Source organism: Lepisma saccharinum, chromosome 23, assembly GCF_977018435.1.
Source record: "Lepisma saccharinum chromosome 23, izLepSacc3.1, whole genome shotgun sequence".
Lineage (NCBI taxonomy): Eukaryota > Metazoa > Arthropoda > Insecta > Zygentoma > Lepismatidae > Lepisma > Lepisma saccharinum.
In genome coordinates this window covers 64,208,622-64,496,979 of record NC_139251.1, presented here as the reverse complement: position 1 = coordinate 64,496,979, position 288,358 = coordinate 64,208,622, and the positions used below count along the sequence as shown (strand labels likewise).

At 38.5% G+C, this 288,358-nt stretch overlaps 3 protein-coding genes across 4 annotated transcripts; all 3 read left to right on the top strand.

The window, feature by feature from the left end:
• Positions 1-16,905: 16,905 nt before the first annotated feature.
• Positions 16,906-71,756, top strand: LOC145977732 (uncharacterized). Its single transcript, XM_083109982.1, has 4 exons — positions 16,906-16,962; positions 47,404-47,618; positions 65,068-65,336; positions 71,557-71,756. Exons 3-4 carry the CDS (start codon positions 65,191-65,193, stop codon positions 71,753-71,755), a joined length of 345 nt encoding a protein of 114 aa, XP_082966108.1. The 5' UTR covers positions 16,906-16,962; positions 47,404-47,618; positions 65,068-65,190; the 3' UTR covers position 71,756.
• LOC146005533 (uncharacterized) lies at positions 37,035-37,562 on the top strand. The gene has a single exon (XM_083144783.1). The coding sequence runs from the start codon at positions 37,035-37,037 to the stop codon at positions 37,560-37,562; it is 528 nt and encodes a 175-aa protein (XP_083000909.1).
• Positions 71,757-110,471: 38,715 nt separating the features above from the next.
• On the top strand, positions 110,472-241,505 carry Grip128 (gamma-tubulin complex component 5). Of its 2 annotated transcripts, XM_083144628.1 has the most exons (19): positions 110,472-110,653; positions 115,094-115,306; positions 132,349-132,531; positions 135,292-135,391; positions 138,201-138,369; positions 142,374-142,644; positions 148,992-149,217; positions 154,079-154,211; positions 156,798-156,965; positions 159,627-159,835; positions 164,216-164,468; positions 169,522-169,741; positions 176,146-176,316; positions 182,397-182,517; positions 184,828-185,070; positions 188,930-189,012; positions 208,779-208,938; positions 220,880-221,045; positions 241,364-241,505. In XM_083144628.1, exons 1-19 carry the CDS (start codon positions 110,582-110,584, stop codon positions 241,446-241,448), a joined length of 3,246 nt encoding a protein of 1,081 aa, XP_083000754.1. In that variant the 5' UTR covers positions 110,472-110,581; the 3' UTR covers positions 241,449-241,505. The 2 variants fall into 2 exon arrangements, with proteins under 2 accessions (XP_083000754.1, XP_083000756.1); XM_083144630.1 differs by lacking the exons at positions 220,880-221,045; positions 241,364-241,505 and adding an exon at positions 213,766-214,896.
• Positions 241,506-288,358: the final 46,853 nt, after the last annotated feature.

Here is a 288,358-nt window from a genome sequence, read left to right as displayed (position 1 = left end):
GGCAAAATGTGTACAAAAAGACTGTCCTGGCAAGGAAATTAATGTCAAATAGATAAAGAATTGAATACTTATTAAATATAAAAAATAGGTTGTTAGATCCAGTTGACGAAAAGTTCCTGGTCATATTTAACGAATGTTACGTTGGAAGTAGTAATACATTTCGCATAAATCTTCTTTGGTATTGTCTTTGTTTGTTTGTTTGTTTGAGTTGGTGTTTTAAGTCCACTTTATGCACAGTAAGGCTAATTGGGAGCGGACCTACAGTTTAAAGTGGGATCCGAATCCACTATGTGCCTCCACCGGATATCGAACCCAGGACACCTTGATTACAAGGCGACGACGCTACCACTGCGCCACCGGGAAGACCTCATGCAAAGTAGTATGATTACAATATAATCTTTGCCTTCCAATAAGTTCGGCGAAAATAAATAACCCTCGATAAACAAGTGATTCATGGCTGAAATAAATCTATCTACACAATGAAGTATGACCTAACCTACTGTGACCTTTTCTGTTCTAAGTATTAATGTATCCTTAGAAGGCTACGCAACTTTTGGTATAATTATTGAATTCGTGTAGCTATTTGAGTCAAATAACTATGCTACAATGGATTAATAAAAATGATTTCAACATTCGATAATGTTGTAAAAAATCTTGTAAACCAAGCATTTGAAATATCCCAATTCCAAACAATCTTTTCAATGATTGAAACTTACTGAAAAAATGCTTCAAAGAATTGACAAGAGAATGTTTATTCTGTACTTTTTGCAAATGAAAGAACACGTTTCCACATTTACAATAACTGTATACATGATTCATTGCAATTCATTAATGAAACAGAATTGTGCGACCCTGCAATTAATGAAGTTCATTAAGGTTGATTAAACTGATAAGCTGTTTCCTCTTGGTAATTCAATTTAATATTTGGTAAATGCAAAAGGTTGGCTATTTAGTCTAATTTATCTTGTAGACAGCAAGATCTGGAGGTCAAATAATAAGCAGTATGACTGTCAAGTGTTAATACGCAGTATGTCGTGCAACACAAACTTGCACAGACGACACGAAGACGAACAACGTTTCTTAGTGACGCTTTGCTTGTTGTTGACTCGCTACGACGATACGAACCATCAACCAGGGGCGATTCCTCCATGTAGGAAGTGAGGAACTTCCTGCAGTTCATTTAGACTTGCTTCCAATTCTCTACTTTTTAGGAGTTCAATAATAATGCGCGTTATAAAATTATGAGCGCAATGTACGTACAATTGACTAGGTTAGCTACTGTCAAGAGTCAACTGCTCTCGCTTGCTCCAGTAGCAGTCAAAAGACAATGGACACACAGGATTGGCTGCCGCTCGGTGAGGAACATCGGTGGTCATCCTACAAACAGATGGGTGAGGAGTGGAAAAGGAGCAGGGGCAAAAGATTGCGGTTTTTAAAGATCCAGCGAGAAAGCACCGAGAGGTTCCTACAATCAGTGGTGCCAATCGCAACAAAATGGTACTAAACGTAGGACAGTTCGATCTTCGTTGGCCCCTAGCATCCTGCGTTTGGCATAATGGTCAAATCTAGTATAACCAGCAAACGCGATTCCCTGGGAGAGGGAAATCAAATTCATAGGAATACGTTTTCAGGAAATCAAAATAAAATTATGTCCAAATCTTATTTGTACTTCGCCCGCGGACTTGTTTCAAATAAAAGGGAGTATGCATACACAGCGACACGTTTTTTTTACAACCATGCGACGACGATCCATCCTCTATATTTTCTTGGTGTGTAAGGGGTGCTCCTTCCACGTAGTGCACCCAATAGTCAACCTCACTTCCACGTAGTACACCCTGGACTGCAGACTAACGAGGCTCTGGCGATTGACCCCATGGCCAGTATAATTTCATTTGTGTTGTCCTGTGTGTTGTCTTTCTTTGTGCTGAGTGCTCCTTTACAGCCTCAGCTTTTAACGAAAGTCAGAAGATTTTAATATTTTATGATTTTAGTTATGCAACGTGAGTTGTTCTTTGTAACGATAAGGGGCTGGACCCCGTATAATGTGACGGGTGCAAAATAGCCTTAGTGCTGACGCACCCAAAATTTTAAATTCAAATCAAAAATCAAATCTATATTTTCTTTATCCTGTCGATTTTGTTCCTGGGGAAATTTTCGGCAGTAAATCGATATATGGTTGGAGGTAAAGAAACCATTTTCTCAAACCGTTTCAAGTTCTATGATGAACCCATCTCGTTTGTTGAGCCATTCTACACAATTTTGTGTAGTGAATAATAAGAAACACAAGTTCAAAACTCGAAAAGTATATGCATAATTGATCTTAAAACTGCAGTTATCCGAAAAAAGTTATTAATAATAAATCCTAGCACAATTTAGAAGCATTTAGCATAATGTCAGAGTTTAAGCAGCACTTTTTATTATTCTCAATCCACACGACAGGGAAAGGGGACAAAATAGAAATTCTTGCAAAATCTGAAATATCGTCAATACTATTTTCGTTGGATTTTATAGTTTCAGGACCCTTGCCCTACCTTGTGCGAGGGCCTGCAGGTAACATTCTAAATGCAATGGATAGTACGAGCGATTTGTGCGACTGTAATTGAACGCATATTTGAAACCTTCCTCAGTTTACCATAACTTCTTCCTACACTCCAAAAAAGCCACAAGTCGCCACTGCCCTCAACACTTCTAAAATATTTCTTATCTTTGAAGTTGAGATTCTAATATACGTGTGTTAATAATAATTGTGATACTAGAACAAAAACAACAGTTCAATGAATCTGTATTCCAGATGTACCCTCACATCCACGTGGCCAATCACTGCGACTTATCGGGTTATTTGGGAGAGCTGTGGGAGGCTATGAGGCACCGCCTGGGGTTCACGTGAGTACGACAGGAAATATCACATTATTGAATTTAAGTTTAGTTTATACCATGTTAAATTATTATTGAGCCTACCCGGGTCTTGAGGGAGTTTTCACGCTCAAGTGACAAGCTACACTAATGGAATGCCATCTTGTATTGTCTTGTTTTGTTGTTGTTATTTTTATTATTGTTTTTATTTTCTTCTTGTTGCTACAGTTTGAGTATAAAATGGTCTTTCAGTACCGTATCTGAAACTTTAATTAATTAAATAAATAAATAAATAAAATAAATAAATAAACATGCGCTACGTCACTGCATCGCTGCTCCGTTGGTTCCTTCTTAGCACGTGTCGCGTGTCGCTACGGTGTGAAAGTTTCATTGGGTTATGGTCACATTGATCGCACGGCCCTGGAAATAGGCGGTTGGGCAGAATTGCGCTGGTGCCACTTATGGGAAAAGCAAAGCGAGAGCGTGACAGAAGTGGCTGGTTCCCGTGCACAGTGCGGCAACGTCACCAGGCTCCGGTGCCTAGTTCGAGCGTCAGACCGTCCTCTCTCCGGGACACTTTTGTGTCATCCCTGACCTTTCGAGCAAATACTGTCAGTTTGCATCACATGGATTACAAAGACCAAATCTACAAGGAGATATTTCATTGTCTTCAACCTCCAAATAAACGGAGTTGTGCTCCGACGTGGCAACAGCGCCAACTTCTGCCACCCGCCTAATTTCATGGCCCTACGTTTAGATCCGATTTCGCCAGTTGGACTGACAGACGTTCTGGCATTGTCACATTACACTAGGAAAATGTTAACTGTGTTCGTAGAGTTTGATGCGCAGAATGTATCGAAATAGCTGACACAAGTTACTTGTAAATCTTTTATTGAAAATAAATATTGGAATGCATGAACAGAGTGTGTTAATAAGATTTCGGACGATATTTGTTGTTTCTGTGTATTTTCACGTACGAAAATTTGTTGTTCGTCGCTTAATTTTCAGTCATGGTTTCGTGACTTCCAATTGTGCGAGTTCTTGAATAAATTGTCTCTAATGGTTTACTTCCGTAGACCAACCAATAACATTTCATTGTCTACTATTGATTGATTGATTTGCTTTTTTACTACGATTTATGTGCCACTCTTAGCTAATTTGCGAAGGTGGGGATGAGTGATGAATGATATGATGAAATTGATGAATGGACACTCACAAACATCCATGCCCAGGCCGGGATTCGAACCCGGGACCCCTGGCGAGTGCTAACCACTCCTCCACGGCACTGTCCACTATTTTCACTCAAATACCGCAAGAAGGCCAGTATAACTGGCGCCAGAGTGGAGGCAAGTAATTTCCAGTCGGAGCGAATGATTTCATTCCACTCGGTGAAACACTTTCGTGAACTTTGAAGTGCGTCCGTCCACATTTATTTAGATTTCTCCTCATCTACCAACCATCACTGTTGCATGTTCTCCCGATTGCAAATACACTGCAAAGTCACATTTTCACAACAATGGTATGGCGGTTGACACCGTTCGTAGCTGGTTTAAGCAGAATAACAGAACAGACACGGAATAAATTGACTTCCCTTTTCACTCATGTGCAGTTCTTTCGTGTTAACCCTAATCTATTGAAATCCTTCCCATATATTTGTTTCCGATTCAGATACTTTGGAAATTCCAATGAAAACAGTACCATTTCAGAAACTGGTCACTCACGATCAATTCTTTAAATTAGGAACACACAGGAGATGTACTACGTAGATTTGCATGCTCGATCAGGACTCGAACCCGGGTCTCTAGCATACCGTGCTTTGCTCTTTCACTGAGCTACCGAGCCGGCCTGGCTTACCTGTGTGGAATACTGGTAGAGCAATGACACGGTATGGCAGAGACCCAGGTTCGAGTCCTGGTCGAGCCTGCATTTTTCGCTGAAAAATCTACGTGGTCAGTATCAGTTGTATCTTTCAGTGAAATGCCTTCCCAACTCAGGACGTCCTACTAATATCCTCGGGGAGGATGAATTGGCGTTTGAAATAGTTGACATTGCGCACTTCTGTGTAACTGCTAAAGCTACAAGCAAAAGATTTGCAATATACTCAAAATATATCAGAGGAAAGAAGAAACTCCCCGTGAAGCACAGTACTTTGTCTGCAAATGGATATACGTAGGCTATTTCAGGGTAACGTGCAGTAACGATAAGAACCTCTCAAAAACCGTTCCATAGCCCCCCCCCCTTCCCTCCCGAGGTACCGGTTCCTGAGTTGGGACATCACCCTCGTATATATGTACATTTATCCTAATAAATAATCTCAAAACCAATTCTATAGTGAACAATCCTAGTATATTATATAATGGAATTAATATCGACTACGAATTGTATTACACTATCGTCCAAAAAATGCTATCGTCTATTTCTAGGAACCGCTGCTTTCGAGAGAAAGTCCCCATAGGAGTCAACGGAGTGGATCTGTACGTCTACCCATTCCGTGTCGGCTATCAGAAGCGCATTTTCCCTCCTGTTTTTACTACACGGTAAGCCAAATCTTTTACAGGGTGTAACACAAATCACTGACCATTTCAAGAAAGGAAGGCTTGAATTGAAAAGATGCAATTTCTTGTTTACTTTCACGCATACCCATGCTCACATGTCAACAAATTAACGTAAATACGTCTCCTGCAGTCAAGTGTGATTTTGGTGTCTAATGTATTGGGTTGATGCATAAGTTCGAAGCGTTTATGTTTGGTATGGCAACATTGCGGTGTTAGGAGTTTGTTTATTGTTTAATGTTCATCAATTGGAGTGGCAGTGTTATGCTTGTGAATACGCCTGCAATTTTACAGATTTGAAGAATGACGGTGTTATTTATGGGCTAAAGAACAATAAGTGTCCAATGGGGGAAAAAAGAAACATTTCCGACATATCCCTCTGTCTGAGTTTAATCTAGGGGCAAAGGCATCAGAGGCAGCTCGAAACATTTGTCCCTTGTACGGGGAGAATTCCATCAAGGAAAACAGGGCAAAAAAATGGTTTTGTCATTACAAAGAGAGCATTTTTGACTTAAGAGTTTCTCCACGTTCAGGAAGACCATCGGGTTTTAATGAAAACAGTTTAAACGCTTTAATCCACGACGATCCACATCAGTCGATGATGTGATGTGATGAACTGTGACCATTCAACCATCGTGCGACATTTGCATTCCATGGGTAAGGTTCAGGATACGCTTTAAATGACAACAACCAAATCAGCGAGTAGGCCAGGAAAATAGATACAAGTGCTGCGACACGATAATGCACACCCACACTCCGCTAACATGACAAAAGCTGATACCCAGGAGCTTGGTTGGGTAGTTATTCCACACCCTCCTTACTCCCCCGATCTTGCGCTCTCGGATTACTACCTTTTCACCTCTCAATCCATCAATCTTCAAGGAAGCTCCTTTGGTGACAAAGCTCCTCTTCAAAATTGGCTTGACGACGCTTTTAACCCCGAATCTTCAGGCGTTGAATTGAAAAACTGCCCCAGTGTTGGTAGACAGTCATAGACAATGAAGAGAAACATATTGCTGATTAATTTTTGTATTTCGTTCATCTAAAATTAGTATCAAATAAAAATACTTTTTCCACGGTGAAAAAGACGCTACGAACTTATAATAACTCCATGTACGAGTAACTTCCACCATCTGTGTTAGAACACACTTCGAGACACTGAGCCTGCTGCATGATATCTTCTAAGAGATACGTGTGATTGTCATGAACACGCATCATCATGCACGATGTTGGTTTACGAAATTTTGGAGCAAATTCAGCCCAGATATCTTTGTATGAACACGTGGCAACGTTCCTCAATGAAAATTCAATTTGCTACATAACGTTACCTGTAAAACGAAGACAGAAATTTCACCTTTTTCCTTCAATTGGAAACTGACTTTTGAGATATCCTATACTGGGTACATTTGGTTGAAATACTGCTAATATCAACAGCGGTATAACTCTACCTTGGAGCAAGAACTTTGTCTACGCTGACAAGGATCTTGTGTTCAGTTCCTGGAAGAGACATTAACATTCCTTTTTTTTTCGTTAATCTCTTTCACCATTTTATCATTCATTCATCCACAAACATCGAGAGGAATGAATGCGGCGGAAGCAACCAAAAGTATAAATGGAAGGAAATTACCGAAAATTAAATTTTTCTTTCTCCTTCTCCATTTTATTCAAGGATCCAAACTTTAATGACAAACTAAAATTAATGAGCACATTATAAACACTACTAAAAGACCCATGCGTCTCCTTTGTCTTCTGTAGTAGTTCACTGAAATCAAAACCCCATCAGCATATTTTTTTTAAATCCTTTATCTCTCCCATTCATGAATTCTGCTATCCAATCTGGACGATGACTTCTAAAACTAAACTTTCCAGGCTTGATTCTGTCCTCAGCTTCTACCTCGCCATTGCTCGCCATAGAATACCTTCTCCGAGGCACCATAAAACAGATATTATGTCTGTCTTCAATATCCAACCACCACCCAGTCGCGGCGAACTGTAGCTATTTTCTACTCTTGCGGCCGGCGCTCTACATGCTGGCAAGGGAATTACGGAGCGGGGAATACGCCGAAGACCAACCAGACAACAGCGGTGGCGCCGAGAGATGCGACGTCCAGAAGAGGAACTACTATAGTGGAACCACGAGCAAAACAACCTGCGCAGACCCGCGACTCCTGTGCACCGTACCCCCGCGAGTAGAGGAGGGGGAGAGTGGACCATGCTTCCTTATGGCCCGAGGTGGAGGGAAGAAGGGAAAGCTGCGCGGGGACTTTTCGTCCCAAGGTTTTTCCCTTGTGGTCGATCTATACGAGCATCTCGTTCTACATTCTGCTGTGATTCTTATCGCTCTGGATTGGTTGCTTCCCCGCTTCCCTTGCCAGCATGTACAACGCCCGCCGTAAGAATAGAAAAGACCTATAGCAGATATGACACATGCATAAAATTAAAGCCTAAATTCTCACTGTAACTACTTGAATGTACGATGATAGTATTTATGAACACACCACAATATTTTGAGTAGTTCTTGCGATGTAAACAATAACAAACCATCTTGAAAAGTGCCGTAGTCTTTCTGCTCAGGAAAAGAAAACAGTTTCTAGTAGCATACTAAATGTGGGGCCCAAAACATATCCCCACTCCTCTTCTTCGATTCCCCACTTACTTTTCCTGGCAGCATCATCGCAGGTGTAATTGAAGTCTTTCTTTCCAGCTCATTTCTGTACGTGAAGCAACCTGATTTCGCCACAACATGGCGATCGTTCCTTAAACCGTTTTCACTCCGTTTGTGGGTCGCTGTGATTTGCTCTATCATCGTCCTGGCAATTTCCTTGACTGTCATTTGGAACAAGGAGGACCAACTATTCCTGGCATCAAGGACAAGCGTTGAGACTCTGCAGCCACTGCTCACCGTTCTAGGAGGATTCTGTCAACAGGGTAAGCCTATCTACACCCTTTTTCTTTAACTCTCAGGTAAGGGTTTTAGATAAGAGGTTATTTCCCCGTATACATCGAAGCGTGAAAAGTGTTCAATATTTCCTGAGGCCCTCCAAAATTTAGATTCTCTCATTCATTTAATATCCAATCATCGGCCTAGCCAAAAGAATTTTCTAGGGGTTGTAAGTCATTTATGAAACTTGCTTGATTGATTTGCTTCATTTTACTTCGCTTTTTGTGCCACGTTTGGCTAATTTGCGAAGATGGGGATGAGTGATGATGTGCTAACCACTCCACCACGGGGGCCGGCTTATATAACTTGAATAGTAGAAATAATAATAATTATTATTATTAGCATGTTTATTGTTATTATTATACAATACAAACGATTATAAACTAATAACATATAAAATATTATTCACATTATTATTATTACTATCCATCAAATGGGTGAATATGAAACACAATCGTTATTAACCTTACATTCCTCGTTCAAGGAAAAGTCTTAAAAGTTAGAGGGAAATTTTAGTCATTTTGGCCTCTCATATAAAACTCTAATTTTCTGAATTTTAAAAACTGTGAAACCATTTTTTATTTGATGTAGCTAAATGGAAGACTGTGAAAATATAAACTGGTTCCTGAATTTTACACTCATTTTTCTTTTCAACTTAGAGCATTTTACTTCGTTATTCTGTTCGAATACCAATTAACTTAACTTTATTTCTGTTAGTAACAATAAAACTAACAAGCTTTCTGTTTTCTTGTAACTTGAAATGAACGATGCCAATTTTCATGAGTGACCCTCCTTTCCGACGCCCATGTATCCAATCCAAGTAGGTATTGGCATCATTGAGGATGTCATTGACATCAATACCCGTTTTGTTGTTGCTGTTGCTGTTCGCACGCGATTTTACACCACTAAACGAAGAACGATGCGGACACCTCCAAGGTGTAAAACGCCAGTGCTGTAGTGTCAAGATTTTCTCAGAGTGTACACAGAAATATTTAACCGTAAAAAATTTAGCGAGTAATTGCCAAATTACACACGTAAATACAAACAAGACGAGAGTAAAATGTTAATCAGAAGTGGAACCGCAACTGAAACCCTGGCATGAAAGCAGTGGCGCTATGTAAAGTCAAGGGGTTCCCAAAATGTTCAATTATTTCATTGAAATGTTATTTTTTAACTTCAGACAAGCAACCTAACCTCACTGAGCGTTGCAAGTGTTAAATAGACCTACATTCTGACCAAGGGCGCCATGAAACCAAAAGTTTTGGTTTCAGAAAGCTTGTAAAACGCATTAACTGCGCATGCGCGGTACAACAAGATGCACGTCGTTGAGAAAACGGGCCAGTCCGAGCAACATGCAAGCGACTCGTGCAGCTTGTTTCATTTCGGTACGCAAGGCTGCATCACGTGTCGCTTGTCGATTCTATCTAAAACAGCAGTTCTACAACTTTTCAAACCGCGAAGACCTTTCGACACGCACCTAGTTTGGAGTCAACGTGATTCTAATGCCCCTGTTTTTTTCTCTCTCTTTATTATGTTGGACATGACAGTTAATTGCCGAAACTTTTTGAATTACAGGAACTTTTTCAAATATCTCAAAGTGGGGAGGGGAGTTTTCCCTCTAGTCCCCTTTGTAGGCAACCTGGTTCCACCCACTAAGAGTCAACACGTGCCAGTCTCTCTGCCAGTCAGAGCTTGTCCCTTTTCTGCCACTTTGACTAATCGCAACGACGAGGAAGAATGGGGAGAATCACAAACTTATAATGACGACACAAGCCCCACACAGGGCGTTCCAGGCACCAGAGCCTCGTTGGTCTGCAAAACTGAAGCCAAAGCTGTACTGCGTGTACGATTAAGTCATGAGTGCCTTCATAGAACGTTACCTCTTACACCCAAGTATAAACGATTGCGACCGACACTACATCAGTTTACTGGTTTTCGGCAATAAATTTCTTATTGTGATTTGGTGAAGTTAGTAACGGTTCAGATAATCACCAACACCAATTAAGAAAAAATTGTGTGATTGGTATCCGAGGTAATGAGCTTGGAATAAATACATCTATTTAACAAATTCTATGCGGAAATCCATTTCCTGATTGTTCTTTTCTCAAATTATGCAGAAGTAAGACTCCTTTTACTTTTACCACTTGACTAGCAATCATAATGTTATTAAAAGCTTTAGTAACTTGCATGTAGTTTTAGTCGTTTCATAAACTTTAAAAAAGTCTTACAATTTTTAGGAAAGCGCCATCTTTTGTTTTCATTTTCAAATGGGTCTCTGCATGGCGTAGTGGTAATGCTGTCGCCTTGTAATTAATGGGTTCAGTTTTCGATCTCCCGTGAAGATACTTTAAACTGTAGGTCCACTTTCGATTATACTATATTTGCATAAGTTATTTTATAAGAACTGTGTCAGGTGAGGGAGGCGGTGCAGAGGAAGAAAAGAGGAGAGAGAGGAAAGCATACAGAAACAATGAAGTAGAGAATCAGATAAAGGAATAAAAGTTAAAAAGTGATACAGACCCAATGAGATAGAGAGATTAAGAGGAATAACAAGAGAAGGAAAGGAAGAAAGAGACAAATGACAGAAATAAGGAAATGAAGGAACACAGAAAGGTAAGTAAAGATAGAGAAAGAATAACGCGACAGTTTATAACCGGCTGTTGTAGGACTTTTGCTTCGGAACGAATGAGGATGAAAGAAGCTAGCTTCACTCCCCTCTTAAATAATAGACTGAGTCCCAAAGACAATGGAAAATAAGCGCTCGTGAATTTCGGGCGCGGGTTTTGTTGCAACAGTCGGCGAAAGAGAGTTACAGCCAGTGATGTGCGTCTACGCGTAAACAACGATAGTCTACATTCTACACGTAGACTACTTTATACACGTAGATTAGGTAATCTATGTAAACAACACGGCGAAAGGTGATAAGCAAAGGGCGCCGTGGAAGTAAAACAAATTTATACTGCGTCAGTTCCTGATGTGTGAGGAGAACTTTTGATACTCTTCCCTCCAAATTCGAACAATTTCTCACCTAGGAAGAAACCTAATATAGGAAATATTCTAGTGTTTTATGGGAAAAAGACCACTCTTGCCTCACGACTGCCATCTGTTGTTGTTTTTTGCATATTATTTATCTTCCTTCATAGTTGATAATAGAATAGAAGAGAAATTTTGTTGTAAATAGGATTCTTTTAATTTCGTTAGGAACCAATACAGTTGAAAATGTCACTTTCCTTTCATGAAACCCTTGAAAATTAATTTTAATGCACTTTAGATTGTCTACGTAGTCTATGTAAACTACAACCCAATGTAATGTACGCGTTACGTGTAGACAACGCATGTAGACGTAAACTTATAGTCTACGGCACATCACTGGTTACAGCGTCTGGTCTTTGTGGTTGATGTCCGCGCGCTTTGCTGGAAAAACGTGAAAAGTTTGCAGTCGTTCGAGCTGTTGGCATTCTTTAGACTTCGTCACCGCGCAACACAAAAGTGCATAGATAGTTCGAGCCCAAAAGAGAACACGAATGGTTGACTCGTAGTTTGAAAGAAGAAAAGACTTGTAGCGTGATGGATCGGCGAGAGGTGGCTTCTACCGCAACTGTTTAAGGATACAGACAAGAGGAAGGGCTAACCAGAAGTTAAAGAAAATAAGTGCTCAGTGATTTTGATAGTGAGTCTTCTTTAAGTGTTGAGAGTTGTCAAATACATGTCCTTTTAGCGTCGATCATTACAAAGTTAAAAGTACAGCGCTGAACTATACAACCGTGAGTAATATTTCTCAATGTGTTATGTTAGCTTCTATCTTGTGTTAGTCTTAAGTATGGTTACATTTTTTAATCTTCTCCGATACAATCGGGGCACTCTCCGTAAATGCCTGTATCTGAACTTTTCAGTATAAATCAGGTGAAGGAGGCTAACCAAGGACCTTCTCATAATTGTTTAATGTTAATTAGAACTTCAGAAATAAAAGTTTGTAAAAGGTTATTTTCTTTTCTGCTTTATACAGCAAATCAGGTTTCGAAAAAAGCTGAAAATCCTATTTAGCTTGAACGAAAGCAGTAAGCTCATTCTTAAGTTAAATAAAAAAAAGGTAAAGTGTTCCCCTGTGCATAGCACCACGCCATGAAGGCGTATAGGGGGTAACGCCCCACACTTTCTTGATCCGGTCGTGAGTGGGGGTGATGTGATCAGCATCACGCCCCTGACCGCCTTTACCCCCCAGGGTTTCCCCCAGGTACCCATGTTATTCGACGCTGGGTGGGCGCCGGGGCCGCTTTCACCGTTAGAAAAGTTCCCGGATTTGAACCGGCCGGGGATCGAACCCGGGACCTTGATCATGGTAGTCAGACGCGTTACCGACTGAGCCACCGCGGTTAAATACAACTTTTAATGTTATAAGTTCAATTGTGGTGGAGAGAGAGGTGGCGAACAAAGACAGAAACGAGAGGAAACACGAACATACGACCCTAAAATAGTCTCGTTACAGTCTCAGAGTTAATATATTAGCTATTATTAACAGTGTTTCTCTTTCTGGCCTTATGCAACAGTACCCCGTACCAGCACATATTTATAGATGATCATTTATGAACATACTACAATATTTTGAGTAGTTGTTACGTTGAACATAATAACAGTAACACATCAACTTGAAAAGTATCGCAACCCTTCTTCCCAGAAATAAAAGCCTTATTATTATTATGCTCGTTCGAGTTGTGTTTTTTTTAGCTGGCTTTTATTTCTTTATTTTCGCCTCAATTCTCGATATTGTGGGGCTCTTTTACCAGCTTACTTCTGCTGGACGTAGAATACTCCGCAGACCAACCAGACAACAACGGTGGCGCCGAGAAATAAGACGTGGCGGGAATAAGTACTACGTGTAGCTCGTTCTGCGTTTCTTATCGCGCCGGATTGGTCGCTCGCTTTCCCACTTCCCTTCCCACCTTCTAGAGCGCCCGCCGTAAGAACTGAAAAGACCTGTAGCCCGTGCTGCGTCGAATGGATACTGTAGCCGATGTACAGTCAACGGCAAAGATAATGGTAGGCAAATTGGTCACCGCTATTTTCATTACTTTTTTATGCTGCATCCTGTGTTGTTTTAAAGAATGAAACCATGTTGGTTCGAAGCAGGCATTGTTCTCTGCTGATTGAAGTCATTATTTCAATTCATTGTCATCATATTGTGTAATTCAGACCGAAAGAAGACAATTCGCCTACTGTTTCTTTCGCCGTTAGGTGTACGTACTCGCGTCATCTGCAGGAGAAAACTCTGGCGTGGCAGCAGGTAAGAGGCGTGTAGCTTTGGGAACGCCGGTGGCAGTTCGAAAAAGTGGTTGGTTTACTCTCACTAAGTAGAGACCTTGATGTTTCGCAAGTGTTATAACGCCGAAAAATGTTAATTGTTGCAAAATCGTGTTTACGTACAATTCTGTTTGAAACACTTAAACTGAAACAATCGTCTCTAGGTTTCGATCGGAAGCGGTGGTGGCAGGTCTTAACTAGGCGCCTCACGCATTCGCTACTACCAGGACATCTACCGTGAAATGAACTAGACTTTCGTTGACTCAAGGGAAATATTTTCCGAAATTCTTGTGTGCAGTAGCATGCTCTAAACAAATTATCCATGCATTCGAAATCGTGAAATAACGCGAATTGTATTTCCAGAAAACTGGTGCGTGTTAAACATGTAATAAACCAGATGCAAATGGATGTCTTGTAATTTTATCATCTTCTGTCGGAACGTTTTGTATCACCGAACATAGCTGCGCGGTTTTTGCTAGGGATCGAGTTCGATCTACCGTCACCTGTGAACCGTACAATCAGTATTTGTAACTCAAGAAATAGAGAATAACTTTTTCAAAAATCGAATGGGAACACGGGTAGGCCATGTGGCCTACAAATTATAATACAAGTTTCAAAGCACTGAAGGTATAATTTTTGGTATATTTGACAGAAAAGTGTGTTGAAATATAAAACATATTTTAGCGAAAAATAACATTGAAAGGTAAAAAATATAACGCCAATTTTGTCAAAAATAAAAAATATAATAATCAACACCCGAACATCGAGGTTCTTACCTATAACTATACTCTGTCCGGGCTATCTCTGGAGCAAGGCCGCCCATGACGACAGAGAAGGAGGGATCGAGTGGGCAGAGCGAAGCTGTACACGCTGCTGCAAAATCTGGTAACTGCAGTTGCTGTCCCCTCTCCACGCAATCCCATTCCCTCTCACGTGTTCATAGGTGGAGCCGTCTCTCGTAACTACTTGCGCAGAGACTTGTTTTCGTTCTCTCGCTCCAGAGATAGCTTTGGACAGGGTATATTACTATAAAGCCTCCGAAGGCAGGAAAAGTTGTGCCATGCAAAGTCTAGAGACGAAACGAAATCTACACTCACCCCATCCAAGATTTAATTTCATTTCATTTCAATTTCCTTTATTAAAGGGCGAGGTTCAGCCTGTGTCTGTTCTACCCTCTGAAACAAGGCTGAGCTCTTCTATTCTCACCTCGCAACTCAGAGCCATTCGATGCCCTTCCTTCTAGCGGTTTCCTCCTGGAATTTCCAAATATTTTCGTACGGAACCAACATCGGTAAAGGATACGTTCTACGCATTCGCTACTGCCACGACATCTATCGCGAAATGAACTCCAGACTTTCGGTGACTCGGGAAATCTTTTCCGGAATTCTTGTGCGTAAGTAACCGAGGAGAAATAGTAAGTAGAGTATTAAGGATAATTAATTAATAGATTAATATGTAATTGACATTAAGGACCGAATGTTCATTCTCGTCATGGTAATCAGCAGGTAACGGATTTATATTTAGTAAAAATGTGCTAAATATGTAAATACATATGTAGTTGTTTTCACCAAAATGTGGAGTTAAATATGGAGTTAAATTTGTAAAAAAAAAAGTTTTTAATACGTAACTCTTCAGTTTTAAAACAATTCATTGCGCTTGTCGTGGCATTCTAACTATTACCGTGACTGTCTTGAAGAGAAATCAGAAGCGAATCCCGTCCGCGTGCCACAAAATCGTTGATTCTGGCGCTGCTGTCGGTCGAACAACTATTAGCGAGGGTGGAGTTAGCAATTGGCTGATCGACTTGGGAGGGATTCTCTTCCAACGTTGCCAAAATAACGTTTGTAACAACCAGGAGCCGATGCTTGAGCACTCATTCTCTATTGTTGATTACAATTGTAAATAAACAGGAATTTCAAAATAAGTGATGTAAGTGAGGTGACAAAAAGAAATATTATAAAGAATATGGAGGACAGAATAAAGAAAATATGCACGAAAGAATGTTAAAAAGAAGGCAAAATAAATAGCCTATGGACACAGCTGGAAAAGAATGGCTATGAGAAGCAGGATAGACTGGACATAAACAGAAGAAGGAAGAAAAGTGGCAGGGGAGAATTGGAAGAGAAAGAAAAAGAGGAAGAGAAAGAAAAAGAGAGAAGGTTTGGAATAAGGAGTATGGGGAAGACCACAGAAAAGATATGCAAAGTGCTTAGGAAAGCGGGAATTAAAACTTACAGGAAGGGAGGGAGAAGCATCTTAGGAATAGGGAAGAACGCAAACAAGAAAAAGGAAAACAGAGAAGAGGAAGGGATTATCTACGAAGTAAAATGTAAGGAATGTCAGAGTGTGCACATAGGAGAAACGAAAAAGAGACTGAAAGACAGGTTGAAACAACATAGGGATGATGTATGACTTAAGAGAGAAATGCGATATTTAAATACACGAGAGAAACAGGACATGACATAGAGTGGGATGAGGCTAAGCAGATAGGAAGGAAGAAGAGAATGCTAGTGAGAAAATGGAAGGAGGCCAAGGAAATAGAGAAGAAAGGTGAGGAAGACACAATGAACTGGAATGGGGGACTGAAGTTAAACAAAGAATGGAAGAATGTGTTAGAAAGAGTGGAAAGGACAAGAGAGAAAGATGAGAGGAGAAGGAAGAAAAATGAAGGAAAAAGAGCGTGAGATAAAAAGTCCAACCACATTCTATATGGAAGTAAATATGTTTAGCCTTTCAGGTGAAAGTACAGTTGACAAGGGAAAGCCACCTGCTAGAAAGTTCCAGAACAACTTTCTAATAGTCTGGAGGGAGTAATGTTTTGTGTATGTATAATACCCTCTTTTTATATCTTGTTACTTTTGTACTTAATACAGAGTCTGAAGAAGACCTTGCTAGAAGGTTGAAACTTTACGTTTAGTTTATGTTTTTAATAAAATAAATTACTGCCTTGGTCAGCATATTTAGTTTTTCATATCATGGAAACAAGGCTTAATGGTGTTATAATACGAATTCCAAGTGTTTTTCAGTAGCAAACAGTTGGAATGACAGAAGAGTTCTAATGAACGCAATTGGCAGCTGTGGAAAAATGTCGTAAACTTTCCTTTGTTTAACCCTTCAGACCCTTTGTACATGATCATGTACATCACTTTTATTATTTTTTTAATGACTGATGGCGAATGTTTCAGCATTTGATTCTGTTTCCGCATGATTTTGTACATTTCGTCTGCTGAGAAATCACTAAGCTACTGCCACCTGGTATCACCGACAGGAAATAGAGAGTAAATAGCAATGCTGGCGGGAATAGCTGACGACATTAAGGTAAGGATCCTACATTTTGTTTCACTGTGACATAGATTTAGATTAGATCATATACATGCCAAAAATGTACCGATATGTTTTCAGAAAAAATAAAATGTGTTGTTTTTGTAACCAGAGCACCTCTTATATCTACATTTCAGCAACAAAAAAAAATTGTTCGTTATTAAAAAAAAAACAGGTCTGAAGGGTTTGGACTTTGTGGGTTATTCGCAAGAAATTGGCCCAACTCTTTCGGTCACACGGGAACGTGTAGATATTCTGCGAATATGGAGTATGTGTTGAGAAATGTTCTGAAATATGGAAATAATATGTAAAGATAACTAAAATATGGGTCAAAACTGAACGTATGTACAAATATAAAATATAAAAACTGAATTTCTCGGTTCTACATGTCATGATGCTCAAATGTAATACAAAATATAAATGATTTCAGCTTCGAACATAAATATGTATTTACATAAAAATCCGTTCCCTGGTAATCAGTGTTGCTATGTTGATATTGATGATCAGACTATCATTTACATCGTGCTGTGTAATGCGAACTGGGCTGTTAAAAATATTTGAAACGTTTTTCACCAACAACAATGGTGGTGACGAGACTTACAACGAGACTATCGTGCAAGAATCGAGACAGAAACGAGACGCTCTTAGACTGTCCCGTTTAGTACGAGATTTTAGTTAATTGTCTGAAAGGTTGAGCTAAATATGTGTAAAACTGTGCAATGTGTCGTCCCGTGACTACGCTTTGTTATAAAGCCTAGAACTTACCTGTCTCGAAGACGGAGTGATTGTTACGAGTCCAGGGACCTTCAGTTCGAATCCCAGCAACGGGTGTTTCATCGCCTGTTCGTTATCATAAAAGGTAAAAAAAAAAAAAGGTAAAGTGTTCCCCTGTGCATAGCACCACGCCATGAAGGCGTATAGGGGGTGTGGGGGTAACGCCCCACACTTTCTTGATCCGGTCGTGAGTGGGGGTGATGTGATCAGCATCACGCCCCTGACCGCCTTTACCCCCCAGGGTTTCCCCCCAGGTACCCATGTTATTCGACGCTGGGTAGGCGCCGGGGCCGCTTCCACCGTTAGAAAAGTTCCCGGATTTGAACCGGCCGGGGATCGAACCCGGGACCTTTAGCATGGTAGTCAGACGCGTTACCGACTGAGCCACCGCGGCCACTTATCATTAGGGAGACAAATTTATGGTAAATAAAAACTGAGGAGAGCGGTAAATAAAATGTTAGATCAGCGGTATATACCAGCGGTGAAAAAAAATTGCACACACTCTTTCATTATGAGAGGAAACAACATACAAAAGAGCAATAAATTGATAAACTATTTCATTTTTATATACTGTACACATACACAAGTACTTAGCTGTCCAACCAAAAAGAAAACATCAACACAAAATCACTTCATTTCTAAATTGCATATCTCAAGTGATTTATTCATTGTATGTACTCGTATTTAAAGGATAGCCTTGCTGTCCAACAAATAAGATAATCACTACTGCACATACACAAACACACGTTGAAAATCACATGATGATAAACAAAATTCGTTCATGACTGAACACAAATGACACCACTCTTTCCTTGATGTGCGGGAACAGACTAATCTTATCGCTGCTACAGCTAGCAAGTTCAATGAAACTGGAAGTTGAGTAGACATTCAGGGAATGAAAGGAATGCAGCTTGGCAGGGAGCGAAGTTTTCGAACTGAGATTATGTGCATGGGAAATCCCAATTTGCAGCGTCTTCCTGATGTGATCGAAGATAAAACGTTTTTCAGCTGCAAGTGGTAGGAAACATTAGGCAAACGTTTCGTTACAAATCGACAGTTTGCGCGCATAACCTCGATTGCCGGGTTTTGCGTGTTTTCTAATTAATGATTACTACACGGTTATTTCGCGAAAAAGCGTTCTTTTCGTGGAAAAGCATACATTTCGCATTACTTCGCGAATAAAACTCGTGTATATTTTATCATTGGGGGTGTAGTTACGTGCAGAATGTTCAAAATTGCATCTTTTTTTCACATTTCGCGATTTCGCGCATCGCGAAAATTCAGTGTCCCTAGTTTATCATCTTTGATGCTGGGATTCGCCACCAGAGGTAAAAGAGGCATCTGAAATAAGCAAAATACAGAGTTGCGAAATGATGCGAAACATGCGAAATGATAAGAAAAAGTGACTGAAACATGCAAAGGAGGGTAGAGTAATGCTTTAGTAGCTTCTAGTCATTCACTTAATTCCTGTGGTATTATACGGTTCCTGACAGTAAAAATGTAAGTATTATTCTTAAATTTAACGTATTTGAAAATAATGGCTTTGAAACGTGGTAAAGAGCATTGAAAAGTTATTCATCGCAATGAATTGAGTACGCAGATTTAGGCCCCGAGAGAGATGAATTGGAATTTTTCACAATTCACAGGAATGTTCTCATTGAATGGAGAAGATAGTCTGCGACAATCAGATAAAATTTACAGAAACTTTCGGGGTAAAAATATATTTTGAATATTTATCCCCACAAAAATATCTCAAATTCCCAAAGAAAACTAGGAAAATAGGGCACTTAGCACATTTTATGTACAAAAGTTGTAAACTAAAGCAAAAATTTATCCCTTCCACTGTATAAATATTTCTGACAAATTTCAAGTAATATCGCTCCTAACATTCGCAGGCATTTATCGCTTAAATGGCTGCATACAGAGAAAAAAAATGCAAACCTCTGTGGAGGAGTGGTTAGCACAGCGCGCTACTACCGCAGGGTTTCCGGATTCGAATGAAAAGACCAAGCCTACTGTTATTTAAAAAATATAAAGTATTTTATTATTTAATGATTAGGTGCTGTTACTTGATTGTTTTGAACCATACTTCTCTTCCACTGACGATTAACGAGTTTTTATTTAACAACTGTTCTCATTAAAATGGCTGCGATACATTCAAGATATTAGCCACATTCAGAGAACAGGTTAATTAAAAGTGTTTGAAGTTAATTTTTTTACTATCTGAGGTTACTCTGTAATTACTTACGGCAATATTCTTAACACTTGGTCCATATATATTTAATAATGGGAGATTCTTCTGAAAATTTATATAGTCTGCCATCTCACGGGATGAATGGTCTTAGTGTCACGGCTCGTGACATTAAACCTTGCAAATGTACTTGTAATTTAGTATGTGTGTACGTACGTACATACAACCATTATTCCCATCCAATTCCTTCCTTTAAATAAGTAGCCATATAATGCTGTTCCATCTGCTCTAAAAACTCTTCAAATGTAATAATTTTACAGAAGTGAGAGTTCCATAAGAAGTGTGGATGCAGTGGCGTGGAGGGAGGGTTTTATTTAGGGGTGATCAGAGGCGGATGAAGTATTTTCAGAAGGTTTCAAGTCATCTCCAGTTGCTTCTCTACTTTTATCTCCTGCTCTATCTCTATTTAGTTCCTCGCCTTCTATTCCCTCTCATTCACTATCTTCCTTCCCTATTTCCTACCTCCTTCTCCGTACCTATTCTCTTTTTCTGTCTCCCTATCTCTCTTTTCCTCTACAATTCCCTCTTCCATTATTTCCTATTGTCTTTCTTCCATTTCCACACTCAATTGAGCCCTCAATGGCACTTTTCTAAGCACTCAGGTGGCTAGCACAGACCGCTACGATATCAGGGGTCCCGGGTTCGAATCCCAGCATGATCATAGGTTTTCTCTGTGAGTGTTCCTTCATCAATTTCGCCATAAGTTAGCGATTAGCCTAAAAGTGGCAAAAGAGCGAAGAGAAATATACCAAATCAATCAATCAGTCAATCAAATCAAAGAAAGAAAGTCAAAGTTCTTACATATTGGTCGTGTTAGCACAGCAATTACAAGTAACAACACTTCATCCCTGCCCCGCAGATTCCTGTAGTGTCTTTAGGGGCTTTGGCTACTGGGTTCTATGTTCACGAACAAGGGTTAAATTTTGCACGCACTGAACTTTTACTTGGGGATTATTTTGAGTCCATTTTATGATCAGATAGACTAATGGGAACTGAACCTACGGTTTAAAATCGGATCCGAACCGCTATGTGGCGCCACGGGCATTGAACCCGAAACCCGTTAATTACCAGGCAAGGACTTAGCACTACGCCATCGTGAAGGTCCCACTTAAAGTCTGAAATGTAGATTAGAACACAACCTCCCGCGCCGCGCTTGTCACAATCAACTGTCGTAGTTCTCGTAGGATTTGTTTAGTGTTCGTGAAAAGAAAAGGTATCGATGTATCAGAAATTCCCGAAGTGGAATAGCTAATTATCGTTGTCACGGACTCTACAAAATAATACATAATACATTCGTGTTTTGTTTCACCAACTTTCTCTGCCTGTGAGGAAAGAAATTTCTGTTTTTATTTTTCGATGAGATGCACATTATTTAAGAAAAGTTCATGTCAGTGTATGATTAGGAGTAAGTCTAGCTGGCTCCCGTGGCTGAGTGGTTAGCACATCGCGCTACGACACCAGGGGTCCCGGGTTCAAACCCAAAGACCAAACCTACTGTTACTTAGAAAGCAATTGTTTATTGTCTAATGATTAATGGATTGGCTCATCCGCATTTCACATCCTCCAAAAAAAAAAAGTCTGAATTGAAAATTATTCGATAAAATGGATTCTACTCGACGATTAACGACATTTTATTTAACAACTGTTCTAATTAAATGACTGTCACAGATTGAAGATATTAGGCACATTCAGCGAACACAATTATTGAAGTACACAAAATTAATTTATTACTACTTGGTAATTCTCTGCAATTATTCATTTCAATATTCTTAACACTTGCTACACACTTCTTTAATATCATTACTCTGAAAATTTACATAGTCAATGTGATTATTTTCTAATATATATACTTAGGTATATACGTGAAACCATTATTGTCAACTAATTCCTTCATTTAATTAAATAGTCAAACATCATAGAAGCTATACTATTTTATTGATTCTCATACCCTCATTCTTAAAATGATAGTTAATTATACCTAATTATACTTAATTTAATTTAATTACATGACCGAACTAAGCTGTAATTTTAAAATATTGTTTTATTAGAATTAGAATTTGATGTCTATAACATCTCCCCCGTGAAGTTTGATATCCCCCTGAAGAAAGTGGCTGCATTCAACTCCACAACTTCTACTCTCCACCTTCCTCTAACAAAAAACGTGACCATACATTATATATTTACTGTTTTAATGACGAAACGTAATAGCCTTATGTTAAAAAAATACCTTTAATGTTACTGTTACAGAACACGTTTTATGTAGCTATGTGTTTTTAATATCTACATAATAACATAAAAATAACAGTAATCTCTTAGCTTAAATTGCTACACGATTTGGCAATGTAATTATTACGTTATGCAGCAGTAACTTCAATTAATTCTTGTCTAGACAAATAGCAAAGCTTACGTGAATAGAAATTATTGAGGTGCTCTTGGTAAATCCCATGCTGACAGTTATTCATGAAGTTATTTTAATCATACATTCGTGTTTTCATATTTAAAACAATCGTAGGTCAATATACATTTCTGGAATAATTTTCATGGTCTATTTCGTAGTTCTTATTTTATATTTGCGAGGAGAAAACAACAAATTGGCTAGGTGGAGGAGGCAGGCGGGAGTGTTGGGGGTCCTAATGAAGATTTACTCGACTGCCCTGCCATCTGTGGAGATCTTGAGAAGCAGACATAGACCTACATCCTCGAAGTTAGAGAACGAACGATGAACCAGTAGAAAGACGACGACATATTTGTAGATCGATTCATCTTGATGTGTAATATATGTGATATATCAGAAAACTGACTGGTACTGACTTTAGACTTTCGAAAAAATGTACCAGGGTTGTTTAAAAATAAATTAATATTAGTTATATTCCGTGTGGACTTGAAGTCACAGGCACGAGAAGGAAATTGCAAGACGCGAAGATGTACAAGGGTCGTTCAAGGTTGACCAAGACTTTTATTTCTAGACAGGAAATATACATACATAGAATCACCAAACTATGTCAGTTTTTCAAAGTATTCCCCCTGAACGTCCAGACACCGTTGCCATCGTTGTGGACGTTCCTTGGTGCCTTTGGCGTAGAAAGAAGTAGGTTGGTGTCGTAACCACTGCAGGACAGCGTTCCTGAGTTCCTCATCTGTCTGGAAGTGCGTCACGCCCAAATGCTCTTTAAGAGCACCAAACAAGTGGAAATCACTGGGGGCTAAATCTGGACTGTAAGGAATGTGTGGTAAAACCTCCCAGTGAAAGTTGGCCAGTGTTGTTTGAGTCAAATGGGCCGTGTGTGTCCTGGCAATGTCATGGAGAAGAATGACATGTTTCGGCAAGATTCCAGGTCTTTTCTTCCGAACGGCCCCACGTACAACACTGATATTGACTGTATGCGCTACGTCACGCTTTGTTACTCGCTGTTCTTCAAGGATAAGTTGCTCAACACGCGCGATATTCACCGGAGTGACTGCAGTTGGGCGAACGTGTCCGTGCGGTTCATTTGCTACCAACTCCCGCCCTTCACTGAACTGCTGACACCATTCGTACACTCTTGCCCGTGACAGTGTTTGTTCACCATACTGTGCTTGCAGTCTACGCCAAATTTCAGCAGGTTTCACCTTCTCCTTCACGAGAAATTTCATTATACATCGCTGTTCCACAGCAACAGATACACTACTTGCCGCTATCTTTATTTACACTACTGCACATGCGCCAAATGCATCGCAAAGGATCATGGTTACTCGCAAGGAATCATGGTCTGTCCTGCCGAAGTAATGCAGCGGTACACTGATTCATTAATATTTTACGCACGAAAGTCTTGGTCAACCTTGAACGACCCTTGTATTTAGTATCAATATAAACTGGGTACTGTACTGATTCTTCAATGGACTTTTTTATATTTTTCTTGTTGTGCTTCTTGAAGAGTCGACTGACAGCTAGGAGTGGAGATCCGGGTTTCATTCTCAGGGTGGATGATCTCGGGTGGTAATCATTTTCGGCTGGACATCGTCAAACCCTGAGTGCACCCTAGGAAGTAATAGGGACAGGAGCGTTGTGCTGACCACCTCCAGTATAACTAAGATTGCACACATATAGCTCGACCAAAAGGAAAAAAAACCTTCCGTCTAAAGCGTTCGCGCATTCTCTCTGCCGTTATCGGTGCTCGGGGCAGTGCTGCCAGGTTAGACTTGAAAAAATCGGGAGATTGTTCCTTAGGAAACCAGAAGATCTGCTACAAAATCCGATGATCTAGTAGTAGCAGTGATTATCTAATTACTGTGACTGAAATCAACTCATACGTGTGAAATAATAGGTACTTTTATGTCAACATTCATTTTCCACAATCGTTCAAGTCGAATGCTAACAATAACAAATTAATTTGCCTTCTGCTGGTGTTCGGTGTACAGATATCGTTAGGGGTGGGCACGCGTCCTGCACAATAATGAGAAAATGCATTACGTATGTAAAATATATTTGGTGAATTAGACAGCATGTCTTCCTCAATAATTCAAGATAGCAACGGTTATGCTAGGATGCCACCTATCTTCTCCATCTGCTAGAAGTACACACACAACACCCACACACACACATATATATATACATACATGTATACAATAATTTGCCCACGCTACGAAGTCAGTGTTTCTACCTCGTAAGGCAAGGACGTTTCAGTGTGTTTTTGTCACTTCATCCATTTCATCAGTTTTTCATTCATCCATATTGTCGTACTTACCCGTAGACACACAACTAAATAAAATAACTAAAATAGAAATAGATTTTAGGGTGGGATAAAATACAACCATCTAAAATAGTAATATAGTAATAAAATAATAATGTCCTAGCACAATTGAGTATCGTTTGGCATAATTTCACAGTTCAAAGAGCACTTTTCATGGCTGAGTGGAGTTCCACTCCACCTCTCCCTCCATGTTCAAGTAAGATGAGCAGTAAACGTGTTTTTGAGCAGGCCGTTGGAGATTCCATAGCAATAGTTTATTAAGGAATTCTCCCGAGAAATCAATAGGTCTGGCAACACTGGCGTGAGCCGCGCTGAAGGCTCGTTCCCCCTGTCCTTTTCCCCACCCGCCAGCGCGGCGAGGTTCTGCGGAGGTTTCTTTCCTTGTGGTTCCACTATAGTAAGTTTGGGGTCCGTACCTTCAAGGCACGGTACAATGCGCAGGGGATAACTTCTCCATTTGCATGTCGCATTGCTTAACACTATAGCGCTCGCAATTCCAACTGGCGGCTGGGAAACAACGAATCATCGATCAGCTGGATTCTCTTCCACTGACATCGGCCATTTTCGAGTCACAAGGCACCAAAAGTTCCTGGTGGGACGAAACAAATGAGCGTCGTATACACAGCATGTTGCCAAACGTGCTGTAAAACAGGGTGGGAGAGAGTTGATCAGTGGCGTTACTGGATAAAAGTTGAAAAATAGTACACAAAGCTCGGGAAATTGATACACAACACCCAAACACTCTACAAACAAGTTAATAACAACTGGCAAAAACAGACGTACGCTTGGCAACATTGCAACGGGAGAGCGATAGTAGTGTAATTGGCTATAATACTGGGACGAGAAAGAATGAGCCCCCCTCAGGCAGATTTGGCTACACTTAAAACTAGCTCAACATGCCCATATGAGCTTTTTGCTCAAGTGTGGAACCCTGTCTAATCCAAGATTTTTGTAAAAATGCCCCCGGGAATTTCCCGTGAAAGTATGACCCCCCTCAGATTGATTTGGCTACACTTACAAAAGCTACATCTGTGAGATTGTTGTCCATAAGCTTGTCAAAAATATGCCCCTCTTGATATTTTTTTTTGGCTACACCTAAAATTAAGCCAAAAAGCCACCCACACCCACCCACATACACACACACACACACACACACACACACACACACACACACACACACACACACACACACACACACATGTTTACTTCTGGTTTATTTCTCTTGCATCATGTTGTGCAACAAATTATTATCCAATATTATGCAACAAATTATGATGCAAGAGCTTTTGCATTATGTTGTGCAACAAATTATTATCCAATATTATGCAACAAATTATGATGCAAGAGCTTTTGCATCATGTTGTGCAACAAATTATGATGCAAGAGCTTTTGCATTACACATCAGTTAGTATTGTGAGAGTGGCTGAGGAGTACAGATGTGTTGTTGCATTGCTCCTCATACAGGTCTGATATTTGACACATTTTGCTTGTTTGTTGTAATTCACTCATATTTAGAGTCAGGTTTATATCTGCCCCAGTTTGTTATACATGATACATGGTATTAGGTCATTGTTTTTCTAGGACATGCCTGTGTAGACATGCATTTGTGCTAGGGCAGTGCTTCTGTACTTATTCTACTTTTGTGCATGTAGGCTATCAGCTTTATACAACCTGTCATAGGTTTATTAAGTATAGAGTTTTGATTTGAACCCCAAGAAATTTTATATAAATACCAAAGCCAAAAATATTAACACACATACACACACACACACACTAAGTATACAAAGCACACTGCTGAACCCAACTGATATTTTTTATTAAGCATAGAATTTTGATTTGAACCCCAAGAAATTTTATATAATAAACCAACAACAAAAATGCCAAATCAAAAACATTGTAATCAATGCAATAAGAATATATCCAGCCCCAATTGGGATAAGCATCAAAAGAATTGTAATCCATACAAATGCAGAACTCCCACAAAAATATGCCCAAAATGCCATAGAAAATATAGCATGGAATATTTCACATATAAACATATAGATACTTGTTCTGCACAGTCATCAACATTGCCCCCACAACCATCTACATCTGGTCTGAAAAGGAAGCATGAAACACCTGTTAATGCTAGAGCAGCAAAGCAGCCACGCTATGAACCCATCCATAGGAGTTTTAATGGCCAACTTAGGGATTACCGGTTTGTATCAGAGCAAAAATGTGACATTAAGAATTTTTTGAACAGTATAAATCCTGATGTGCAGGCAATTCTAAATGCACAAAATGGCTCTTATAAGCTGTCCCTCAAATTGTTTACACAATATAAGAAACCAAATGGCACAAAATTTACACAGCCCCACATAACAGAAACTGTAGCTATATATTCAAATACAAATTCAGACAAAATAATAAGCAGCTTGATAGATCAATTGAATATTAAACACTCTGAATTTGCAGCAAAAGAGTCAGGATGGAGCCTATTCGGATCTCCACACAAGCTCTATGTTAATATTTCTGAATTCAGCCCATTACAAGGATCTACATATCTGCCATTACCTGCCAATATTAAAAACAAAAGAGCCGTGGTTAACATAGAAAATAATGATGAGAAATGCTTTTTGTGGTGTATTTTAGCTGCTTTGTTTCCAGTTTCAAGGCATCCTGAGAGAATAACTTATTATAAACAATATGAACACAATTTTGATGAAGCAATGGAGGGCTTAAAATATCCAATGTCAGTTGAGAATATTGATAAATTTGAAAAAAAGGCCAGGGATATCAATGGTAAACAATTATCTATTAATGTATTTATTTGTTCCACTGGCCGTGGCAATTGCTTGATAGATCCTCTCAGAATCAGTACACTTGATGATGATTCTGCTGTTCCGATGGATGTGCTCTTAATTGAAGGGGATGACACATATCATTACACTCTGATACACAGTCTTGAAGCTTTAGTCAGAAAACAACAAGGCAAATCCAATACAATATTCAAGTTGTGCAGAAGATGTTTGACTGTATTTGATGGTAAAAAAATAATAAATGGGGTTCGTGAAAGGAATGCAGAAATTGCTAAAAACAAGTTAATTGAGCATCTGAAATACTGTGGCAACCATAAACCTGTTCATATGGTGATGCCTAATCCAAATGAAATGCCAAATTCAAAAAATTTGAAGCCTTGTTGGAACACCCAGCATATATAGTCTGTGATTTTGAATCAAATTTCAAACCCCTTGCATTCTGCAGCCCAGATCCTGATGAATCTTCAATTACATCATACCAGCTACATGAACCTTCTAGTTTTTATTATCTGATTGTACAGGATGGTGTGGTTAGTAAAGAATATTTATACATGGGAGCAGATGCCATCAAAGAATTTGCACATAGAATAGAAAATGAGTGCCATGACATAGCATCTAATATCTTATTAAAATCAAAACCTATGTTGCCTTTAACAGAGGATCAGATTGAAGATTTCAATAATGCAGAAAAATGCCCGGTTTGTGATTCTGAATTTTCAGATACAAATATCAAGGTGCATCGCCATTCCCATACAGATGGTAAATTCTTAATGGCCCTGTGTAATAGCTGTAATATTAAGATCCAGAGACCAAAATTTGTCCCTATATTTTGCCATGGTGCATCCAATTATGATTTCCATCATCTGATCAGGTACAAGGGGTTTAACAAGCAGAATTTAAATATTTTAGCAGAAAATAATGAAAAATATATTGCTATTAGCAAAATAATTAAAGTTAATGGTGTTTCTATTCACTTAAGATTTCTTGATTCCTACAGAATTCTGTCTGCTAGCCTGGCTACACTGGCCACTCAATTATCTGATGATCAATTCAAAATCACATGTGCTTTGTTTCCAAATCAGGACCTGAAATTAATTAGGCGGAAGGGTGTATATCCATATGACTATGTTACAGATTTTTCTAAATTTGATGAGTGTTCTCTGCCACCACAACAAGAGTTTTACAGCAAAATCAGAGCATCTGGAATCACTGATGATGATTATCACCATGCCCAGTTGATGTGGAACAATTTAAAATGCCAGACATTTGGTGATTATCACAAGGCTTATTTAAAACTTGATGTGGCTCTCTTAGCTGATATACTGCAGGCATTCAGAAAATCTTCCATGCAAAATTATAAACTGGATCCAATGTATTTTTACAGTGCACCAGGCCTAGCATGGTCTGCAATGTTTTTAAACACTAAAATGCAATTGGATCTGATCCAGGATCAAGACATGTATCTGTTTATGGAACAATGTATAAGAGGGGGCATGGTGCAATGTTCTCAGAGATATGCCAGAGCAAATAACAAGTATATTCCCGATTATGATCCAGCACTGCCATCAAATTATATACTGTATGTAGATGCCAACAGCCTCTATGGTTATGCTATGATGGATAAACTGCCATATGCAGGGCTTGAGTGGGTTGAAGATTTCAATATTGAAGATCTTAAGGATTTTGATGACAGTAACTATGGCCTGTTCTTAGAGGTTGATCTGACAATTCCTGATAATTTACACAACACATTTTCTGATCTGCCCCAATTCCTTAGGTTTAGTGCTCACCTGGCTCTAAACAGAAGAAATTGATGATGATGACTAGAGCCAAAACAGGATTATGTCATATATTACAAAAACCTCCAGTTCCTGATGAAACATGGTGTTCAAGTGACCAAAATTGGCAAAGTTTTGAGGTTCAGGCACTCAAGATGGTTGAAACCATATATTGATACAAACACAGAGCTTCGAACATCTGCAATGAGCCAATTTGATAAATCTTTGTTTAAATTGATGGTCAATTCTGTGTATGGCAAAACCATAGAAAATGTCAGAAAACATACTGATGTTAAATTAATTACTGACCCCAGCCGGAGCAAAAAATTGATAGCAAAGCCCAACTTCAATTACAGAAGAATTTATGATGAGCATATGGCACTTTTCAACATGAAAAAAACAAAGATTAAGTTTGATAAGCCTTTTTATGTAGGGGCTGTGATATTGGAATTGGCCAAATTACACATGTTAAAATTGTATTATGATGTGTTGAAGCCTTTTTATGGTGATTGTGTAAAACTGATGTACATGGACACAGATAGTTTTATCCTTGATATTCAAACAGAAGATGTTTATAAATATATGTCCCAGCCTGCATTGCTTGAATATTTTGATACCAGTGAACATACAAAGATTCAACCCCACAACAAAAAGGTGCCTGGCAAGTTAAAAGATGAGACACTTGGTGATGTTATTGTGGCATTTGCTGGGTTAAGGGCCAAGATGTACAGCTTTGAAACATGTAGTGCTGTTGTTGCAAAAAAGGCCAAGGGCATTGGCAGAGTAACTGTTGACAAAGAACTTGAATTTGAAGATTACAAAAATTGCCTCAAATCATGTAGCACAATCAGAACATCAGAAAATAGAATTCAGAGTGTGGATCACTTGTTGACTACAAATGTTGTAAGAAAAATTGCTCTTGACCCACATGATGATAAGAGATGCATTTTATTATGTGGCATACATACTTTACCATGGGGTCATTGTGATTTGAAAAGTGGCAATCAATGCCCAATTACAGAGCATGATTTGAAATAAATAAACATGCCTATGAACTTATTTGGGTTCAAAAAACAGGCTATTATGGACCTGCCAACACCACAACCCTCTTCTGATATAATATCTAAACTAAGTGCTTTGTTAATTATTCATCTGAACAGCATACTTACAGATGTTGATGATGAAACAGGTAAAACATTGTACATATTTAACAATAATTTAAATCATTACCAATTACCTGTAGGTGGTCAATTACAATTTATTACAACTCCCGAGGGTAATGTCAAGGTTTCAATAGGGAGAAATATTTATAGAATAAAGCACTCAAACATGATTTCTGGCACTGTATATACTGTTTCTGCTGGTGACTGTTTATATATTGAGGTCCCGGGACACTATGACAAGCTTATACCTTTTTTATAGAATTAAGAATTAGATATTCAATAATAAATAACCACTAAAACAAAATGCCTAATGATATATTTGGCCATACAAGGCATGAAGATCACAGTGATGAGATTCTGATGCTTGATGTCAGAGTGAAAAAATTAAGAAGTGATTTACAAGCTTTACAAACCACACTCAATGCCAGTCTTCAACTAGAAATTACAAATTTGCAATCACAATGCATGGACCCTCTCCTTAAAATTGATTCTGAACTCAAATTATTGCTTCAGAAATATACTGATTTGGCCACATTAGATAATTTTCAAAGTTTAGAAGAAGCTGTAGCAGCTCTTCAAGCCAAATTTAAGACCCAGGCCACCAACTCTGAGCAATTGAAACAACAATTGGAAGAGCAGATAAATAATGTCCAGACACAGCTCCAGACAATTGTCAAAAGCATAAAATCACAAGAAGATTTTGATCTAGTGATTTCCACTCTAAAGGAACAGATTCAATCACTCCAGATACCTAATCTGGACCCTCTGAACAATGCCATAGCCGAGGTTAGAGAAAAAATTGAGACACTTGAAAATTTTATGAACAACTTGCCATCTTCTGATGCTTTGAGTGCAATAACTCGGAGTGTTGCCAATATTAAGCTGCAACTTGAAACATATGAAGATTTTGGAAAACTTCAAAGTACCATAACCCATCTTGAGGGTACAATAGCAACAGTGCAAAGTGATTTGACAAATGTACAAGAATCTCTAGAATCCCGCTTGCCTGGTGTTGAAGATTGTAAATAGTATTGCTTTCCGCTCCTCATTTTTTTTTATTTTACTCCCGCTGGGAGCTTCTTGCAAGAACTCGGAATTCTGGGAGCGTGATATTCGAACACAGCGGCATGGTGCATGTCGGCTCGCGGCAGCGGGAGATCATTTCAGCTAGCCTATCGGATGTGGGCCTTTTTGTATTTCTTCAGTGTGCAAACATATTTAACTATTATATAATACCAAGTGAATTAATGGACTTGTATCATATGCGAATTTGTTGCTATATCCGTTGTTCCAGCCCTATGGTAAGATAGACAATATGGCGTCATACCCAGAGATGCTAGTTTTCTTTCATGTTGATACGTGGAAGGTATCTTCAGACATTTATGGTCCTCCGCATTCCGGATATAGTGACAGTTTGTTTCGTGCAGGTCAGTGATCATAAGTTGTGACAGTGCTAATTGTGACAGTGTTACAGAACAAACAGTGTTTTGGTTTGCACAGATACATGTTTTCCGCGCTTTCGTAACGAACATCGTTACAACGAATTTTGCAGTAACCTTGAACTCGGTTGCGATTAAGTAGCATTAATCGTCACGGTACGGTGGAATGAGCTGTTTCAGGAACTCTCGTTCGCGAACGCATGAAGCAATAGCTGACCTTGAACTTTTCTTCCGTTCTACGATTTTCGTCGGAATCAACAATGAAGCTCTGCGGAGAAAAATACAATCAACAATCAACTCCCCGTGAAGTGTGTTAGCTTCGGCAGCGGTGAGTACAAAAGTCTGGTTTCCTATAACATACCTTTTCCTTCATTGTTTCATAGCCCTTTGTATTCTTGTGTTTATTTCTGCATTCAGTTTCGTTTCTCAGCAAGCATGGCAAACGTAAGAGCATTGATCAAAGAAAGAAGCTCCCACAAAGGGAAACTTATACGCATGCAATCGTATGCCAGTACTTACGACGAATCCTCAGCTAAAATACAACAAATAAAAACCCGCATGGAACATGTAAATGCTATCTGGAGTAAATTGGAAGGCGTTCTAGACACAATAGAATCAGAAACAACCGAGGGTGAGCACGACGCGGAAAGGAATGAAATCGAAGAAATGTATTTCGATTTAAAGTCACAGATGCAAACATTAATTGACAACCATGATAAAGCAACATGTGTAGAAAACAAATATGTATCTAAAACTTCAAATACGCAAGTGAAACTGCCGGCAATTGCATTACCACATTTTAGCGGTAATTACACGCAGTGGGTGTCTTTCAAGGACACGTTCGTATCGCTGATGCACAACAATGTAGATATTTCAAATGTTCGGAAGTTTCAGTATTTGCGCGTATCGTTGAAAGGCGAGGCCTTACATCTAATTCAAAATTTGCCAATGACAGAAGCAAATTACGCTATTGCTTGGGAGCAACTCAATGAGCGATACGACAATAAAAGGTTGATTGCAGTCTCACATGTAAATGATATTTTACATATCAATCCAGTTGTAAAGGAGAATTGTCAGGAACTTCGTGCATTTACAAACACTGCAGTTAGCTCTATTTCAGCGCTCAAAATGATAGCTGACGACACGTCGTTAACTGATATAATTTTAGTTCAGCATCTTGTTTCAAATCTCGACCCTGCAACGAGAAGAGCCTTTGAACTAGAAAGTAATGATACTGAATTTAGCACATTAGATCAGCTCTTTAGTTTTCTAGAGCACAGATGCCAGGCTCTTGGAAAGATTAATCCAGTTACGAGTGAAGGTAACAAGGTAGCAACAAAATCATCTACAAATATGCACAAACAGTACAGTGCTAAATGTCAACAATCTTCGAAGTCATATGTTACTACAGATTCTTCATTGTGCATGTTTTGTAAAGCAAACAAACATCGCTTATTTTCGTGTGAAGCCTTTAAGAAAGCTTCTATTTCACAAAAGTATAAATTTTTACGTGAGAATCGCGTATGCTTTAACTGTCTTAGCAGCAACAATCACGTTTCGGCACAGTGTAAATATGGAGTGTGCAAGCGATGTAAACAGAAGCATAGTACTTTACTTCATGCAGATGAAGGTACATCCAATGTAAACCAGCGGCGTGAAATGTCATCTGGGGGTCACGTGAACACATCGATGGTAAACAATACAAGCGATTCTTCGCAGCATTCAGATCAAGCACCTCAGGTTTCTTATTGTTCAATTAAGCAGAAAAACGCGTCACAGGTGTTACTTGCTACGGCAATTGTTCAAGTACAAGATATAGCGGGCAATTGGGTCAATTGTCGTGCTCTCTTGGACGCGGCGAGTCAGAATAATTTCATTGTTGAAGATTTTGTTCAAAGTCATCGTCTTAGAAAGGTAAAGCATCGAGTTCCCATTCAGGGAATCAACAATTCGTCAGCTGAATCGAGTCATTCAGTAGAGATCCGTCTGAGATCTAATAATAGCAATTTTACGACAAGTATTTCGTGCTCAGTGTTGCCAACCATCACAGGATTAATGCCTTCAGAAAAGTTTGATGCATCTGAATGGAACATTCCAACAGATATTCGTTTAGCAGACTCAAGCTTTTGTTCGCCTGGCAAAATACAGATTCTGCTTGGTGCAGAGGTTTTCTTTACCGTTATGAAGCCTGAAAAGAGAACAAAACCAGGAAATTTCCCCATTCTTCAAGACACAGAGTTTGGATGGATTATTGCAGGGAAGATTCCAGCAACATCTTCTAGCAACAGTATTACTAGGTCATTTTTCACGAGAAGGGAAGATTCTCTCAGCTCGCAACTCCAACAGTTCTGGATCATAGAGGAGATCCACACGAAACTGCAATCACCAGAAGAAATTGCTTGCGAGCAACATTTTCAGCGAAATGTAACACGAGATGAAAGTGGCCGTTATACGGTCAGGCTGCCATTATGTAAGGATCGTTCAGTGTTAGGTGACTCCTCACACTCTGCATTAACTCGATTTCACCAATTAGAAACGAGGCTTCAACGTCAACCACAATTAAAGGCTGATTATACAGAATTTATGCAAGAATATTACCAGTTGGGACACATGGAACCCATAGGGAATTTAAATGATGTACAAACAAATGACTGCACAAAATTTTTCATTCCGCATCATTGTGTTTTCAAGGATTCCAGTAGAACGAAAATACGTGTTGTTTTTTATGGGAGTTCGCCATCAACAAGCGGTGAATCAATAAATAGCATACAAATGGTTGGACCTACCATACAGGAAGATTTGTTTTCCATTGTTCTAAGATTTCGAACTCACAAGGTGGCATTGGTTTCTGATGTAACAAAGATGTATAGAATGATACACATACATCCAGATGACAGGCCACTGCAATGCATTCTGTGGAGAAACTCTCCTCAGGAACTCATAACAGTATTTCAATTGAATACGGTCTCGTATGGGCTTACATCAAGTGCCTTTTTAGCAACCAGATGTCTGAAGCAGTTAGCCGAAGATGAAGCAGTTAACTTCCCACACGCATGTCAAGTGTTGCAGCGTGATTTCTATGTTGATGATTACGTTGGAGGAAGCAGTAGCGTGCAAGGTGCGTTACAACTTTATCAAGATCTTTCAGAACTTCTGAAAAGAGGAGGATTCATCTTACGAAAGTGGTGCTCCAACAGCACTGAAGTACTTAACGCTATTCCAGAATCACTGAGAGAGACTCAAAATCTAATTCATTTTCATACCGAAGGTGTTAAAACTCTAGGAATTTCATGGAATCCCTCGGCAGACACTTTCATGATTAACATTGGAGCCAAGTCTGTCAACATGATGTCACACAAATCAACCAAACGTCAAGTAGCCAGTGTTATTGCCCTGATTTTTGATCCAATTGGACTACTTTCACCAGTAACTGTAATGTATAAGTATTTTTTACAACAGTTGTGGCTTCACAATATAAACTGGGATGATCCACTTCCAGAAAGCCTGCAAGTTGAATGGGTTCATCTTCATTCTCAGCTACCAGTCATCAGTGAAATGCAAATACCACGTTTCATCCTAACACCTGGTTGTGTCAAGAATATACAAATTCATGGCTTTTCCGATTCATCGGAGAAAAATTATGGCAGTTGCTTGTATGTTCGTTCAGCAAACGAAGAAGGTTACACCGAAGTTCACTTACTGAGCTCAAAATCACGGGTCGCCCCCATCAAGAAAACAACTCTTCCTAGATTGGAACTGTGCGCTTCAGTCTTATTGGCCAAATTACTCAACAAGACTCTCCCAATTTTGAGACTTAATATTGACAATGTTTATTTGTGGACAGATTCACAAATAGTTCTGGCATGGCTCAGATCGCCAGCAAGCAGATGGAAGCCTTTTGTATCCAACAGAGTAGCGCAAATTCAAGAATTTACTCAAACTTATCAATGGAGACATGTTTAGTCCAAGTATAATCCAGCGGATTTAATCTCCCGTGGAGTTAAACCTCAAGATATTCATCATCATTCGGTATGGTTTCATGGTCCAGCTTGGTTGCAAGAAGATGAAACGTGCTGGCCATCATCATCATCTGACACAAGTCTTAAGAACAAAGATGTTCCTGAACAACGAAAGCTTCCTGTAACTACACTGGTGTCTCATCTGCAATCAGAGGCAATAATAAACGATTTTTCTACATTTTTCAAATTGTTAAGGATTGTAGCGCTCTGTAAAAGATTCATTCGCAATTGTAAAAATGCAAGTAACAAACAATGCGATCCACTTACTTCAATTGACATTGAAGACGCTACTCAAACGTGTGTCGTTATGACACAAATTTCGTTCTTTCATCGAGAGATAAATGATCTCACTGCCAAAGGGCAAGTATCCAACAAAAGTATCCTTAAAGACTTACACCCCTTTCTGGATAATCAGGGAATTCTTCGTGTTGGAGGTAGGCTAGAAAATAGCAACTTGGAATTCAGCAGCAAGCAACAAATCATTTTGCATCCAAAAAATCACTTCGCCCGTTTACTAATTGCAACAGAGCATGAACGATTGATGCACGCAGCACCTCAATTGTTAATCTCATCCATTCGAGAAAGGTACTGGATACCTAGAATACGACAAGTTATTAAGCAAATCATTCATCAGTGTTTAACTTGTTATCGTTTGAAGGCATCTGCAGCACAACAGCTAATGGGACAGCTCCCATCCATCAGAGTTACACCTAGCAAGGCATTTAATCATGTGGGCATAGACTATGCCGGACCATACGTCATCAAAGTAGGTCCAATCAGGAGTAAAATCACAAAGAAATGCTACATAGCTCTTTTTACGTGCCTAGCCACGAGAGCAACACATCTTGAGCTAGTAACAGACCTTACTTCTGAAGCTTTCATAGCAGCATTGCGACGCTTTACAGCAAGGCGAGGCAAGTGTTCCACCATTATCAGCGATAATTCCACAACATTTCAAGGAGCGAAGAACGAACTTCAGAAACTTCAATTGCTATTTCAATCGCAAGGATTCAGTGAAGACATTCAAAGGTATGCAGCACAAGAAAACTTTCAGTGGAAAAATTCACCTCCACGTAGCCCAACATTCGGTGGTGTCTGGGAAAGCGCCATAAAATCCATGGAGTACCATCTTCGTAGAGTCGCCAAGAATGCTGTACTGACATACGATGAGCTGTCAATTCTTTTGTGCCAAATCGAAGCTTGCTTAAACTCTCGACCTCTTACATCCTTACCTAATTCTCATGAAGAATTTAATTACCTCACTCCAGGCCACTTTCTTATTGGTGGTCCACTAACTTCCCTTCCTCAACCAGACTTAAGTGATCTCAAGGAAAATAGACTTTCCAGGTGGCAACGAGTTCAACAGTTTCAACAAAGGATTTGGAGAAACTGGTCCCGAGATTATCTTCATGGTATGCAACAGCGTCAGAAGTGGACAACCACGCAGCCCAACCTGCAACCAAGACTACTTGTGCTTCTGAAAGAAGACAACCTACCCCCATTATCTTGGAAAATGGGCATTATAGAAGAAGTGTTTCCAGGGAAAGACAATTTAGTTCGTGTAGCCGTGGTTCGCACCAAGGATGGAGTGTACCGAAGGGCTCTCAGTAAGATTGTACCTCTTCCAGATGGGAAGATCAATTGAACTTTCATGATTTAGTTTGGATGCTGTGCATTCCAACGGGGGGGAGAATGTTAAAGATTGTAAATAGTATTGCTTTCCGCTCCTCATTTGTTTTTATTTTACTCCCGCTGGGAGCTTCTTGCAAGAACTCGGAATTCTGGGAGCGTGATATTCGAACACAGCGGCATGGTGCATGTCGGCTCGCGGCAGCGGGAGATCATTTCAGCTAGCCTATCGGATGTGGGCCTTTTTGTATTTCTTCAGTGTGCAAACATATTTAACTATTATATAATACCAAGTGAATTAAAGGACTTGTATCATATGCGAATTTGTTGCTATATCCGTTGTTCCAGCCCTATGGTAAGATAGACAATATGGCGTCATACCCAGAGATGCTAGTTTTCTTTCATGTTGATACGTGGAAGGTATCTTCAGACACCTGGTATTGTAGACACCCTTGTCAGTGTCCAGCAACAGATCACAAAACTTGAAAACCTCAACACTGAATCTGAGCTATCTCATTTTCATCACTTGATCGATGATATCCAAACAAAGCTTGAAATTTTACAACAATCAACACCTACTCAGGCAGATATAGCCCTGCTCCAAGATGCTATGCAAAGTGTGGCTGATGCTTCTGAATTAAACAATTTGAAATTGGCACTTGAATCTTTGCAGAATACTGTATCAAATCTGCCTACATCACAGGAACTTAAAAATATAAAGAGGGCAGTGAATCGCATACTGAAATCAGAAGATATCAAGAATATCCAGACAGAGATCAAACAACTTTCTCAGACAGTGGCCACTCTACCAACTAATCAACATATTAATGAACTGCATGCCCTGTTTGAGGATATCAGAAGACAGGTCCATGATCTTACTGCTCAAAATTCAAAATTGGCAGTTGTTGAAAATTTACAGCAAATTGTAGCTAATATCAAGCAACAGCTAGGGACCATGGAATCCAATCAAGCAAATGCTCTGTCTGTTTTTGCCACCCAGCTTCAAGAGATTGTGCAACAATACAAGAAACTTGTTGTGGCCATAAAAATCAAGCCAGGCCATGATGATGTTGTTAGGACCATCAATGAGCACCTTGAATCTGTAACAAGCAGATTGCTTACAGCAGAAAAAGAAATAACCGGCATAATTGAGAATCCAAAACATACAGTAATTCTTGAATTGTACAGCATCCCCAACAAAGAATATGATTCACCTTTTACACCAGGTGGCAAAATATATATGCTGTCCCCTGCACAATTTTATTACCAGTTTTTTGTTGGGGGCACACTGAGACCAATCAAGATCAAATATTGGCTTCAACCACAGGCACACCACTACCCCACCTTATCAATAACAAATGCTGACAACAAACCAAAAATCAGCAGTGTAGAGTTAGAGGATTTTACAGATCCCAATACATTAGAAACATCTTATGCTGAAGATGATGGATCTCTGGAATTTCATATACAAATAGGAGACAAATTATATTTAGAAAATCCTGTAGTATCAGCTCCTGAACACCCCATAGTTGCAATATTCCTGTTTACATATTATGTCTAGACAAATTATTGTTGATGAATTACACAGACAAGCCAGACATAATTATAATAGACTGCCAGTAGTTACAAAAGGCATAGATGATTTATGGCAAGGGGACTTGATTGAAATGGCAAGTGGACAGTTGAAAAACTTAGACAAAATCAACAAGGGCTACAAGTATCTACTTACTGTAATAGACACATTTTCAAAATTTGCCTGGGCTGTGCCACTCAAATCCAAGACTGGAAAATGTGTTACAGAAGCCTTCAGGGCAATCATCAATCAGAGTGGAAGATCACCGCGCTATTTGCAAACAGATAATGGCAAAGAATTTTATAATTCTGTGTTCCAACAATTTATTAAAAGCCAGTCAATACAACATTATTCGAGTTACAGTGATCTCAAGGCCTCAATTGTAGAGAGATTCAACAAAACCCTAAAAAATCTTATGTATAAACAATTTACACTTCAAGGTAATTATAAATGGCTTAATATTCTTCCAGAACTTCTACATAAATATAACAACTCGGTCCATTCCACAATCAACATGAAACCCTCTGAGGTAACTTCATCTGATGAGCAAAAATTGATCAGAACTGTTTATTATCCTAGATACCAGCCAACAACAAGAAAAGCCAAATACAAGGTAGGTGATCAAGTAAGAATCAGCAAATATAAGCACTTATTCAAAAGAGGCTTTACCAGAAACTGGAGCACTGAATTATTTACAGTGGTTCAAGTTAAACCTGGGACCCGATACACATATATAATAAAAGATCACCGAGGAGAAATTCTCAAAGGCAGGTTTTATGAAGAAGAACTCAGCAAAACTAAACAGCCTGACACATATCTCATAGAAAAAATCATCCGCAGAAAAGGCAAGTTACTTGTCAAATGGCTAGGACTCCCAGAACAAAGCTGGATCGATGCAGACAAAGTGATACTATGAAAACCTGGGATGTTATAAAGAGGCTGCCAGAACCTGAACAGCAGATTAAGAGAAATGGCAAGTTGCTGCCTGATAATATTAGATGTCTTATTGTTGGGCCATCGGCTTGTGGTAAAACTACACTAATGATTGATAATTTTTTATTGGCACCCAACTGGTTAGACTGGAAAAACAGGCACTTGTATGTTTTCTCTAAGAGCTTGGAACAATTAAAATATCAGCAGCTGATGAAGCTATATGATGGACTGGATATAGCCACTTTTGAATCAGATGTTAAGCCACTCCATGAATGTCTCGATAATTCTGTTGTTGTGTTTGATGACATTATACTGGATAATCAAAACAAGGTTAGAAATTTCTTTACACAGGGCCGACAGAAAAACATTGATTGCTTCTACCTGGCACAGACTTTTTCTAAAATACCGAAGCAGCTGATCCGAGACAACAGCAATTTTATATGTGTGTTTCATCAAGATCATACCAACCTCAAACACATACATGATGAATATGTAGGTGGGGACTTGAGCTACAATGATTTTTCCAAGTTTTGCAGTAGGTTCTGGAACCAGGACAGCTATGGGTTTGTCACAATTGATATGACAAGAAAACCCAATAGTGGCAAATACAGAAATAAAATCAACAATTTTCTAGACATTGAAACATATATAAATAACCCTGAAAAGGCCAATCATTGATGATCTTAAATTAAGAGATTATCTTGTAAAAAGATTTAAGGGATGGAAATCAGAGAACCGAGGAATCTATGAAAAACACAAGCAAACAGAACAGCCTATTATTGATGCTATTAGTGAATTAGGTAAAAATATCAAAACTGTTACAGAGCAAAATCAAAATTTGATCACAGAGCTTGTACCTGTAGCTGCTAGGAACATATTAGATTATCCAATCATCCCACTTTCTAGTGTTCATACACCTAGTCCTGTTGCTCCTCAAAGAATTGAAGCTACTCAGGATCCTATTGAATTGGGTCTTCTTGCTCAAAAATATTTAAGCACACCTAAAGACAACAAAGATGAGGTCTTTGGCCTATATGCTGACACAGAGCGTGATGGTAGCATCATACATAGAATTGGCAATTTCAGAGTAACATTTATGGGAGATGATCTCATTGTATATTCAGAATCTCATCTTGGAGAAAAAGGTGGTTTTGTTAAATATCCCGGCACACCTGGGTTGTGGGAACTGATGACTAGGAAAAGGCCTGGCAACTATACAGATCAAGATTATGAGCACTACAAAGAAATATTAATAAAATCAGATGCTCTATACCAGAACAATGATCCCACACAAAAAAGAGTCAAGTCTAGCAGTGGAGCAAAATATAACAACTTAATCAAGCCCATATGGTCACAGATCAAGACAGGCAGTGGAATCAAACAATACAACACCCTGCCTAAAGAATTTGTGTGGGTTGATGATGTCAGGAAACTTGTAGATAGGTTGCTGGTGATATCTGGGGAGGAAAATGCTGGCAACCACAATTTTTACAATGAAAAGTTTGGAATTATGGACATGATAAGCACAAAATTGTCTAATTTTATAGTGAATAACACTAAGGGCATTGGATATCTTATAAAAATTATTAATACTCTACCACCTAAATTTTGGAATATCTCTGAGGGTCGGGGGTTGGTTAATGATATTATAAACAAGCTGCCATTTGAACTACACATTCCAGGCTATCAGTATTGTGGTCCAGGCACAAAATTGGACCATAGATTAAACAGAGGTGACCCTGGTGTTAATCCCCTAGATGCTGCTTGTAGAGACCATGACATAGCATACAACACACATTCTGATCTTGACAAGAGACATGTTGCAGACAAGAAATTAGAAGAGGCTGCATTTGGTAGATTTGTAAGCAAAGATGCTTCTTTGAGTGAGAGAATAGCAGCATTGGGAACCACCGTAGCTATGAACACCAAACAAAAACTGGGGTGGGGGCTGTGAATATGTATATAATAAACCTACAATGAAGGCCAAGGGTGTTATGTATCAGATACCTTATGCAGGTCTTAAATCTCTTAAAACTATTGATAGTCTTTTAACCAAAAAGCAGCGCAAGAAAAAAAATTCATGTCTTGCCAAGGGCCATGGTATGAAATTGTTGCTTAGTACCCCCCAATTAAAAAAATTACAGCAATCTAGAAAAAAATCACACGTGGGTGGATTTATGTCTACTATCCCGGCCATCTTAGCAGCACTTGGGGCTGTGGGGAGCTTGGCTGGGGGATCAGCTGCCATAGCAAAAACAGTAATAGATGCCAAGAAGATTAAGGCAGAATTAGATGAAATGAAGCGCCATAATCTGGCCATGGAGAAACAAGGCAAAGGTGTTAAGAGAGCCATGAATAAGTTAAAAAAAACAAGAGCCGCTTACAAACCAAGATATTGAAGCTTTAATCAAGCCACAGGGCATCAAAAATTTTAGAGGTGTGTACATGTCTGATTCTTTGCCAGAGCAACCACTCAACAAAGAGTGTGGCATTGTTAATTTGGATAAGTACAAAAATCAGGGCACTCACTGGATTTGTTATCTCAAATATTTAAACAATGAGGCATTTGTGTTTGATTCATTTGGAGGTGTTCCACCTGAAAATTTAATAAAATATCTAAAATCAGCTAATCTTTATTAAAATAATGCCCGTGTTCAAAACTTCATAGATGTTAATTGTGGACATTTGTGTTTATCTGTTCTTAGATATATGTCTCAAATAAATAAACCATCAATTGAAAATTTTCAAAAGGTCCTGTGGTATTTAAAACATCATGGGGGTATTCCATCTCACCAGCCAAAATTCAATATTGAAACTCAGATTACATGATGATATAGTGTATCCCAAAACAATAGCTCTCAGAGCATTTTATGGCATGTACTTGATACCTAATATTACACACCACAACAACACAATTGCAGTAGGGGATCAAAAAATTGTCATCACTCCAGGGCAGTATAATCTATCTACTCTAAATGCTCAGTTACCCAGAGGTATAGTATTAACTCAAAATTCTGTCACTCACAGAGTAGAGATTGTATCTGCTACAGAAACAGTGGATCTGGGTACTATAGGAGAGCTATTAGGATTTGAGAACAACACAAAACTTGAACCAGCCATTAAACACACTGCTATTAATATACCTAAATTCTTAGCCATAGAGACTCTAAATATTCACTGTAATGTGGCCGAGGGTATGTTCACCAAATCAAATGGCATAGGCACTCACAAACAAACTGGCATCATTTCAACATTCAAACCTAACTCTGAATTTATGGAGCCCATCATCTACACTCCATCCCCAACATTATATTTTCCTGTGTGCCATAACAGAATAGATTACATTGAGTTGATGGTCACTAATGAAAAAGAAGAAATAGTTGATTTTGCTGGAGCCACAACAACTGCAATCATAGAAATTAATATTTAAATAAAAATACATACAAAAAAAAATGGAAAATATTGAGAGTTATGAGCTACAATCATTCCCCCCAAACAGGAGGACTTTTGCAAATTTAAATCAACCCAACACAGAGATTGAGGTTGATCTTGATGTAGGGGATGGCTTTATACACCCCCACAGAGCAGATCTATACATCAAATTTGATGTTGTAAAGCTCGATGGTACAGATTATCCGGCAAATTCAAATATAAGATTGGTAGACAATTTTGTGCCACATCTGTTCTCTGAAATTGAGATCAGAAAACATGATGTTGTTATAAACAGAGTAGATTACCCCGGCATTACCTCCACAGCTTTGGCCACACTAAAAGTGTCATCATATCACCACTCATCTTCATCTTCTCGATTAGCCAAAAGTTGCACAAAAGCAAAGTAATATAAACCAAATCAATCAATCGAAAAAAATTGTGTGTAAAATAAAGGAACTACTCTACGTTTATATATTGTAGCATTTAACCAAAGATTAAATAGGTTCACAACTTACGAAATTCCAAAGATTCGAGTTTTATGCGAGAGGTTACATAGAATAAACATTATGACTACAATTTCCCATAACTATGAAATGTATTCTCTTGAAAGATGTGCGTAAAAAGTTAACACAAACTATAATAACTATGCATGTTACACTACAACAGTATGAAATGTCAGTCAAATAATAAGAAAAAATTATGTTGGATATTCACTCATCTGGTGGATCAAGCAGAAAAGGATGCATTAATAATAATAACAATATTAATAATAATAATAACAGTAATAATCATCGTCATCAATCATAAAAACGATGAGCTGATAATAATAAATTTGCAATAACATTGGTTTATTAGTAATATTTAAATTTTATGTTTCTAATAATAATAATAACAATAGTTTAAGTGCTAAGCACAGTTTACAACCTAATACAGCACTAATCCAAGTAAAAAATAAAAAATACAGGGATAAAATATGTACGATATAGAATAATATAATAATAATCATAGCCATAATAATAATTATTATTATTAATGTTTCTGCTATTCAAGCCTTATCAATGGTCGGACCCTCTCTACATTTAATTGATTTTGTTTTAAGTCCCCTTTATGCACAGTAAGGCTAATCGGGACTGGACCTACAGTTTAAAAAGAGATCCGAACCACTATGTGCCTCCACCAGGTATCGAACCCGGGACCCCTTGCTTACAAGGCAACGACGCTATAAAACGTTCCTTTGGCAACAACATTCTCCACACCACGGAGTGGCCGAACTACAAAAGAAAGACCTCTTGGTCTATACAGTGAGTATCATCGTTCCTCGTCCGCCCCTCTCGTCGAGAAGAAGTTCTTTTAACTCGATTGCGTATTGGACACAGCCGTCTAACCCAGGGGTTTCAACCTCGCGGCCCGCGATGCCTTCTTTTGCGGCCCGCGAAGCCAGTTTGCAAAATACATTAATTTTACGTATTTTTATTAAAAAACGTTCTATTTTTACTGAAGGAACGGAAGCTCTGTGAAGGAAGACCATTTCACAGGTAGTATTGATTTTGCAGTCAGTTATGATCATCAGAAGAATATAAAGTGGCGTAACTTTCTCTTCACAACATGCATTCCAACCCCTTCGCTATGCGGAATGAACACTTGAAAGTGTTTTTTCTTCAATGAAGTTCATCAAGAAGCCGACAGGCAGATTCTTCACTGCTTCACCTTCTGAGACTTTCAAATACAGAAATTGAAGTGGACATTCCAACTTTAATAAAAGAAGCAGATCGGTCTCAATTTTCACACTGAACACTTACTATGAAGGATTCTCATTTGTATGGTGTGTTTTTCATTTCTTTCAATTCATCCATAAGTATTGGTTTTTTAGTGGAATAAATTGTAATTATGCAATTTTGATTTGTGATTCCATTGTTTTATTGCCTCACTTTAGAAATTAGGTCATGCGAAAGTACTACATTTTCAGTTCAGTACTTACAATTTTTGTAATTTTTAATCCCTCCCCCCACAAAAAAATGCGGCCCGCCAATCAACTGCTGGATATAATTTTTGCCCTCAGACCTTTTGAAGTTGGAAACCACTGGTCTAACCCATGTTCACTTGCTGCAAGGGATGTGATGTCGTTTTAAGTATTTGGCATATTCTTGTTGAATTTGCTTTCCTAGGGCACACTTTTAATCTTCCCATCTGTATGGCATCCCTGCTGAGAGATGACAACATTGTTTTATCCAATGTTTTTAGGTTTTGAGAAGAGCTGGTCTCTTCCACCGTCTGTAAGGAATCTTCTAGTTTATTCTTACCTTTTAATGTGTTGTGTTTGTTTTGTGCAGGACCGTGTATAACTTTGCACTTTTAGCTTTTCTCAAGGGGTCTTTAACACCCCTTGTTTTAAACTTTCCACAGAGAGACAAAAGAGAGATATATTTCTTTCTTTCCCTTCCTCTCTCTACGAAATATTAGAAGAAGAAAGGGAGAGAACTCTCTGTCTCTCTCTCTCTCTTTCTCTCTGCAGTGGGAAAAAGGAGAAGGGGGAGAGAGAGAGAGAGAGAGAGAGAGAAGTGATTCTCCCTTTTCGTCTCTTTCTTGCTTTTCCCTTGGAGAGAAAGTAAGGGGAGAGAGGAAGAAGAGAGAGAAATTCTTTCTCTTCTATTTCCTTTCTTCTTCTATGTTCCTTTTCTTCTTACTGTCGCTTTCTCCACTTTCTCTTTCTCTTTTCCTCTCTCTCTCTTTCTCATCTTTATTTCTCTCCATCTCTCTCTCTCTTTCTTCTCTCATTTTAGAGAGAGAGAGAAGAGAATGGGGAGATGGAGAGTTAGAGTTTTAGATAAGGGGATATTTCCCAGCATACATTGAAGGGTGCAATATGGCCAAATATGACTTATTAACTAACTCTCTAGCTTTCTTAAAATCGAAGGTTCATGGCTGCAGCAACACAAGCCTTCTATATGTCCCTATCTTGAGCAAGATCTATAAACTCTTTCCCATCCCTACCGATTTCCCTTAGGTCCATCTCAAAGTTATCCCTCCATCCTCGTCTTGGCCTTCCTACAGGTCTCTTACCATCAGGTTTCCCAACAAGAATCCTGTTAACTCCTCTTTCCTCTCCCATTCGTGCCACATGACCTGCCCACCTAAGTCTTCTTGATTTAAGTATTCTAATAATATCTGGACATGAATACAAATTATGTAACCTTCTCCACTCACCTGTCTCCTCATCCCTTTTAGGTCCAAAGATTTTCCTAAGGATCATATTTTCAAATACTCTCAATTTATGTTCCTGTTTCAATATAAGGGACCAAGTTTCGCACCCATATAATACTACAGGCAAAATTACCGTGTTGTATATTTTAACTTTTAGTTTCTTAGATATTAAACGAGAAGACAAAAGTTTATGAAGAGAGAAGTAACATGCATTTCCTGAATTAAGCCTACTTTTCATTTCCTCTTTAATATAATTTTCATTTGTTAATATTACTCCTAAGTATTTGAATTTGGAAACTGGTTCAAACGAGTTCTTATCAATAATTTATTACCTAACACTTGGTTTCGGCCTGTAAGCATATACGTATTTAGTTTTCTCTTTGTTAACTTCCAAACCTATCTCTTTAGCAGTTTTGAAAAATATTTTAGCATTATTCTTAATTGTATTTATATCATCCCATAATAAGTCTACATCATCTGCATATGTTAACAGCTGAGTCGCACCGTTTAATTGTAGTCCTTCGTTAGTTTCTTTTACCTTTCTAATAGCATATTCTAAGGCAAAATTAAAGAGCAATGGAGATAATGCATCTCCTTGTTTTAACCCATCATGAATTGTAAATTTGTCAGACATATTAATACCCACACGAATTTTACTTTCTGTTTCACTGGTGCAACCAAAAAAATTAATTCAATCAATCGTTCGTCTTGATTTCAGGAACTGATAAAATTCCCGAAAACGTGGCCAGCCGACTCGTGTTCTGGACGTCTAGCGTGCTTGGCTTCGTGACCTTCGTCTCATATTCCGCTCTGCTGGTCGCTTACTTGACGGCCCAGAACGTTCAGCTCCCCTTCGAGAGCCTGGAGGGAGTGCTCGCCCAGAACTACACCCTGTATATCTTTCCCAAGTCATTCGAGACAGAGGAGTTCAAGGTCAGTCAATATCTGTGTTCTTTATTAATTGGCGCAGGTATCGTTGTTGGGTGACTTCCATATTTGTAACATTTGGACACCATTTGGAGACAAACACGTGTCCTTTGTGTGTCCTTGGCAGTCCTGGGAAGTAACTAGTAACTTGTAGCTCAGTTATAAGTAATATTTACTTTAAGAAAGTCTTTCTGTAATTATACTGATCCCAGGAACAATTGACCCCTAACCTATTTTTTGCTGCATAGCTCTATCAATCCTCTGCGGAGATGTGTGGCTCGACGAGTGTCAACAACCTCAGTTGAGAACTAAAAGCTGTAGGGGTAACATCGCTCTCCCGTTGCAACGTTGCCAAGCGTACGTCTGTTTTTGTCAGATGTTTTATTAGCTTGTTTTTACAGTCTTTGGTTGTTTTGTGTATTAATTTGTGTACTATTGTACAACTTTTACCAATTAACGGCGTTGATCAACTCCCCCCCCCGCCCCCCGTTTTACTGTACGTTTGGCAACATGCTGTGTATCCGACGCTCATTGGGTTCGTCCCGCCAGGAACTTTCGATGCCTTGTGACAGGAAAATAGCCGATGTCAGTCGAAGAGAATTCAACTGATCGCTGATTCGTTATTTCCGAGCCGCCACTTGGAGTTGCGAGCGGTATAGTTAATGTCAGAAGTAACAGAGTGACATTTCCAATAAAAGTAACGTTATTACCAGTTACCATTACAGTTATATTACAAACTTTAAAATGTTAACTTGCAACTTTGTAACGTGAGGGAAGAGTTAACTTGGCAAATCTGTTTCCAACTGTGTCTTCTGTGGATGCTAAGGTGAAATAATTATCGTGGAATCGCCTAAGGAGAGGAAGCTAGGTTTCGTTGGAGGCTAAATTTAGAACATGAACGCTTTATTGGGTGTTTTTGGTAGAAATAAGTCATTGTAGTGAGGGTGGGTCTTGTTGAACTTGGAATGGAATTACCTTTAAGCATTAAGTGTAATATTTACCTTTATAGCAAGAACATTGTTAATTTAGAAGTGAGTGACCATATTGTTGGGTACTAGTAACATTTGTTCACCTGGGGTAAGTGCGCTACGACGCCAGGGGTCCCGGTTCGAATCCCGGCCTATGCATGGATATTGGTGAGTGTTCAATCATCAATTTCTTCTTATCACTCATCCCCATCTTTGCAAATTAAACAAAAGTGACATAATAGCGAAGTACAATAAAGCAAATCAATCAATCAATCCTGAGGTAAGGTGTGACCAGTGATGTGCCGTAGACAATAAGTCTACATGCGTTGTCTACACGTAATCTACGCGAATATTTCATTGGGTTGTAGTTTACATAAACTACGTAGACAATCTAAAGTGCATTTTCAAGGGTTTCATGAAAGGAAAGTGACATTTTCAACTACATCTTCTCTTCTATCATCAACTATGGAAGAAGATAAATAGTATGCAAAAAACAACAACAGATGGCAGTCGTGAGGCAAGGGTGGTCATTTCCCCATAAAGCACTAGAATATTTCTTATGTTAGGTTTTTCCTAGGTGAGAAATTGTTCGAATTTGGAAGGAAGAGCATGAAAAGTTTTTCTTACACATCAGCAACTGATACGCAGTAGAATTTTCTTTTATTTGCACGGCGCCCTTTGCTAAGTTATCACCTTTCGCCATGTTGTTTACATAGATTACGTAATCTACGTGTATAAAATAGTCTACGTGTAGAATGCAGACTAGTTGTTTACGCGTAGACTCACATCACTGGGTGTGAACTTCCACGTAGTGCACCCAATTGCCAACTTTACTTCCAGGTAGTACAGTCTTAGAAAATAATACCTGGGCCACGGGACGTAGAATTTCGTAACGTCTTAAGCCTGTTGTTTATGCAACCCAAATAACAAAATATTCGCTTAAGTTTGCCTGGTGATTCTGAGTTCTCGGGAAGGATTGAGCTTTGATAGCATGAGTCACATGACTCATGCCCCAGCCACAACAAACAGCTGGGTGCTACGATGCCTCCAGAAGAAAATTTCAGTAACTGGTTTCTTGACGAAGCTACTCGTAAGGAAATACTATTCTTTCAAGTGATATTAGAGTCATTGTCAAGAAGGTTCGCTGAAATGATGGTTCTCATCACAGACCACATGCCACACGTTAATTGTTTAAGTCCAGTTCATGCACTGGACCTACAGATTAAAATGGGATCCGAACCAAATCCTCTCTATTTGGTATTGAATTCGGAAGCCTTTCATTACATGGCGAAGACGTTACCACTACGACATCAGAGAGGCAAAGGAACCCCTTGAGAAATAGATAAGCGAAAATTGCTACGTGACAAACCATATTTGCCCGTAAATTTTAAAAATAAGACAATATTTTGTACTGACAGTTTCGAACCGTGGGAGAGGCATATATTTTTTTGTACCATCGTCCATTTCACGAGTTTATAATTCTTCCTCACCGACACGAGTAACGCGAGTGGTAGAAGAAAAGCGAAGTAAAATAACTGAAATAGAAGTAAAAGGAAAAAGCGAAATAAATTTTATTCATAATATTCTGCAGTCACTTGAGTTGTATTCACGGGATGCTATCTTTAAAGAAAGCCGTGGTCTCTTCCTTGTCTTTTTCGCTTCCTTTGTGCTCTTGCTTCCCCCGTCACGATTGGTCTAAAACTAATTAATGCGACGTTAATTAAACAATCCAAACAACGAAACAATGCACAATCAACTGCACAAAACAACATTCCAAATGTTTTCGAATCGGAAAACAATTGAGATGCTGTAAAATGACTTAAGATGCAGTAATAAAGTGGGAATTCGGTACCGTATAGAATTAAATCGGTAGAGATGTTCGATTTGATTGGATGTTTGTTATTTAGATTTGCTATTCTTTCACTTTTGGCAAATAGCGACGATGAAGATGAGTGATGCTGTGATGAAATTGACGAAGGGACACTTACCAAGGACACCCACGCCCAAGTCGAGATTCTAACCAGGGACCCATGGCATCGTAGCGCGCTGTGCTAACCACTCCTCCATGGAGTGGACATTATAGCATATTTTGTGTGCTCAATTGGGATCAATCAATGGAATGAATAGGCATATTATATGATTAAAAAATTCATATCATAATACCACGTCATATTATTCGGCTCGAAGTAACATCAGAGACATTCAATCTTGCATTTTTGCCTTTCAACTAATTCTTTGAATTCAGGTTAATCACAACAATAAGATAAATTATGAAGCAAATGATAGTTATTACGAATTACCTGACAGAAACAACATTAAGCAGGCTCGGTGGTCAAGCTCATTAAGTGATTGACATTCGATATCGTCGCCAAAGTTCCCGGGTTTGAGTACCGTCCTTGTCGGGGGTGTTTGACTATTTCGTCATCAATTTCATGTAATGGTCACTCGTCCTTATCGTCGCGATCATCGAACAGGGAATAAAAATTATAAAAATGAATACGATGGAAGAGTACTTACTTCATCTCTCACGAAATCTCCTACAAAACCGGAATATATAAAATACATGTATATTCATTCACATACATTTTCGATTTCTATATTTAACTAATCGAGACCGAGAACGGGAGAGCAATTTTCAATTCGACAAACCGAGAGACGGAGAAACTGTCAAGTCTCGTTTCTTCTTCGCACCTCCGTAATCGAGTTGTTCTGTTTGTCATTGGCTTTGTATTGGCAATTATTGTCATTATTCTTTCCCTGCAGGTAAACCATAACGATGAATTATGATGAAATGAAGCAGATAAAGGGCAAGAACAAGAAAGTCATGCCTGTTCGGGACTCCAACCCAGAACCTTACGTAACGAGATTTGAAATTCTGGAGAAGGCGTCCGTGTTTCGCTTGGTTTTCTCTTTCCTCTACTTCCCTTATATTATCATACATGTATAATAAAAATGGATCTGATACGACATGTTGCGATTCATAATTGTGCTGGTTAGATGCTACAGATGTGAACTCCAACCTGCAATATATTATTCCCTTTTGTTTCGTATCTGGTTGAACATGAAATTTTCTTACACTGTGACAATTTCTTTCTTAGTTTTGGTTTGGTGCACAGATATGCTAATCTGGACTCGACCTTCAGTTTAAAGTGGGATACTAACCACTATGTGCATCCACCGTGTCGTGTATCAAACCCGGGATCCACTGATTACAAGGCGACGACGTTATCACTACGCCATTGAGGAGGCCCCATGACAAAATGTTATTCACTCGATCTCTACCATAATTTATTTCAGCATTTACATTTTCGTTTTCTTCTTCTTTTTCCTTTTGTTAACTACTCTTATACAACTCTTTTTGCGTCTTCGAATTTCTTCTTGTTTCAGGAAAATATAATACATGCAGGCTGTATAAAAATCCCCCGTTCAAATAGATAAAACGTTCACTCTCGAGAACTAATTTACATGTTTATCACTAACGTAACCATTTGAAATGTTAACTGATATAACTGCAGATGAAATAATACTTACAGCCACTAACGAAATATCTATTCTTGTGTAGCCTCACAGACAACAAGTATCTGGTGAGTCATTCACTCTTGCTGACTACGGGCGAAGGTCACTGAACTAAAGGGTGGTGGCAAGCAAGCAGGCTTCTGCTCTACCAAAGACGAGGTCACGTGTTCCAGTTATCAATGGCGTACGAAATAAGGAGGAACACAGCTATCTGACGTATGATTTGGTCCCGTCATTGCACGTAGAACACTTTATCGTCGTGGCCTTGAAGTTCCCTCAGGGCACTCCTACAAAAGGCTTCTCAGCTAGAAGGATATCTTCCCCATTGAGTGGAGGAAAAGTGGGTGCGTATAGAGGTCCTTCAACTTTCGTATTCTTTTTCATTTCAGAACCCGTGCTGTATCGTCGACTTAATCCAATCTATCCGATGTAGGTTTTTGGTTCTGTTTCTGTTCGGTTATTTCACATTGTCTTCCTGCTTATGTTATTCGCGACGAAGGTTCTGGATTCGATAATCTCGACAATAACGGGATTGTGTTGGTTGCTTGATTTGGTGTCTTAAGTCCACTTTATGTCCTGTTAGGCTAATCGTGAATGGACCTACAGTTTAAAGGGGGATCCGAACCACTATGTTCCTCCACCGAGTATCGAACCCGGGATCCCTTAATTACAAGGCGCCCACGATCCCACTCCGCCATCGGGGATTGTGTTCGCAACGAATGAATCAAATTTGAGTGATATGATATGCAACCATTGGAAGACTATTGAAAGAAAAGCAATGGGAACCTGCCAGTTTTTCTACTGCAGACAGGAAACCATAAACATGGAAGAGAAGCTTATATTCTATGAAACCTGACGCTATGTGCTCGAATACTGGCTAAATACAATCCATAGAGGCATAGCAACGTTAAAAAACCTCTTATATGCTACATATAGGTTTAAAAAGGTCGAAATACAAAGATTGTGTGCGCCTCACTGACGGCGTAGTGGTAAGGCCTTGTAATCAAGGAGTCTCGGGTACGATACCAGGTGATCGCACATAGTGGTTCGGATCCCACTTTAAACTGTATGCACTTCAGATTAGTCTATCTGTGCCGGTGACTCAGTCGGTAACGCGTCTGACTACCATGCTATAGGCCCCGGGTTCGATCCCCGGCCGGTTCAAGCCCGGGAACTTTTCTAACGTTGGAAGCGACCCCGGCGCCCACCCAGCGTCGAATGACATGGGTACCTGGGGGAAACCCTGGGGGTAAAGGCGGTCAGGGGCGTGATGCTGATCACATCACCCACACTCACGAACGAATCAAGAAAGTGTGGGGCGGCGTGATGCTGATCACATCACCCCCACTCACGAACGAATCAAGAAAGTGTGGGGCTTTACCTCCACACCCCCTATACGACTTCATGGCGTAGCGCTAAGCACAGGTGAGAACTTTACCTTTTTTTTTTTTGCGTAAAGTGGACTTACAACAAAATTTAAACTTGCGATAAAGATTATGATAAGGTATTAAAGAATTGGGTCTAACACATTTTTTTATTGTTTACCAATGACATTGTTAACTAATATTCTTAATTTCAGTTTCAAGATGAAATCGGCTACGAAATAAAAGGAGTGGGTTCATATTTCTGTTACGAAATTCCACTTTTGTAGTAGACCTGTGCCACACTAAGATGTGACATAATAAACAAATCTGAGACACTTTCAAAGTATTAAATTGCTATCTATGTATTTGGGAACAATCTTTCAATATAATACTTTTTTTGGACGCGTCAAATCATAGTATTTAATTCCTGTTTTAGCAGCTTTAAGAAACCTGATTTTTTTTTGGGGGGGGGTTACAAATGCCCTTTCTGCTCCCGTCAAGTTACGCCTATGACAAACAGGAATTCAAAGTAAAAGACTGTCCCGACTAAATCGGGAGACACGTCTGATAGATTTACAATTGGGAAAATCATAATTAAGCGTGCAATGCGTGCAATGTGGATCAAGAACTGGGGACGTGGAGAAGCACAACACTCCACGTAACCAATAGTCACGTGACCCTCTTTGCTTTCCTGTCATGTTGACCTTCGCGTGGAACACATTTCTCGGTGTTAAGACAGGCAAAATCACCCGATCATCGAAGGGTGCAATATGTGTTGCCTACCCTCCTGCATTACTTGCTCCTATTAAAGCCTTATGGGGAAGAACTTTTTTCCATGACTGTACAGTGGTGGAAAAAAGTTCTTCCCCATAAGACTTTAATGGCAGTAAATAATGCCGGAAGGGTAGGCAACACACATTGCACCATTAGGTGATCGGGTGATTCTGTCTGTCTCAAGAGCAACTCGTCTTTCATGCAAAAGCCAACAGGCACAGGAAATGTAGGAAAGCCACGTGACTTGTCAGGTGGAATGTTGTTCTTCAGAAATTCGCCTTTTCTCAAGCCAGGTCGCAGAACCGACAAGAGCTACATGTTATATCTCCGAAAATGATTCCCCTAAAAACGTTGAACGAAACGCTAAAACAATTCTTGCCTTAATTACTGTATGTGCCGCAGTAGCACAGTCGTTAGGGCGTTTTATTACCATGCGAGAGATCTGGGTTCGATCCCCGACGAGTGATAATCGGAATTTTGTCCACCTGTTCAAGCTGCTTCGGTGCCCACCCAGCGTCGTATAAAGTGGGTACCTGGAGGAAACTCTGGGGAAGGGGGGGGGGTAAGGCGGCCAGGAGCGTGGTGCTGATCACATCATTCCCACCTTCGGCCTGATGAAGAAAGCGTTGGGCCCCAACTCCACTAACTCCACATTCCCTATACGCCTTCATGGCTTGGTGCAAAGCACAAGGTAGGACTTTGCTTATTAATTTACTATACATCCCGATTTTGTCGGAACAAAACTTCCCAATCTCTACGTGGGCTTTCTTTCAAGTTCCGTAGGGATGTGAATAGGCTCCAATATTTCTTGACACAATTCATACATGTTATATTTCCTTATAAGAACAACAGCCGATATATTTTGTGTGCGTGTGTGTAGGGGGGGAGGGGGGTATAATCCAAACATGTGAGGTAATCCTTTTCCCACTACTCACTCCATTCTCAGAAATAAATCTCAATTCCACACACTGAATATGCAGCACTTTCTACGTCTTAGCATGCAAATATCTACATAGTAGCAAAGTAATGTGTGGAGAGAGAAAAATTAACGATTTGTAACGGCACTCTGGAAATTTTTTAGTTTATTTTTTTTCAATTTGAACTGACATTCATAACATTCATTAACAATCCCAATATTGACAAAAGAATAGCTTAGTCGTTCTGCTACTTTCAATTCTTCATTATCGTAGTCACCGTAACTCTCTCTCTCTCTCTCTCTCATCCTTCCCGATGGCGCTGTAGTAGAGGAGTCGCCTTGTAATCAAGGATTCCCCGGTTCGATACCCGGTGGAGACACAGTGGTTAGGATCCCACTTTAAACTGTAGATGCAGTCTCGATTAACCTCTGGGTGCATAACGTGGACTTAAAATAGCAAATGAAAATAAAAATAAAAATCACCGTAACTCTATACAAAGCCAGAGGATCCATTTTTGAAACCTGTTGAGGCTTAGATGTAGCATTGCATTCGTATCATTACCCATCATCTTCATCGTCGCGATTATCGCAAGAGGTAAAAATGCGACACAAAATAACCCAAACAGAAGCTTGGAATCAATCTGAATATTGGTTACGTTGGATACGTGGTAGAATTGTTTTAAATATCACTTCCTGTGATGTAATAGGGTTTTTGATTAGAGACCATTTGTATAATACATATCATTGCTGCGAACAATAAGTAGTTTCACGTTCACCACACTCTTCGGTTGTTTAGAAATCGTAAGGAAGAAGGATCTCTGAATTTCCGCTTTCACGTGTCAATGAAACTTTAAAATAAGTTCAGTGTAGGTCACAAAAGAGATTTACATATTGTTATGATATCTTTCAAACACCACGAAATCTAATTCCAATAGAATACGATACTACTCCTTACGTTCCTGTAAATGTTCACCATTAGTCTGGCGAAAAAAAGTAACGAAGATTTCCGTATTTCCTTGAGGAAAGATAAGGCGTCTGCTTGTAGGAAGCAAGCACCAACTGCTTCGATCAATGACCTTCACTGCCAGAGTGACTCACAGCTGGCCTTCCCTCGTTCCAGTGTGCGTATAAAACAGGTATTTTATTTCGTTCGTTCCAATCCACAGTTATATCAAGCTATCATTCTAATATTTTCGTAAAATTTGTAGTAAACAAGTTGTATACATTATGGTCTTCCAGTGTGTTGTTGCCTCCTGCTATTTACACGTGGGAGATGGGGGTGTTGTAAACATTTCTGAACCCAAAGGTCGAGCACGAAGGAAAAGTTGTGTAAGCATTGGAGGCAATAACAAGGTAATAGAAGTTGAAGGTTGATTGATTGATTGATTGATTTAGTTTATTTTACTTCGCGTTTTGTGCCTCTTGGCTAATTTGCGAAGATGGGGATGAGTGATGAAATGATGAAATTGATGAATGGACATTCACAAACAACTAAGCCCGACCGGAATTCGAACCCGGGACCCTTTAGAAGTTGAAGGAAATGCTGGAATGAATGATATCAGAAATTGAGTAAAAACTGTTCTCATCACGCATAGGGCTATCAGATCGCTCTTCAGCGGAGAGTAAGACAAATTGTCTCAAAATGTTGGACACGAACGTATTTATTAGGACATCTTAGCATATAACAAGAGTATGACATCTTCAGTTCAAAAATTAATGTTGAAGTGAACGGTTGAGTTCAAAATTCCTCAACTGCTAATTAATAGCACGGCTGTATGTGATTTCAACTTGTGTATGTAAGACAGAACGTTTTTCATCGATGTGGGGCCAGGAAGAGAAAACAATCCATGAATTCGGGAAGGAAAAAATTCACAATTTCGTAAACAAAGTCTGGTACTACTATACACTGGGAAAAACAAAATTGTGTGCCTTATTTCTCCAATAAGGAGAGTAATTACTTGTTACTTCGAACAAATTACCGACACTTATATCGATAAAACTTCACAAAGTAAGCATTTTTATACATATATCCGGACTTTTCCGGATCTAGAAAATCGTGAAGTAATTTCTGAGCTTTTCCGAACATCCAGTAGCAACCATGCACACTCTTTGATTTAAGCATACTTCTCCAAGGAACCACATTATCTTAGACTCGCCTCAGTTTTTCTGTTTCTCCATCTAATTTGAAGTTACGTGATGCCCAAAATACGTATAAGGCATTTGAGATTTCTTTCAAATTCCTTCCGGAGGCCAGACACAACTATAAAATGTAGGACACGTCCGGAAATAAGAATGATTCTTATAAGTCTTTTTATTTTCTTATTTAGCGTCGTTTTTCTTTCACCTCTTGCTAATCGCGACGACGAGGATGAGTGATATGATGCAATTGATGAAGGGGCACTCACGAAGAACACCCATACGCGCGACGGGATTCGAACCCAGGACATCGGACATCGTAGCGCACTGTGCTAACCACTCCGTCACGGACGGAATTCTTATAGCCCTAATCGTTCCTCAAGCATTTTTCCTATCTTTAACTACACACGAAACATAAAGAACAATCTAAATAAACAGGTACCAGTTCACACTCTAACCGTAAAAAAAACATATGCACGCGAAAATGCAAAATAATATTTATTTTTAGGTAGTTGTGATTTATTATTGTATATTAAAGAAATATATTAGTGATAAAATGACGGAAGTAGAGGAACATCTCCAATGAAACACTCATGCCTTATGGATATTTGTATTTCTTGCCGAACAAGGTTCCGAGTTGACTTCCGACCAAAATGGGTCCATTGTGTATGTTCATTCATGTCTTTAATGTAATCATAAATCGTCGTCATGAATAATTTAACTTCTGAGGAAGAAAACTGAGGTAATTACTAAAAAAAACAATAACAAAACAAGTTTGATCTTAAAGCCCTGGCTTTGCGCTACATCTTCCATCACGGGGATCATATGCGTGCGCCCAGGGGGCCCAGGGGGAGAGCAAATGCCCCCCTAATCATGGACGTCTGCAGATTTTTTCCACGAAGAGACAAGCAAGGTATTTTTCCATGGGGCATATTACCCCGATAATTGTGTTGCATTATCGCATTCCTGCATAATTAATGTAAATTATTATGACTGAAATCAAATTATACATGTGAAAACGTACTTTTTGGTTGACATTCGTTTTCTAAGGGAAAGATGTGTCAATCCTTGCCCCCCTTCCAGACATCTATGCCCCTATATTATTATATTTTCACCTAGAAATTTAGGATAGATGAATCCTATCGCCATTATTAAACTATATTATACTCTTAAAGAAAATTAAGTATTTTCAAGCCGATGAAAGTTCAAAGCAACTACGGGGGAAGGGGGTGCAGTGGCGAAACCACAGCCCCCCACAACCTTGAACGAAAATCAATTTTAGGGGCAAACATGGAAGTAAAGCAAAGCAAGAGTAGCAGAATCTAAGAGTAGCAGGACAAAAGGATACTCAAGATGGATTTTGTTTTCACGTCTTTCTTGCATTATTTCTTCCAGACTGCCAAGAGCACCTGCGGGGGGGGGACAGAGCTGCAATTGCCCCCTTGATTTCAAATTTTATACAAATATAAATACCTTTTGTAAAATGTTCTTGCTCGCTTCGCTCGCAATGTGTGCTTTTTTTGCAGTCTAGTCAAGTTCAGAGCCGTAGCTACGGGTCGACGGGAGTTAACCCTGGACGCCAAACGATCTAAATGAAAAAAATTGTAAAAGAGAATAATATGGCGCTCCATGAATTTTTTTCCCCATATTAAATCGACATTGTTTTCATTTTGCAAAAATTTAGATCTGAAAATTTATTGGTCGCTTCGCTCGCAATTTGTTTTCTGTAATGCATTTTAAATTACCGAGGAGAGAAGTACTGCTGCTAAAAGGTTTTCTCTTAAGTGCATGAACAATTGTTTGGAGGAAAAGGAACGCGCACATTTGAGAGACAATTTATATGATTTTTACTGTTGGTATATAAGTATATATATATATATATATGTGTGTGTGTGTGTGTGTGTGTGTGTTGTATATATATATGTATGTATGTATGTATTTATATGTGTGTGTGGGGCGGGGGAGGGGTGTATATATAAACACACCCATCAATGCAATAAAATTTAAACAAGTGAGATGAAATTACGTTATTCTTTTCCGGTCTGAACTATCATCAAGGCTATCCCCCCTAATCAGAGAGTCTGCGCACGCCTATGACGGGGACTGACACTTTACGTAGGAGTAGACACGCTTCGTACAATTTGATGATATCGCGATTACGTAATGGATGTGCAGCCACTTAACTGAACCCCCCAAAATTCACATTTTATTACTAAATTCTAAATTAGCATAATATCACATAGTTTACCTATTCATACCTTTGGTGCACTTTGTGGATTGTGCATTAATCAACATCAGGTTAATCGCGGTAGGCAAAGTGGAGGGAAAATGACAATGAAACACAACGAGGCCCTTGGTTCCCAATTAATGAAACTTTGTCTACATGCAACTGAGTCGCTGCGTGAAATCGCTGAAAATGTCATTTATTAATTTCTTAATTTTGCTTATTTTATATTGCTTTTCTAGCACTTGGCGTCAACAAAGGCGATGAGGATGATTAATGAAGTTATGAAATGGATGATAGGACATGATGATCCATGTCTTACACAAAATTCTAAGTTGGGACTAATGAATATCGATTCGTCTTATCATTTGTCAAGTAGTTACTTTTAACTCCAATCTTTTTCAAGGACTTCTGGGTTGACAGCATGTGTGTTGCGCGATGATGATTCGACGAAAACCACCATTTCAGATAACTTTCTTGACAATGACTCTAATATAAAAAAAGAGAACATTTTCTTACGAATAGCTGTTGTTAAGAAACCAATTCCTGAATTTTTTTCTGGTAGTCTCACGGCACCCAGCTGTCGTTTGTTATGGCTGGGCCTGGGGGTATGACTCACGCTGCTGTCAATACTCAATCATTCCCGAGAATCCAAGTCTGCCAGGCAAATCCAAGAGACAATTTTGTTATTTGGGTTGCATAGACAACAGGCTTTAAGATATTACGATATCGTAGGTCTCGTGGCCCAAGAACTACTTTCCATGACTGTACATACACCCTGGACTGCACAACGAACATTTAAGTTCTCGGGGGAGCCGAGCCCTCCTGAGGTCAGACTAACAGCTTATTATTCGACTTTCAGTAAAGTTGTGACGTCTTGTTCAAATACGATGTTGTTTGGGACAATCCGTCACAACCCATTTTTTCATTATTTTGGAAGTACGTGCGTTTTCCTTGGTTATCTCCCTGTAATAAGAAAAAAAGAAAACAACACCCCCCCCCAAAACACATATGTACATATATATATATGTCGGTAAAAATTTACTATCCTTCGGACACCTCTATTTTTTTGGTTTCGTCAATTTTTGACATTGATACTTACGTATCTGCTTCGCGGTACATTCCTGAAGGTGTATTAACGTTGATTTGATGAAATTAATTGCAATTTTTCACATTACCAGAACGTCTTTCTGGTAGGTGTTTTCCCTTGACTGAGACACAATATCGCGAGTACACCTTCCTACATAATTGCGCGTCCGGCTTCTCTTTTGCCAAATTTTTGACATTCAAACTTACGTATCTGCTTCGCGGAACATTCCTGAACGTGTATTGACGTTGGTTTGATGAAAGTAAGAGCAATTTTTCACCTTACGACTACTTCTTCCTCCTACCTTTCCGTTTGCCTCACACACAACATGGCGCGCACACCTTCGTAAATAATAACGCGTAGGAATGACGCATCGGCCTTGTATTTTCTCGATTTTCAATTGTTATGCAGTGTTTCAACCTTCGGAACCCAAGAAAAGCCCGTCGACAAACTTAATCAAATCTATTTCTTTTTAACTTTATTTTTCGCGTTCTGACACCAAATTTTAACTATGTATCCCAACCTAATCAACTAACCTATCCACGCACCAATGGTTCGTGGGGCTAGCGCCAATGGTTTGTGGGGCTAGCGCCAATGGTTCGTGGGGCTAGCGCCAATGGTTCGTGGGGCTATCTTTTTCACTATTGAAACCTTTGCGTGGCCTACTAACCTATCCACGCGCCAATGGTTCGTGGGGCTAGCGCCAATGGTTCGTGGGGCTAGCGCCAATGGTTCGTGGGGCTATCCTTTTCACTATTGAAACCTTTACGTGGCCTACTAACCTATCCACGCGCCAATGGTTTGTGGGGTTAGCTCCAATGGTTCGTGGGGCTAGCGCCAATGGTTCGTGGGGCTATCTTTTTAACTATTGAAACCTTTGCGTGGCCTACTAACCTATCCACGCGCCAATGGTTTGTGGGGCTAGCGCCAATGGTTCGTGGGGCTAGCGCCAATGGTTCGTGGGGTTATCTTTTTCACTATTGAAACCTTTGCGTGGCCTACTAACCTATCCACGCGCCAATGGTTTGTGGGGCTAGCGCCAATGGTTCGTGGGGCTATCTTTTTAACTATTGAAACCTTTGCGTGGCCTACTAACCTATCCACGCGCCAATGGTTTGTGGGGCTAGCGCCAATGGTTCGTGGGGCTAGCGCCAATGGTTCGTGGGGTTATCTTTTTCACTATTGAAACCTTTGCGTGGCCTACTAACCTATCCACGCGCCAATGGTTTGTGGGGCTAGCGCCAATGGTTCGTGGGGCTAGCGCCAATGGTTCGTGGGGCTATCTTTTTAACTATTGAAACCTTTGCGTGGCCTACTAACCTATCCACGCGCCAATGGTTTGTGGGGCTAGCGCCAATGGTTCGTGGGGCTAGCGCCAATGGTTCGTGGGGCTATCTTTTTCACTATTGAAACCTTTGCATGGCCTACTAACCTATCCACGCGCCAATGGTTTGTGGGGCTAGCGCCAATGGTTCGTGGGGCTATCTTTTTCACTATTGAAACCTTTGCGTGGCCTACTAACCTATCCACGCGCCAATGGTTTGTGGGGCTAGCGCCAATGGTTCGTGGGGCTAGCGCCAATGGTTCGTGGGGCTATCTTTTTCACTATTGAAACCTTTGCGTGGCCTACTAACCTATCCACGCGCCAATGGTTTGTGGGGCTAGCGCCAATGGTTCGTGGGGCTATCTTTTTCACTATTGAAACCCTTGCGTGGCCTACTAACCTATCCACGCGCCAATGGTTTGTGGGGCTAGCGCCAATGGTTCGTGGGGCTAGCGCCAATGGTTCGTGGGGCTATCTTTTTCACTATTGAAACCTTTGCGTGGCCTACAAACCTATTCACGCGCCAATGGTTTGTGGGGCTAGCGCCAATGGTTCGTGGGGCTAGCGCCAATGGTTTGTCCACACCCGGCACAAACTTTACAACACACCCACCACAAGTCATTCTCCAAACCCTCGATCCACAGTTCTAACTCTCGTCGCAAACGCAGGGAGTTCGAAACACTGGATACCAACAAAACACAATCACGACACGTCATGATAGTCACGACGGTGTATGAAGGTGAAGGTGTACGAACTTCATGGTATACGCAGATGTACGCGCCAAACGCTATCTCCGTCGGAGAATTAATTTTCAACGAACAACATGAATTTCAGCTATGAAACATTGCAACATCACACAAAACACCTTCCCGATGTTCGACAATGCTACAGGAACTTATTACGGTAAGTAGTCTCTTCTGTACAAATAAATGTGTCCGAAGGATAGTAAACTAGTACCATATGTCTAGTTTCTCTATCGCAGGTGTCTCGGGTGCTGTAGGGAGAAAAACCAAGGATCAGACAATCAAAATGGGCACTAGTCAAACTACTAAATCCCAGTTTTATTTTTTAGGTATTAAATAGTGCGTCGCTCCAAGCCTTCTCGCATATACCGCCAGCTGGTCCGGAGTTTGTAGCGGGCTCGTCTAGTCCCACTCCCGACGAAGTATCGTGTATATGACAAAAAACATGCAACTGCTTTTTTTTTTTTTTTTGCCCTTCCAAAAAAATATATATATCTGCTACGGGAAAGGGTGAACTTATCTTAAAGGGCGCCCAGGTATTTTCTCAAAATGCTTTTTATTTGCTTAACAAGTGCAGAGTATTTAATTTCTTACAACAATATCAACAACTTGTTCTCTATAAATAAGTCGTTTCACACAAGAAAACTGTTAGCAATTTACCCCCCTTGACAGATTTTCACAAAAAAATTTACAATGACGATCCACGTCGACCATTCCTTTTATTTTGGTTACTTATATATTTTGCAGGAATTAGACCCCGACGATAGGAAATTATTTTTGCAAGTGAAGTCACGATGTTTTCTAAACTTTTAAGTAAAAAAAAAAGGAGGAAAAGGGAGGTGAAAGATTAAAAAAAATTGATCAATTAAGGTAACGCGATAAACTAAATCTTTTTTGTAAAAAAAAAAAAATACTTAACTCCATGTCCGCAAGGTTCCACGTTCTAGTCGACGTCCCAGGTGTACGGGAAGATAAGAGCTGAGTCACGCCCACATCGACTCAGGCAGCTATCACGCCGTGGAGCGCCGTTGCTGGAGTTGATGTTATCGGAATCGGCTGGGAGAGAACACTGGTTCGCTCAACAAGGAAACGTGAACCCCGAGAAGCTCGCTAGGTGGCAGTCTCGTCGCCACCATGCGAGTTTCTTGGGAAACAAACTAAGTTTCACCGCGAACTGACAATCCCACGCATCGGGTCTAATTCCTGTATACAGGGTGGGCCGAAGAATGTGGCGAAACGGGATAAACAGGTTCCGATTCACCACAAAGTGCAAATTAAATTTGGTAACTTCGCACAATATTGTCGATCTTTCCAGCAATTTGTAAAAAAATTAACCAGCAGACCTACATAAAAACGAGTTACATCAAAATTTAGCTTATGAATCTTTCCTTGAATGTGCCTTCAATTTTTTATCGTCGTGAGAACCAAATAGTGCCGTATTTTGTATTCAAAACGACCGCCTCGTTTTAAATCAACCTCATTTAAATGAATCCACCTTGACTACAGGTTTCTAAGCAACTTGGACGGGAGTCTTGATATTCTCCTCCATGTAGAACATCTTTTTAGAGACCAGCAGCAGCCTTTGATGTTCGCAACGAGTGAAGTTCTGCTGGTAAAGTACATCGATAAGAGCAGTAGCGGCTGCTGCGCATTCGAAAACTCGCACGTTCATCTCCTAATAAATGTGTAATGCAATTAATGTTTATTATATTTATTCACTGAATGCCATTTCTTCCATTCACTTACTTACTTCAGCGTTTCTGTTCGAATGAGGTTCGCATGAGCAACTTTTCAAAGTGAACAACTTCCTGGCGTTGTTTTCAGCGGCGAGTAGAGAAAGCAGAAAGGCTCTTATGGCTTATATCAGTGGGCTTTCGGACTCGCTTCGCACAAAAAGTTGAGATCTAAAGGCTGACTTTCCTCTTCGTCATGTAGTGTTGCAATCCCTACGTTTATTTCATTGATTTAGTTTACTTTACTTCGCGTTTTGTGCCTCTTGGCTAATTTACGAAGATGGGGAATGGATGAGTGATGAAATGATGAAATTGATGAATGGACATTCACAAACAACCAAGCCCGAGCGAGATTCGAGCCCAGGACTCTTGGCGTCGCAGCGCGATGTGCTAACCACTCGGCCACAGGGAACGGGCACAATCCCTACGTGTGACGGAGTCGAGAACAATCCACACATCATTGCAAATTGAGCGATTTTTTTAGAAAGGGAAATTTCTATAATATCTCTCTCAACTCACGTTGTTCCGAGCATGGCATTGAAATCCATAAGCATTTGTTACCTTGCCTTGAACGAGGAAAGGGTGGGAAAGGAAGGGGACGTATAATAACAAAATCAACCAATTACAGAAGCGCAACAAAATGTATTTTCATACGTTTCTTCCGTTACAGAAAGCCCAATCAGGAACCTTGAAAGAATTGTGGGAGAATTCGGTGAAGCTGTTGGACGGGGACATCGACGTGTTCCGTCGCGAGGAGGGACTGGACAAAGTCTGCGACGACAAGAAGGCGGCCATGATGATTTCTCCTGAGCTGATCGCTGAGGGCCTGGCCCCTGGACACCCCCGCTGCGCCATAAGGCCCTTGAAGGGCTACTTCCCTCAAGACATCACGTTAATGTGCAGGCAGAACTGGGAATATTTCTCCATAATCAGCCACTAGTAAGTGTGAACGTTGCTTGCCTTAAATGATTGTAACTTCGTTGCCCGGGTTCGATATCCGGTGGAGGCACATAGTGAATCGGATTCCACTTTAAACTGTAGGTCCGGTCCCGATTATCCTATCTGTACATAAAGTAGACTTGAACAAAGACTCAACTCAAGCTTGCCTCCATACAATAAATTGTACTTTAGAAAAACTTCAGATGCAAGGTTCTCTTGAAGCTTATAGCTAAACTGTATTTCTTGCGCCAACAAAAGTTTACTGTGTGCTTAAATTTTTATTGGGCTTGTTAATTTTCCAATAAATAATTATTAATTATAATTAAAAAGTAAAGTGTACCTCTGTGCTATGCACCACGCCATGAAAGCGTATAGGAGGTGTGGAGTTAGGGGCCCACATTTTCTTGATCACGGCCGAACGTGGGGGTGACGTGATCAGCACCACGCCCCTCGCCGCCTTTACCCCCCAGAGTTTTCTCCATGTACCCACTTTATACGCGCTGGGTGGCCGCCGGAGTCGCTTCAACAGTTGGAGAAAACCCCGCTTCTCTTCCCGCAGGGGATCGAACACGGGTCTTTCAGACGCCCTAACGACTGAGCAACCATGGCTACTATTAATTATAATTAATGTTTGAAAATGTTTAAGTAAAGCTGTATATTAGTATGTATATTACTTAAGCAAAGTATTTTTTTGTGAAAATATTTTTAAGGGGTGGAAATTTTTTTGATTCTGTCCTCCCACCAAAGTTACGCAAATTGTGTGTGTAGAGAGTTTGATTTTATTTCTGTTATTTAGCGTCGCTTTTCAGTTTTTGGCTAAACGCAACTATCAGAATAAAATGAAAGGACACTCACAAAGAACAACCATTCCCGGACCGGGGTTCGAACCTATGAACCCTCGAAGCGTAGCGCGCTATTCTCACCAGTGCGCCACGAATTTCGGCACCTGTGTGTAGAGAGAGGGGCGGAATTGGCACGTAATCGTCCCTGTTCCCTTCAGAATTTTATTAAACTTCTGTGTTTCTAACAAAACACTACTGCGTATGTTGACTTAGGAAACATTGGTAAAACCAGGAGAATATTGACTTAGGGGTCGTTCTCAGCTCATTTGCATTTCGAACCAGTAGAATCTCCCTGGCCTCACGATAGCGTAGTTGTATTGCACATGTGTGATAGTGGCAATACTCTACAGAAATGCAAAATAAAGACAATAAATAACATTTTGATGCTTCTGGTTAATATATTGGTTATAACTTTATAATAAACTATTATATTTATTGGTTTGAAGATTGCTAATTTTTGTAATTTTGTTATAATTTATTTGGAATTTTATTAAAAATTTAGTTTATCGTTGTTGTTTTGCCCAGTTTTACTGCTAAATGCCATTTTTTTTGTCCATCGACGCTTCCAATTAACGTCTGCCTGCATCCAGCCACGGACAACCACTGGCGCTGAGCACACAACCGTATACTCCGATGCCTTCTTATAATGAGGCCTGTGCAAACTCTGTTTGCATGCAACGTCATCATTGGTAGGTCATCTATTGAAACATGATATGAGCATCAAATGTGCATTAAATTTTACTTCGCGTTTCTGCCACTTTTCGCTAATCGCGAAGAGGATGATGAATGATGATAAGATGAAATGGACGAAGGGACAAAAACAAACACATATGGAAAGGAAACCCCCCCTCCCCTCCCCAGTACAAGTCCCATACAGGATTATACTGGCTGTGAGTGCAGACGTCAGAACCTCGTTAGTCTGCAAAATGCAGTCCAGGGTGCAGTGGCGACTCGTGGTCTGATTTCTGGGTGTTCACCCAAATCGTATTAAGCAATTTTCATGCAAGAGATACAACTATGAAGTAAGAAATAAAGAAACTTACAAACATTAATAAAATTACTGTGATTTACATAAATTTCATACCTCTATTAAAATTAGATGCGTTACTTTGTGCGATTGTACTTTAAGTATGAAGGGATATAGTTTTCGGTGGGCACTGAAGATTTGTCTCAACTGGATAATAAACATTAATGATTCACAGGATAATTTAGTATAATCTTTACCATTTAAAGTCGATCCCTCCCTTTTGTTCAAGCCAGCGCTAGGTCATTTGAAACAGTTTGTTTTTCGTTGCTACCAGTACTTTGTAGCTGTGCGATTCTGTTAAAGCTTCACCGGGTGCTAATAAAGAGTTGGATTTATTGTTGTCAAGAATTAATTGAAGTTACTGCTGAATAACTTAATAAACATATTGTAAAATCATGCAGGGATTTAAGCTGAGATTATTGTTATTTTGATGTCATTATGTCGGTATTAAATAAACGCATACTCACATACCTACAATAAACATGTTCTTCAACGGTCAGTAAGACTCAAAGTATTTTTAAAATAGGGCTATTTTTTCGTAATCAAAACCGTACTTATATAGCCTAACATGACCATGATTTACATTGGAGCAAGGTGGAAAGTAGGAGCATGCCTCCTGCGTCACCTCGCCCGGGTGAAAATTTTATCTCGAGCCGCTCCTGCAAACAAGGTAGCCGATCGAAGGACCACTTGCAGAAAAACAGTTGTAATCTATCTAGCAGTTCTTTATATCTAACGACTGACTGACCAAAACAAAATCAAGAGAATAATAAATATTATAGAAAACAACAGTACTCACTCTATCCACACTGCCCTGATTCGTACTTCAGAATGTTTCTTTCCCTTCCGCCGTATCCGTATTATTACTGCAGTCGCTGCACGTATTATAGCTAACTTCCCTCCAAATATTCAACAAAATAATTAAATATTACGTATATGCTTTCACTGTGTACAGTTTTCCCTTCCATCGTGAAATCGAACCTTTGCACTAAAACAGGAGCGAGCTTTTAACAGTGCAACAATTTTGTAACGCATGAACAAGCACACAATAAAAACCAGCTGACTGGTCGACGTTCCTACCGCGTGTGTTGATGGACTGCAGCGACACAAGAACAGTTTATTTTGTCCAAGCTGCACTAAGCAAAGGCAATGCAAGACATTGTGTAAAAAAACACGCATTTCGCTTTCAGTTGCCCCCCCTTCTTACTTGCCCCTGCAATGCTCGGAACAGGTTGGGAATTATTTTCCAAAAATAATTCCTCGATTTACGATGATGTGTGGGCTGCCTCTACTCCTCCACACGATCTCAACTGTAATGGGATTGTAACACTGCGTCGGGAACACCGCACCAGCAGTGTGCGTAAAGCCTATAATACTGCAAGCTACAGGCGCCAATCTTTCTGTCTCCTTGCGTGCTGCAAACAGTGGTATCTAAGCGCACTGCTACTTATGTGGAACGAACTCTCCTCAGTCTGCACTGCAGGCGCTCGCAAAACGAGGCATGCGGTCGGTAATTTCATACGGTCGTCGGTTGGTAATGGGGCCTGGGAACGTTTGAGGTTTTGAAGAAGATAGTGTTCAGTGAATAAGTATAATAAAAAAATAATTACATTGCAGTTTATTTGGGTGTGCACGTTCGATAGGCAGCAGAAGCCGCTATTGCCAGGGTGCACTACATGGAAGCCAGTTTGGCATGTGGGTGTCTTCAGAAAGGGCCACCCCTTACGCCACGAAAATATGTATCGAATAGGCAGAGCACTGACATGGTATTATTTGTGTGTGTGTGGATAAAGTGTGGGTCCGAAACTTTTAGCTAATCGCGAGAATGATGTTTAGTGATGATATGATGAAACTATTCCAATACGAATACCCTTGTCATAGCGCGCTGTGCTAACCAAACCCGCGAAATGAAATATCTGCTGGGTCATTCCATGTCAAATCGACCAATTTCAGAAAAGCTTCCAGGTCATGATTATTTGATTTAATTGAAATTTGGCACGAAGGTTCAACCATGTCCGGAAGGCTTGTATTCCAAATATTACGTTCCTCCGAGAAATTGTTCTAGAGTTATAGCCTGTGGAAGAAGGTTGGTGCGCAACAGAAAGTGTGATCCAAATATGAGAAATGAGCCTCAGATCTAGCTTCAGGACTCAATAACTTTGGAACTATTTATCACAGCCTAGTGATATTTACACACCAAACAAACCTCTCACAAAGGAACAGGTGTATTGCATCAAAATACCTTCAAATTGTTTACGTTAGCAAATAAAATACCCTAAAATATGCCTTAAAAAGCCTTATTTGGCAAAAAATTCATAATTTGTGTGCCTGCTGTTACAACTGTAATCCAAGCAGGAAGGTGGCATTAATTTTTCTAGTAACCCTGATGTGAGCTCAGTATGCACACATTATGTCGTCTCCATATATATCACCCAATCCATATTATATGTGGTTGAATATGCAAGATTGAAAAATCACCGGAAAATGATGGATCTTTGAAATGGTGTAGCACAAAAGGGACAAGAGATATCCAAGCCGTGTTCCTTTGTGAGAGGTTTGTTTGGTGTGTAAATATCACTATGCTGTGATCAATAGTTCCAAAGTTATTGAGTCCTGGAGTTAGCTCTGAGGCTCATTTCTCATATTTGGATCACACTTTCTGTTGCGCACCACCTTCTTCCACAAGCTATAACTCTACAACTATTTCTCGGAGGAACGTAATATTTGGAATACAAGCATTCCCGACATGGTTGAACCTTCGTGCCAAATTTCATACAAATCAAATAATCATGACCTAGGGGCCCTGGTCGATCTGACGTGGAATGACTATGCTGCTCTCTAAGAATGCTGATTAAATCGGACTGGAAGAAGGACGGGATTCATTTCGATTCTAATGACGGTTTAAGTAAGAGATATCAATGTCACCTTCTATTTAGGGACGGGAAACTCTCTACCCCCCCCCCCCCGAAATTCCTCAAGTGGTTCGATAGAGAAAATTTACATATTTTAAGGCGCGCTTCTCCCATTTCTTGGCTAATCGCGACTATAAAGATGAGTGATGATTAGATTACGTTGATGAAGGGGCACTCACAAAGAACTCCCATGCTTCGAATCCCGGCTTTGGCATGGAAATTCTTTGTAATTGCCCGTCAATTTCATGTAACCCTCACTGAGCTTCATCGTCGCGATTAGCCAAAATGTGTGAGAAAAGCAACATAAAATAACAATAATACAAACATACGTATACGCATAATATAATTTATTAAACTTCCTCCCACAAATTCATTTGAAGACTGCGCTATTGATTTAGATTTTATTCAATTCAAAACTTAAAAGTTAGGAAATATAATCATCCTGAATTGAGAGCAAAAGACTCAAGTAATATTGTCAATTGAGGCATCCTTATACAGACAAATATATTATAGGAAAGACATTAGATTTTTATGTCTTGACATTGTTTACAATAATTAAGTATACTCCACGTACATCTTGTGCAATCTGTCTCGACACTGTTGAAAATACTAAAAATAATCAGGGGCGAATATGTACTCAGTTTATGTACAGGGAGAGCGTAAGAGAAATAGACACTTTCAAAGTTTTACAGAAAGAAAGAGGATTTTAATAACATGGCTGAAATACTTACATGGTTGGAAGAGCATGCCCTGAAGTTTACATGGCTAAGTCGTGACCCTTTTGTAACACGATAGATATCAATGCGATAGTCCGGTTCTCCTCCCCCAGGACTTTTCCCCTTGCACAGAAAACAGTTTCCCCAAATGTCTTGCTCCAATCGTAGATGGACTGCCTTGTGGGTGGTTGTTTGCCATACAGTGTTCTAAAACGACGCTGTACGACAATAACAGAATTAGTTTTTGAAAATTCAAGCACACAGAAAGCCTTTTCTGCCTGGCTAGCGGCCATATTACTCGACTGACGTCTAGGGCGCTCACGTGATGCTGACGTCACGAAAACAAAAGAACAGTGAAGGTTGTAAACTTGAAGACTTTCTCTATAAAACGGTACTAAATGCTTCCTGATAAAAGAAACAGTTTTCGATTTATAAAGCGTTTAATCTGTCTATTTATATTAGGTTCACCCTGTATATTGTAAATATATTAAAATGACATTTTGTTGGAATTCTAAAACAGTTGCATGTGAGATGTTTCATGGAAGGGCTAAGTTTGTTTCCTTCTTTAAATTTAAAAATGTAAAGTAAATCCTAGCTTATGACTGATAGAATTAATTGAACGCTAACATTGAATTAAAATCTCAGTGCTTTAGAGCTATCACATCTGTGGTCCTAAAATACTATAGTATTGGTCAAATAATTTTAATTATTTTATATTTCCAGCTTTGGGAAAGCGAGAGAAGCCGGTCTCCTCAAATACCTGAACAGAAAATGGATCGAAAAGCCTTCGCCGAAAAGCGTAAAGAAAACAGTGCAGTCTATTGGCATGGAACAGCTGTTTCCCATGTTTTTCATCTATGCTGTGGCAGCCGCTCTCTCCAGCGCTGTTCTTCTAGGAGAAATAGCTTTTTCAAGAAGTTAGGCACAAGGCAAAATGATGTGTACTTCAACTTTAGCTTACATAACAATCAAGTGCTGTTTCTGTGAAGATTATGTACTAACTCGAACGAACAAACTCTCTAGCCTTCTTAAACCCGAAGGTTTATGGCTGCAGGAACACAGGCCTTCCATCTCTGTCCCTATCCTGAGCATGATCTATATACTCTTTTCCATCCCTACCGATTTCCTTTAGGTCCATCTCAACGTTATTCCTCCATCTTCGTCTTGGCCTTCCTATTGGTCTCTTACCATCAGGTTTTAATCGTTCTAATAATTATGTAGCCTTTACTATATTAATTAATAAACTTGCACGTGAGTTCTATAAAACATAGATGAGTAAGGTTTACTTAAGGAAAAGATAGTGTGAAAATAATTTCATGTATTCTGTGTATTGTTAACACCAGGCATGATTAAGAAAATCCAGTGTAAGAAGTTAACTGGAGAAATTATAGTCAAATTAATTTACATTACTGATTCCATTTTTAAAATCATAACTGTTTATGATGGGGTGGCCGCGGTGGCTCAGTCGGTAACGCGTCTGACTACCATGCTAAAGGTCCCGGGTTCGACCCCCGGCCGGTTCAAATCCGGGAACTTTTCTAACGGTGGAAGCGGCCCCGGCGCCTACCCAGCGTCGAATAACATGGGTACCTGGGGGAAACCCTGGGGGGTAAAGGCGGTCAGGGGCGTGATGCTGATCACATCACCCCCACTCACGACCGGATCAAGAAAGTGTGGGGCGTTACCCCCACACCCCCTATACGCCTTCATGGCGTGGTGCTATGCACAGGGGAACACTTTACCTTTTTACCTTTAACTGTTTATGATGCCCACACAACTGCAATTTATCAACATCTGTATTCATGAAATATATAATATTCAAAAATAAATTTGATCTTTTTCTATATCCTCCATTCCTGTACAGTCACGGGCATTTGTCGGTTGCAATGATACCATTAAAAATTAGTGTGCTATTTACATCCCGGAAGAGTCCGTGACTGTGCTATAACAATAGATCTTCGTATATTTACATTATACCGTGCGTTCATTTCGATCTTCAGCCGAGAGATCGGGAGAAGCGTCGGCGGCGCTGATGGAGATGCCGACATTTGCGGCCTGTAATGCCCGCTTTTTTTGTATGGGCATATGAAGACATTTATATAAATATTGCAAAACGAGCACTAACCTGTGTTATGACACGCAAAAGTTCTTCTGTAATTCATCCAAGTTCTGCCCTTATATACACAAATAAATATGCTTTAGAAATATGCACAGATAATAAAACATTTTAATCATAGTTTTGACCAGTAACGTCCTGCTTAAGTTTATATCCTTGAAAGAGTTTTGTGTCGATGGAGATCATTTGGAGGTTTCGAATGTGCAACACTGTATCAAGATTACGCTGCAGACGAAACCGTTAGAAGTCGATGGTTTTCGTGAGCTTCCTTGCAATCCAAAATCTCCGAGCTCGAGTTTTTTTGTACCTTCGCGACTAGATGAAGACAGCTGTGAATATAGTGGCCAGCAGATGTAAACCAAGAGCGTGTTAATTTCGTACTGTGCGCAAGAGTGATATTCTTGGTTACTTGCCGTTACTTGTTTGTGTTATTGCAGTGTGTATGTGTGTTGTGTCAGTGAGACGATTGGAATGCCAGCCGCAAGGTTCAAGTTAGAACAAAGAACTTTTATGTATGACACTTACGTGAAAATAGACTCGTGTCGAGACGTGTGTAGGCAATTTGTACAGAAATTCCCAGGCGTTTCACCTCCGCATAGAGATACGGTTAGACATCTTGTCCTTAAATTACGAGAAACTGGATCGTTAAATTTTAAAACACCTAAGCAAAAACGACGGATTCTAACCGAAGCAAAACTCGATGAAATTGGTGCAGCGTTAGAACGTTCTCCAAACAAACCTCTACGCCGTGTTTCACAGGAGATGGGCGTGTCAAAATCCTCAGCACATACAGCCACTAAGCTACTAAAATTAAAACCGTACTCTTATAACACAGGTTAGTGCTCGTTTTGCAATATTTATATAAATGTCTGCATATGTCCATAAAAATAAGCGGGCATTACAGGCCGCAAATGTCGGCATCTCCGTCAGCGCCGCCCGCCACGCTTCTCCCGATCTCTCGGCTGAAGATCGAAATGAACGCACGGTATAACGTGTGTGACAAAGAACTTCTTGAGAATTGAGAGTTCCTCGGCAGGGGTTTTCATTGTGAGCATGAACAGCCCAATATCATACAGTACTGACGTTACACATTCATTGCCATAAAAACCTTCATTCTCTGATGAATGTCAATTGGGGGACACATTTTCTGCAGTTAGGAACTCTGTCACCACACACAGTTTCAGGTGCACAGACATAGTATGGTTACATGCCGCCATTTTTCTCGCTCTAGTTCAGCAACCCCTGGTGATAGAAGTTTGAAACTTGGAATGGAGAAGCGGGAAAGTCTGAAGAGTACAATGCATGGTTGCTCAAAATGCAAAATGTCTTTACACCGTCACAAGAAAATAGCAGGCATTACTTTTCAGCCCGCCCTCGTATATTGATATTGACATAATACCTAGGAGGATTAATTCCTTTTATCTGATTTTATTATTACCTTACATTACAACTCATGTTGTCTGCTTTCCCGAAACAAATTATGTGTTCGAAATCTACATACCTACCTACCATATAACACAACACGATACATCACACTGTAGACGTAGACAAATTATCTGAAACTGTCTTACATGAAAAACCAAGCATAGTGGATAACTGGTTAAAAGCACAAACAAAACCATTTATTATGCCTTACCATTGACCATCAGTTCTTAATAAAAATCAACATATAACTAATACTGTATATCATTATATTTACCTAATCTTACAACAATACTCAAAACTGTAAACTATGTGTAAACTAAACTGAGAACTAGTTACTTATTATGTATGAAAATATTTATCTGCTCCAAAGAAAGTGAAATTGTTTATTTCTTGACATACAATTTTATAAAATCGATCACAAAAAACATAAACTATTTCACAGTGTCATCTCCTGTATGTTTTGAAATATTGAAGTAACGCACTTTTTAATTTTGATACTTTGTCTATTTTTTTAAAAAAATCTAGTTTACGTACGAATTAACGTCCGAATACCGTTCTGCGCTTCCAAATCTCATCAGATAAATAGTTGAAAATATATCTGAGTATGGTCAAATTGACAGTTTGTCATCAAGAAATACTAAACGATAATTTTGTCCATTTAGTGAGTGAATCTACAACATTGAAAGGATTCTCATCTCATCATTCTCTCACTTAATTTTTACAAAATTCATAAATTTAACAAACATAAATTTAATATTGGTGCTATAAAAACATTTCTACTTGTTGTTGATAGATTTTCTAGACATTCGAATTTTCCGGGACAATCTCAGTTTTTAATAAATAACTGTCCCGAAAATTGATCTGACTCCATTGTTAATTGTTAATGGCTTTTGAATGAAATTGGGCTGGTAAACCCAACCAAATCAAAGCATAAGTCTGCTTTATGCTTAGATAGGCTAATCGGGACTGGGCCTGACAGTTTCAAGTGGAATCCGAACAACTGTGCTCCTCCACAGGGTATCGAAACCGAGACCTCTTGATTACCAGGGAACGACACGTCATTGGTAAGTCCTAATATAGCGGTTCTGGATGAGAAAAATGTTGCTGCTTATTTATTTGCACCGATCCCCATGCATCCTCAAACTATACCATTAAGAAGTACACAGGGAAAATGTTAACAATATACACGAGGTGGCCGTGGAACTCCTAGCGTACCGGAAAAGCAGAGCGCATCTTCCGGCATTCAGACCCAAACCTGTACGCTGTGCTTGGCACTGTATGCGTCAGTGCTTCAGTATCCAGATAGCTGGTGTTCAGTTTGCACGTGTTTGTGAAGTGTTAAGGTGTTAACAAGTGTTTCAGATTGTTTTGTTTTAGTTTACGTATAACTGGCGCTTTTTCTGCTGTCTAATAATGCCACGCTATCCGTACAATTTAAAACAATGAATTTTTATGTATGACTCTTACGGCGTTACGAATTCTTGTAGGTTAGTTTGAATTCGCAGATGTTACCGTTCCACACAGGGAGAATGTTCAGATACTTGTGAACAAATTTAGGTTTGGTTTGGTTTGAGTTGCTGTTTTAAGTTCACTTTATGCACAGTAAGGTTAATCGGGACTGAACCTACAGTTCAAAGTGGGATCCGAACCACTTGTGCCTCCACCGGGTGAACAAATTTAGGGAAACAGGATCTGTTCTTTATAAGAAGCGAAGGGTGAAACGACGTGTTCTTGATGAGGAGAAACTACACGACTTTGGAGCACGATTGGATTGGAGCATACTCCTCAGAAATCCCTCTGGCGCCTTGCACAAGAAACAGATATTCCCATGACGTCTGAGTGGAGAGCTACCAAGGTTTTAAACCTGAAGCCATACATTAGAATTAGAAGAATTGAAAGAAAACATCAGGAGAGAAATTGAAGCAATTTCGGAAGAGGAACTGATGCGTGTTAATTAAAATTTCGTAAAAAGATGCCGTAAATGTGTGGAAGCTGGAAGCAGGAGGACAACATTTCCAACACCTCTTGTAACAAGGTACGTGCTCATTTCAATTGTAACTGTCCATGTAATTGGAGGAGCTTATTCCATTACACAGCTAGCGGATGTTGCATCCAGTTTGCCGGCAGACGCGATATTACTTTCCGGTGCGTTAGCTGCCGCTCCACGGGCACTTCGGCCGTGAAAGGCACTGTATTACTCATTAAAAAATAGCTTCTGTCAACTTTGTCTCCAATATTTATATGAAATTGGCGCTGCTCAAATACAACTCCTGTGAAGAAAAATAGGTATCCTTGAAAATGTGCACTTCTATTGTCATCTCATTCCTTCTTTAGCCGTCTCCCGTGGCGGAGTGGTTAGCGGAGTCCCGGATTCGAATCCTGGCCTAGGCATGGATGTTTGTGAGTGTCCATTCATCAATTTCATCGTGTCATCACTCATCCCCATCTTCGCAAATTAGCCAAAAGTGGCACAAGAAGCGAAGTAAAATAAAGCAAATCAATCAATCTCAACCATCCCTGCTTTACACAATGCAGTTAGTGGTGTTATTTTTCTAGGAATGGTGCCTAGTTAATTAACTTAACTAGTGGCGTGCCCTATTTTGTAAAGCGTGCATACAACGAGCACTATAAACAGTTATGGCTTTGAATCATGCTACAGACAATATTTAAATCAAATGCCGGAGCTTAGACGTTTCAATCTTTCGAAATAAATAGGGTATATAAATTATAAATAACTAATAATTGTTCAAAGTGTGGTGTGGTTATTTGCGTGTTCTCATCCTAAAGAATATCATCTCGCTGACGAATGCTACGAGCGACAATAGGATTCCAATTCCATAAATTGCATACAAGGTGTAGATCGTCTGAAGCCCTATACCTTCCACTCCGCCAGTTCTTTTAGTGAGGGTAGCCTTTGAGATCCATCTGTTGGACAAGTGATGAAGTAGGCCGGTCTCTCTTGCTCGGCGTAAGCTACAAATTAAAAAAAAATATCCTTTTTAATGTTAAAAGTTTAGAAATCACAGATACGTGTATTTTACAATTCATACCAGAAATGTATTTAGAAATATAAATATATTATACTAGTGGTACACCATGAGGTGTCCAGTAGCTATATGTCCTTCTGGTACTGCGGGCATTGTTACTAATTTTAATCAAACTGCAAGAACAGTTAAGGCGCACTCATCTTGTGCATGTTGCTTTGTATCGCTCTCTGTCAAAATTATGTTGTATTTTCCGAACTAGTGCAGTTTACCATCATGAATGCGCGTTGTCTGCAAGCAACAGACGATTCTCACCTAACAAACCAGCCTCCTGGTCCGTGCCTTTCGTGCGAGAACGAAGATCGACTTAAGGAAGACCATAACAAACTTCGCCAAATTTACGACACGACTTGTGGAACGGCTTAAACTTGTGCGACTTTCCGAACACAGCCAATGTTATGTCAGCAGCAAACTATACTCTGTCCGAGCGGTCTCTCGAGCAAGCGAACGAGTTGATTGATTGAGTTGGTGTTCTAAGTCCACATATGCACAGTAAGGCTAATCGTAATCGGGACCGGACCTACAGTTTAAAGTGGGATCCGAACCACTATGTGCCTCCACCGGGTATCGAACCCGCGACCCCTTGAGTACAAGGCTACGACGCTACCAGTGCGTCATCGGGGAGGGCCAAAGAGCAAGCGAACGAAAACATGTCTCTGCGCAAGTAGTGACGCCAAACGGCTCCACTAATGAACACGTGAGAGGGAATCGGGATTACGTGAGGGAGGGAAGTGTGCTGCTTCGCTCTGTCCACACGATCTCCCCCCACCCTTTCTCTGCCGTAATGCGGGGCCTTGCTCAAGAGATAGCCGCGACTTAGGCTGTGTCCGAAAGCTGCAAGACCATACTTGAAGCAAGCATACTTCGAGAGCATACTCGCAGTGCGGTCTTGAAGCCTGGAAGCGGTAAGCTTTCGAACTGCACTTCGACTGCAGCGCCAGCACAAGTGAGGATTGCAACAAAAGTTGCTTCGAAACTAAAATTATCAAACATCGACTGTATGTGCCACTCTTGTTTTCCGTGAACAACACACACATGACTCGGCGTGCAGTTTATATAACACAGCACGTTATTAATTATAGAAATATGAAAGAAATTTGCTCTTTCAAATTAATTTTCACACATTCCGCAACATGGTTTACGATCGCGGAAAAAGAAATTGTTTTCTCACTTTTAAACACTTCTCACTATAGAAGAAAGAAACCACGCATATATGAATAAAACCAATAAATAAAATTACATAGTATTTTAAAAACTTGTTTACTTACATTTCCACACAATGGAAGAACTACAACTACCAGCTGATTGACTTCCGACGTCCATTTTTTTAACAAATGAAAAGCAAGCACAGATCGCAAGTGTGCACCGCTCGTGTGCTGCGTGCTCTGGTCTTGTACACTCGTTTGCTTGGCGCTTTCGAACTGCACTAGATGACGTCACTTCCGTCAAGACTGTACTTCAAGTATGTACTTTGTACCTTTTGGACACAGCCAGAGTTTATATTTTTAGCACCTGCTTCCCATCTGAATTCCACTTGCGGACGCCCCTTATTTTGTTAATAGACTCGTTCAGTTCGGGCATGCGCATTTCCATCGATGGTCGCGGCTAATGCCTTCCAGTTGGTGCCACAGTGCACAACCCCCTTATCTCGTATTACCAATATCTACATTATCCGACTTGAATATTCCCTTTATTAACTTTGGATGTTCAGTAAAAAGAATTCAGAATCATGCCAATGAATTACCATGACATTAGGTTGTGACATTCCATCGAACAACACATGTAACGTTGCTTCTTTGGTTTTCTATCGATTTTAGTTACATTTGCGTTTGAATGAAAACACTAGTGAACGGACTTACTTTTTCTTTAATAAGGAAAATAAATTGGATTCCTGAATCTTAGAGGTTGAAAAAGTTGCCTTATGCGCAATTCAATCAGATTTCGGTTTATATTATTGAGAAAGGAACAATGGTTATTATAAATGATAACAGGGATATAAACTCTTCTAAGACTTCGTGCTGTATTAGGTTATATACTGTACTCAGCACTTAAAATAAACTAATAATATTATTATTATTATTAATGACAATCATTGTTTGAATTCATTCCTGTTTTCTTTTTATTTGATTTTCTTTCTTCTCTCTTGAGATAAATTTCTGCATTTACTGCCGGATTAAAAATTATAGATACTCGAGTTTTGACTCCAATGGATGATATTCAGCGAACATCTTCCCCCACAATTCATTGCGCGAAAGCACGCCCGCGGCCATGATTCCGGCAAACGTTTCGCAGAACAGACTGAGCGTGTTGCAAACACGTTTGATAAGCATTGCGCTCACAGCTTTTGTGGCAGTGATTCAAGGTACAAATATAACGATTATAAACCAAATGTAAATTTTCACATTTCGTAGAACGGCCCAACGAAGGTCCTTAGCTTTTTCTTAAGGAATGCTGTGTCTGCCGTTCACCTTTTCTGCTTGACGGGCTTAAAGAAGGAAGAAGTAAGCTCGTTGAGTGGCATTTTCATTCAAACACTTACCAAATAAACTTACAAGTGGTCGGTGATCCCAAAGTACTTCCAGTCCCTACTCGCCCGCATGGTGATCTGGGAGGGGAAGTACCTCCCCATTGACCGGACCTGGCAGGGAATCATTTTCAAGCTCGGAGTGACCAGTTCCGGGTTCATCATGATGGTGACCTTGAGGTCGGTGCACAGCATCACCAGCAGCTCCTCTCGGGTGTTCACGTAGCTGGAGTTCAGAGCGACCAGCGACTGCTTCGAGATCTGCTTTGCCGCCCCTTCTGTTGCGCCCTAGAGGAAAAGGGAAAAGTTTAAAAGTCGATGACCAAATCCCATCAATTTTACTCGGAAATATCTTACTATTTTTTTAACTTTATACGTTAATTAATATGCTCCTTTGAAACTTAATATTAATAAATAAACTATGGCATAATTATAGAGAGTATTACTTCGATTATGTCTACTCTTGTTGACATATTTAAAATTTGTTTTTAATTAGTTAACACTCACTGGATCTAATGGAATCTTTTAGTTTCCTGTGGCCAGTATCATTAAATAACTTCGGCAAGATCTGATTTCTACTATCGGATTAAAAATTATAGATACTCGAGTTCAGACTGCGAATAAAAATTAACCAGTAGACCTACATAAAAAGGAGTTACATCATAATTTAGCTTATTCAATTCTGCGTCAATCTATGCAAATCATTTTTTTTTATTAGACCTTATATTTTTAATCGTCATGAGAACAAATAAAGGGCTGCTTTTTTTTTTTTATTAGTTTTGCAAGCAATCGCTCTCTTTGAAATTATTATATTATATGGGCCTCCCCGATGGCGCAGTGGTATCGTCGTCGCCTTGTAATCAAGGGGTCCCGGGTTCGATACCCGGTGGAGGCACAAGTGGTTCGGATCCCACTTTAAACTGTAGGTCCAGTCCCGATTAGCCTTACTGTGCATAAAGTGGACTTAAAACACCAAATCAAATCTTTGAAATTATGTAAATCAAAAACGGTTTGTCCTATCGTTGTGAGATTTTAGTACAGCGGAGGCAGAAAGTTTGTGAACACAATTCTTAATTTTCAAGTTTTCAAAATTTGTCAAGAAACAGTTTTCTTCAATTTTGCGAGACAACTTTTTCTTAGAATTGGGTAGCCCTATAATTACAATATTGGTCTTGTTTTGAAGCTCTTTGCATATGTTTTTAAAATGCATTATCATTGTCAATTCACATTACGAAACCGATTTTATACAGATTTTTATTCAGCGGAGTAAAGACGTACGTGAAACGTGTTAAACCGCAAGCATTCACTCGCAGCGCGAAGCCGTAGATTTCACAGCTCAACGGAAATCTCCGTGCGCCTAGAGTAGATACGTGCCTGCACGTCGAGAGAGAGAGAAACAGGGAAGAAAGAATGAAAGAGGAACAATGAAGGGGAGAGAAAAGAAGAAAAGAGAAACGTAGAAAGTAAGAGAGAGAAACAAAGAATGATAAACGGAGAAACCCTAGAGAGAAAGACAGAAGAAAGAAAGGCAGAGGAACAGAAGAGAAACAAGAGATAGAGAGATGAAAGGATAGATAGAGGAACAGAAGTAGCAAAAGAGAAGGAGAGAGAGAGGATGGAGGAAAACCAAAAGGGAGAGAGGGAGAGAGAGATGAACGAAGAAAGAGAGGTAGAGTCAGAGGGGCAAAGAAAAAGAAAGAGAGGGGAAATTCGATAGAGTTATGAGCACCGAAGCTGAACCCACTATAACCAGCGGGGTTTATAAATTTGTGCCCCTAGGCTATCCTTTGGTTTGGGCCCTGCCGACATTATTATTATTATTATTATTATTATTATTATTATTATTATTATTAACAGCTTTGTTATCATGGTTCTTCAATTCCTCTAATTATATGCTCTGTATTAATAAACCTTGTAAACTTTAAAATATAGAGACATCTGATTAAAAATTATTCATTAAACTTCGATAAAACAATACACTTATAGTCTGTCCCGGCTATCTCTGGAGCAAGGCCGTGCATAGCGGCAGAGAAGGGGAGGAAATCGAGTGGGCAGAGCGAAGTGGTACATGCTGCTGCGAAGGCTGGTAACTACAGTCGATTTTCCCCCTCCACGTAATCCCGTTCCCTCTCACCTGTTCGTTGGTGGAGCCGTCTCGCAGAGATTTGTTTTCCCTCGCTTGCTCTAGAAGTAGCGGGGACAGAGTATAGATTTAACAAGAGATCACCACCTAAAACTATTTCCTTCTAGCTTTCACGGCAGCAAACTGATGAATGAGAAACTCAAAGTCACTTTCTAACAAACTAATAACAATTGTTGATATTCGAGCACTGTCTCGCGGACTATGAAAATAGGGTTATGATGTAAGAAGTTATTTAAACTCTAGAAACTCCTTCCTTCAACCTTCTTCCATAAATTAAGGAAGTAAAAGGACTTGACGTGTTGTTTTATTATGTATTTATCACAATATTAAGGAAATTTAATACTCGTAGTATATGGTCTTTGCAGGCCGTAGACAGAATTTTATTTCTGGGGAGACTCATCTCTAATCAGAAACAGGCATCTCCAGAAATATTTTTAGAGGTGGGGTCAGGCCATAGATAAAACTTGATAATGACAATAATTATTATTGTCCTTTTACAATAATAACTATTGTAAGTTAGTAAAAATATACCAATTTCAATCCAAATTTATTGTTGATATTACAATAATACTCGATCCATCATATCAGTGAATATCTAACACAATTGTTGTCCATTATTTATTTTGTATTTTGTACAGTTAGTGTACTGAACATCATAGTTATGGTATTTTGTTATTAACTTTTACACAATCGTTCAAAAAGGAATGATTTAGCAGTTAGTGGTAAATTTTACTCATAAAGTTTATATTCTGTGACTCTCACAAAAAGCTACAAATATTGGGAGCTGTGGATCCCTTTATTCTTTGGATTAAATGGTAGAATATTAAAGTATAACCTAGCTCCTCTATTATACACTAAACATTTTTTTCGAGGTAATGCAGTTTTTACTGTGGTTATAACTTTATTTCTGTTATTAACAATAAAAATAACATTTAAATTAGATATTTGTAGGATTTCAAGGAGCTTCAGCCCCATTAGCTCTCCCCCCCCCCCCCCGCTACGTGCCTGGGTCTTTTCACTTCTGCGCCTTCAGTGTCTCATTTCTGTGCGGCCCTTAGTCTATAGACTAGGATAGCCTCTTGGCAAATCTCGCCCTGACTAAAACGGATTTTTTTTATGCACGACATTGATCTCGACAAGAAGAAAGTTGATATCAGACAAGACCGATAGCGAGACAGATATTTTACTCGATACGAGAACGAGAATGGGAAAAGTATTTGTAAGCAGAGACGTGACCGAAATCACTTCGTAGACACTGCTCTGTTACAGTACAACCCAACCTGAATCTGTCCGTCTTACCATCAGCCACTCGACCTCCAGCGAGCCTTCGAACGCGAAGAGGTAGTAGTCGGGCCTCGATGCGAGTCCCTCGAGATCCGTGAAGGGGAACTGCAGCTTCCTGGCGGCCAGGTGCGAGATGAGGACGGCGGAGTAGCAGGCGTACATCACCAGCCCTTGGAAGAAGGACAGCCAAAGAACCAGGCGCCCTGAGAATCTATGCGGCATTACGCTGGCACCTTCAAGGGAAATAAAAAGGAATATTAGTAATGTACAGTCACAGGCAATAAAGATGGGACACCTAGATCCTTCTCTGCGAGGCGTTATGCGTGTTGCCTGACCCTACGAAGGTGGTAGAAGGTGTCATTGAAAATTTACTTTTAATTCCACTTATTGCCGCACATAGCGCATTGCAGGGAAGCGGGTATTTCAGGATTTACACAGAAGAAACTGGTTTGTTTGGAATTACCAAAAAAGTTTGATTGAGCTGTTTGGTTATGCTTTTTGCAACCAAATGTTGCTTGTAATTACTAAAGAATTTTGTTTAAGAATACCAAAAAATTTGGTCAGACAAAATATGGTACTCCGCAGAGGGTCTCGTGAACGCATGCGGTGCATTCTGCGCATGCGTCAATTATGGCAAAAAGGACAGCTTGCTCTGCGACGACATTCATGAGCATTTCTACATTCTAATTTCTTCATATAGGAGAAGTATTTACTTCAGACGAGAGCGCTGAACTAAGCTTATATTACATTTCTTGGATCTGAAGTGACGCATGCATGAATTGTGGGAAAAGAATTATTACTTTCTTTCACTTCAGATCAGGAAATGTTATATACGCTTAGTTCAGCGCTCTCGTGTAAAATAAATACTTCTCCTATATGAAGAAATTAGAATATAGAAATGCTCATGAATGTCGTCGCAGAGCAAGCTGTCCTTTTTCCCACAATGGACGCATGCGTTCACGAAACGCCTCTGGGTACTCGTAAACAAAATGATACGAGTAAGTACATATCGTACATATGTAAGTAAAGAGAAACAAAACGTTTGGTTAAATTTACTATACGTATGTGCGTGATCGTGCTTTCGAATTTGATATAACGATTGTCTAGTTTCGTCGAGTGTAGTATGAAAGTCATTTGGCGAAAATTGAAACTCGCGTGGATAGATATTTACTCGAAGCGAGTCTTTATTTTGTTGTGTAACCTAATATTCTGAAAAAAAGCTCAGAATATATGTACTTTATACTGAGCTTCCTACACCGGCCGCTAGATGGTTCTACTAAAATATGTAGAAGAAACATAAGTTGTTGTTTTTTTTTTACAACAAATAATGGTATGTTTGATCGTAATCATATTAAAAAATTGTGCTTTAATACTCTTCAAAAGATATGTGAACATTAAAGCTACAAATTAATTAGAAAATGTACTGCAGTAAATAAAAATGAATCTCTCATGAGCAAACACACTCCAAAGACAGTTACTTTATATGAGCTCTCTATTTTGAATGTGTATTTTGAGATCAGTTAGTTTGTACAGTCACGGACACTGCCAGCTTGTAATGAATACATTGACTTTCAATGGAATCGTTACAAACTATCCACCCTACCTAAAATTAGCCAGATTATAAATAATAACAAATCGTTGGCGTTGGGTAATTTTGACTAAATTATTTGCTTTTCCTAAACAAATGAGCTACGTTTTGTAAGATTTACCAAAATAATATTTGGTTTCGGTAACCAAAAAATTGTTTACGACAAACAAATAGAACTTGACCAAATCTTTTGGTAGTGGTGAACAATTGTTTGGTTGATGCCTATTTAAACAAATGATTTGTTCACCACTACCACTTTTTGGTTAATCCAAACAAACATTTTTCTCTGTGTAGGTGTCATATTATTATTGACGGTGACTGTACTTTGAGTTTTAGTTGCTGAGTTAAGTCCACTTTATGCACAGATAGGCACTGGACAATATCAAAGGTGGCTACACACACACACACACATAGGGAGTGTAAGGGATGACCCTTTTAATAAGTCAACCTCACTTCCAGGTAGTACGCCTTGGACTACACTATGCAGACTAACAAGGTTCTGGCGTCTTGACTCACACCCAATATAATAGTCTGTGAGAATTGTGTGTTGTGTGTGTTTGTGCTTGTCCCTATTCTCATCGCAATTAGCCAAAAGTGGTAAAGGTAAAAAAAAAAGGTAAAGTATTCCCCTGTGCTTAGCACCACGCCATGAAGGCGTATAGGGGGTGTGGGGGTAACGCCCCACACTTTCTTGATCCGGTCGTGAGTGGGGTGATGTGATCAGCACCACGCCCCTGACCGCCTTTACCCCCCAGGGTTTCCCCCAGGTACCCATGTTATTCGACGCTGGGTGGGCGCCGGGGCCGCTTCCAACGTTAGAAAAGTTCCCGGATTTGAACCGGCCGGGGCAGTAGTAAAATAAATAAAATCATTCGTTCATTCACGCACACTGGCGTACACAGATGGGAGCTGAAGGGGCTACAGCCCTCTCCAAAATTTTGAGAAAATGAACATTTTCAAACAAGGGAGTGAAAAATTCGGGAAAGAAATAGAGTGGTAAATGCAAACTCGCCTTAAAATAACCCCCGATTGCTATTTTTGAGAGTGGAAAGTTTGTAAGGTACGAAATATGTTATTGCGTATGCCACCCCCTACAAAGTAGGTATACTCCGTCCCGGGTATCTCTGGGGCAAGCGAATGAAAGCAAGTCCTCGCGCAAGTAGTGACACGAGACGGCTCCACTAGTGAACACGTGAGAGGGAACGGGATTGCGTGGGAGGGGGGGAAAGCGACTACGGTTACCAGCCTTCGCTCTGCCCACTCCGATTCGATACCCGGTGGAGGCACATAATGGTTCGGATTCCACTTCAAACTGTAGGTCCAGTCCCGATTAGCCTTACTGTGCACAAAGTGGACTTAAAACATCAACTCAAACCACTCTACCCACTCGATTTCTCCCCTTCTCTGCCCCTATGCGCAGCCTTGCTCCACAGATTCCGGGGATAGAGTATATACACTATCCACATTTACAATTCCGCTCCTCAGGAAAAAAATCCTGCGTACGCCAGTGTACACACACACATGTATGAGAATCCTTAAGAGAGATTTCACACCGACGTGACAGGCGACACGTGTCGCTTGGGGATTCCACCAGTCAAGCGCATTCTTGTAAGACCTGTCATGCCGATACGGTGTGAAACGTAGCTGCTGATTGGCTCGTTTCCAGGCGTACGTGCCGCATGTGGCTTGTTGCTTCTCCCTAAAATGTAAGTATACGGGCATCGAGTTAAACATGCAGTCCATGTGTTGAGATAGTGACAACGCTGGAGTAAGGTTATAACTCCCGCAGCCCAAATCTCCAATTGATACATTATGGATATCCATTGAACATCTATTAGATATCCAGTAAGGGACATCCAATTCTGGATATCCATTGAACGTCTATGGGATATCAAGAACTGGATATCTATAACTCATCCAATTCTGGATATCCAATACAGAGCTAGATCTTGTCCAATTGGATATCCAATAATGGATATAAACAGGATGTGTTTCGGATATTGGAAAATGAACATAGATTTTTTTTTCATACTTTAACGTGCTATTGAAACAATAATTGCATTCGTTCATTAGGGTTTTTAAACTTACTTACTTTTTATTTACTATTATTAGCGATTGGAAATTATCTTAGAATCAGAAATGCTACAATACAACGGAGACTAAAGTCGATACTCGCTTATAGCGTCACAAATCTCCAAGAGATATACATAGGATATAAGATCCATGTACATTAAGGATCTCCATTATACGTCCATAGGAACTCCCGGCCTGGATATTCAGAGTATCGCTCATGTGGCCACTGCTGCGTCCCAGTGAGTCACACATGCGCGCCCAAGTTCAGGTGAACATGCTTTGTGTCTCGCTCGTTGTAGTCAGTTTGAATTCAGGAAGTTGCGATACGAGCACGTGGCAGTGAAAAACAAGCTTAAAGTTCTGCATATCATATTCCTGGATATCTATTGGATATCCAGAACTTCTGACACGAATATACAAGGTATATCCAATGGAAGTATTTTGGACATTTCTGTGCCGTTTGGGAAAGAAGCATTTGAAACTGCTGATGATCTCTTCTGCGTCCTTTCATTGTTCCACTAGGCTGCCATTTTCTTTTAGAAAATATGTAAAAATTCAAAAATACCAAAAAGAACAATACATACTTGCCTTGTTGAACCATTCCCTGATAGGTGTAGAGAAGTGAATTTCTGAAACTGAATTCCTTGTTTTGTTCGAAAGCACAGATTGTTGACAGTAGCACCCCCAGCAGCATAAAGATGGTGATTATGACCAGCCACAATTCGACAGAAAAGGGTTTCAGGTACGACTCCCAGTTTGCAACAAATTTCGGTTCCCTAATATACAAGGAATACCTGAAAGTATATTACATCATTTCAAAAAAACATTCAGAAGAACTATCACACTACTAACTACAGATACAGTGGAAACTTGATAACTCGAACTTGAGGGGGGAAAGAAAACAAATCGAGGTATCTCGGATTTCGACTTACTAAGGTCCGAGTTATTGAGGCCAAAATCGCCGAATTCGAGTTATAGAGGACTAAGCATTAACAATGATGGTTACATACACGGCAGGGTGGGGGAGTTCAAGTCCCGACCCGATTGTTGATCACCTGACATTGTACGTACGCACCCTACACTTGGACTTATTGAGGTCCGTGAGACTAAAACTTCCAGTTATAGAGGTGATTAGAATTTAACTTCGACTCATAGAGGTTTTTCATAGTCTACCTTCGAGTTATTGAGCTCGAACGGCATCCCATAAAGTGTACAAAAATTTGTCTTATGAAGGTTTTATTCAAGCTGTTGAGGTAAATTTAGTATCGAGTGTTATGGACAATTCAAGGGGATTACAAAAAATCGACTTATCAAGAAGTTCCAGATGTTGAGGTTCAGAGTTATCAAGATTCCACTGTATTTAATGATATAGAGCGACCACAAGGGAAAAAACCTTGGACGAAAAGTTCCCGCGTAGCTTTCCCTTCTTCCGTTCAGCTCGGACCATAAGGAAGTATGGTCCACCCTCCCCCTCCCCTCCTCGCGGGAGTACGGTTCACAGGAGTCACGGGTCTCCGCAGGTTGTTTTGCTCGTGGTTCCGCTATAGTAGTAACGTCGATCTCAGTGGCGGAGTGGTTAGCACAGCATGGGTGTTCTATGTGAGTTTCCCTCTTTATCAATTTTACCATATCATCACTCATTCTCATCGTCGCGATTAGCCATAAGTGGCAGAAAAGTGACGCTAAGTAACCAAAATCAATCCATGTTAATAGTTACAGTAAAATTTAAAATATTCTACCGTTGAAATTTAACAGTCAGTCTGTTAATTAACATGACGTCACTTCTCTGTGCTGTGCTTGGAATGAGAAGTAAAGATGGCGTCGATAACCATTTGGAATATTGAACACACACCTTCATACATGACTTATGTTTATAATACTGCAACCCTAACATATAGACCAGTAGTACGCATTTGATACATATATACCAGAGCCCAATGAGGGGATGATGGGGCTACAGCCCTCTCCGAAATGATGAGAAAATCAAAATTTTCAAATAAAAGCAATGAAGAACTAGAGAAGCCCCAGATTTGCAAATGCAAACCCCTTTGAAATGACCTCCGATTGGCATTTTAAAGAGTGTAAAGTTCTAAATTTACATAATGTCTTATTGTGTATGCCGCCCTCTAGAAAACAGCTATGTACTCTCCACATTTACAATTCCAGCCTACCCCTAAAAAAAAAATTCCGCATACGCCAGTGCCACAGCCTCTTTAGTTTCCGGTGTAAACCCTCCCCTTTCTCTTTCGCTGTTGCATCACTGGAACAAGTATGCGACGTGATTGGTCACTTGCGTTTCCTTTCCTACGTACAGTCACGGACACTGCTGGCTTGTAATGATTCAATTGGAAGTCAATGCATTCATTACAACCCAGAACTGTCCGTGACTGTACCACAGCAGGCGCTCCAAACAGCTAAGTAAATCCTGTTCGACGAAAGAACAAACTTCAAAATTCTATTTCTTTATTTTCCGTCGAAAACTAGGGATGGTCACATGAACCGTTGAACCAATCGGCTTTGTCTAGTTGCCTTGGTGGGGGGGGGATTCTCTTGGTATTCTGCGTTGCCAAATTTTTAGTTTCCAGTCATTTTCGAAACAGGTGGCACCCTCAACAAGGCTAAGCACGGCGAACCGCCGCGTAGCAAGGGTACATGTTGACAGCAAATGCAGCAACACCACTTCCCCCCCCCCCTTGAAACTTCCACATCTGGAGCCGAAAAGTCTGGGTTTCCTGAAGTTTGTTCCTTGGCCGGTCGGACTTTAGAAGTGCGCGTTCCAGCGCTCTTATGTATAATGATAGAGAATAATTATAAATTGCATTAGTGTAAATCCTTCATCATCTCTAGTAACATATGGGAAAGAAACGTACCATGTTGTGAAGAGAGTGAAGAAGTGCTTCATGTATCTCATGCTTTCCTTCACGAAGGGGGAAGGGTACACATCAACGTCTATCCTGCTTCCCGGTCTGCGGTCTGGACACACGCACAGCGATCTGAAATCATATTAAATACAGGGTGATCCAAAAACAATATTAGAAATTTCAAATACAACTCTGCCCTGACAAATTTTTAAAAATGGACCATTTCGTGAAGTGTGTGGAAACGCTTTGCTTTATAGGTTGCTCCTGTCCACTACGTTTACCTGTAGGAGATTGCATCACTCACGCTCCATTCGCTTGCTTAGGCTTGAAAATTCACCGACAGCGCCAGAGGGTTTATCTCTTCTTGGTAGAGCAGTACCTGATAATAATCAGGCAAAAGTGGCATAAAAGCGAAGCTCATAACAAAAACACAAATACAAATATAGGATTCGTGTTTCCACATTCGTATTTCTTTTAAACAGGTCTTTCAGTACTTATGGAACACCATGTATTTTTACTCCAGAATTAATCGCGAAGATGAGGATGAATGATGATAAGATAAGATGGATGAAAGGATAATCATAAACACGCATGGATGATTATACTGGCCATAAGTTGCTACGTCCCGCGTAGCGGTGCACTTCACAAGTACACTTACCTTATAAGCTCAGCAGAGCATGCTGGATAATCCCAGGGATCGGGTTGAGATACTGCGTTCCTTCCCCTTGGATCCACAGGTGAAGTCCAATGATAACCCACGAGGTTGTCCTCCTGATGCAGGTATCCACAAGTACGAAATACACTTTCGTAATAAAGAAAAACCGCAATATGTTCAACTTTACGTTTATTATAGGCACGCACGTATATCATGTAAGACTAAAAATTACAATTCAAATACTTTTGAATGGTACAGCACGAGATGCGTAAGCCTATCTTTCCCGTAACGCGAAGCACCTCTTGCTACTTCAAATCTCTCCGCGCGACTACTAACCGTTTTTCTGGAAGGCGAAAACACCTCCTCAGTTACACAGTGTTACCAGACACAATAACCTTTTGATACTAGGAAGTTTGATAAAAGCCAACAGTAATATATTAGAAATGTACAGTAATCTGGCACAGTGAATTTAGGTATGTGGTGGCAACAATGCAATGAAAAGCGCGTGATCTTCTCACACCACCAGAGTTTAAATAAATCAACAATGGCTTTCAAAATATAAGAGAAACGAACGGCGCTGACCAAAACTGCAAAATGCAGTCCAGGGTGAACGGAAGTGGAAGTGAGCTTGACATTTGGGTGTCTTCGGAAAGGGTCACTGCTAAATCGATGCTTGTACCTACCTTATGTTCAGCCTTCGTTCCATGATGGTCCACAGTTCACCCAGGTAGCCTGTGAGCCTGATAAAGCCTGAAGAGAACCGGAGATAGACGTGTGGAGTCATCTGGAAAATTAGGCAATAAATATTAGAACAGTCACAAGGACAATAATAATAAAAATATAATTACCGTACTAAAGGAATAACAACCTTGTTTAATTAATTTCAAAGTCACAATCTAAATACAGTGTTGCCACATAAAGGGAAATTTCCCTATTTGCATAGAAACTCGTGCCGAATTTAAAGGGAAAATGTGAATTCTATGAAAAAGAGCAGATGATATCCAAGGAAATTCGAAGACAGCCTCTGTATTCCTACCCTTTAATTTCTTGCTGCTACTTCTCATTTGCAATGGAAATTCCTAGACATTTTTTTTCAATGTGGCCTTCTCGATTGCGTACTAGCAATGCAATCAAGGGGTCCCGGGTTCGATTCTGGCAGGAGGCACGTAGTGTTTCCTGTCTCACATTAACCTGATTGATTGATTAAGTTGGAGTTTTAAGTCCACTTTACGCACAGTAAGGCTAATCGGGACTGGACCTACAGTTTAAAGTGGGATCCGAACCACTATGTGCCTCCACCGGGTATAGAACCTGGTACTCTTCATTGCAAGGCGGCGACGAAACCCCCATTAAACTGTAGTTCCAGTCGCGATTTACTTCTTGTGCATAAAGTGTATGTTAAAATCCCCCAGAATCTTTGAATCAATATATAAGAGACGTGGGCTTATTTTTAGAAAGTAACTTCTCCCGAAGCCGAATACTTACTGAAGTAGACCAGAAAGTGACGTATGTGGCATTCAGGTCGGACCTTCTCTCCCACATAGAGACGGGAGAAAGGCGAGGCCAGGAGGTACTCAGGGCCCACTTGCCACGATAGGCGATGATGGTAGGGGCGTATTGGCGGATGTTGTACACCTCCCACACGTGCGTGTCGTTGTTCTCTTGGACGACGAACAGCCGGATGTCGAAAGGGATGAAGGCGTTCTTGAAGAGGACGTTCATGTCCAGATCTCTGCTCAGCACCACGAGCCAGAGCGTCGCTGATGAAGGATACACGAATGTCTGCAGAGAAAAACTATCATTAATTTGAAGTTACACTCATCTAAAGTATACTTTGTCCCGGAAATCTGTGAAGCAAGGCCGCGCATAACGGTAGAGATGAGGAGAAAGCGAATAAGCATGCACTGCTGCTAAAGGCTCGTAGCTGCAGCCGCATTTTCCTCTTCATGCACTTACGCGTTCATTGGTCGAGCCGTCTCAAGTCAGTACTTGCGCAGAGACTTGCTTTCGTTTGCTTATCACAGAGATTTCCGGGATAGAGTATAGATTTCGATTTTCTTTATTTTACTTCGCTTTTATGTCACGCTCAGTGATGATATTATGAAATAGATGAAGGGACGCTCACAAACAGGCACATGTCCAGAAATATATTTCAGGGCGGTCTGAACCAAGGGTCTCAGGAAAAGGAATAATACAGTAATAATAATGCATAAATTAAAATTAGTAATTTCAATTATACTATTACATAAAATAAATACTAATTAAAATATACAAATACATTAATATTATATTGTTATTATTACACGAATAAGTAAAAGTACTAAACAATCATAGAAATACAGCACGTATTCATTATGTAGTACTTAGCTTACCTGTAGTTAAGATCGGCATAACTTCTTTAAAAAACAAGTGCCCTAGCAAAGAAATTAAATTTGAATAGATGAAGTATTGAATATTTATTGAATAACAAAAAGGATGTTAGATTCATTAGACATGCTCTATAATATTTCAGCGGATTTTCTTCAATACTCGGGTTAATTTCTTCAGAATTCAAATAAATAGGACCCCCTCCCCATGAACGGCCGGCATGGATCTACACACCACCAAACTAGCCCAGAGATGCAATGGACAGATCTCGTCAGGAGGGGAGTTTGTGGTACAGTGGGATCCACGAGTATTACCGTGCAAATTGTCCATTACTATATTCATTAATTTCTCTCTTACATCCTGCGTGTTTTTAAGCGATGGATTTTTATGTGTGCTGGTGCAGAAGTTGTCAACAGCTTGTTTTGAGTTTTCTTCTAATTCTTGAAGCTCTCATTGGGTCAAATAAAGTGCACGAACATGGCGATGGGCAATTTGCACGGTAATACTCATGGTTCCCAGGGGTGCATAAGTATTACCAAGCAAATTGTCAATCATCAGGTTTATTCTCTTTGTTTCGCGCAATTAAAGATTCAAGAATTAAAACAAGCTGCTGACAACTTCTGTACTAGCATCCGTAGCAAACACAATTGTTAAAATCACGTAAGATGCATGAGAAAAAGTAATGAAAGTAGTGATGGACATTTTGCAACCTCACCAAACATGTATTATAGTGTTCGTAAGAAACTTGTAGCTGGGTTACACGGACGTTAAGTTGAACTTGGAAATATAAATTTCGTCAAGTTTTTCGTTGTTACTAGTTCCAAACCTCTTTCTGTATGTGAATTAGGCTTTTCTTAGAATGTAAATTTACTAAGTGTTTCTTAATTAAGTGTAAATGTCATCATAAAATTTAATGACCTTCGTTAGATACTTAGATAAGTAAAGATAAGTTATCTTATAAAGATTTGCATGTCCAAAAAAAATTACCTCTCAAAATTAAATGACAGATACGCCACTGAGTGGTCATTCCCCACAAAGCAAAAGCTAAATTCGTACAGTGACCCTCAGTAAATCAATGCAACCATTCGAAATGAAGCGTTACAACAAGCTGCACGTGTCGTTTGTCGCTTGCGTGTAGCTCGGACTAGGTGGTTTTCTCAACGACGTACATCGTGTCTGTTAGATCGTTGTTAATGTTCGCGTATGTCCAATGAATGTTTGATTACAGACTGAAAGAACCGTGTTGCTCATCACTTTGGTGTGAATACCCGCCGTTGCTTGTCGTGCGTCACTTGTATCTTTATCTATGCTTGTACCCTGTTGCTTGTCTCTTCGGTCTGAAATCTCCCTAAGGCAGCTATCAGACAGAAGCGACACGTGTCATTTCGAAACAAGCCTTCAGAAATAAATGCAAGCTTTTGTACAGAAGTCACCCAACAGACTGGACATTTAGGTTGGACGGACCTGTTTTTTAATAGCATTTGTCGAATTGTAATATTTGTCGAGCATTCACAGTGAATGCTTATTTATTTACAGAAACCTCCGAGTTACGTAAGTAATGCGTTCCGTAAACCTTTACGTAACATGAAGAAGAGGAAGATGCAGTAACGAACGTTTGTTTGTGCTCCACAAATTTGTTTAATTTACTCAGTTTTTGTGTCTATACTGGATATTCCTGTTATAAAACAAATGCAGCAAGTGATGTAGATTATATACATACATAAATCAATCGAAACTAGTAATGTAAAGTGATATATTTAATCATTTCTCGTCGCTCAACACAATGTAAACAAAGAACAGCAGTTTCAACGACAAGTGTAGTTACATCGTTTATACAGCACGATTGGAGCATAATCGTTCGGCATGAATGCGTGTGCGGTGTGTTCGAAACCTGTTTCGAGGCAAGAACTTTTATCAAAAATACAGTGTAGCAACTGTGTTAATTGGTTTCATACGAAATGTGTTCAGCTGAAAGACGCAGATGTAGAATTCATAAATTCTACGAAACAAGTATGGCGCTGTAAAAATTGTGTAAAGGATAGACGCAGTAGTATACCGGTATCTCTTGAAAGTGTTTCGGAACCAAGTTAAATGAGTCAGCCGTCTATGATGGATGTATACAAACTATTACAAACGCTATCAAAGGAAGTGGAGGAACTGAGGAAGCAAAATAAAGAGACAGAGCGGGAATTAATCAAATCATTGGATTATGCTCATCAAAAACTGGATGAAAATGTTGATTTAATAAAAAAGCAATCCGAGACCATCGCCACATGTCTTGGACAGGTAGAACGGCTGCAAGAGGAGAACACTCAACTCAAGAAACAACTTCAGGAGACGCAGTTGCAGCTTGATGAACTTGAACAATACGGGAGAAGAAATACAGTGGAAATTTTCGGCATTCCCGAAAACCCAAATGAAGATCCTTATGAAATTGTGGAAAATGTAGGACGGGCTCTAGATATGCAAGTGGAAAATGAATTGATAGACACTTGCCATAGGTTAAGGAAACATCCCTATCAAAAATCAGCAGGTATTATTGTCAAGTTTGTAAGGCGGGCAGATAAAGAGAAAATTGTACAAAAACGAAAGGTTAAAAGGAATCTTAATTGTACCCATGTAGGATTTTCTGGTAATGACAGTGTATATATTAACGAAAGCTTAACACCTCTTCGTAAGACCATATATGGTCAAGCAAGAAAAATAAAACGAGAGAAAAATTATGCATTGTTGTGGGTTGACAGTTCAGGAACGATTAAACTAAGAAAAAGAGAAGGCGACAGGAATGTTTTTGTTTTAAAGACAATTGAAGATATTACTAAATTGGCATGACTCTAAATGGCTTCTCCGAATGACATTTCCATTTACTATCAAAATGTTAGAGGTTTAAATACAAAAACACAAGAGTTTTATGTAAATAATATTGTGAATAGTTACGATATAATTGTTATTACTGAAACTTGGTTAAATAGTGGTGTATATAGTAATGAATTGTTTGATGATAACTATAATGTGTTCAGACATGACAGGTTAGAAAATAAGAGAGGAGGAGGCGTATTAATTGCTACTAAGCATAATATAAGATCTGATAATATTATTCTAGACAATAATAGGGATATTTTATGTGTAAAAGTAAACTTAAATAATAGAATATATTATGTAATTGCTGTATACTTCACCCCTTCTTCAACTCTGAATGATTATATATCTTTCTATGACCTGTTTGAAGACTACGAAGAATTGCAAAACAATAACATTATTGTAATTGGTGATTTTAATCTGCCGAAAATTTTAGATTCCAACTATAACCTGCAAACAGGTGGAACTTGTTACAGAAGTTTGGACAATTTCTTGAATCTTTATAACTTACATTCTATTAACAATATTAAAAATCACAATAGTAGAACCATAGATTTAATTCTAACAAATGTACATAACAATATCATCGTAAATAGGGATGAGATGCCTCTTGTCAAGAAAGATCTTCACCATCCGGCTTTAATATTAAATGTGCATTTTAAAATATCAACAAATGTGTTGAAACCAAATCCAGTCGAAATTTTAGATTTTAAGAGGGGAAACTTTTTAACATTATACGAAATGTTACGAGACATAAACTAGGCTCCCATTACTAGCATGGGTGAAGTGGAAGAGACTGTAAACTATTTTTATGAAAATGTGAACTCTGTATTTCATAACACTGTACCAAAGAAGAAGGTCCACAGAAAATGCAAATACCCTCAGTGGTTTACTGGTGAAATTATTAAAACTTTAAAACTTAAGGAATATCATAGAAAACGCATGAAATACGCTGATGATAGTAAAACAAAATATAGAGAAACTCGCAAAAAGGCAAAGGCAATTATAAATAAAGCATATCGTATGTACATTAAAGAAACCGAGGAAAGCATTAACAATAATATAAAATCTTTTTGGAACTATGTACATAATAAGAAGGGTAGAAACGCGTATTCAAATCAAACTATGATACATGGCAGCAGAACTTTACAAACAAATCAAAGTATAGCTGACAGCTTTGCTTCATACTTTCAATCTGTTTATGCTCAATATCCTAGCACATACAAAATTACCGATGAAGTTGAATTAAAGGTATCTAGTTCACTCACTAATTATGGGATCACTGACAAGGAATATTGGTATGCAGTAAAAAAAATTAAAACCGAAAAAATCCAGTGGACCAGATGGAATTCCTCCATATGTAATTAAGGCTTGCGCCGAAGTGCTTCAAAAACCATTATGTTTTATTTATAATTTAATAATGAAGACACAATGTTTCCCCAAGATTTGGAAATTAACTAAAGTCTGCCCAATCTTAAAATCAGGTGAATATACAAGAATTGAAAATTATAGACCAATTGCTGTAATATGTGCACCTGCTAAAGTGTTAGAACAAATTTTATATGCAAGAATATTCAAACATGTCAAAAACTACATAAGCGATTGCCAACATGGGTTTTTTCCAGGTAGATCTACTACAACCAATTTAACAAATTTTGTGCAAGATGTATATAATGCATTCTATTGTAGATCTGCTGTACACACAATCTATATTGACTGTGCAAAAGCTTTTGATAAAATCAACCATGATATTCTTCTGCATAAACTATCAGGCTTTGGTTTGACAAATAGTATGTTGAATTTACTGAAATCATATCTTCAGGGTAAGAGACAATATGTAACTTACAAAGAATCAAAATCATGTGAATGTACTGTAAACTCCGGTGTCACACAAGGATCTAATCTAGAACCTCTCTTATTTATTTTGTATGTAAACGATCTACCAACTTGTGTTAAGAACTCACAGATTCCTCTGTATGCTGATGATATTAAATTGTACATAGTAATTAATGGTCTAGACGATACAATAGATCTCAAAGAAGATATAGAGAAACTATATGATTGGAGCTGCTTAAATGATCTCACATTTAATACAAATAAATGCTACTTTATGCAACTAACGAATAAAAGAAATAATTTGAGGTGTACATATTCTATTTGTGGTAAATTACTTCCAGAGGTGAACCTAATCAAAGATCTTGGTGTTTTCATTGATTCTGCTTTGACCTTCAAAGAACGCATATCATATATGGTAAATAAGGCCTACAGATCATTAGGTTTTGTTATAAGGAATTCTAGAGATTTTAATAATATACATTGTATTACAACTCTATATAATAGCATAGTAAGAAGTAGAATTGAATACGCATCCGTTATTTGGTCTCCAATGTATAGATCGTACGAAAATAGCATAGAAAGAATTCAGAAAAGGTTCCTAAGGTATCTCTTTTACAAAAAATATGATATGTCCCCACGACAAAATAACGTGAATTACATTAATCTGCTTGACATATTTGGATTTAAGAGTCTTAGTAATAGGAGGAAAATATTAGAACAGTTGTACTTGTATAAAACAATTAATGGTGTCTTATACAACAGCTTCTTTCTCGGTCAAATACAATTCAATATAAGAAAAAATAATCTGCGTAATGGAAATATTCTAACTTCTAAAATTTCAAAAAGTCAGAAATATAGAAACTCACCAATAAATAGAATGTGTCACAGTTACAATATCCTTGTTGCAAACAATCAATGTGTGGATTTTTCACTTCCATTTGACAGATATAAAAGAATAATAGATTCGTGCCCGGTTCGCTCAACGCGCGTTAAATTTTAAAGAAGCGTTAAATCAAGTTAACGCTACATTAGCACATTGAAGCATTTCTCCAACCTTCGTTAAGGCTAACAGACCTCTAATGTCGTCGTTAAATCTAAAGGCACTCTTTTGCTTCATTAAAGTGCTTAACAGCGCGTTGTGTTGTGTCGGAAATAAGATGGCGAAATTGCGTATGCCAGCTGTTGTGTTGAAACGTTATCCCAAACCGATTTGAACACATTATTTGCATACCATCGCAAAACATACACTAGTTCGATTTCTTTCTACAGCAAAAATAATTTTCCCATTTCGTATTTCATATTATAAATTCGTACTGCAAATCAGAAATCACAAGTAAGTTAAATGAGAAATATTGCATCAATGTACTTTTTAAAGTTTTGTTAATAATGGCATCGTGATCATCACACATTATTCAAATTTTATTAATTTTGCCTGTCGAGCCAAAAATATATGCTTATAGTTAATTATACGATGCATATTGGGCTTCCACGTTCAATGCACTGTAACCATAAACACAAAATATCGCATGACTTTTTAAAATAATGTAACCTCCTTTTACATATTTCAATTTGTATAAGGTGAAGTTATTCACCAAAATATTCGGTGTCGTCGTACACGCCGTGTTCCAGTGGATCACATAGAAACTGGAGAAAGTCGTGGTTTCTTGTGTTTATGCTTATATCTGCTTATAACTACCATTCCAATTTTATGTTGTTTTTTAAACTGAAAAATGTCAGAAAACGTAAGAGATAAAATTATAATGAAGCAACTGTCCTAGAAATAGGCAATACACGTCCTGTACACTCATTTAATGTAAAATAAATTTGTGACATTACACAATGTAGCCAGCAATCTTTCAAAGTAGTAGGGAATTGTTCTTTAGAACTTTTCAAATTATTATCCACCTACTCCAATTAACATAATGGAAAAAAATGATTTTGCTGTGACGAGAATGCTCGACACAAATGTTCATCATTTTATATTCTGAATCACAAGCGGCTAGGGACAGCTGTAGCAAACTGGAGATGCTAAAAGCACCAAACCTGACCTGCCTAACCTAACCAAGTACAGAAATAAAGAAAACCTGCCTAACCTATTTACTTATTTAGCTCGTAGCTGTACGTAAGTACTGTAGAATAAAACATGTTATTTAATATAACGTGAGTCTTAATATAATCACAAAATCAAAACAATTATTATGCAGTATATTGAAAATGAGCTGACATATAACTGTGCAAATGGAAATTGAATCGTATTCATAACAAACTGAAAGAGCACTTAAAAATTAAAAAAAGTAATCAACCGTTACATGTACAAGGTACATTTACGACCGACTACCATCTCATCACGTAATATAGCTTACATATGTTGTTTCATTAAGAAAAAAAAGCTTGAGGTCCTAAGCAGTTTCAGGTATATAGTTTCGTGCATGGATATTGCAACATTTTGACATTGTGCAGTGACATAAAACACACTACCATCCATTCGGAAATTATTCCTTGTACATACGTACAAGTGGTAATGATATTGTCTGAGTGCACTTGTTATATTTTTTACCAGTTATGATAAATTAAATGTAAAATATCATGTTAATCAACCGTTCCATGTACAAGGTACATTTTCTGAATGACTACAATTTCATCACATAATGAATAACCAAACATATTGTAAAGAACCGTACTTCACATGTATGTTTCATTAAGGAAAAAAGCTTCAGGTCCTAAGCAGTTTAAAGGTGTTGTCGTTTCGTGCATGGAAATTGCAAGAGTATACATATTTGTTTGAAAAACACTCTACCATCCATTCGGAAATGTTTCCTTGTACATACGTACAAGTGGTAATGGTACTGCCTAACAGTGCACTTTTTTCTACCAGGTATGATAAATCAAATGTAAAATATCATATTAATCAACCGTTCCATGTACAAGGTACATTTTTTGAATGACTACAATTTCATCATATAATAAATAACCAAACATAATGTAAAATACCGTACTACACATGTATGTTTCATTAAGAAAAAAGCTTAATCCTAAGCTATCTGGTAATGTACTTTCGTGCATGGACATTGTAAAAGTATGCATATTTGTTTGTAAAACACACTACCACGCATTCGGAAATTATTCTATGCACGGTACGCTCATACAAGTGGTGAGGATACTGTCTAACAGTGTACTTGTCCTTGTTACCATTTATGATAAATCAAATATAAAATATATTTATATATTTTTTCTTTCAAAAATATTTGTACGAAACAAAAGCAACCATTCAGAAACGTCCCTTGTACATATGCATGAACGGTAATCATACTCGTAAACATTTTACGTGCCTTCTTTTCTTGTCAGTGAATATTTGGAAACAGTAGATTTCTTGTTTGCAATGCCACATTCACATCAATGCCAATAGAAGTGACTTGCAATATTTACATATTATTTAATTGCCATGGCACAGTAAGTTAAGTTATGCATGGTGTACATTTCGTGAAATGTTCTCTTTTGTTGAGGAAAATTATTATAGCAAACACACGTCCATTTCCACCTTTAGGCCTCTTTTGAAATGCCATTTTAATAATTTTAATATAATTAAATTTATCAAACTTCAAACAGATTACCCTAACCATAGCCTAGAACAGTAGTTTTTATTTGTATATTCATGATCTTGTATTGGCAGTCGGTAGGCACTCATTTAAATTGTTTAAATCTACGAAATTACAATGCAACTGTTAATCCTAATACATAACATTTTCGGTGTGCGGACTTTAATACCTAACTAACATTCATTTCTTAATCATATATTTGTGTGTTACACATTACTTTATTTATTTTTGTTCCTGGGATTTCATACAAAAAAGCCCAAATCCGATTACGCACAGTCTACTGTCCACGGTGCAACCAATGAAAACGTTGCATTTCTCGTATCAAAGTATGAGAATAGCAAGGCATCAAAGCAAAACGTCTCTAACATGTCGTTAGTTAACGGGCCTATAAAATCGCTTGAGCGAACATTAAAAGTTTAACAGGCTGCTAAGATTTTAGTGATGCGTTAACTATCAACTCGTTACGAACGTTTTAAAGATGGTTGGGCGAACCGGGCATCAGTGCTATAGAAACTCTGATAGAATATACCTAGGTAGATTGTTTAAAATAAATGTTAACATTTAGAGTGTGCAATATTTGTGAATCACGTATGAACCTCTTGTCTAAATGTATGTAGATAAGTATATATATATATCTCATGTGTTACGTATGTTGTATGTTATATGTATTGTACGTGAATGAATGAATATGTGTTTGTATATTTCCATGTAATTTCTATTGTATTAATCAAACACAGTGTACGCCTTCTGTAATTGGAGGTTCAATCCTCTGTAGAAGTGCAAAGCATAAATAAATAAATAAATAAATTTTACGTAAGTCGAATTTGTAAATTGCTTAAGTGTAACTTCATAAGAAACTGCAATATTTATTATTATTATATGTATGTATATATATACGTATATGTATGTAACGTATATTATTTACATAGTATTATTTTATAAATGAAACATCACGCAGTATTTACTCGAATATAAACTACAGTACAGTTAGTACGTAACTGCGAATGTACGTAAGTCGCGAATTACGTAAGTCAAGGAGGTTACTGTATTTTCACAAGTTGGATATGGCTTGTCGCTTGCCACATATTGGTGTGAAAACTTAGTGTCGCTTATCACGTGTGGCTTGTCGCCTGATTTCGATCTGAAATCTTCCTTCTGGCTGTTAGAGGGAACTACATGCAGACCATGAAAATAGGCGGCTGGGCAGAATTGCGCTGATGCCATTATGTGGGAAAAGCAAAGCGAAAGCGGGACAAAAGTCGCTGGTTCCCGCGCACTGTGTGGCAACGTCAACTGGGCTGCGTTGCCTAGTTCGAGCGTCAGACCGACCTCTCTCTGGGGCACTTTTGAGTCATCCCTGACCTTTCGAGCAAATACTGTCAGTTTGTATCACATGGACTACAGAGACCAACTCTACAACGAGATCTTTCATTCTCGTAAACCTCCAAACACAGGGGTTGTGCTCCGACGTGGCAACAGTGCGAACTTCTGCCACCCGCCTCATTTCATGGCCGTGCGTTTAGTTGGTCGTTGCGGACAAACGTCAAAAACTCGTTTTAATTCTCGAGTAGGCATCCCTGCCGTTCCACTCACGTGCTGAGGTGAACCGCTCTGAACAGGAATTTCATGGGTTACTACAACCGAATTTCCTAATGCCGGCCTGTGCTGTGCCGACCGATCACAATGGACAACTCGTGCCCTAAAAGAGCATGACTACATTAGAGAGAGAGACTTACCCTTGTAAGGATGTAGATAGCCTCACTGTAGTTATCAGCCAGAATCACTAGCGTGTAGTCAAAGTCACTTCCAATGCATTTGTTCAATGAAGTTCTTTGCAGCTGGCAGAATGAAATTGAATGCACTCCAGATATTTCCTTCGCTATGGTTACCATGTTGCTCACTTGAACTGAAATGAAAAGTATTAATGCTTCATTGCACAAAATTTACATAATAATAACATAATCACACGAATAACTATTTATATTCAATAAAATATGAACCTCCCTGACGCACAGTGGTAATGCCGTTGCCTTGTAGTCATAAGGTCCCGGGATCGAAACTGGTGGAGGCACGCAGTGGTTTGGATCGCACTTTCCGAGTTGACTTTAGATCCAATCCCGATCAGACTTTGTGTGGGAATAGTGCACTTAAAAGCAGCTATGTGCGTTTACGCGTAAACAACGATACACGTAGATGACGTAATCTATGTAAACAACATGGCGAAAGGTGAAACTTAGCAAAGGGCGCCGTAGAAGTAAAACAAAATTATATTGCGTATCAGTTGTTGATGTGTGAAGAGAACTTTTCATACGCTCCCTTCCAAATTCGAACTATTTCTCACCTAGGAAAAAACCTAACATATGAAATATTCTAGTATTTTATGGGAAAAAGACTAATGTTGCCTCACGATTGCCATCTGTTGTTTTCTTTTCATACTATTTATATTCTTCCATAGTTGATGATTGAAGAGAAGATAAATATTGTTGTAAATTGGATTATTTTCAGTTCCATAGAAACCAATATAGTTGAAAATCACTTTCCTTTCATGAAAGCCTAGAAAATTAATTTTAATGCACTTTAGATTGTCTACGTAGTCTATGTAAACTACAACCCAATGTAATCTAGGCGTAGATTACGTGTAGACAACGCATGTAGACGTAAACTTACGTACGGCACATCACTGCTTAAAAGCAAACTCAAACAAACAATTCTCGATAAAATACAGAATTGAGGTGATTTGTAATTAGGATGACCAACCCTCCCGTATTTCACGCAATCTCTCGTATTTTCATTAACAACCAAGATCACAAAACTTCAACACATTCCGAGTTCGGTGAGCCGTACAAAACTTCAAGTAGACTGCAAGATCTTACACATTTAACCTTTGGCGGGCGGAAGTGACGTCATATCTTTACTGTGATCTGCATATTGTACAAACTGTAAATTAATTACTTTGTTTAATATTGTCCATTGCATATACATTTGCTAGAGTGATGCCCCGCCAGTAAAGAGACTAAATCTCACGTAATATCCCATAAATTCAATGCCGAAAGTTGGAAATCCTCCTTGAATTCATGGCCGAAAGTTGGTCATCTTACTTGTAATCCATGGATCCAGTTTCTATTCTCTTGCGCAGTTTAGTACTGATTATTCGATTTGCGTTTAAAGTGCATTCAGTGCATAAAGACGTAAATTCTAATCGAAACTCGGCATTGCAATAATCAAATTCTGGATTCTTAAATTAAACGTTCTAAGCATTAATTCCAAAACAAATACACAATGATAAATGTGCTCAGTGAACAAGTCCTGGTCTTTTTACAGGATAATGTGCCTTTACGAAGCTGATTTCCATCATATTTTGGTCTTATTTGTAGCGAAACTTACCATGCTCTGTTCGCTCCAAATACAGAATTGTCATTTTTCTGATGTTCCAGTTGTTGTGCACGGATTTTAATAGCTCAGGTAAGCGAGAGTGAAAATTAGTAAGAGGGACTCCATCAGAGACCATAAAGGTCAGTGAAAACACAAGAACACTAACTCTCATTCTCTTCTCTTCCCACCTAAACGTTGACGAAATATCGTGCACGTGACTCAAACGCCCAATCAGCTTATTCAACGTGCTGCAGAGACGCTACTTGATTTATTCTGCTGCTGGCGTGTCAACTAGAGTAGTGAGAAGTAGTAACTTATAACATTTCAGCACTGTTGGAAAGAAAAGTAAAGACCAAGTGAATTTATACCAAGACTAATTCACTAAGTTGTAAGCTTTATGAAAAATTGTCAGGTAAAAGTAGTAGCCATCTAATTTGAATCAAAAATATTGACACCATTTCAACATTATTATTATGCTGAGAAATCTTTCCAGCTGACCAAACAAACATTCCAATTTGTTGAAAATTTAATTGGCATTTTATTCCGTTACTTATTGAAATATTCGAAATCAATAAGGGATAAGTGTTTACATCTTATTAGCAGTGAAGGGTTTCCTTAGCTGAGATTTGGTGAGGGGTGTTTACAGCAACATCGCGTGCTCTTCAAGGAATAATAAGGACAACTAATGCTCAAACCACATGGTATTTTGTTATTATTTAAGTCACATATCCAGGGGTGATATTTGAAGTGGGATGAAGCGAAATACTCGCTTCCAATTGTAAAGTTTTAGTCTTTGGGGGAAGTGCTATCCAATTGCATAGGAAAAATTGCAGGAATTTTCCCACACTGCATTTTTGTTTCAGATATCGATCATGTCAGACTTAATTCTTACCTAAGAAAATTTATAATATCCAAAAGCTGAGGTTTGCCTCATCAACATTAAAATTGTGTTAATTCTTGAGTTGGTAGAGTGTGTCGTATTCAGAATAACAATATTTATTTTATTTCTCTTCTCATAATTTATTGAAAATTGAAAATATTAGCGATATTGGCGATGGTACATAAACGAAACAAAGCTTGATCTAGTCTTCTCTCGTATCGTGAATGAGGAGTTCTGTGTCGTCCTCGTCTCTGATTGATTGATTTGCTTTATTTTGCTTCGCTTTTTGTTCCACTTTTGGCTAATTTGCGAAGATGGAGATGAGTGATGATGTGATGAAATTGATGAATGGACACTCATAAATATCCATGTTCAGGCCGGGATTCGAACCCGGGACCCCTGGAGTGGTAGCGCGATGTGTTAACCACTCCACCACGTCATCCTCTCTATCTCAAAATGTAAAAATGTAAAATGTAAAAATATATTTATTTAAACAAGCAAAACAACATATCACTACACACTAGATGTCGTACATAGCCTCTTATCACACAGAGAACGAGAACATTGACTGTGTTGGTCTTCGATCTGTGATCTATCTGTCGGATAGGATGAAGAAGACCTGTCGGCAAATTTATAAAATGCATAATGTGGCGCTGCGGATCCGAAAAATATGTGTGCTTATAGGCTGGGGTGCCCCCCTCACCAAGGCCTATGACGCATAGCCCCCCTTTTTACTCAAATTATTTTGGTCAAACAAAATTCGCGGAACAATATAATACAGACATATTGAAGCATATGTTTAATTTAGGTACTTGAGGCTCACTTTCATGTTTGCTAACATAAAACGCACAAAACTGTTCTGGCTCACTACCATTGTTAGTGTACTGAACGTGAACCACATTCTTAATAGTCTGTCTGCTTGACTAACCTTGTATTAATGCGAACAGTACATCGCCCCCTATTCTCTTCTTCCAAACCGATTCTAAAGGCATAAGAGGTGGTGTTGCATTTCAACCCCATCACCGCGATCACCCAAAGGTAGGTAGAAAAACTGTACATAATAACCATAACTAAAAATCAATAACAAATCAATCAAACGAAACGAACTCCCCACACATATTTGTGTGAAGATATACAGAATTGGTAATTTTTGTCCCCCCACCAAAAATTCCCATGACGCAGGCATGTCATGAAATCCCCCTGTAGGCACCCCTGCGTATAGGTACTGTACCAGTTCTGATAAAAATTCCCTTCCACATTCCGACTTCGGGAAATGATTTCTGGACTTCAAGAATCTTGAATAGTTAGAAAATTCCAGAGTTCTTATGTTGTGCATTTTTGTCCAGTGAATTAGTGCGAAGGACCTATTTGCATTGAATGAATAGGCGATTTATTCATTTTCACAGAATGATGTGGGATTCCATCCTGTACAGGTTCAGGGAATTTAGTAATAAGGTATGTTTCATACAGTGTTTATTGACATACTTGTCTTTCACTCCATTTGCACACGATTAGAAAGAAGGTTTCTCATCTTTATTAATAAGAATGAAAAGTAGATTTGAGGAAGGTATAGAGAGTGTGACTTGGTCGCAGTTCAATTATTGATTCATTGATATGGTTTACTTTACTTCGCATTTCTGCCACTTTTAGCTAATTGCGAAGATGAGGATGAGTGATGAGATGATAAAATTGATGAAGGGATGCTCACAAAGAACGCCCATGCCTAAGCCGAGATTCGAACCCGGGACCCCTGACGTCATAGCACGCCGTGATAACCACTTTTTTTCTTTCTTTAAACAAGACAGTTTTATATTAAGTGTCATTTTTACTAATGCATGTTTAAACTTCAGTACACTGATAGCAGAGCTACAGCGGAGTGAAAAGCACGAGGTATGATTAGAAAGGGACAGTTAAATATTAATCTACTCATAACTCCATTAAGCCTTGTTTCCATGATATGAAAAACTCAATATGCTGACCAAGGCAGAAATTTATTTTATTAAAAACATAAACTAAACTATAACACCATTAAGCCTTGTTTCCATGATTATGAAAAACTAAATATGCTGACCAAGGCAGAAATTTATTTTATTATAAAACATAAACTAAACTTAACGTTTCAACCTTCTAGCAAGGTCTTCTTCAGACTCTGCACCAAGTACAAATGTAACAAGGTACAAAACAGGACGATATATATACATAAACATTGCTCCCCTCCAGACTATTAGAAAGTTGTTCTGGAACATTCTAGCAGGTGGCTTTCCCTTGTCAACATTACTTTCACCTGAAAGTGAATGTGGTTGGATTCTTTATCTCACGCTCTATTTCCTTCATTCTTCTTCCTTCTTCTCTCCTCTTTCTCTCTTGTCCTTTCCACTCTTTCTAACACCTTCTTCCATTCAATGTTTATCTTCAGTCCCCCATTCCAGTTCATTGTGTCTTCTTCACCTTTCTTCTCTATTTCCTTGGCCTCTTTCCACTTTCTGACTAGCATTCTCTTCTCCCTTCCTATCTGCTTAGCCTCATCCCACTCTATGTCATGTCCTGTTTCTCTCGTGTGTTTAAATATCGCATTTCTCTCTCTCTCAAGTCGTTAATCTACTCGTCACCACGCAATCAACGAAACACTAAATAAAATTTCTATGTAGTGGAAATCTGATAACTACGTTTCTTTGAGCTAATAATTTACATTTTACATTATCTGCTCACCCAAGGACGAAACCTCCACTTCGATGACTGATTTTTTTGGCGCAGTGGTAGCGTCGTCGCCTTGTATAGATCGACCACAAGGAAAAAAACCTTGGACGAAAAGTTCCCACGCAACTTTCCCTTCTTCCCTTCAGCTCGGGCCATAAGGAACCATGGTCAACTCTCCCCCTCCCCTACTCGAGGGAGTACGGTGCACAGGAGTCGCGGGTCTGCGCAGGTTGTTTTCTTGTGGTTCCACTATAATCAAGGCGTCCCGGGTTCGATACCCGGTGGAGGTACAAGTGGTTCGGATCCCACTTTGAACTGTAGGTCCAGTCCCGATTAGCCTTACTGTGCATAAGGTGGACTTAAAACATTCAACTCAACCAACCAACCAATCGATGACTGATTTCGCCACCAAAGTTTCCTGGTTTAGGTCCTCGACTGGTCATGTGTATTTAGTTGCGTATCCGTTCGTTACTTTAATTTAACTATCATTTATCCTCCTCGTGGCAATTATTTATCCATATGTGGCAGGAAAGCGAAGTAAAATAAGAAATCACAAGACACATTATCACGATTCGACAAGGTGAGAGAAAGCCACGCAAATTAAAAAATATAACACAAAGATACAAACTGCAAGGAGCAAATACTGTCCACTCCGCTTATAATGAATTCCTTCGGATTGAGGTAATTGGTTCAGTATATCGTAATGATTGATTGATTTGCTTTATTTTACTTCGCTTCTTTTGTGACACTTTTTTTCTTTCTCCGGCACGCCGTAGAACACAAGATTCGATCGTCTGCTGAGGTTCTCCAGAGCATCCAATTTTCCCTCTATCTCGTGAACGTTGTCAAACAACCATTCTGTTTGCCTCTGCGATACCGCGAGTTGCTTTTCCAGTTCACTATTCCTGTCCGTCAGTGCCTGCACGCTCTTCCTCAGCTTCTGAATTTCGGATTTTAGACTTTCCTGAGCCGATTGGACAAGGTTGTAAATGTCGTTCAGTGACCTTTCCGGGCCCGGGTTGGGTTCCACACCTGCACACAGTAGGAGCACTAGAACCACCACGCCATACACCAGAAAACCGTTCACTTCCTTCTGTCTTTCTTTTTGTCGCCCATTTCGCTCGAAGCCACATCATGGACCGATTCGCATCCGCCAAGTATTGAGGTCCATCCCCATCGCGGAAAACTGACAACGTCGCACTCAGTAGCTCTTTTCGACAAGCCCTTCTCCTTCCACCGCTAACTCACAAGCAGTGATGTGCCGTAGACTATAAGTTTACGTCTACATGAGTTGTCTACACGTAATCTACGCGTAGATTACATGGGGTTGTAGTTTACATAGACTACGTAGACAATCTAAAGTGCATTAAAATTAATTTTCAAGGGCTTCATGAAAGGAAAGTGAAATTTTCAACTATACTGGTTCCTAACGAAATGAAAAGAATTCTATTTACAACAAAATTTCTCTTCTCTTCTATCATCAACTATGGAAGAAGATAAATAGTATGCAAAAAACAAAAACAGATGGCAGTCGTGAGGCAAGAGTGGTCTTTTCCCCATAAAACGCTAGAATATTTCTTATATTAGGTTTCTTCCTAGGTGAGAAATTGTTCGAATTTGGAAGAAAGAGTATGAAAAGTTCTCCTCACACATCAACAACTGATACGTAGTATAATTTTGTTTTAATTCCACGGCGCCCTTTGCTAAGATATCACCTTTCGCCATGTTGTTTACATAGATTACGTAATCTACGTGTAGAATGAAGATTATCGTTGTTTACGCGTAGACGCACATTCACTGCTCACAAGTCCGACTTGAAAGTAGATTGGGGGGGTGGTGTTGCGAGTGAAGTCGGGAATTGGAGAATTTTTCTCGTCCCGAATGTAGTGATTAAAAAAAAATCCCGTCTCGATCCCGTCCAGACCCAAAAAATCCTGTCCCGCATACCCCTAGTATATTCCTTCAATGCATAATGACTAAAATAAAAAATCGTTGATAGGACCACGAAGGAGAAGGCCCGCCGGTATTACCACATCAAACAAATTGTCCGTCCCCATGTGTATTCCCTTTGTATAGTGGGATCCACTAGTATTATCTTGCAAATTGTCCATCACCATGTTCGTGCACTTTATTTCACCCAATAAGAGCTTCAAGAATTAAAAGAAAACTCAAAACAAGCTGTTGACAACTTCTGTACCAGCATACATAAAAATCCATCGCTCAAAAACGCATACTGTGTAAGAGAATAATTAATGAAATAAGTCATGGACAAAGTCATACAGCGAGAGCTTCGTGCACGAAAACGTCCAAAGGGAAAATAGTCGTGGATAATTTGCCGAGCAATACTTGTAATTCCCCAGTACAAAATTTTAAAAATGCTTGACAAGAAAAGTGATCGAGTGTTTCTGAAGTTTTGATTTCAGTCATCATGGCAGGAAAAATGAAAGAAGATGTTGTTCTTCTTGTCAGGCAATTAATAACATCCGTAACAGGCTTGCAGGTAAAATTTATGTTACTATGTCGAAAACCCGTTACTGGACAGATTATTCATTTCGGTAACAGTTTCATACATCGGAGAGACATTTCTTCATTTTTACAGAAGAAACTACTTACGGAAATGAGTTTCTCTAAGGTTTCCAACGTTAGTCGTGGTATCTATTTGATCGGGAAATCATGTCAAGTGTTTCCAATACCTTTTTTTTAACTATGCTTGCCTAACCTAACCTTATCGGAAATGGTTCGTGGGGCTATTCTACAGCTACCCGTGCATAATGTACAATTTGGACACGTGACGAACACGATAGTAGGTATTTTGGTACTTGTTTACTATCCTTCGGACACATTTATTTATTTTTACAGAAGAAACTACTTACCGTAATAAGTTCCTGTAGCATTGTCGAACATCGGGAAGGTGTTTTGTGTGATGTGGGAATGTTTCATAGCTGAAATTCATGTTGTTTGTTGAAAATTAATTCTCCGACGGAGAATAGCTAGCCCCACGAACCATTGGCGCGTGGATAGGTTAGTTCTGTTAGGTTAGGAAACATAGTTAAAATTTGGTGTCGGTTAGTATCAGGATCTAGAAATTGAAAATAATTGCGAACCATTGGCGCGTGGTTAGGTTAGTTCGTCTCAGGCAAGCAAAAAGGCCTATCAGAAAGACGTACGGTAATGTGAAAATTGCAATTAATTTCATCAAAACAACGTTGATACACTTTCAGGAATGGGAGCGATTTTACAATACAGGGAATTTCTCCATTTTGTTTGAAATTCGGCATACTCACTAATTTTGGCCCCCTAATCACGAATCTGCAGTCAAAATTTGGCGCTCACACGTGGAAATAGCAAAATAATCGAAATTAAGTTCTTATTTCCACACCCTCGATTTCCGAATTTCCCGCCGGTTCCGGGCTCCGCCCCTGGGGTAATCGACTTACCGCCCCCAACCGCTATCGCGGCCCCGCCTATATCTATAGACTCCCTGTTAAGGGCATGTTAGAAATTGGCCGGATTCACCTGCCCCCAAATAAGCGCGAAATTTATACGTGAGCGCCAAATTTTAAGTGCAGATTCGTGATTAGGAGACCCAAATTAGTAAGTAACCGAAAATTCAAACGAATTGGAGAAATTCCCTGTATTGTTAAATTATACCCAGGAATGTTCCACGAAGCAGATACGTAAGTACGAATGTCAAAGATTGACGAAACGAAAAAATTAGAGGTGTCCGAAGGATAGTAAATTTTTACCATTCGTATCTAAGTAATCGAAAATATGGCTTGTTTATGTGCACGCCAGGGCTACCGCTGACCAGAATCAAGGTGTCAATGAATCACCCTAGTCGGTCACCATCTGCTACTACCCGCAGTGAAACACAGCAGGGTATCAGATAATGCACTCATCACACGACATTAGTATTAATGATATCAAATACTCCAAATTATTCTCATATAACATTATATCACTTAAAATGTCCTGTAACATTTTATGTGAACTTCTTTCTAGTCCCCAGAGGATGCAAAAAAAGAAGAATAAGTTTTTGAAATGTTGCAAGCATTGTTAAAATCAGTGGGTCTCACTGCAGAACATGGGCTGCTTTTTTCCTCTAAATAGACCAACACAATTTATATCCCCTGAAAGTACGTACCTTCTACTTCCATTTTCCGGTGTTCCTTTTACGATTACTATTATATTATTGCTCGTAAAAAATGTTTTTCCTGCTACTAAAAGCAATGCATTTCTCCATTTGTTCGCGTCCATATTGTTTACGTGCTCAAGTGTTGTGAGATAACTGAGACCCTTCGTTTCGCGGCATTCGAGTTGATTTGTCGCTCCGGATTCCACGCACAGTTTCTTTAATTATTTCAGACGAGGAATGCTTACAAGGTTAGGTTATGACTGGTAGGTTGGGTTCCAATAGCATAAATACAATGAAAAATGTTTTTTCTGCTACTAAAAGCAATGCATTTCTCCATTCGTTCGTGTCCATATTGTTTACGCACAGTTTCTTTCATTATTTCTTTGAGGAATGCCTACAAGGTTAGGTTAGGCCTGTTAGGTTAGGTTTCATTAGCATAAATACAATGACTAATTACTATTTAGGCTAAGTGAACTAAACGTAGCTACCTAACAACATAGGCATAGGCTTTCGCTTGATTTGTTCAAAAATATGCATTTTCCTTCGTTGCTACGATTTCAATGCCGCCCAACCTGGACACGTGTTCCTGGGTTTTTTAAAGAAAAAAAATTTCTGCACCTTAAAACTTACTTTCCCCGATTACTAACTTCAAAACGTTACCAAAAAATTATGAATCTCGTTCCTCCTAAGCAGCCCATATTCTGCAGTCTTACCAATCGGTGTATTATTATAAGTGTCCCTGCCAGAGAAAATTAAAGTGTGTAAAATAAAATGTATGTAGTGTGTATAGTGTACAACTTGCACAAAGGATGCAAAATAAATTCAAATGTAAACAACATTCTTATCGTTTGGATTAAACTGGAGAGGGAGGAAAAAGACATAAAAATATACACAAATACAGATATATATTTAAAGCTCATTTGGCAGCTCTGTATATGACCTGCTGTCCATTATTCTCTGTCATTTGCAATGAAAACAAGTCACTGCAGTGCGGGCATCGGGCAGCAGTCACACGGAGGGGTAAGAGCACAAGAAGAAAATCCACAACCCTCGCTCCCACAGCAACATTCATCCCTTTCCCAGGAACTTCGGAATGAGCCTAGCATTATAATAATGCTGGTTTTGAAAACGTCACGTTCTTAACCCACGGGTTTACGAGCAAGAATTGGCAATGAATGGTTTCTTTTCCACATAGTGTTGACCACCAGGCAGTTACATGCCTTCGATGTCACTTTTGGGTCCAGCGCTTTCGCTTTAGCCCTGCCTTTGATCTTGTCATCTGCTTGGAATTCTTGTGCGGGACCCCAACCTGTCGCAAGGAAAGGTAAACAAACTTTTAAAAAGGACAAATCTTGACAAATGAGTTGTTTCTATTGGCTGCTCTAGCCACTCAAAATATTTGGTATCATTGCCAGCCCCCATGGCAGAGTGGTTAGTACATTGCGCTATGCGCCAGGGATCCCGAGTTTGAATCCCAGTCTAGGCATGGATGTTTGTGAGTGTCCATTCATCAATTTCATCATATCATCACTCATTTCCATCTTCGCAAATTAGCCAAAAGTGGCACAAAAAGTGAAATAAAAAAAAATCAATCAATTAATCAACCTATGGTATCAGCGAAAGAAATTGAACCGATACTTACCCCTTACAGACCTATCCCTCACTTTCGTGAGGGTTTTTTCGTATGGCTTTATTCAAGGTGAAATTCGTTAGGTGGAGTTCGGCCCGGTCTCGCATGACTGTGACAGTTCAGAGAACAGCTGTGATTTTTGTAACGATTTTATGTTTGTGCGTATTGGCTGCATTGTTCACTTTGGAGAGTTGTGTCAGTGTTCGTGGTTGCCTATTGTATTCGGTCATTGTTGACTGTGGACAGTAATTTCTATTTTAATCAAACAATCTTGTTTTTGTTCAGAACGTCTGAGAAACCGTCTGGTGTAGTATTTGTGGCAATGAAATTAGTGTTTCGAAGTAATTTAGGTCCTCTTCTTAGTCAATAAGATTCAACCCTCGCAAACGTGAGTAATAAAGACTTAACGCCATCTCCAGTCTGCTAGTTTCATTGTGCCTTCCCATTGTAAAAATGAAGAATATTGCTGAAAATGAGGATGTAATTCTGGATCTCTTGGATGGTTCTGACGAGAAAATTTTGAAACCCTGGTAATTCTATTATTTAAAAGGTATTGTTGTAGAAAATTCAATTGCATAAACAAAAAGTTCATCAATACATTCTCGGGTCTGTAAGAGATACCAATACCCCTGGTATCGTCTTAGCCCTAGTAATTATATAAGGCTATGGCTCGTATTTACATATAATTTCCATATTTCAGAACTTTTCTCAACATATACTCCATATTTGGGTCATTCCATTTTAAGTGAACCAAATTTTGGTCAATTTTGAACGTGACCATCTGATTTTATTCATACTTAGTTGTTATGAACCACCTAAGGTAGGAAAATTGCAGATTTGTATCTGTTGTAGTTCTCCAGTTAGAACCCTCTGAAATATGGAAAAAAGGTCAATTTTCGGCACACATGCAATCACAAAAAACTCATAAATCAAGCTAGAATTGATGTAGAAGGTTGGGATAAGAACCAAATTGTTGCTTTTGCTATGAGCTTTAATTAGATATATCAAGGTCATTCAAACTTTATTTGAAAATAATTTTTCAAAAACCTATATTTTCTTGAGGGTGTACAGAGGGTCACCAGCACCAGTTGCGAACCCAGATGTCTTTACTAACAGCTAAGCATTGTATGCATAAACCACCATGACTCATACATGATTGAAATGTTTATTTCCAGGAAGGTGAGCAAGAGTTTGAGAAGAGCACCAAGGTGGCTGTCTCATGCTTACGTTATCACCATAGTTTAGATGTAAACAGACATGCTGTGAAGAGATCTGTTGATGGGATGATCACGAAATTCAAGATTCATGGCCAACTGGATAATGCAGAACAGCTCAGCAGGTTATTCGAGAAGTACTTGCAGAGTGCATCATTTCAGGACCATTCTCAGGTTGGTAAATATTTCTTACTGCATTCAGAGTTAAGAAAACTGTAATAAATTAATCAGTAAACTTGTTTATATTTAATGAATGATTGGCACACTTTTCAAGGGTGCCATTTTTTTGTCATTTTTTTATGCAAAATTATTATTTTTATGTAGCTCATCCTTTCCCTACACTAACTTAATTGTATCTGCATTAAATTTTGCTATAACTTAGTTCATTTTATCTTTAAGTATGAGAGAAAGTCAGTTTTTAACATTTCTTATTTCTTTTCTCTGAATGTATTTACCTCAGCAAGAAATATGTATACAGGTGGGCACAAGTTCTAATGGTTTAATTCCAAACTAATTATGGTACAGTGAGATGCATAAGTGTTACCAAGCAAATTGTCCATCACTATGTTTATTATCTCTGTTTTACGCTATGAGAGGTTCAAGAATTAAAACACACCACCAAACAAGCTGCTGGCAGACAAACCTCTGCAACAACACACGTATAAATCCATTTCTTAAAACATAGAGAATACAAAAAAAGAAAGTGAAGAACATAGTCAAGAATAATGTGTAAAGCAATATTCGTTTCTCCCCAATGTACACATTCGTTTCTCCCCATTTTTTGCATGGTTTGATTTCTATTTATGTCTTGTTTATACATACTTCAGAGTCTTACTGCATGTTTTGTGGGGAACGATGTTTTCCTACATCCCTCAATCATTCCTTGTTTGCAAGCAGTCATTCCTTTGCTGTCATCTTGGATATTGACTGCTGTTGCCTTCTATTTCATATGTGTGGGGTGCGAAGTGGTATTATGTCCGTAAATGCTTTTGTTGTTAGGTTAGGTGTGTGTGTTTTGCAGCTCTTAGCATTAAAATAATGTCCATAAGTGCTTCCAACACCTGATCACATATCGTCTGGTCTAAAGATGAAATACGCTTCAAGCATTACGCAAGAATCTGCCACAACTGCATGTCTAAGATGACTGTAAACCAAGATTAGCGCTCTCTACAATGTGCAGATGCTTGTGTAAGCTACTTTCCAAATCATAATTTCTCTGGCAACTAATACTTAGTGAAGCTCTTAATTGTGCTAATTAGTTTCTCCAAGCTTCGAACTTCCTTCCATAATTATTTCCAGTATTCTAAAGCACATCCTAATACTCCTACAAAACTTCAGAAAAATCATTAAACTTTTGGAACAGTTACCTACACTTGTATTAGGGTAGAATATACACATTTTCCCACATAGTTGCCAAGTTTGTACTTTTCCATTCTGCAGTAGTAAAGGCTTCACATACAGAGCACCATTCACAAACCATAGATTTCACTTCATCATATGTTTTGAACATGTTTCTGCAGAGATATGGCTTCAAGTATGGAAGTGCTAAGTCATATCTATATGCCAGCTTTTGTCACACTTCCCATTTCTACCCCCCTGTAAGAGAGAATCAGTGGCTTGAACAACATGAGGTTGAGCATTGTCATGCACAGGGTGGCGACAGACCTGGAAAACTGGGAAAAGTCAGGGAATTTGAGGTGTCAAAAAAAGTCAGGGAAATGTCAGGGGATTTCGTCTTCATTGATTTTTTTTTTTTAAATTATTTACTTATTTAAAGATATCATTATGGAAATCTCGTTCGTAAGTTTCGGCCTCGACTTTTAGGCCCCTTTTATGCGCAACAGAACCACTGCGCCAGAAACCAGTGATGGCAGAAGGGGAGAGAGAGAGATAGAGCGAGAGCGAGAGAGAGAATTTCTCTCGCCCGGGCTTCTCGGCAGGAATTTTAAATTCGAACACTCTTTGGAGGAAAATTGTTAAAACTCGGGCACTATGGGATCAATCTACTTCAGATAACTTTTGTTTTGCAGCTAAAACATCAGCGCATGCAACCGTGTACAATTCAAAACACCGGACCGAGGAAGGTATGCTTGTGGGGGAGGGGGGATGTCCCCCGAATTTCAATGGAAAAAACAAAAATCTGGAGTTTGCCCCCTCTTCTCCCGCTATTTTGGGGAGAAGATGCGAATTTTAGTATTCTTTTCAAAGAATGGACATTTCTCAAGAGAATGAAACATGTTTCATGTTCTTGGGTGCCATACAAGTTGAATAATAAGCCTAAAAGTGAATTTTTCTTTTTACGAAAAATAGGTAATTTGAATTTTTGGAGGTAATTTGTTATAACTCTGGCAGTATGGGAGCAATCTACTTCGGATAAGTTTTGTTTTGCAGCTAGAACATCAGAGCATACAACCGTGTACAATTCAGAACACCGGACCGAGGAATAGGGGCTTGAGGGCGGGACCCCCGAATTTCAATGAAAAAACAACAACATAAAAGTCTGGAGTTTGCCCTCTCTTCTCCCGCTATTTTGGCGAGAAGGCGCAAACCTTAGTATTCTCTTCAAAGAATGGACGTTTCCAAAGAGAATGAAACATGTTTCATGTTTTTGGGTGCCATACAAGTTGAATAATAAGCCAAAATGTGAAACTGTTTTTTACGAAAAATAGGTAATTTGCATATTGCTCAGAACATTGTTATAACTCGGGCTCTATCGGAGCAATCTACTTTGGATAAGTTTTTTTTTGCAGCTAAAACATCAGAGCATGCAACCGTGTACAATTAAGAACGCCGAACCGAGGAAGGGGGTTTGGGGGACGCGACCCCCGAATTTCAATGAAAAAAATATCTGGAGTTGGCCCCCTCTTCTCTCGCTATTTGGGAAGAAGGCACGAACTTTGGTGTTCTTTTCAAAGAATGGACATTTCTCAAGAGAACGTAACATGTTTCAAGTTTTTGGGTGCCATACAAGTTGAATAATAAGCCAAAATGTGAAACTGTTTTTTACGAAAAATAGGTAATTTGCATATTGCTCAGAACATTGTTATAACTCGGGCACTATCGGAGCAATCTACTTTGGATAAGTTTTGTTTTGCAGATAGAACATCATAGCATGCAACCGTGTATAAGTCAGAACGACGAATCGAGGAAGGGGGTCTTCGAGGCGCGACCACCAAATTTCAATGAAAAAAAACATTAAAATTGGAGTTTGCCCCCCTCTTCTCCCGCTATTTTTAGGAGAAGGCGCAAACCTTAGTTTTCTCTTCAAAGAATGGACGCTTCCAAAGAAATTGAAACATTTTTCATGTTTCTGGGTGCCATACAAGTTGAATAATGAGCCAAAATGTGAAAAACTGTTCGGAAATGTGGATGGCTATGTTGCGGAGAGGGTGGAGGGGAGGGGGGTCATCAATGTGAATTGCTCCAAACCTGTGTCAGAGTTTCCACCCAAACATAAGAGTATAAAGGTCCAAAAAGCACATTCATTTCGTAATCAGCACCATTATACCATATGGTATCATCGGGCAACTACAACGTTACTCTGATGATACCATATGATATCATCGGGGGAGTAAATGTTACGTGGAAAATGCATTGAATTATCATTTTTTTCTTGTCCGTATGGGAGTAGTAAGGGGACTTGTCAACAGATTGAGGGGATAAGAGCGGGTGGTGCCATCCGATAGTTGTCGGACGTCGTAGTAGGGCATTTTGTTGGGCAAACTGAAGGAACATGGAAGCAAATAGGTTCCATTGATACATACGATTTTTGTCGAATATCGCCACCTGACAAAGTATCTCACTACAACATGCGACAGAAATTGCATGGACTGCATCATCTAACAAAAATCGAATGCATAAACAAGTAGAGCTTTAGACTGCAAATATGCTGCTGGAATTTTATTACTCTTCTGGCTCACTTCACCTTATTTAATGTAGCAGTGCTTACGAAGGTTTTCTTTCATCATTACTGGTTTCGCACAAGTTAACATACGTTTACAATGACATTGCACTATTCTTAGATATCAAGAAGAATCCAACCAAATGGGATACATATTGAATAATACAGTATGTAACATTCTTATTCGTACACACGGATTTTCAAAGAAAATTATTTAATATCTGAAAGGAAATACACTCTTTTGAATTTTTTCTTTATAATTCAATAACTAATATCATTAGAAACATTAAATCTTATGAAAAACTAAATATGCTGACCAAGGCAGTAATTTATTTTATTAAAAACATAAACTAAACGTAACGTTTCAACCTTCTAGCAAGGTCTTCTTCAGACTCTGTATCAAGTACAAAAGCAACAAGATACAAAAACAGGGTATTATATATACACAAACATTACTCCCTCCAGACTATTTAGAAAGTTGTTTGGAACTTTCTAGCAGGTGACTTTCACTTTCCAAGAATATGGAGGACAGAATCAAGAAAATATGCATGAAAGAATGTGAAAAAGAAAGCAAAATAAATAGCCTATGGAAACAGCTGGAAAAGAATGGCTATGAGAAGCAGGATAGACTGGACATAAACAGAAGAAGGAAGAAAACGGGCAGGGAAGAATTGGAAGAGAAAGAAAAAGAGAGAAGGTTTGGAATAAGGAGTATGGGGAAGACCACAGAAAAGATATGCAAAGTGCTTAAGAAAGCGGGAATTAAAACTTACAGGAAGGGAGGGGGAAGCATCTTAGGAATAGCGAGGAATGCAAACAAGAAAAAGGAAAACAGAGAAGAGGAAGAGGAAGGGATTATCTACGAAGTGAAATGTAAAGAATGTCAGAGTGTGTACATAGGAGAAACGAAAAAGAGGCTGAAAGACAGGTTGAAACAACATAGGGATGATGTACGACTTAAGAGAGAAAGAAATGCAATATTTAAACACACGAGAGAAACAGGACATGACATAGAGTGGGATGAGGCTAAGCAGATAGGAAGGGAGAAGAGAATGCTAGTGAGAAAATGGAAGGAAGCCAAGGAAATAGAGAAGAAAGGTGAAGAAGACACAATGAACTGGAATGGGGGATTGAAGTTAAACAAAGAATGGAAGAAGATGTTAGAAAGAGTGGAAAGGACAAGAGAGAAAGAGGAGAGGAGAAGGAAGAAAAATGAAGGGAAAAGAGCGTGAGATTAAAAGTCCAACCACATTCTATATGGAAGTAATTGTGTTTAGCCTTTTAGCTGAAAGTAAAGTTGGAAAGTGAAAGTCACCTGCTAGAAAGTTCCAAACAACTTTCTAAATAGTCTGGAGGGAGTAATGTTTGTGTATATATAATACCCTGTTTTTGTATCTTGTTGCTTTTGTACTTGATACAGAGTCTGAAGAAGACCTTGCTAGAAGGTTGAAACGTTACGTTTAGTTTATGTTTTTAATAAAATAAATTACTGCCTTGGTCAGCATATTTAGTTTTTCATAATCATGGAAACAAGGCTTAATGGTGTTATAATAAAATCTTACCCAAATTCTGTATAACCAATGACAATAATAAATTAAATGAAACTGAAAGAGAAACATGTCATTTTTTGTACAACTTTTCTATTTGTACACTTAATAATGTAAAAGAAAAAAGTATATTCAGAGCAAATTGACTGACAGTTCTAATACTTCGATGCGTATCCTTTGGCTTTAATTACTGCTTGACACCTGTTATTCATAGAACTAACCAGTTTCCGACATGTTTCAGAGCTTATTTTATTCCACTTGGCTTGCACAACAGTTTTCAACTCTTGTTTGAACTTGATGCCTGCTTTATGGACTCGCCTCTTCAAAATTGCCCATAAATGCGCAATGGGATTTAAGTCTGGAGTTTGAGCTGGTGTTTGTAATAGATTGTGCACATTCCATATTAGCCAATTCATGTTAACTCGCACCTTATGCTTACTGCCATTGTCTTGTTGGAATCTGTAGATAGGCGGCATGTCCATTTCTTGGGCACTCTGCTTTACATTGTTCTTCAATATGTCCAAATAAACATATGCATCCATGATACTATCAATAAACTGGATGGTACAAACACCGTTGGACAACATACAAACCCAAATCATTAATGACCCACCACCGTGTTTAACTGTTGGAACTGTGTTAATGTGGTCATTCTCTTTATTTGATTTTCTCCAGACCCTATTTATCCCATCTGAACCGTATATATTAATCTTGGACTCATCTGACCATATTTATTTATTTACTGCCCTCAACAGAGGTAAACCTCCAATTACAGACGGCAGAAAAAAAAAATACAATTAGCAAATATATAACCATACATATGACACTATCCCAAAATTCCTGGTCCTTGTGGATGTGCTCTTTCGCGAATGAAAGTCTATTCCTACGATTCACCTTATTTACATACGGCCTCTTTCGTGGTATTCTGCCATGATATCCATGCTTCTACAAGGCACGTCGGACAGTTTGATCTGACATCATCTTGCCAGCAATATTTTCCACTAACGGCGTAACTGAGGAACACTTAGTCGGGGTTTTTTTCTCGGCACATTCTGTGTTGAACCTTCCTCTCTAAATTTGTTTACTATGTATTGAAATGTGGAGTGTGATTTATTGACTGTTTGTCCAATTATTCTTAACGAATAACCTCTAAGGGCCAAATTTATAATAACATCCTTCAGATCTGAACTAAATTCATTCACCTTGCCCATTTCGAACATGCTGATAAATAGACGATAGGCCTACAACAATACCTATGCCAGCATTCCGCTTCACGGGGAGCACGCCTGCATGTTCAAACTTGTTACAAAGTTGCAAACTGCACAAAATCGCCTGAATAGCGGTGGCACTGTATGCGAGGAAGATTGAAACTCTTGCCTGTACGAATAACAATGTTGCATGAACAGCATTGTTTTCTCTTTTCACACAAATTATATGCTTTGTTTATACACTTTGAACATACATTTTTATTGACATTTGTTGGTGAAACCTTCATTAACATTAATTTCCAGGTACATATGAAAATGATTATATTTACAAGTAGATATGACATTTTTTCCTCGGAAATTTTATGTGTACAAATAACAATGTTACATACGGTATCACGAAAAAGTGAAACCTAAATTTGCATTGGTGAAAGTTATAAAAATTGGCAAGTGCAACCTCAAATTTACTGCAACACTAGTATTGCAATAAAATTAACGCCACTCTCTGTCCTGTCTGTTTAAACTCATGAGAGGTTGTCATTAATCTCTCGCTGAGTAAGGTTAATGTCCAATATTATGAAATAAAATACTAATAATAAATACGTAAATATTTTAATATCAGATTTACTCGAATCATTCAATCATAAAAGCAAATCACTTTCTTCAAGAATTGACTTTTCTCTGCCAGCCCTTCTAAATTTTCACTTTCCATCTACTGATTTATACGAGGGGTGGCCAGAAAGTAATTTCCAATTAGTAGGGATATTGATTTTTCACAAACGCCAAAACCGTGAAAAATGGTAATTGCTGCGAAGTTATGTTTATAAATGTGCAGTGATGTCTGGACACATTTTTCGCCAGTTCGAAATATCGAAATAATGCGATTTTGGCATAAAATGTGAATTGTTGCCATTTTTAGCGATTTTTTTTAAAGAAATGTCCTAAAACAACAAAAAATTCCATGAAATCCAACTTGTCTTTTCTAGGCCATGTTTGTGTACATAGAACATGCAAGTTTTCCAACATTTTACTCAAGAGTAAACTATAGAGTTATACGTACATGGAATAATTCCGACAGCCACATTAAATCATGTATTTTCCACGATTTTTTCAACTTCTATCAAAACCATTTGCATCACAGAGCAAAGTGGCAGGGTTCTAACAGTAGATCAAGTGCGTATCTACCATCACACGGGAACCACATCTTCGTATTTGTCGCACTAGATATGTTTTGAATTACCAAGCTAAGTGCACACCATCGGCATTTATCGAGCGAGTAATAATGGAGCTCAGTCGTTAGGGAATCTAGCTACTATGCGAGAGACCCAGGGTCGATCCCCTGCGGTGGAGAACCGGGATGTTTTGCACCTATTCAAACTGCTCCGGCACCCACCGAGCTTCATATGAAGCTGGTACCTTGAGGAAACTTTGAGGGATCAAGGTAGCCAGGAGTGTGGTGCTGATCACATCACCCCTATCTTCAGCTGTGGTCAAGAAAGTGTGGGGCCCTAACTCCACACCCCTACTATACACCTTCATGGAAAAGTGCAGGGGAGCACTTTACTTTTACTTCCTTCCGAAATCTGTTCCAACATATCAAACTGTCACGAAAATACATAGACCATGTGGCCTACAATTTAAAATAATAGTTTAAAAGCACAATGGAGTATTACGTTTCGGTATCTTTGGCAGATAAATGTTCGAAATCAAAAACGCGAATTTTGGGAAACTTAACACTAACAAGTCAAAAAATGATAATGCCAATTTTCGGTGCCATAATATATTGGTATCTGTCACGTGAGAGTGATTGATTTTAATTTTTTGGGTGCGTCGCCACTTATGGTCATTATGCACCCTTCAGTATATACGGGGAAAATTCCATTACCTAAAATCTTTACCTTAAAATTAAAAAAGGGGTATGGAAAATAACTTTCAAGATATAAAAAACTCTCACGAAGAGGCGTAAGCCATGTGGCTTACAATTTGAAACCGTAGTTTAAAAACACCTTGAAGGTATAATTTCAGATATTTGCAAGAAAATGCGCTAAAATGAAAATGTGAATTTTGGGAAAAATAACACTGTATAGTAAAAAATAAAAAAAATAAGCAAATACACCAATTTTTTAAAAAATAACAAAATATCAAGGTCCCTACCGATTAGTCATAAATAAAACAAGAATCTTTGTCCTGCCAGAACCTCTTCTTCAGTTGAACAAAGAGATGAACGTCGCTACATGCAAGGACAGGGCTGTACAGGAGTGGTCCAAGATATCTCACCTGAATTGATGCAAAGGGCCTGCGTGTACTCAGCTGTATGGGGTTGTGCACATTCGATTGGCCTTCTGTGAATTATAGTTTTTCTTGTATGTACGCATTGCTTGCATGATAGAATTATTTTCCTGTAGTTTACGGTTATTACAAGCATAAGAAAACAGTTTTTTCTTTGTGACGTTTCAGGAGAACACACGCTCCTTTCATCAGACATTTATTTTCATTTTGACTAAAGATACAGTTATAACAATGGTTAGTAATTTTTAAACAAAAAGAATCTGTTATATAATGGATGTTGTCAATGTTACATTGTTGTAATATAGCAACTTAACTGTGAAAAAAGCAGTCTATTTTTTTTTATTTTTTTTTTTAAATATAAAATGAGGTAAAGAAAGTAATTGAAAGCAGTATCACGATACCAAGAGAAATGAAGAAAAAACTCATTGTCAAAAATTCAACCCTGCCGATTGCCTTTGGACTACCAAAAACTCACAAACCGGGAACTCCAATACGACCCATCATTGCAACTTTCACACATCCTGCATACAAACTATCCAAATATTTAGTTGAAAGACTTGCTATAATTAAACAACAAACACCATTCAGTGTTAAAAATGCATATGAAGTGAAACAGAAACTAAAAAATATTGTTTGGAATAGTGAATATCGTATTGCAAGTTTTGATGTTGAAAATTTATATCCTAGTGTCCCAATAGAAGGTGCCACAGATGCATTACACAGATGGCTTATTGAGATGAAGGTTAACCCAGTAGAATCATGGGAAATGGTTCGATGGTTTACTGTATGTGCAAATTACAATTACTTTATATTTGATGGCAAAATCTATCAGCAAAATAATGGTCTATCAATGGGAAACCCAGTATCCGGAATCATCTCCAGCATTTTCCTTCATTACATAGAATCTCCAATTGTTAATGCGATAGGTGCGGATATCAAACTCTACATCAGATATGTAGATGATGTGCTAATTATTGCTAAAAATGAGAACACCATCATGGACGTATTTAAATCGTTAAATGAATCACATCGTCGCATAAAATTCACTTGCGAACCCATGAATAACAATGTAATTTCTTTCCTTGATCTGCAAATTAAGACAACTGACTCAACAATTCAAACATCAGTCCATAGAAAAAAATTAGCGGGGGAAAAATACATCCATGCCAAATCAGAACATTCACGTATAACAATGGATAACATATTTTTAATTTTTTTCCTGAGAGCACAAAGACTATGTTCTAATAATGAGGATATCAAAAATGAAGAAGAAAGGCTCTTTAATATAGCAAAAGAAAATGGCTTTCACACTAACAGAATAAACCAAATCAAAAAACAAGTTGCAAGAAAACTAAAGGAAAAGAGAAATACAGACAAAGATGAAAAATCTGTTGAAAAGAAATTTGTGTGCATTCCATTCCACAAGGGATTCTCACATAAAATTGCAAAAATTTTTAGAAGTTTTAATTTCAAAATTGTTTTTAAATCACCAAGAAGTTTGGAATGTACATTTAATGAATTCAAAATGAGAAACTCGCTACCAGATGTGGAAACCACAGGAATATATAATATAAGTTGTTCATGTTCAAAAGATTATGTGGGACAAACAGCAAGGAAAATGGCAATAAGATGGCACGAACATGATTTGGACATTATAAATCTAAACCGTTTGTCAACTCATATCATCGAAGAGAAGCATTTGATTAAAAAGAGAAGGGTTTTAAAAAGATTAACGGGAAACACAGAGTTGAATGTCTGGGAAGCCTCCTTCATTGCAGAAGAACACTGGAATAAATTAAATAATGAAAATGGTAACATAGATCCAGTGTGGAGTTTTCTTTTTCACAAATGGAGTAAGCCACCATCTTTAAAATTTAATGTAACAGAAAACATCAAGAGACTTTGTGAAAACAATGATCAATTTGAATTACCTGATGATATTTGGGATTAAAAAAAAAAAAAAAAATAGACTGCTTTTTTCACAGTTAAGTTGCTATATTACAACAATGTAACATTGACAACATCCATTATATAACAGATTCTTTTTGTTTAAAAATTACTAACCATTGTTATAACTGTATCTTTAGTCAAAATGAAAATAAATGTCTGATGAAAGGAGCGTGTGTTCTCCTGAAACGTCACAAAGAAAAAACTGTTTTCTTATGCTTGTAATAACCGTAAACTACAGGAAAATACTTCTGTGAATTGTCTGCACCATCATCTGACCTTACTATCACTCACAACGTCCGGTCTGCATACCTCACACGATTGCAAGTGGTTCTGTGCCAAATTCTGAGCGTGCAATGTAGGCTACATCGCAGTCGGTGGGAGACTGTATGAGAGCTGCAATCTTTAACCTAGAACTGTCCTAAAACGGCTGCATTGCAACTGTACCAGATTACAGCTACATGCCACATCTTCCTGCCTGCATTTGTGTGTGTCGCTCTCCGACCACTAGTGCTGCATATAGGCACCATTGGAGCTTTTTTCAGGATGCCCCTCGTATATGAACTTTCAGAAGCTTTTATTATTAGTGTTCCTGTTTTAATGTGTGGTTAGCTAAATCAGGTACCTATACAATGCAATTCTATAAATTCCTTGCGTTAAATTTCTAATACCTACATACCCTTTTCATCAGCATTAATGGTATAATTGCATGTTGTCAGTTTCACGGTACTTCATTTGGATATACTGTACTGAAGCAGAAATCCCATTGATAATATAAGGAAATATGATACTTTATTTTGTTCGATTCAATTGTTTCACTTATATGCAAGAGTTAAGTTGTTTCCTTTAGAGAGAAGAGAAAAGTAGCTTTATGCATTAAAAAATTAGTCCGCACTCATGGTTCTTGCAAGCAGAGGGTTCCAAACCTCAGTGGAAATATCAACATATAATCCCGAGAATGTATAAGGAGACTGATAAATTACAAATTGTATTTCTTAATCAATCACTCTTCACTCTTATCTCATTTAGTCGTAACTTTAACAATAATAAAGTATTTTATTTTAAACTTGCTGCGTATGTCAAAATTCCGTAATCCTTCCCTAGCTTGTGAATTGTAATAATTTTCCAAATTCACTATTTTGCAGTTTGAATTCAAATCATAGAGAATAGAGAAATTAAGTCAATTTCATAGAAGATAATATTGGTACTTAACAAAACCATACGTGGATCTGTGTGAGTTTATTATTTCTATTTGCAAAACCATCGATTTAGTTTAGTTTGTAATTATGAGGGAAAAATGTAAATTTTGTCCTGGAAAAGTCAGGGAATTTCATTTCTGCTTGTTTGTAGCCACCCTGCATACAGCAAGCACACACCAGCATTCAGTCGACCATGTCTCTTGTGATGCATCTCCTCTTTCATCTTTCCAAGACTATATACAGCTTCATTGATTCATGGGTTGTGAAATCCATGATCAGTATGCCATGGTAGTCTCTGAATTATGTGGTCATCACTTTCCCAGCACTTGCTGACATTTTGAATTGCTTGCTTGTAGGTGATGGATGGCCTAATGAAAGCTTCATTTTTCATAAATTAAAACAGCGTATTTGAATAACTTTCAGTTAAAAAATAATATTCTGAATTTCCATTGACTGTAGAGCGAACTTGCTAAAAATACCATGCCAGGACATGTAAATTCACAAATTATGCTAGCAAATGTATTTAAAATTCACGAAACAACAGGGCAGAAGAAAAATAAACCTGAAAAATGAAGAAAAATGCAATGAAGACAGCAAGAAATACTAAAAATGATCTAAAGACCAAGAAATGGACAATCCAAATATTTTCTGATTCTAACTTGTGGGAGACTCACTGATATCAGGTTTAGCATTGTTTTCAAGGCTAAGAAGAAAATATGATTTTTCATCAACTTCCCAGCCCTACTGTCAGATTAAAAATTATAGATACTGTACTCGAGTTTGGACCCCAATTGAAAATTAACCAGTAGACCTACATTAAAATGAGTTACATCAAAATTTAGCTTATTCAATTCTGCATTAGTCTATTCTAACCATTTTTTTTTCGAGTATGGCTTTTAATTTTTTTTTCACTTTTGCAAACAATCGCTATTTTTGAAATTCTGTAAATCAAATATGGGTTGTCGAATGGTTATTAAATTTTAATAGGGTGCAGGCAGAATGGTTTTAAACACAATTATTCATTTTCAGGTTTTCAAAATTTCTCAATAAAATGATTACCCAGCTTGGAAAGTAAGTCATACACCTACATCTGTGTGGCATTTGTAGTAGTGAAAGACAGAAAGGGATTCTCTCTTCAATTGTACAGTTTGCTTGTTTTAATACTTAATGGAATCTTTTTACAAAAAAATCAATGTAAGAACGAACAAAATTCATTTTCTTCGAAATGTGACTTTTCTTAGATAAAAAGAAATTATAAGAGAGAAGGGATATTAGCACAAGAGGGAGAGAATGAAGTACTACTGGTATTACACTTGCATGCCTTTAACTGTTCAGACAAACCTTTGCCTTATATATCCTTTCATTCATAATAGTTACTATCATTATTTGCTTCTTGTACACTATATGCTGTAAATATAAAATTTCTCTTAGGTCACCACCAGAGATATAGGGGCTCAAATTTTGAAAGAAGAAAAAAAAAAACATTTTCAATGAGCTATAACTAGGGACATTGAATTTTCGCAATGTGCGAAATATGAAAAAAAGATGCAATTTTGAACATTCTGCACGTAACTACACCCACAATGATGAAATATGCATGAGTTTTATTTGCGAAATGTGTGTTTTCCACGAAATGAACTCTTTTTCGTGAAATAACCATGAAATATCATCAAATTAAGTAGAAAACACGCAAAAACCGGCAATCGCGCAAACTGTCGATTTGTAACGAAACGTTTGCCTAAAGTTTCCTACCACTTGCAGCTGAAGAACGTTTTATCTTCAATCACATCAAGAAGACGCTGCAAATTGGGATTTCCCATGCACATAATCTCAGTTCAAAAACTTCGCTCCCTGTGAAGCTGCATTCCTTTGTTCCCCTGAATGTCTACTCAACTTCCAGTTTCATTGAACTTGCTAGCTGTAGCAGCGATAAGATTAGTCTGTTCCCGCACATCAAGGGAAACAATTATGTCATTTGTGTTCAGTCATGAATGAATATTGTTTATCATCATGTGATTTTCAACATGTGTTTGTGTATGTGCAGTAGTGATTATTTTATTTGTTGGACAGCAAGGATATCCATACATACAATGAATAAATCACTTGAGATATGCAATTTAGAAGTGAAGTGATTCTGTGTTGATGTTTTCTTTTTGGTTGGACAGCTAAGTACAGTATATAAAAATGAAGTAGTTTATCAATTTATAGCTCTTTTGTATGTTGTTTTCTCTCATAATGAAAAAGTGTGTGCCAATTTTTTTTTCCACTGCTGGTATATACCGCTGATCTAACATTTTATTTACCGCTCTCCTCAGTTTTTATTTACCATAAATTTGTCTCCCTAGCTATAACTAATAGAGGAAACCAGTAGCAGAGCTCAAATATTTTTTAACAAAACTTTGGATGCATATGTTTCCTGTAAAAAATTATAGCTCTGATATATTACTTCTCTGCTAAATGAGTCCAAAATTGATGTTCAATTTTGAACTTTGAATTTTTGTTCAAAATTTATAATCAATTTTGGCCGTAAATTTCAGCCATTTCCATTAGAGATGGTGAAAAAGGGCACAGAACATAAAATAAAGCTTCAAATGAACTGAAAACCATGTTGTTTACCACAGCTTTCTATCATTTTTCTTAGCTGAGCTATCATAATTATTGCAACTGTCTGCAAAGGCCAAAAATATCTGAAGATGTGTAGAAAAAAAAATATTGCTGCCATTTTTAAACAAAGTCAAGTTTTAGAAAAATAATGCCTGCTTTGAAAACCCCTGCAACAACAAAAATATTGAAAATTTTAAAAATGGTCAAGCAACCAGTGCTGGCCCATTCTTTATGGACTGGCCCATACATTCTGGACGAAAACTCTGGTCTTAGTGTAATTTCTGTGAGCTAAAAGTGGACAAACATCATACAAATGCTTCTCCCATGTATTAAACATTTCTAACAATATTGTGTACTCATATTAGTGGTAACTTGTGAGTGTTTTAGGGCCATTTGTCAACAACGTAACTATGTGCCAATTAAAATAACGGTTTATACATTACTGAAATCTGTGATATTTACATGTGTGAACAGACCTGGAAAACCTGGAATAGTCAGGGAATTGGAGAGGTCAAAAAAAGTCAGGGAATTTTGTCTTTACTGACAAATGTTTCTTTGTTGAACTTTAGATGCTATGTGATGCAATGAACTTGCCAGTCATTTGATTTTAAAGAAGTTGTAATAAGCACTGCACTTAAATGGGAAATCATCTTGCCAGCTTTTGGCGTAAACTTTTAGAGTCTATTATGCATTGGACACAACCACGATGCCAGAAACAAGGGATGGAAGATGAGGGGGTGGGGGCGGAGAAATTTCCAGTGAGGCAGTCACATTTGATGAACCTCTAAATGTCACATGTAAAATGTATTGACATATTTTTTGTCTTGTCTATGGGAGCTATAAGGGGTCGGACCTGTCGACCAGAAGGGTGCACCTTAATTGTAAAAAAGGAATTATCCCTGTGGCATTCGGCATTCCTTAAATGCATAAAGAATTATACCCATGTATTCCCACCCAGGTTATGGGATAGCTAAGATATTAGTAGGAAGAATTAATGAAGGAAGGAAAAGCATGGCATTCAGCGTGATAAACGCTTGGGAAGTTAAGGGGGAAATTGAAAACATTGAAATTGAAGATGATGACAAAATAGCTAGTTTTGATATAGTCAACCTTTACCCCAGCGTACTGCGAGAAAAAGCTGCTGATTGATAACATAGATGGCTGATGCGAAATGGTACAGATGTAATTACTGTGTGGGAGTACGTGAGGTGATTTAACATATGTACAGGTTACAATTATTTTTACTGCAATGATAAAATCTTTATGCAAAAGGAAGGTCTACCAATGGGGAATCCCGTATCCGGAATAGTTTCAAGTATCTTCATACACTGTATTGAGAATGCAGCTTTAAGTGCATTAAGTAATGGAGTCAAGTACTATGGGAGATATGTAGATGACATTTTAGTGATTGGGAAAGGAAAGGTGTATGCCTGTATGCGAACCTAGAAAAACAAGAGGCAAAAATTAAGTTCACGAGGGAGGATATGAAGGATAATAGGATTAGCTTCTTAGATTTGGAGATCAATAAGACAGGTAGGAAAATTAAAACGGGTGTTTTCCATAAGCCCTAAGCAGGAGATAAGTACATAAACAAGGAATCAGCACACACTATGAGGACAAAATATAATGTCTTCTTAAATTTCTTCATTCGAGCCTTAAGATTATGTAATTCTTAGACGATGCTGGAAAAAGAAATAACATGGATTTTTGAAATTGGTAGAAAGAATGGGTATAAAAATGAAGAAATGCGGAAGAATTTGAGTAGGGCAAGAAAGATATGCTCCAAGGACGATAATAAAGATAGTAAAAACAAGGGAGAGAAGAAAGTGGAGGAAAATATAAATAAAAAATGAGGGGAATGTAAGTATGTGGCTATCCCATATTTTAAGGGAGTATCTGAAAAAGTGGAAAGAGTAACAAAAGCATTTAGAATTGAGTGTGGGATGACAGCCCCTAAATGTTTAGAGAAAGGGTGATAATGTAGAGGGAAAAAAGGGCATATACAGAATCAAATGTCAATGTAAGAAAGAATGCGTAGGGCAAGCAGGTAGGAGTATGGGGGTCCGATGGAGAGAACACGAAAAGGATATTAAAGATGGAAACCCCCGTACGGGATTATCCGAGGAACATGAGATAGTCACACGGGAAATTATACGCGAGGAAGACAAATTATTACATGCATTCACCAGAACAACTTCGTTTTGAGAAATAATTTTCAAATGTCATTAGTAACACAATTTGGAAGCACCAAAATTGTATGATTTTTTTTTTGTATATATGCATTGCTTACATTGTAGAATTATTTCTCCTGTAGTTTACAGCTGTTAGAAGCACAAAAACACTGTTTTTGCTTATTATGATACACATGTTCCTTCATCAGACATTTATTTCTGGAATGTGAGTTTCCAAGAATGTCACAGCAACTGTGTTTTTTATGCTTGTAATAGCCGTAAACTACAGAGAGATAATTCAAAATTCATTTTTTTGAAGTGTTTCTCATACCATTTATATAATTTTCTTGCAGTATGACATTGAGTGGAGCATCTTGAGCCTGCTGTTAAACCTGGCTGACAACCCAACATCGCATCACAGAAGAAACCCCTGCGCTTCTGCCAAGAAAGACTACAAAGAGAAAGAGATGGTCAATTGGAAAGAAATCCTGTTGGAAGGTGAAGATCTGGGCAGGCGTTACTTTGATGAGCCAAGTGTAGGTATCGTTGTTACAAGTGAAAGTCTATTGTGCTATTTTTGATCTTTTGCCCAGGGTTCCTTATTGTGTTCAGTAATTTTATTTGAATTTTCTAAGTACAGTGGGAGCTCAATTTAAATTTTCAGGGGACCAAGCTAAAAAATTCTGGAAAATTTTATAACGTTTTGCTATGTTGGAACCATCAAGATTGAATGTATAATGGGTAAAGGTGAAGTTCCTCGTGCATATTGCAGTGTGTTGTCCTCCTCCAAGGTTACCCACAGGTACCCCTCAGAACCACTTTATGCAGGAACAAGGCTGGGTCTCTCATGTGACAGACACACTACTGACTATACCACTGGAAAATCCAGGAGTGTAAAATCAGGGTTTAACTGTCTCTCCTGACCACTGAAATAAGCTAATCTTATAAATAGTGGTGATTACATTATTATTTTCCTGTAGTTTACGGTTATTACAAGCATAAGAAAACAGTTTTTCGTTGTGACGTTTCAGGAGAACACACGCTCCTTTCATCAGACATTTATTTTCATTTTGACTAAAGATACAGTTATAACAATGGTTAGTAATTTTTTAAACAAAAATAATCCGTTATATAATGGATGTTGTCAATGTTACATTGTTGTAATATAGCAACTTAACTGTGAAGAGAAGCAGTCTGTTTTATTTTTATTTCAGATTATTATTATTATTATTATTTAATTATGAATCCCAAATATCATCAGGTAATTCAAATTCATCATTGTTTTCACAAAGATGGTGGCTTACTCCATTTGTGAAAAAGAAAACTCCATACTGGATCTATGTTACCATTTTCATTATTTAATTTATTCCAGTGTTCTTCTGCAATGAACGAAGCTTCCCAGACATTCAACTCTATGTTTCCCGTCAATCTTTTTAAAACCCTTCTCTTTATAATCAAATGCTTCTCTTCAATGATGTGAGCTGACAAACCTGTTCTTGGGTTTAGATTTATAATGTCCAAATTATGTTTGTGCCATCTTATTGCCATTTTCCTTGCTGTTTGTCCTATATAATCCTTTGAACATGAACAATGTATATTATATATTCCTGTGGTTTCCACATCTGGCAGAGAGTTTCTCATTTTGAATTCATTAAATGTACATTCCAAACGTCTTGGTGATTTAAAAACAATTTTGAAATTAAAACTTCTAAAAATTTTGGTAATTTTATGTGAGAATCCCTTGTGGAATGGAATGCACACAAATTTCTTTTCAACTGATTTTTCATCTTTGTCTGTATTTCTCTTTTCCTTTAGTTTTCTTGCGACTTGTTTTTTGATTTGCTTTATTCTGTTAGTGTGAAAGCCATTTTCTTTTGCTATATTAAAAAGCCTTTCTTCTTTTTATGCTTGTAATAACCGTAAACTACAGGAAATAATTCTACAATGCAAGCAATGCATACATACAAGAAAAACTATGATTGCATTATTATTTTTATTTTTCCTGCTCTGTAGAAGAAGTTATACTTTTATTTTATTTTGTCAGAAAATTGGTAGTTTCAATTTCTCCCATCTGGTGTCACCCAGAGGCGTATATTCTAGGCTATCGAGGCTACCTGTGAAGCCCAGGCTCAGAACAGATGAAAAATCAAATCTGAAAATGTGTATAAAATTGTTCATTTCAATGAGAAGATGATGGCATTTCAGGAGTTGGCACACTTATTTCTTATAAGTTGTTACACTTACTTCTTACGAGTAGGCAATCTTGCAAGCTTTCTTTGAAAATCCTGAAATGTAAAAAGGGCACGCAAGGGTGTTGAGCATGGCAGTCATCTAGCATGAATGTTCCTTGTAATCAAGGGGTACCAGGATTGATACCCGGTGGAGGCACATAGTGCTTCGAATCCCATTTTAAACTGTAGGTCCAGTCCTGATTAGCCTTACTGTGCATAAAGTGGACTTAAAACACCAACTCAAACCAATCTAGCATGAATGTCGTCAGTGTTGCGATCCCCTTCTTCCCAGCATGGAATCTTCACAGGAATGGGGAATTTTGGTGTGAGGATAAGGGAAGAGGGTGGCTTATGACAGGGAAATTCCCTCTCTGGGCCAAGAACACCAATTGCAGACAATTAGGACAAGAGGGAAAGGCCAATGACCTCTTCAAAAAATCAGAGTAGATGTGGAGTTGAGGGGAAGTTTGGGAGTTTGTTGGCTATTGATTATGGTTTATGCTTATGACCGCACCTAAAAATAGCCAAACTAAACTAACAAAGGACAGGGCCAGGTACTCTTGTTCTGTAGTTCCAGTGGATCACGTTGGGTTCAATTCCTTGGTGCACAGAACTTTTTTCTTTCAAGGCAGGTGCTGTGTAGTGTGGGGAGTGACTGCAGGGATCAGATTTTTGTGAATGAGATGTGCTGTGTTGTTGTGTAGTGAACTATATGAACGACATAATTAATGAGCAATTTACTCAGCTTACGTATGAGGATAAGCTTCAAATCGTTCTTGAATTTTTGTTTTTAATCCACTTTTTGTTGAAGAATTGCATCCCTCCCACACCTAATTTGCAGTAATGGCACACGGAGTTAATCTGCTAAACATCGTTGTACATAATTCTATATTTACAAGTGCTATTTACTGTTCTTTCGTAAGTCAGTGTATATTCAGTATGCATGTTTTTTGTTACAGTATCAGTAGTGAAAGATGCACAGCAGTCTGAAATAAATATCAGAGCCTTTATTATTACATTACTTTTGATTATTCTTCTTATCTCAATTATATTCTCTTCCTGCAGGATGATGATGAAGAAGCATTCAGTGATGATCAGGAGTATGCTTCCAACAATGTCCACACTGAGCCTGCACTTTCTCCTATTAGGGAATTTCCAGAGAGTGGTAAGTGTATAGATTCTATGATTTATTTAGGTCAAGTTGCCAACTGTACATAAAAAAAAATAATGATCTGATTTTTTGTGTGTAACGACATAAAAATTTATTTCAAGATGCTGAAACCACAAATAACAAAGATATTTAGCCCTGATCTGTGATCAGCATATTCTGAAGCAATTTCATCATTTTTAGAACAAAATCTAATTCCATGCACATATATAAATCAAAAATCAAACTGACATTCTACCAGTATTAAACTCAATGCTTCTAAAACTCATGACACAACAAGGGGCCAGGGTTTACCTCACTCCCACCTGCCGAGGCGAGACATAATCTAACCAGTTACGAGGTGATGTATGGTCAGCACGACAAACTCAATGCTCCTAACGAAACTCCTAACAAAAATGTCAAAAATTACTATCAGTGTGAAACCTAACAGTGTAAAATTAATGACACCATTAAATCTTAACCTAAATTCTAAAGTGCAAGCAATATGTGCATACAAGAAAACTCGGTTATTAGTATATTAAACCATTTTAGAGTGGGCTGGAGATATATTTTTGAGTTTTGTTTTAAGCCTACTTGTGCACAAATTGCATAATATTGAATTGTCCTACAGTGGGATCAGAACCTCTTATGTGCATCCACCAGGTATCGAACCCATAACACCTTGATTACAAGACGACAACGCTACCACTACACCATTGGTGAGCCTCAATCTGAAGATGTATGTAAAACATATGGAAAATCTGGAGGTCAGGAAATTTCGATTTGCAAAATGCATGGAACACTGCGAATCAAGAAGCTATTTTGTAATTTCCCCACTTTTGGGCTATGCTCTATTGGTAGAGCCATATATTTATGGTGAATAAGAGATCAAGATTTCGGTATCAAAACTTTGTATATTTGAAGATCAAAAGTGGTGTTTAAAATTGCATTTTGGTGTTAAAATGTTGAATAAAAACCTAAATTTCATTTAAAAACTATATTTATTACCAGTGCTTGAAAAGTTGTCTTCAAAACTAGGCGCCAGCTCTAAAAATCAGACGCAGGAAACCACCTACTGGCAATTGTGCATACTACAGTATGTTTCAAAAGTCGCGCAATCCAAACTTTGAAAATGTATATCATGAAAATCGTAAGAGATATTTGCATCGCGTTTTTTGCACTAAACTAATCCTGTAGGCCATCACTGGGTTCATAAATTTATGTTAGCATTTATCTAAATAAAAGCAATTACAATATTTAAAAAAAAAAAACATTGTTAATTTGCTGAAAACATCTAAGAACTGATTTTCAACAATTTGTGGGATGATTTGTTGGTGTTTGACTGGTTGTAAAACAGTTGCTTTGTGAGGTACAGCAAAAGCGGGGAATTTTTATTGGAAAACCTCTTGCTCATGAGTGTAAGAATGAGTAGTAAAATACTCTTCAGCAAAGCACACGCACTGCTCCAATGAATACGCCATGCTGAATCAATTAATAAAAAAACAGGCACAGTAGCGGCGAAAGTGAGCGAAGAGAATTTAATGTAACCAGGGGCAGCCTAGGATTCTCTGAAGAGTTCAATTTCGGCACAAAATCTTGATTTACGATTTTTCACGTAAATGTATAGCCAATACTTAGACAAATCTTGCATGCGACTGTGGGCAACATTTTGACCTGCTAGTGTTGCCATATATGGAGATATGTCTCAAAAAGGGCACTTTTCACTCAACCCATAAAATCGCCAGTCAAAAATTCATCAAATGTTGCACATGACCAATATTTATTTATTTACTCAGAGTTTCAGATACAGTCTTATTTGGCCATTTTACACTGAAACAACAAAGTAGAAACAAGGATAGCAAAAGATAAAAACAATAACAAGATGAGATAGATTGTCGCAAATGACAGACTGACATGGTGGCATCAGTCATCAAATGTCTAATTATGACCCTTCGATAATTTCTTACATACCTTTCTTACTCAGAAGTTCATTTCTGGAAAAAATTGAATGCTGCTTTCCGTCAGTTATTAATTTATATAATTTTCTGTACGGAGTGAACTGACAATTTTAAGCATTGAAAAATATCTCAATGTATGAGGCTTTATAATGCAGAAAACACGGTGTAAATATCTCGTACGGTTTTCATGATATACATTTCCAAAGCTTGGGTTGTGCAACTTTTGAAACACACTGTATAAGATGCTGAGCATCACGGTATTCGAAACATCGCTAAATTATTTGAGAAAGCAGGAAATGGGGTGTTGGGGGAGAAAGGGTAAGAAATAATTACAGACTCTATGGAATGTTCACAACGTTGATAAAAAAAAAAAAATTACTAACTTACGCTGTACTGCAATTTGAACTTAGAATCATCAAAATTTCGTACATAGTACAGCAAAAGATCACACTCGCCAGGCTGAAATTTTTAGTCGCCATGGCGACCGGGATTTTTCGAGCCCTGCTTATTACACAAACTTGTAATAGGACATTTATATAATTATCAGAGCATTAAATTTATTCCTGTGTAAAGGAGTCCATTTTTGCTCCTCAAATGTTTACAGCAGAATTAATCAATTTTGTATGATTTGCATATCTCACAGGATAACTCAGGCTTCAGGTAGTGTTGCATCTGTCAATAAACTCTAAATTTCATGTTTGAGAGTTTATTTTTCATTTTGCATCATTTTTTGGGAAAATGCACCTCACATCATTCAAAAACATGAGAAATGAACATTATCGTGCGTTATTTCACATTTTGTGTTTCCTTCAAAAACGAAATATGCATATATCTACCTATTAGTAATAACATATTTTCTTTGTTTGCAGTTTGGTCCCCAAACAAGAATGCAGCAGGGCTTGCATACAAGTGTCACCGGGATGGAATAGATGCCGAGCAGTGGCTCTTTCAGCACATTCAGCACTCCTGGTGGCAGCAGGAGAAGTTGTACCTGAAGGTGGACAGTAGCTTTCCCTCTGCAAGGCTTGCAGAGAAGTGGTAATTATTATTTTTTTTTTTAGAGTGCCGGATTGCAAGTGATTGATCAGCATTTAGTGTTTATTGGCTGGTATTAGGATAGACAAATCAGTAAACCTGGCATAGGCACCTGGACTTTAGTTACATTGCAATTATTTTGCCAATACGATATAGAGTGTACTCTCTCAATGGAATTGTGTTACGGTATTTCACAGTTATTGACCTATTATCAACCATAACCATGTGTACGTACAATATAATTTATATTACTTTATCCTAAATACCACTAAACATTAACAAAACTAACTCTCTTACTCTTACTAGTTTCCACACTATAGCCACTAATTAACATAATGGGGAAAAATGAGAAAAAAATGTAAATACCTCTTCCAGTTTGTTTCATCATCAATGAAGAATGCTGAAAGGCTAATTATGTTAATTATATTGTTCTGGACTTCCAAACAACATGTAACATTACATGTAATGTTAATTTGAAAATAAAGAAAGAAATAGGAAAAGTAAGACTGGAGAACCAAAATTCAACGTATATGATGTCCTGGTGTAAATTTAAGGTACCAGGCCAATCACTGTGTGTGTGCGGGTGGAGGCTGCTGGGCTACTTTTGGGGTCTCCCCCCCTCCCCTTTCATATGATTATCAACTGGATATAACAGTGGACTCTTTTTAGCTCAAACTTGGATAATTTAAATCAGTGGTTCACAACCTGGGGGCACGCTCCCCTGGGGAGGCGTTGGAGAATTTCAGGGGAGGCGTGGTGAGCAATGAAAAATATATACATGAATTACCCCCCCAAAAAAGTTGTGGCAAACACAAACTCCTTGTGTAGGTCTCAGAAAAGAAACTTCTGCAAATAGTTCTCTCTGTCACTTTTTAATTGTGTTCTTAAGAAATAAAACCAAATGATGTAGCTTGAAATTTTAACTGCAGTGAGGACAGAATGCTTTGTAATGTGAGCCTATTAAGCACTTTTATTAATTAATGAAAATGTTCTATCAACAAAACAAGTCTTAGTATTTTTTAATATCTGTAATAATAATAGCATTGTAAAATATTCTTTGAGTTAGATTTATTAACCCTAACAGCACAGTTTTGTACATCAATAATTCATTATGCCTAGAAGGAGGGGCGTGGACTAATTTGAGGATGCAAAGTGGGTGTGCTGGCCCAAAAAGGTTGAGAACCCCTGATTTAAATTATTTGGTAATTCGAACACAAGTTTATTCCCTTGAAATTCATATTACTGTATTTATGCGTATATAATGCGCACCCTCATTTTTGATGGGGAAAATGATAAATAATTTTAACTTGTACAATTCAGGTTCAAGAAATGGCTTCTTAGTTGCAGGTCTTAAAGTTATTGCTATGTCGATCAAGAGTGAATTACATCATACGACCTACTCAATGAGTCACCTGTTGCTATGTGGACCAAGATGAGAATGTCATCTTGTGTATACAATGAGTCACACTCCTCTCTCGTGGAGGCACAAGTGGTTCGGATCCCACTTTAAACTGTAGGTCCAGTCCTATTAGCCTTACTGTGCAAAATGTGGACTTAAAACAACAAATCGAATCAAAACACTCCTCTCTCCCTTGACTGTGTTTAGCATCCTAAAGCTTTCACTTCTGTAAAAGGTAAAAGGGAAAGTGCTCTCCTGTGCATAGCACCACGCCATGAAGGCGTATAGGGGGTGTGTAAGAGGGGTGGGGGTAACGCCCCACACTTTCTTGATCCGGTCGTGAGTGGGGGTTATGTGATCAGCATCATGCCCCTGACCGCCTTTACTCCCCAGGGTTTCCCCCAGGTACCCATGTTATTCGACGCTGGGTGGGCACCAGGACCGCTTCCAACGTTAGAAAAGTTCCCGGATTTGAACCGGCCGGGGATCGAACCCGGGACCTCTAGCATGGTAGTCAGATGTGTTACCGACTGAGCCACCACAGCCACTTCTGTAACCACCTTTTTTATTCCGTAGTAGAAGAAAGTGAGATCAACATTATGTTGTTGGTTTGCATCACTCAGAAAATTATTTTCTATTATTTCTCTCTCGACAAATACTGCTGACATGATAGGTGCATGCTTGATGCATGATGAATGTTGCAAAACATTCCGTTACAAAGTGAAAAATCATTGGAAGTGGCCATTTCACTTTTATAATGTGCATCTTTTTATTATTATTATTATTGTTACTAAAGAAATCCAACCTGGTAATTTGTATTTGCGTCTGTTGATATATATATATGTGCAATAAGCAGTGACACAGTGAAAGCATACCTGGTTTCATGTTCTCTGTTCTAATTATTCCTTGCATAATATGCTTCACAATTTTTGGGGGCAAAAATTCTGGAAAAAAGTGTGCATTATACATGAGCAGGGAATGGATTTATATACATATTTATGTATGAAGCTGAAATCAGTTATATTATGTATTGTCTTTGGGCATCATGGCATGTAGATTCGAAAAATTCAGTTTTTAATTTCCATATTCGTACATTAGCTTTTTTGCCTATGTTTTAGTTATTTTTACATATTATTTCCATATTTTGAGAACAGTTCTCAACATATACTCCACATTCGCGCAATAACTATATGACCCTGTGTGACAAAAAGTGTTGGGTGAATTTCTTGCGAATAACTGTCACAGTCCGAAGCTACGTTAAACAAATGAAAATGTTAGACCTTTTTTTGTACCCTTCAATTGCATTAATTACAAGTTTTCTGTCAACCGAACACATAGGCCATATATTTCAATTTTACACCTCCCAACTGTTTACTTTGCTATTGTAAAACACTTGAAATTCCTGTTTATTTATTTCCTATTTATTGTCAACAATCGAGAATGATGGAGTATGAGTACAAGCATCGGATCCTGGTTGTTACAAACGTTATTTTGGCAATGTTGGAAGTCCCAAGTCGAACAGCCCATTGCTAACCCCACCGTCGCTACTAGTTGCGTGCCTGACAGCAGTGTCAGAAGCAATGATTTTGTTTGACATGTACGGGATTCGCTTCTGGTGTCTCTTCAAAACAGTCACGGTAATAGTTACAATGCCGAGACTGTATTTTATGTAGCTCGTGTTATCTTATATTATTAAAAAGGTAAATTTTGAGTTTTAAGTCTATATTTAACTCCATATTGTGGTGAAAATATATTTAACTCCATATTGTGGTGAAAATAACTAAATATGTATTTACATATTTAGCACATTCTTACTACATATAAATCCGTTCCCTGTACATGAGTAAATATAGTAATTCGAATTTTGGAAGTTTTTATTTGGATAATTGGAAGGTAGCTATCCAGAGACAGCTGTAGGGAAAGAAAGTTTCTGTCTGCTGGCTGTTGTCAGAGTCCCATTATTCGAGGAAATTAATCTCAAATTCATAATCAGGAAATTTGATTTTTTTTTTTCAATTTACTTTAACAGTGAAATTGTACTTTAACATTTAACAACCAACAAGTAATTATTTTTCTATACTATATTTCCATTTTACTCATGTAAAACCCTGTTCTTTATAAATCATTCATCATACAATTGAATCCCCCCAATCGATTAAATTGATTAATTATTATGGCCAGTGTGTGAATGGTGAGTGCAGCCATAGGACCGAGAATTCTAAGAAAGGGTTCCTCAATACCTAAAATAATGTAAAATTAATAAGAAGTTAGAATAATAATAAAAAAACTAATATAGAACAAACAAATGACTAAATAAACAGTAGAATTTAAAGGAACACCAATCTACGCAAATTCTCCATCGTATCACCACACTTACCAAACACATTGTTAGTCAGAACTTTGGTAGATTGGTCTCTTTCTCCCGTGACGGTTGCCTCAAGACAAACCGTGCTCGTTTCCTCCTAGAGGCTCTGAACATGCTAGCCAATCAACTTGAGGCATGATGTCATGCAATGTTAGCAACATATTTTTGTGGCAGAGAGTTGTACTCCTCAACCAATGTAAAATCAAGACATGTTTGCATAAAGTTTCAATATTTTATTTTCAGGGATCAATTCTCAGGAGACAGAGACCCTCTCAGTAGAAATAATGTGGGAATAGATGGCAGGAAGTGCGTTAATGCAAGAGATATTCTGCAGCCAGGAGCCAACAGGCCACCAGACCTGAGTGTGAGTACAATCAGTGAGTACAAAGTCCTGCGAGAGGTACTGTGGATGCTGCAGTTACCAACAACCACGTACATATTTCAAGAGACAAATGATGGGGACAGGATATCATATTACGTCAAGGCAGACATAACAATTCCCAGCTTAACAAAGGTTTGTTTAAAATTATTTGTAGTGTATTTATATAACTAATATTGTGATTGGTATTTAGTGGGAGTTTTGTTTTTAAAGTTTACTTTCTGAACCAGTATGTGCCTCCACGTGTGTGTTTATGGTTGTCATTTCATTCATTTCATCTTCATGATTAGCCAAAACTGTCAGAAAAGTAAAGTAAAATAAAGCAAATCATTGAAACCAAGTTAAGAGTTTTCATCATGTCATTGAACTCTTGTCCATCAGCACGAACAAGGTTGATTGAGTTACATCAGGTGTTGTTTTTGTTTTTTAAATCACTGTAAGGAAATAATTTAGAGATTAATGTACATATGGAATTTGTAGTTATCAGAATCACTTTTGGTGAAGGTAAATTAATCTCGTAATCATTGAATGGTGTTTATTAGGCTCTAAGAAAAACACAATATGTATATGTGCTGATGGGTTGAAGTTTAAATAAAAAATAATGTAATATGTAAACTGTAAACACACTTAAATTTCTCTTGCTTTAAAATTCAATAATTTTTATAGGCAAAAATAGCAAAAAATTTGTGTAGAATGATATGCAAAATACTAATCATGTTAAACCCTAAATAGTGTCATTTTATTAATTATTTTCCTGTAGTTTACGGTTATTACAAGCATAAGAAAATAGTTTTTCGTTGTGACATTTCAGGAGAACACACGCTCCCTTCATCAGACATTTATTTATATTTTGACTAAAGATACAGTTATAACAATGATTAGCAATTTTTTAAACCAAAAGAATCCGTTATATAATGGATGTTGTCAATGTTACATTGTTGTAATATAAAAAAAAGTAAAGTTCTCCCCTGTGCATAGCACCACGCCGTGAAGGCATATAGGGGGTGTGTGGGTAACGCCCCACACTTTCTTGATCCGGTCGTGAGTGTGGGTGATGTGATCAGCATCATGCCCCTGACCGCCTTTACCCCCCGGCGTTTCGCCCAGGTACCCATGTTATTCGACGCTGGGTGTTGTAATATAGCAACTGTGAAAAGAAGCATTCTGTTTTATTTTAATTTCAGATAAAAGAATTTTGATCACATTATTCTTACTTAAAATGATGAATCCCAAATATCATCAGGTAATTCAAAGTCATCATTGTTTTCACAAAGTTTCTTGATGTTTTCTGTTACATTAAATTTTAAAGATGGTGGCTTACTCCATTTGTGAAAAAGAAAACTCCATACTGGATCTATGTTACCATTTTCATTATTTAATTTATTCCAGTGTTATTCTGCAATGAACGAAGCTTCCCAGACATTCAACTCTATGTTTCCTGTCAATCTTTTTAAAACCCTTCCCATTTTAATCAAATGTTTCTCTTCGATGATGTGAGCTGACAAACCTGTTCTTGGGTTTAGATTTATAATGTCTAAATCATGTTCGTGCCATCTTATTGCCATTTTCCTTGCTGTTTGTCCTACATAATCCTTTGAACATGAACAACGTATATTATATATTCCTGTGGTTTCCACATCTGGTAGAGTTTTTCTCATTTTGAATTCATTAAATGTACATTCTAAACTTCTTGGTGATCTAAAAACAATTTTGAAATGAAATCTAAAAAAATTTGCAATTTTATGTGAGAGTCCCTTGTGGAATGGAATGCACACAAATTTCTTTTCAACAGATTTTTCATCTTTGTCTGTATTTCTCTTTTCCTTTAGTTTTCTTGTGACTTGTTTCTTGATTTGGTTTATTCTGTTGGTGTGAAAGCCATTTTCTTTTGCTATATTAAAGAGCCTTTCTTCTTCATTTTTGATATCCTTATTATTAGAACATAGTCTTGTGCTCTCAGGGAAAAGAATTTATATTATCCATTGTTATACGAAAATGTTCTGAATTGGCATGGATGTATTTTCCCCTCCTAATTTTTTCCTATGGACTGATGTTTGAATTGTTGTGTCAGTTGTCTTAATTTGCAGGTCAAGGAAAGATATTACATTGTTATTCATGGGTTCGCAAGTGAATTTTATGCTACGATGTGATTCATTTAACAATTTAAATACGTCCATGATGGTGTTCTCATTTTTAGCAATAATTAGCACATCATCCACATATCTTATGTAGAGTATGATATCCACACCTAGCTGATTAACAATTGGAGATTCTATGTAATGAAGGAAAATGCTGGAGATGATTCCGGATACTGGGTTTCCCATTGATAGACCATTACTTTGCTGATAGATTTTGCCATCAAATATGAAGTAATTGTAATTTGCACATACAGTAAACCATTGAACCATTTCCCATGATTCCACTAGGTTAACCTTCATCTCAATAAGCCATCTGTGTAATGCATCTGTGGCACCTTCTATTGGGAGACTAGGATATAAATTTTCAACATCAAAACTTGCAATACGATACTCATTATTCCAAACAATATTTTTTAGTTTCTGTTTCACTTCATATGCATTTTTAACACTGAATGGTGTTTGTTGTTTAATTATAGCAAGCCTTTCAACTAAATATTTGGATAGTTTGTATGCAGGATGTGTGAAAGTTGCAATGATGGATGGGTCGTATTGGAGTTCCCAGTTTGTGAGTTTTTGGTAGTCCAAAGGTTCAAAGGTTGAATTTGTGACAATGAGTTTTTTCTTCATTTCTCTTGGTATCATGATACTGCTTTCAATTACTTTCTTTACCTCATTTATTATTTTAGTTATAGGGTTTCGAGAGCTTTCTGTGAAATTGTTTACTTTGAAACATTCTTCCATTTTTTCTTTATGGTCCTTAATTCGGATAAGGACAGGTTTATTTTCCTTGTCCGATTTTATTAAGAAAATGTCGTTTTCTCTCAACCAGAACTTGAAACTATGAACTTTTTTCCCCAACCTTAAATGCTCTTTCTCCCGTTCTGTGTATATTGGACCTCTGTTATTTCTTCTGTTGTATTCAAAACTTAACTGTTCATCAAGAGCATCATGTGTGAGACTTCGTAATTTTCTCTTTTCCTCCTCATCGTCTAAGAAATTCAGTGCTTTTTCTATTGAAATCACAAAATCTTCCTTGTGTATATAAGCACTACCAACTGAAAATTTCATTCCGAATTGAAAAATTTCTATATACTCATCAGGTACTTCAATATCCGTAAGATTTATAAATAATCTGTTGTCTGTGTTCTTAGTTTCTATTTTACCAGTGACATCAACTGTTTCCCTTCTTTCATTGTTGTTGTATATAACTTGTTCTTCTCGAATTAGCTGGTAGAATTTCCTATCAAGTCTCCTTTCTGAAAACTTGCTGTAGGGTTCTACAACTTGTTGTGTAGCTCTGTTTACTTTATCCCATATGAGTGGATGCAAAGAATTTGACAATGTTATGTGGAAATCATATGTCTTTCGAGAAAGGTTGTCCAATTCTGAGTACGAGTCCCTAATTAGTCGTCCTATCATTATCATTTGTAGCTTTCCTTTAAATTCACTGGTGTATTCACCATGGAGACAGAGATCAACGGCAGCCTTCCATTCCTGGACATCCTCATCACACGCAAACCGGACGGGACCTTAGGACACAGCATATACAGGAAACCTACTCACACCGACCTATACCTCAACGCCAAGAGTTTTCATCATCCAGCGCAGCGATCAACAGTACTCTCGACATTGTTTCATCGAGTCATCGCCATCAGCGACACAGAGCACCTTCAAGAGGAAATAAGACACCTGCGCACAGCCTTCAGACAGAATGGATACAGTGAAGGCATTGTCAACAAGATGCTAAAGAAAGTAACACACAAGACCAACGAAGAAACCCGGATCCACCTGATGACCAAGAAGACAAGAAGATAGTGATCGTCCCATACACTGGTAACCTATCTGCGGTTATCAGCCACATTCTTTCAAAAAAACATCAACATGATCCACAAACTACCATCGAAAGTCAGAAGCCGACTTCGAAACCCCAATGACGACCTAGGACAGAAGACACCCAGGGTTTACCGTATCGCCTGTGCCTGCAGTAAAGCCTACATTGGACAAACTGGGAGGACAATCGAACAGTGCTGCAAAGAACACCCCAGCTACATAAAGAATTTTCATCCCAAAAAATCATGGTTAGCAGAACATTCAATCCAGGAGGTCCATAGAATTGACTTCACCACCACCGAGATCATCAATAAATCATCAAATTACTGGGACCGTCTCATCAAAGAAGCAATAGCCATACATGGGGAAAAGGACAACCTCAACAGGGACATGCGACTCAAACTGGACCCAGCCTGGTTAGCGATAGTCGACTGGGAGCGCGGATGTCAGAGAAACGCCACCTGATTGGCCCGCCACTTACACTGGACCCCTCCCACACCAAATACATATAACGTCACCCTGACTTATCTCTGCACTTCATTCCCTGAAGATGAGAGTGACGTTAGCTCTCGAAAGCTCGGAAGCCTTTCCGGAAATCACCTGGCTGATTGCCCGAGAAAACCTCTTCAATAATATAAGTTGTTCATGTTCAAAGGATTATGTAGGACGAAAAGCAAGGAAAATGGCAATAAGATGGCACGAACATGATTTAGACATTATAAATCTAAACCCAAGAACAGGTTTGTCAGCTCACATCATCGAAGAGAAACATTTGATTAAAATGGGAAGGTTTTTAAAAAGATTGACAGGAAACATAGAGTTGAATGTCTGGGAAGCTTCGTTCATTGCAGAATAACACTGGAATAAATTAAATAATGAAAATGGTAAGATAGATCCAGTATAGAGTTTTCTTCTTCACAAATGGAGTAAGCCACCATCTTTAAAATTTAATGTAACAGACAACATCAAGGAACTTTGTGAAAACAGTGATGACTTTGAATTACCTGATGATATTTGGGATTCATAATTTTAAGTAAGAAATAATGTGATCAAAAATTTCTTATCTGAAATAAAAATAAAACAGACTGCTTCTTTTCACAGTTAGGTTGCTATATTACAACAATGTAACATTGACAACATCCATTATATAACGGATTCTTTTTGTTTAAAAAATTGCTAACCATTGTAATAACTGTATCCTTATTCAAAATATATATAAATGTCTGATGAAGGGAGTGTGTGTTCTGAAACGTCACAACGAAAAACTGTTTTCTTATGCTTGTAATAACCGTGAACTACAAGAAAATAATTCTACAATGCAAGCAATGCGTACATACAAGGAAAACTAGTTTCATTAACATGTAAATAAACATAGAAGCTGATATTTTACAAACCATCATTACAAAAATCACCAAAATTCAGCTACAAAGACTTTAAAAGATATTTAAAGTTAGAATGATATAGTACATCCAGAATGTTTTATTTTCACTGGAAGAAAAGTTACTGAAATTATTATAGTTTCATTAACATACTCATCAAGCATTTCCAAAGTAGGTTCATATGTACAGAAACAGAAACATGTGGTATTTACATTTTTTTTCTTTTTATTTGCTTTAACCCATTCTCATACCTAGTTGTCGAATCGACGGGTTCCCAATTTTCATCACGTAGTTTCTTTTTCTGCCAATAAATGGCAGAGGTTGTATGATCTTTCGAATCTATGAGGTGTATGTTTGTTCTGCTAAGTTTTTCATACCATTTCAAGCGTGTTTAGTTCAGTAATTTCTCATGTAAACAAACCTTCATTTGTTACATCTTGCAAACGTGTCACGTAAGAATGTTGTAGAAGATTCTGAGATTGAAAAGTTGCTTTTCGATAGCGATGAATAGAAAAATGTGGATTTTGGAAGTGGAGGTGAACACAGCGATTCATTTTGTCTTAGTGAAAGTGAAGAATGTAGTGAAAGTAGTGAAAGTGAAGCATGCAAAGTGGCACTACACATGCCGGAATGCTTTAAGGACTACAATACGAAACTGAACTATTAGGTGAGTTTCTGTTTATTTTTCAAAATAAACTGCATATGTTCATACTTATTACTGTACTTTCACTTCAGTATATAAAATTTTCACATGAATTGCTTGGATAGTTTTTACAATATTTGGCATCTTGTCTTGCTGTGCAACCATCACGGGAGATGGCCAAATTTAAATGGTATTTTATAGCAAAAAATTTGGCATTTAAATGGTATGGGGATTGGTTAATCAAACTGTTCAAATATTTTGCAGAGCCATTTACCAGAAAAAGCCTTTCTATAAAGAATGATATATCTGTATGTACAGTGCCAAAGAACATGTAAGCAATTTTAAGTGTGTTTTTTTTTTAAAAAAAAAAGTTGAAAATCCGATTTAAGTAAAAAATATAATCAACAATGATTTTTAACCACCCTGAACATAAGTAAAGCTTCCATAGAATGTACATTATTACTAAATTGTTGATCTTAACATCTTTTACAGGGCAACTTCTACAATCTGTTGACAGGATTGTGTCAGAGCTTCACGATGATTAAGTGCCTGCAGGTGTTTGGGGACAGTCTAAAGCTGCAGGAGGACCATCCTCAGTTTCAGAGAAGAAAAAACCCACCTCATACGTACGAGGCTTATTTCGACGGATTATACTTATTCTTCCTCTCTTCTTTCTACAAGGAAATCTCAGAATTGGAGAGGAAAGTGAAACTTCAGAGTAAGTGTTTGCATTTGAACAATTCTTCTGATTGTTGAACTTATTCTTCAAAACAATAAAATCGCATTACAGGATCCGGCAACTAAACCTGTCGGTTTTTAATTACAAGTAAAAACAAAATTCTTTCATTCAACGAAGTCAATTTAATACATGCTGTACAGTGGGATCCATGAGTATTACCGTGCAAATTGTCCATGACTATTTTCATTAATATTTCTCTTACATCCTATGTGTTTTAAAGCGATGGATATTTATGTATGCTGGTGCAGAAGTTGTCAACAGCTTGTTTTGAGTTTTCTTTTCATTCTTGAAGCTCTTATTGGGTCAAATTAGGTGCACAAATATGGTGATGGACAATTTGCACGGTAATACTCATGGATCCCACTGTACTACATCTCAAAGCATTTTAGGGAAATAGCATGAGGGGCAGTTTCATGCAATTTTTGAAAGGGACAAATTATTTTTTGAATAGCACGCCTCTGCGGCAATTGAATCTGACGGATTTTGAATCAACACTGAATGGAAGTTGCTCGAGGTAATGGCATTCACCGTAATCTGCATGTTCCCAGTCGGAATTAAACAAGTTTGCATCTGTTTTGAGGAGTCATTTAAAACAGGAACTGTCCTTGTCAAGAAACTGCAGTTAACTGCCACTCATTCTATTTTCGTAGAATGCCTTGAGATGCAGTACAACATGTATTAAATTGACTTCATTGTGTTTATTTGTAATTAAAAACCACCAGGTTTAGTTGCCGCACCCTGTGTTATGCAATTGCTATATTTCTTAATCCCTCAAGGTGAGACAATGTACACATGTAAATTTGTGAAATTCTATGCTTATGGTGGATCGACGTACACGTATATGTTCAATAAATAGTTGACTTCAAGCTGCTGTCAGATGCCATCTATTGGTGGTAGAAATTAACTTTTTAACTAGTTGACCAGAAGAGTTTTTACTGCTATCTACAGGAAAGTAAGAAAACTACTTGCACAACGTTGTGTTCGTAAGTCAAACATTAGAATGGTTGACTTGTCACCCCTGGTGAGTGATGTGGAAGTGGAACAGATCTAATTGGAAGGCAGTTGTGTTGATAGTTTTAATTGTCTTCCAATAGTGCAGAGTATACACAAGATGAAATTGCTCGCTTTGCAATCAATGAATCTAAAGATGAAATATATTGAAGGGAAATTTCTGTGACACTGGGTCGTAGTGATCCTGCATGGCAGCGCTGTGAGGTTAGTTACTTTCAGACATCCTAGTGATGAACAAATTGTATCTAGAATACATGGAAAATGCATAAACCACAAAAATTCACCAATCAGGGTAACACTGTTAAGCCTTGTTTCCATGTTAATAAAACATTAAAATGCTGACCATTGAAGAGCATGTTTGAAAACGGGGGACAACATTTCGAAAAGTTAACATTTTTTTGCTTGGTTGCATTGTTGGAACTGCACTTCGTCTCTAGTTTATCTAGATCAGGCAAGCATCTTTGCAATGAATTGTTCTGCACATTGAACCATGGTCCAATTTCAATTATGCTTCCTTGTCCCTTAACTGGCTTATCCTAATGTTGCTCTAATGTTTGACCTAAGGCAATACTGCAGAATATTTTGTTGGAATGAACGGTCAAATGACGATCCTTGAAGTCTTCATGTATCACAGGGTGCTCCTCTTTGAGTTTCAAGCAGTAATATGAAGTACACCAATGTGCATAATTCTATAAAATGCATTGAAAAGTGGTAAGCCCTTTTTATACTGCATACACGTAAGTCCCGATTATTGTCTATCTGCTCAAGGGAGATCTCAAAGAAGCGGTGCTAATACAGACAGAAACAGGTCGTAAGGACAAAATACTTGACTGAAGTCTGAATTTCCTAAAATCTATTGTGCTACTGACCAGAATATGGACAATATTTTGTTTCACACAATAAATTATTTTCTTCGTGCATTGAGAAAGAACTACACACGTGAATAATTGAAAACATCCCTGAATACTTTGATCTTGAAAATTGTCTAAAAATGTTTTCCGCTAAGGTGTTTCTATGAGTCCATAAATCATCCGAATTGTTCTAACTGCCTGAGCATAATGATGTCAATTTACAGCTCCTTAAGCTGAACACGGGCCCATCGTTCAATTTTCTACAGGAATTTCAAAAGTTGCGCTGGTTTTGAGACACAGTCCGATGCATGAGGTTACTATTTTTTTGCAAATGAAATCTCCTAGGCCAAGAGATATTCTAAGAATTTTCTGGGAGAAGAAGCTGAATTTCCTCAGCTATGTGATATACTCCTTCATCACGCCATAATAAACCCTGTCGATTCAACCGACACAGAACATCTTCCAAGTTGACCATGGTTAAATGTATGTAATCATATTGTGTTGCTGTGTATGGAAGGATTGAAGTAAATCCAGTGATTGTCCGTCGATATGGATGATTAAACAATGCACTCATAAGGGAATGTCTTGATGGTATGTCTACTGCTTCAGGGAAGTCAAACTGGCTGTAGCATCACGTATAAGAATCTCGAGCTTTAATGAATGTGGTATTGGGATACGGTGTATTTCAGCTCTGATGATAGTTCTGTTTGCTAACATCTGATCTTGGCGTAGACAATATCAGAGCAGCAAGAGTCCTTGACGGTTGAACATAGTAATAAGCTTTTTTTGATTTACTTAAAATGTGAATAGCTTGACAACTGGCAATGTGCATTGCAGTTGTTTTCAACCCATTATGAATGAGAAAATAAGTTTGTATCACACACATCACCAAATTTTCCATCCAAATTGAAGTCGTAGTTTTTTTGATTCTTCACGAGGTCTATTGGTACATTCCTTAACAACACCAATAGACTGTCCTTTATCTACAACCGTACTGTAATAATGGATGGATAGGCAAGCTAGGAAAGTAATTTTTCCCTTTGATATGAAAAACTTCGCAACGATCATAGATTCAATATCTTTGAAATTTTAAGTTAGTGCTTTTGCTTCATAAATTCATTACGAAGATCATTTGAAAATTCAAACCTTCGACAAATTTCCTTATCTTACAATCTTTTGTATTGATACAGGATCACTTTGAGTCTTGTTAGATGCTTTGAACTTCTCGTTTTGATATATCGCACCTGAGGCAAAACACTTGACACGTCACTAACGGTACAAGTTATTTCAAAAACTACATCTAGAGAAATTCCTGTGCTCTTCCACGCTTGCACATTTGGAAATGTTGTGTTTCTCTCTTCTATTTTAACTGATTACATACCACACATACGGTTGATATGGATATTGATCGACTTGACCTTTGAGTGAAGACCTGTCTCTTTTCTTTGAAGTCATTTGTAGAGGACACTGATCTGAAGATTTAGTAACTCGTTTTGATATAAGGTCGTGTGATAGAAAAGTTGTCTATGTCTATAATTACACCATCATTTAGCACACCACTTGATTCTTTGAGTTTCTGTCATGCAAAGTCTGTCCTATATATCGATTTACGTTATCAAACATAAGCTTCATGAAAGTCTTTTCTCTTTTACTTCGATGGAAATTGCACTAATCAACGATTTTCATTTTTAATTCTTCGCAAGGCAGGAATTATTCCTCAAAATGGAAAAGAAAAATGAATTAATACAGTGTCCTTAAACGTATGTACAAATGTTAAAAAACTATAACAGTATTTTAAATGTTGCCCTCAATTTCTACAAAACTCATACTTCTGTCTCTCCAAATGCAATTTGCATGTCATTATTGGACTCTGGGTGTCAAAAACATATAAAATGACCTATTACATTGCCATATTATGCGATAATATTTTTATAAAAAAAAAAAAACTAATCGAAAAATCCAAGATGGCCGCAAATTCTGCAAAATGACCATGAGTCAGATCATGTGGCCAACTTTTTCTAAACCACTAACCATGGAAGAGAAAGTCTGAACAATCAAAACTTCTGGCTCTCAATCTTCCAACAGAACCTTCCCAGCTGCTACATTAATAAGACCGAGGACTGGAGATTTTTTATTGATTCCTCCAGTTTCTCTCTTAGAGCAGTTTTGCTGCACAACGGTAATGTTCTACCTTCAATTCCTGTTGTCCATGTAGTTGACATTAAGGAAACTTATGAAAACGTGAAAGAAATTCTTTGGTGCTCGTGAGTGAACTGCATAGAATGCATTTCGACAAGTGTGTCATAGTTTTCTGGGGAACAAGAGAGCAAAGAACTATGAACATCTCGTGGAGAATCTTCTGACGTCTTCCGAGAAGACTGGGTGGGAATTCAACATTCATAGTATTACTTAATTACTTTTTTCTTAGTGCTTTGCTGTTAATGGTTTTTACTGTTGAAGGGCACTCTCTCCTGACAGAAAAACATTCTTGTCGAGGATTCAGTAACCATTTATTTCAAGGCTGCCTAAAGGATTTTTTTAAGGTGGGGGGCAGTGTTTAAAGTGGAGAAAACATAGAGTTTTGCTTTCCCCAAGTTAAGAGAATTATCATGCAGCATCACCGGCACTAAGTTAATTTGCATAGACGTTTAGTCTGTCTTTCACGGCACATCTCGTCATGTTTTCACGCTGTAATTTCAAAATTTGAATTATATTATTTCTTCCCAGATATCTCGGAGATATCCCTGTCAAAAAGACAGAACTGAAATTTCATGTATAGTTTTGAAGAAATGGCACGTTAATTGGTGCCGTGCGCTGCTGGTCGAAATGTCGACCAGCAGGACACAAATGGTTAATTCTTCATATATCTGTCTGCCATTTTGTAGTACTTCATTATCAGAATTTGTGCATACATTTTAATAATAAGTGCATATTATTTGTAGTATGACTTTTCTCTCTCTCTCTCTGTTTTCATGAAGACGATATTTATACATTGAAGTCGGTGGTTGACAGTTTAACTCCAAGATTACTCCAACTAAAGAATGTGTATATAGTCCACATGCAGGCAGCAGCTGACTGGAAATCAGTGCCAAATTGGTTCTGTGCTACTAGGTGGGTATTAATGTCTTGCTCAACTGGTATCCTCACCTTACTTTGTACTAGGATGGGCAAAATTAATCAGTACTCTGCATATGATATGGCCATATCAGTTGATATGTAAAATTTCTAATAGTTTCATCATTCTGACATATGCCTACAAATACCTGTAATTTGGTGTAAAATTGTATTGTGTTGTAATTTTTATGAATAGAAATGTAAAATTCATACATCATAATTTTGTAAAATAAGTATAGGGTTCCCACCTGAACTCTAAATATATTTTCCCTGGTTTTCCCAAAATCTTAATTTCATTCTAGCGTATTTAATACACAGTACATTACTATTTAAAATTGATCAACCTTTAGGGGCCCAAGGCCATTTTCACAGGCCTTGCTGCCCGAGTCAATTTTGAGCAAAATGCAGAGTTTCAATCAAATAAGTGTAGATCGGAGGCTAATTGCAATAGAGAGAGGAATGATATACTACCGTTGTACCTGAAATGAACCGGAGATTCAGACTATATAAGATGTATGCAAATTCAGCATATATGTAGTGGGCGGGGGAGGAAAAAATGTGGATTTCCCCCCTCCCCCCAAGAAAAAGTACACGGCAGTGTCAACATGCACATGGAAATTATCGCTGGCATATAATAATAATAATAATCCATCGTGCAACAACCCATGAAGGGCCTAGGCATACCTACCGACTGCCGGCCTCCCTCCCACGTTTTCCTTCGTCACCTCTAAGCGTTGAGATCTTCAACCAGTATTGGAATAGTTGGGGGGTCAGCCCGACGTATCCCCAGCTGTTATAGTAGGTCTCCGTGACCGGATTACACTAACTCACTCGGAGCTCCCCAATTACCTCATGATGGTGGGTCGCCACCATCCCGCAGCGAACGATCTCAAGACGAGTGAATGCCTTAACCCGCTCGGCTAAGGAGGAGGACCATGGAGATCAAATGTACAGGGTTCCTACGCATCTCGAAAACCAGGAAATTTTGCAGATCGTGTCAAATTTGCTCTTGTTTTGGAATCTGTAAGAGAACAAGTTGCAAAATGAACAAGTGGTGCATTTCCACTTTTAGTTTCTGTTCTTGTGATTCCACTCCCAAAAAATATTAACTTTGAAACTTGGTTCTCTCATCCTTAAGCTACTCAGTCTGGTACAAAATGATGGTTCCTTCGAATTTTGTTGGTTCTACATTCGTTCAATCTCGGGGTCTAGAATTTTGGATATATTACAACCAAATTGTTCCAAATCTCTTTACATTTATAAGCACATTGCATCTTGGGATTTTTTTCATATGGAGTTTTTAGCTCGTAGAGATGCATTATAACCGATAAATGTGTAATTTTATGTGGTATCACATCTTGTTCTTCGAATATGCACGTGTTTGTGCATGTTGGATGAAATTTGCTTTTGAAAAACGTGCAAGGTATGAGGAATTAATAGTATGCTGGTATCACACCAGTGCTAAATATTTTGCTCATTTTTTTCTTATTATTTAATTGAAAACCACAAGGTTCAAAAGCAAAAATCATGACATTTCATTAATCAAATAATCATAGCAAGTCTGATAAGTCACCCCCTATTTTTAAATGATTATAATGTCTATTTGGTAACCAATTCTTTTCCAACCCGGTTCAAATCCGGGAACTTTTCTAACGTTGGAAGCGGCCCCGTCGCCCACCCAGCGTCGAATAACATGGGTACCTGGGGGAAACCCTGGGGGGAAAGCAGTCAGGGGCGTGATGCTGATCACATCACCCCCACACATGACCGGGTCACAAAAGTGTGGGGCGTTACCCCCACACCCCCTATATGCCTTCGTGGCGTGGTGCTAAGCACAGGGGAGCACTTTACCTATATTCTTTTCCAAATAGTCTTGCTATTCATTCCATTCCTTTTGGTCGGCATAATTCAAAACACTGCAGAAACCTCAACATTCTCTACTCATTTTCGTAATTGAACAGGTACAAAAACTGTGGAAGATGTGATACTGAACCATACTGTTATCTTCTGATGCCCCTGTGTCTTCTCAATACAAATGTGAAGATTGCTATCCACACAATATCGATAGTTATGCCTATTAAGAAAACACTCTGTAAGAAATACTGCTTCATCTGACCACAACATGTCAAACAGTTTATGCCATAACAGATTTTTTTTTCAAATTTCATCCGCCTGTCACAGTCATCAGAGAACAATTGTTGAATGTAATGTGGCTACTGTGCTTTAAAAGAGATCATTTATGAGAATTGTTGCAGTTGCATAACGTGGGCGGTCACTTTCACAAAATCATCGACACACGGATTTCTCTGGTCTCCTTGTGAACATATTAAGGGTGGCAATTTTCTTTGCAGTCCTTGATGTTGACCATCTTCCATCATGTCAAGCAAAACCTCACTAGTTGCAACAGAATTCGTGAACATGTAAAGAAGTTGAAATTATTTAAAAATGAGGAATGACTCATCAGACACCCTGTATAATACATGAAAATCTAAAATCTGAAAACTTGAAATTGGGTTTCATGTTATTTCATTATAATAATTTGTCTTTACTTTTACACATTACAATTGTATTTTTGGTTTACAGGTTACTGTCTGTTTTGTATGAATCAACCATGGAATCCATTGGTACCGAGAATCCTACTTTGCTTTTGAAAATATTTTTGAAGAGTTTGCAGCCTTATGTAGATATGATCGATGTTTGGTTGACAGATGGTCGCTTGGAGGACTGGAGAGATGAATTTATCATCCAAAGGTAATTATTGGAATTATATTTTATAATAATTTTGAAAAACTGGGTTAAACAATGTAGAGTTTATAATAAAGTTGGAGTTAATTTTGAAAGAAGTCTAGGAAAATAAGCTTCAGGAATCATGGGTGTTTGCTCTGACAATCCAGAGGTAGGCCAAGGGATTCAAGCATCAGATACTTGTATTTCTTGGTCTTACAAAACTGGCAAGCTGCATATTATAGATATTATCAAATTAGAATGCAACACACAAAGTTATAAAGAAGTACATTTATTGTACCATACGCACGACCAATTAAAGATACTTCTACAGCAATGCATCATCACACAACCAAATAGTTGGATACTTAGACAAGCAAAGATCATGTTTGAAAACAAGCGAGCGACAGACTCGTCTTCCTTAATGCTAAAGTAAATATAGTCACATGCAATGAGGGCATATGGGGTGAAGTGGAGGTATAGAGCTCCACATATTCTTGATCTTGGCCATAGTAGGAATGATGCGATCGGCATCACACCTGATCACCTTGGGTTGGTCCCAGGTATCCGTTTATATGAGGCTGAGTGGGCCTCAGAACCAAAAACAGGGAAATGACAGGAAAAATTCCTGGTCCAGATCACCTGCCTCGATATTCAAACCCCGGTCTTCCACATGGTCGCCAGATGCTCTACCATGGCTCTTAAAAGTAGATATAGAAAATATTGAAATACTATAGCACCTCCTCAAGTAATATCACCATGCTGTTTTCAAGAACTGTGTTCAATAACTTATTTGCGAAGTTTTTTAAAACTGAGTAATGTATAGAGATTAACATGAAATTGCCTCCCTTGTAGATACAAAACAAAATTTACCCTTAAAAAACTTGTTCATGCAATGCCCAATGAGAATGGCAATTAAAAGTTTGAAAGTAAAGTCGTATTATCAAAGTGTTTTGCACACTGTGGAAAATAACTTATTTTCAAGGATTGATGATGAACTTTCTAAAAGTGAGAATGTCTTGTATTTAAATTTTTGAATTACTGTATCAACACTCACGCCACGACTACGTTTTTCACCATATTCTTCTTACAGGACATATCTTCTTCTTTCCTAATGATTCGTTGCACGTCCAAACATGCCCACTTGAGGGGTTTTAGTCAAAATTTTCAGTTTTTTGGAGGTTTTCACTTCTTTCCCCAGGGACTCTTGTCTCATATTAATTAGTGTTATGCTAAATTTCACTCAGCTGGCCTCCCTGATGGGATAGTGGTAATGTCACCACCTTGCATTAAATGGGGCAGTTTCGATACCCGGTGGAGGCACATTCCACAGTGGTTCGGATCCCACTTTAAACTGTACGTCCAGTCCCAGTTAGCCTTACTGTGCATAAAGTGGACTTAAAGCACAAACTCAAAAGAAAACTTCCAGAAGTTTTGTTACCCCCACCCAATTATTCCAACCTGTTTCTGCTAATTGTGTTGGTAATCCAACTTATGATGCACCTTTCACTGATAATGAGACATTAGCAGTGTTATATTTCAAGAAAATATATAAAAATAAAGTTTCTTACAAATTCGAAACACCCCAGTGATTAGTTCAGTCGATGACGAGAGAAGATATGTTGCTTGGTCTCTTTCGTGACCTGTAATAGATTCAACATTCGATGACCTGACAAAATTACTCACAACACTAAATCTATAAACTGCTATGGTTAGTAAGGGATAAAAATAATTCCAGCATTTTTTGAAATTACCATGTTTTATTAATGTATATTATCTTTCTTTATTTTTAAAATGTCCCATCAGAAACCCATGTTTAATGCCAAATAAACATTTGAGCATACACCTCAGTTAATTACCATCTTTAATGTACTTATTCAATTTAGTCATTGTCATGATGATCCTCGAAACCCTAATCAAATGCAACTAGTTCTTGCCAGCACCTTTACAAAAATTATCTCAAATCAGTGACATATAGTATTATGTTACAGATTCTCATATGCACTGAATAACTATTCTGTAACAAAAATACACGATTAAACTCTGATTATTTAAAACTTTCGTTCAACTTCCAAATACAAGTCAGATCATCTAAATGACACCAATTCCTATGATATTATGAATGGGTTTAATTGAAACTGCTGACATTTTTTTAAGTAACTCTTACATGCATGCATTTTTCCAGTACCAGTATCAATGTATTCCACCCATTGCATCTCGCCTTGCATCGTTGAATATGCTCGTCACTACATGCCACAAATTAGCATATTTCAAAGCTCTAATGCTATTTGCAACCTATTGATCCCACTCTCAAAAACAGATTGAAACAATAATAGATCTCTCTGCTCTTTTTCACCGTTGACTGCAAAACATCAAATGTCTGTTTCTTGTTTTACAACATTCTTCCTCACTCGCAGACCCACATGAAACTTGTCGGCAAATACTTTCTTTAAACTAAGCAAAGGCATCTCAATTCTGTCAGCTGTTTCCCCTCCCCTTCCTTTCCGGTTCTATATGCTGGCCAAAATCTCAGGAGAAAAGCTGTTACGCTTCCCCCAGGAGACTCGAACCTGCATGCATCCCGTAGACCGAGCCCAAAGCATAACGCCTTACACCACATAGCCATGATGCAGGACTCGCAAACAAAATATTTTCTCTAATTCAATTTTTTTCTCTCTCTCTTTGTAGGAATAGTGATGTCAATGATTCAGGTGAAGACTTCTGGGATAAAGGCTTCACTGTACATCCATTCTACACTTCTCTGTTAGAAAATGACATCAAGCCATTGGATTTCCTTCAGATCATAATCGACAAGATTTTGCATGCTGGCAAAAATATTGAATTGTTAAATAAACTGGATCGTCTGCCTGAGGTTCGGCGAAAAGTCAAGAAGAGAGGTAGGTTACTTGTTGCATTATACAGGATGTTGCCATAGAACTAGAGTTGCAAAAAAGGCGGCTTTTTTGAAGGGACGTTTTTTTCCAATAAAAAGCCAGCTTTTTTGAAGAAATAAAAACAGGATATTTTGGCTTTTTTGGCTTTTTACCAATTACGGCTAACCTATTTCACTTGAAGTTACTGATATGAGTTTACAGGATTGTAGTGACATATTTTACAACTAGCTAAAATAAATTTACATGATGTAGCAGAGATTGGCCAATCCCATTGGACATATATTGCATATATATTTATAATATCAAATATTTTGACCACCTTACCCCAGCTCTCAAGGACCTAGGCTGGTTCGACTTTTTCACTCGCCGCCGCTTCCACGCTCTTACAGCCCTCTACAAAATGGTAAACTCACGAGAGCCCTCCTACCTACTTTCTCGATTTCAACCCCTAAGTGCATCACACACCTTTGCCACCCATTCGAGAGACAACTCTCTCCCTCCCACAAGACAACGTGTTATGGAAATTCCTTAACGGACACTGCTACCAGAGCATGGAACGACCTCCCAATGACATAAGAAACTCTTCTTCTCTCGGCCAATTCAAATCAGAATTAAGAAATCATCTTCTGGAGTCGTGGAATCATGGCTCTCATGGAACTTTGGCAGAAGACCATACAACAGAATGACCTATACTTTGCCGGAATAAATCCAGTCTCAATGTCCTTGTGCAAAAACGAACAAACTTTTGACTCACCCTGGTATGTAATCACAAAATATAGTTTTTCCACATAAAATTGAAACTTCGAATTTTGCATAATTTCCTTGATAATACTACTATGTACAAAAAGTACCTGGAATTTGTGAATAAAATACAAAATACGTGGTTAATCATTAGGGAGCGGAAGTTGATGAAATGTCATCTTTTTTTTCTGATATCTCGGACACTATGCCCATTAAATATACACAATCTTACACTTCGTCTAGAACCCCAAAAGGAAAATTTTAAAGTGCAGTTTTTGCATTTTTTTGCCAATTTTCAGGTTTTAGGTCATTTTCCCCGATTTTTGGCATTTTCCCGCCATGGCTTGGGCGAGGACATGTGCTGAGTTTTTGGCCAAAAACTAGAGAACAAGAGAGTATGTGTGTGACGACGCATTATCGTGGTGCAAAAATCCAAAAATTGTTTTTCCATAACTCTGGTCTTTTCTGGCGAACATTCTCACGCAGACACCTCATAATGGTCACATAACTCTTTATCACAGTTTGTCCCACTGGAAGGAATTTTGAGTGCACACCACCCCGATAATCAAAGAAAACAATGAGAATGACCTTAATTTTTGAGTGACTTTGGCATGTTTTTTTTTGGGTTTTGGTTCATTTTCGAAGTGCCATTCCGAAGATTGTTGACCTGTTTGCATGTAATACTCATACACACATGTCTCATCACCAGTTATGATGCGTTTCATGAAATCATGTCTTCAGCAACATCCCTGCGACGTGCTTTTTGCAGGAAATTCAGCTCCTTCGGAACAAGTTGTACCGCAACACATTTCGTGCCTAACGCATCAGTCAAAATGTTGTGAGCAGATATGTGTCATATGTCAAGCTCACGAGCCACTTCTCTCAAACTCGCATGCCGGTTTTCAAGCACCATTGTCCTGATTTTTCTGACGTATTCTTCAGTCGTCGACGTGGAAGGTCGACCAGAACGTGGCAAATCAGCAACAACTTCTCTGCCTTCTTTGAAAGCCTTGTACCATGCATACGCTTGTGTTTTCGACAGACACAAATCACCAAAGGCCTTTTGTAGCATTTTCAACGATTCAGCACACGACACTGCGTTGGCAACATAAAATTTCAAACAAATTCTTTGCTCGATATTTGTCTGCATTCTGCAAATCGCAGGACTGTTGTCAGCACAACTAACGTAAACAGCTGCTGTGCACAAATTGATGTATAGATTACTCTACCCCTCTGCATGGTCATTCAGTACAGTGCTGCCATCCTACAGACAAAACGAATTCTCGATACCTCCAATGTGGGACTTTTACCAGCCAAATTCCGGGTACTTTACGAAAGTGCCATGTGGAGTTTTGTGGAGCTCAAACACAGAAAAGTATCAGCTTATATCGATTCATCGACATAAGTTTTGGCCCAGCACTAGTTACAACAAAATCGCATAATTTATTGTTATACTGGTCACATTTCCAACTGACGGACGACCTTCGTGGCTATTTCTGGCACTTTCTGTACCCCAACCATCTTCGGGCATGTGTGGCTCGATGGGTGGCAACAAATTCAATTGTGAAGTAAAAGCTGTAGGGGTGATATTGCTCTCCCCTAGCAATGTTGTCAACCGTTATGTTTTTGCCAGTTGCATACTGACCTGTAGGTGGTCATTCTGGAAACTTCATTGTGCAGAATCACGTGTGCAGTTGTGCCATTAACCCTCGTTGATTGCTGGTGCTGTCAATATCGCTGTCAGATAACTCTCACTTTACCTTATGTTTGTCAACATGTGGTGTATCTGGTGCTCATTTGTTTCATCCCGCTAACAGCGTTCGGTGCCTGTTGACTCAAAAATGCCCGATGTCAGTCGAAGAAAATTCATTTAATCACAGATTGGTACTTTAGTATTATACGGACTACCTCATATCAGACTGTCTGTTTTCTGGGAAAGCAAAAGAAACACTTATGGACATAATAGGAACACTGTATTTGAAAGTTTGCAATATATAATTCATGCAATTAGCCTTTTGTTAATTGTGATTCCCAAAAGTCAGCAATATCACTGAGAAGCTCGTTGAAAGCGTCGACACCAGATGCAGCCATCACCAATCTCCATATGTATTCTGGCAAATACGATTCCAGATGAGGTCTCCCCGATGATGCAGTGGTAGCGTCGTCGCCTTGTCATCAAGGGGTCCCGTGTTCGATACCCGGTGGATGCATATAATGGTTCGGATCCCACTTTAAACTGTAGGTCCAGTCCCAATTAGCCTTACTGTGCATAAAGTGGACTTAAAACACCAACTTAACTAACTAACGATTCCAGATGATGACGAGCTGTTCCCCTGAGCTTTTTTTTCCGGCATTTTGCTGACACCCACATCCGTTCTAATTTGAGTATTAACCCCAGTTTCAGGATCGACAAAATTTTATCGCACAACATTAGAGCAACGTTCTGTTCTGACGTCAGACAAGGAATGCCTACGTTGTTAGGTAAGGTCTTGCGAGAAAAGGGATGAACATTAATATTAAGAAAAGTAAAGTTATGCAGGTGGCAAAAGGAGAAAAAGATCATGAAATAGCAATTAGATATGGAAACGAGAACTTGGAAGAAGTAGATGAATATGAATATTTAGGAACCATCATAACAAGTGATGGTAGGTGTGATGAAGAAATCCTAAATAGGAAAAGAAAAGCAAATACAGTATATTATCAGTTCAGTAAAACAATAATGGGAAAGAAAGAAGTGGCAGTAAAGACAAAAATGCAGCTATACAAATCAGTATTGGTCCCTACATTAACATATGGAATGGAAAGTTTACCACTTCAAGATAAACATCTGAGTAAAATTCAGGCTAGCGGAATGAAATACCTGAGAAGAGCTGTTAATAAGACTAGGAGAGATAAAGTGAGGAATGAAAGAATAAGAAGAGAAGTGGAACAGGAGTCGCTAGAGAAAATAATTGAAAAGTGGTGGGGACATGTATTCAGAATGAATGAAGACAAAAAGGTAAAGCAAATTCTAGAAGTAAAGGTGCAAGGTAGGAGAGGTAAAGGAAGACCAAGGATAATGTTTGAAGACAGAATGGAAAAGATTGGAAGAGAAAGGAATAAGACAATAAATATGCTGAAGAGAATGATGAGAAACAGACAGGAATGGAGGAGATGGATCGAGGCAACCAACCCTACGCTATGATGGCAGAAGGGGACTAGAGGAAGAAGAAGAAGAACATTGGAGCAACGTTCTGTTCTGACGTCAGACAAGGAATGCCTACGTTGTTAGGTAAGGTCTGTTGGGTTAGGTTCTATTAGCATAAATACACTGAAAATTTATTATTTATGCTAAGAGAACTAAACCTAGTTAGCCTAACAAGAAAAGCTTTCCTGGTGATGTCAGAATGCAAGTTGCTCTAGTGTTGTGAGATAAGGGAGACCCACATTGTATTTTCTAAAATAAGGTATCCGTATAATACTAAAATACCCACAGATTCCCTGTTTCCAAACTGCCAGCTGGAAATTCGACCAGTATAATTAGCATCAATATATTGCCAATAATGATACAGTACATCCCTTGATCTTAGTTTCTCGATATATCAAAACCACAGGTTGATTTAGTATCAAAAGGTTACAATTGCGACCTTATTTATTTTTCAGGTTCTCTTTATGAAGAATTTTTGAAGTCTCTCCTAGATAAAATAACTGAAAAAGAGGAAGATATCCAGGATGTGCAAAATGATGATGACACTGACTCTTTGTTCGAGTCAAACCAAGGGGGGACAGAGATGTCAGCTTATCTGCTAAGAGTTAACGACCCTTTCCTTGTAAAAGCCTTTGAAAACATATTGTTCTTCAAAGAGGAACCTGAAAAAAGTCCAGAAAAAATAAGTGTTGCCAGCTTATTGAAAAGGTAAGATAGATTTTATATAAGAGAAAATAATTATTGAAAATTATGACTTGGAACTGGGTGTTTGGTGCACAGTGCTGTTGCTTTGAACTTAAATTACACTATTTATATTCTATATATGTTAAAAAAAAATCAAAGATGTGGAAAGTAGGAGACAGTAAACACTAACAACATGCAGAAAAGAAAGGTTGATATTTCTGGCCTGGGCACATGTTCACCGAAGAGAAGATGGCCTCAGTACTGCCGTGTAGTCAGAAAGAAGTGATAGCCAAAAGCTCAATATGCTTACCAAGGCAGAATTTATTTTATTTTAAAACATAAACTAAACGTTACGTTTCAACCTTCTAGCAAGGTCTTCTTCACACTCTGTACCAAATACAAATCAAATAAAGTACAAAATAGGAAGATATATATACACAAAAATAACTTCCCTCCAGACACAAGATAATTAAATTAGAAAGTTGTTTATCTGGAACATTCCTTTCCAGGTGTTCCAGCAGGTGGCCTTCTCCTGCCAACTGTTGTTTCATCTGACAGGCGATTTTGATAAACATTTCCTTTCATCAGAAATGTGGTTGGACCTCCTTATCTCTTTTTCCTTATCCTTTCTTTCTTCATTCCTCTTCCTTCTTCTCTCCTCCTTTGCTCTTGTCCTTTCTACTCTTTCTAACACCTTCTTCCATTCTTTGTTTATGTTCAGTCCCCCATTCTAGTTCATTGTGGCTTCTTCCCCTTTCTTCTCTATTTCCTTGGCCTCCTTCCATTTTCTCACTAGCATTCTCTTCTCCCTTCCTATCTGCTTAGCCTCATCCCACTCTATGTCATGTCCTGTTTCTCTCGTGTGCTTAAATATCACATTTCTCTCTCTTAAGTCGTACATCCTCTTTTTTTTCAGCCTCTTTTTTGTTTCTCCTATGTACACACTCTGGCATTCTTTACACTTCACTTCATAGTTAATCCCATCCTCTTATCTGTTTTCCTTTCTCTTGTTTGCATTCTTCGCTATCCCTAAGATGCTTTCTCCTCCCTTCCTGTTAAGTTTTAATGCCCACTTTCCTAAGTACTTTGCATATCTTTTCTGTGGTCTTCCCCATACTCCTTATTCCAAACCACCTCTCTTTTCCTGTCTCTTCCTCTTCTCTCCTGCCACTGCCAAGAAAATAGAGAAGAAAGGGGAAGAAGACACAATGAACTGGAATGGGGGACTGAACATAAACAAAGAATGGAAAAAGGTGTTAGAAAGAGTGGAAAGGACAAGAGTGAAGGAGGAGAAAAGAAGGAAGAGGAATGAAGAAAGAAAGGATAAGGAAAAAGAGATAAGGAGGTCCAACCACATTTCTGATGAAAGGAAATGTTTATCAAAATCGCCTGTCAGATGAAACAACAGTTGGCAGGAGAAGGCCACCTGCTGGAACACCTGATATTGTGACAATTGATATAATGATCAGCATAAGAGGTTGTGAGACATGCATTATGTTTTGTGCAGAAATATAAATCAAGTCTTTGTGTTGAGTAATATTGATTCCTCCCAGAGGGCTTACTATTAGTAATTAGGTGTAGTTTCACCCACGGGACCCCGAGCTGGTTAACGGCTCCAAAGACGGAAGAAGATGGATGGTCATCTCAACAGCAGCGGAGGTGGAAAACCTCTCTAAAAACTTTGGTTCATCTGGCTCCGGATGGTTGCACCTCGTAAGGGCCCCTAGCCAGGGTAACGGCAAAGACCCCAACAGCAGATGCGGCGAAGAACAAGTCCTTTGGTACGGCGCAGATGACGGAAGAGGTACTGCATTCACAAATAGTTAAAATTGGGAAAACCACTGTCTAGTGGTGAGGAGGGATCCTCAGAAGACTAAGGGAGAAAACTCCAACAAAACCAGCCATGGCTTTGAGGCTGAATGGAATAAACCAAAAGGTCCCCTATCGCTGGGCAAATCACCCACATAGGGGTAGAAGATGATTCAGAGAAGAAATGAATGCATCAGAAACCCCGGACAGATCTCACAAAAACAACAATGCTAGAAGAAGGAAACAAGAATCGGTATATGCACCAACCGAAGATGCCAATGAGAGACAAGTAAGAATTCTACGCAGAGTTACAATCAAAAGTGGAAAAAGCAGAAAGAGGAGGAAGAAAAGTTATAATTAAGGGTGATTTATACAAAAGAGTGGGAAATGATCTCTTGAGTGGATTCGAAATACTAGGAAAGTATGGAGGAGAAGTAATTAAAAATGAAAATGGACAGAGAATTATAGATTTTTGCATAGAGAATGCAATGCTGATAGAAAACTCCTTCTACAAACAATATATGAAATAACATTGAAAGCGAGGGAAGAAATGCCAATAGCATCATTGATTATATAATATACCCACAACAAATAAGACAACATATCCGAGACATAAAAGTAATAAGAGGAGCAGAACTTGGAACCGATCACAGGTTGCTGGTAGCAGAAACACTGTTTTACACAGGCATGAAGAAGGAAAATAAAAAGACCTGTAACAAATTAAAAACAGAAGAGTTGAAGAAGAAAGAGGAAAAAACAAGAATATCATAATAAAGTAGGAGAACGACTAAACCAAGAAACATTTAAAGATAAAGCTATAGATGAAATGTGGCAAAAATCAAAGATATAATGCTCAAGTCAGCTGAAGAGGTATGTGGGAAGAAAAGAGTAAATACAGGAAGGAAAAGAACCAGATGGTGGAATGAAGAGGTGAAAAAGGCATGGAAGAAATATGTCAATATAAGAAGAGATGAAGACAAATATCTAGAAAAAAGAAACACAGCTAATGGAATAGTGAGAGAAGCAAAGAGGAAAACATGGGAAGTGTTTTGAGAAGTGGAATCGCAATACAAAGAGAATAAAAGAAAGGATTTTGGTGCATAATGAAAGGAATAAGAGGGAAAGGTGAAAGAAGAGTAAGAAACAAAGCAAATATTCTGGAAACACGAATCGAAAATATGTTGAAAACATGGAAAGAATACTTTGAAAGTAAATTTGAACAGGAAGACACAGGAACAGCAAATGGGAGGATTGGAAAACATAATAAACAAAAACAGGAAGTAGAAGAAGAATACAAGAGCAGGATAAGGATGAGGATGGGAATGAGATAGGAGAGCTAGTAAAGGAAATTGAAATAGGAGAAGTATATGAAGCCGTGAAAAGAGTAAGAAATGGAAGGGCAGCAGGAATGGACGAAATAGCTCCAGAATATATAAAATATGGAGGAAATACACACTTGGAGACAATGACTAAACTGTATCAGAAGATCTGCTGAGAAGAGAAATTACCAGTAGAATGGGAGAAGAACATTATTATACCACTGTATAAGAAAGGAGACTCACCCAACTGTGAGAACTATCGTGCAACATGTCTATCCACCGTGGCACTTAAAGTATACTCAAGAATTCTGGAAGTAATGATAAGAAAGGAGATGAAAAGGATGTGGAAGAAGAACAGGCTGCTTTTCGTTCTGGGAGACAAACACAAGATCACATATATTCCATCCGAACAATATGTGATAAATACTTAGAAAATGGAAAAAAAGATGAACGTAGCATTTTTAGATCTAAAGGCTGCTTTTGACTCTGTACACAGAGAAGAAATATGGGCAATATTAGAGAAAAAAAATCCCAGGAAAACTCATTCGAGTAATAAAATCAACATAAAAGAGTAGAAGGAATAGTAAGATTGGATGGAAAGATGTCAGACACATTTAAGATGGAGAAAGGAGTGAAACAGGGAAATAGCTTGAGCGTGCTAGTCTTTATAATATTTTTGGATGAAGTTCTAAAGATATGCAAAAGAAGAACAACAAGAACAAAAATGGGTATTTGGAATATGAGACCGATACATTGCCAAGCATTAGTATATGCAGATGACATAACACTAATAGCAGATACAGAGAACAAGCTACAAGAGGCGGTTACAGAATGGCAGAAGTGCTAAAGGCTAAAAGAAAGACTAAATGCAAATAAGAGCAAAGTGATGCAAATAGGAAGAACGGAAGAGGTAATAGAAAGAATACACATAATATGTGATGGAATAAAACTGGAGTAGACAAAGATATAAGTACCTGGGAACAGTCATAAACCAGACAGGAAGAATAGAAGAGGAAGTGATGAATAAAGTAAGGAAATCTAACAATGCATAGTACCAACTAAGCCAGACCATTTTTGGAAAAAGGGAAATAAACACCAAAGCTAAACTACAAGTATATAAGGCAGACGGAAGTGAAAGCTGGCCAGTAAGAGGAAAATAAGTTAGACAAATAACAACAGTAGAGATGAAATGCTTCTGTAGAATAGTTGGTAAAACAAGAAGAGATAGAGTATGTAATGAAAGAATCGGAGAAGAATTAAATCAGAAGCCAATAGAAGAAAAATTAACACAAAGACAATTAAAATGGTTCGGACAAGTGGTAAGAATGGACGAAGATAGAAAACCAAAACAATTAATGGAAGCTAGAACAGAGGGGAGGAGAACAAGAGGTAGATCCCGGAAGACATTCAAAAAAGGAATAGAAGAAATAGGACAAAAGAAAGGAAAAGGAATAAGAGAAATGAAGATGATGGCACAGGAACGGGAGAGATGGAAGGAGTGGATAGAGGCAACCCCGACGCTATGAAGCAAAAGGGGAAAGAGGAAGAAGAAGAAGAAGAAGTAAGATTGATTGCCATGACTTTATGTGGTATTCTGGATTCAGACCCCATCACATCTTTATAATGTTGGGATATTCAGCTATGAAGGAACCAAAGAACATCTTATGAATTGTAATCAGGTTTCTGCCAGCGTCTGTGGTGGAGTGGTTAGCACAGTATGCTACGATGTCAGAGGTCCCAGGTTTGAATCCCACCTGGCCACGGGTTTTCTTTGCGAGTGTCCTTTCATCAACTTCAAAATATCATCCGTCATCCTCAGCTTCGTGATTAGCCAAAAGTGGCAGAAAAGCAAAGTAAAATGGTCATTTATATTCTTGCCCACTTATGTGTCTCTCTTAAAGTGTTCTGTTATTGAAATGTTCTTAATGTGAATTCTGATATTATTTCAGTTGCAAGGTAAATCCATCGGCCGTTGCCCACATGAGGCGTAACATAAACGAGAACCTGGTATCCCTGATAGACGAGAAGCATAAAGTGGCCAGCCACATGGTGAAGGAAATAGTCCAGGATGAGTTCAACCTGTGGGCCCACATCTCCTTAATTAGGAGGGTCTTCTTAATGGAAGCAGGAGATCTGATGCACACCTTTTGTTCCTATATATTTAATCAGGTTAGTTCATAAGCTGGTTCTTCGTTTTGAATTGTTATTTTTCACAGTTACATGGGTTGATAGTAAGCTGGGCTGAAGTGATAATTAGGGAACGGAAATTTAGGTAAATAAATGTTTTTTCTGCGATAAGATAGAGACCCTCGTTTTTGCCAAAATTCTGATCATAGCCTTATATGTCAACAGAGCAAATTTTATTTTACATAAAAACACATATTTTTCAGTTTTCCGTATGTAAATACATATTTTGCGAATTTTCATTTTAAATACATAAAATTGCTCATTGACTTCAGCTTCCTCGAAGAAAAAATGTTTATTCTCCGCACCTATTTCATATCGAGAGTGCTACGTTTGTTTTGTCTTTGAACACGCTCGCTGATAAACTCTGGCGCCTCGCCTACAATCCTATTGGGGGAAAATATTAGCCCCACTGGATCTAACGCACAAATGCTAATGTCTAAATGTACATACATTTTTGGGAAAAATCAAGGTTTTCAAACTTTGTGCCAAATTGCACGTGTTTTGGAAGGTGAGGAAGACGAAGCTTTGGAGAACTTCAGCGTTAGTGGAATTTCGTGCTTCAAATATGCAAGAATTGTTTCTTGTGACGTGGAGCTATCTTTCTCACAATATAAGATGCTTTTTATAGATAATCGTCACAGATTTACAATGGAGGATTTGGAAAAAACTATGGTGATCCACTGCAACTTTTCCAAAAAAGTAGCTCGCTAAGAGGTAAGCATTTAGAAACTGATTTCAGATGTTTAAAATGCATGTAATATTTTGTTTTTGTTACCAAATGTTTTCTATTTTTGTAAGATATTTTCCTGCTTTTATCACATATTTTCAACAATGATGACACACAAAAAAATTTATTTCTGAGTTTTTTAGCACATAAAGTTCCGTTCCGTGGTGATAATTATACTCTCGCCAATTACCACGGATGCTTGAATATTGTAACAAATAGAAAATTTTCAAATTTTTCATTAGCATCAATATGATGGCATTCCAGTGGTCTAGTCAGTAGGGCATCTTGACTGCTGTGTGGGAGACCCAGATTTGATTTCCATGGTGGCTGATCTAAGGCAGGAAACCCCACATAAAGCTTCTCAGGGTCTTATCCAGCCTCAAAGCAATTGCTACCTCAGGACAACCCTTGGGGGTAAAGGCAGCAGGAGCATAGTGTTGATCACATCACCTCCAAAATGGTCAAAATGTGGCACTACCCCCACACCCCCTAAATGTGCCTTAATGGCACGGTGCTATGTGCAGAGGTAACTTTACCTTTTTTTTACCAGTGCAATTATATCCATCAATTTACCAAAGTTTTACTTTAACCCTTTCCAATCCAGTTTTTCTGCCACCCACTCTTATTTATTTTGGCCAGGAAGAGGTTTGTGGATTACTTGTAATTAACCTACAGTTTTAAAAGAGAGAAATTGTTTATTTATGTTTGTAATTTATCTACATGCTTGTGTTTGCCATTTTCCTACTAGTACTACCATTCAGATACAACACACAATCAACTGTTTACATCAAAACCCTTGGCCTGCCAAGAAAAGGAAAGAGTACAGCCTACATCTGTTGGCTAAAGTCTGTACTACATGAGGAAACGCGTCAAACAGGCTCTGACAGCAGAGCTGGCGAAAAAGTGTTTGACGAGGTCCGACATAGGATCAGAAAGGGTTAAAACATTCAAGAATTACACCAAAATATTAAAATAGCTGTCATTTAATGACCAAATATATTTTTCACACACTATTAGTGAAAAATAAATGAAAACTTTAAATTTTGCAAATTTCGAGGATACTTAGACTCTATGCAAATGTCATGTGGCTTTTTTGTGGAGACCACAAAATAGCTAAACTCGGGAAAGCTTTCTGTTAAGCCATTGATTGGTATCGGCACGGAAAAGTACGGAAGCCCCAGTGATCCAGTCGGTAGGACACCTAAGACCCACATAGAAGACCTGGGATAGGTTCCAGGAGGGTTGATCTAATGTTGGAATTCTCCTCTTTACCCTTAGAGCCAGCCAGCCAGGACACACATGTCACAAGGAATGTTGTGTTACTTTGGGAAGACTCTGAGTATCAGATAATGTCATATGAGACTTTACGTATGTCAGTAGCAATTATTAATTTCATTCTCACTATATTTGTGGGGAGGGGGTGGGCAATTTCCCGCAACATAGAAAATAATGGTCAATGCATTAGAAAATATTTTTATCCTCCGAAAGTATCGCCAGAATAGTGAGCAATTCTTGCCACGATAATGGAACACATATCTGGCAATATGCAGGTACTGTTTGGAACAATCATGTCTTGGCATTGCCTACATGGGGCCGACGTGTTTCAAATTGCATAAAAAAAACATTTTTTAAAAAAAAAATAGTTTCTCCTTCTCCTTCTACTTGATAAATGAGAATTAAGTTTTCTTCGACCAAAGGCATATAGCCTAGTTTATACTGAAGAAAACGAGATATAATTTTTAACTGTAGCATTCATGGTATCCGAAATATTTTTAAATATCGGAATTTTATATTTGCGCAAACAAGACAAACACATTTTTTTACAATAGAATATTTTTTATCTGAAACTATGAACAGTAAGTGGGTAATTCTTGCCATAAAAATGTTACGCATCAGATAATATGGAGGCAATATCTTGAACCCTCACATTCCAGTGTTGCATATGTGGCAGCCCAATGAAATTCAAATTTCGTAAAAAAAAAAAATAAAAATAATAATAATAAAAAAGGCAATTGGTAAAGGGCAATTAGGGTTTTTGGAGTATAGGTTTGTAGCCTAATCTTTACTGAACAAAACGAAGTATCATTCGTCACTCTAGCATTCATAGTTTCCAAGATAACAAATACTATTCAAATCTTGGCAAATTTCTCTCGTGAAAATGCTTCTGGCATTTAGGCAAAACTGGAGAAATCAGGGTTAAATCTGCCCGGGTGTTCACCCAGCAACTAATAAATCGCTACCTGGAGAGGAGGGTGAAGATGGCCAGAGCATGATGCTACATGTCACCTCCATAAAATGGTAGAGATCGACAATGTGTGGAACCCTACTTTCACATCCTGCAGAGGCCTTAATTTCAATAAACACAGGGAACTTTACCTCACCTATCCACCATGGGAAATTAATGGTTCAATTTCATCACCAACAGCGGCCAATACTTTTCTAGACTCTGGAAATATGAAAAGGTCTGTGAAAGTGTGACACTTCCACAAAGTCTGGCTATCCTGTATGGTATTTTATTTGATTGATTCATTGGGTTTATTTTACTTCCATTTCTGACACTTTTGGCTAATCACGAAGATGAAGATGAGTGATATGATGAAATCAATGAAGGGACACTCACAAGAAACACCCATGCCTGGATTCAAATCTGGGACCCCTGGCATCATTCATTTTGTTTGATTGTGAATCAGCATTGTGGATTTTGTAATTAAAGGATAGCTGTTTTGATATTCCAGTTATCTCTTTTGTTATCTCAATATTTTAAAGCAAAACTGGTGAATTGGTATGGTATACTGAAGTGGCATACTTATGTATTCAGAACACAACTTGTTTCATTGTTCAAGCCCTGGTATCTCTGTGAATCTGTAAGAGTATTGGTTATTGATTTTTGCTTATAAACTTCAAACTAATGATGCAATGCAGTGAATTTTGAAACTGACATAAATTGGTGTACGAGATGCACGGTTATGGAAGGATACAAGTGCAGTACTCTCTACTGCAACTCGTGTATGCCTGCGCAAATTGAAGGCCGATTACGAGTACCTTCCGTAACATGGAGAGGCACATCCCGTTCCTGATGACAACCACTTTCAACACTCCCTGCGAGGTCATCATGCTTCTCGTACAGCAATGCATGCCCAATCAAATTTCATTGAATTACGTTCATTAGTGTGAAAGTTATGAGGGGACATCAGGGGACGAGCACAAGTGAAACACTCTGCGTAAGTAGCTATTCAAAGAAGTATCAGCTCATTTCTACTTTTTATTCTTTGTGCCTGTAAGGGAGCTTTCAGATTGAAGTGACACAGCATCCTTCAGTCTATAGGGGCTATCCACCGGAAGGAAGTGCCTTCGCGCGGACGCCATACTTGTAGCACAATAACTTCCGGTTCGTAGGCTCACAACATACCGCTAAAGGGAGCTGAGATTGTGTCATGTATCAAAGGAACGAATGGGTGTGTACAAGGAAAATGTAAACTACGATCAGGGCTAAATAATCTTTCATGGATATCTCTTCATCCATTTCCTGATATCTAGGCACCAAACTTATTGTATTCAAGCTGTCAGGCGTGAAAATTGTAAGCTGATTAGCAGGAGTAGACTCCGCAGTAATGACAACGGATGTGCAGGAACTCAAAAAGTCAGGACCTGAAAAAGAAAAAAAAACCTTCTGATGCAGACTTTGGAAAAAATGATAGTTTAAATGTAGTTTATTCCATGTCCGAAATTTATTGAAATTAGCAGTTTTTATTCCAAAAATGCAAAATAAATCAATTTTGTAAATTATTTGTATAATTAACATTTTTTTTAGTATCAAGTAATGTTGAATATTTTCCACCCCTATAATCTCCAAATTTAGTCGTGAAATAACATTATTTTTCCCATTTTGAACATCAGTACTTTAAAAATACCCCATCCTGTTTCCTTCCCAACCAAAAATTTTGCATCCCACACCCCTTGCACTTCATTAAAGGTAGAAGAGAAATCATTCAAATCTCGATTTTCTCTCTGTTTTGGTCATATGAGCAAACATATTACTTTTCCTTTCAAAAGATGCTCGGTCATAGATACGTTACACGTTACATTCTTGAAGTACACACGAACTGTATTAAATTTTTGTGTAACCAGATCTTTTGTATTTGTAACCAGAGAAAATAAATTTTTGTGCAACCAGAGGAAATATTTGTTTGTGTAACCAGAAAATTAAGTGCGGGTACTATTATTAATTTTCATCTTTTGCAATGGAAATCTCTTCAACATTGATAGAGAAGAGGTCCTAGGTTTGAGCACCATGGTCAGGCAATGGTGTGTCTTTGTCCCATTATTAATTTTTCCAGTTTATTATTCATCTTCATCGTCATGTTTAACACAAATAGCAGAATATTGACTTAAAATAACAATGAGGGTTTTTTATTCTGCGTTCAAACGGGAACGAAACCAGCAAGTGTGCATTACAGCACCCCTCTGACTCGCCCTGACTGAAGAAAGAAGAAAAAAATCTCCTTTTTCCACTTTTTATGTGTCCGTACATCTCACACTTTTTCCCTTAAAACATAATGTATGCATCCAAAGATTTACATGCTTTAAGTGCTCTCGCTGTGTAGAAATAATTACTTTCTATTAAATATGTAGGCTACAAATATCACCAAATGCAACGACGATCAGCAAATGGATCTCATCCTGGAATAATGCCGTATTACTTCCTAGTTGCTCATCCAATTGATATGCAAAGGCCTCTAGTTTGTGCTGATATCTCTTCTTCTCCTCGTCGTCAAGTCCTTTTATATGATCGATTTCATCCGACATGGCTGCGGTGGCTCAGTCGGTAATGCATCTGACTACCATGCTAAAGGTCCTGGGTTTGATCCCCGGCCGGTCCAAATCTGGGAACTTTTCTAACGTTGGAAGCAGCCCCAGCACCCACCCAGCGTCGAATAACATGGGTACCTGGGGGAAACCCTGGGGTGTAAAGGCAGTCAGGGGCATGATGCTGATCACATCACCCCTACTCACGACCGGATCAGGAAAGTGTGGGGCGTTACCCCCACACCCCCTATATGCCTTCACGGCATGGTGCTAAGCACAGGGGAACACTACCTTTTTTTACCTTTTATTTCATCCGATATACAAGATGAAAAGAAAGGCTGCAAGTATGTGCTTGAATTACCCGGCCACCATGAACTGTGCTGTGCTACAGTTCCACAATCGATTGTGTTGTTCGATATGTTTTTGTATACTCGTGTATAGCCCCTATAAGCAAGCATTCACTGCACATGCACAAACAACAGACTGAGGCAACATGATTCACTCCACTGAGAAAACAACCCAGTCCGAGCAACATGCAAATGACAAGTGGCAAGTGCAGCTTATTGTCAGGTTGCATTGATTACTGAAGGTAGCGTTCAAAAGCATTACCTCATCAAATATTTTTTTTTTTTTAGTGTTAGATGTTTTTTTTTCAAAATTTGAATAAGTAAGCAGTAACTATGTGAACATCCTCAGCTACTGGTCGGGGAACTGGTGATTGGGCTTTAGGGGCACATTGTTATCAACATGTAATATCCATCAAATTATTGTTAAAATTTAACATGTAAATAACCTTGTCTTGATCCCCACACTCAATGACATTGCAAACTTAATGTGAATTTTACAATTTCAGCTGAACCAAGGTGATCGATGGGCAAATGGACAATTTTTAACTAATTATTTGGAAGACTGCATATGTTCTCGCTACCCTGAAGCTATTTCAAGATTTTCCATTGTAATTTACGGCCCTGAAAATGCATGCTATGGTGTTGACTCACTGGATATTATGTCACTGCATTACACAGTAAGTACGACAAGGGCGTATGTCACATAAGAATTCAAGATACTTATAATTTGTGTCCTTACAGTAGTATTTTTCTTCTTGTGTGCATTATGGAATTATTTCTCTTGTAGCCTACTTTTGTTAACAGCATAAAAACACAGTTTTTTGTTGTAACGTTTCAGAACACAGGCATTTATTTTTAGTTTGATTAAAGATACAGTTATAACAATGGTTACAAATTTTTAACAAAAAAGAATCAGTTATATAATGGATTTTGTCAATGTTATATTGTTGTAATATAGCATGTTAACACATTCGAGTCTGTCCTCATAATACAGCATTTTTACCTCTGGACTGCAATTTTTCGTTGTTTTTCAAAAAAATAATTGAAAAAATATTTTTAATTTGTTTTTATCTACCACAGATTTCTCATATCTACAAAACTTCCTCTCTTCAATTAACAAAAATTTGTTAAATTTTATTTTCATTTTCAGACATTTTTGAATATTTTTTTCAGCAATGTTTTGTGGAGAAAAAAAAGTACAACATTGTAAAAAATGTTAATATAGAGATAGTTTAAGTTCGTAATCTGGAATTTTCAATAATTAACTACATAAACTATCAATACATCTTTTGAATCTTGCATAAGAATACTTCTTATGTGCACATAACAAAAAATAATTACAAATTACAGGTAATTAGCTTTTGTATGAAAAAGTGGCTGCAGGACAGGACCAGACGATGTATCAGTTGGTTCTGCGTCATCTGTAAAAATTAAACAAATAAATAAATAAATAAAATAAATTTTTATTTGACATACGCTATACAAAATAATAAATCAAAAAACTAAAAATACATCAGTGCATGTAGGAGACTAGGTAAAATAGTCCTCCATTCGGATCTCTGGGTGGGGACTACTTTGGGAGGTCCCTGGACTAAGGATAAGATCTACATTAGGAATAAGAATATTAAATTAGGCACCTGGAATGTTCTGAGCCTTTACCGGCCTGGGGCATTTCAGTGTACAGTTAATGAGATAGTTAAGTATAAATTAGATGTAGTAGCTGTCCAGGAAGTTAGGTGGCCAGGAGAAGGGAATTGTAAAACTAAAAATTATACTTTTTTCTATGGTGGTACTGAAAATCATAATTTTGGAACAGGCTTTTTCATAAATAATAGAATTATCTCGGCTCTTAAAACAGTAGAATGTATTAATGATAGGATATCATATGCAGTTTTACAGGGTAGGTGGTGTAAAATCATTTTAATAAACATACATGCACCAACGGAAGATAAAGATGATAATACTAAAGATGATTTTTATACAGAATTAGAACAGGTCTTTGATAAATTTTCTCAGTATGATATGAAAATTCTGTTAGGTGACTGTAATGCACAGATTGGCAAAGAAGATACATTTAAACCCACAATTGGTAAAGAAAGTCTTCATGAATTAAGTAATGATAATGGTATAAGATTGATTACTTTTGCAACCTCAAAGAATTTAATTATGAAAAGTACCACTTTTAAACATAAAGATATCATTCATAATTGGGAAAAGAGAGACGCGGTAGTATATAAATACGGAGAAACTAGTACTCACTTTTATCCGCGAAGCTGTTTTTTCTTCTTTTTCGATTAATTTCAGTGGCCACTGCCACCATCCTCGTTGGTTAGAAGTTCCAACGAGGATGGTGGCAGTGGCCACTGAAATTAATCGAAAAAGAAGAAAAAACAGCTTCGCGGATAAAAGTGAGTACTAGTTTCTCCGTATTTATAAAGATATCCATAAATATACCTGGTCTTCTCCAGATGGTAAAACTCATAATCAGATAGATCATATTCTCATTGATAAGAGAAGGCATACTAGTATAATTGACGTTCGTACACATAGAGGTGCTGACTGTGCCAGTGACCATTATTTAGTAATTGCTAAATTAAGAGAAAGACTCTCAGAGATAAATCATAAGCAACAAAATCTAAAAGTTCTAAAATTTGATACAGGAAAGTTTACTGATGAAAGAATTAAGAAAGATTACCAAATTAAACTGTCAAATAGATTTTATGTTTTGCAGGATTTAAATGATGATGAAAATATAAATGAAACAGACGTAAATAAGAATTGGGAACACATACGTAATGCAATAGAATCAGCAGCTAAAGAAAGTATAGGATACCATAAACCGAGAAAAAGTAAGCCATGGTTGATATTGAATGTCATAATCTAATAGAAATAAGAAATCAGGCTAGACTTAAGTGGTTAAATAACTCGGATGATACAAATCTAAACAATTATTATAGAATAAAGCAAGAAGTTAACCGCACGTTTAGAAGTAAAAAAAGAGATTACTTGAAAAGCAAAATTAACGAAATTGAAACAAACAGCAAAAATAAAAATATCAGAGATTTATATAAAGGTGTAAATGAGTTTAAAAAGGGGTGGCAACCTTGATAAAAGATAAAGACTGTGATTTTCTAGCTGACCCAAGCGATATTCTAAATAGATGGAAGAACTACTTTAATGACCTTTTAAATGTCCATGTAGGAGATAAATCAGAAGTAAATGAAGTCCACACAGCAGAACCTTTAGTTCCAGAACCTAACTTGACTGAAGTTAAAGATGCTATTAAAAGGCTAAAGAATAACAAAGCACCTGGCATTGATTTAATACCAGCTAAGTTAATTAAATATGGTGGAAATTCATTAATATATCAAATTCATAAATTAATTTGTTTAATATGGAATAAAGAAGAAATCCCTCAACAGTGGAAAGAATCCATAATTGTTCCTGTGTTTAAAAAAGGTGATAAAATGAACTGCAATAATTACCGTGGAATTTCTCTACTCTCAACAACATACAAAATATTGTCTAACATTATTTTAACAAGACTAACCCCATATGCTAATGAAATTATAGGTGATTATCAATGTGGATTTAAACGTAACAGATCAACTACAGATCAAAGTTTTCACATCAGACAGACACTTGAAAGAAAGTGGGAATATAATCAAAATGTCCGCATCAGCTATTCATTGATTTCAAAAAAGCATATGATTCGGTCAAAAGAGATAAATTATATAATATATTAGTAGAGTTTGGAATACCTAAGAAGCTTGTTAGTATGATAAAAATATGCACCAGTGAAACAGAAAGTAAATACCAGTGGGTATTAATGTGTCTGACAAATTTACAATTCATGATGGGTTAAAACAAGGAGATGCATTATCTCTATTGCTCTTTAATTTTGCCTTAGAATATGCTGTTAGGAAGGTAAAAGAAACTAAAGAAGGACTAAAATTAAACGGTGTGACTCAGTTGTTAGCATATGCAGATGATGTAGACTTACTGGGGGATGATGTGAATACAATTAAGAATAATGCTAAAATATTTTTCAAAACTGCTAAAGAGATAGGTTTGGAAGTTAACAAAGAGAAAACTAAATATATGCTTACAGGCCGAAACCAAGTGTTAGGTAATAATCAAAATCTAATTATTGATAACAACTCGTTTGAAACAGTTTCCAAATCCAAATACTTAGGAGTAATATTAACAAATGAAAATTATATTAAAGAGGAAATAAAAAGTAGGCTTAATTCAGGAAATGCATGTTACTTCTCTCTTCATAAACTTTTGTCTTCTCGTTTAATATCTAAGAAACTAAAAGTTAAAATATACAAAACAGTAATTTTGCCTGTAGTATTATATGGATGTGAAACTTGGTCCCTTACATTGAGATAACATAAATTGAGAGTATTTGAAAATAAGATCCTTAGGAAAATCTTTGGACCTAAAAGGGATGAGGAGACAGGTGAGTGGAGAAGGTTACATAATTTAGAACTACATAATTTGTATTCATGTCCAGATATTATTAGAGTAATTAAATCAAGAAGACTTAGGTGGGCAGGCCATGTGGCGCGAATGGGAGAGGAAAGAGGAGTTTACAGGATTCTTGTTGGGAAACCTGATGGTAAGAGACCTGTAGGAAGGCCAAGACGAAGATGGAGGGACAATGTTGAGATGGACCTAAGGGAAATCGGTTGGGATGGAAAAGAGTATATAGATCTTGCTCAAGATAGGGACAGATGGAAGGCCTGTTTTGCCGCAGCCATGAACCTTCGGGTTTAAGAAGGCTAGAGAGTTAGTTAGTTAGCATGTAGGAGAATCAATCAAGAGGCAAGATGAATAGACCCAAAAAATTACCTCTTCCTACTTCATTTATAAAATACTAGAGTTTGCAACAATGTTTGTATTGTCAACAATTAATTATTATGAATCTTCAAATTCATCTGCATCATCAAAATCGTCGCTAACTTCAAACTCTGAGGCAGAATTTCCGCTATGCAGTCTGGATCTAACGACGCCATTCTAAACAATGTATATCAACCCGAACACAAACAGTCCCAGGTACGAGATAAAAATAGCACATGAGTCACCTAGCGGTCGGAATTTCAACAGAGCGGCTTGAATGAACACGCACATGAGATGAAGTACGAACATAGCCTGTAGTTAATCGGCAAAGCGATTGCATACTGCAGGATGGGCTATGCCCATCGTTCATCCACATTGACTTTAAGTGCCCTGCAGGCTAAGCCCGTCGTGAGACCCCAATGTGTTAACTGTGAAACAAGCAGTCTGTTTTTATTATTATTTTATACGAGGATCATCCAGAAAATTAAGACCGTTTGGTTATACAAAATGAAAAACACAATATTTATTGGAAAAAACAATTCTGTTACATACCTGAAGCTTCCTTCACTTCTCCACATAATCACCTCCTACATTTCAACATTTTTGTATGTAGGCACGAGCTTCAGAATTCCCATGTTATAATCTTCTACCGCCAGTTCATTAAGCCAGGTGGTCACTGCATTCAAACAAAAGACCGCTTGCACATTTTTGCCGCAGTTTATCATTGTTGAATATTTCACATCATTTTCTCACATTTCTTTCGTTCATTACATTATCACCATAGACTGCTTTCAGTTGCCGGTAAATTTCTGCCGGTTTCACCTTTTGAGCATTCAGAAATCGAATAACACTCCTTACCTCACAGTTGGCAGGATTTTCCATCACACAATTCATTTTCACCACCCCAACTGCACAAGGATGACTTCTTGCAACCTCCACTCACAGCTGTTACGGAAGCCAGTTGGCCCTGAAAAGAGAAAAAGGAGTGAGCTGCACTGCGGAAATGCGTGAGCGGTCTTTTGTTTGAATACAGTGACCACCTGGCTTAATGAACTGGAGGCAGATGAGTATAACATGGGAATTCTGAAGCTCGTGTCCAGATACAACAAATGTTTAAATGTAGGAGGTGATTATGTAGAGAAGTGAAGGAAGCTTCAGGTATGTAACAGAATTGTTTTTTTTCCAATAAGTATTGTGTTTTTCATTTTGTATAACCAAACTGTCTTTATTTTCTGGATGACCCTCGTATGAAGGTTTTTATCACATTTTTTAATTATAGATCCCAAATATCATCAGGCAATTCAAAATCATCATTTCTTTTGCAGAGATTCTTGATGTCTTCCATTACATTAAATTTTAAAGATGGTGACTTATTCCACTTGTGCATAAGAAAACCCCATAGTGGGTCTATGTTGTCATTCTCATTATTTAATTTCTTCCAGTGTTCTGCAATGAACGAAGCTTCCCAGACATTCAAATCTATGTTTCCTGTTCCTCTTTGTAAAACCCTTCTCTTTTTAATCATAGGCTTCTTCTCGATGATGTGAGCTGACAAACCCATTCTTGGGTTTAAATGTATTATGTCCAAATCGTGTCCATGCCATCTTATTGCCATTTCTCTTTATGTGTGTCATACCAAATCTTTTGAACATGAACAACTTATATTGTACAAGGCTGATGTAATATATGACTGGAAATATGTTGTAACAAATATTTATTACAAGCACCAAATGACCTACAGTACTATGTTTCAACATAGTCCCCCCCCCCCCTAGTTCAATGCACCTACACCAGCGCTTGATAAGGGAACTGATTCCATAAGAAAAATATTATTTTGGACGCATGCGTAACCACTCATGCACCACTGGCTGGACTTAGTTGGATGTAATTTGATGTAGCCATTTTCTTTCAGGTCGGATGGCCAGTGACTTTGATTCTGAATTCATACAACATGGAACGGTACAACAAAGTGTTCCTGTTTCTCTTGAAAATTAAGTGGTCCCTGTGGTCTCTGCAGAAGCTTAGATTTTCAGGTACGTGACAAAATATATCTCTGGGGCAACAAGGGCATCATGTAGCTAGCAACTTTATTGTGCTAATGTTATTTTGCATCAGGATGGCTACTCATCGAGAATTCCTTGAATTCTGGGAATTCTGCTTGAATTTTTCTTCGTAGATGTGAAAAAGAAAGCTGCATGAAAAAAAAAACAGATTTCTCTCAATCTGCTTACTTTGTTAGTGCCCTTTGTGGAACAATGCATCTGACAGGGATGGAAGATTATTGCAAGGTAAGATATGATTATGAAGTTGATTAGGAAAATTTGAGTTTGGAATTCTTACACAATTAACAAGTTTTCGTAGATTGATTGATTAATATATCCCGTAACATTTGTGATTTGTGTTTGTAGATAGAATATCGAGTATGAGTATGTGAGATGGCAAATTTAATCTCCGCACCTTAAATGAAATATTTTAAATGTATATACCATTTAATTGGACTGAGGGACCTCCTCGATGGAATAAGGTAGCTTCATCACCTTGTAATCAAGAGGTCCCGGGTTTGATACTTGGTGGAGGCACATGGTGGTTTGAATCCCACTTTAAACTAGGTCCAGTCCCGATTAGCCTCACTGTGAATATAAAGTGGACTTAAAACACCAAATCAATCTTCATTCTGGTATGCTGCCATGACCCTTGACACTATGGGTCTTGATTGCCTACAAATATTCAGTCTCCCTGATGGTGCAGTGGTAGCGTCGTCGCCTTGTAATCAAGGTGTCCCAGGTTCGATACCCGGTGGAGGCACAAGTGGTTCGGATCCCACTTTAAACTGTAGATCCAGTCCCAATTAGCCTTACTGTGCATAAAGTGGACTTAAAACAACAAATCAAAATTCGTTATTGATGCACCGGCAAGATGAGCACCAACAATTTGCCCTCTTTGGAACTGATTTTTCCCGCATTCTACTTAGTGGAACTGAATATTCGACGTGCGGTCGAGTTACTACTGTGCCAATGTGACTGGCAGGCTGTAGTTTGTGCAACATGACAGACAAGGGAAGATTGACACTGCAGCAGAAGGTAAAAACAGCAATGTTTCCTTCCACAGTTATTGGCAAGTGGACTTCCCATCGAAACCCAATGGTTTATGCAGCGAACATTGTTTTGGACTTCCTGCACAATCAGTTTGTCCTTGGTGTCATGTCCAATCGTTTCCCAGAACGTTTTCCGGCACAGCAATGTGGTCCCCACTTACCCCCCCGATATTAATCCGTGTGCCTTCTTGTGGAGCTACCTAAACGTGAAGACGTACCTGGACAGAGCTGCAACTATAGAGCAAGTGCAAGCTAACATCATTACATTTTCCCAGGAATTGGAAGAGGATTTGTGTCACAGAGTTGTCAATAACGTGAGAGTCCTTCTGGAAGATGTTCTACGACAAGAAGGTGGACAAATTGAACATGTGCTGCATACTGACTATCTCTCCACATTGTAATATGTGTAGAGGCACATATTTTTGGTAAATAAAAAAGCAAAATTTCGTTAAAAAAACAGTCCATTTCAGGTTCAAAAGCGGTAAATAAAATAAAATTTCAGTGTTATAGCGGTGAATAATCACATCAAACATGCTATATAAGATGACATTTTGGTTTTAAAATTATGAATATAATCCTAAATTTGATTTAAAAACTGCACTTATTACACAAAATAAACTTATCCCTTCTAAAAGCACATTTATGTAGTTACCAGAGTATTAAGTTTATTCCTGTGTAAAGGGATCCATTTTCGCTTCTCAAATATTTACAGCAGAATTAATCAATTTTCCGTGAATTGCATAACTCGCAGGATACTTCAGACTTCAGAAAGTGTCGCGTCGGTATTTAAACGTTAAATTTCGTGTTTAAGAGTATATTTCGCATTATTTCGCGACAAAACACGGTAGAAAAATGCACCTCACACCTTTCAGAAACATGAAAAATGAACATTACAGCATGTTATTTCATATTTCGTGTTTTCGTCAAAAACGAAATTTGCATGCCTCTAAATATGTGTAATTCAGTTTCTTTGTACTACGTATTTTGTATAATAAACAATGTTCAAACCATTTTCAATGGATTACATTTTGTGCCTCACCCTGTAGGTATTGACAAAATTTTCATATCAATAAGAGCAAGCTTGCTGATACACAGTGTTCTGCTGTACTCATTTTAACCGCTGGAGTGCCAGAAGGGTATATTTTCTCCCAAGTTTTATTTTTTTATTTATTTTGTTGTAAAAATGTTCATATTTACTTTATGCACTGATTGTGAGTTATTCTTTCAAAAAACACTCATTTCTTTTCAGAAATGGATGTCCACAGTGAAGGAAGTGTGCATGAATCCTCAGAGCACACACTCTTCCATAAGGACAAAGTGAAGGAACTTTCAGACTATTCAAAAATCCGCCGGATCGAACTGTTACGGTCTTGGCTTCTGCATTTCATTGGCAGCGTGCACTCTTACATTATGGGTCGTGTCCTCCACAGCTCTGGAATTCAGTTGGAAAAGCAGCTGGAGGAGGCCACAGATCTTGATTCCATAGTACAAAGTAAGTTTTCTTTAAATAGGTAAAATTATTATAAAGGGTGTCTCAAAAAGAAGGGTCATTTTTAAACGGAGGTATTGAGAAGAGCATAAATAATTGCAAGAGATTTAATCATGGAAATGTACAGTGCAAAGAATTCCGTTACATAATTACAAAATGCTGAAGAGATGGATAGGTTTATGACTTGATGATGACGACCTTTTCTAAGCAACCATTCCTGCTGTTATCGAGAGACATCCTGCATAGCTTGATGGAACGTGCACAGGAATCTGGACGATTTCTTCACAGATCCGTTTGACTCAAGCTGCTACAACTGAAGGTCGTCGTCATAAAGTCATAAACCTATCCATCTCTTCAGCGCTATGTAATTATGTAGTGGAATTCTCTGCACTATTCATTTCCATTATTAAATCTCTAGCAATTATTTATCCTCTTCTCTATACCTCTGTTTCAAAATGTCCCTTCTTTTTGAGACACCCTTTATTCATAAAATAATCATATAAGATAGACCCAATACAACCTTATTAAGGGCAGAGTCGATACTTTGAACCGATACACATGCCGATTCTCACCGATACCAATGCTTGAAATTCATAATAATGAAAAGTTGTTCAAAGTATTCATTAATATTAGCATATATTCCAATTATAAGCATCATTTTATCAGAGTTATTACATCAAATTATTAAAATATAATTTACGAAATCACACAAATTTGTGCAAAATAAATGGAAACTTCAAATTTCTAGGATAATTAAGACTCCACAATTGGCCAAAATGACAGAAAAATATGAACTGGTATTGGTAAATAAAATGCAACAGATGCTTTCTGATACCAATATCACTGGAATTGGCCAATATCAATACATCAGCCTTATATTGATACTGATGTCAATACTCTTACTGGCACTTAAACATTATAAGAAATCAAAGATATTAAGAATGTGTACAAATGTGAATACATGCATATTCTATGGCAACTATACATATTAATCTACTACATTATCTTTCAGAGAGTTGCAGTGGTCTAGTCAGCATCTTGACTGCCACGCAGGAGACCCAGGTTCAATTCCAGGGTGGGAGTTTTAAAGTCTGAATTTTTCCGGCCTTGTCCCCACATAAATCTGCTCCGGGTCTCACCCAGCCTCAACTCAATGGGTACCGGGAGGGGATAAAGGCAGTCAGAGCATGATGCTGATCACAGCAGTTCCAAAATGGCCAAGATCGAGAATATGTGGGACCCTACTCGCACATCCTAAATGTGCCTTCATGGCATGGTGTTATATGCACGTGGAACTTACCTTTTTTTACAGTGTTATTCATAGTTGAGTTAATCAGACTAATAAAATTGTAGTCATTTAATCATAAAATTTACTTTTCCCAACAGTGTTTCAAACGTGACCTTTTCACTTAGGCACCCTTATGCTCCTCATGCATCAAATGTAGTCTCCAAAGTTGAAGACGCACTAAACTAAAAATGTTGTTGCCTAAATATACTTCAATTAATTGTGTTAATAGGGTGTTTGTATTGCAGTCTGGATATGAGTGTTTCTCTGTTCAGGTCCCTTCATCTAACCACCAATCATGCTCATTGTTGTGTAAACATAAAGAGGCAGAAGTGTGACATACAAATATAAAATGCAAATACAGTCATGATGTTAACTTTATTATTAATAGAGTGGGACACTACTTTTACATTCCTGTATTTTTTGCATTTTCCCACATTGAGTTTTCCTGCCTTGGTCCACTGTATTTGTAAACAATTGTGTTATTAAGTAGCAGAACTTTAAAAGGTCCAGTTTTGGCATGTATGAACTTATTTTACTGAAGCTTTTGTCACATCATGTGGCTTCTTCAGGAGTTAGGACAAGAATCAATGTGGCTGCCTGGCTGACAAGGAGTAAAGTTGGCCAAACTTTCTGTTTGAACAAACAGAAAATGCAGTGTTTCTGTGTGGAATCCAGATCAACAAATGACAGCCATATCTTCTTCTTCTTCTATGGCACTCCGGTCCATATTCAATGCATGGCATCCTCAACTTCCTCTTCCATCTGCAACGTGCCACCACTCATAACTCCAGGGTATGGAGATCCAAATTGGCAACACACCGCTCCTTGGTCCGGCTGGTCAGTTGGAAGCACCAGTTCTCAAGGATCGGGATTAAGACTATCCACCGTTCCTCCAAGAAGGAAACTACCGAATTGCGACACATGACAGTAAATACAATTCCAAATACTTTATAATTAAAATGTCCAAAATCTTTAATCACGAATTGCGCGCGTACATACTGATTTGCAAAAGTTAAAATTATATTTTGTTGGGTCATGCATGCTCGTAGGCAGTGATAAGCAACTTATTTAACACGAGAGTCCGCGCACTGCCTTCACAGTTAATAGCAAGACCTCAACTGCTACCTCAAGCGCGAGGCGCAGCATAACAGATTGTTCTAACTTACAATACAAACTCATAACATAAAATAACACAAGGAAAACTGGTAATTTATACAACACATCAATGTTAATTAGTGATAGTAAGCTAAAGTTCAGGTTGGCAACAATTAAAGATGTCAACGTGGAAGTTTTTACATCTCCAAAAACATGTAGCGTGGTTCCCCCACTCCTAACATAAACAGCCAATAGGAAAACTATATTTTATTGAAAACGAGGGAGAAATACTTTGCTATAATATTACAATATTAAAGTATATAGAAGTAACTAAACTGATTTTATCAAATAATTCATATTTGCCCTTGCACATAAAAATGATTAAATAAAGATTTAGTTTATAACGAAGACAAATTACTTCAATCTTGTACATTGTTGAACAAAAATCGATATTAAGAAGAAATGTATTTAACTTGTGCTTAAACAACAAAATTTGCGTAAAAGATAGAAATAATCCTAGCCATTTTGGATTTGAAAAACAATGAAAACGTTGCATATATTATTTGGTATAATTATTAGCCTATAAATTCAGAATAAATGTTGCAAAAATATGCGAATAATATTATAACATAAGGTAAGAAGTAAATATATACATGAATTATGAAAACAATAAAGTGTAAATAATTTAATCAAAGTTCTTAACTTGAAAGTATACGAATAACATAAATGCCAATATATGACTGAAATCTGCCTAACATGGTGGTCGTTACACATCCTGTCCTATCCAAGCCTGCTCTCTTCCAATTCCTAGTTCTCAGTAGTTGTACTGCGTCTGCTCCAAAGAGTCTTCCCATCTGTGGCTGGGTCTCCCCACTGATCTTTTCCCTCCAAAGCTTCCTTGCATCACCTTCATGGGAATTCGACTTTCATCCATCCTCATTACATGTCCTGCCCACTCTAACCTTTTAGCTCTTATATAAGTTAAGATGGGGACATCTTTGTAAAGTTCAAGTAATTCCCGATTGGTTCTTATCTTGCACTTTTATTGGTCCAAATATTTTCCATTCAAACAAGTCCACCATTTCACCTGCATTCACTCCCGTAAATCATTATGCTGCTTTCGCTCTAAGGTTTACTCCATGATATTTAGTCAATGGTAGCATTGAGAAGTATGCTTTATTGGCTCTTTGTATTCTATTTCTTACTTCCATTATCTCATCATTTCTGTCGTCTGTGATGAATGCTCCTAGATAAGGGAAACTTGATACCACTTCCAATTCATGTTCTCCAATCTTTATTTGATTTTCCCTTGACTTTGCTCAGTGAAATGATGGCATGTGGTGTAAGTTACACTTTATCCAATTGTGTTATTTGTATTTTAAAGAATTCTCGCAACATTTTATATTTTATTACTCTCAAATTCAAAATTTTGTACAAGTAACAATGTTATGTTTAATTGTATTTATTTTTTACTTTCAGCTCATAATAAGTATGTAAATATTGTACATCATCAATGTCTGCAGATGGAAGAAGTGGATAATATTAGGAAGTCTATACTGAGGGTATGTTTTACTTCTATAATTAATTTGTTGTGTTGAATCACAACCAGTTCTTGAAGTAAAATAAATATTAGCTGTCTTCACAGGTATGATCTTGAATTTTTGCAAGACAAGCTATTTTCCATAAATTCAAGAATGTTTTTACCTTTAGTGGATGGCTGGGATATTTATATCCTGTGCCATGTATTGCCTTCCATGTAGCTGGGACCACGTAGCAGCAATTAACATGCCATTTCTTCAATACCGCACATGATATTTCAGTTCTGCCTTTTTGTTCATTTGTCTACATATAAAGGTATGACATACTTGAATTACAATACAAGATGTCCATTGTTACTATTATTAACAAGCGAAGTTTGTCAGAACCTGGAGGCAGGTGACCTAAAGGAAGACCGAAGTTGAGGTGGGAGGAGCAAGTTAAAGAGGATGCTGCAAGAGCTGGGTGTAGGAACTGGAAAGCTGTTGCTGCCAGACGAGATGAATGGCAGACACTCTTGAGGAAGGCCAAGGCCCATCCTGGGCTGTAGCACCACAGAAGAAGAAGGTGGAGGAGTTTGAAAAGGTCCTTATTTCTGTCTGAGTATTATGGTACAGATCACATAAAATGGGCTATTTACTCTTCAATGTCTATGTTCTTCTTAAAGGTTCGCATATCCACTTTCTGTAGATGTGTTAAATTATTTTGCATTTTCCGTTCAAACACTGCCTTTTGCTGCTGTATTTCACCTTTACATGTAATAATGAGAACAAAAGAACAGTTTACAAAAGTGCAACGATTAGGGGTTCAGGGAGCCAAGACCCAATTTTAAGAATTTCCCAGAGAATTTCAACTTTCAAAAATGTGTAATTTCATTTTTTCCCTTCTCAAAGAGTGATCTTTTGTCATGCTTCCATGCAAATTTGGTCCATCCAGCTTCCATAGGGCCAATGTTACAAGCAAAATTCCGGAAATTCTTTCTGTAAACTGGCATCACTGCCAGTCTTATACAATGTTATTATATTTCCCCAAAAAGTATCTACATGCTACATTTTGCATTCACGTTGTCTGTTGTGGGGGGCCACAAGGGCATGTCAAACACCAATTTCTTTGTTAAATTTCAACTTCCTTCTTCTTCCTTTAACTTTCATTATTGGGGGTACAATGTATAAGTTTCATCTCTGCTAAAGCCCTGTCATTCTGAAGAAAACAAAACTGATTGCATCTCTCTACAACAATTAATTCTTGAGCTTGTTTTTTTTTTCTTTACTTCCCAGCAAGTTTGAAAAGTACCCATTTGGAGAGACTTTGCACATGCATCGCCTGCTAAAAGTTGAAAGTGAAACCAGAGTTCACACGTGCAGTCAGGAAAAAATTACCATTGTAAGGGACTTAGCAAAATTACTGCATCTACCCCCTATCAAATAAACAACATTGCATCATGCATTGCCTCTTGATTTTTAACATAATTTGGCTTGTCTGCCAAAAAGGAACATGTAATTAATGAAGAATTTTAGGATGTGTTTTACAGAATTCATAAGAGCATCAATCTTCTCCTGTCATATATCCACATACTCGAGTGTTGTAGCACATAATTACCTCCATGAAAGAATGTCAGATATGCTGTTGGTTAATGGCACTCATTACACTGTGTATGGGAAAAGCTCCATGTTAGTGGCAAGTGAAAAATCTTTTGAATACACTACAAAGACAAAACTAATTGTTACCAACTTTAAAAAATACAGTGAAACCTCAGTTTTACGTTATTCAGGGACCAAGATGAAATGTCTTAAAATGTGGAAAAATGTATAATCCAGGGAAATGTTATAACATGTCTTTTTAGTAGGACCATAAAGAATTAATTTATAATGCAGGAAATTCCCCTGTATATTGCATTGTATATTTTTTTAGGTATTGTTCCGCAACACTCCACCCTTACCTGTCGCTTCTGGCAGGAAAAAACCCAAATAAACAACTAAATAGGCTTGTAGTCCTGGAGTAGTGGTATTGATACTACGGACAGGACCGGAAAGTACGAGCCCCCCTCAAGCAGCTTTGCTACACTTAAAACAGGCTCAACATGTCCATATGAGCTTTTTGAGCAAGTGTGGAACTCTTGCCTAATCCAAGATTTTTGTAAAAACGCCATTCAGAAAGTACGAGCTCTTCAGATTGATTTGCACATACTTATAAAAGTTGCATCAGCCAGATTTTTGTTCATAAATTTGTCAATTTTTGACCATACCAGAAATTAAGCTTATAGTATGTTTTTTTGTCAAAATCCCAGGAATCTTGAATTGATATCTATTGGGTTCTGAGACCGAGTGGAGTGTAGTGTATTGCCTTGTAATCAAAAAGGTTCGGGTTTGAGTCCTCATAAAATCTGATGGCAAAATGTTAATATTGTAGTTTTGTAAACAAAGGGGCTTTGGGTTCGAGATCAAACCCCCCTCAAGCAGATTTACAAAAATTGCATCAGTTTGTCTATAAACTTGTATCTATACCCACCTATACATATTTACTTCTGGTTTAAGTTTAATTGGATACTATTCAATTTGCTTATCTAATATTAAAACAATGTAATATGCAGAGCCTACCTCTAGAATTGCTTCGTGTTTGCATGTTTCTCCTCTGTGGCAATGTGCGCAATTCCCGAGACGGTAGTATTGATTTTTTTCCTCAGTATTTACAGAAATTCCCGATTATTGCATCAGCCAGTTATGTGAGAGTGACTGAGGGGAACAGATGTGTTGATACAGTGCTTCTCATACTTACTGGTTTAAATTCATATTGAACATTATAAAATCTGATATTTGTTGTAATCCACTCATATTTAGAGTCAAGCTTATATTTGTCCCAGCCTGTTATACATAACAAGGTTATTGCTATTCAAGATATGCATGTTTGTGCAGGTATTTGCGCTGGGTCAGTGTGAATGATTTTCTACTTGTGGGCTATTGGCTTTACAACCTGTTATAAGATTAATATTAATAATATTAATCCATAGAAATTATATTTAAAACCCAGGAAATTTTATATAAATACCAAAACCAAAAATATTAAGTGTATACACACATATACACATATACACATACAAATCACACAGCTGAACCCAACTGATATTTTTTATGCAGCATAAAGTTTTGAATTGAAGCCCAGGAAATTGTATATAATAAACAACAACAAAAATGCCGAATCAAAAATATTGTAATAAGTGCAATAAGAATATATCCAGCTCTAATTGGGCTAAGCATCAAAAAATTTGTAACCCGGACAAATACAAAACTCCCACAAAAATTTGCCCCAAATGCAATAGAAAATACAGCATGCAATACTTCACATATACACATAAAGATACTTGCTCTGTACAACCATCCACATCTGGTCTGAAAAGGAAGCATGAAACACCTGTTAATGCTTCACCTGCAAAGCAGCCACGCCATGCACCTATCCATAGCAGTTTTAACGGCCAATTAAGGGATCACCGGTTTGTATCAGAGCCAAGATGTGGCATTGAGAATTTCTTGAACAGTATAAATTCTGATCTGCACGCAATTCTTAATGCACAAAATGGCTCTTATAAGCTATCCCTCAAATTGTTTGTACAATATAAGAAACCAAACGGCACAAAATTTACACAGCCCCACATAACAGAAACTGTACCTGTATATTCAAATTCAAATTCAGACACAATAATAGGCAATTTGATAGATCAATTGAATATCAAACACTCTGAATTTGCGGCAAAAGAGTCGGGATGGAGCCTATGCGGTTCATCACACAAGCTCTATGTTAATATTTCTGAATTCACTCCATTACAAGGATCCACTTATGTGCCATTGCCTGCTAATATCAAAAACAAAAGAGCCGTGGTCAATATAAAAAACGCCGACCTGAAATGCTTTTTGTGGTGTATTTTAGCTGCTCTGTATCCAGTTTCAAGGCATCCTGAGAGAATAACTTATTACAAACAGCATGAACATGATTTTGACGATGCAATGGAGGGTTTGGAATATCCAATGTCAGTTCAGAATATTGATAAATTTGAAAAAAGGGCCAGGCACATCAATGGCAAACAATTATCTATTAATGTATTTATTTGTTCCACTGGCAATTGCCCGATAGCACCTCTCAGAATCAGTACACTTGATGATGAAGCTGCAATTCCGATTGATCTGCTCTTAATTGAAGGGGATGATACATGCCATTACACTCTAATACATAATCTTGAAGCTTTAGTGAGAACGCAACTAGACAAAACTCATACAATATTCAAGTTGTGCAGAAGATGTTTAACTGTATTTGATGGTCAAAAAATGGTAAATGGGGTTCGTGAAAAAAATGCAGAAATTGCTAAAAACAAGTTAATTGAGCATCTGAAATACTGTGGCAACCATAAACCTGTTCATATGGTGATGCCTAATCCAAGTGAAAATTGCAAATTCAAAAAGTTTGAAGCCTTGTTGGAACACCCAGCATTTATTGTCTATGATTTTGAATCGAATCTCAAATCTCTTGCATTCTGTAGCCCAGATCCAGAAGAATCATCAATTACACCATACCAGCTACATGAACCTTCCAGTTTTTGTTATGTAGTTGTACGGGATGGTGTTGTTATTAAAGAATATTCATACAAGGGACCAAATGCCATCAAAATATTTGCACATAGAATAGAAAATGTGTGCCGTGACATAGCATCTAACATCTTATTAAAATCAAAGCCTATGTTGCCTTTAACAGAGGAACAGATTGAGGATTTCAACAATGCAGAAAAATGCCCGGTATGTGATTGTGAATTTTCAGATACAAATATCAAGGTACATCACCATTCTCATACAGATGGTCGATATAAACAGGCCCTGTGTAATAGCTGTAATATTCAGATCAAGAGACCAAGATTTATCCCCATATTTTGCCATGGAGCATCCAATTATGATTTCCATCATCTGATCAGGTACGAGGGGTTTGAGAAGCAGAATTTAAATATTTTAGCTGAAAATGATGAAAAATATATATCTATTAGCAAGATAATTAAAGTTGATGGTGTTTCTATTCAATTAAGATTTCTTGATTCTTACAGATTTTTACCTGCTGGCCTGGCTACACTGGCCTCTCAATTATCTGATGATGACTTGAAAATCACACGTGCCTTGTTTCCAGATCAGGACCTGAAATTAATTAGGCGGAAGGGTGTATATCCATACGACTATGTTACAGATTTTTCTAAATTTGATGAGTGTTCCCTGCCACCACAAGAAGCATTTTATAGCAAAATCAGAGGATCTGGAATTACTGATGAAGATTATTACCATGCCAAATTGATGTGGAAAAGTTTAAAATGCGAGACATTTGGTGATTATCACATGGCTTATTTGAAACTTGATGTTACTCTCTCAACTGATATATTGCAAACATTCAGAAAATCTTCCATGCAAAATTATGGACTGGACCCAGTGTATTTTTACAGTGCCCCTGGTCTAGCATGGGCTGCAACGTTTTTGAATACCAAAATGCAATTGGATCTGATCCACGATCAAGATAAGTATCTGTTTATGGAGGAATGTATAAGAGGAGGGATGGTGCAATGTTCCCAGAGATATGCCAGAGCAAATAACAAGCATATGCCTGATTATGATCCAGCACGGCCATCAAATTATATACTTTATGTGGATGCAAACAACCTCTATGGTCACGCCATGATGCAAAAACTGCCATATGCAGGGCTTGAATGGGTTGAAGATTTTAATATTGAGGATCTTAAGGATTTTGATGACAGTGAATATGGCCTATTCTTAGAAACATATCTGAAAATTCCTGATGATTTGCACAATAAATTTTCTGATCTGCCCCCAATTCCCGAGGTTAGGTGCCCACCTGGTTCTAAACAGAAGAAGCTCATGATGACCCTGGAGCCGAAACAGGGATATGTCATATATTACAAAAACCTCCAGTTCCTGATGAAACATGGTGTTCAAGTAACCAAAGTTGGCAAAGTTTTGAGGTTCAGGCACTCAAGATGGTTGAAACCATATATTGACACAAATACAGAGCTTCGAACATCTGCAAAGAGTCAATTTGATAAGAGCTTGTTTAAATTGATGGTGAATTCAGTGTATGGCAAAACAATTGAAAATGTCAGGAAACATACCGATGTTAAAATAATTACTGACCCCAGCCGGAGCAAAAAATTGGTTGCAAAGCCTAATTTCAATTACAGAAGAATTTATGATGAGCACATGGCACTTTTCAACATGATGAAAACAAAGATCAAGTTTGATAAACCTATTTATGAAGGGGCTGTGATATTGGAATCGTCCAAATTACATATGTTAATATTGTATTATGATGTGCTGAAACCTTTTTATGGTGATCGTGTAAAATTATTGTACATGGACACGGATAGTTTTATTCTTGAAATTCAAACAGAAGATGTTTATCAAGATATGTCACAGCCTGAATTGTTTCAATACTTTGATACCAGTGAACATACATTAGTTCAACCCCACAACAAAAAGGTGCCTGGCAAGTTAAAAGATGAGACACTTGGCGATGTTATTGTGGAATTTGCTGGGTTAAGTGCCAAGGTGTACAGTTTTAAAACATGTAGTGCTGTTGTCAAAAAAGCCAAGGGCGTTGGCAGAGTTACTGTGGAAAAAGATCTTGAATTTGAAGATTATAAAAATTGCATCAAATCCCAGAATTCAATCAGAACATCAGAAAATAGAATTCAGAGTGAGAATCACTTGCTGACTAGCAATATTGTAACAAAAGTGGCTCTGGACCCACATGATGATAAGAGATGTATTTTATCATGTGGCATACATACTTTACCATGGGGTCATTGTGATTTGAAAAATGGAAAAAAATGCCCAATTACAGAGCATGATTTGAAATAAATAAACATGCCTATGAACTTATTTGGGTTCAAAAAACAGGCTATTATGGACCTGCCGACACCACAACCCTCTCCTGATTTACAATCTGTAATGTCTAAACTGAGTGGCTTGTTAATTATTCATCTGAACAGCATATTTACAGATAATGATGAAGAAACAGGCAAAACATTGTACATATTTAACAATAATTTAAATCATTACCAATTACCTGTAGGTGGGCAATTGCAATTTATTACAACCCCTGAGGGTGATGTTAAAATTTCAGTAGGGAGAAATATTTATAGAATTAAGCACTCAAACATGATTTCTGGCACTGTATATACTGTTTCTGCTGGTGACTGCTTATATATTGAGGTCCCTGGATCTTATGACAAGCTTATACCCTTTTTTATAGAATTAAGAATCAGATACTCTATAATAAATAACCACTAAAACAAAATGCCTAATGATATATTTGGCCATACAAGACATGAAGATCACAGTGATGAGATTCTGATGCTTGATGTCAGAGTCAAGAAATTAAGAAGTGATTTACAAGCTTTACAAACCACACTCAATGCCAGTCTTCAACTAGAAATTACAAATTTACAATCACAATGCATGGACCCTCTTCTTAAAATTGATTCTGAACTCAAATTGCTGCTTCAAAAATATACTGATCTGGCAACATTAGATAATTTTCAAAGTTTAGAAGAGGCTGTAGCAGCTCTTCAAGCCAAATTTAAGACCCAGGCCACCAACTCTGAGCAATTGAAGCAACAATTGGAAGAGCAGATAAATAATGTCCAGGCACAGCTCCAAACAATTGTCAAAAGTATAAAATCACAAGAAGATTTTGATCTAGTCATTTCCACTCTAAAAGAACAGATTCAATCACTCCAGATACCTAATCTGGATCCTCTGCACAATGCCATAGCCGAGGTTAAAGAAAAAATTGAGACACTTGAAAATTTTATGAACAATTTGCCATCTTCTGATGCTTTGAATGCAATAACTCGGAGTGTAGCAAATATTAAGCTGCAACTTGAAACATATGAAGATTTTGGAAAAATTCAAAGTACCATAACCCATCTTGAAGGTACAATAGCAGCAGTGCAAAGTGATTTGGCAAATGTACAAGAAACTCGCCTGCCTGGGATTGTAGATACACTTGTCAGTGTCCAGCACCAAATCACAAAGCTTGAAAACCTCAACACTGAATCTGAACTATCTCATTTTCATCACTTGATCGATGATATCCAAACAAAGCTTGAAATTTTACAACAATCAACACCCACTCAGGCAGATATAGCCCTGCTCCAAAATGCTATGCAAAATGTGGCCGATGCTTCTGAATTAAACAATGTGAAATTGGCACTTGAATCTTTGCAAAATACAGTATCAAATCTCCCTACATCACAGGAACTTAAAAATATTAAGAGAGCTGTGAATAGGATATTGAAATCAGAAGATATCAAGAATATCCAGACAGAGATCAAACATCTCACTCAGACAGTGGCCACTCTACCAACCAATCAACATATTAATGAATTGCATGCCCTGTTTGAGGATATCAGAAGACAGGTCCATGATCTTACTGCTCAAAATTCAAAATTGGCAGTTGTTGAAAATTTGCAACAAATTGTAGCTAATATCAAGCAACAGCTAGGGACCATGGAATCCAATCAAGCAAATGCTCTGTCTGTTTTTGCCACCCAGCTTCAAGAGATTGTGCAACAATACAAGAAACTTATTGTGGACATAAAAATCAAGCCAGGCCACGATGATGTTGTTAGGACCATCAATGAGCACCTTGAATCTGTAACAAGCAGATTGCTTACAGCAGAAAAGGAAATAACAGGCATAATCGAGAATCCAAAACATACAGTAATTCTTGAATTGTACAGCATCCCCAACAAAGAATATGATTCACCATTTACACCAGGTGGCAAAATATATATGCTGTCCCCTGCACAATTTTATTATCAATTTTTTGTTGGGGGCATATTGAGACCAATCAAGATCAAATATTGGCATCAGCCACAGGCACACCACTACCCTACCTTATCAATAACAAATGCTGATAACAAAGTGAAAATCACCAGTGTAGAGTTAGAGGATTTTACAGACCCCAATACATTAGAAACAGCCTATGCTGAAGATGATGGATCTCTGGAATTTAATATACAAATAGGAGACAAATTATATTTAGAAAATCCTGCAGTATCAGCTGCTGAACACCCTATAGTTGCAATATTCCTGTTTACATATTATGTCTAGACAAATTATAGTTGATGAATTACACAGACAAGCCCGACATAATTATAAGAGACTCCCAGTAGTCACAAAAGGCATAGATGATTTATGGCAGAGCGACTTGATTGAAATGGCAACTGGGCAGTTGAAAAACCTAGACAAAATCAACAAGGGCTACAAGTATCTACTCACTGTAATAGATACATTTTCAAAATTTGCCTGGGCTGTGCCACTCAAATCCAAGACTGGAAAATGTGTTACAGAAGCCCTCAGGACAATCATCAATCATTCAGGAAGATCCCCGCGCTATTTGCAAACAGATAATGGCAAAGAATTTTATAATTCAGTGTTTCAACAATTTATTAAAAGCCAGGCAATAAAACATTACTCGAGTTACAGTGATCTCAAGGCCTCAATTGTAGAGAGATTCAACAGAACCTTAAAAAATCTTATGTATAAACAATTTACACTGCAGGGTAATTATAAATGGCTTACAATCCTTCCAGAACTTCTACATAAATATAACAACTCGGTCCATTCCACAATCAACATGAAACCCTCTGAAGTAACTTCATCTGATGAGCAAAAATTGATCAGGACTGTTTATTATCCTAGATACCAGCCAACAACAAGAAAGGCCAAATACAGGGTAGGCGATCAAGTAAGAATCAGCAAATATAAGCACTTATTCAAAAGAGGCTTTACAAGAAACTGGAGCACAGAATTATTTACAGTAGTTCAAGTTAAACCTGGGACCCTTAACACATATATAATAAAAGATCACCGAGGAGAAATTCTCAAAGGCAGGTTCTATGAACAAGAGCTCAGCAAAACTAAACAGCCTGACACATATCTCATAGAAAAAATTATCCGCAGAAAAGGCAACAAGTTACTTGTCAAATGGCTGGGTCATCCAGAAAACAGCTGGATCGATGCAGACAAAATAATAATATGAGCACCTCGGATGTTATAAAAAGGCTGCCAGAACCTGAACAACAGAATAAGAGAAATGGCAACTTGCTGCCTGATAATATTAGGTGTCTTATTGTTGGGCCATCTGCTTGTGGTAAAACTACACTAATGGTTGATAATTTTTTATTGGCACCCAACTGGTTAGACTGGAAAAACAGGCACTTGTATGTTTTCTCTAAGAGCTTGGAACAATTAAAATATCAGCAGCTGATGAAGCTATATGATGGATTGGATATTGCCACTTTTGTACCAGATGTTAAGCCACTTCATGAATGTCTCGATAATTCTGTTGTTGTGTTTGATGACATTATACTGGATAATCAAAACAAGGTTAGAAATTTCTTTACACAGGGCCGACACAAAAACATTGATTGCTTCTACCTGGCACAGACTTTTTCAAAAATTCCGAAGCAGCTGATCCGAGACAACAGCAATTTTATATGTGTGTTTCATCAAGACCATACCAACCTCAAACACATACATGATGAATATGTAGGTGGGGACTTGAGCTACAATGATTTTTCTAAATTTTGCAGCAAGTGCTGGAACCAGGACAGTTATGGGTTTGTCACAATTGATATGACAAGAACACCCAGTAGCGGCAAATACAGAAATAAAATCAACGATTTTCTAGACGTTGAAACATATATAAATAACCATGAAACGACCAGTCATTGATGATCTTAAGTTAAGGGATTATCTTGTAAAAAGATTTAAGGGATGGAAATCAGAGAACCGAGGAATTTATGAAAAACACAAACAAACAGAACAGCCTGTAATTGATGCTATTAATAATTTAGGTAAGAATATCAAAACTGTTACAGAGCAAAATCAAGATTTGATCACAGAGCTCGTACCTGTAGCTGCAAGGAACATATTGGATTATCCATTCACCCCACTTTCCAGTATTCATACACCTAGTCCTGTTGCTCCTAGAAGAATTGAAGCTACTCAGGATCCTATTGAATTGGGTCTTCTTGCTCAAAAATATTTAAGCACACCTAAAGACAACAAAGATGAGGTTTTTGGCTTATATGCTGACACAGAGCTTGATGGGAGCATCATTCATAGAATTGGCAATTTCAGAGTAACATTTATGGGAGATGATATAATTGTTTATTCAGAATCTCGTCTCGGAGAAAAAGGTGCTTTTGTTAAGTACACCGGCACACCTGGATTGTGGGAATTGATGACTAGGAAAAGGCCTGGCAGCTATACAGATCAAGATTATGAGGATTACAAAGAAATATTAATAAAATCAGATGCTCTATACCAGAACAATGATCCCACACAAAAAAGGGTTAAGTCGAGCAGTGGGGCAAAATACAATAATTTAATCAAACCCATATGGTCGCAGATCAAGACTGGCAGTGGAATCAAACAATACAACACCCTGCCTAAAGAATTTGTGTGGGTTGATGATGTCAGGAAACTTGTAGATAGGTTGCTGGTGATAGCTGGGGAGGAAAATGCTGGGAACCACAATTTTTACAATGAAAAGGTTGGAATTATGGACATGATAAGCACAAAATTGTCTAATTTTATAGTGAATGACCCTAAGGGGATTGGATATCTTATAAAAATTATTAATACTCTACCACCTAAATTTTGGAATATTTCTGAGGGTCGGGGGCTTGTTAATGACATTATAAACAAGCTGCCATTTGAACTACACATTCCAGGCTATCAGTATTGTGGTCCCGGTACAAAATTGGACCATAGATTAAACAGAGGGGATCCTGGTGTTAATCCCCTAGATGCTGCTTGTAAAGACCATGACATAGCATACAACACACATTCTGATCTTGACAAGAGACATGTTGCAGACAAGAAATTAGAAGAAGCTGCATTTGGTAGATTTGTAAGCAAAGATGCTTCTTTAAGTGAGAGAATATCAGCATTGGGAACCACCATAGCTATGAGCACCAAACAAAAACTGGGGTGGGGGCTGTAAATAATAAACCTACAATGAAGGCCAAGGGTGTTATGTATCAAATACCTTATGCAGGTCTCAAATCTCTTAAAACTATTGATAGTCTTTTAACCAAAAAGCAGCGCAAGAAAAAAAGCTCTTGTATTGCAAAGGGACATGGTATGAAATTGTTGCTTAGTACCCCCCAATTAAAAAAATTACAGCAATCAAGAAAAAAATTGCATACAGGGGGTTTCATATTTACTATCCCTGCCATCTTAGCTGCTCTCGGGGCTGTGGGGAGCTTGGCTGGGGGATCAGCTGCCATAGCAAAAACAGTAATAGATGCCAAAAAGAATAGGCAGAATTAGATGAGCAGAGGCGCCATAACCTGGCCATGGAGAAAAAAGGCAAAGGTGTTAAGAGAGCCATGAATAAGTTTAAAAAAAACAAGAGCCGCTTACAAACCAAGATATTGAAGCTTTAATCAAGCCACTGGGCATCAAAAATTTTAGAGGTGTGTACATGTCTGATTCTTTGCCAGAACAACCACTCAACAAAGAGTGTGGCATTGTTAATTTGGATGAGTACAAAAATCAGGGCACTCACTGGATCTGTTATCTTAAATATTTAAACAATGAGGCATTTGTGTTTGATTCATTTGGAGGTGTTCCACCTGAAAATTTAGTAAAATATCTAAAATCAGCTAATCTTTATTACAATAATGCCCGTGTTCAAAATTTCAAAGATGTTAATTGCGGACATTTGTGTTTATCTGTTCTCAGATATATGTCTCAAATAAATAAACCATCAATTGAAAATTTTCAAAAGGCCCTGTGGTATTTGAAACATCATGGGGGTATTCCATCTCACCAGCCAAAATTCAATATTGAAACTCAGATTACATGATGACATAGTGTATCCCAAAACAATAGCTCTCAGAGCATTTTATGGCATGTACTTGATCCCTAATATTACACACCACAACAACAAAATTGCAGTAGGGGATCAAAAAATTGTCATCACTCCAGGGCAATATAATCTGTCCACTCTAAATGCTCAATTACCCAGAGGTATAGTGTTAAGTCAAAATTCTGTCACTCACAGAGTAGAGATTGTATCTGCTACAGAAACAGTGCATCTGGGTACTATAGGAGAGCTGTTAGGATTTGAGAACAACACAAAACTTGAAGCGGCCATCAAACACACTGCTATGAATATACCTAAATTCTTAGCCATAGAAACTCTGAATATTCACTGTAATGTGGCTGAGGGTATGATCACCAAATCAAATGGCATAGGCACTCACAAACAAACCGGCATCATTGCAACATTCAAACCTAATTCCGAATTCATGGAGCCAATCATCTACAATCCATCCCCAACATTATATTTTCCTGTGTGTCATAATAGAATAGATAATATTGAATTGATGGTCACTAATGAAAAAGAAGAATTAGTTGATTTTGCTGGAGCCACAACAACTGCTATCATAGAGATTAACATTTAAATAAAAATACATACAATGGAAAATATTGAGAGTTATGAGCTACAATCATTCCCTCCAAACAGGAGGACATTTGCAAATTTAAATCAACCCAACACAGAGATTGAGGTTGATCTTGATGTAGGGGATGGCTTTATACACCCCCACAGAGCAGATCTATACATCAAGTTTGATGTTGTAAAGCTCGATGGAACAGATTATCCGGCAAAATCAAATATAAGACTTGTAGACAATTTTGTACCGCATCTGTTCTCTGAAATTGAGATCAGAAAGCATGGCGTTGTTATAAACAGAATAGATTATCCCGGCATTACCTCCACAGCTTTGGCCACTCTAAAATTATCCAAGACCGAAGCTTCTTACTACAGAATCGGTGGATTTGAGGCTGGTGATAAGATATTAACCAAGAGCCACACAGTGCTGTTCCCCATGCGCCTGTTGCCAGGATTCTTCTCGGATTACAAAGAAATTATGTGGAAGGGCGGGTTAAGAATTACATTTAGAAGAGCTGCAAATGATAACAATGCTTTGATGAGGTACAGCACATTAAACCCTACAGGAGAAGCTTTGCCTAATACCTTACCTGATGCAGGAAAATGCATTATTCAGACTATGGAGTTAAGAATCCCAGTTGTTGAATATGAGGCCAGTTACGCTCTTAAACACAAAGCTGATATAGTAAAAAATCCACAGATTCCTCTGCAATTTTACACATATCAATGCGTACAGAAGCCCGCATCTGGCACATATTATGAATTTGATGCCACAAATTCATTCTCCAGTATTCAATACGACATGCCTGATTTCGTGGTGGTACTGTTTCAGACCGGAAGACACAATAATCAGGAAAAAAATTCAAGTAGATTTGATAACTGCAACATCAAGAACATATATCTTAAAAATGGCAGAAATGAGGTCTTTCCTAGAGAAAATTACAATTTAGACATTTCCAAGGATGATTTTCTTAAATTATATGAAGCTTTTTCTTCCTTCAAGCGCGTCACTACTGGCAATACTGACCTGTACTACACACCAGATGAATTCAAAACACAGAGACCCATGTTTGTAATTAACACTTCAAAAAGGAAACAAGTTGTGGTTAATGACAGGACAAACATTAAAATTATCTGTGAATTTCACGAGGCTTTACCTGAAGACACAATATGCAGTGTTATTCTTATAGGTGAAAAATCATATGTTTATGATGTGAGAAATGAGAGAGTCACAGAGCAGTTCTAGAAGCACGATTCAGGGCTTCCCCCATGGCTTCCCCAATGCCTCGTAATCAAGAGGTCCCGGGTTCGATACCCAGTAGAGGCACAAGTAGTTTGGATCCCACTTTAAAACTGTAGGGCCAGTCCCGATTAGCCTTACTGTGCATAAAATAGACTTAAAACAGCAACTCGAACTAGAAACACGATTTAAACACAGAAACCCTTTGGATATAAAACAATACTTTACCGTCAGAAAATATATTACCTACCCATTTTATACCACCTCTGTTCGTAGCAGATACCTATCCAAAATACAAAAGAAATACAGAAATATTGCAATAATTATTCTATAAGTTACAGACTTATGTACAACAAGACCAAGCCTAAATGCAATTCAGTTTGCAATGACAATATCCAGAAGACAATTCCTCAATATGATGGATGGTCCCTGAAAGAGTACATAGTATAGATAAGAATTTCTCTTTGAGTTCCATGACAAATGACATGTAATTTCCCTCGGAAAAGACACAATAGAGGTAATACCAACAGATATAATCTAATGACGATGAATAACTCTGAAAAGACGCAGTATAGATTATATCTGTTGGCATACAACCCCCGGCCATGCATAATTTATTGTTGGCCGAAACATGGGATTGATCAAAAGATTAGAAAAAGCATGCAATGTTTACTTGACCTCCATTCTAATGTATAGATCAGGCAGTTTCGGCCGTATTGTTGAGCTCCCAGATAACAAAACTCTGGCGATTCTTAATAGAGAATAGAGAATTTTTTACCAAATTTAAGATCTGGGAGCTATCAACAGAGCAAAATCTCACGTATGGAATACCACATCTCTCAGGACTCGAACCCAAAGCCCCTTTGTTTACAAAACTACAATATTAACATTTTGCCATCAGATTTTATGAGGACTCAAACCCGAACCTTTTTGATTACAAGGCAATACACTACACTCCACTCGGTCTCAGAACCCAATAGATATCAATTCAAGATTCCTGGGATTTTGACAGAATAAGCTTAATTTCTGGTATGGTCAAAAATTGACAAATTTATGAACAAAAATCTGGCTGATGCAACTTTTATAAGTATGTGCAAATCAATCTGAAGAGCTCGTACTTTCTGAATGGCGTTTTTACAAAAATCTTGGATTAGGCAAGAGTTCCACACTTGCTCAAAAAGCTCATATGGACATGTTGAGCCTGTTTTAAGTGTAGCAAAGCTGCTTGAGGGGGGCTCGTACTTTCCGGTCCTGTCCGTAGTATCAATACCACTACTTCCTGGGTTCCCATCCCGATCCTCACCAGAGCGCTCAGAACCAAAGAATCAATTCAGAGACAAGAACTTACTGAATTAATGTTGCACGGTGATTGCTGAAAACTTGCAGAAATGGGCTTTATACATTTATTTACAATTCAACAAACAAGGCTCAGATTCTTCCATTACTTTGCTGATTTACATTATTTACATTCCTCTCGTTTGAGCCCTGTGGCATGGAAGCTAGCATCGGCGGAACTACACTGAACCATGGAAGAAACCCAAGCATACAGAATTACACACAAAAAAGTACTGTTTGTAACAGTATGAAGTGATGTCAGTGTTTTTGCTGTACAGATAAAGTACCAACACAAAATAAACTGAAAGCAATATCTAATATTGAGCTCCTGCATAGCCTAATGGTTAGCACTCTCACCTTTGGTGCAAGGAGTTCTGGTTTAGATTCCCAGTGGGAGCTACAAAATTTCGGGAGCACTTAGGAACAATAGTGGCGGACTCCATTCTCAAAAGCCTGAAAACACCAGTGATTGGACACAATTCACTGAACACCTATTACCAAACAAAACATGTTGGTCCTGAATGTCCTGAACAGGATGTTGAGCCACAGGGTTTGTTGTTCATTTGTTGTAGCCAATATTCTAATGATCCAATGTATGTAAATCTCCAAATCACCCATGAAGCCCCTGAATGGATGATTCACCTCCTTTAGTAGTGTATGTAACAAGATAACTACAATAGCTTATGCCAAGGGTTCCCAAACTGTTTCAATTTGCAGCACCCGTAGTGTTTCAAGATTTTTACACAGCACCCAAGTCAGAATGTAGGCCTATCTAACACTTGCAACACTCAGTGTGGTTAGTTTGCTTGCCGTAGGTTAAAAAATAAACATACGTATTTCAAATTCAGAAACCTTTTATATGTCATCATCATCATCCTTCACCGTTTCCTGCCTCTGGCTGGGTCAGCATAGAAGTCAAGCCTCTCCATTTTCTTCTGGTCTTCAACCACTCCTCTCTCTTTCAAGGGTGTTCCAATCTTGTCTTCTTCTCCTAACACTATCCACTATCTGCTCTTTCCACAGACATCTTGGTCTCCTCCTTGTGCATTGTAAGCTCTTACTGACAAGCTTTCTGCACCCATCCTCTTCATGTGTCCGAAGCATCTCATCTGTGCGTGATGTATCCTGTCCTGAAGCTTCACCTCCACTGTCTGATGGATGTCCTCATTCCTTATTCTGTCCCTTCTAGTCTTCCTCAGTATACTCCTTAAGAATTTCATCTCCACTGCCTGCATCTTTCTTTTGTCTCTCTTTGTCATTGTCCTAGTCTCTGCTCCATACATAATTATTGGCACGTAGTATGTGTGATGTATTGCCTTCTTGCATTTCATAGATACATCCCTATTCCATATTAACCTTTTGGGACCCAAGCATCTCGATCGAGATACCCAAATGTAACCCTCCCAGTACCAAGCATCTCGATCGAGATGCTGTGTCAAGGTCGTAGTTTTTACGTTATAACTTTTCTATTTTTGGCTAGAATTTCGATTTTTTTTTTTTATATATTGTTCCTAACACATGTATTTAACAGAAATGGTTTTTTGCATTTTTTTTTGTCTTCATGAAAATGGAGGGGAAAAGGTGGGAAAAGGGACTTCTCTTTTGCGTCTCTTTTCAAGGTCAAATTTTTGCCGACAAAGGAAGACCGGCTTTGTTGTTCTAAAGCAATGCTTTTCACTCCCTCCTGTTAACTGCATTCGAAGGAAGCTTGTTTATCAGTATCCAATGTCAAAATGAAAGTTTTCCATGAGGGCGTAAGCAGGGGTGGGGGTGGGGGAGGGGGAAGACTGGTTGTTGAATCTGCGTTGTGAATATGGAATTTCGAAGTGCGCTGAAGGAAACCTTTGTTTTTTTAGCACAAGTGTCCGCAAGTTGCAACAGGGGATACCCTGCATTGTCTAAAAATGGAATTTCAAGCAGCTGCAAGAATCGGTGCTCATTTTTCACTGCGTTCAAGCTTTTCGTCCGTGAATGTTGTGCGTAGGTGTCGTTTTGTGCCCAAGTGCGAGGACATTTTTTGGGTGAAGTGACAATTTTTTAAAATAATTTTTGGGGGTTTTCTCCCTTCCCCCTCCATATATACGCCAAATTTGCATAAATTTTGTATTTTAACATTTTGTTCGGGGGCAGGGGGAAACACCATTTTTTTAAGAAAAGTATTTTTGAGGGGATTTCCCCCCTTTCCCCCTCCATATGTACGCCGAATGTGCAGAAATTATATATTGTCTGAATCTGTGATTCATTCTGCGTACAATGATATATCTTTCATATCTCTAGGGCATTATTTTCTGAGCTGTAGTCAATTCAATGTAACTCTGCATTTCACTCAATTCCGAAGCTTGAGACAGTGGCGTACAAGCCTTTCGTTTCAGGGGTACAACTCGCGTTACATTGGTCATACGGCAATGATGCAAATATTTTTCTGTTTCTTATATGCCAGGGATAACTTCTATGTGCATTTGGAACTTTTCATATCCTTTTTTTCAGGGGGGCGGGGGAGGGAGAAACCTCATTTTTTTAAAAAAAAAAGTATGTTCAGGGGATTTCCCCCTTTCCCCCTCCATATATACGCTGAATGTGCATAAATTATATACCGTCTGAATCTGTGATTCATTCTGCGTACAACGGTATATCGTTCATATCTCCAGGGCAAATAGTCTCTGAGCTAAAGTCATTTCAAGGTACCGCTGCATTTTGAAGCTTGAATCAGTGGCGTGCCGACCATTCCTTTTGGGGGTACAACTCAAGTTACATTGGTCATATGATAATAATGCAAATATTTTTGTGTTCCTTACATGTCAGCGATCATTTCCATGTGCATGTCGACACTGTCATGTACTTTTTTCTTGAGGGGAGGGTGGGGGAACCAATTTTTTTTTCCGAAATTTTGGAATTTTGAGAGTTAGCCCCCTCCCCCTGCCACATATACGCCGAATTTGCTTAAATTTTATATAGTCTGAATCTGGTTCATTCCGCGTACAACGGTATATCACTCATCTCTCTAGGGCAATTAGCCTCCGATCTACACTCATTTAATTGAAACTCTGCATTTTGCTCAAAATCGGCTTGGGCATCAAGGGGGTTACATGTGAAAGTGGCCTTGGCCACGAAAAGGTTAATCCTCAAATGCTTTGATAGAGTCCACCACCCATTTGTCCTCTTCTGTTTACCTCCTCATCTATTCTTCCATTTCTCTCAATTATGCTTCCTAGATATTTTAATGATATGTGTAAAATTTACTAAAAAGGCATATATTCAGAACAGTCATATCATTTCAGTGAAGATATTGGAACATTTCATGGCACCCTAGGGCACCGCAGCACACACTTTAAGAACCACTTCTTTATGCCTTAGATAAGGAGCTGCATATTTATATATCTACTTTACAAAATGGAAGTGTATGAATTATACCTCTATATTCATAAAATAGAAATTAAATAATTTTATATTAAATTACAAGCCATTTGTCTGATCTGATATCAGATGTGTAAAATTATCATCAATTTCACCATAAACCAATATGCCTATATCAGCCAGTTGGTCGTATCCCTAATATTTTTTTCATTGCAGTCTATGAAGATTTTTCTGAAAAGTATAATAGAGATTCCATTGTATTTGCTTCGTTTGAATATATTTTTTAAGTGACCATCATGTTTTCCATGCTGTTTTCATAACTATCTTGTCTATGGCTTGTTCTTTTAGGTGTTGAACATTGCCCTGAGCGTACATTCCATTTGGAAACAGGGGATCAGTTCTCTCTCATCAGAAACGCTTATTGATATGGAGAACTCGTATGTGCAGCATCACACATTCTTAGCTTCTTTGCTGGGCAATGTTGTGCAGCGTGGGACCGTTCCTCATTGTAAGTTGACTTGGTTAATTTAGAGCAGGGCTGAGACGATATCGATGTATCAACCAATACCAGTGGTATCAGTATCGGTTGGGTATTTTGCAGGGTCTGCAACACGACTTCGTGCTTAGTCTAATTATCCTTGAAATCATGCAAAAATTCAAAGTTTTTAGTTATTTTGCACAAGTGATACATGAAAAATAGGTTTTGTTATTAAATTATAGCAATTATAACATTCTGATGTAAATATTTGAATGTTTTAGAGTGATGCATGTAATTTCAGTGAAATATTAATTGTTAAAAATTTCAAGTATGGGTATCGGTGTGAATTGACGAAGTGGTATTGACTCAGCTCTAATTTAGAGTTTATGTATAGCTTGCTTTCATAAGAATAAATAATATGACAGTAGTTATGTGCACCAATCACGATGCATTAAAATTTGGCCATCATGGGAGATCGAATTTTTAGCAGTTGTACATGCTATCATACTCCCAGTAATAAAATAGAAATAAAAAAGTACCTTGCTGGTACTAAAGTGTACCTACATGGACGGGTGCTATGTGCACAGGGAACTTTACCTTTACCGAACCTTGCTGGTTCAAAAGTAGATAAAAATCCAACATTTTGACCTTACAAGCCACGAAAGTCATTGAGGCTTTTCATCACTAGAGACCTAATTTTAAAGGGAAAATTTTTCCTCTATAAAGAACAAAAGGAAAGGAAAAAGGGACTGTAGTTCTTTTGCAATCTGCTAAAAATACTATTTTCAATGAAAACACAATATATACCATTCATATATAAAAAAGGATACATTAAATTTCGTACTATTGTGCTTTCATTTAAAGTAATATTTTTAGTGTAGTGCAAAAATAAGCTATGGTCCTTTTTCATTTCCTTTTTTTCAAGGTAAAGTACAGTGAATAATCTTGTCATCCATTTCGATAAAATCTTCCTTGCAACAGCTTGCTGACACTTATACGTGGCTTCGCCATTTCACTGACACTCAATACTGTCATCACTTCACACAGTAAAGTCAAAAGTATTCTAAAAAACTTCACAACAAAAGTCTAAATATAGCAGATAAGTACACTTTCAATCCGACAATGCGTTTCTTGCTCCGTAAGCCTTAATCGCAATGTTTCAACAATCGGTGTAACATACTCCCAGCACTCGTGGAGGAAAAGTAAGGTAGGAGGTGCTTTTTCTTTCTTTCTTTCCTCTAAACTGCAGCAAACAGACAATTGTTGAATGTTACAATTCCAAGATTCGTGTTAAAAAATAAAAAAGACTTCCCTTTAAAATATGGTCTCTATTCATCACCAAACAGAGTAAACACCTCAGTGTGATATAAAAATCCTTTAAAACCTTAAAAAATATATAAAGACCTAAAAAAAAGTTTTGATTTAGGTGCATAAACCTGAAATAGGTTCTAACAAGCAAAATAGGTTATTTTAGTCACTGTAAAACTTTGTCAGTTGTTACATTTGTTAATGACGTAACTTCTTATTTCTTATTTACCTGCAAAGGAAAAAAATAAGTTAAAAACAAAAAAATCCGGGGTTACTTAACACCATCCATCCCAATTGTCAGCCAAAAGTAGCGGAAAAAGTGACATAAAATAAGCAAGATCAAACCAAACGTGTCCGTGCTTTTAATTTTGACCAGTAAATTGTTGCAACTCTTTGCACATTTTGTACATTGGTTCCTCCTTTTAGCATGTCAGATCTTTCCCATTTAATTGTAATTGTTTCATTTGTTCTGGTTCTAAGCAAGGGAAGTTTGAGTTTCATTTTGGTTACAAGATGTGTAAGACTATCTGTCGGACAGTCTGAACAAACATGTTCCCGACTGTCTCTTAAAAGGTGCAGCAAAATATGTACAGGTGTGTATTGGTAAGAAGCCTTAATCGAAATGTATTTTATTTTATGCTGTGCTTTTTACATTTAAAACTGTCTTTCCTGATCAACAAGATATTTTAGTATAATATTGTCTCAAGTTTTTAGTGTATTTTTAAATTTAATTTGAATATGATACTGTTCCCTCTTTCACCCTCATGTTCTGTACAAAAATAGGAATTGAATTGATCAGCATCATTATCATTAGAGCCTGCAGTTCGGGTACAATTTGTGTTGGTTAAAATAGGCAGGCAATACTAGCATTTAAATTAGCCAGTATACTGGATGCATTTTCTACTTACGATTGACCTTGTGGGCAATTTCTATCTGCCAATCATGTGCAAAGGTGTGTGCCCTGCTCGAACTGGCAATCTCGGTTGCAAAATGCATGCCTTATGACTAACATCGGCTTCCCTATAGCTACTCTTGTGTCTCAAAGGGAAGCACATTAAGCTACGGTTCCCATAATTTCTTCCTGTGCTGATGAGAGTCGCTTGGAACCAGGCCCATGACAAGCATTCTTTACGAGGGGGCAACCCTTATCAGCTGCTGCCATCTAAATGTGAAAAAGTGGAGGTGGTGGAAGCCCGGAAACATTTGTAGGATTTTGAAGACCCCCCTCCTCCTCCTCCATCCTGCCTACATTCCTGCTTCTAACAGCTTTTTGACAACCCTCGCATTTACAACCAAACACAGAAGGAAACTGTGTGCTTGCAGCAAATTTCAAGTGACACTGATTCTCATTTGTTTGGTGACACGAGTAGCTTTCGGGACCTTAGGATGTGATAGTAAATTATGTCAATCGAATACAATTGAACCAACTGCTGATTCATGTCAGTCCAGCTGCCAGTTCCACATTATGAAAAGTGAAAATAAACCAAATGCATTTGCAACTTAATCACAATTTTATTTTTTATTCACAACAATGCACATTTACTTTCAAACCAAAAACGTACTTTGTTTCTTTGTTTTAGTTTCAATATGCAAGAGTTTCTTGTACTAAAGTCTAAACTAATGGCACAAAGCTCTGTAAGGGCCAGGGGCTTCCGAACAGCTTTTCCCATCAGCTGACACGTGGTCAACACATCTAGTCCCATTGTGGCTGTTTTTGGCTTCGAGACTGAAGCGTGCTACTTCTTCTTTCCCAGTAGCCCCCCTAACTGTCCTTGCGATGTCGAGCAACTTGCTTTGGGGACTCCAACTGGGAATTGAGCCTGGGACTGTAATAAACTTTGCCAGAGTGGTCAATGATCTTATTTGAGATGTGTTGCCTGTAGGAATACAGTGGAACAATAATTTTATGTTCCTGGATTTTCCATTTTTCCAAATTTTTAGTTTTTGTCCCTTGGTCCTCAGCAGAGCATAAAATCGAAATTCTATTGTAAGTGTTAAGTTGACCTAACACTGGTCAACGTGGGTTTTGATGTCTTGCAGATAACTGTTGTCTGAATAATTTCAGCATGATGATTCCAAAAATGAAATCCATTTTTACCCATCATGACCAGTTTTTTCAGAAAACAGCAATATATATTAACTGCCTTAATTCACAATAAAATGTATAGTTCCATGATTTCCCCAATAGATGGGTCTGTTTAGATGGTGGTAAAATATTAATTTGCTACAATACAATACAATAAATGATACAGAATTGTAAACATTTAATCCATCTTCCACCTTCACGTGCCAAATTGGCATAACAATTGTGTGGACTTTTGTTACATATATTTAATTTATGAAATCCCTCAAAAAAATACCTTCACAAAATGTCCAGAACTCAATGCTATAATATGGTGGGTTTATTCAACTTGGTGACGTGATGGGAAGAAATGGATGTCATTTCTGTGATCAGCATTCAAAATACTTCCAGAATCACATATTGATTTGAAAACATCAATTTTTTTTTTTCAAAGTGTCGACTAGTGTAATGTTTCCAGTAAGAAAGTAAAATAGTTATACTATACAGTGTGATCATTAGAGGCACATATTTTTGGTAAATAAAAAAGCAAAAAATTTTGGTACAAAAACAGTTAATTTCTGTTTCAAAAGTGGTAAATTAAATTATATTTTGGTATTATAGCATTGAAAAATCAGATCAAAAGCAGTGTATAAAATAACATTTTTGGTTTTAAAATTTTGAATATAATACTACATTTGATTTAAAAACTGCAGTTATTACACAAAATAAACATATCCCTTCTAATAACACATTGATGTAGTTACCAAGAGTATTAAGTTTATTCCTGTATAAAGGGGTCAATTTTTGCTTCTCAAATATTTACAGCAGAGTTAATCAATTTTCCGTGAAATGCATAACTCACAAGATAATTCAAACTTCAGAAAGTGTCGTTTCTGTAAATAAACTCTAAATTTCGTGCGAGTCAGTTTCGCATTTTACAGTTCATTTCTCATCATTTTGTGACAAAACGGTAAGAAAATGCACCTCACACCTTTTAGAAACATGAAAAATGAAAATTACAGCATGTTAGTTCACATTTTGTGTTTTTGTCAAAAAAGAAATATGCATGGGGGGTAAAGGCGGTCAGGGGCGTGATGCTGATCACATCACCCCCACTCACAACCGGATCAAGAAAGTGTGGGGCGTTACCCCCACACCCCCTATACGCCTTCATGGCGTGGTGCTATGCACAGGGGAGCACTTTACCTTTCTTATGCCTCTAGTAATCACAGTTAATATCTTCTTTCAAACTTGCTGATGACAACATTACATGTTAATTTCAATTTATTCTTCCATTAGTGTAAAATAACATGTGGACAAGAGATAGAAACACACTGATTTTAATTGCTGAGTTGTTTCAAACATAACTTATTAAGACTTCAGACTGTTTATTCACTTTTTCTCCCACTTTTATCCACTTCTCCCCCACCCCCTTTTCCTACCCTACATGCATTATAGAGAAACTTACACTAAGTACACTTTTCCAGTGGAGGGTCTGTCAGCAGATCTAGTGTGTAGCAGTCCTGATATGGACCCTGAGAAAGGGTTGTCTGCTCTACCATCAGACATGTCTGGCAGTAAAATGTCTAAAATCGCTCGTGCAAAGTGATGAAGTGAAGTGATGAAAACAGTGTTTGAACATTTATGGAATTGTTCCTTGCATTCATATGCAAGCTAGGAAGTTATTTTTCTGTATAATTGTACATACATCAATTTGTACATAATCACAGCTGAACATTGTTACTATGTAATTATGCATTTCTGTTCAGTTGCTTCTTGTGTTCATTTTATGTGATATGGCATTGCATATTCTAATTTTAGATTAAGTATTGCCATAGCTAATTGTATCGTAATGTATTCATTTTGTAATAATATTTAAAGTTACTGTTTTTGAACCATGGTGCATAAAGTTTTCTTAAGTTATCCCAAAATAATTTAAAAGTGTCTGTAAGCTGCTATCTTGATTATAGTTTCATACAATTTTTCAAGTGTAAATTCATACAAAAGTAAAATTGAAGTGTGAAACTTACTTCAGTTTTATTTTTGTATGAATTTTATTTAGTTTAAAAATTCATAATTTCTGTGACAGTGTGTTTTGTGCCGAGAAAGTGCTGGGAGTTAAAAATAAATCTTTGTTTTAATATCCACTTTATGCTCAGATAGGCTAATTGGGATGGGAGGTATGGTTTAAAGAATGATCCAAACCACTTTGCAATGTGCTTCCATTGAGGATCGAACCTGAGACACCTTGATTGCTAGTGTAAATCACTGTACTGTAAGGGAGGCATCCAATGTCAGGTAAATTATTAATAACTTTATGGTAAAAGTGGGATTTTATTTGTGGTTCTGCACTTAATTTAGTTTCATTACCATAAGAAAGCTAAATAGATTCTAATTTTCTCATTGTTTGTTTCTATATCTTAAGCTCCGAAGAATCCTACTTCATTTCTGAAACAAACCTTAGTTCGAAGAATCTGTTTCATAATTTTCATAGCCTTTGCATTGTTCCATACTCCTGCAAAGTAAATAATGTGCATGGTGTCACACCCGTGATAGGCAAAAAAGTGTTCATAAAAAAAGTATGTAGTAATATTTTTTGAAACTAAAAGCATCTAAATTTCGAGTAAGTTACTGAAAATAAAATAAAATTGTTTCAGTAAACCAATATATTTCACAAAGCCTGAGGAAGGTCCAAAAGTCATGTCTCAGAAGTGTCACACCCGTCACAATTACAAAAAATGTATTTTGTGTAGCTGAAAATTAAGATGGGGAGAAATATTCTGAAATAAAATAACTTTCATCAAGGAAATTAACATGAATTGATAGAGTTGCATGCTTGAAGGTGCTGAGAAAATAATTAAATAGTGAATGCAAATTTGTCTGAATGTCACAGTGGAATTGCCCTGAGACAGACTTCTAAAATGAAGACAAGATCAGTACTTGGTAGCTGAGGCTCTGTCCTGTTTCAGACTTTGGTATGATGGAGAAAAATTTACACAAACAAAATTTACTTTATGTGAGTTCTACAGGCATACCAAGCAGATATCTACCTAATTATACAAGAGTCATATATTTTGTTGATACATGTGTTGTAAATCTAAAAGTGGCAACTCTGTCTGAGAAGAGGTGTAACTAGGGCCCGGGACTTTAAGTTATAACATATTTTTTATTTGGCATCAGATCGAATACTGGGGTGAGATCTTTACATGTGAAAATCAGCCGAAATAGATGAACTTGATAAGGCATATTTTGACATATTTTATCAATTTGCCTTTTTACAACACATTTCTTCAATTTCGTCAAAATAACACATATTTCTGTATAATTTCGTAATTGTCTTGCATATAATCTGTTATTTTATAATTTATTCTTCGTGTAGTGCAACTGATAGTTAATATTATCGATGGCAGGATAAGTGAATTACGAACGAAGAAATTAACACATTCGGGTCTGGCCTCATAATACAGCATTTTTACCTCTGGTCTGCGGTTTTTGGTTGTTTTTAAAAAATCATAGAAAAAATATTTTTAATTTGTTTTTATTTACCACACATTTCTTAAATCTACAAAACTTCCTCTTTTCAGTGAACAAAAATTTGTTAAATTTTCTTTTCATTTTCAGACATTTTTGAATATTTTTTTTTCAGCAATGTTTTGTGAAAAAAAAAAGTACATCATTGTAACAAATGTTAATGTAGAGATATCTTAAGTTCGTAATCTGGAAATTTCAATAATTAACTACATAAACTATCAATACATCTTTTGAATTTTGCATAAGAATACTTGTTATGTGCACATAAAAAATCATTACAAATTACAAAATTCGTCCACATTGACTTTAAGTGCACTGCGGTCTATGCCCATCGTGAGACCCCCAATGTGTTAAAAGCAGTTGCTGTCTTTTCTTACCAACGAGTACAGAAGAATAATATACCCTTCTTTTTATCCTGCTCACAATTGATAGCCTTGCAAACATTATTGAGGGAAAATTTTCTCTTTCATTGTTGTGCGGGCACGAGGTACCTTTTTTGCAAGTTGTGTGAAACCGGGGAAGGATATTTAAAGAGATCTTCAGTATTGCAGTTTTTTGACACAGCGATACATCAAAATCTGTTTGTGTATTGATTGTCTGTAGCGAGCTGCTAATTATGATTTAGTTTGCACAAACGTGTAGATCTGACATAATATTAAATTAAACTTAGTATAATTGCAGTGCTCCTCATGATATTTTGAGTACTTTTCCACTACATTTTTTGGCTAAAGGTATTCTGACTTCATTTATTATCCCAACCCCACCCTAGTCAATCTTCCCAGGAAGATACGGATTTCCCATGTAATGAGAAATTCGAAAGTAATGTTGTGCATATTTTTGACTTTACTGGAAATATTTCTGACATATTTTACAGTTTTATATGACATAAAGTCCTGAGGTCTAGTGATAGCAATATCAAATAATGAGCAGTATTAGTTGAAGCCCATGAACGTGCGTGAAGTGCCAAAAGCTGTCAGTGCAGGTAGTGCTGTTGCGTGTTCATGTTCTTGAAATGAACACCACCTTGTGTACCACCCAAGCCATGTTTAGAAATGCAGAACCGCGATCATGTATCAAAATCCAGATAGTTCATGGCAAAACTTCATGAGAATATCATCTGGCAGTTTCATAATCTGTGAAATCCAGATAGTTCATGGCAAAACTTCGTTGAATATCATCTGGCAGTTTCATAATCTGTGAAATCCAGATAGTTCATGGCAAAACTTCGTGAGAATATCATCTGGCAGTTTCATAATCTGTGAAATCCAGATAGTTCATGGCAAAACTTCGTGAGAATATCATCTGGCAGTTTCATAATCTGTGAAATCCAGATAGTTCATGGCAAAACTTCGTGAGAATATCATCTGGCAGTTTCATAATCTGTGAAATCCAGATAGTTCATGGCAAAACTTCGTGAGAATATCATCTGGCAGTTTCATAATCTGTGAAATCCAGATAGTTCATGGCAAAACTTCGTGAGAATATCATCTGGCAGTTTCATAATCTGTGAAATCCAGATAGTTCATGGCAAAACTTCGTGAGAATATCATCTGGCAGTTTCATAATCTGTGAAATCCAGATAGTTCATGGCAAAACTTCGTGAGAATATCATCTGGCAGTTTCATAATCTGTGAAATCCAGATAGTTCATGGCAAAACTTCGTGAGAATATCATCTGGCAGTTTCATAATCTGTGAAATCCAGATAGTTCATGGCAAAACTTCGTGAGAATATCATCTGGCAGTTTCATAATCTGTGAAATCCAGATAGTTCATGGCAAAACTTCGTGAGAATATCATCTGGCAGTTTCATAATCTGTGAAATCCAGATAGTTCATGGCAAAACTTCATGAGAATATCATCTGGCAGTTTCATAATCTGTGAAATCCAGATAGTTCATGGCAAAACTTCGTGAGAATATCATCTGGCAGTTTCATAATCTGTGAAATCCAGATAGTTCATGGCAAAACTTCGTGAGAATATCATCTGGCAGTTTCATAATCTGTGAAATCCAGATAGTTCATGGCAAAACTTCGTGAGAATATCATCTGGCAGTTTCATAATCTGTGAAATCCAGATAGTTCGTGGCAAAACTTCATGAGAATATCATCTGGCAGTTTCATAATCTGTGAAATCCAGATAGTTCGTGGCAAAACTTCGTGAGAATATCATTTGGCAGTTTCATAATCTGTGAAATCCAGATAGTTCATGGCAAAACTTCGTGAGAATATCATCTGGCAGTTTCATAATCTGTGAAATCCAGATAGTTCATGGCAAAACTTTGTGAGAATATCATCTGGCAGTTTCATAATCTGTGAAATCCAGATAGTTCATGGCAAAACTTCGTGAGAATATCATCTGGCAGTTTCATAATCTGTGAAATCCAGATGGTTCATGTCAAAACTTCGTGAGAATATCATCTGGCAGTTTCATAATCTATGAAATCCAGATAGTTCATGGCAAAACTTCGTGAGAATATCATCTGGCAGTTTCATAATCTGTGAAATCCATATAGTTCATGGCAAAACTTCGTGAGAATATCATCTGGCAGTTTCATTATCTGTGAAATCCAGATAGTTCATGGCAAAACTTCGTGAGAATATCATCTGGCAGTTTCATAATCTGTGAAACAAATTATATTGGAACAAACAAACACACACACACACAAATACATCCATTTTTATATATATAGTAGATTACTTAAAATTATGAATTATATATTTCATACACACAGAGTGATCCATTTGAGATGTCAGAAAACAAAATGTATATACATGAGATTAAGGTACGTATCTCTGAGCAGTTTGTTGTAATATAAGCAGAAACGATGTAAGTTTTGAGTAAGTGGAGGTTTACAGACTTCAGCTGCGTTCATGCTGGTCACGTCGCAATGTATCATGTGGTATGTGAAATTTTCGAGTGTAACACATCATGTTGAGTGCTAATGTGCTGGGACATAAAACTTGGGACACTCCCACACATATATGTATTATTAACAGGCAATAAATTCAAATATTTTCTTGTATGTAAGGGTTTACTTTTGAAACATTGCAAACAGATCACCCTGTATAATTTCATTTCAGTCAGTAATTTTGTGTTCATTATTATAAGGGGGTTGCCTGGAAAAATGCCTACAGACATCCATGTCCACAAGATCCCTAATAAATAGAGCCACATATGGTGAATAAAAGATTAAGATTTCAGTACAAAAAGTGGGCATATTTCGGGATCAAAAGCGGTATATATGAATGGCATTTTGTTGTTAAAATGGTGAATAAATACCTAAATTTTATTTAAAAACTATACTTATTACACAAAATTAACATTTCACTTCTAATAGCAATTTATATAACAGTTGGGCTGAAAAGTTCGTAGGCTAACATAGTAAAAAATATTTTTTTGACAAAATTCGATTTTATTATTCAATATAGTTGCCTTTGAGGGCGATACAATGATTATAGCGGTCATACAATTTTTCGATGCCATTTTTATAGTACGATTTCTCTTTAGCCTCAAAATAGGCCTCAGTTTCGGCGATTACCTCTTCATCAGTGCTAAATTTCTTTCCAGCGAGCATTCTTTTAAGGTCTGCAAACAGGAAAAAGTCACTGGGGGCCAGATGTGGAGAATATGGTGGATGGGGAAGCAATTCGTAGTCTAATTCATATAATTTTGCCATCGTTTTCATTGATTTGTGACACGGTGCATTGTCTTAATGAAACAGCACTTTTTTCTTCTTCAAATGGGGCCATTTTTTCGTGATTTCATCCTTTAAACGCTCCAACAACGCTATGTAATAATCGCTGTTGATGGTCTGGCCCTTTTTGAGGTAATCGATGAATATAATACCATGCGCATCCCAGAATACTGATGCCATAACCTTGGCAGCCGACTGTTGCGTCTTTCCACGCTTTGGATTCGGTTCATCACGTGCAGTCCACTCGGCTGACTGTCGATTGGACCCTGGAGTGTTGTTATGGAGCCATGTTTCATCCATTGTAATATATCGACGGAAAAATTTGTGTTTATTACGGTTGAATATCGCTAAACATTGCTCCGAATCATCAAAACGTTGTTGCTTTTGATCGATTGTGAGCACGCGCGGCACCCATTTTGCACACAGCTTTCGCATGTTCAAATATTCATGCACAATATGTCCAACACGTTCCTTTGATATTTTTAAAGTCTCAGCTATCTCGATCAACTTCACTTTACGATCATTTAAAATTATTTTGTGGACTTGTTTGATGTTTTCGTCGGTAACAGCCTCTTTGGGGCATCCACTGCGTGCATCGTCTTCGATGCTCATTTCGCCTCGTTTAAATTTAGCAAACCACTTCTCAACTGTTGATTTTCCTGGTGCAGAGTCCGAATAATGTTTATCAAGCCAAGCCTTGGCTTCAACAGTATTTTTTTTTTTTTGCCAAAAAGCAATGCTTTATTAACACACAAAATTCTTTTTTATCCATTTTTTTCACAATAACAAAAGCTGCTTCACTCACGAACTAATTATCCGGCAGCTGTGAAATTTATACACGTATCTTTTGAAGGTTAGTACTAAGTAAAAATCACATGGATTTAATTCTAGTAACGCCATCTATGAGTCAGCCTATGAACTTTTCAGCCCAACTGTTAGTTATCAGAATATTAAGTTTATTCCTGTGTAAAGGAATCAGTTTTGCATCTCAAATCTTTACGGCAGAATTATTAAATTTTCTGTGATTTGCATAACTCTCAAGATAATTCAGACCTCGGATGGTGTCTCATTGGTAAAAAACTCTAAATTTCATGTTTAAGAATTTGTTTTGCATATTGCAGTTCATTTCGTGACAAAACGGATCAAAATGCACCTCTCATCTTTTAAACATGAAAAATTAACACTACAGTGTGTTATTTCACATTTAGTGTTTTCATCAAAAACAAAATATGCTTGTGATCTGACACAATTGCCAATTAAATACTTCTGAATAGTAAGCCCTATGTGAGTAATATTGATGTGCTTTACTTTCTACCTAAGAATCATAGTGAAAAGGCATAGTTATAATAATAATAATCTGTATTAACTTTTCCAGATCCACCATTCCATATCCATAGTTCCGAGCCTGTATCCTCTTCCTTGCATCAGCTTGCCTTGGATGACTCGCAGGTTTTCTATAATGAGTTATCTTGGCAATCCGGTCCCCCATCCATGTGCCTCATTACTTCTGTGGAAGATCCTTATTGCGTTTCTCCTACCAGGTAGGCTCTTAATCACCAGTGCTAATTTAGATACTATTACAGAGTGTCTACTAGGCAAGAAAAAGTAAAGAAATCAAGAAGTAAAAAAAAGTCAAGAAATTATTTGGTGTAGGAATTAATTCGTGCGCCTGGACAAGAGATGGCGTAACGAGCGTATCGTCCCACAGTTCCATGTAGCCACACATGCGTTGAAAACTCCTGTCAGCGCGCATCGTTCGTAGTATAGGGCAGTTGATTGACGCGTCAACAATAGCATTTTGTAGTCAACTGAACATGGCGCAGTTCGTGCCAGATAAAGTGTTTTTGCGGGGTGTTCTGCTTCATTACTTTAACATGCAGAAAAGTGCTACCGAAAGTCATCGTATTTTGGTGGAAGTGTATGGTGACCATGCGCTAGCTGAGCAAACGTGTCAGAAGTGGTTTGCACGGTTTAGAAGTGGTGATTTCAGCCTGGAAGACCAAGAGCGAGCTGGACAGCCAAAAAAATTTGAAGACGAAGAATTGAGAGCATTGCTCGATCAGGATTCGTGTCAAACACAGGAAGAACTTGCAGAAGCATTAGGCGTTGATCAAACAACAGTTTCCAAATGCCTCAAAGCCATGGGAATGATTCAAAAGATGTCACATTGGGTTCCACATGAATTGAAAGACAGAGATGTTGAAAGACGAAAAACCATTTTCGAATTTCTGCTTCAAAGACAGAAAAGAAAAGGGATTTTGCATCGCATTGTTACTGGCGATGAGAAGTGGATCCATTACGAGAACCCGAAACGAAAAAAGGCCTGGGTGAAGCCAGGTGAACCAGGTCCATCACAACCGAAACGAGATATTCACTGTGCAAAGGTTATGCTGTGCATATGGTGGGATATGAAAGGTGTGGTGTACTATGAGCTGCTGCAACCGGGTGAAACTATTAATGGAGAACGTTATCGACGACAATTAATGCGTTTGAAGCAAGCTCTGGCCAGGAAACGACCAGAATGGGAGAACAGACATGATAAACTTATTTTTCAACATGATAATGCTCGCCCACATGTCGCAAAACCGGTCAAACCCTATTTAGAAAATGTCGGATGGGAAGTTTTACCCCACCCACCGTATTCACCAGACGTTGCTCCTTTGGACTACTACTTATTCGATTGCATGAATAACGATTTGATTGGACAGCGGTTCACTTCTTCAGAAGATATCGAAAAATGGGTCTCTGACTGGATCGCTTCAAAGGATGAGGACTACTTTCGCCACGGAATCCGTAACTTGCCTGACAGATGGGCGAAAGTGGTGGCTCGCGATGGACAATATTTTTCTTAAGGTATTTATGTATTTTGTGTTTGAACTACAGCTTCAATGTGTGCGTAGCAACCGCACGAATTAATTCCTAGACCAAATATATGAGGGTGGATCAAATGAAAACGGAACAGGGGCCACAGAATAAAATCAACAAGGTTTATATCAAACGTAATCTTCAAAGTTACACAAGCACTTGTACCATTGTTTCACCAAGCGGTGAATACCCTGCTCGTAGAACTCCTTTGGCTGAGATCGGAACCAGTTGCGAACATTGCCCATGACTTCATTGTCAGAGTGGAAGCCCTGACCCTTCAATGCCTTTTTCAATTGACCAAAGATCAGGGCTATACAGTGGGTGTTCCAACCCTGCCCACCCAAACGTCACCAACGTGTTCTTTGTAACAGCTGACGTATGCAGCCGTGCATTGTCATGCAGTAAAACCACTCCAGAGGACAACAGGCCGGGCTGTTTGGCTTTGATTGCTGCTCAGATGGTACTGCTGCCCAACTGCCTACGCATATCACGTGCTCACGCTCGACTATCTAGGATGAGTCCATTATGTAATAGGGGTTTCCTTCCTTACCTCCCGCTGTACCTCTACACCGGTTTGTCGCCACACACATGAGTGGCGGCTGGCCAAGTGAAAATGTTTTCATCTAATTTTCAAATTAATATTGACATTTTTAATTTGTTTGTTAAATTAAACTATTTCCCAGCAGAACGCACACGATAATACTCAAATAATACAGCGCTATGCACGTGAAGAGTTTGTTGTAGCATAAAGAAACCAAGGGCAGAAGCCACCAGGTTGTGGAAGGCTTTAGCCGGTTGTCATGGCAACGGTAACTTCACCTAGTGTTGGCCGTGAACGGGTGTCGCTTTGTAGGTGCAGCAGTTCTCTCATCGACAGAAAACATTGCATCCAGTAGTTGTGGCAAAATTGTTGCGTTCTTGCGAGATCTTGTTCCGTGTGTGTCTTTCGCGTTTTCTATTGTGTGTTGTGTTCATGTGTTGAGCTGTGGTGTGTACAATGAACCCAGTAAATGACTTAGTGTGTTATTTGTTACAGACAACATTTTTCAGATGGACGGATAAAGACAAAAAGGACGTTTTAAATTCTTCAAATATCAGTTAAGCGAGAGAACAAAAAGGCAGGGAAATCGTACAACATTAAATTTAAAAGTTCCTGGTTTGTCGACTTTCCTTGGTTGTGTAGTAGTCGATATTTGCAATCATTGTTCTGCTGGCCTTGTTTACTGTTTAGCAACAAATACAATGTGTGGAATAAAGTAAAAAGAAGGGTATAACGATTTTGTCAATATAACGCATTCTCTGCATAAGCACAATGATTCAGTGAAACATTTATAGTGTAAGTTACAATTCAAAGTTCTTGAAAAAAAACAACAGGAATACCATAGCAGGTAGATTTGCAGCCCTGAAAGATACAAGGATCGATTTGATCTACAAAACTTAGGTGAGTCAAGCATGATTCAATTCAACTTACTATTTGTTTTTTCATTGCCTATAAATGTACTTCTTCACCTGTTATTTTAAGCACGAGCCGCTACTGACACACACACACATAAATATAACCCAACACATCCACTGTTATGTTTTAATTTGATCCACCCTGATACTTGTAGTGAAGAATTTTTGCTATCAGAATGACTGACTCATTAATTGATTTAGTTTATTTTACTTCACTTTTCTGCCTCTTTTTGGCTAATAGCAAAGATGAGGATGAATGGTGGTAAGATGGATAAAGGGACAATCACAAATATGTAGGGACGACAACACGGGCTGCACGTCTAGATGCCAGAGCCTTGCTAGTGTGCCTAATGCAGTCCAGGATTCATTAATAGAGAAAACAAGTCAGTAGTGGTATTTACGGTACTATAAACCCACGAAAGTATGAACCCCCCTCCAGCAGATTTGCTTACACTTAAAACTTGCTCAACATGCCCATATGAGCTTTTTGCTCTAGTGTGGAACCCCTGTTTAATCTAAGATTTTTGTAAAAATGCCCTCGGGAATATTTCGGAAAGTATGACCCCCTCAGATTGATGAGGCTACACTTATAAAAGGCACTTCTGAGAGATTGTTGTCCATAATTTTGTTAAAAAAATATGCTTTTTTTGATATTGTATGATATCTTAAGTATAGTAACTGTTATAGTGCCCTAGCATGTATAGATTTCAAAATTTTGCTAATATTGCATTTTTCAGAAAATTCTATTTATAAAAATTAGGCATTTACAGCTTAAATATTGCATATATCAGGAAAATTATAGAGACATAAAATGTAGAGAATCATGTCTAAAATATGCCTACAAAATTTCAAGTCTCTAGTACTGATAGTTTTTGAAAAATCTCAAATCCAAAAAATTATCGATTTTTCAAAAAAACTTCTAAACAGCCTCTAGATTTCAAATATGCAACCCCCATGCACCTATCTTGAAAAATGGGCAAGTTATTCAAGATCTAGAGAACAACAAGAGATTTTTGAAAAATTATAGAGACCAAAAAGTTGCATCTTGCCATGCCCAGGCCAAAGCAACAAACCCCATGTCTCTAGGATTTATAGTTCCAGAGATAATCAAAATTATTGTTAATATTGCATTTTTCAGAAAATTCTATTTATAAAAATCAGAGATTTACAGCTTAAATATTGCATATATCAGGAAAATTATAGAGACATAAAATGTAGAGAATTCCGAGTAGAATATCTATACAAAATTTCAAGTCTCCAGTACTGATAGTTTTTGAAAAAATCTCAAATTCAAAAAATTATCGATTTTTTAACAAAACTTCTAAACAGCCTCTAGATTTCAAATATGCAACCCCCATACCTCTATCTTGAAAAATAGGCAAGTTATTCAAGATCTAGAGAACAGCAAGATATTTTGAAAAATTTATAGAGGGCAAAAAGTTGCATCTCGGCATGCCCATATTAAAGCAACAAGCCCCATGTCTCTAGCATTCATGGTTCCAGAGATAATCAAAATTCAAAAAATTATCGATTTTTTCAAAATTTGAGTATGTTGCTCAGGGGGCTATACTGAGTCACCCCATAAAATATTACTGGCCTAGGATCAAAATTAATGAAAATAGCAAAAATAAAATAATCGATTTTTTCAAAATTTCAGTATGTTGCTCTGGGGGCCATGCAGAGTCACCCCATAAAATATTACTGGCCTAGGATCAAAATTAGTGACAGAATAGAGAAACAAAAATTATAATAGGGCTTGGATATAGCTACCAGCTATTATATTTTTATTTTGAACACAGCACTTAAAACTAAGCCAAGATGCACCCCTACCCCCACCCACCCCCACCCCCACCCACCCCCACACACCTACCCCTACCCCCACCCACCCCCACACACCCACCCCCACCCACACCCACCCACCCACACCCACCCACATCCATACATATTTACTTCCCGGTCCACTTCTATTGCATCATGTTGTAACTATTTAATCAATTAATATTGTACGACATAATGCGATGTGTGGTGTTTTCTGATTGGCTCTGCAAATCTATAAAAGCCAGGGCACAGTGCAGATTCTTCACCATTGCTGGATCGGCAGTGGAACCCACAAGTGGGGGATAGAACCTGAACAGGCTCCACCAAAGTATAGGAGACTTGAAGCATATAATTTGGCGGAATAACCTAAGTAAGGTCATAGAGACAATATACACTGATACAATAAAAGCCAATTTTTGGCAGGGGGGCCAAAGTGGTTCCTAAATACAAAACTCAAGAACTAATTGACATAGAGCTATGCAGTTTTTTTGTCTGCACTGAACTCAACTGATCCAGTATAGAGTTTTGATTTGAATCCCAGGAAATTGTATATAAATACCAAAGCCAAAAATATTAAGTGTATACATACATATATACATACACACACATACAAAGTACAGTGCTGAACCCAACTGATTTTTAATTCAGTATAAAGTTTTGAATTGAAACCCAGGAAATTGTATATAATAAACAACAACAAAAATGCCGAATCAAAAATATTGTAATCAATGCAATAAGAATATATCCAGCCCCAATTGGGCTAAGCATCAAAAGATTTGTAATCCAGACAAATGCAGAACTCCCACAAAAATATGCCCCAAATGCAATAGAAAATACAGCATGCAATACTTCACATATACACATAAAGATACTTGCTCTGCACAATCATCAACACAACCATCCACATCTGGTCTGAAAAGGAAGCACGAAGCAGCTCTTAATGCCAGAGCAGCAAAGCAGCCACGCTATGCACCCATCCGTAGCAGTTTTAACGGCCAATTAAGGGATCATCGGTTTGTATCAGAGCCAAGATGTGGTATTGAGAATTTTTTGAACAGTGTAAATCCTAAAGTGCAGGCAATTCTAAATGCACAAAATGGCTCTTATAAGCTGTCCCTCAAATTGTATACACAATATAAGAAGCCAAACGCTACAAAATTTATACACCCCCACGTAACAGAAACTGTACCTGTATATTCAAATTCAAATTCAGACAAAATAATAAGCAGATTGATGGATCAATTGAATATTAAACACTCTGAATTTGCAGCAAAAGAGTCTGGATGGACCCTATGTGGCTCTCCACACAAGTTATATGTTAATATTTCTGAATTCAACCCATTACAAGGATCTACATATCTGCCATTACCTGCCAATATTAAAAACAGAAGAGCCGTGGTTAATATAGAAAATACCGACCAGAAATGTTTTCTGTGGTGTATATTAGCTGCTTTGTTTCTAGTTTCAAGGCATCCTGAGAGAATAAGTTATTACAAACAGCATGAACATCTTTTTGACGATGCAATGGAGGGTTTGGAATATCCAATGTCTGTTCCGAATATTGATAAATTTGAAAAAAAGGCCAGGCACATCAATGGCAAACAATTATCTATTAATGTATTTACTTGTTCCACTGGCAATTGCCCGATAGCACCTCTCAGAATCAGTACACTTGATGATGAATCTGCTATTCCGATTGATCTGCTCTTAATTGAAGGGGATGGCACATATCATTACACTCTGATACATAATCTTGAAGCTTTGGTGAGAACACAACTAGACAAAACTCATAAAATATTTAAGTTGTGCAGAAGATGTTTAACTGTATTTGATGGTCAAAAAATGATAAAAGGGGTTCGGGAAGAGAATGCAGAAATTGCTAAAAACAAGTTAATTGAGCATCTGAAATACTGTGGCAACCATAAACCTGTTCATATGGTGATGCCTAATCCAAGTGAAAATTGCAAATTCAAAAAGTATGAGGCCTTGTTGGAACACCCAGCATATATTGTCTGGGATTCTGAATCAAATCTCAAATCTCTTGCATCCTGCAATCCAGATCCCGAAGAATCTTCAAGTACACCATACCAGTTACATGAACCTTCCAGCTTTTGTTATGTAGTTATACGGGATGGTGTTGTTATTAAAGAATATTCATACAAGGGACCAAATGCCATCAAAGAATTTGCACATAGAATAGAAAATGAGTGCCGTGACATAGCATCTAACATCTTAATAATATCAAAGCCTATGTTGCCTTTAACAGAGGAACAGATTGAAGATTTCAACAAAGCAGAAAAATGCCCGGTATGTGATTCTGAATTTTCAGATACAAATATCAAGGTACATCACCATTCTCATACAGATGGTCGATATAAACAGGCCCTGTGTAATAGCTGTAATATTCAGATCAAGAGACCAAGATTTATCCCCATATTTTGCCATGGAGCATCCAATTATGATTTCCATCATCTGATCAGGTACGAGGGGTTTGAGAAGCAGAATTTAAATATTTTAGCTGAAAATGATGAGAAATATATATCTATTAGCAAGATAATTAAAGTTGATGGTGTTCCTATTCACATAAGATTTCTTGATTCTTACAGATTTTTATCTGCTAGCCTGGCCACACTGACCACTCAATTATCTGATGATGACTTGAAAATCACACGTGCCTTGTTTCCAGATCAGGACCTGAAATTAATTAGGCGGAAGGGTGTATATCCATACGACCATGTTACAGATTTTTCTAAATTTAATGAGTGTTCCCTGCCACCACAAGAAGCATTTTATAGCAAAATCAGAGGATCTGGAATTACTGATGAAGATTATCACCATGCCAAATTGATGTGGAAAAGTTTAAAATGCAAGACATTTGGTGATTATCACATGGCTTATTTGAAACTTGATGTGACCCTCTTAGCTGATATAATCCAGACATTCAGAAAATCTTCCATGCAAAATTATGGACTGGACCCAGTGTATTTTTTCAGTGCTCCGGGCCTAGCATGGTCTGCAATGTTTTTCAAAACTAAAATGCAATTGGATCTAATCCACGATCAAGAGAAGTATCTGTTTATGGAGGAATGTATAAGAGGAGGGATGGTGCAATGTTCCCAGAGATATGCCAGAGCAAATAACAAGCATATGCCTGATTATGATCCAGCACGGCCATCAAATTATATAATTTATATGGATGCAAACAGCCTCTATGGTCACGCCATGATGCAAAAACTGCCATATGCAGGGCTTGAGTGGGTTGATAATTTCAATATTGAAGATCTTCAGGATTTTGATGACAGTGAACATGGCCTCTTCTTAGAGGCTGGTCTGATATTTCCAGATGATTTGCACAATAAATTTTCTGATCTGCCCCCAATTCCCGAGGTTAGGTGCCCACCTGGTTCTAAACAGAAGAAGCTCATGATGACCCTGGAGCCGAAACAGGGATATGTCATATATTACAAAACCCTCCAGTTCCTGATGAAACATGGTGTTCAAGTAACCAAAGTTGGCAAAGTCTTGAGGTTCAGGCACTCAGAATGGCTGAAACCATACATTGACACAAACACAGAGCTTCGAACATCTGCAAAAAGCGAATTTGATAAGGCCTTGTTTAAATTGATGGTGAATTCTGTCTATGGCAAAACTATTGAAAATGTCAGAAAACATACCGATGTTAAAATAATTACTGACCCCAGCCGGAGCAAAAAATTGGTTGCAAAGCCTAATTTCAATTACAGAAAAATTTATGATGAGCACATGGCACTTTTCAACATGATGAAAACAAAGATTAAGTTTGATAAACCTATTTATGTAGGGGCTGTGATATTGGAATTGTCCAAATTACATATGTTAATATTGTATTATGATGTGTTGAAACCTTTTTATAAGGATCGTGTAAAATTATTGTACATGGATACGGATAGTTTTATTCTTGATATTCAAACAGAAGATGTTTATCAAGATATGTCACAGCCTGAATTGTTTAAATATTTTGATACCACTGAACATACAAAGATTCAACAACACCACAACAAAAAGGTGCCTGGCAAGTTAAAAGATGAGACACTTGGCGATGTTATTGTGGAATTTGCCGGGTTAAGTGCCAAGATGTACAGTTTTAAAACATGTAGTGCTGTTGTCAAAAAGGCCAAGGGCATTGGCAGAGTTACTGTGGAAAAAGAGCTTGTATTTGAAGATTATAAAAATTGCATCAAATCACAGAATTCAATTAGAACATCAGAAAATAGAATTCAGAGTGAGAATCACTTGCTGACTTCAAATATTGTAACAAAAGTGGCCCTGGACCCACATGATGATAAGAGATGCATTTTATCATGTGGCACACATACTTTGCCTTGGGGGCATTGTGATTTGAAAAGTGGAAATCAATGCCCAATTCCAGAGCATGATTTGAAATAAATAAACATGCCTATGAACTTATTTGGGTTCAAAAAACAGGCTATTATGGACCTGCCCACACCACAACCCTCTCCTGATATGCTGTCTAAACTGAGTGGCTTGTTAATTATTCATCTGAACAGCATACTTACAGATGTTGATGAAGAAACAGGCAAAACATTGTACATATTTAACAATAATTTAAATCATTACCAATTACCTGTAGGTGGGCAATTGCAATTTATTACAACCCCTGAGGGTGATGTCAAGATTTCAGTAGGGAGAAATATTTATAGAATTAAGCACTCAAACATGGTTTCTGGCACTGTATATACTGTTTCCGCTGGTGACTGCTTATATATTGAGGTCCCTGGATCATATGACAAGCTTATACCCTTTTTTATAGAATTAAGAATCAGATACTCTATAATAAATAACCATTAAAACAAAAATGCCTAATGATATATTTGGCCATACAAGACATGAAGATCACAGTGATGAGATTCTGATGCTTGATGTCAGAGTCAAGAAATTAAGAAGTGATTTACAAGCTTTACAAACCACACTGAATGCCAGTCTTCAATTAGAAATTACAAATTTACAATCACAATGCATGGACCCTCTTCTTAAAATTGATTCCGAACTCAAATTGTTGCTTCAGAAATATACTGATCTGGCAACATTAGATAATTTTCAAAGTTTAGAAGAAGCTGTAGCAGCTCTTCAAGCCAAATTTAAGACCCAGGCTAACAACTCTGAGCAATTGAAACAGCAATTGGAAGAGCAAATAAATAATGTCCAGGCACAGCTCCAAACAATTGTCAAAAGCATAAAATCACAAGAAGATTTTGATCTAGTCATTTCCACTCTGAAAGAACAGATTCAGTCACTCCAGATAGCTAATCTGGATCCTCTGCACAATGCCATAGCCGAGGTTAAAGAAAAAATTGAGACACTTGAAAATTTTATGAACAACTTGCCATCTTCTGATGCTTTGAATGCAATAACTCGGAGTGTTGCCAACATTAAGCTGCAACTTGAAACATATGAAGATTTTGGAAAAATTCAAAGTACCATAACCCATCTTGAAGGTACCATAGCAGCAGTGCAAAGTGATTTGGCAAATGTACAAGAAACTCGCCTGCCTGGTATTGTAGACACTCTTGTCAGTGTCCAGCACCAAATCACAAAGCTTGAAAACCTCAACACTGAATCTGAACTATCTCATTTTCATCACTTGATAGATGATATCCAAACAAAACTTGAAATTTTACAACGATCAACACCCTCTCAGGCAGATATAGCCCTGCTCCAAAATGCTATGCAAAATGTGGCTGATGCATCTGAATTAAAGAATGTGAAATTGGCACTTGAATCTTTGCAAAATACAGTATCAAATCTTCCTACATCACAGGAACTTAAAAATATTAAGAGAGCAGTGAATAGGATATTGAAATCAGAAGATATCAAGAATATCCAGACAGAGATCAAACAACTCACTCAGACAGTGGCCACTCTACCAACCAATCAACATATTAATGAATTGCATGCCCTATTTGAGGATATCAGAAGACAGGTCCATGATCTTACTGCTCAAAATTCAAAATTGGCAGTTGTTGAAAATTTACAACAAATTGTAGCTAATATCAAGCAACAGCTAGGGACCATGGAATCCAATCAAGCAAATGCTCTGTCTGTTTTTGCCACCCAGCTTCAAGAGATTGTGCAACAATACAAGAAACTTGTTGTGGACATAAAAATCAAGCCAGGCCACGATGATGTTGTTAGGACCATCAATGAGTACCTTGAATCTGTAACAAGCAGATTGCTTACAGCAGAAAAAGAAATAACAGGCATAATCGAGAATCCAAAACATACAGTAATTCTTGAATTGTACAGCATCCCCAACAAAGAATATGATTCACCATTTACACCAGGTGGTAAAATATATATGCTGTCCCCTGCACAATTTTATTATCAGTTTTTTGTTGGGGGCACATTGAGACCAATCAAGATCAAATATTGGCATCAGCCACAGGCACACCACTACCCTACCTTATCAATAACAAATGCTGACAACAAAGTGAAAATCACCAGTGTAGAGTTAGAGGATTTTACAGACCCCAATACATTAGAAACAGCCTATGCTGAAGATGATGGATCTCTGGAATTTAAAATACAAATAGGGGACAAATTATATTTAGAAAATCCTGCAGTCTCAGCTGCTGAACACCCCATAGTTGCAATATTCCTGTTTACATACCATGTCTAGAGAAATTATTGTTGATGAACTACACAGACAAGCCAGACATAATTATAAGAGACTCCCAGTAGTCACAAAAGGCATAGATGATTTATGGCAGAGCGACTTGATTGAAATGGCAACTGGACAGTTGAAAAACTTAGACAAAATCAACAAGGGCTACAAGTATCTACTCACTGTCATAGATACATTTTCAAAATTTGCCTGGGCTCTGCCACTCAAATCCAAGACTGGAAAATGTGTTACAGAAGCCTTCAGGACAATCATCAATCATTCAGGAAGATCACCGCGCTATTTGCAAACAGATAATGGCAAAGAATTTTATAATTCAGTGTTTCAACAATTTATTAAAAGCCAGGCAATAAAACATTATTCGAGTTACAGTGATCTCAAGGCCTCAATTGTAGAGAGATTCAACAGAACCCTAAAAAATCTTATGTATAAACAATTTACACTTCAAGGTAATTATAAATGGATTAATATTCTTCCAGAACTTCTACATAAATATAACAACTCTGTCCATTCCACAATCAACATGAAACCCTCTGAAGTAACGTCATCTGATGAGCAAAAATTGATCAGCACTGTTTATTATCCTAGATACCAGGCAACAACAAGAAAGGCCAAATACAGGGTGGGTGATCAAGTAAGAATCAGCAAATATAAGCACTTATTCAAAAGAGGCTTTACAAGAAACTGGAGTACCGAATTATTTACAGTAGTTCAAGTTAAACCCGGGACCCTTAACACATATATAATAAAAGATCACCGAGGAGAAATTCTCAAAGGCAGATTCTATGAACAAGAACTCAGCAAAACTAAACAGCCTGACACATATCTCATAGAAAAAATCATCCGCAGGAAGGGCAACAAGTTACTTGTCAAATGGCTGGGTCATCCGGAAAACAGCTGGATCGATGCAAACAAAGTGATAATATGAGCACCTGGGATGTTATAAAAAGGCTGCCAGAACCTGAACAGCAGAATAAGAGAAATGGCAACTTGCTGCCTGATAATATTAGGTGTCTTATTGTTGGGCCATCTGCTTGTGGTAAAACTACACTAGTGGTTGATAATTTTTTATTGGCACCCAACTGGTTAGACTGGAAAAACAGGCACTTGTATGTTTTCTCTAAGAGCTTGGAACAATTAAAATATCAGCAGCTGATGAAGCTATATGATGGATTGGATATAGCCACTTTTGAACCAGATGTTAAGCCACTTGATGAATGTCTCGATAATTCTGTTGTTGTGTTTGATGATGTTATACTGGATAATCAAAACAAGGTTAGAAATTTCTTTACACAGGGCCGACACAAAAACATTGATTGCTTCTACCTAGCACAGACTTTTTCTAAAATACCGAAGCAGCTGATCCGAGACAACAGCAATTTTATATGTGTGTTTCATCAAGATCATACCAACCTCAAACACATACATGATGAATATGTAGGTGGGGACTTGAGCTACAATGATTTTTCTAAGTTTTGCAGCAGGTGCTGGAGCCAGGACAGTTATGGGTTTGTCACAATTGATATGACAAGAACACCCAGTAGCGGCAAATACAGAAATAAAATCAACGATTTTCTAGACGTTGAAACATATATAAATAACCATGAAACGACCAGTCATTGATGATCTTAAGTTAAGAGATTATCTTGTAAAAAGATTCAAGGGATGGAAATCAGAGAACCGAGGAATTTATGAAAAACACAAACAAACAGAACAGCCTGTAATTGATGCTATTAATAATTTAGGTAAGAATATCAAAACTGTTACAGAGCAAAATCAAGATTTGATCACGGAGCTTGTACCTGTAGCTGCAAGGAACATATTAGATTATCCATTCACCCCACTTTCCAGTATTCATACACCTAGTCCTGTTGCCCCTCGAAGAATTGAAGCTACACAGGATCCTATTGAATTGGGTCTTCTTGCTCAAAAATATTTAACTACACCTAAAGACAACAAAGATGAGGTGTTTGGCTTATATGCTGACACAGAGCTTGACGGGAGCATCATTCATAGAATTGGCAATTTTAGAGTAACATTTATGGGAGATGATCTGATTGTTTATTCAGAATCTCGACTTGGAGAAAAAGGTGGTTTTGTTAAGTACCCCGGAACACCTGGATTGTGGGAACTGATGACTAGGAAAAGGCCTGGCAGCTATACAGATCAAGATTATGAACATTACAAAGAAATATTAATAAAATCAGATGCTCTATACCAGAACAATGATCCCACACAAAAAAGAGTGAAGTCTAGCAGTGGGGCAAAATACAATAATTTAATCAAACCCATATGGTCGCAGATCAAGACTGGCAGTGGAATCAAACAATACAACACCCTGCCTAAAGAATTTGTGTGGGTTGATGATGTCAGGAAACTTGTAGATAGGTTGCTGGTGATAGCTGGGGAGGAAAATGCTGGCAACCACAATTTTTACAATGAAAAGGTTGGAATTATGGACATGATAAGCACAAAATTGTCTAATTTTATAGTGAATGACCCTAAGGGGATTGGATATCTCATAAAAATTATTAATACTCTACCACCTAAATTTTGGAATATTTCTGAGGGTCGGGGCCTGGTTAATGACATTATAAACAAGCTGCCATTTGAACTACACATTCCAGGCTATCAGTATTGTGGTCCAGGCACAAAATTAGATCATAGATTAAACAGAGGGGATCCTGGTGTTAATCCCCTAGATGCTGCTTGTAGAGACCATGACATAGCATACAACACACATTCTGATCTTGACAAGAGACATGTTGCAGACAAGAAATTAGAAGAGGCTGCATTTGGTAGATTTGTAAGCAAAGATGCTTCTTTAAGTGAAAAAATAGCAGCATTGGGAACCACCATAGCTATGAGCACCAAACAAAAACTGGGGTGGGGGTTGTGAATATGTATATAATAAACCTACAATGAAGGCCAAGGGTGTTATGTATCAAATACCTTATGCAGGTCTCAAATCTCTTAAAACTATTGACAGTCTTTTAACCAAAAAGCAGCGCAAGAAAAAAAGCTCTTGTCTTGCAAAGGGACATGGTATGAAATTGTTGCTTAGTACCCCCCAATTAAAAAAATTACAGCAATCAAGAAAAAAATCACATGTGGGGGGATTCATATTTACCATCCCGGCCATCTTAGCAGCTCTCGGGGCTGTTGGGAGCTTGGCTGGGGGATCAGCTGCCATAGCAAAAACAGTGATAGATGCCAAGAAAAATAGGGCAGAATTAGATGAGCAGAAGCGCCATAACCTGGCAATGGAGAAAAAAGGCAAAGGTGTTAAGAGAGCCATGAGTAAGTTTAAAAAAAACAAGAGCCGCTTACAAACCAAGATATTGAAGCTTTAATCAAGCCACTGGGCATCAAACATTTTAGAGGTGTGTACATGTCTGATTCTTTACCAGAGCAACCACTCAACAAAGAGTGTGGCATTGTTAATTTGGATAAGTACAAAAATCAGGGCACTCACTGGATCTGTTATCTTAAATATTTAAAAAATGAGGCATTTGTGTTTGATTCATTTGGAGGTGTTCCACCTGAAAATTTAATAAAATACCTAAAATCAGCTAATCTTTATTACAATAATGCCCGTCTTCAAAACTTCAAAGATGTTAATTGCGGACATTTGTGTTTATCTGTTCTCAGATATATGTCTCAAATAAATAAACCATCAATTGAAAATTTTCAAAAAGCCTTGTGGTATCTGAAACATCATGGGGGTATTCCATCTCACCAGCCAAAATTCAATATTGAAACTCAAATTGCATGATGACATAGTGTATCCCAAAACAATAGCTCTCAGAGCATTTTACGGCATGTACCTGATACCTAATATTACACACCACAACAACACAATTGCAGTAGGGGATCAAAAAATTGTCATCACTCCAGGGCAATATAATCTGTCCACTCTAAATGCTCAATTACCCAGAGGTATAGTATTAAGTCAAAATTCTGTCACTCACAGAGTAGAGATTGTATCTGCTACAGAAACAGTACATCTGGGTACTATAGGAGAGCTGTTAGGCTTTGAGAACAACACAAAACTTGAAGCGGCCATCAAACACACTGCTATGAATATACCCAAATTCTTAGCCATAGAGACTCTGAATATTCACTGTAATGTGGCCGAGGGTATGATCACCAAATCAAATGGCATAGGCACTCACAAACAAACTGGCATCATTGCAACATTCAAACCTAATTCCGAATTTATGGAGCCAATCATCTACAATCCATCCCCAACATTATATTTTCCTGTGTGTCATAATAGAATAGATTACATTGAATTGATGGTCACTAATGAAAAAGAAGAATTAGTTGATTTTGCTGGAGCCACAACAACTGCTATCATAGAGATTAACATTTAAATAAAAATACATACAATGGAAAATATTGAGAGTTATGAGCTACAATCATTCCCCCCAAACAGGAGGACATTTGCAAATTTAAATCAACCCAACACGGAAATCGAGGTTGATCTTGATGTAGGGGATGGATTTATACACCCCCACAGAGCAGATCTATACATCAAATTTGATGTTGTAAAGCTCGATGGTACAGATTATCCGGCAAATTCAAATATAAGACTGGTTGATAATTTTGTGCCGCATCTGTTCTCTGAAATTGAGATCAGAAAACATGGCGTTGTTATAAACAGAGTGGATTATCCCGGCATTACCTCCACAGCTTTGGCTACATTAAAATTATCCAAGACCGAAGCTTCTTACTACCAAATAGGTGGATTTGAGGCTGGTGATAAGATATTATCTAAAAATCACACAGTGCTGTTCCCGATGCGCCTGTTGCCAGGATTCTTCTCGGATTACAAAGACATTATGTGGAAAGGCGGGTTAAGAATTACATTTAGAAGAGCTGCAAATGATAATAATGCTTTGATGAGATACAGCACATTAAACTCTACAGGGGAAGCTTTGCCTAATACCTTACCTGATGCAGGAAAATGCATTATTCAGACTATGGAGTTAAGAATCCCAGTTGTTGAATATGAGGCCAGTTACGCTCTTAAACACAAAGCAGATATAGTAAAAAATCCACAGATTCCTCTGCAATTTTACACATATCAATGCGTACAGAAGCCTGCATCTGGCACTTATTATGAATTTGATGCTACAAATTCATTCTCTAGTATTCAATACGACATGCCCGATTTCGTAGTGGTACTGTTTCAGACTGGGAGACACAACAATCAGGAAAAAAATTCAAGTAAATTTGATAATTGCAACATCAAGAACATATATCTTAAAAATGGCAGAAATGAGGTTTTTCCTAGAGAAAATTATAATTTAGACATGTCCAAGGATGATTTTCTTAAATTATATGAAGCTTTTTCTTCCTTCAAGCGCGTCACTACTGGCAATACTGACCTGTACTACACACCAGATGAATTCAAAACACAGAGACCCATGTTTGTAATTAACACCTCAAAAAGAAAACAAGTTGTGGTTAATGACAGAACAAACATTAAAATTATCTGTGAATTCCATGAGGCTTTACCAGATGACACCATATGTAGTGTCATTCTCATAGGTGAAAAATCATATGTTTATGATGTAAGAAATGAGAGAGTCACGGAGCAATTCTAGAAGAATTACATTATTTTAATATTAGATAAACAAATTGAAGCTGGTATCTAATTGAACTTAAACCAGAAATAAATATGTATGGGTATGTGTATGTATGGGTGTGTGTGTGTGGGTGTGGGTGGCCAAGTTTTAAGTGTGGCCACAAGAGGGGCATATTTTTAACAAAATTATGGACAACAATCTCTCAGAAGTGCCTTTTATAAGTGTAGCCTCATCAATCTGAGGGGGTCATACTTTCCGAAATATTCCCGAGGGCATTTTTACAAAAATCTTAGATTAAACAGGGGTTCCACACTAGAGCAAAAAGCTCATATGGGCATGTTGAGCAAGTTTTAAGTGTAAGCAAATCTGCTGGAGGGGGGTTCATACTTTCGTGGGTTTATAGTACCGTAAATACCACTACTCAAGTCTAATTCTCTTGTTAAATACAGCTTCAGTTTTCATCTTAACTGGCCTTTTGGTAGGGGTTTTTCATTAAATAAATATTTATTTTCTTGCTTATTTCCAACTTTACCTAAATAGATGTTAATAAATAAAGGTTAAGAAAAACTACAAAAGGCTCATGAAAAAGTCTAGAATTTTGGATTTGTTATTTTCGTAGGCACCCTGTGTTGGTCTTATTTCCAAGGCATGTTTCCAGTTTTCCTAGGATTTTTTTAGTTTATTCAAGGTATTTTTCTGTAAAAACTTACCATCTCAATGTTGTGCAAATCACAGATTTTTCCTGTCCCCGTTTGTGTTACAAAGCTTAAAACTTTTAAATTTTTTTCAAAATTTTCAATTTTTGTGAGGTCATAGAAGGAAAGGGGGCCCCACACACCTCATAATGGTTAATGATTTTCGGACTTACCCGACACTGCACAGTAAACATAAGAAGTATGGTTGAGGTGTTTTGTCCCTTTCGTAGTTATTTTGTTCCGCAAAGATGAGAAATTATGAAAAAAATATCCATCCAATTCATTTTACTAATCTGAGAGCAAAAGTGATGACAAACAAAAAAAGAGTATTTATTTCTGAAAACAATAATGGTTTATAAATCATTACATTTGGAATTACTGAACAAAAGTTACAGCAATTTAAATAATTGTCTGAAAATTATAAAATTAACCACACAGCTAATTAAAAATGGCCATCAGATCCAAACGCATGACCGAAATAGTTTTCAATGTTGACTTTGAACACTTAAAGGATATAGAAATAAGTGGTTAAATTATTAATATTTTTTTTCGATGTGAAGCAATAATACACAACCGTTCAAAATATCTCAACTGTTTGCGATCACTAAAATTGGTAAACCACTTCCAAAAATCAGGTTTGGGACAGGAACTTTTTCCCAGAAACTAAAAAGTAACAAGATCATGCATGAGAGCTGTACTCTTATTACACGAGTAGTGTAAAAAGTGTTGTTATATGTGTACACACACATACATAAAGAAAACATATTTTTACATAACAATTCTCCATCTATATGTAACTAGTTGATATAAAAGGAATGGACAATGAAGGATATTTTTTATGCCTTATTTTTAGTGATAAATCTGGAAAAATCGGGGAATTTACTTTTTTCTGGAAAAAATCAATGTTTTTGTAGTAGGTGACATTGTACAACAAATATGTCTTAAAATTCAGTAGCAACACTGGATAGATTCACTGCAACAGATGTTATCCATACAGTGAGGAACATCTTTAAAATAGTGTCATTCCTTGCATCTGAAATTCATGGTTTCTGTTCTCCACATTAAACAAACATCCCTATCCATAAAAAGTGCTATTTGAATATCATAACTTAGCTTATCACCAGGATTTTACTATTGGGTTGATTCATAAGTTCATAGTTTTTTCACCATGGCAAAAGTTTTTTTTTATTTTATACTAATTTGAGATGAATAAAAGACATAAATTAATCAGTAATATATTTTCCTTCGTTGTCTATGACTGTCTACCAATGCTGGGGCAGTTTTTCAATTTCCACGCCTGAAGAAATGGGCTGATTTGGGGTTAAGAGCGTCGTCAAGCCAAGTTTGAAGAGTATTTTTGTCACCAAAGGAGCTTCCTTGAAGATTGGTGGATTGAGAGCTGAAAAGGTACTAATCCGAGGATGCAAGATCGGGGGAGTAAGGAGGATGTGGAACAACTACCCAACCAAACTCCTGGATAGCAGCTTTTGTCATGTTAGCGAAGTGTGGGTGTGCATTATCGTGTCGCAGCACTTCCTGGCTACTCACTGATTTGGTTGTTTTCATTCAAAGCATGCGGTATCCTGAAACTTACCCATGTAATGCAAATGTCACATGATGGTTGAATGGTCACAGTTCATCACATTTGCTAATACTCGAGTCGACTGATGTAGATCCTTGTGGATTAAAGCATTTAAACTGTCTTCATTAAAACCCGATCGTCTTCCTGAACGTGGAAAAACGCTTAAGTCAAAAATGCTCTCTCTGTAATGACAAATCCATTTTCTTGCCCCGCTTTCCCTGTTGGCATTCTCCCCATACAAGGGACAAATGTTTCGAGCTGCCTGTGCTGCCTTTGCCCCTATGTTAAACTCAGACAGAATAATATGTTGGAAATGTTTTTCCCCCCACTGACACTTTGTTCTGTGGCCCATAAATAACATAGTATTTCTTCAAATCTGCCAAATTCAGTGCATATTCACAAGAACAACAATGCCACTCCAATTGATGAGCATTGAATGATAAACAAACTCCTAACATCACATTGTTGCCATACCAAACACAAACACTACGAACTTATGCATCAACCCAATAACTAACTCTCTAAATTATAGTGGCATTTTTACACACACACATGTACATGTGTGGTAATTGGCCTAATGATATGATCTGAAAATCTGCAAAGTCAAAGAATTTTCTTTTTACGAAATTTAGAAATTTTAAAAGTGGCCATGGTGGCTCAGTCGGTAACATGTCTGACTACCATACTAAAGGTCCCAGGTTCGATTTCCGGCCAGTTCAAACCCGGGAAATTTTCTAACTGAAGCGGCCCCGACACCCACACAGTGTCGAAGGACATGGGTCATTTCAGCAGTATTTTTCACTACCATTTTTTTCTTTTATCAAAAGTTGGGCCCAGCCCTGGCTACTGTGCCTTTGCCAACAGAGATAAAAATATGCCTCTGTTATCATACATACTTTTGTCTAAAGGGAAATTAACCCCTGACCCAACACAACACATATTAATTTGAGTTGTGGTGTCCATCTGAAATACTATTCTCTTTCCTTACAAATCCACGTTTTTCCTGATAATGATGGAAAAACCAGCGAAAATATGATGCACCTTTCTTATGTTTTTATTTTTTCAAGTTTTAAACAAGATTATTTATTCACCATCACATGCGTTGAATCACCAACTATTTGCACTCGCTTGATTAATTGCAACAATTAACTTTCAGTGCATTTGTTTTCAGTTCCCAGTCAGATGACAATGATGTTTGCATCATAAAGAAAAAGTATCTTTCAGATGTGTGCATTTTACATGGTGTGAAAAAGTAATTCTGCTCGGTATTCTTGAAGACTTGTTACAAGTAAATTTGTAAATATGAATTTGCGTTATAAGGCTAGGCATTCAGTATTCTTGAAAACTGTTGTTACAAGTAAATTTGTAAATATGAATTAGCATAATAAAAGCTAGGCATTCAGTATTCTTGAAGACTGTTGTTACAAGTAAATTTGTAAATATGAATTTGCATAATAAAAGCTAGGCATTATTGGACCTTCATATGATCTCTTTGTTTACCATTTTGTTCACACTCCCCATTACGATTACAGTGAAGGACTAACATGATATATGGCTCATGTTCAATAGGCCTCTTAGGTTGTCATCATACAACTAGTCTTGTGAGAACCAGAAAATATGGAATTTTAATCACAAAATTTCAATTATTGTTATTTCCATCAACCCACAGAGAACATCCATTTACAAAAATACTGTGGTTCTGTGAATGAACAAACAGCAAAAAATATAAATTAATGATATCAATGTTTGTACAGAATAAATGCAAAAACCCGAATAAAAGTGAAAGTTCAATTTGCAAGTAAATAAAATGTAGGTTCAGAGACTGAATCCACAAATTTTAGGTGTGCAAGAAACAACACTCACCCCACCCCAACAGCAGTTAATGGTTCCGCCCTTGGAAATGCTTGAAGCAATGCTTAGTTTGTTTCCCTTCTACCTCAATTTCCATGACTTCTTTTTGGGTGTTTTGTTTTTTCACTACTGGGTTGCTGAAGTACATCATGTTTTACAATACACGATGTGGTTCGTAGTTTGTCTCCTTTCGTAGAATATGCGCATGTACCTTGCACACTACCTCACAATGTTTCACGAAAAGAAGAAACGTTACAGAAGCGATCAAATGTTATGTTGAGTTGCCAGCATAAGGGCGTAAAGACGGGCCTTTTTGATCATTCGCAGCACCGACAAAACTGATAGAGACAAGTTTGTTTTGATGTTCTCTGGACGTTTCTATAGTCTGCGGGTGCCATTTTAATGACACCACGTGTATGTATGTATGTGTGATAGGGTGATCCCCGCTATCAACCCCACAGTTGGTGCATGACATTCCCCCTACGGATCTCACTTATCACGCAATCCTCAAAACAACTTAACCACCCTTTGCCTTCTGGCATCAGTGCGTTACGCCATCGTTGTTAGATTTAGGTGTCTCATCATAAATACACTGCAATTTTTGGGGTCTTGACCGAAAAGGTAGTATTCATGCTAAGAGAACTAAACCTAACAATGAAGGCATTTCGGCTGACGTCAGAAGCCGAATGGCGCGGAAGTTGTTTGAGGCTTGTGCGATAAGTGAAACGGAAAGAAGTCATTTTAATTCGACTTCGGATCGGGCACAGTCGTCTCACACATCGTCATTTGCTGCAAGGGCTGAACCCTTAGCTGTTCCTTGCCTGTAATGCACTCTGCGAATTAAGCTTTCTGCTTTGGGGGAGGATGTCCACTCAGTGGCGTATTTGTGGTTTCATTTTCGGGGGCTATTCAAATTTGTATATATGTTGCCAATCAGTAGAGTAAACTATTACCTTGCAGTTCTAAGTACCTTAGAACTTTGGTTCTAACTTACGTCATTAAATATTTTTTATACTATTTACACGTAATTTAGAAACGCTATATTTACATTCTAAGAATCCAAAACTCGTACACAAAAAGAGGTACGGAACTAATAAGAGCGAAAACTTATTTTTTGTAGAGTTGAGCATTCTTGTAATTCAAACGTCCTCAATACAATAATGGCAATCAGATGACTTGAGTTTTTTTTCATGACGTCCTCTAGATTTGTAGAAATTGTAACAAAACCCGAACTGTTCCAAACTCCCTTCTCGGGAACACACAAGGACAACAATAATTTGCCACTGGAAGAGTATCCAGTTAATCATTTTACAGAGTTGTAGTAACTTGTTTGAAAATGCCTTGTGTACGATTTCGTTTTAGTTTTTAATTCGGTTGGTTTGCTGTCTTTTCTGTAAAGTTCAATTAACTAAAAGCTTTCGTCTTCAGCCGGTCGATCATACAACATTCGCAACCCTACGCTCGCAACATACGTACATTCGCTTTCTTGCCCTGCCGCTGCGTGCGTCTTGGGACTGTTGGAACAAGTGGACGCAAGCTATTCCCTCAGCCAAGGCATTTAGCAGAAGCTTAGACTGTAGAAGATTTTTCCAGTTCGTGAATGGCAGACGCAATTTTACAATGAGATTAGCCCTCACTACAGTTGTGACGTCGCACGGACCGGAGTGTTCCTTTTGCTTGTTACCCCGCCATTAGTTCTCTTTCAGTACCTTCCTCAACTTCAGTTCAGTGTGCTGTGAAAGCGTGAAGGGTTGTTGTTGATTTGGTGTTTTATTTATTTATTTATTCAAAGTTTCAGATACAGCACTTTTAAGGCCATTTTACACTGAAAACTCTAACAAATAACAAAAAGTCAAGATGGTTTAAGGTAAAAACAAGGTAAAGGTATAGCACCACACCATGAAGGCGTATAGGGGGTGTGGGGGTAACGCCCCACACTTTCTTGATCCGGTCGTGAGTGGGGGTGATGTGATCAGCATCACGCCCCTGACCGCCTTTACCTCCCAGGCTTTCCCCCAGGTACCCATGTTATTCGACGCTGGGTGGGCGCCGGTGCCGCTTCCACCGTTCCCGGATTTGAACCGGCCGGGGATCGAACCCGGGACCTTTAGCATGGTAGTCAGACGCTTTACCGACTGAGCCACCGCGGCCACTCTAAGGTAAAAACAAGAAAAGTTAAATGTATTGGAAGCCATGGCCCAGACTGGAGAACAGTATTCGAGAATCGGAGAAATGAATGACTTGAAAAACAGGCTAAGAGAAGTTGGAGTATCAATTTCAGTGAATCTGTAGAGGAGGCCTAAGAGGCGTATTGCACTTTTAGTTGTAGCTGCGATGTGTTCCTTAAAGTTCAGTTTTTCATCTATGATAACACCTAGATCTTTTTGGGTCGTAACTGTAGTAATATAATTGTTTTCAAGAACATAATGAGAATGTATTTTTTTCTTTTTTAAAGAGACTGTAAGGGAGGAACATTTCTGTGGGTTAAGTTGTAGATTCCACTGCTTACACCATGTGACAAGTTCGGAAAGAGCATTATGGAGAATCACAGCATCTTGCGTGGTTGAGATTTCTTTGAAAAGTTTACAGTCGTCAGCAAACATGAGTATATTGACAGGAAGTGAGGAAAGTCTTTGAGGGAGATCGTCCATGTATAGGATGAACAAGAGAGGGCCCAAGACGCTCCCTTGTGGCACCCCAGACAAGACAGGAAGAAAATCAGAAGAGGCGCCTGAAAGGGTGACACGCTGTGTCCGTGAGTGTAGATAATCCTGGATTAAGGAGAGAAATTTGCCATGTATGTTAAATCTAGTTCGTAATTTGTGAATAAGAAGAGCATGGTTTATTTTGTCAAAGGCTTTTGAAATATCCAAGTATATCACATCTAGCTGGGAATTTTTGGAAATAGCCCTAGTGGCATGTGAAAGGAGTACTGAAAGATTAGTCAAGCAAGAGCTACCTGGAAGAAACCCGTGTTGGGCAGTACTGATATGCGGAGATGTAAATCTGAATAATCTGTTCTTAATGATTTTTTCACAGATTATAGACAGAGACAGAGATGACAGGAGTGATATTGGTCTGTATGATGTAGCACTATTTTTGTCTCCAGATTTGTGAATGGGTACAACGTTGGCTTTTTTTATGCACAGGATGGCTAATCGGGACTGGACCTACAGTTTAAAGTGGGATCCGAACCACTTGTGCCTCCACCGGGTTAGGTTAGGTTAGGTACTAATCGGGGAGGCCCTGAAAGCGTGAAGGGAAAGGTTGCGTTAGCTGCTTCTGTGGTGTTCTATTTATATACTGCGGTCCCGCGGACGTCACGACTGTGTTTGAGGGTTAAAATCACCGACGATTTATTACGATCAGTAGACAAGAAATTGCAAATGTTTTTTTTATTTGTGGCATATACTGAATAGAGGGAGGGACCCGTGGTTTTGAAGAACGAATGTTAAACAATAACTATGGACTACATTCACGTTGATCAGCTGTGTGTAAATACTCAGTTGAGAAATATTTTGGCTTAGTGAATTTGGTTTCCTTAAACTCACAATATAAACAAAATACTTTTTTTGAGAAGTTAAAAAGAATGTTTCGCTCTCAAAACTATGTAATTGTGCTCATTGAATAACAAAGCATACAGCATGATTAAATTCACATCATTTAAAATATGTATATTCCTTTTTTACTTAGAGGTCCTGTGGACCCCACAAGTGTGTTAGTGCCCGAAACGTTCAGGACAGCGATTAAGGGTTAGGAAACTATAGACTTACTACACTCAAAACTATCACTACGACGCAATTAAACTTTAGCACATAGCAAAGATTCGAAGGAAAACGAATTCGCTATGTCTCGTAGGGAACAGCTAGAGAGTTCAGCCTCCGTGGTGGGAAAGCGATCCATGAGGATCGTTTACCTTCGCGCGTGGTCGGAAATACTCGGCGTCAGGCAGCAGAGAGTGGAACGACGAGGGTAGGTGAAGTATACAAACGTCCAGTCACGGTAAAAGTTTTCTTCGGCGTGTTGATTTCGGAAGAAAGAAGTGTTCTTATAATGTTGTTATAGATAATTTAAATAGCTAAAAAGGGCGGGAACAGCCTGCTCCCTCTGTTCCATGGAGGGACCGCCACTGATGCCATGACAACTTAAGTGGAAAACAGCATGCTGTTGTCTCCGGATATATGAGGTTGATCAGTTGTAGAATTGTGTCCTTTAATCCATAAGGCTGTATACTTTTCGGCAGAGAAATCTTGATGACTGGACCATTAATGGACATGTATGATTTTTCAATTGTGATTGTTACATAGTTAAGAAATGGCATACTACGAGGGTCACTATTTATATTTTGAGCCTAACAATGAAAAAACAGGAATTTGGCATTGAAAACTGCTTTATTGTTTTTCGGAGTATTCTCCTTTATGGTCAATACACTTTTGCATTCGTTCGAACCATTTGTCAAAGCAGTTTTTCGAATCTTCTTGAGACACCTCCATAATATGGTTTTTGAACGCATCAACGGCGTCTTCCGCCGACGAAAATCGTTGTCCAAGCAATTTATTCTTGACATTCGGGAACAAGAAGAAGACATTGGGTGCCAAATCAGGACTGTACGGCGGATGACCCATCAATTCGATTTTTTGACTGTTCATAAAGTCGGTTGTTAGACGAGATGTGTGACAGCTGGCATTGTCTTGATGAAGAATGATCCGACGGCGTTTGTTTGTTTTCCGTATTTCACCGAAGACCTCTGGCAAACAAATTGTTGTGTACCATTCAGAGTTGACCGTACTACGTTCCTCTAAAGGCACAGTTGCCACATGACCAGTTTTCCCGAAAAAACAGTCGACCATTTGTTTCGATGTGCTTCGAGCGCGAACAATTTTGTTGGATTGGGTTCATCTTGAAACACCCATACAGTCGACTGCTGTTTACGTTCCGGCTCATATGCACATATCCATGATTCTTCACCTGTTACAATCTTATATACGTCTTTTGAAGCACCAGGATTGTGTTTATTGAGCATTTGTTTGCACCAATTGACGCGAGCGTCTTTTTGAGTTTTTGTCAAATTGTGTGGGATCCAACGAGAACATACCTTTCTCGCAGCTAAATGATCATGTAATATTTTATATGTGCTGGTGGAACTAATGCCTATGGTTGCCTCAATCTCACAGTATGTCACATGACGATCTTGCAGTATTAGGTTTTGCACAGCATCAATGTTTTCTTGAACAACAACTGATTTTGGACGACCTTCGCGAATCTCGTCGGTGAGCGAATGGCGGCCACGATTAAATTCGTTATACCAGCGTTTCACAGTGGCAAAGGATGGGGCTTCATCGCCAAATGTGGAAGTAAGTTGATCGATGCACTCTTGTCTTGATAATCCACGTCGAAAATCGTAAAAAATCATCGCACGAAAATGTTCACGAGTTAATTCCATTTTATTGTTGTCGCGCAATCTCCAAGGCAACATAAACAACACAAATGAAGCTATTGACAAAACATTTGAAGTACGTTATGGTCAATAATGCCAGACAATTCCGTGCAAACGTCAAATCGCGCCTAACTTCAATCAGTGTTGCCAAGGCTCAAAATATAAATACTGGCCCTCGTATATGCTCTCAATTTTCTTTGAGGGGATAAAAACATCCCTGGCAAAGATAAAAATAATTTTCTTTTGCCTGGGATAAATTATTTTGTGGGGAAAATCCCCGTTAATTCACACACTGCTGTGATGTAACTTTAAGTGGTCGGTACATCCTTCTAGAATGTGCGGATTTTTAAATTCCTCGGAGACACTTTTAATCTTCCCAACCATGTTGGGAGACGATGACAGTGTTTAGCTAATATTTTTAGCTTTTTCACAAGAGCGGTTCTTTTCCATTGTCTCTGAGAAAGTTTTTACTGTATCCTTCCCTTTACAACTTTGCACTTTTAACATTTCTCAATGGGCCCTATACACTCATTTTTTTAACTCTCGGGTAAGAACTTTAGACGTAGGCCGAATCACACGGAGTAGGAATTCCCTAGTTGTCGCTGGATTGGCTACCTGGCTGGAAATCATGGCCGCCGGGCTGGCTGCTACAGGCACGTATCCAAAGGGGGGGGGGGCTCGAACCCCCCTCGGAAAGTTTTCGATTTACACTGGATAATATGAGGTTTTTGGTTTCTTGTAGTGTGAAATAAAATAATGTGAAGATAATTTAAGGAGAGAAATAATTATCGAGACAAGACTGAGAATGTTCTATAACCCTGTTATTGTTCATAGCACGTATCCAAGGTGGGGATCAGGTGGCTCGATCCTCCACCTCCAAGGAAATTTTTCAAATTTACACTAGATAAAATTAGGATTCTGGATGATTGAATAATGTGACGATAATTTAAGGAGAGTGTTCAATAACCCTATTATTGTTAATAGCGCGTGTCCAAGGTGGGGATCAGGTGACTCGAGCCCCCGCTCCCTCCACAGGAAATTTTTCAGTTTACATTAGATTTTCGGCACCTTGGAGACTGTGATGATAATTTGAGAGAAATGATTATCGAGTCAAGATGGAGAATGTTCCCTGTTGTTGATAATATTGCACGTAAACTTTTCTTGCGCTTTTATGTGCTGTTGTAGCGAACTTGAGCATTATGTAAAAACTTGTCAGCATTTCGAAGCTGTTCCACAAGCAGGACGATTCTTTGTAATTTTTTATCTCTGGAAAGCGCGAGAGGATACGTTCTTGAAAAGAGGAGTCGAACTACTGGCGATATTAACGAATCGTTTTATCTGCAGAATGTTCTAGAATATCATTTCTGTGGTCAATCCTCATTTTACCATATTTTCCTGTCTTTGACATTCTTTTTTTTTTTTAAAAAAAAAAAGGGGGGGTTAGGATACTGGGTCAAATGAGTTATGACCCCACCAAACCTCCCTTGGGCACGTCACTGGAAATAAATGAGTTAGCATTTGATCATATTGGGAAACAAAACATTAGATGTGTTGGGAACGGAAAGGTTTTCACTGTGCATTAATTGTTTCGCGATCCAGCTGTATTCTAGAAGACTTCCTTTGTTTGGTGCCGATATATGACAATACTGCGGAAGTTGTGACAGACAATTTTGAACACTTACAAGTGCGTAGGCCTGAATATGAACAATTTGGTGGGTTTCTGCTTTCACAAGAGCTGCAAACATGGGAGGACAAGACACATTGCTGGTGTTCAGGCTCGATTCAGAGAGAAATATTCGAGCTGTCTGCATCCATTTCGCAGCCCACATTTTGAATCTCCCTTTGTCGAGTGGATTGTCCATCCAGTGCATGTGTAACAACTTCGTAAAAACACTCAAAGACACCATAGATGTTTTGATGCCTGATGAGAAGAAATCGACACACACACATACTCGGAGGCTTCCGGCAAACAATGTTAATGCATGAAAACTGAGGAGTCGAGTGGTATAAAATGTCCCGATTTCACGTTCTGATTAAAATGGAAGCCTTAAACAGTGGCAACGATTAAGGGGAAAGCTGCTCCCCATTTTTTTGCCTCCACACTGTGGCTTCTTAATGCTAAGCCTTGTCTACCAAGAAAAAGTAAACTTTCCTTGCACCCCCACCGCTTTGGAACCCACCACTAGAATTGTGAGGTTCTATAGATTGTCCAGCGAAAAGAATAGACTGTTGCTTCAAATGGGCTTTTAACTTTCCCTACATCCTCCCTCTTTTTAAATATTGTTTTCACTACTAAGCGCAAAGGTGAACACACTTGCTTTTCTTTCGAATGCAAAACGCTATTCTGGAACTGGTTAAGCTTTCAGACCAGCAAAAGTTCCTTCCAGCAGCGCGTGTTTTAAATTTTGTTTGTGCAGGGGCACGTGAACGGAGGGGAACGGCGAGCCCAGCGTTGTCGACTGCTTTCCACCCCACCCCCTCAGCCAGTACCGCGGTAGACAAAATTTCACGGAAGGAGAGGGTGACTGACCGTTTGTTTCGACGAGGAATGACTGTGGCGGATCTGTGCTTTGGGTTGTGTTGTGTTGTGCTGTAAAAAACCGTTGGTTTTAATACTGAAATATGAGCGGAAGTAGTGTAAAGAAGAGAAGGCGTGGTGAGGTTCTCAAAAGTAAAGAAAGGCAAATAGTAATGAATATTTTTGTTTATTTAAAACAGAAAAATCCGGATCGCAGTGTAAGTTGGTTAGCCAGCGAGATGGCGAAAGCAACTGGAGTTTCTCGGGCTACTGTGTATAAAATTCGGGGCGAGGTTTCTCAAGGTCCTTTTGACACACCAGGTAAGAAACGACCCAGGAAAAGATCGCCAATTACAAGTAGAAATGTAAAATATAATGATTTTGTCAGAAGTGCTGTGCGACGTAAAGTTCACGAATTCTTTTTTAAAAACAAACCCCCAACACTTAATTCTGTTCTTGTTGCTGTTAATTCTGACTCCACATTACCGAATTTTAAAAGATCAACGTTTCATGTCTTTCTCAAAGAACTTGGCTTTTCGTATGAGAAAAGGGGCAACAAATCCATGTTAATGGAAAGAGAAGATTTAATTTCTCTTCGCCATAAATATTTAAGAGAGATTAGGAATTATAGGCGTGAAAATAGAAATATTGTTTACACTGATGAATCCTGGGTGAACACCGGAACCTCAGTCAATTATGAATGGAAAGACAAGACAATTACAACTGCAAAACAAGCGTTTCTGGCAGGTCTTTCCACAGGTTTAAAAAATCCAACATCTCGCGGAGCGCGATACGCTTTAGTGCATGCGGGTAACGAACGCGGTTTTCTGCAAAACGCCCGACTTGTGTTTCAGTGCAAAAATAATACAGCAGATGTCCATGATGAAATGGATGGAGAAACGTATGAGATGTATTTTCGGAAACAGTTGCTCGTCAATCTCCCTCCGGGATCTGTTATTGTTGTTGACAATGCCTCTTATCATAGCCGCAAGCAAGAGCCAATGCAGACAACCTCGTGGAAGAAGAATGATTTAAGAGAATGGTTGAAATCTCATGGCATACGTTATGATGACGACATGTTACGGAGAGATCTTCTGGAACTTACAAATATTCATAAAATTAAGTACGATAAGTATAAGATCGATGAGATGGCAAAACAGATGGGGCATACGGTGCTTCGTTTGCCCCCATATCATTGCGAACTGAACCCGATTGAACTTGTGTGGTCACAGGTTAAGCATTATGTGCGGTGTAACAACACTACATTCAAAACTAAATACATTGAAAATTTAATCACTGAATAATTTAAGACAGTAACAGTTGAAAACTGGTAAAATTTCGTATAACATGTCATGGACATAGAGAAGGAAATGTGGAATGCAGATGAATTGCAGGATGACGTTGATCAGATAATAATCCACTTGGGTGAAGATTCCAGCGAGAGTGATGATCTGACAGAAGAAAATGATTCTGGTGATGATTCTGCAATGGAAGGAATTAACCCCCTGGAGTGACATGTGAGAGAAAAGTAAGTTCATTAAGAATTATTCTTTCAGTTTATGTAATTTTGTGAATTTGTTTCTTGTTTTTAATAATAGCTCACCGTGAACTTATTTCTTCAATTTGTACGTACCCGCGATTCAAGCGCCACGCACGTTTGTTTGGTCTTGTACTTTCACTGCCAGCAAGTCCGTTACTCGCCCCTGCGGCAAGCGGCAACGCTGTTCTCATATACCCAACAGTCTATTCTTTTCGCTGGACAACCAATATCTATACCCCTTAAAGAAATGGCGTTCAGCCCCCCCCCCCCCAAAGGAATTCCTGGATACGTGCCTGGGCTGCTGGACTGGTTTTCACGACTAGGCAGTGTTGTATTGCAACTGGCTTTTTCTGCTAGATTCTGTTAAACAATCAATCAGAGCAAAAGTTTGGCCATGTGAAGATAATCTGTGAGTTTGGCACGGGAATTTTTTTTTGTCTGTAGTTTCCGAGTGTTGGTTATTTTTGTTCCCTCTCGATGAAAGAAAAAGTAACAGAGATGAGGTGCATTCGTCAGTGGCGTATACTAAGTCCAAGATCTGAGCTATCTCACAATGTCACGTGGTCCTAGGGTATGAATAGAAATAAATTTATCAACTCCTAAGAAATCAGGTTGCGAACTCAAGAAATCATGTTGCGAACTCATAAGAAATCAGGTTGCCAACTCACACGGAATCAGGTTGCCAACTCACACGAAATCAGGTTGCCAACTCACAAGAAATCAGGTTGCCAACTCACAAGAAATCAGGTTGCCAACTCACAGGAAATCAGGTTGCCAACTCACAGGAAATCAGGTTGCCAACTCACAGGAAATCAGATTGCCAACTCACACGAAATCAGCTTGCCAACTCACAAGAAATCAGGTTGCCAACTCACAAGAAATCACGTTGCCAACTCCAGAATCACCATCATCATTTCACTGATATGAATAATTTTATTTACAATTTCTGATCGATTTTTCTCCTGAATTTTATTCTCTAGACTTGAGGCTTCGTAGATAGCCTAGCTAGCCTAGAATATACGCTCCTGGCATTCGTGTTCATTGATATTTAGGAATTTATACAAAGCGGTGAGATTTGTACGCGACAAATGCGATTAGCCGATAATGAAAATCCTTATTATTACAAGTGTATTAATTGTTGAACAAAATATTTCTTTATGAATGAATCCTGCGAGTCTCATGTATGAATATGCATACCCGAGTTCATTAAAACGATTGTTCAGTCCGCATTGATAACCACACTTTCTTTCGAGCCAATTTCTACTCCATATTTTTCTGTTAATTTTTAATAACAGCCGTAATTCTCCTACAACGTTCTTCAAATCGCTCGTTCATCTTTTTATTTTGTCTCCTCTGCGCAATGTCTTATGGGAACAAAATAATACAAAGTACAGTAACAAGTACCGTGTGAAGCGAAAACTAGGAGTTGAGCCAGTACCACACAACTAGATCAAGTCCAACTGGAAAATCCAGCAGATCTAGCCTCGTGCGATTCAGGCATAAGAGGATATTTCCCCTATACATTGAAGAGTGCAAAATGACCACATGTGCCTACGTACCTGAAAATTGTAATTCATTCAAGACGAGAACTACTGTAGATTAGGGTTTAGATCAGGGTTGTTAATGGTCCAGGAATTTTAAATATATTCAATTCCGGTCCAGGAGAGAAGCGTAAATGGGTTCTGGACCGTAAAGAACCTTTTCATCTGGAATTTCAATTCGGTCGAGGAACTTTTCTTGCAGACCAATTTAAATACGGTCGAGGGACCTTTTTTACAATGTAACAATACACAACTTGGACCGAATTTAAATTGTGCGAGAAAGAAGGTTCCGGTCCTGCGACGGAACCCAATAGAACCCATTAGAATTCATGGGTTCCTGGACGTTTAACAACCCTGGTTTAGATTAGGGAAAGAATTTTTTTCAAGTGTTGTTCCTAAAATACTTTGCTACGCATCGGCTAACACACTCGTGCACAAATGTTCGAGGTGATTTTGTAAATGCCACTGAAACGAATATGTATTCATCCGAATATATTGGAATTGAAAACACACATAAATGTGAGACATTCCATTCCAGGATGAAACCTTTAACACACATAACAAGATAGAAATGTTATACAATAATTATACAATTGTTCTACAGTTACAGTGTTACAAATTAAAATAAAACATTATATGCAGTGTTAAATAATTACAAAGTGTAAGACTAACAAGAGAAGTTATCTAAGTGTCCCCCTCCGATTTCCATGAAACTTGGCAGTATAGTGGGGCCCAAAGGAAGAATTACGTGGGTTTTTTTTTGTTTGTTTCAGCTAAATAACTGTTTTAGGGGGCAAAACCCCCTCAAATGTCAAGATGAGGACAAATTTAAGTGAGGATCTGACCCCTGTGTCCCTCCGATTTCCATGAAACTTGGCAGGTGTATAGAGGGGCCCAAAGGAAGAAATACGTGTTTTTTTTGTTTCGGCTAAAAAACTTTGAGGGCAAAACCCGCCTCAAATGACGCGTGCGCGATTTGTAATTAATTAATACACTTACTAGGGAGGTCTAAGTCTCCCCCTCCGATTTCCATGAAACTTGGCATTTGTATAGAGCCCCCCTCAAATGTCAAGATGAGGACAAATTGACGTGGGGATCATCTGACCCCTGTGTCCCCCTCCGATTCCCATGAAATTTGGCAGGTGTATAGAGATGCCCTATGCCCCCTGTTTCTTCCTATACCATATTTACGTGGTTTCGGGGTCAGATCCCCACTTCAATTTCTCCTTATCTATACAAATGCCAAGTTTCATGGAAATCGGAGGGGGAGACTTAGACCTCCCTAGTAAGTGTATTAATTAATTACAAATCGCGCACGCGCGCACACACACTATATATATGTGTGTGTATGTATATTATATATATATGTATATTAGCAGGTAACAATATGTTATAAGCACATTCTTACTTTCCAAAGAAGCGCATGTGGGATGGCAAAACGGATCCGGATCCATATCTGAAAATTCCGGATCCGCGGATCCGGATCCAAATAATTTTAGGATCCGGAACCAACCGGATCCGGATTTCGGATCCGCCAGGATCCGGATGTGGCCATCCCTAGTTTAGATATCGAGGCGAGATAAGCTTTTTCATTCACGAGAAGGAACGAGACTGCGTCGTCTTTGTACACTTGGAAGCTTCGTAAGATACCACTGGACACTTTCCAAATACCACACGGCTGCGAATCAGTTTTTTATGCCCCTGTCTTGTGTATGGGGCATTATATTCGGTTAGCGACTCGCCGAGTTGCTGAATAAATGTAACAGGTTTTTTTGTTTCCCCCTTTCTTGCTCTAAGAAGGCGACGCGCACGTGCAAGGCAGGGAGAGATGACTCTTGGGCCTAGTGTTGCCAACCGTACATTTCTCTCCATGCGAGTACGGCATTGGGTCTGGTGCGGGCCACAACCTGCTGCTCACCATTCCTAACCTATATTCCGCTAATTCTAATAATGCACATGTGGTTAGGTTAGGATGGCCAGGTTTAGAGCTCTTAGCAATTAGTTTTAGTGACTCGGCAGCTGAATGTGCCCAACACCAGACCCAGATGATATTTTCATGTTCCATACGGACTTATGTTCAGACCTTGCACCGTGCCCTAGGAATGCAGTACCTGAGACGATTAGCAATGATATATCTGCCATTGTGGACGATAATCCGAAATTTCGCCACTATTTAAAAACGTCAATGTTCTTTGAAAACAAGCACTGCCGTATGGAGGATTTTTTTTCGGGAGAGGATGGAATCGTAAAGGTGGATATTCCATAGCTGCTTTCTACGGGGCTGGAATACGCAATAAGATATTTCGTATATTTAGAACTTTCTAGACTCAAAAGTGGCAATAGCCGGACCCTTTGGCGACGCCAAGGGTCCCGGGTTCGAATCCCGCTCGGGATTGGTTGTTTGTGAATGTCCATTCATCATTTCATCTTCATCTTCGCAAATTAGCCAAGAGGCACAAAACGTGGAGTAAAATAAACAAAATCAATGAATGAATCAATCAAAAGTGGCAGTCGGAGCTAATTTCAAAACGAGGGGGAGGTGCTTTTACCACTGTTTTTTCCCAAGTTTTTAACTGTTTTAGTTTGAGAATTTTGATTTTCTCAAAATTTTGGGGTGGGTTGTAGTCCCATCAAGCCCCCTGCCCTGCCAACGCCGGTGAGTACAAGATAACTTTTTTTAAAAATTGAAGGCTAAGAAACAATTGTAATCCTGCACGCAAATACAACCCGTACGATGCGGTGTTGAAATCTGGTGCACAGTGAGCAACACCTCGGGAAACGCTTCCAGAGGGTCGTCATTCACGTTGATATTCATATCCATGACTACTGTACTGACATAAACTCAAAATAAAGTGTTGCATGTCCAACTTCTGGTTGTTGTTATTTCAATGCCACATTTCCACCTGATGGTGAAAATTTGAACTGTTTTCTTCAGCATTCGCTTCCCCATGGTTTCCACAGTCTCTGGGCCAAGTTTCACAGCAATCCGACGCTTCAACGGGCTCCAGATGTCTCTGATTAGGGGAAATTTAATTGTGAGCGCCATATGTTCACCTGGTGGTGACTTTTCTGCCCGCATTCGCTTCTCCATGATTTCCATAACATTTATACCAAGTTTCACCGTAATCCGATGCTCGGAACGGGCACCAGAGAGCTCTGATTGCGAGTAGGTGTTATGCGTACGGTTCTGACGCTTTGCAAAGTTGGCAACGCTGCTGAGGTGAGAGCCACCTACCGGCGGGATAGGTCCTCTCCATTACTGTTTGCCAAACACGGTTTACAAGCGATCCTATCTTAGGAGAAAAGGGGACTCTGAGAGGGATCTGTTGATTCAGATGGCGGGAGGATTTTTTGCATGCTGTGTCAATGAATGTTTTATTAGCTGGATTTGCATGTTTGACGTGTTAATTTTCGGTGTGAATGGTCGTCCCGGTTTTTATGTTCTCGGGTTGCAGCGTCAGGTAAGATCCGTGCTCGAAGTGAAAGAAAGGGAGTGGGGGTGGCTGGAAATGCCAGCCCTTGTGGATATTCTTACCCTGCTTCTACTTTTCCAAAATTTTCATTCACTCTGGAAATATACCAAGTTTTGCCGATTATTACCTGCAAACGTGTACAGCTTGTAGAGTACATTAAGACAAACAACTTTTCTTGGTAACGTTTCGCTCGTTGAAGTCACGGTTGCCACTCTCATATATTTTTCTGCCGGACAACATTCCCTGACATTCGCTACGAGACTCGGCGGCAAGCGGCCCGGCATCAGCGCTTGTCTTTCCCGGTGAACGGGGTCCGCGACAAGTAGGTAGAGTTGGCTATTAAAATTACAGTTTTCATATTGTGTACTAACCTTGACTACAGAAGGTGTTGAAAATGATGTCCCTCTGCTGCAACACATTCCTGGCATCTCCGAAGGAAATTGGAATTTACACGTGCAAGTTCGTCTACTGTAATTCTCCCGATTTCTCGTACAATACTCTCTTTTAACTCACGGATAGTGTGCGGATTGTCTTTGTATACTTTACTTTTTAGATTTCCCATTTTTCTTTCGAGGTTTAATATAGTGGTTCTATGTGGAACGGGAACACCAGGAAATTTCGTTGCAAAACGTCGTCGCACTTCTCCACAATTCCTCTTTCCGAAGTAACACTCGACAAAATAAATCCTTTGTTGTGATGTAAATTTTCGTGGTGCCATATTAAGCAACAATCTTCAACACACGGACACGACACAACACAACTTCCGAGGGAGGATTATACTGGCGTCAGTCTGCAACGTCAACCGAAAGGGAAAGAGAGCGAAGGCAGGGAGAGCGAAAAAAACAGACTGTAGCGTGCGACTGTCGCGGACCCGTTCACCGGGAGAGACAAGCGCTGATGCCGGGCCGCTTGCCGCCCAGTCTCATAGCGAATGTCAGGGAAAGCTCTGTACTAAAAGCGAGATAGAGTGCTGCAGCGAGACGATTTCGCTCGAGCTTCAAATAGTTCGCACGGACGACGCTAGATAGCGTATGGAATTGAGAACTCTTCGCTAGAAACAGGCAAAACGAGCTGTATACAATTGCTCTTTCTGTTTGTGACAACGCTGCCTGGACCTTGGATGTTAGGCCCGCTTTAAACATAATGCTTCCAAAAATCATGTAGTATTTTTTATAGCAAACAATACTTTACACGAAAGCATTTCCTGTAACACTCCTGTTAGCACTTGCGATTGCAATGCGAAGCGTGCAAAGAACATTAGATAATATCAGGCCCGTAGCCAGGCAGGGGCCAGGTTGGGCTAAGCCCCCCTGGCATTGAGGTCAGCCCTCTTGACATTAGGTAAAACTATTTTGTGTAATTTGTTTGCAGTGAAGAGTGAAAATGTAGACAGCAGATATTATTTTGCTCACAACTTTGGTAAAGGATAAATTCAGGGAGCATGAATAGCAGCTATTACATTCGTTCATCTTATTAATAAGAGAAGTCTAAATAGCTGCAAGCATTTAGGAGATTCTCTTCTCTAGACTTCAGAAAGTTCCTTCACAAAGGAGCTTATTTATCTGTACCTTTGTTGCCCCTGTTGCAATCTCCCATTTATACAGAAATCTGCGACTTTTATGTCATTATGCAAATTCCCTCCGCATCTGCGTCAAAGGTTAACAGCTCCCAAGTTTTGGGAACGAAGGGGAGTTTTATTGTTTTGACCGGGGAGTGGAATGTATGCTATGCTAGGCACTATGATTGAATATTGTCCATCTTTTCTTGGGTGATATAAATATCTGCATCATCAAACGTAGTATGGAGTGTGTAGTAAAGGATGATTTCAGTATCAGACAATTAACACTTCAAGCGATATTTTAAAAGATATAGATAAAATGTAGTATTTGTGTGATATTTCTAAACTTTATGTAACTTAATGACCCCCAACATATAATTTACCTTCATTTAATACTGTTAAACTTTTGAAAAATGGACTTGATGTACAAAGCTCCCCCTGGAGATCAATTCTGTCTACGGGCCTGGATAATATATACAGCACCAGGGCCGTAGCCAGAATTGTTTTTCGGGGGGGGCTCATCCCTAATCAGCAGCAGCCATCTAAAGGCGAAAAATTGGAGGGTAGAAGAACTGAAGATTAATTTCTCTCAGTACACTACAACTTATTATACAAGATGTTCAATCCTGCTAATGAAGTAAAATTAATTACCATTACACACTATTTAAATTAGATATTTGAAGGATTTCGGAGGGGGCTTCAGCCCCCTGAGCCCTCCCTCTGGCTACGTGCCTGTGTAACAGCACGAAAGACATCTATGAGATAAGCCAGTGCCCAGTGTTTACAATTGAAACAACTAATTTATTCAATATAAATGGGACACACAGATCCTGAAATAACTGACTTCTCTGCAATTCGTTGTGTGTTACCTAACTTATGGCGATTAATCGACTCTCTTAGCAACTTTTAAAAATAGTAAGTTCTGTTATCGCCGGAGAGTTAGGCAATACTCATAACTAGGGCTAGGATTTTCATGACTTAGCATATTTATTTTGGTAAGGGCGACGTGTTCCTAAATATATAAAAAATCATATTATGAAGAAACTAATTAAGTTAAGGTGCTTTTTAACGGCATATTTGGCCATTTCTGCGTGATAGAGCATATTTTGATGGATTTTCGGTCATATTCAGCATATGTTCGCTCTTTCAAGAGATACACAGTCATTTTTGAAGTATTTTGTTCTTGCTCCCATGTTCACTCGAAGGCTTTTTCTTTTGGACTACGGGCCTCCGTGGCGGAGTGGTTAGCACATCGCACTACAACGCCAGGAGTCCCGGGTTCGAATCCTGGCCTGGGCATGGATGTTTGTGAGTGTCCATTCATCAATTTCATCGTGTCATCACTCATCCCCATCTTCGCAAATTAGCCAAAAGTTGTCTCAAAGGCGAAGTAAAATAAAGCGAGTCAATCAATCTTTTGGATTGCAGCAAAATCTTTTTCATTTCTATTTGAAAATTTACAGAAAGTATTCATTGTGCATTGCAACTCAGGCCCAATAAAGTGAACTAAAAATAGTACCTGTGTGAAAATGTTAGATATTGATGTTTGAAACAATCCAGTTATAAGAGCATATATTTCAAATTATAGTGCATATTTTGTACAATTTTAGGTTATAGGAGCATATTTTATTTTGCATATTTTGGTGATTTTTAAGTCATAAAAATCCTTGCCCTACTCGTAACATATTGCAGAGGAGACGTCATTTCGAGATATTTGTGTCCCATTTTTATTGGCGGTGACTGTATCTATAATACCTTCATATAGGAAACGTTATTCGTCTCGGTTGAATAGTTATTGGTAGGGACATTGAATTTTCGCGATGCGCGAAATCGCGAAATGTGAAAAAAAGATGCAATTTTGAACATTCTGCACGTAACTACACCCCCAATGATGAAATATGCATGAGTTTTATTCGCAAAGTAATGCGAAATGTGTGCTTTTCCACGAAATGAACGATTTTTCGCGAAATAACCGTGAAATATTATCAAATTAAGTAGAAAACAAGCAAAAACCTGCAATCGAGGTTGTGCGCGCAAACTGTCGATTTATAAAGAAACGTTTGCCTAAAGTTTCCTACCACTTGCAGCTGAAGAACGTTTTATCTTCGATCACATCAGGAAGACGTTGCAAATTGGGATTTCCCATGCACATAATCTCAGTTCGAAAACTTCGCTCCCTGTCAAGCTGCATTCCTTTCTTCCCCCGAATATGCAATTTAGAAATGAAGTGATTTTGTTTTGATGTTTTCTTTTTGGTTGGGCAGCTAAGTACTTGTGTATGCGTACAGTATATAAAAATGAAATAGTTTATCAATTTATAGCTCTCTTGTATGTTGTTTCCTCTCATGATGAAAAAGAGTGTGCCAATTTTTTTTTATACCGCTGATCTAACATTTTATATTTACCGCTCATCTCAGTTTTTATTTACCATAAATTTGTCTCCCCAGTTATCGGCTTTTAGAAATGTGAAGTGTTACACTACATCTCACGCGACCGCCATTACATCTGCACTCGTGAGCTAGAGGTCACTTCTGATTGGTTATCCTTGAGATGCGCCATGGCATCTGAAATGCGTTTTGATTTTTCACTTGACACTGTAGCATTTTGGTCATGGCATAAATGTTTGAGCAAAAATGTTAAGGAAAATGCTTTCGTCTAAAGCAGACCTCATGCTGATCACTCTACCACATAGAGAGAGAGAACAGCATTGCTGTCCGATTTTCGATTGACTGATTGATTTGCTTTATTTTACTTACCTTTTTGTGCCACTTTTGGCTAATTTGCGAAGATGGGGATGAGTGATGATATGATGGAATTGATGAGTGGACACTCATAAATACCTATGCTCAGGCCAGGATTCGAACCCGGGACTCCTGGCGTCTTAGCGCGATGTGCTAACCCCTCCGCCACGGGGGCCCGCCCGATTTTCGAGGAACGACCACCTTCCAGCCAGCAACTTTTGAACCAACCTGTGATGTTCACAACCGTCTCTGGAGGGCCTTTGAAACGTCCGTTACTATCTGCCATAAACAGGATTGCGGACTTGGCTGGTGAGAAATTGAATAGTGTGTGTGTGTGTCTGGGAACACTTGAAGACACTCCTCGCTCCGATATCTTGATTGGAACTGACCTATGAGATGCATGATGACCTTCGCGCTTGTTGCAGTTTTCAACATACATGTACTTGTCACGAATTGCATGTTTTGACAAGTTGTTTTGAGCCCTACCATGAATTTAGCCTCTGTTGGCCACACCTGTACATTGTTTGATCGCAGCATCAGCCAACGTGCTGGCAAGTATTCATGAGGATTTTCGCACCATATGTTGGCCCAAACGATTTACAATTTTTAACGCGCGAGTAACGTAAAATTAGATCCTATTTTTCCTTTTGTATATAACGATAGAAGATGTACTCAATGGGCTAGTGGCGTAGCAACCGCCGTGTACCCCACAAAGTGTGTTTACGTTTTCATACAGAATCACACGGAGCTGGATTTCCAGTACTATAGATCTTTTCTACTGTTACGGCGGCTGATCCTCATGCTGGCAAGGGAAGTGGGGAGCGGGAAAGCGACCAATCCAGCGCGATAAGAAACGCAGCAGCCATTAGAACGAGGTTCGGGAAGACGTCGTAACTCTCGGCGCCACCGCTGTTGTCTGGTTGGTCTGCGCCGTAATCCCCGCTCCCCACTTCCCTTGCCAGCATGAGGACCGGCCGCCGTAAGAGTAGAAAATACCTATAATTTTTCCAGTTGTATTTGCTCATTTGCTAGTTTTCGCGTCAGCGAAGACTTGCTACCATACTTGTCGCTATGCTTTTGTTCCCACAAGGCATTGCGCAGAGCAGACAAGCTAAAAAGATGGTCGAGCGATTTGATGAATGTTCGAGGGGAATAGGTACTACTGTTATTAAATATTAAATTAAAAGAATTAAAATAAAAGGGTTTGTATGGACCAGAAATCGGCTCGAAAGAAATTATGGCAATCAAGGTGTCCTAAACAAGCTTTTTAATGAACTCTGTACGTATATTAATACATGAAATTCGCCGGATTCATTCATAAAGATATATATTTTAAAAAACTAAATATGTCAAACATTCATTACATTGGTAATAATAACATTTTTCATTATTGGCACATTTCTCGTGTACAAATCTCATCGCTTTGGATAAATTCCTAAATATTAATGAACCCGAATGCATGGGCGTAACTTGACACTTAATTTTGGATGGAATACGAACTTGAGGCTTATTTTTTTTTTGGGGTGGGGCATAGTTGAAAAATTTTTCATCCCGCAAAAATAGTGTCAGGCATTATTTGCTAGATAACTGTTTCATTTGCGAAATCACAAATATTATTATTTATTACTTAGCTCTTCAGGTCTCAGAATGTTAACAAAAGTATCCTTAACTTGTTCATTTTAAGAAACTTTAAAATTTGGGGCAGGGCAAGTATCTTGCCCCCTTCCAAGCTACGCCTATGCCCGAATACACAACACATCATCTCGGTTCTTTTCTTTCATCGACCAGTGAACAATAACAAACACCACTCGGAAACCACAGACAAGAAACTTTCTCTTTCCAAACTCGCAGATTATCATCATGTGACCAAACTTCTCTCCGATTGGCTGTTCCACAGAATCTAGCAGAGAAAGCCAGTTGCAATTACAATACGATCTAATCGTCAAAACCAGTCAAGCAGCCATCATTTCCGGTCAGATAACCAGTCCAGCACAAACTAGAGCTTTCCTACTGGAAATCCATTCCCATGTGATAGAGCCTTTAGTGATACTGACCAGGTATATATAATACATATATTATGTGTATAAATATTATTTTTATGTGTGTAAATCCTCAAATGTAAGATATTTACTGTGTACTGTAAAAGGACAGATGCCTGTTGTGCGCAGGATAATAAAATAAAATAAATAAATAAAATAAAATTAGTACCTGGCAACTACCTAGTCTGGCCATAAATACTGTTACAAACTTTCGGCTTGGACTGTACATCCGGTAGTCAGGCTCATGAACCATGCTTGTGCTGAAGTTCACTCCTGACCATTGTGTGTTCAGCTGTGAAAGAGCAAGCGTGTATCTTCTTGTGCTTAGCATGGAGTGGGGCGAATATGAAAACAGAGTAGCCGTAATTGCTCTGCATATGGTTGGGAAGTCACACACTGAGATTTTCATGCCCCTAAAAATCCCGAAGATCAGCAAAAGGTTTGTGTATTAGACAATTCAGAGATTCACCGATACTGGTAGCATGAAAGATCGACCAAGAGTTGGTCGACTTCACACCGTATGAACAGCTGCGACTTTTAAAGCAGTGATGGCTCGCATCCGCCGAAATCCCATCCGGAAGCAAGTGATAATGGCACAGGAGCTGAACCTTTCACAACAATCAATGTTCAGGGTACTTAATGAAGACCTTGGAATTGGAGCTTACCGGTGGAGTACTGGAAATTTCCTGTACTTCACACAAGTGAAGAAGCAGAGGGAACTGAAATCGAGACTGCTCCTGCAGCGGTACGTTGCAGGATTCTCTTCACTGATAAGAAATTGTTCACCACTGAATAAAGTTTTAACCGCCAAAATGAAAGGGTGTATGCTTCAAACTCTCGAGAAGTTTGTGAGAGAGTTCCCAAAAATCAGAGATGCCACCAGCCCTCCTCAGTCATGGTTTGGTGGGAGGTGAGCTATGAGAGTTCCGCCAGACCTCATTTTTGAGAAAAGGGCTTAAAAGCCGTGCGAAAGTGTATATGGAAAGTGTCCTGGACCCTCTCGTGACACTGTTGAACCAAACAATGTTTCACAATGAATCCTAGATGTTCAAAAAACTGTGCCCAGAGCTAGAGGGGACTGTCTGCAAGAAGAGGCACCCTATAATTGAAAGTTAAAAGCGCTCCTTGATAGAATCAGGGGCGGACTTTTCCATCAAGACCATCCGTGCTGCAATAGATGCCTGGCCAGGGAGACTTCGAGCCTGTGTGAGGGCGAAAAGTTTACATTTTGAAAACTGATTGGTGCTATTTGTGTGTAATATATGTAAGTGTAACATACTAAAAGAACATTTAAAAACCTGAAACCATATTCAATTTATTCACAAAATAGTGCGTAACAGTATTTATGGCCAAACTAGGTAGTATATATTGTAATATCAGAAAACAGCACGAGAGGCACGTCGAGTACGCCATCTATGGTGAGTTCACGTTGTTTACAATTGAAATAACTAAAATATTCTTCCTTACTTGTAAAGTAATACGCTATAAAGCGTGTATTTAAGCAGCGCCATTGATGTGTACCTAAAACCATTTAATAGGAAACCTTATTCCTCGCGGTTCAATAGTTATCGTGTTTTAAAAATGTGAAGTGATACATTGTTTATATCTCAGGTGTCCGCCATTACAACTGCACTCGTGACCTAGAACTCGCTTCTAATTGGTTATGCTGCGAAAAATGCTTCGGAAATAGAGTCGGTTCTATCCTCGAGAATGCCATGAAATATGCCATAAGAATTTTCACGCTAGCATTTTGGTCATGGCGTAAACGTTAAGGAAAATGATTTCGTCTAAAGCGGGCCTAGGACTATTTACAGAATACTAGGGACGTTCAATATATAAGTTTCCCTATGCTATAAAATATTGTATAAATCAATGCCATTAAAAAAAGCACATAGTTGACAAGCGCCATCCTTCGTCTACAAGGAACAACAATCGATTCGTTATCAGACGTGAAGGCGCATGCGCTCAAGGGCGAAAAGTAAATGCTTGTTAGGAAAACGTGGGCTCTCGTCATAAGGAGTTCAGAAGCATGAATGCTAAGGGCGTTCTGCTTATTGCCTTTTTGGAACGAGGAAGAACAATTAATGCTAACCGTTATTGTCAAACAATGGATAAACTGAAAAACACATAAGCGACCAGGTCTCCTGTCAGCTGGTGTCATTCTTCTTGACGATAACGCTCGCCCCCACTCAGCAGTGCAAACACAACACAAAATTGAAGAATTGGGGTGGAAACGGCTGCCCCACCCTCCATACAGCCCCGATTTAGCGCCGAGTGATTGTCATCTTTTTTTTCGGTGTTAAAGCCTGAATTGCAAGGTTACCGTTTCGAAACAGATGAAGAAGTGAAGCGGAATGTGAGAATAGTGCTCAATAGCCAGAGCCCTGATTTTCTTGCAAAGGGCATGGACAAATTGGTGCAACGGTGGGACAAATGCCTGAATCTCTGTGGGGATTATGTGAAGAAGTGAGGAAGGATCCTCCTACACATGTATGTATAGTTTTCTAATGTATCTTGAAAATATTTTTTTTACAGCATACGGAAACTTATATATTGAACGACCCACGTATATAATTTTTTGGTATTTTGGAAATTGTTGAATCATTTATTCTATGGATTAAATAGTAAAATATGACAGTATAGCATGAATACTGTAGTTTGCACTAAATTTTTTTATCGATCTAATGCATTTTTTGCTTTCGTCATTCTGTTCGAATACTCTAACTTGAAATGAAGGATGTCAATTTCCAGGGGTGGTCGACTGACCCGTTTGACCCCCCCCCCCTCCCTCCCACCCTCACGATGTATTGGGGCAAGATTGTGGTTAGTGAGTGGGCTATACGATCGAGGATTTTCAGAAAACGTTTCTCTAAACCTAAACGAATGTAAAATTTAACTTGAATTTGAAATAATCAAATTAATATAATAAATAAACTAATAAAACTTAAATGAAACCCACTCTACCTAAATCCCCCATCCCATAGTCACAATCACCATACACGTTTCCTCGTCGAGTCTCCGAGCATGCCAGCCAATCAGATTGAGGCATGACGTCACCCAATGGTACCAACTTATTTGTGGGCAGAGGGTTATACATGCTCTTTACGAAATCTCCGACCACGCCTATATTGGCATCAGTTGTCACTATATTTTATGTCTGCCCAGACCTAGAGTTGAACACGCTTGCGACTTGCTTAACTCCTTAAATTTGCGCAGTGTTGATCTACATGAATTGACAATGCCTTTATGCTTCAGGCACTCAAGAGAGCCGACAAATCAAATCGACAATAACCCTTGAACAAGTAAGATAGCAATGGCATTTAGTGTCGAACAGCAAAGAGATATGGGCCCGCAAGAATATCAGTGACGTAACCAGAGCAGGCCAGTGTTGCCACAACCTGGGAGTGCAATTCCCCTTTCTGTTCGATTTTCCCTTCAACTTAGAAATATTTAAAAATCTGCACTCTGGGAATTTGAACTTCGATTATTATTATTTGACCCAAGGAAAACACTGATTTTGGCGTGTCGTTTTGAGAAGGCACCCAAACGTCAATCTCACTTCCACGTACACACCATGCAGACTAACGAGGCTCTGGCGAAACGTAACGATTCCTAACCTACAATTCCGTTTAGATCTAATAATGCATATGTTGTTAGGTTAGGGGGGGGGCAGGTCTAGAGCCCTTATAGCATATAGTTTTGGCTTTTGTTGCACTCTGGGTGTGCCCCGCACGAGACCTGTGTTCGAGTTCAGAAGAGTCAACAAATACCTGTCTGCTGCTTTAAACGTTCCTTTGAGGACCGGGATTTTTCCACCTGTTCAAGCGGCTCCAGCGTTGTAAAGTGGGTACCTGGAGGAAACTGGGCGGCCAGGGGCGTGGTGCTGATCACATCACCCCCACCTTCGGCCGTGATCAAGAAAGTGTGGGGTCCTTATCTCCACACCCCTTATACCTTCATGGCGTGGTGCAAAGCACAGGGAAGCACTTAACTTTTTTTTTACCGTACTTTACCGTACACCGCACCAGAACATAGTGCGAACGGTGCAGACACCAAATGAACCAAGTAGACGACTCTACTGCACTTTGTAACTAACTCGCGTGATTCAAAGAGATTCATAATGTGCAGCGAACTATACTCTGGAGCAGGCGAACGAAAAGAAGTCTCTGCGCAAGTAGTGACGCGACTCTGCTCCACCCATGAACACGCGAGAGGGAAAGGTATTGTGTGAAAGGGGGGCAAAGCAACTGCAGTTACCAGTGTTCTCAGCAGCGTGTACTGCTTGACTCTGCCCAGATTTGCCCCGCTTCTCTGACACTATGCGCAGCCTTGCTCCACAGATAGTTGGGACAGGGTATAGACGGAACCATAAAGTAAACTTTAAAATCTCAGCAACATAACCCGTGGCGCTACAGGCCCTGAAAGTGCCTTGGCCTATCTCCCGACTGCCAGTCTCCCTCCCACAATGGAGATCTTCAACCGGTAATGTGTTGACGTGGGGCCTGTACAGTCATGGAAAAAGTTCTTCCCCATAAGGCTTTAATAGGAGGTCAACATGACAGGAAAGCAAAGAAGGTCACGTGACTATTGGTTACGTGGAGTTTTGTGCTTCTCCACGTCCCCAGTTCTTGATCCACATTGCAGAAAAAGTAGAGCTGCATGCAATATATGAAAATAGGTTGTTTTCAACTACACGCTTAATTATGATTTTCCCAATTGTAAATCTATCAGACGTGTCTCCCGATTTAGTCGGGACAGTCTTTTACTTTGAATTCCTGTTCGTCATAGGCGTAACTTGACGGGAGCAGAAAGGGAATTTGTAACCCCCCCCAAATCAGGTTTCTTAAAGCTGCTAAAACAGGAATTAAATACTATGATTTGACGCGTCCAAAAAAGGTATTATATTGAAAGATTGTTCCCAAATACGTAGATTGCAATTTAATACTTTGAAAATGTCTCAGATTTGTTTATTATGTCACATCTTAGTGTGGCAAAGGTCTACTACAAAAGTGGAATTTCGTAACAGAAATATGAACCACTCCTTTTTTTCGTAGCCGATTTCATCTTGAAACTGAAATTAAGAATATTAGTTAACAATGTCATTGATAAACAATAAAAAAATGTGTTAGACCCAATTCTTTAATACCTTATCATAATCTTTATCGCAAGTTGAAATTTTGTTGTAAGTCCACTTTATGCACAAAAAAAAGGTAAAGTTCTCACCTGTGCTTAGCGCTACGCCATGAAGGCGTATAGGGGGTGTGGGGGTAACGCCCCACACTTTCCTGATTCGTTCGTGAGTGGGGGTGATGTGATTAGCATCACGGCCCTGACCGCCTTTACACCCAGGGTTTCCCCCAGGTACCCATGTCATTCGACGCTGGGTGGGCGCGGGGCCGCTTCCAACGTTACAAAAGTTCCCGGGCTTGAACCGGCCGGGGATCGAACCCGGGGCCTATAGCATGGTAGTCAGACGCGTAACCGACTGAGTCACCGGCACAGATAGACTAATCTGAACTGCATACAGTTTAAAGTGGGATCCGAACCACTATGTGCGATCACCTGGTATCGTACCCGAGACCCTTGATTACAAGGTCATACCACTACGCCATCAGTGAGGCGCACACAATCTTTGTATTTCGACCTTTTTAAACCTATATGTATCATATAATAGGTTGTTTAACGTTGCTATGCCTCTATGGATTATATTTACCCAGTATTCGAGCACATAGCGTCAGGTTTCATAGAATATAAGCTTCTCTTCCATGTTTATGGTTTCCTGTCTGCAGTAGAAAAACTGGCAGGTTCCCATAGCTTTTCTTTCAATAGTCTTCCAATGGTTGCATTTCATATCACTCAAATTTGATTCATTCGTTTCGAACACAATCCCCGATGGCGCAGTGGGATCGTGGGCGCCTTGTAATTAAGGGATCCCGGGTTCGATACTCGGTGGAGGAACATAGTGGTTCGGATCCCCCTTTAAACTGTAGGTCCATTCACGATTAGCCTAACAGGACATAAAGTGGACTTAAGACACCAAATCAAGCAACCAACACAATCCCGTTATTGTCCATATTATCGAATCCAGAACCTTCGTCGCGAATAACATAGGCAGTAAGACAATGTGAAATAACCGAATAGAAGCGGAACCTAAAACCTACAACGGATAGATTGGATTAAGTCGACGATACAGCACGCGTTCTGAAATGAACAAGAATACGAAAGTTGAAGGACCTCTATACGCACCCACTTTTCCTCCACTCAATGGGGAAGATATCCTTCTAGCTGAGAAGCCTTTACGTAGGACTTCCCTGAGGGAACTTCAAGGCCACGACGATAAAGTATTCTCCGTGCAATGACGGGACCAAAACAAACGTCAGATAGCTGTGTTCCTTCTTATTTCGTACACCATTGATAACTGGAACACGTGACCTCGTCTTTGGTAGAGCAGAAGCATGCTTGCTTGCCACCACCCTTTAGTTCAGTGACCTTCGCCCGTAGTCAGCAAGAGTGAATGACTCACCAGATACTTGTTGTCTGTAAGGCTACACAAGAATAGATATTTCGTTAGTGGCTGTAAGTATTGTTTCATCTGCAGTTATATCAGTTAACATTTCAATAGTTTCCTAATGGTTACGTTAGTGATAAACATGTAAATTAGTTCTCGAGAGTGAACGTTTTATCAATTTGAACGGGGGATTTTTATACAGCCTGCATGTATTATTTTTTCTGAAACAAGAAGAAATTCGAAGACGCAAAAAGAGTTGTATAAGAGTAGTTAATAAAAGGAAAAAAGAAGAAGAAAACGAAAATATAAATGCTGAAATAAATTATGGTAGAGATCGAGTGAATAACATTTTGTCATGGGGCCTCCTCGATGGCGTAGTGATAACGTCGTCGCCTTGTAATCAGTGGATCCCGGGTTTGATACACGGTGGATGCACATAGTGGTTAGTATCCCACTTTAAAATGAAGGTCCAATCCAGATTAGCATATCTGTGCACCAAACCAAAACTAAGAAAAAAATTGTCACAGTGTAAGAAAATTTCATGTTCAACTACATACGAAACAAAAGGGAATAATATATTGCAGGTTGGAGTTCACATCTGTAGCATCTAACCAGCACAATTATGAATCGCAACATATCGTATCAGATCCATTTTTATTATACATGTATTATAATATAAGAGAAGTAGAGGAAAGAGAAAACCAAGCGAAACACGGATGCCTTCTCCAGAATTTCAAATCTCGTTACATAAAGTTCTGGGTTGGAGTCCCGAACAGGCATTACTTTCTTTTTCTTACCCTTTTATCTGCTTCATTTCATCATAATTCATCGTTATGGTTTACCTGCAGGCGAAGAATAATGACAATAATTGCCAATACAAAGCCAATGACAAACAGAACAACTCGATTACGGAGGTGCCAAGAAGAAACGAGACTTGACAGTGTCTCCGTCTCTCAGTTTGTCGAATTGAAAATTGCTCTCCCGTTCTCGGTCTCGATTAGTTAAATATAGAAATCGAAAATGTATGTCAATGAATATACATGTATTTTCTATATTCCGGTTTTGTAGGAGATTTCGTGGGAGGTGAAATAAGTACTCTTCCATCGTATTTATTTTTATAATTTTTATTCCCTGTTCGATGATCGCGACGATAAGGACGAGTGACCATTACATGAAATTGATGGCAAAATAGTCAAACACCCCCGACAAGGACGGTACTCAAACCCGGGAACTTTGGCGACGATATGGAATGTCAATCACTTAATGAGCTTGACCACCGAGCCTGCTTAATGTTGTTTCTGTCAGGTAATTCGTAATAACTGTCAATATCCCACATTCACTATCATTTGCTTCATAATTTATCTTATTGTTGTGATTAACCTGAATTCAAAGAATTAGTTGAAAGGCAAAAATGCAAGATTGAATGTCTCTGATGTTACTTCGTGCCGAATAATATGACGTGGTATTATGATATGAATTTATTAATCATATAATATGCCTATTCATTCCATTGATTGATCCCAATTGAGCACACAAAATATGGTATAATGTCCACTCCACTCCATGGAGGAGTAGTTAGCACAGCGCGCTACGATGCCATGGGTCCCTGGTTAGAATCTCGACTTGGGGTGGGTGTCCTTGGTAAGTGTCCCTTCATCAATTTCATCATAGCATCACTCATCTTCATCGTCGCTATTTGCCAAAAGTGAAAGAATAGCAAATCTAAATAACAAACATCCAATCAAATCGAACATCTCTACCGATTTAATTCTATACGGTATCAAATTCCCACTTTATTACTGCATCTTAAGTCATTTTACAGCATCTCAATTGTTTTCCGATTCAAAAAAAAAAAGGAATGTTGTTTTGTGCAGTTGATTGTGCATTGTTTCGTTGTTTGGATTGTTTAATTAACGTCGCATTAATTAGTTTTAGACCAATCGTGACGGGGGAAGCAAGAGCACAAAGGAAGCGAAAAAGACAAGGAAGAGACCACGGCTTTCTTTAAAGATAGCATCCCGTGAATACAACTCAAGTGACTGCAGAATATTATGAATAAAATTTATTTCGCTTTTTCCTTTTATTTCTGTTTCAGTTATTTTACTTCGCTTTTCTTCTACCACTCGCGTTACTTGTGTCGGTGAGGAAGAATTATAAACTCGTGAAATGGACGATGGTACAAAAAAATATATGCCTCTCCCACGGTTCGAAGCTGTCAATACAAAATATTGTCTTATTTTTATAATTTACGGGCAAATATGGTTTGTCACGTAGCAATTTTCGCTTATCTATTTCTCAAGGGGTTCCATTGCCTCTCTGATGTCGTAGTGGTATCGTCTTCGCCATGTAATGAAAGGCTTCCGAATTCAATACCAAATAGAGAGGCATTTGGTTCGGATCCCATTTTAATCTGTAGGTCCAGTGCGTGAACTGGACTTAAACAATTAACGTGTGGCATGTGGTCTGTGATGAGAACCATCATTTCAGCGAACCTTCTTGACGATGACTCTAATATCACTTGAAAGAATAGTATTTCCTTACGAGTAGCTCTTGTCAAGAAACCAGTTCCTGAAATTTTCTTCTGGAGGCATCGTAGCACCCAGCTGTTTGTTGTGGCTGGGGCACGAGTCATGTGACTCATGCTATCAAAGCTCAATCCTTCCCGAGAACTCAGAATCACCAGGCAAACTTAAGCGAATATTTTGTTATTTGGGTTGCATAAACAACAGGCTTTAAGACGTTACGAACTTCTACGTCCCGTGGCCCAGGTATTTTTTTCTAAGACTGTACGTCGAACCCCCAGCCCTTATAGGAGATATCTGTGACCGGGTTACGCTACTCACTCGTATAGCTCCCCAATTTCCTCACGATGGTGGGTTGCCACCGGTCCCATACACGGGCCGAAAATCCAGAGACTGAACCCAGGCGGACTCGAACTCATGCCGTCCCGCAGTCGGAGTCCAAAACCGCACGGCCACGGAGGAGGACTTGAAATCTCAGTGTGACTCCTATTATCTTGAAATTTCCTTGCGATCTTTGAGCATGTCTCTTTTTGTTCCCTACAAGCGTACCCAAATTTCCCTACGCTGAGGGAGATTCCCTTTCATTGTTGCTCCATCGAACGAAACAGAACCATTGTTGATCCACGTGACCGGTTCAACTTTCGCTGCCGCCCTCGTGGTCCCTTGTTAGCACGGGAATTAGCAAGGTGGGCCTGGGTTCAACACCCACTCCCTCTCCTTATAAGCGGATGCAGCGGAACTTGTCTCCGGGGACGAACGACCCAGCCCACTCCCTGTCCCTCGGAGAGCGTTCACCTTCATGTCCCTCGGGTACCGTATCAAAAATAATTTCATGCACATGTGGAATGAGGCTGCTACTCAATTATGGGGTCATATGTGAAATGTACCTCAATGTATCCTTTGCTGGATACCAAGCAGGATTGCCAACCTTCCTATATTATCTACGAATTAATGAGAACTACATTTTTTCCCGACACCTGATTCAATGGAAGTCCAGAAATATATATATTTTTTTATCTGTCAGTCTTATACGAGTATCTTGATCTTGCCTTCTTCTCTTAAGCTTGGTGTTCTTTCCTTATAAACGACAGCGAGAATGAGACATCAAGGGACGTCGTTCAAAGGGGTGAGGGGTACTGGGCCCCCGAAGCTTGCTTGGAGGATATTTTACATAATAAAGAAAAAACTCCAAATTCATATTTTTTTACAATACTTTGCACAATCGCTTTCATCTTTTTAACTATTGTACTTGTTTGGGGTCTAGATTAAGGTAATATATTAATAATATCTTAAATATTACTATATGTTAATGAAAACTTATTTATGTGGTGGTTAGTATATTATCTAGCTAATGGATATTATTAATATACACATAGGGAACAATATATACGGTAAGTTATAAGCCATGTGTGTGTGTCTTCAAACCACCCCCGATAAAGAAACCTAGCTACGTCCATGGAGAGGCCTGTGTAAAATTGAGACTGCAGAATCTCTCGGTGTCGATTAAGGCGTTGACATCGTTACCAGTTTCCCACCGGAGAGGCACAGCTTAATCATTGCAATATGAAATAAGTCTGCTGTTTTTTCGTGCTTTATTATAATGCTATACTTCGAATATATTTCAAGGGGTGCAACCCCCTCTCGGCACACCTCTGTCTTAAAAGAAACGAACTTGATAACAGAGCATAATAAACGACAATCGCCAGGCTCAGTGTTACATATTCGTATTGCATCTGACCTCTCGACTGTGGACTTTACAAGCGTACAGTTTTTTCTCTCTTTCTCCCGAGAGAAAAGGAACTGCGCATAGAACTTAAAAAATAGCGTTCCTCTTCATGTCTACAATCAACCAAATTGGGGATTTCGTTCACCGCTTTACAAAAATTAACGACACCCACCCGTGGCGCAACAGATCTTCATGGTCAGGGCCTCTACCGACTGGCGCCTCACTCCCACCTGCTGAGGTGGGAGATCAACCAAGCAGTTACGGCACGACGAACCCCCAGCCGTCGTTGTAGGTTTCCGAGACCGGGTTACGCTACTCACTCGTAGCTCCCCAATTTCCTCACGATAGTTGATGGCCACCGGTCCCATACACAGAGGTGGTTATTTTCGTTCAACCTCCCTCACCCTCACCCTCACATGCCCTCAACCTCACGATTTGCCTCTCGCACTCACCCTCACACGCGCTCACCCTCACGACTCACCAGTCGCCCTCACCCTCACGACTCGCCTTTCGCCCTGACTAGTGTTGCCCACGAGACGAGACTTTGGCCTGTCTCGTCTCGTGGAGCCTCGTGGAAATGATGTCTCGTCTCGAAAATATTCGTTTGTCTTATGACACATGGTCAATCTCTTCTCGTCTCGAATTTTTAAAAGCCTGTCCCGTCTCGTCCCGTGGGCAACACTAGCCCTGACCCTCACATGCCCTTACCGTCACAACTCGCCTTTCGCCCTCACCCTCCCTCACGACTCGACTTCGCCCTCACCCTCACAAGTCTTCGGAGGGTGAGGGTGAGGTCTACCCTCATGAGGGCCATACACAGGCCGAAATCTCAGGAGAAAAGTTGTTACGCTTCCCCCAGGAGACTCGAACCTACGCCCCCCCCCCCCCCCCCGAAGCCGGAGCCCAAAGCATGACGCAAGGACGGCGCTGGGCTCAACATCCATCTTAGTTACTCAAATAAGGAGCGACTCACTTGTGAGCTGCGATAACAAAAACCTTATAAAGCCACGACATAAAAAAGTTTTTGGATGGAGTATAGCGGCGTGCCAAAAGACTACGTGGATTAACCTCCCGGACCTTCTGCTAATGCTCTTCCTTGAGCAAATTGAGCCCTGTGGATTCCTTAATGAACTACCTACGAACTTACCTACCCACTATTCGCATGTATACCCACGCACGCATGCATTTATGACGACTACTAATAGCCTCTTGTACTGTCGCTCCCAGTGAAATTTTTAATCAACAAGCAAGCAGCCGCACATTAATATTTTTTAAACATTCTAGGTAAATTTTGTACATTGACTTGTAAAACCAATGGCAATGTCAATGTGTTGGTGGTAAGAAGATCAGTGGCGTATACTAAGTCCAAGAACTGGAATATCTCACCATGTCACGTGGTCCTAGGCTATGAATAGAAATAAATTTACCAACTCCTAAGAAATCAGGTTGCCAACTCATAGGAAATCAGGTTACCAACTCATAGGAAATCAGGTTGCCAACTCATAAAAAATCAGGTTGCCAACTCATAAGAAATCAGGTTACCAACTCACAAGAAATCAGGTTGCCAACTCCAGAATCAGCATCATCATCTCACTGATATGAATAATATTATTTACAATTTCTGATCGATTTTTCTCCTGTATTTTATTATCTAGAGTTCAGGCTTCGCAGGTAGCCTAGCTAGCCCAGAATATACGCTCCTGAAGAAGATATAATATCCTTGATTTCGCGTCCAGGTATTTTGCGATTCTTCCCTTTGCACTTACTCTGATATTCAATATTGGATTCTTGGAGGCACATGGTTCGGATCCCACTTTAAACTGTAGGCCCAGTCCCGATTAGCCTTCCTGTGCATAAAGTCAAGCCTTCAATTTCAGATTAGCAGTTATTCCTTTTGTTCTTATCCCAGCACTCAGTTTTTCATTCGCACTTATTCGTTTTGTTCTTTCAGCGCCCAGTTTTTTGATTCACGGTTATTCAGGTTTGCTACGATTTTTTGATTATGAAATTCCCTGACATTTCCAGATATTCCAGCACAGGAATGATTTTTTTTTTTCAGACATGTTTATCATCATGATTTTAGCTTTTGAACCTTGTGTTTTTCAATAAAATATATAATCGGTTAATTATTATGAATATTCACCTTCACATGTCCTGGCGTTGTCTACGTGGGGCCCGACGAAATTAAAATTTTGTAAAGAAGAATTAAATTTTTTAACTTTCGTCTTCTTCTTCTATTTGGTGAGTGAATTGTGTTTCTCTTCAACAATAGGCGTGTAGCTTAGACTAAACTGAAAGAAACAAGCTATAATTTGTAACTCTAGTATTCGTAGTCACGAAGATATAAATATTTATTTGAAACCTTGCGAAATTTTAAACTTCCCGCTAAAAGCGCGACTGTGCACTAGTGCCTTCCAGTAACAAATTAAAATTTTGACACATATTAGAGGAAGGTCTGATTATGTAGTATGTGAAACTTGGCTTGGATATCACTTGTCTCTTTCGTGCTACACCATTTCAAATATCCACCATTTTCCGGTGATTTTTCAATTTCTTGCATATTCAGCTTCATGTAATATGGATTGGGTGATAGATATGGAGGCAACATAATGTGTGCATACTGATCAGGGTGGCATATTTTGGAGTATTTTATATGCTAACGTAAACAAGCTGAGGGTATTTTGATACAATACGCGTGTTCCTTGGTTGGAGGTTTGATTGGTGTGTAAACGTGACCAATGTTATAGAGTCCCGAAGTTAGCTCTGAAGCTCATTCCTCAGAATTGGGTCACATTTTCTGTTGCGCACCACCTTCTTCCACAGGCTATACCTCTAGAACTATTTCTCGGAGGAACCTAATTTAGAATACAAGCCTTCCAGACATGATTGAACCATCATGCCAAATTTCATCCAAATCAAAAACTATGACCTGGAAGCCCTGTTCGATCTGACGTGGAATGACCCCTTAGCAATATCTTAACCCTACATATTAATAAATGTACGTGTGTATTGTATACTTACACAAATTCAAAAACAGCCCCTTTGTCTTTCTCTACTGGTTAACTATAGTAATGGACACAGGTTTCCCAAATACCTGTTGGATCATTGACTTGTAATAAAACATATACACTCAAAACCTCTATGTACAAAATAAGCAAAAATTATAATAATAATAATTATTATAATTATCTAAAATATTATATTAGCGGCATAGCAAATTTCCTTTTCAACCTGATCCTACCTAAAATGGCGGACAGGTGTCAAATCAGATAATATAATGCTGATAAGTAGGGAGTGGAAGTTGATGACCTCAAAATATAGTATATGACCTATAGAATGTCCTACAAAATTGAAAAAAAAGACGTAAAAATGAAAAAATGCCCATTCAATTTGTGAGTTTTAGGTTAAAAATTGAAATGAAATGGAAATTAAACAAAATGCAATCTTGCTTTTAAAAAAAGCACCAATGATACCACATGCACATTCAACTAAAATATGCAACAAGGATTTCCAATAGAAACAACTGAATAATTTTAAAACAATTTAATGAAAAAGTCGTACACACTGAATCAAGAATATTACCAAAATGAGAGAAGTGACAAAATATGACGAAACAATACACCGAATATTGCGAAAAATGACTGAAAAATGCCGAAAATCGGGGAAAATAACCTAAAACCTGAAAATTGGCAAGAAATGCAAGATAACCTTTTTGGGTTCTAGACGAAGTGTAACGTTGTGTGTATCTAGTGGGCATCGTGTCCGAGATGTCAGAGACATTTCATCAACTTCCGCTCCCTACTGATAAGCAATTAGGCGATAAGGGATGTAATCCTTTTACCAGCAGCGTAACTTGGAGATGTAACTTTGTAGGAGGATGGGGGTGGGTTGCAGATATGAACGTCAGGTTCCAGATGGTGAAAAAGATGTCCATAGCATGTCCCCGCCAAGTTACGCCTATGCTGTGCTTTTTAAAAAGTCCTCCTTGACCTTGACGACAACTAAGAACTTGTTCTGTGCAGGACATGAAGTTACTACTGTCCTTTATTGATGCATCAAAAGTAGTTTTAGCTACTGGGCAAAGCTCCCTAAAGATTTTTTGCTTAAATTTAAACGACAGACCTGTGCAAGGAAAACTCGACGATAAAAAGTTCTTGAGAATTGACACAACCAGTTCACAAGTCCTCTTAAAGCCACGGCTACCGCTTCTATATTTAGGGTCTACAAAAAACGTAACGCGAAGGAGGAATTAGCTATGCAACCCACGTCCTCTGAAGAGAGATTAAGTAATGGGAGGCTTTATTTGCTTTCGACGTTTCCTCCCGTCGAAAGGTTCCAAAAGACCAAATACAGGGAAATGAAGAACAGGTGTTCAAGAAGTTTTCAAAGCGAGAAATGGAGGTTGATGGATTTCAAGATGTTTTCTCTATATCCGGTCTTATTTTAACAGTAATCGTACACCTATTTCTTCTCTTCCAATATGGATGGCGTTTCAAACACAATTCTTGCATGCCATCGCCGCAGTGTCAACCAGAACAGTGTTGATGGCAACAGCGGGAAGTGGTCGGAAATGGCGCGCTACTCTAGCTGTAACATTCTTATAGCAAATATTTCGCTGTAGCTACAATCTTCCCAACTGTTTGTCATCCAAGCGGAGCGGATTTTTAGGTAAAAACATATTCTTTCTGTTGCTTCGGAACTCGGCCAAGCTCGGTAGCAGTGCCCACCATGTGACTGACATGTAATCTACGAAGTCTTTTTTCACATAAAAATGCATAATTTTACCTTTATCACACATAAAAACGTGTTTCCAGGGAAAGAACATAAAGCATACATATTAGGTGATATATACGGTAGTCGACCCCCCTGGCGGAGTGGTCAGCCCATCGCGCTACGATGTCAGAGGTCCCGGGTTCGAATCCCGTTTCGAACATGGATGTTTGTCTTGGTCTGTCCTGAAGGAAACAGAGTTTTGAGATCAATCGACATATGAGTTTGATGCGTGGGAAACATTGGCGCTTAGGGGTTTTCTTTTTTATTTTTATTTTCAAAAAAAGACGGTAAGGCGTGTGACTGCCACGCGGGAGACCCGGGTTCGATTCCCGGTGTGGGTGATCCAAGGTCGGAATTTTTCCCCGCATAAAACAGCTCTGGTGCTAACCCACCCTCAAATCAATGGGTTAGCGTCGTCGCCTTGTAACCAAGGGGTCCCGGGTTCGATACCCGGTGGAGGCACATGGTGGTTCCGATCCCACTTTAAACTGTAGGTTCAGTCCCGATTAGCCTTAATGTGCATAAAGTGGACTTAAAATACCAAACCAATCAATCAAATCAATGGGTACCCGGAGTTCAACCTGAGGGGTTAAGGGCAGCCGGAGCGTGGTCCTGATCCCATAACTTCCAAAATGAATGTGTGGGGCCCTATCCCCCCACGTCCTCTAAATATGCCTCCAAGGCACGGTGCTATATGTACAGTCACTGACACTTCTGGGTCGTAACAAATTCATTGAATGCCAATGGGATTATTACCACCCAGAAGTGGCCGTGACTGTACAAGGAACTTTATCTTGCCGTACCTGTTTTTATTATTAATTCACGAAAAAGTAATTTGTGGAGCAGATGGTACAAAAAGTAGTAACAATAAAGTTCGAACACCCCTCCCTCGCTTTCGTCTTCACCGTGAAAGGAAATCGCAGTGGCCTGTTGGGTTGGACGGGAACTTGATTTGCAATACAATGGGACCAGCAGAGCATCATGCCTCTTTTTCCAGTACGACGGCCATGACAGATAAGCTCCGTCGGTGCATTGAAAAAACAAGAGTCTATTTCTCGCTTGAGGTTCGTGATCTTTGCTGGATATCATGTTGCTTGTTATCTTCATACGAGTTGACGTGTGCGACTGCAGATTCAGATCACGACCTGTACGGTTCTCAGAATCCTTCAATGTGCAAAGCTGCCACACGACACTCTGAATACTGTTTTCTGATCTGGGGGTCAAAGGACGTGCATGGGTAGCCCAGCTGGTTGCAACGTCCCACCTACACACAATTACCACACTCTAAACACTTCACTTAGGAGGACGGCAAAAGTCTACCCATATGCGCTAACTTTTTGTCAGCCGTAGAACATGGACTCAGAAATATCTCAGGGCTTGCTGGGTGTAAGGAAAGACTATACCAGCTTAATATATATGTTTATTATAGTCTCAACACAAGGGTTTGCACACTTACACACGTGTCTTTACCTGAAACCCTTACCACGCGCGTGCATTTACTTGTACCACACACGTGCTTTTACCTGTACCACGCACGTTCTTTTACATGTACCACCTTTGGTCTCGAAGAGATAAGGGGGGCAGGGAACATCCAATTTATTCCTCGCTGTGAGGCGCCAGGGGGAGTATGGGGACCTAATTTTATTTAGGGCCTTGGTCGCCGCTGACGTCACGGGTTCCCCTGTAAAAGAGAGTAGGTTGTGCGTAGTACCCCAACCACAGCCGGGAATTGGCCGAAACCAATCTGTACTCCCGAATAACGGGCGCAGGGTAAAGGATTAAAGGATGCCGCGACACCCCGGCGTTAGCTGGGAGTTGGCAAGCCAACCGGTGTCTCCTATGAAGGGACGGCAGGTTAGAAAAGGAAGGTCCGGGTGCTCCCAGACAAGCCGGGCAGGTAGAACCTGGGCACCTATCAGCCTAAGCGAGCGGACCAGGTAGGTAGGTTGCTGCTAGGCTCTTCTTCTTCTTTCTTCTTTCTCCGTCCTTCCTTCTGGGATGGCTTCTAGTTCTCAGGCTGGGAGGCCAGTTAACCCTGGATGTTTGCCTGTTGACATCAGGGAGCCAACTGAGCTCCGGGCCCCGCTGCACTGGCTTTATACTCGCGGGGGCGGCGCATTGGTGGTGAAAATTTTAACTACAAGTACGCGTAGCTAACTCATTTTTTTACATATTGCAACCTTCTTACTGAGAAACATCCAAGAAGTGACATTAAGAAAACACTAGTGGGAAAATCACTAGTTGCACGTGTCAATATAAACTAAAACTGTGTGCATTCAGACAATACAATTGATATTGAGCCTTGCAGGACTCTTCAACGAATTTGAACAGTATAAATGACAATAAATGATAACATTTTCTGAATACAGCAACCACGCAGGGTCTAATAATAAGCGAAGCTAATAAACGTAGAGGTGGATCCGTTAGCGTTTACAGAAAACAGGGACCACGCAGGGTCAAATAATACGTAGAGGTGGATCCGTTAACACATTTAAACTAAAAGCGTACGCCTCGGAGGGACATGTAGCATGCATTCTTCTTAACAAAATATAATATGGCGACCACGCAGGGTCGTTAAATGTGGCGACCACGCAGGGTCGTTACATGGTAGTAAGACTTATATACCCTTTGACAGCATTGATTAGTTTTGATGAAATTCTGATTTTTCCAAGTCTCTAGAACGTACTAATAAGAATAATTATTTGGTCAAAATTCAGCCTGCGCGTTGCTTCGCTTTTCTGTCACTTTGGCTAATCCTGACTATTATGGACTGATATGATGGAATTCATGAAGGGACGCTCACAAAGAGCACCTATGAGCAGCCGGGATTCTCACCGTGAGAGTGTGGTTAGCACGATGCGCTACCACACCAGGGTTCGAATCCCGGCCTGGGCATGGCTGTTCTTTGCGAATAACCCTTTATCAACTTCACCATATTATCACTCAGTTTCATCTTCGCGGTTAGTCAAAAGTGGCAGAAATGCGAAGCAAAATACATCTATCAATCATCACTCATCCTTATCGTCGCGATTAGCCTAAAGTGACACAAAAGCGACGCTAAATAACAATAATGAAATCAAACCAGATCGGGATTCGAACCCGGGACCCCTGGCCCCGTTGCGTTCCACGGAGGTCAGCGGTGTGGATGTTGGCAAACTGCAATTTCATGCTGTTATTTATTATTTGAATAAATTCTCGCAAAGTAACGACAATTTTATCAAAACTAACGAGATAGTGTTTGCTTTGAAAGTGAACATGAATGGGGACAGCGTGAATTTGCCCGACTCATTTACTTCCTCAATAATTTCAACATGCAGGGTTTCCCAAAAATCCTTCCCACATTTAAATTCACTATAACTTTGTAACGAATAGAGATATTTCAGTGAAATAAAATTTTACTTCAAAGTTTTACATGGCAACACTGCATGTCTGTCATCCTCATCGCCACACCTCGAACTGGGCACCATTCACATTGATGCATTCCTGAAATCCCGTCCTGAATCCGAAATGCCCGCGATGACCGCAGATATCTTTGCTTTGAGATCATCCTGATCTCTTGGGTTTTCTGCGTTCACTTCGGTCTTCACATATTATCCCCGCAGCCATAAGTCACACGAACACACATCTGGCGACCTTGTGGGCCATGTGTGGGTCCTCTGCGGCCAATCCACCTGCCTCCGAATCCCTGATCCAGGAAGTTTCTGACTGGAAGAGCGAAATGGGGAGAGGCCCCGTCTTGCTGGAAGTACACTTCATCTTTGATGCCAAGTACAACCAGCTGGGGAAGGAGGATCGTCTGCAGCATGTTGAGGTATCTTGCTCGAAGAAGAACGCAAGATTAGATGATCCATCGACACAGCGCACCACACATTCACGTTTGAGCTATCCCTCTCGTAGGTTTGAAATTCAAGTGGTGCCAGTTCACCTCCCCGGACACGTGGAAGGTAGCCTCATCTGAGATGTCCCTTCTCCTGAATCGGCACCGTCTTGGAATCACCTGGCCGTTTGCAGTCATGTGATCCTCTCAACGCTCAGTGTTGCCAGTTAAAACTTCAAAATATTGCTGTGCAGTACAAACTTTATCTCACTGAAATGTCTCCATACGATAGAAAGTTATATACGTAGTAAATTCAGATGTGGGAAGAACTTTTAGGAGCCTCTCAACGCTCAGTGTTGCCAGTTAAAACTTCAAAATATTGCTGTGCAGTAGAAACTTTATTTCACTGAAATGTCTCTATACGATACAAAGTTATATACGTAGTAAATTTAGATGTGGGAAGGACTTTTAGAAAACCCTGTACTTGCGGAACCAACGAAGCGTTTGCAGAACTATCGTGGCTAGATTGGGTCTATTCTCCGAACAACGTGAGTTCCCAGCTGTCAGTGAACATTTGCCACTTTTGTGGGCGGGTGGAGAGAGGGTGGATCGGGCAGTGAGCCAACCAAGGAGGAGAGTTGCCGCGGAAATGATTTGATTTTCTTTTGTACTGCATTGTCAAACATAACACCAGTAATGGTTTAGCAATTGGGGATGAGCAATTGCTGGAAAAATTCCCACCTAAAATCATCCGGGTCTACAAAGCCCATTACCTTTCATTCTTGGTTTTATGGGTTTTGTAGAACGTAACTTCATGCCGTGCTGCTTATGTTATTAGGGAATAATATATAAAGTAATTGTTGATTGATTGAATTTCAAATTGTGTGTGCGTCAGCACCTAGGCTATTTTGCACCCGTCACATTATAAGGGGCCCAGCCCCTTACCATAACTAAGAAACTACAATGTAATATAACATAACTATAATATCGTAGGACTAACATATTCTTACTTGGTTTAAAAGCTGGGCTGTAAAGGGGCACTCAGTACACATAAGGACAAAACACAGGACAACACACACACCCAGCCCTACAGAAAATTATACTGGCCGTAGGTCTAGACGCCAGAGCCTCGTTAGTCTGCAAAATGCAGTCCAGGGTGCACTACGTGGAAGTGAGGTCAACAATTGGGTGTAGTACGTAGAAGTGAAGTTGACAATTGGATGTACTACGTGGAAGTGAGGTTGACAATTGGGTGTACTACGTGGAAGTGAGGTTGACAATTGGGTGTACTACGTGGAAGTGAGGTTGCCAATGGGGTGTACTACGTGGAAGTGAGGTTGCCAATTGGGTGTACTACGTGGAAATGAGGTTGACAATTGGGTGTACTATGTGGAAGTGAGGTTGCCAATTGAATGTACTACGTGGAAGTGAGGTTGACAATTGGGTGTACTACGTGGAAGTGAGGTTGCCAATTGGGTGTGCAACGTGGAAGTGAGGTAGCCAATTGGGTGTACTTTGTGGAAGTGAGGTTGCCAATTGAGTGTACTACGTGGAAATGAGGTTGACAATTGGGTGTATTATGTGGAAGTGAGGTAGCCAATTGGGTGTACTTTGTGGAAGTGAGGTTGCCAATTGAGTGTACTACGTGGAAGTGAGGTTGCCAATTGAATGTACTACGTGGAAGTGAGGTTGACAATTGGGTGTACTACACGTGGAAGTGAGGTTGATAATTGGGTGTACTACGTGGAAGTGAGGTTGCCAATTGGGGGTAGTACGTGGAAGTGAGGTTGCCAATTGGGTGTACTACGTGCAAGTGAGGTTGCCGATTGGGTGTACTACGTAGAAGTGAGGTTGACAATTGGGTGTACTATGTGGAAGTGAGGTTGCCAATTGGGTGTACTACGTGGAAGTGAGGTTGCCAATTGAATGTACTACGTGGAAGTGAGGTTGACAATTGGGTGTACTATGTGGAAGTGAGGTTGCCAATTGAATGTACTACGTGGAAGTGAGGTTGACAATTGGGTGTACTACACGTGGAAGTGAGGTTGATAATTGGGTGTACTACGTGGAAGTGAGGTTGCCAATTGGGGGTACTACGTGGAAGTGAGGTTGCCAATTGGGTTTAGTACGTGGATGTGAGGTTGCCAATTGGGTGTACTACGTGCAAGTGAGGTTGCCGATTGGGTGTACTACACGTGGAAGTGAAGTTGATAATTGGGTGTACTATGTGGAAGTGAGGTTGCCAATTGAATGTACTACGTGGAAGTGAGGTTGACAATTGGGTGTACTACACGTGGAAGTGAGGTTGATAATTGGGTGTACTACGTGGAAGTGAGGTTGCCGATTGGGTGTACTACGTAGAAGTGAGGTTGCCAATTGGGTGTAGTACGTGGAAGTGAGGTTGCCAATTGAATGTACTACGTGGAAGTGAGGTTGCCAATTGGGTGTACTACACGTGGAAGTGACGTTGATAATTGGGTGTACTACGTGGAAGTGAGGTTGCCAATTGGGGGTACTACGTGGAAGTGAGGTTGCCAATTGGGTGTAGTACGTGGAAGTGAGGTTGCCAATTGGGTGTACTACGTGCAAGTGAGGTTGCCGATTGGGTGTACTACGTAGAAGTGAGGTTGACAATTGGGTGTACTATGTGGAAGTGAGGTTGCCAATTGAATGTACTACGTGGAAGTGAGGTTGACAATTGGGTGTACTACACGTGGAAGTGAGGTTGATAATTGGGTGTACTACGTGGAAGTGAGGTTGCCAATTGGGGGTACTACGTGGAAGTGAGGTTGCCAATTGGGTGTAGTACGTGGAAGTGAGGTTGCCAATTGGGTGTACTACGTGCAAGTGAGGTTGCCGATTGGGTGTACTACGTAGAAGTGAGGTTGACAATTGGGTGTACTATGTGGAAGTGAGGTTGCCAATTGAATGTACTACGTGGAAGTGAGGTTGACAATTGGGTGTACTACACGTGGAAGTGAGGTTGATAATTGGGTGTACTACGTGGAAGTGAGGTTGCCAATTGGGGGTACTACGTGGAAGTGAGGTTGCCAATTGAATGTACTACGTGGAAGTGAGGTTGACAATTATGTGTAGTACGTGGAAGTGAGGTTGACAATTGAGTGTACTACGTGGAAGGGTCACCTTTAATCGTTTATTTATTGTAATAATAATTATACGGCACACTGTACTCCAAACTAAGTAACAAAAAATTTTATTTTTACAGATCTGTAAAAGATTTCGATTATAGACCCCGCGGAATTGTATGCCCCAGTCCCCGCACCAGGGCCGCCACTGAATTTTGGTATTTTAAAACGAATTTCCATTTTCCGCTCTTGCTTAAAATTTAGTATGGAAACCAATAAGTCGCTGACTAAGGCAGTTTATTAAGGTAAAAACACTTAACACGTAACGTTTCGACCCTGTATCAGGGTCTTCCTCAGACGAAGAACTAAACTAAAATGATGAAATAAACTACACACAGAAAGATTACATACACATAGCAGGGTCACAAGCCACACAACAACAAATCAAGTTGACAGTCCTTATCTAGGAAGATTTCTGCAAAGGAATTAAACATATCACCTCCTGACAGTTGTTGACTAATGGGTCTACTACACTGACAGGTGATTGGCAGGTCAAGATCAGCAAGAGTCTAAGAACCACCTGCTCACCACTCCCCCACCCCTCCTGCCTTTCTGGTTATGGGTGAATACCTCCTCCTCTGGTCTTCTTCTTTTCTCTTCTTTCTTCCTTCTTCATACTTCTTTTTTCTTCATTCCTTTTCTTCATCCTTTCAACTTTCTCTAACACACTCTTCCATTCCTTGTTTATCTTGAGCCCTCCATTCCAATTCATGATGTCTTCTCCTTTCTTTTCTATTTCTTTGGCCTCCTTCCATTTTCTCACTAGTTCTCTCTTCTCTTTTCCTATTCGCCTAGCTGAATCCCATTCAACTTCATGTCCTGTTTCTCTAGTGTGTTTGAATATGGCATTCCTGTCTCTCTTCAATCTCACATCATCCATGTGTTGCTTTAATCTGTCTTTAAGTCTCTTCTTCGTTTCCCCTATATATACACTTTCACATCCTCTGCACTTCACCTCGTAGATAACCCCTTCCTCTTCCTCCTCTCTCTTTTCTTCTTTCTTCTTGCTGGCTATACTTAAAATAGTGCGTCCTCCCTTCCTGTAAGTTCTTATACCCACTTTCCTCAGCACTTTGCATATCTTCTCTGTGGCATCGCCCATACTTCTTATACCAAACCATCTCTCTTTTTCTTTTTCTTCCTTCTCTTCCAGTCCTCTCTCTTTTATCTCTTTCCTTCTTCTGTTGATGTTGTGTCTGTCTTTCTTTTCATAGCCATTCTCTTCTAGTTGTTCCCACAGGCTATTAATCTTGGTTTCTTCTTCCCCTTTCCCTATGCATATCTTCTTTATTCGGTCTTCCATATTCCTTATAAAATTACGTTTAGTTCCATCACCCACATCACTTCTTTTGTGGCAGAACACTCCTGCCGAACACTTCTTTTGATACCATGTAGCCACTATCCCCATTCCTCTCTTCTTTTTCATCTCAATATCCAAGAAATTTAATGTTCCTTCCTGTTCCGTTTCGAGCTCAAGGAATATCCCTGCTTTCTCATCCTCTACATCTTTAACAAGCTTACTCAGCTGCCTTTTGGTTCCTTTCCATATCCCAAAACAATCATCCACATATCTACAAAATAGACTTAACTTATCTCCTCCTTTCACTATCACTTCCTTCTCCCATTCATTCATAACTAATAAAGTTGAGACCGGTGATGAATTGCAGGGACAATATTTTGGAACCTTTGGAGAAGAAGTTAAAAAAGGTAATTGAAGTGTTAGTGAGAGAACAAGAAAGCAGAGCCGTGAAAAACAGTGAGCAGGTGGTGGACCTTATAAAAGGTCTGAAGGAGTCTGGGGATAAAATCACAATGTTTAGCCTAGACGTGAGAAGCATGTTCCCGAGCATCAAAAGGGGACACGTAGTGGATATAGTGAGGAAAAAAGTTGGGAAAAGCATTATAGGAGAATGGGATAGTGAGAGAGTGGTACAAGCGCTGGAAACTATGTGGGACAATAGCTACAGCAGAGTGGGGAGTAAAATCATCAAGATTAGTGAAGGTCTAAATATAGGCTCTTGCTTGAGCCCTGTGCTGGCGGAATTAGTTATGAATGAATGGGAGAAGGAAGTGATAGTGAAAGGAGGAGATAAGTTAAGTTTATTTTGTAGATATGTGGATGATTGTTTTGGGATATGGAAAGGAACCAAAAGGCAGCTGAGTAAGCTTGTTAAAGATGTAGAGGATGAGAAAGCAGGGATATTCCTTGAGCTCGAAACGGAACAGGAAGGAACATTAAATTTCTTGGATATTGAGATGAAAAAGAAGAGAGGAATGGGGATAGTGGCTACATGGTATCAAAAGAAGTGTTCGGCAGGAGTGTTCTGCCACAAAAGAAGTGATGTGGGTGATGGAACTAAACGTAATTTTATAAGGAATATGGAAGACCGAATAAAGAAGATATGCACAGAGAAAGGGGAAGAAGAAACCAAGATTAATAGCCTGTGGGAACAACTAGAAGAGAATGGCTATGAAAAGAAAGACAGACACAACATCAACAGAAGAAGGAAAGAGATAAAAGAGAGAGGACTGGAAGAGAAGGAAGAAAAAGAAAAAGAGAGATGGTTTGGTATAAGAAGTATGGGCGATGCCACAGAGAAGATATGCAAAGTGCTGAGGAAAGTGGGTATAAGAACTTACAGGAAGGGAGGACGCACTATTTTAAGTATAGCCAGCAAGAAGAAAGAAGAAAAGAGAGAGGAGGAAGAGGAAGGGGTTATCTACGAGGTGAAGTGCAGAGGATGTGAAAGTGTATATATAGGGGAAACGAAGAAGAGACTTAAAGACAGATTAAAGCAACACATGGATGATGTGAGATTGAAGAGAGACAGGAATGCCATATTCAAACACACTAGAGAAACAGGACATGAAGTTGAATGGGATTCAGCTAGGCGAATAGGAAAAGAGAAGAGAGAACTAGTGAGAAAATGGAAGGAGGCCAAAGAAATAGAAAAGAAAGGAGAAGACATCATGAAT

Bases quoted from the DNA above. Each gene is read 5' to 3' on its own strand.
- LOC145977732 (XM_083109982.1), top strand. From the start codon at position 65,191: ATGATGATTTCTCCTGAGCTGATCGCTGAGGGCCTGGCCCCTGGACAC. The intron at 65,337-71,556 runs GTAAGTGTGAAC...TTATATTTCCAG, and splicing joins TTCTCCATAATCAGCCACTA to CTTTGGGAAAGCGAGAGAAG.
- LOC146005533 (XM_083144783.1), top strand. From the start codon at position 37,035: ATGGAGTACCATCTTCGTAGAGTCGCCAAGAATGCTGTACTGACATAC.
- Grip128 (XM_083144628.1), top strand. From the start codon at position 110,582: ATGGCAGGAAAAATGAAAGAAGATGTTGTTCTTCTTGTCAGGCAATTA. The intron at 159,836-164,215 runs GTAGGTTACTTG...TTTATTTTTCAG, and splicing joins GCGAAAAGTCAAGAAGAGAG to GTTCTCTTTATGAAGAATTT. The intron at 189,013-208,778 runs GTATGTTTTACT...TTGTTCTTTTAG, and splicing joins TTAGGAAGTCTATACTGAGG to GTGTTGAACATTGCCCTGAG.